The following is a 283,789-nucleotide window of genomic DNA, read 5'->3' on the forward strand; positions in this document are numbered from 1 at the left end:
AATGTAGAAACTGACTAAACAGAGAAAGTTTCCCTCAACTCCAAACTGCGGGTTTGCGACACAATTAAGCGGTGAATCCATTGTGTTAATATCATCTTATTAAAATGGCGTTTATCAACCCTAACCATCTTCCCTACTTGAAATGTGACAGATTTAATAACTTTTCTCACAGTGGAAGCATTTAACCTACCAAAGATCAATGTATCGATCAATCCCCATACTGTCGATTAGCCTACATGATGAACTGATGCAGAGAGAAAGTGACAGGGATGAAGCAACACGTAGAGTGCTAAACTAAACTTTCACAATTACCTGCAGGCTAATCTATTAAATTGTTAGAATCATTTTTCTCTGCCAGGTCACATTAGGGCTGGTTATTAGATATTTAGGCTGCCATTATCTTTTGGCTCCAACTCACATACAATCGCTATTATTGATCCTGACGCACCAGTACGGTTTCACCACCTTTTTAAATTAACTGCAACTGCACATGTCAATAAGACAAGTTATTGTGGACATCATGTGTGTTCATGAATGCAGGCATAAATCTGATGCTGAATACAAAGTGCTGAAAAATAAACCAGAAAACAACAAACTGTTGCTGATTGTTTCTCTTTCTTTTTTACTCACATGTGAATTAATTAATTACCTCCGCCAAGGAGGTTATGTTTTCGGTGCCGTTTGTTTGTTTGTTTGTTTGTTTGTTTGTCTGTTTGTCTGTTTGTCTGTTAGCAGGATTACGGAAAAACTACTGGCCCGATTTTCATGAAACTTCATGGAAGGGTGTAGCATGGGCCAAGGAAGAACCCATTAAATTTTGGAGCGGATCCGGATCCGACTCACGAACAAGCAATAATAGCACGAACCTTGGCGGAGTTTCTGCGCTCTCCGAGTGCCCTTCTAGTTAACAGGTGTGTTTATGTTGGAATTCCAAAAATTACAACAGGTTTTCACTATTAGTTAGTTTAACCCTATACTAGGCCTACTACTACTACTACTGCTACTACTATTACTATTACTACTAGTAGGCCTATTACTGCTAGTAGTACTACAATGACTACTACTATCACTACTACTATACTGCTGCTACTCCTACTGCTACTACTACTATCACTATTACTGCTACTACTACTACTGCAAGGGTGGAAGTCATTACAGTTACTCATATTGTAATTGAGTAGCTTTTACATGAGATTGTACTTTGAATATTGTCTGGAATCTGCAATTTTACTTATTAATGTTTGACTGAAGTATTGTACTTTGCTGTTTTTGAGAACACATCCATTACAGAGTACAGTGTAGTTTAGTTTCTCCATAAGCATCAGAAACTGGCCAGTCAGCCAAGAGGAGAAGAGTAATCTGGCTTTATTTTATTTTTTATTTTATTTTGTTTTCAATTAAAAACTCTAGTTTGAACTAGTTTGTGCTTCAAATTGCATGGGAAAAGATCACATCTGAGTGCATTTTAACTGAGACACATTTACTTTAACTTAAATCGATTTTTACAGCAGTAATCTCACCTCTACTTGAGTACAATTTCAGCAAGGCAACAGTACCTCGACATGAGTATATATTTTAGTCCTTTGTTGACTTCTTCAGTCCAGCAGGTGGAGCCATAGAGTTGCCTTTACTTGGTGCTGAGCTGTAACAAAACCATAGAGATCCAGGAGCCATCTGCAGTCTCTGTTCACTGTGTAGGGATGACATGGGAGCAGCCATTGTCTTCTTCTTTGATGTTTAAAGGCAATGCCAAATAAGTTGGTCTAAAACCTACAGTCACTTTCATTTGGAGTCCTTTTTCATTGAAAAATTGACTGATAAAGTAGTGCAAGTGGATGTAGAGTTAGTCTGTAAGCTTCACCCTGCCTGAAGCAGCTGCTACAGAATTTCATTAGTCTGTGTTTCAGTGGAGTTTTAGTGTCCTATGATGGTGGAAATGCTGTTTCAGAGGCTGTTCCACTCGGCAAAGAATAACATCCTGGTGGAAACACTGAATCCTTGACATTTTGGTGTGACAATGATTCAAATTATATTACAGCATATTGGCACAAAATATCGGCCATGGAGGCCAAAAATTATTATATATATAAAAGTATTATTTGTCATAAGTGTTTTGAATTGTTAATATTGTGTGTGAAACACCAGAACACATGAGTGAAAGCATCTTAAATATCCTTCAGTCATGATGCCTAAAGGATTTGTAACATCTGGACTATTTGAGTGTGCATTTACATTTTAGATGTAGGCATTTAGTTATTGCTCTTATCCAGAGTGCAGTAGAATAAGCTCCAATTCTGAGATCACCAACATTGCAAGCAGCGATCACTAACATTGCAAGCAGCCAATAGTTAGGAGGTCAAAGGTCAAAGCTGCAGTGCTTAGACAATATCCCTGTGAGCCTAGAGTGATTGTGTAAGAGGAGACAAAGAGAGAAGTAGAAGGGGTTTTAAATGTGAAGTTCATTCAGGAGAAATCGGTCCATGTGATATTTTCCACAGGTAAGCCTGTCACAGAGAACATTACACTTTGTGATTTAGGCTGATAAACTGGATGGATTTTTACATGAAAAAATATAGTATATATATATATATATATATATATATATATATATATATATATATATATATATGTAATATAGTGCAGCTTTAAATTGTTATCCAATAACTGTAATGATCAATCGACAAGTAGGAATAGTGCATTCTTCTCTTCCTCGCGATTAACTTTTATTGTGAAGTGAACATTGATTACCTATGTAACACACATATCCAGGACATCTCTAGCCTCCCAGCATCAGACATCCTAAAGGTCTTTGTAGGACGGGACAGTGGTGGTGCTACTGTTGGAACCCTTAAATCAGAATCAAAAGTGCTATATTACTGAGCTTCTGCAAAACAGATCTGAATAAGTGCCGAAATGATCTCCATTCATTATCCATTTTCCAGTTATCCATTCATTTTAATGGTACAGTATAACAACATACAGTATTGAAAGAGAATATGAAAAGCTAATTTCCAAAATACTATATATCCATTCTGGGCAAAAATAACCTGAATTTCATTATTTGATCTCTGTGAAATATGGATCATCCAGTCTGTTAGTGTTCTCATTTTGTCAAACAAGGGCTCACCTGCTGTCCTTTAAGAAGTGCCCTTAAGTTTGTGATATCACTCATTTTGAAAGAATAGTTAGCCATCCTTTAGGCGTAAAGATACCACATCATCATTAAAAACCTAGCCTATACATAAAGTTACTCTTAATTCAGCTTGCTAAGTGTTATTAATGTTATTTAAATTTAATTAGCTGACTAGTGGGCTAAGGTATCTCTTCTGCATATTTACTAGAGCAACCCAATATGTTTCACTGCAGAATATGTGTACAGATATGTTTCAAAATATACACATATTTGCCAAAAATGTATTTGTACATGTAGAAGTTCATTCAAAATAGGGGACCCATACTTTGGACATTGCAAATTTTCTTTTTATGCGCTGTTGACATACATCTGCAAGTATATTTTGCCCACTTAATATATATTTCAAGTGAATTTCATCGACTTGTAATAGTTACAAAACATTCCTCTCAACTTATTCCTAAGTATATGTTTTTGTTTTTTTTCTGTATGGGATCTGTTTGTTACTCTCACATGTCACTACATGGCAAGGTTAGCTAAATGCAATCACTGTGCTCCACAGAACTTATAACACATTCTGCTCAGTGTTTGAATCAATCAGTGGAATCATTCGACTTCATCTAGTTGTGGTAACAGTTGCTATGGACAGCCTGGGTGGAAATGTTAGTTTTTAGAGGTAACAGTTGAGCATCTGCTGTCATAGCCTGCAATGCAACTTTGCTGGTTACTTCTCAGAGTAACCAGCTAACTTCGACCTACAGCAGGCCCTTTTGTGTTTAGTGAAGAGTATTTTCACTGCTTACCGCGTTGTGTTTTTACACAAAAGCGTGTCTCGCCTAGTCTTTTGCTTTGGCAACTCAATTGGATAATGAACTTTCCGGCGGTGGCACCACACCAACAGCATGGCCCTCTGCTCGTCTTCAATGGACCCTATGGTAGCAAGGAAATATCACAGGTTAAGAAAGACCCTTTTTCAACATACAATTCTAGTCCATTTTAAATATTAACCCTTTATTATCATGGCTTACCAGTTAGGTGAAATATGTTGTGTTCGTTGTAGATAATCTCTGATCTGAAAAAGGAAAACTTCGAGCTCAAGCTTCGTGTGTTCTTCTACAATGAGCGCATACAGCAGCTGTGCAAACAGTGCGATGACACAGTCGAAGAAAACATGTACAGAACAGTGAGTGGAACTGACAAGCACACCACACATCTAGTCAAATTTTCTTTAATATGATTAATTTCCTCCCAAATGATGGAGACAAATTGATTCTACACAAAGTTACATGCGCTAAATTTATGTTCAGTAAATGCGCTTTATAACATTTTTCTTAACACAGAACATTGACCTAAAAGTGGAAGTTGAGATGTTGAAAGAAGAAATTAAGCTACAGAGAGCCTCTGCCAACACACTGTGAGTGTGGACAGTATTGTAGTGTTACATTTAAAGTTGACATATGGTGAATTTGAAATTGGCATACAGGCAAATCCAATATAATGGCATTGACAGTATCTCTAATTATATCATTCAGCACAAAAGCCCCCTGGGGAACGGAGGAGCTGAGCGAACAGCTAGAAAAGGTGACTGAACTGTACCTGAAAATGCATTTTATCTCATAGTATTCTCTCATGTGTAGTTGAACTCATCTATGGAATATGATGTAATCCTCTACTAACCCAGGGATAGGCAGTCATGTGCCATGGAGGGTCGTCCATGGCACATGGTGGCCCGACCCTATACTAATCCAATCCATATTCTCAATCTGCGTTTGTGACTTTGTCCTGCAAGGATCTGGAGCGGTCCAGATCTGAGGTTGAGAGTCTGACTGACCTTTTGGAGCGAGCACAGATGCAAATTCTGGAGCTGGAGAATGACCAGCGACGTGCATCTGCTGAGACACAACCGCCCTCCCATGGTGTGAGAGAAGATCAGAATCTGGATCTGCTCAACGTGCAGGAAGAAAGAGACAGGTCAGGAACCACTGCTTTGGTTTCTCACACAGCAAACATGGGAGAGATGTTATTCACAGCGAAATTATAAATCAGTAATCACCAAAGTTCTCTCTCTCTCTCTCTCTCTCTCTCTCTTTCTCCCTGTATCGTTTCATGTCTATCTGTTTATTTCTCCATCAGACTAATAGAGCAGCTGCAGGAATCTGTTAGTTCTCAGTATGCTATGATCATCCAGTTGAGGAGCAGTTGTGCAGGACAGGGCAGAGGTTACCAGCCAACTACCAAGTCCAACTGTCAGCCTCCAGCCCTTGACATGCAGGTCAGATTGGTTTTGACTTAACTGGGAAGGTGTGTGTATGTGTGTACATGCCTTGTATACTAAGAAAATCCAAGATATTCAGGTTCTTAAACATGCATTATCTTTTCAGGCCCCAGAACAGGACTATGGCAAACAGATTAGGGTCTGTGCATGAGTCTCTAATCACATTTTCTTCACACCATACATTGCAGATAAACCTAATGGTATAAATATGTCAGTGACACCATTAACCTTTTCTACAGGACCTTCAGGACCTGGTGGAAAGGTCCAATGAGGAGACAGTGAAGAAGGACATCCTCTTGGCTGATGCAGAGTGTAAAGTGAAGGGCCTGGAAATCACCAATCAGAAGCTCAGCACCAAATTGCAGGAAAAAGAGCAACTTCTTCTGGTAGAAGACAAGATATACTGTATTTAATCATAACATGCACCGCATTTACACGCTCAGTCTTTCTTTCCCTCTCACGCTCTCTCTTTCTCAGACATCTGATGTTGACATTTTCACATAATTGATATTGTGTACTAACAGACATTAGAAAATGACACACCATCAAATAAGAAATAAGAGTTCCATGAAGTAAGAGCATTATCCATTATGTGTATCCCTCTCTCATCCACCATTTATGTGTTAGATGGTGACTTGGCTTTATTCTACCTTTCAATACACAGTCAAATAAACACATCATAGACCAATTCCAGATGTGTTTACAGGGGAAGGAGAGAGATCTTCAAGAACTCAACAACCAGCTATTTAGTCACCAATACACAATCTGTGTAGGTATTCAAGACCCCACACACACACAAGAGGAAAACGAATTCACACGCATACTGGAATTCACACAAGTACAGCATTAAATAAAACAATCAAAGATGTCAACAATATTACCTTTTCCAGACCCTAGAGAGAGAACTATTTGATGGGAAAATCAAATACAACTTCAAAGTGACAGAGCTTCAGGAAGCTCTGGAGGAAAGCAGTGACTCCATGTCAGAAAAAGATTTTCTTTTGTCAAAGATTGAGATCAAAATGAAGGAACAGGAAGATACAATCAAGACGCTCACGTGTATGCTGCAGGAGAAAGTTCAGTTGATACAGGTGTCAGCTTTTTTGTCTGCAAAAATGTATTTTGCTTTTGTGGACTATCAAACGGCATTGCAAATGAATCCAGTGGTTTTATGTTGTGTTGAAATGAGTCCTGCTTGTGATATTCGGTTTTTCAGAAGTGTGGCTGTTCAGTCAGCCCCAGTGATCGCCAACAGGAGTCAGTATTGGAACAGCAAATTAAGGACTTGAATGAGGCTTTAGAGGTGAGTTAGTTAATTACATTGTTAAACTAAATTAAGGCAAATTTGAAAATAATGTGTGTGTAATACAGCTATCTAGTATCACAGGAGTGATAATTTATGATAAATTATTATTTATTAATTAAAATTGACAATTATTGTGCATTGCAGAAAGCCAAATAATTGCTGTTTGTAGTTGAGGGGGAAAAAAGATGATACATAAATTTCAGACATTTCTATACCAGATTCACATTCAACTTCCTATCAAAGATGGCCTCAATGAATACAATGAATGAATGAATACATTTTTTTTTTTTTTTTTTTTAATGTATGTTTGAGTATAGTTTGCCATGAGAACTGTCACTTAATCCAAAGAAAGACTAGTTTGATCTTGTTTGGTCTTGCAGAGACTCAGTAAAGAACTGCTGCTTGTGACTGAAGAGAACAGTGAGGATGCTGGTGAACTTACATCTGTTCCCAAGACTCAAATACAAATCCTTCCTTCTCCCTACGATAGCCTCCTGTCAAATATCCAAGAAGCTGTTAATGTAGGTTGAATTACACATCAGCTAAAAGTGTAGGAATATAAGCAATGGAAACCATATAAGAACTCCTGCTGTCTGTCTGTCTGTCTGTCTGGTGTAGGCTGTGGAGTCTCTGGTGGAGGATATGGGCCAGAACACTTTCCCTTCAGAGAAAGTTTTTACACAATTGGCGCAACCTAAGGAGACTCTATGTGAATATCTCACTTGTGCAATTCAAGAGACAGATTTCATGTTCTCACAACTACAAGAACAGATCAATCAGAAATTTGCACAACTACTGGTAGGGCGGCTATGGTGTATTTATTATATACAGTATGTGCACTGATGTTGTGACAGCTTAGTTCAGGCTTGATCCCATATAATATGTGATTATATATCAGATACAAAATATGTTCTGCAGTTTTGTAGATTATTATCATTATTGCTTATATTTCCCATCTTTATCTAGGTTATGAGTGGACAGTTGCATGCAAAAAGTAACAATACCTGCGAAGATATTGACCGCCTAAAGCAGTGTATGAAAGAAACACAAGCCATCTTGGTTCAGGCAACAGACATGAACAACAGACTGATCATCAGTAAGATTCAACTGCTTGAGATGAGGCTGAAGAAGATGGAGGACGTTGTGTTAAAAGCAGCTGACGAGACGAGGATCAAGGAGATGCGGGGCGTTTTGGCTCAAACTGCTGCAAAACTGTTGCAGGAGAACAGACTCGCTGACGAAGGCCTGCAAACTCAGGCTGAGGCCAGGGACATGAAGTTAGAAGGGCTGGAGATGAGTGACACCGACACTGAAAAACCAATAACAGGCGATAACATGAGGTTGGAGCAGCAGGTGGAACACGGACTCTCGGATGTAAAAGAAACCACAGCAGCAAAATCCAGTTCAAGTTCATCTGAAGGAAGCCGTTTGGATCACAGTCTCATCTCCTCGCATTCTGAAGGTTCTTCGCAAGATCAGGAGAGACAGCTGAGTCATGAGAGTTTGCTAAACAGACTACAGGCTACGGATCGCCTAAACAAGATCCTGTGCAGTCAGCTGGGCCTCTGTAGAGCCATAATGGCTCAGTGGGATGGAGATTTAAGCAGCTGTTCCCCCTCCTCCGTACACACTGTGGACAAAGAAGCTGAGGACAAACAACGCCCTGCAACAGTTACACAGAACCAAGGTACAGTCTTTATAAATTCAGTGTTTACATACAATTGCTCAGTTATGAATTTTTGGGCCGTTTATGGTTCTTTTGGTTTATTTTTCATGAACTGAATTTGAGGTTCAAAGGCAGAGGATGGATGAATGCCTTGAGTTCCTGCAGGGGGAGCTTAAGATCCTTAGAGATACAACCCAGGCACCACAGAAAACACAGATATGCCCAGGTTATTGTGATGTGTGTGTGTGTGCGTGTGCGTGTGTGTGTGTGAATGAAAGAAAGACAGACAGGGATCTGTTCTCAAAGGTCTTACAAAGCAAGTGTTCTCTCTCTAAATGTCGCCTATTCAGCGATTCTTTGTGAAGTCGAGAGGCTGGTGGAGGTTCTGGGTGAGTGGACATGCGAGGTCGACCTGCTGCAGAGCGAGTGTGAAACGCTTACAGAGGAGAAAAAGGGACTGGCGGCGAGTCTCGCACATGCTCAGACCAGCCTCGGGACCCTGGAGCGCTCCCTCAGCTCTGCGGGGGAAGAGATAAACCGGTGGGTTAAAAGACGGCACACACTGTGCATAATTGTATCATACTTTCTCCAGTTAGGCACACATTTTGCTATTACTTCCGTCTCTCTAAGGTTAAAGGGAGAGATTAGCGAAAAGGAGTCGATCCACCGGCAAGAAATCCTCAAGATGTATGTGGCTATGCACAAGTCAACACAGACAGACCCAGCCATCCCTCCTGGTACATACACAATCCTTAATCTGTGATTTAAAAAAGAAAAAAAAATTTCTGAAAAACACAGATTTTGTTGACTGCATATTTTACTCACCCCATATTTACTTTACTTTTTGTTAACGCAGGAGCAGAGTGTGGAATCAGTAGCCAGGAACCCCCCCTCTCTTCTCAGCTCTTCTCCGAAATCAAACAAATAAAAGAAGAATTCACTCCAAAGAGCATGCAGGAAACACCAACAAATACACAACCGGAGCATTTTGGTCATTTGGAGCAGCATCCCAGCGTCAACAACATGAACTGTGTAGAGTATGATGAATACAGGAGCTCAGACAGGAATCCCTCAGATACAAGTAAGAAGTGTGGGTTGTTTTTAGTAACAAATTGATGATGACAGTTAACCAGAACTGTGTTTCTTATAGTCAAGTCCAGTCAAACTTTATTTGCACATTTTGAATTATATATGCACATTTCATACACAAGGAAACTCCATTTCTTTTACATAAAAACAGTAAAAGCAAAACAGAAAAAGATACATATCACATAGCAAATATATACACATAACCACTCTCAGTCACATTGAAACTGTCCAATCTGATATCTAGTGTGAACATTACGATTACATCATACATTATTATACATTATACATTACGATGAATTATAATGGCATACACCAAAGTGGCTCGATCACAAACATGCATGAATCTGCTCCATCTTCAGCAAACGGTGCAGTCTCCTCCTTGTGGCTCTGTAACAACACAAACCCTCATCCTGCTGCTCATGAAGAAGATCTCGCTGCCCTCCAGCAGCTGACAGCTGAGGGGAAGGTGCTGACCGACAGGATGGAGCAACTGCTACAGGAAACCCTCAGCAGCTCTCTGCCTCCGCCAAATGTGAGTTTACTTCAAGCATCACACTGGAATTTCCACTCTCTTGCATTACAAGCAGCAGCAGCCTCAGGGGGCAGTCACAGCTACCTCTACCTGCAGTGATTTTAACACACACACACACACACACACACACACACACACACACACACACACACACACACACACACACCCTCTCCAAGAAATGTGCCACACTTAAAAAAAAAAATAAATGCTGGCCACCCAATTAAAAATGTTCTGGGGCTGCCATTGAATACAAGATAATTCTTTTAAATTATGCATCCGATGTAGTAAAGGCCTCTTCTTTTCAAACTGCTGACTCCTTTTGTTCAATTCAGATGGACCAAGAGTTTGTGAACCATCTTTCTGCAACTGTCAGTGCCAACCAGCATGCCATAGAGGAGGCTTCCCTGCACCTGCTTGGCAAAAGCAGGAACCATCATAGAATGGATAAGAATGGATCTCCATCGAACAAGGTATTTTATTTCACTACCAACAAAAAGTACACCAAAGTGATAAGATGGTATTCTGTAAGTAAATGTAATTGGATGGAAAGTTTTGGATTTGACCAGATTCTATAAGTGACCAGATTCTTCGTTAAGTCTTTAAGTGAAATGACATTTATTAATAAAATAAAAGGTACTTAATTCCATCACTGACACATTTGCAGGACCTTCACGAGGAGAACCTGAAACTCAACAAAGACATCGAGACATTGAAAATGGAGCAAAGCAGAAACAAGCGGCTGCTTTCTGAGTCTCTTAAACGACTGCGGAGGGTGAACAAGCGGAAGCTACGACGACTTCAGCAAAATCGTGCCTCTCAGCTCCAGCTTAACTTCATCAATGATGAAATTTGAACACATCTGTCAGGATTAAAACTGTTCATTGCAATCAACGAGGTGTGACTCACAGTTTAATTTATCTATATCCAGTTCAGTTTAGCTTAGTTTATTGGACAGTTTTTAAAACATGTTAAAATACAAAACAGACTTATTTTCCATTGTTGTCTTAAAAACATTAACAACCAGAAATAGATGCTCCTTACATTATACTCAGATAGAGAAATTAAATCTCCAAGCCGTTGACCTGCATTCCAGTAATGTGTTCCTCATCATATCTAAATAAATCAATGGCAAATAGAAAGTAAACCAGGGTAGGAAACCACCAGTCAGCAGATAACGCAGCTAAAATTTTGGCTGTGGCTGGTAAGAATATCTACACCACCAGCCACTGCAGCAGGCCTCTTTTCTATTCTAAAAAAACCCCCCAAAAAACACCTATTAGGCTAGTTAAATATTGAATGTGTTGAATTTGAGTGGCTCTCATCAACATGGTTGCTGGAGCCATGAACCCAAACATAAACCTGACCTGTTAGTTCTGAGACAATTGAAGCAGCTTCTTCATCATCTCAGACTTTCTGGCCAAACAATTAGCTCTAGAGTTAATCCTACCAAGAACCTTGCTTGGCACACTGTAGGCAGTGATGAAAATAGTGCGGCTCTGTGAAGACCTGACTGGATTAATGAACTGGAGTAAGGAAGATGACAAACAGGAACAAGGAGGCTCTGAGGCGGCAGAACAGACAGAAATTTAATTAGAGGTCCCATGACCTGAGAGAAGTCTCATGAGAAGAAGGTAGAAGGCAATGGTTTATTCTAACAAAGGGTGACATTTGGTGAAGTGATGGGCTGGCAAATTGTTTTCTATGTTTTGTACTGGGAAAACAACAAATGTAGATTTAATACCTCAACTAAATTACTCTGGACTGTACATAAATTCTTGTGTGTTACTAACGAGGTAGAATCATCTGCATAGTCATACTAAAGGCTTGTAACGTTTTAGGGATAAGGTGTATGCTGAGGTACTGTAAGCGTGTGAGATTAGATAAGTGTGAAGGGAGTTATGAGTTAATTTAAGGGAGGCAGTTGTGGCCTACGGTGCAGCAGTGCAGTCTATTTTGCGTCGACTGGATATCTGCAGTGTGCAGGCTAGGGCGCTGTGCTCCGGGGCGTTTCATACTTTTGCTATTCCAGCTTTGTTTGAAAGTGGAGATGGGGGAGGTGGTACTGAATACATTTCTCCCTTAACTGCTGGGTGAAGTTTGAAAGGGCATGACCCAGCTCTCACTGGAGGTGTTCCCAGAGGAAGGCGATAGGCCAAGGGTGGGACATTTGTTTAGATAGTATTAGAGCTGGGGAAGGGAGGTGGGAGTTAAGGTTAACGTTTATAGATAAGCAAGACTCAGCAATGTCGGAATATGACAATATGCTGTGGCTATTGGTTCATAGATAACTGGATCAGATTAGGCCTGTTAAAGCGACATGCCCACTATCTGGTAGGAAGCTAATCTCTCCGAAAGCATAGCTGAGCCTCTTTCCCCCATGACAGACCAAGGAGGGCAGCAGATCTCGTTCATCTCCATCCCATTTCGTTTATGTTCATTTCCCAGTTAGTGTAGTCCCACTGGGACCGTGTCTGTCCCCTGCTTTGTTATCAGGGAATGTAAATCTAACCCAAGACCCATAATGTGTATTTCAGAGTTAATATTCAAATTAATATTCAAAAGTTAATCAGTTTTTTGACATGTAAGCAAAGGATTTAAAATTAAGTTTGAACAAGTGAGATAAGCAACCAATCACTGAATGTAAATAGCTGAGTCCAATCAGATGACAGTTTATGAATGTTTACTAATATCATTTATCAAAATATTGACTTTTTTTTTTATCCAGACATCTCCTGTGAGAGTCACATCAAGGCATTATCACATATTTACCTTTTTAATATCTCAAGCATCAGGCATTTTCTCTCCTCCTATGACCTAGAAAAACGGATGATTTGTTTCTTACTTTGTTTTTATTTGTTACTGCAATACACTGCTGTCAGACTTTTCCACTGCACAAATACCAAATTCATGAAATATTCAGCAGCCAGAATAAACAGCTGCGGGCAGAGTAGGATTTAGTACAGCTTACAGTTCACCTTAACTCTGACCATACCTGCCATTCTTTACCCTTAAATTCATCAAAACCCAGTCTTGTTAAATTCAACATTCTCTATTATATAATTGTATGCAACCTTCACCATGGAGGGATCAAGACTTTTCTCACTGAACTTTGAACGCAACCATCAGAGGGCATCATGATGACTTTTCTTCCCCTTAATAACTTTGATCTTAAGGCCTAATCCATACAGGAGTCTCCTTTGGTGTAGGAGGGAGATTGTTTAGAGCAGGCGGTGCAGATGGAGTGACAGATTCAGGAGCTGAAGCTGCAGAATGACGCCCTGCAGCTGGAGAAGCACATTATGAGGAAAGTGAAAAGCTGAGATGCAAAAAAATCCAAAAGGAGCAGGTATAGACCTCAGTAAGAACTTGAAACTTGAGTAGTCTACTTTATTTGTCCATTTAACAGTGCCAACAGATCTGCTGCTCTCAACTGATGGGGTCTTGTGTAACAATATCTTTTTAACCTTTACATTGCAATTTCCACTTTGTCTTTCTTTACATGTATTCAAAAATGAAAAATCAGACCCAGAATCTCATTTTTTGTCCCCAGCAAACTAATGCTGCCCTCTTTGTGAACTGTTGCTCTCTGCTGCCCCCAGGTGTTCAAGTACAGCCCAAAATGTGTGTGTGTGTGTGTGTGTGTGTGTGTGTGTGTGTGTGTGTGTGTGTGTGTGTGTGTGTGGGTATGACTTAAGTCACTTTCAGGGACACACACCAAACATAAGACCAGTTGATTGGGGACGGCTTGTGCAATTGGGGACAAAAGCCGTGTCCCCAATTAGTAAAAAGTTGATTTTTGGGTCAGTGGTTAAGGTTAGGGTTAGGTTAAGGTTAGGGTTAGGTTAAGGTTAGGGTAAGGGTTACCCTTAGGCAAGTAGTGGTTATGGTTAGGGTTAGGGTAAGTCTCCAGGAAATGAATGTAAGTCTATGTAAATACCCCAAAAGTGACTTAAGTAAGACTGTGTGTGTGTGTGTGTTTGTGTGTGTGTGTGACTGTGTATTTGTACAAATCATAAATTGAACATTGTTGTGTCATTACCGCACGTAAAAAGTTGATATCAGATTCACTTTGAACATGGAGCTTCTCTGTCAGGCAGTTGCAGTGTCTATGATTGGCCACAGGGAGGCAGAGGACTCACCGTCACTGAGTGTCTACAATGTGTGTGTGTGTGTGTGTGTGTGGTCAGAAATTGGGATTCATGCCTCTAAGTGTTTGGCTCTATATAGTCCTTAATGGTGGAAGCATGATAGTGGAGAAGGAGCTGCTGTTAATGGATCATCACAGTTGTATAAAGTCAACAACAGGGCTGTGCAATGTGTTGTTATCCTCCAAATAGGCTGACTATAACTGAGTCATCAGCTGTCTTAAAAATATACCTCTCATGTTGACTGTGGCAGTCTTAAGTTTATGAGAGCGTGGAGACTAGTGGCAATTTAAAACACCGGCATGAAAACTATTTTGAAGTTTTAAGAGTGGGCTTTTGATCAATAGGATAGGTTTCTAAAACCCTTCCCTTAAGTGTGCCGGTAACATACCAGAGGAGTTCCCTCTGTACCATCTGTCTAGGGGCAGACACTTAGCTATACAGCACCAGCTGTTGCAGGTTGGACTAGATTTCTGTACACACACACACACACACACACACACACACACACACACTCTAACCACAGTGGACAGCATGTAAACAAACAAGGACAGAGAGAATATAAGTCAGTGACTGATGAAATACATGGGTTTAAACGTCCTGGAAATCTTCCACTCTTCTTAGTAGTATTATTTCATTGATCTCTGAAGCATAACTTCTTTTGCTTGCCCTCCTCCACAGGAAGGGGTCAGGCTCCACTGCAGAACAGCAACTTTAGAGTGGGTAGGGATTCAATGTCTTGCTCAAGGACATTTCATCAGCGGACAGCTACTTTCTGCCACTGGGCCTTGAACATGAGCCCTCCGTTTGAAGGACAGCCAGTCTTCTCACGGTACCACCCTTCTGCCCAGTATGACTGTATGTCTGTAACTTACTGTATAATCTAATTGTATGGGCCTACATTATGTGCTGCAAAGCCAATTTATAATAGAGAGGCTCTTCCTCCCCCTATCTGGCTGACTTGGGTTGTCAATGGGGACGCACATCATTGCTGAAGCACTCAGGCTTCAATGTTTTACTTTATTTTACCCCAGTATGCTGGTACGATAACGTAAACATACACAGTAAGAAAAAAAAAAAGGAACCAGTTAAATGATGTACAACACTTGTTTTCTGACACGTATATAGGCTACACGAAAGTAGGAGCATCTTCAAGGATAGAGAGACCCACTACTAGTGACGTATTGCATGCAGTTTGAATCTAGAATACAGTGGGAACAATTTTGTCCTAATGCGCTGCCTGTAACCAACTTCTTGGTGGAGGTCAAAGTTCACCAGCTAGCTCTGACAACCAGCTAGCATAGCCGGTACCTAACCGACTACAGACGAGTTTGAAATGGATGTAAATCAGGCGAAACAGGAGCATCTACTTGCATTAAAAGGTATTGTATGGTTTATTACAAGATAAACTATTTAGTGACTCGAGAGATCGTTTCAGAAGCTAAACCTGGCACGATATACGGAGCCTAGTGAAACGGAATGGTTTGTTGTTGTTGTAAACAGCTAGCATAAACGTCAGCTAACGACAGTCTGAGACGGCTAGTTACAGCCACCAAATCGTGCTGACAGCTGGGCTTTTTAGTGACATTTACGTCGTTTTTAAACGTCACTATTGTAACTCAAAGATACCGCGTATACACTGTAGCAAGGATAATTAACTCGTCAATTAGCGTAGCCAATGCTAGCTAGCGGCGTCATTAGATGCTAGCCTAGTTGGCTTATGTGTATAGTTTTCCCTGAACCACTTGAAGGAAAATTGATGTTAAATCGTCTTCCTAGTCACTCAGTCACTAAGGCAGGACTCAGAATTAGCTATGGCGGAAGTTGCAAATAAAGAAAATGAGTTGCAAAGCTAAAGAAAATGAGTTGATACAATTCCAGATCTTGCAATGTACATATCTAAGTGCAATATGAGATACACACATGCCAAAGTTTAGGCTACTTGTTAGAACACTGGATCATAACTGACATTAAGTGAATAGCCAGTCACAAACACTGACATACACTGAACTTGTGTGAAACAGGTACGTTACAACTGCTAAAGAATGTTTTTCGCACTTTCGGTGCACTACCCCCGGCTAACCAAGAAAGTAAATTTTGTGTTGGACCAACCAACCTAAACAAGCCTATTGCAATTCAACGAAGTTTCCTTCCGCTGACTGTACTTCCTCAAGTTTGGGGTGGTTCCTCCAACCAGCTGTAGTGTAGAGCAGGAAGACTGCAGTAAGCCTGGACCACAGTGAGGTTTAGACTTTCCCAGTCCTCCAGTTTCAGCTTGGTATGTTGTTGCTTCTTGAACTTGTTAAGCACAGCTGGGGGTTTCTCCTCTCTGGTCTGGCCACCACAGATCAGAGTTACACACAGTGTCTCCTTGTACGCTGATATTTAAGCTGTAGAGCTTGCAATTGCTGAATCTGCTTCAGATGTGCCCAAATCCATGAGTTTGTAGTCTTAAGTACCTGGACTGGTGGTATATCCCTCAGTTACCTGCCCAAGGGTGAGTTAGTGGAACTGTCCAGGGTTCTGAACCTGCCTCCCAGACCCATTAGGGTGCCACAGTTTGCCATCAAATGATTCTGGGATGATTGTGTTGAACGCAGATCTGAGGCCAACAAGCAGGATCCTGGCAGGAGTATCCTGGTGCTCCAGAAGTGCAGACCTATACTGATTCCATTATCCACATATAGGCAAACAGCAGGGGGTCAAGTGCTAGTTCTGAGACACATGAGATAGGACAGCAGCAGGTAGCCTATTCAAATGTCTTTAACTGTGACTGAGGTTAATGTCACTGGGATATGCATAACAGCAAAAACTGAAGAAAAATTACTGGGTTAATAGAATAGCTGGGAGACTACATACAGTGATTCTGTTTCAGTGAGTGGGGGTGCAAATTTTGCTACCACAGACACATCTGTGCTCCACTTTTTAATATAAAAGCTCAAATCACCTCCCTTTGCTTTACCTTTGATTTCTGGATTGCAGTCAGCCAACTCAGCAGGCTGTCTTGCAGTTACACTGCATCTAGGATGGCAAGGGAATCCTGTTTAATAAAAGAAATAAGCCTGAGGTGTGGGGTGTGCTTAGGGAGCAAAGTTTTGTGAAGCAAAGTCAATGAAATGTAATAATTTGGAGCCAGATAGACTATATCAGTGTAAGATTATTGCAGAACTGTCGTACCTACTGTGGAATTGGTTTAATAAGAAAGGTTTCCCATGTGTATCCCACCACCAATTATTAATATTATAATTTTTTTGGTCTTTTACAGTGATGCGGTTAACAAAACCAACTCTCTTCACAAACATGCCAGTGACATGTGAAGATAGAGATCTCCCAGGTAAGACTGCACACCAGAGCCAGAATCACAGAACTTGAATGAAATGTAATTCTTTCTTTCATAGGACTGTAACAGTACAGAATTTTCCACATTTACCACCAGATACAGACAACAGAAGCCATGATTCCTTTGTTGTTGGCTATGTGCTATTTTATATCTCTTTTTTTAAAAAGAGAAAACTGCCTATGACTTTTTTAAGAATATTAATTTTCCTGAAAGTTGACATTTACATTGTTGACATGTACATAAGTCTACCTAAATTTCCTATTAAACCACAAGGTATAATCAGATAGCTAAAAAACCGAACTAAATTAGCCTATATCATATTTAGTTGATATAAATTGTTAGTATTTGATTAAGATCCCAGCGCACATTTGCAATATAGATTTACCGTGTGAGTTCCTGCTCCCAAATTTAGATGCCAAGCCTGTAGATAATTTATAGAGTTTGTTTTTCCTTCTGGTGGACTCCAGCACGCAGCAATGTGATCACTGGGCTGGTAACTGAACTCCACATAACCCATAAATCACTTTGACACTTCTGGGTAGGACCGCTATTTATATAAGAGCGTGGAAATGATGTGAAGGCATATATAAATGTAAACAAAGATGAATTTGTTGAAATTGACATTCGAAATATAACACCATCCTCCTTTTACGGCATCATGTTCCGCTTGCATTTTGCAGGCACTTTCAGAGATTATTATTATTATTATTAAATCAAAAGATGTTGGTTCTAAACCCCCAAAGGCTGACTGTGGCCAGCTCGTTGGATATAAGGCTAAAAATAAGATTAACCATAGTAAATCATTTTGGGTTTTCCCCCATCTGCAGAGATAGCTTTACATTGCTAGCATTTATCAAGCTTTTAGTGTGCATCAGCTCTCAGTGGTGCATGATCCAAGTCATTAACAGATAACATGTCATGTAAGGTTGTGTTTTTATGTATGTGTGTGTGCCTCCATAGGGGATTTGTTCGGTCAGCTTATGAAGGAGGACCCATCCACCATTAAAGGAGCGGAGGCGTTAATGCTTGGAGAGATGCTTACATTACCACAGAACTTTGGGTAATAAAGGCGGAAATTGCTGTGAACAATTTAGAGCAGGTTGAAGAGGTGCATACTCTGTCATCATACTCTATCATCTGTGTGTTAAACAGAAATATTTTCCTTGGCGAGACCTTCTCCAGCTACATAAGCGTGCACAACGACAGCAGCCAGGTTGTGAAAGACATTCTTGTAAAGGTACTGTATGAATACGTAACTGTTGATGCAGCACACACTTTCCAGTCCTCTTCCACACACAAACGTTAATAAGATCCTGTCGTTTGATCCTTTACAGGCCGACCTACAGACCAGCTCACAGAGGCTGAACCTCTCAGCGTCCAACTCTGCAGTAACAGAACTCAAACCCGAATGCTGCATTGATGATGTCATCCACCACGAAGTCAAAGAAATTGGAACTCATATGTGAATCTTTTTTCCACACCGTTTAAACCCATAAAAAGCACCATATTCATGAGAATATTGCACATATTTTCACTATGCTTGACTATTTTTTTCCCCCTCTCACCCCATTTCAGCTTAGTCTGTGCAGTCAGTTACACCACTCAGTATGGGGAGAAACTCTATTTCCGAAAGTTCTTCAAATTCCAGGTGAGTTATACTTGACCTCTCCCATCAGGTGACAGAGGTAAACTCAAGTGTTGCCTTGGTAGGCGGCTGAGAAATGTCACAGATCTACAACAGGGCAAAAAGCAATTAGCATGCATTCTGTGGATTTGGTATACTGGTCTCACTGCCTCAGTTTGCCCCTCAGTTTGTGAAATGATTCCCTTTAGTCCCATTTTCAAGAAGACCAGTAGAACTACTTTCTTATGCTTTAGGTGTCCAATTTCTTGGCTCAGGACAGGATTTCCAATCTCATTAGAAATTGCCTCATTTTTTTGTGTGGAGATAATTTTTCTGCCGAATGGAGGAACAGTGTGAGAAAACTACAGCATTCAGCTTTCAATCTATTTTCAATCAGGTTTTGAAGCCGCTGGATGTGAAAACAAAGTTCTACAATGCAGAGGTAAGCTTTGCCATTCTCCACCCTTTTCCTGTCATATATATCACTAGCACCAAGTGCAGCTGTCAACATAAAGGCGGTCTGCCCTCACATCTCTCACCATGGCTTTCTACCAATTAAAGAACTGTATTGTATGACATGCAAGTTCTTATTGTAGCACACATAACATGCTTCATATCATATTACATTCCATAGCTAGGAACGTTTCCGGATGCTAATGTAGTCAGTTGTGTAAGACAGATGTCCTGGAAAAGCCTTGTATCTCCAAAAACATCTACTTAAAATCTGTATAATATTGTGTATATATATGAGTTACTTATTGGCTTTATGAAAGAGCAAAATTGATTGCATTATATCTGTTTTATGGCATTGTCAAACCCAAAAGTTGGAGATGAAAGGTTTTTCCAGGCTAGAGGCAATAAGCTTTTCCTTTCTCTCATGTTCATACCGGTAGCATTTTTGTTATTAGAATGCAAGTATTCATTGTCATTACCTTTGGCATGTAACTTCATTTATTTATTATGTCTTGTATTTTATTTTCTCCATTAGAGTGACCTCAGTTCTGTGGTAATTGTTTTCTCTGTTCTCATCGCTGAACATTAGCTTTTCTTAATCCTTTTGGTGCAGCCGATTTTGTCTTTTTCCGGGGCCAATAGAAAGGAGCAAAGTAAAAAATGGAAATAAATGTATGGATATGAACATGCCTATTAATCATAAAAGAGAAGGCATTGTGAAACAAATTGCCTACATTCAATTTAATGTATTAGAACTTGACATGGACTTTCCATTCATTTGCTTTTGCTCTTTCTTTGGACGCTTATGTCCTCTTGCTAACTCATCTTGCACAGGGCTTGCATAATTGGACCTTCTTGGGTACGGTGTCAAATTGTGGAGGATGGGGATTTCATTGATCAAACAATCTATCATCACTGGAGAAATTTATCATTTTACATTACAATTATTCTTGGTTTCTATTTGTCAAGATTTGAATAATTATGTAGCAATGCAGATACGAATTATGGTACTCAAATACTTTTGAATCGCAAATTCTAAACAATTTCAAATCTTTTGTATTGATGGGTTGTAGGTTACAGAGTGGTGGGACAGGCCAGTTAAGGTCTTCTTGTTAGTGATTATCAAAAACTTATTTGGTCCAGTCATTTTGACATGGGTTCTTAATTGTTCCTTATTACAGTTCAAACAAGCATTAGTTTAACAAGGTGATTTGGTTATATGTGTATCTGTTTGAGGTTTCAGGTATTGGTTGGAATGGCTTTGCATGGAGCAGAGCAGCTAAGCTCTGTGATTTAACATTAACCCCATTCAGAACGGTCTGTGGTCCCTCTCAACTCTCATACTGTGAATTGCAGGCATGAACTAATCTCTGCTTATCTTTCATTGTATCTCACTGTATACTAGAGGTTGCACTGAAACGTTGACAAGTCGACTCGCCAGCTAGTATCATCAACTAGTCGCCTTTATAAAAATAAAGAAATACAACCCTCTCCAGACAGCAAACCAAGGCATGTCTGGTGATTCAATTGGTTTCCTAAACATCTCTGCAAATGTATTTACAGTTTGTCAATCCAGAGCGGCATCTCAAGTCACATTACAGTAATTACTACCAGTTTAGAATATAAGGAATCATTATTTTTCAAATATTTTTATATACACATCAGTTTTGCAGACAGTTTCCCGTACTAAGCTCCAGCCAGGGTGATGCTGCCTGACTAAAGACTTCACTACCACACATGTCAACAGGCTGACATTTCTTTGGTTTGATCTCATTATTACTCCTGCTGATCTTGCCTTTATAGTTAGAGAGTAGAGTAGCCAAACTTTAAAAACAGAGCTACAAAAATGTAACCTCCAAGAGAAAGTTTGCTAATCACACATTCTCAAGGCTGGTTGACGTTTAATAGAGTACTTTGAATGACTTGTCGATTAGCAACAATCCGTAGCTGTGCAACCCCTACTGTATACCCTGCTGGTCAACACTTGTACTAACCAGATCCTCAAAGGTTCCCTGAGCACACTTCACTAGAATCCTCCATTTGTGTAATTTAGAGAACAGTGTTTCATGTTCATCTTCTGATGAACATGAAACACTTCATCTTCATGATTCTTACATCATGAAACGTACCTTCATGCAATAAGATTTTGCACCAGCCTAACTCCTCTTAATACCTAATAATAATGAAGTGGACGTGGCTCAGTTGGCCTCGGAGGTGGTGTTATTGTAGTTAGCTGTTAGCGGCTAACATTGGCGTTGACCCCTGGACCTCCGTTCCAGACGGACGAGGTGTTCCTGGAGGCTCAGATCCAGAACATCACCACCTCACCCATGTTCATGGAGAAGGTCTCTCTGGAGCCCTCCATGATGTACAACGTTACAGAGCTCAACATCGTGGAAGGTGGAGAGCAAGGGTAAAGGCAGATTGGTTTAGATTCCTTTTTGTGATACTCTTAATTGTTAATCTGATTGCAGCAAGGTCGATTTTTACTGTCAACCTTTACACTGACTTGCTCCTGTAACCTTTCCCTGTCAGAGAGTCTACATTTGGGAAAATGTCCTATCTGCAGCCCATGGACACACGGCAGTACCTGTATTGCCTGAAGCCAAAGCCTGAGTTTGCGGAGAAGGCTGGCGTCATAAAGGGCGTGACGGTGATCGGCAAGCTTGACATTGTGTGGAAAACCAATCTTGGGGAGAGAGGGAGGCTACAGACCAGCCAACTACAAAGAATGGTATTGGGACACTCTCATGTGATTTCTATACTACTGTCAAAATCAAAGGGAGTTTCACCCCATTTGTTACCCTCATGTGTCCTCCAGGCTCCGGGGTATGGGGATATCAGGCTGTCACTGGAGATGATTCCTGATACTGTCAACCTAGAAGAACCATTTGACATCATCTGTAAAATCACCAACTGCAGGTGAAAACTTCAGTCCAAACATTTACACACTAGGGATGGGACGATATGTTTATCTCACGATACGATTTGATACGCGATGGGGTTCACGATTCAATACAACCACGATACGATGTAATAAATAAAAGTTCAGTGACAATAAAGTCTCACAGAATTATGTTTATTTCTGAGACACAAATCTTTCTAGCAATGGCATTGGCTCACTACAATGTAAATAATTTAAAAATGTCATTGCAAAGTGCAAATAATATAATTTGGATGGAGAACATTGTGAAATTGTGATTGGCAAGCCGTCTCATTTGTGATTACTACAGCAGAATAAAATGTAGCTAATATCACGATTCATTTTTCTGCCCCACGATACACATTGTCACATTTTTGCATTGTGATATATTGAATTTCGATATATTGTCCCATGCCTACTCCACACTAATCAATTATATAAAATGAAATTGCACCACTACGATATTTTCCAAACCCCTGATGGTGTTGACAGCTATCAGACACTGATGGAAGAGTCAAAATCTGAAGCTTTTCCACGGATTTTGTTTGTGTTGCAGTGAAAGAACCATGGACCTGGTGCTGGAGATGTGTAACACGAGGTCCATCCACTGGTGTGGCGTATCAGGGAGACAGCTGGGGAAAGTCAGTCCTAGTGCCTTCCTCTCCCTGCCCCTCAAACTCCTGTCGTCCGTCCAGGGCCTGCAGGTATGATCTCAGCTCTTCACAATCTAAATCTTAATGCATTACGGGAAACTGCTGGTAGATATCAGTATGTTGAAATAAAAGGCCGTTTATTTAGTGAACTATTTTTCTCTTCTTTGTTTTAGAGTCTTTCTGGATTAAGGCTCACAGACACATTTCTGAAGAGGACGTATGAATATGACGACATCGCACAAGTCTGTGTGATCTGCCCGTATATGAGCAACGAGTGCTAGAGCCACGTTTTTATTTAGCTTTTTGCATCTTTGATTTGAATGGACCAACTGGATTTCTGCGCCTGTGCTGACCTGTCACACTTTGCACCCTAAGGTGATCATGTTTTAATACGTATTGTTTCTTTCTTTGAAAATAATTATTATGTTAATTGTGCATAAATGTGAATAAAATCACTATAACCCTTGATTCATCTTGTGGCTTTTAAACACTTATTTAAATGGTCCATGTTGGCTTTCAGTGTTATCAAAATGTTCCATTGACACATTGAAAACCCATGAAAATAGGAACATTTGACAAAATTTTTAATTTACTTTTAAATGAGCTTATACAGTAATTCATCTTTAAAGATGGTCCTGTTTTTCATTTAAAATCAGTGCATGTAGTACACAATCGGTATATTTTCTGTATGTTGTACAGTCTGCTGTTAAAGCTATTTCTGGGTATTATATTCAGCCCTCTTTTTGGCTCTACTAGTAACAAATATCTTCATGAGCCAGACATTGTCACAAGGGTAACCTAGATCTAATGTAGAACAAATAAAAATAGGAGCACAGAGCTTTGAAAAGACACAATTCCTTCTTATTGACTTAAGACTATTAGAGATGTCTAGTGGTAGTTGTATACTAGGCATTTTCAAGGCTGAAAGTGCTATATAACATGGAGTTTTAAAGTCATATTGCCTGGTTCAAATGTTTGCGTGATTTGATGGCCACTGATGTATTTTATGTTAACCATGGCTTCATATATCCACATTTTGGATATATCTACTGCCCCTAACAAGAGTAAATATATTTGGAGCTTCTGTTCACTGTGTCATTTTGGCTCAAGTTGTTAAAGTCAAGTCTGAAGTGTTAGCCAAATCGAAACATAGGGTAATCAAATCAGTTCATTAAAAATACTCAAAAAGATGAGATAAAATATTGATGTTGGTAAATACTGGTTGTGGGAAATTTTGCTTTACAAAAATGTTTAATAGTCCCACATGTGAGCCACACTTGCTTTCTGAATTTTTCCTTGAGATTCAGTGACTGGTTTCTTTCAGGGAGAGTGGACAGCTCCTCTGGTCCACCGCTGCTCTTGCACAACACAGCCTAACCCAAGTACTGTGGCAAAAGATGTGAGATAGAAACAGGATTTACTGAGTGGCCAAGGAAAATCTAATCACTGGATTCAATTTGAGCACTGGCCCCTATTTTAAGGCATAATTTAACATGAGAGATGCCAGATTGAGACAAAATAATGAAACAAAGGGAAAAGTACAAGTGCAATGGTCGTAGGCTAAGAACATTCCTCAATTTCAAGACGTATTTATTGACATGTTTTAAACAAAACAGTGCTGCCCTAGCATACTTGTTTCCATAAAGCATCTGACTTCAAATATCAGATTTAAGAGCATGCAAAATGAACAATCAGAATATTTCCTTACTAGTTAATGAACAATTAAATAGGCTTAAAGGGGTAATGGCATTGACATATATGTTTGCTAAAGTGCAATAATAACATGATGTGGGCTGCAAACATTGCTATACAATTACACACTTTCTTATTCGAAAATTAAGTAGTTCAGTGTTCAGTCAAAAGCTGTGATATAAGTAAGTCCCACATGTTTAAGGATTGAATGGTCTTCGTCACCCAACAGTAAGTAGAGCATGTTGTTATACAAAAGAACAAGGTAAACCTGATGTGCCTCATATGAGGAAAAAACAGAAATGTTTCCTGCAATGCTTTAGTAATGCATCCTCCCCTAATCTCTACTCATCATGACCAGACAGAAGGATCCTTCATTCGTTACACAAAGAGGGCAGTATTTTCAGCACATATAAAACACACGATCTCTGTGGAATGGAACAGCTCAGAAGAAAGAATTTACTGTCAGTATGCTGAATGTGTTGGGTTTTTTTTGCTCTCTCTTATGACTGGGTGTTGTTTACAATATGTTTTGCTGTTTGCCCTGATATCTAGATGTGTGGGATGCTCTTTTCATGGTCCAGCCTCCGTGCCCTCGCCTCGCCTCTCCTCTCCACTCCAGAGCCCTAGTCACAGTAAAGTGCCTTCAACCCCATCTTTTCCTCTTCATTCCAGCTGTGCCGGTGATTTGAGTTAAAGAAATGGGTGTAGAGATTGTAATCGCGTCATATGGTTGCCCTTCCTCTGGTAAAACGTGACGCTGAAATGAAAATAATGCATGTCATTCAATGGTACTGTATCATTAATACAACAGTGCATTTCACGCTTTATGTTTGGCCTGCTAAATGTTTTGGCTAAGCCTGCTGTTAAGGACCTGAGTAGATCATGAGTGCTCCTCGGCGCTGCCGCTGAAGGAGCGGCTCCGGATGTGGTTCCTCAGCTGCTCTATCAGCTCCGGGTTCTGCTGCTGGATCTGCTGGGCAAACTGTTGTCCTCTGACAGAGAGACCGGAAAGCTTTCATTACCAGCTGAACTGCATTCTACTAGAGAAATGATTCTCAAAGTGGGGTCTGGGGGCCTTGAGGGAGGTCCCAGGGATCCCCAGCAAAATTAAGAATAGTTCAATTTCGGTCTCACTCTCACCACCCTTATCTCCTTATATACAGTGTAGGCAGTTATACTATTGAATTGAAAGAGTTGCAGTGTAGCATCAATGTATTCAGGAGTAAATATTCAAGCTAAATATTCTTTTAATTTTGCCAAGTCAGAAGTAGTAACAAAGTTGTGAATGGACACTGTACTTACGCTTCAATCAAACTGGAGATGTCTGACAGTCCACCCACTCCTGCTGCAGGTCCCCCCACTGCATTCGACATCATTCCTGACATACTGACCACACAGCGAGACAGAGGGGGGAGTCAAACCAAGTGTTTTCAGATGGCCGCAAAATAATTATTTCACAGTGAAACACAGCTCTGAGTGTAATCAATTACAGATGACACTCACAGCTGCTGCACTTGTTGGTTCTGCATCACGCTAGCAGCCTGTAAATAGAAATCCAGCTGAAATCCAACTTGTCTCTCAGAAACGTATGAAATGGACAATTAATTTCCGGTTACATTCTGCAATTTTGTCAGAATAAGTGTATTACCAAGTGGTGTGGTTCGTCGTGGCTCAAACCAATTTCATAGCAGTCTCATTTGTGTATTGCCTTTGTTACTGTAATGAAATACTGGCATGCTTGTAAAAACATTCTTTGCCTGGCAAGCATTCCCTTGTGCCGCCATTAAACTAGTCGGGATTCCCCACCTGGGACAATGCCCCCACCACTTGACAATAACATTGGTTGAATAACAGGCTAGCTGTCACTCAGGGGGCTAATTAGGGAAAATGCCTGGTGTAACCTCATCAGAAACACAGACAGTATGAGGCACCTGTCCTTAGGACTAGTGGATTTTCTTTCCTTGGACAGTAAATTGTGCCTATAATACATTCAGTGACAACTTCAACAGGGTTTTCAAGTAGAGCACAGGTATTAGGGCTCATGCTCTTACCATGCTGATGAAGGCAGGGTTGTTGATTAAGCTAGCCATGTCAAATCCCAGTCCAGCAGCTATCTGTGGTTAGAAACAAAGAGATAAGATGTATGTATTGGCTCACAAAATAAGGGGTAACAGTAAAATGAGGGGTCTCTACTTACTGGGCTGGTTGCTTCTCTCTGCTTCTGCTCTGCTATCTTCAGGTTGGATTTGTAGGTGTCATTCTCGGGGTCTAATACCAGAGCTTTCTTGAAGTAGGAAATTGCCTCGGGGTACTTGTTCATGGCAGTCAAAGCCAAGCTGGAGCCACAAAGGAGAAGGGCCGATGTAACTTTTGACTGACTGTACACTATGGTGCAGACTATGTCGAGAAAACCACAAAGAGCTTATCTTGCATGTATCTAACTCCGAACAAATACTGTTTTGCTAATGAAACGAACAGCATCTTTCATTTGTTATGTCTGACTCACCCCATCCGTCCAAACGCTTTGCTGTAGCTGGGATCAATCCCTATGGCTCTCTCACAGTCGCCGGTTGCCTCTGTGTAATTTCCCAGTTTACTGTGAGCTGCAGCCCTGCAAAGTGCAAGATCCACAACACAGACTCTCCAGTCTTGCCTGCAGTCCTCTCTCCATGCTTAAGTTTAGCTCTGCTTTGTTTAATTGTGTTCAGATCAATAATGCACGGGGAAAGGATCCATTGGCACTGTCTAGTCAAATTCAAACAGCATGACATCACAGGCTATTTTGCAACATGTAATCCCACTCAACTCTGGTTGTGCACTGTCTAGAGTTATATACAATACCTGATCTACAACACAAGTATACAGTACATGCAATAGTGAAAATAATGTTATTTCTGCTGTGAGTACCTATTACAGTAGTAGACAGCATTTCTTAGGTCCAGATCAATGGCCTTTGTGTAGCACTCCACCGCACAGCTGTAGTTCTCTTCCTTCATGTGATTGTTCCCTGCGAATGAAAGATTGGTTTGTCCGCTCAGATTATGCACACTGAAAGTCTGTGATGACAACACTCGGCCTAATTTATCAGGGAATGTATCAAGGAATACTGGTTTAGGATTAGTTTTGCCTTTTGGATCATCGTGACAGAAGTGGCCAAGGAGATAAGGTTAGGAATCAGCATTCCTATTCTGAAATCATTTTTACCATATACATACAGTAAATAGCAATCATATGTTTAAGAGATATTCAGGGTTATGGTAAATGTTGACAGTGTTGACGAATACAGATCTGCATATAAAGGCATTCTATCTTTAGCAGGTTTTTGATGCTTTATACAAACTATACAGAAATACCATAGATAAAAGGCTACAAAGAAGTGGCAGGTTGTGGCTGCTTTCATTTTAGCAGAGCCTGAAAAGTCACCGATTTTCTTACAATGTATATATCAGGTTCTTGGAGAGAACCCCCCTCTCCCAGAACCCCAAATATAGCGATCAGCAGGTCAGGCCCTTCTGTCATCACCAAAGATGTCTGACGAGGTTGGAAATACAGAACTCCAGAAGGTGCAAAGAGTTGGACAGTTACAGAAATACTGTATGTGTCCAGGAAGGAGGGGGCGGCCAACTTTGAAACTATTAAATACTTTGTCTATGGGCTAATCAAGACAGTGTATCCTGTCTAAAGCACAAGGTACTGCATATATCTGCTGCTATGTCAAAAGATTTAGAGAAGCATGACTAGACAAATCGTCATATATATGATCTTCCACTGTAGGCTGAAGGATCGAAAGACACTGATCTACTTCCAGGGACGTTATAGAAGGAAGTAGAGGTATCAGAGCCAATGAAGATAAACTGTAAAATTTTATAAAGTGAGTTTTAACGGTACCTTCATTTTTGAGTTGCTCTGCTCGTTCAATGTCTTCTGGAGATGGGGAGGTCTCTGGGATGGTTATGTTGTCATTCTAAGTAAATACAAAACCGAGAAAGAGGCATTGATCTGATGTACTCATAACTGTAAGTAACTGTGAATAAATGAGAGTGTGAGATTGCAGCTTAATCTGAGACAGGACATACACATGACACATGATGGTATACTAAGTCTTTATGGGGTTTCACCTTTTTTAATACAGATCCCAATACTCAAGTCCCAATATAACCCAATATAAAAGTCAGATGTTTATCCAAAGTATATGCTGGCACTGTTTGTGTGGCCTGTGCAACACCCACCTTTAGTAGGGAGTTGAGGAATATCTCTGTCAGAGGCTGTGGCACAGCGAGGTGGCAGTCACTGGAGCTGATCTTAAAGGTGGTCTCTAAACACTGTATTGCAACTGCAGAGTAAGATTGTTAAAACATGACACTACGAAACCAAACCCCTTCATTTTATCCCTGAAATGTCCTTAATTTCCCCATTACATAAACATGTATTATCCATTAAAAATAACATAGCTTTAAAAAAGCAAGGTGAGTATCATGGGTTTATAAGGGATTTATTCATGGGTTGATTCACAGACACTAGTAAGTAAGGGATTGTTCATGTCCTTTGTGCATGGTTTATAGGGTTATTAATGAGTTATTAATGGAAAGTTCCTGTCTCCCTGAAATTTTCATTAAATTATAAAGTATGGAGCCAAGATTAAAGGGTGTTTAAGGAGGTTTCGATGGGATCTCCTCCATTTATAACCCCCTTAATGAATTTGAAGGGGATTTTGCATGAATTAAGGGGTGAATTCATGTAAATTAATGAAAATGTAAGGTTGTTTGAAGGGATTACTGGTTCGTAGAGATAGTATATGGTCGCTGAGATAAAGATAAAGAAGTGAATAGTGAAAAGACAGCTCATAAAGACTGTTCTCTAAACCAGGCCCAGAAGAAAAGATGACTTTATCATCATGGGGAAGCAGAACTTGGGTACAAGATATGCACAGTGACAGATTTCAACTAGCTCGTCAGTCTTTTTCATATTGGATAAAACACTCGGCTGCGCAGACATCACACCCTCATTTCCAGGCCCCTGTGATGCCCTCTGATGATTAGGCCCATTCCTGCTTATTCCTTTTAGATCAGGATAGCAAACTCAGGATATTTATTCAATTTCATTTGGAGTTGGAGAGAGAGCAAGAGCATATAGTGTAATGTTTGCAAAAGCACTTCCAGAAGGAAAAGTGCCACAGTTGACTCGACCTACCTTCGAGGCTCTCCTGCTCATCTGAATTCAAAGCACCACAATGTGTTTGATCTCGTAGGAACTGCACAATAGAGAATGCCAGGCGCTTCTCCATTGCCATTTTTTATCTGCAAACTGCAGGGCACAGGAAGTTTGGAGTGAAAAACAAGGCTGGTGACTATAATCAATGCATACAGACAGTGTCATTATTTCTGTGATAAATGTTTAATAAGAGGTTTAATAAATGGCTTCTTAATTTTTTTTATCACAGCTTCATCATCTATGTGGTCTGTGGTCTATCACAAACAATACACTGTTGGTATCAATAGTAGACCTACAACAACTAGAAAAGGTTGCTGGTGGTGCCATTCTTGTTTCCAAGACAACTCATGGGCGGCATCCTTGTTTATAACTAATCATAGCTCTATGTAAACGCAGTTAGCTACTCACATCACGAATTTCGCCGCCTTTAAGATGAATATACTTGCAATTTACAATCCTGCTCCCTAAGACTTTGATGCTTAGCCTACCCAAGGCCGCCCCAAACATTTTACTTTTACTGCAGGCACAAAACAATAAACTTCTGGTAAACAAAATTTACTGTAATTTGATTCTATGGGGGAAAGAGTTAGTTATGCAAATACAATCTTTCCATCACGTGCTAGTGCAATGCATTTGATGTTCATAAAGGTCTGACGAGCAGCTCCTCCCTCGTGTTGTGTTGACACACGTAAATGCAATGATGCAGAAGCTGTGATGTAATCCCATGATGGGAGACGGGGGGTTATTTCGTATCACAGTGCCATAATATTATGCGTACGGGCAACAAATGGCACTGGCAGGTGCGTGTCGGTTATTTCAAAAGCCTGTCGTTACAGCTCGCCCGGACAAGAGGCGCATGCATTGTGCAGCTTGTGTGATGGCTGAACAATCACAATCCTCCATCAGTGAGGTTAGTAAATAAGCACGGGAGGATACATAAAAGCTATCCCCGGATCCCCGTTTTTGTCTCTCCAAATACGATGTAGCCAATTCGCAAATAACATTGTATCAAAGGATGCTGTTCAATGCCCCCCGCCCACCTACCTGAGCTCTTTTCCAGCTGTCTCTGCTACCGCGTCATGAGGACTTCTGTCAAATTGATCGCATCCTCGGCGCCTGCGCACTCACAGCGGAAATAAGAATCTTTTTCCACATGCAACCCTGCTGAGGCTGTCAGGAGCAACAGTGAGAAGGGCAGCAGAAGACTGAGGTTTTGCACGAAAAACGCATGAAATCGCCGGCATGTGTTCGTTAAGAGTTGTAGCCTGCCAAACGCTTTGCAGGTATGCTTCAGCACACTGGTGAACAGCTGCTGTGTTTAGTAACTTCAACATCTGTGTGACAGACTGCTTTGTGTAGGGGGCACTGAAATAAACCAAATGTAGGCTATAAGTCTTGACTCATAGCTAAGCTGGTGTGTGGCTAGGCAGTTGCGCCTATTAAACATAAAACAGTTTGAATTATCTGACCTTATTTGCTTCAGAGCACCAGTCACGGCGCTGTTTACAAGGTTTGGTTACGATTTGGCATAGCTTACAATTGCACCACGCTTTTATTAACTTGTTTTGTGAAGTTTCCATCGCAATACTAAGTAACACTATAGGCGGCTGACATGGGAAAGGGTCGCCGTTTAGCACGGGAGACACGCAGACCACGTTCATGTTTCACGTTCCTCGGTGTGACCTTGAAGAATTTATTGCTTCTTACTATAAAACACCTGCTGGCTGCAGCAGTTGCTGTTTTAACTACAGTTGGCCGCAATACAAAAACACTACAGTATGCTAGCCTGCTATTCAATACTAGGCAGTTCTTTGATTGGGACACCAGTGTTATGTCAGCGACTGGGTCAGGGCCTGGGGTATTTTTGCTTTGCATTGCTTAAACGTAAAATATACTATGATTTTTTTTGTATCTTCTTCTCGACGTTTATTTATCCAGGAGAAGTTGACTGACCACGCAGGGTTTTTTTGTGTGTTTTTTCCCCCCAGAAACATCTTGTTTCACATTTATAAAAGTATGTACATTAACAGCTGGGAGCAGTGTCTTGTATAACCACTGTCTTCTACTGTTAGTCTCTACTGGGGGGTTGGTGCCTTGCTCAAGGGTAAGAGGGAATTACTCATTCACTTCAATCCCAAGGACGTTTTCCCAGCTGACCCAGGGTTTTGAACTGACTTTCAAGTCTGCTTCTCTAACCTCAAGGCAAACACCGCCCAATGGTTGTTTAAATGAGAAAATGCACTTTTGATGTCAGTTTTTTCTCCCTGCACAACTTTCTTAACAGAAATGTTGGGTAAATTGTGCATGACTGTAAAAAACAATTCAATCAGCTTCTGAATAGTGGTGTACAACATAGGCGATCATGTCTCTATCGGCCAAAGAATGGGAAAAATGACTATAAACATTATGAACTCAAAGATATTAAGTGACAAGCCATAAGTAAGCTATTTATGTGACATACACATTCTGTCACTAGTTAAGACCTCTATCCGATTTAAACCTTACTGCCATTGTTTTTGCAGAAATGTAATACGTTTTTTACTTACAAATGAAAATGACCGTATCTCTTTTTTGTGCAGAGTGTCCAAACCTTTTCTGAGGATGACCCTGCAGAATGGGCCTTTGATATCTGCCAGAGACGGCTCTCAGGCGGCAAACAAAAGGAACGCACTAAGATGGGACCTTTCTCCAAATGAGATCAAGACCATGACAAGCAGCCTGATTAGTAGAATAAAGAAGGTCTATGATGACATTGGATCTCTAAATATAGAGAAGGTCTCTGTTGAAAACACCCTGAAGGCCTTGGCCAGTGCCAAGTTGGAATATGTATGTAAGTAATTTTTGAAATGTATCAGGTCGTTGTTCCTTATATTAATTTCTATGTTACACAAATCACAATGATATTTATGCTGTACTGTGTTTTTATTCTATCCCCTAGCATCGCGCCACGTTCTTGATTTCCCCCAGTATGTGTCTCCTTCTAAAGAGGTTCGGTCAGCGAGCACAGAGGCCGACAAGAAACTATCCGAGTTTGATGTGGAGATCAGTATGAGGGGAGACGTGTTCAAGAGAGTTATTGCATTGCAGGTACATCTAATATCCTATATTCTATATCCACCTTTATATACACGTCCCAACATGAGGGAGTGGGGGAGGCATTACTCACACGAAGGCCTCTAGTTCATAATGAGTGAGGTGTTAACCTTAACAGACATGGCTTTGAAGCTGATTAAGTCTAATGTGGGAGGACTTGATGCATTTATCAAGGCCTGTATGCCAATGATAGAGGTTATTTTTAACGTTGCATGTCAGCCAAAGGGCAACTAGTTGGAAAGTGGATGTGCAGGGATTAAAGTGTTTTACATTAAGGGTACAGGATGTCTTCTCATGCCCTCATTTGACACTGTTGGTTCACATTTAGCTTGTGAGAGAGATTTGATCTGATTAATGGTAGTGGCTAATGTCAAATGTCATTCCAGGTAGGAATGATGACTACTATGCTAATTATATATATATATATATAGATAAATAGATATAGATATACAGATATTATATATTGATTGAAGGGATCAAGTTGCTGTCCTGAATCTTTTTCACCATCGCTGTCAATTTCTGTGGACTGAGCACAGCTTCAGTGGTCTCTTTGAAAAATAAATAAATAAAAATAAATAATATATTTATATAATATAAATATTTGATTATTATATATATATTAGTATATTAGGTTAGCATAGCAGTTCTAAATGGGATGACATGGTATTAACTACTGTAGATCAGATGAAATCTCTCACCTTATTTCAGTTTGTCATATACATATGTATATGACAAACTGAAATAAGGTGAAAGCAAGGTGTTGCAGAGATTGACTCAGTCCAAGCTGTCACTGGGCCTGAAGCAGCCTGAGGCTCAACACAAACATGTGACAGTAGGAGCTTTTCCAAAGGCTGTCACGGGTGTAGAGCTGGCTGGATGACAGAGAGCATGAATAAATGAATAAACATGGCAACACATAAATCATGCCAATAAGACTCTACCAGCTTTGAGCAAGTGTATTTGTTTTGTTTGCTTATTGACAGAAAAAGCATCAAGACAACCTTACACCTGAAGAGAAGAGATTCCTAGACCGACTTGTAACACTAGGCAAGCGTAATGGACTTCACCTGTCACAAGATATACAAGAGGTGATGCAACATTAGAGTTGTTTTTTAACACTTGAATGACCATATCACAAAAACCACTTTAAGAGTGAAAAGTCAAATTGTGCACAGTTGAGTTCATGTTTTAGTAACACTTTGCCGCTTTTTTCTCCCAAGGAAATAACAAGAATATCCAAACTTATAAGTGAACTTTCCATTGAGTTTAACAAGAATCTGAACGAGGAGAATACTTTTCTTCTTTTTTCTGAGCGTGAATTGGGTAAGCTTATATTAATAAAAATCAATCTGATGGACGTCGTGCTTTGACTCTGTCACTTGTGGTGTGACGCTTGCTTCTTCTCCAAAGGTGGGCTAGCAGACAGCTACCTCAACGGGCTGGAGAAGACCGCAGATGGGCGATATAAGGTCACACTTGAATATCCCCACTACTACCCTTTGATGAAGAGGTGTCACATTCCTGAGACCAGGAGGAAGATGGAAACAGCATTTCACAGCAGGTGTAAAGAGGTAATTGGAGTGTGATTATAACATTTTATATATCCTACACTCTCCTGGCCATACCAAGTCATGTGTATATTGCAGTTGATCCATATATTTCGGGAGGTGCTGAAAGATATAATACTGTTACTGCAAGTATTGTTTTTTATGTTCCGTGTTAAGTATTTAATACTTTATATAATGCACCCATTAAACACATTGTCAGATCTCCATATCCAGTTCTTCTATCACATTTATTTTCAGGTAAACACAGCCATCCTTGAGCAGTTGATAGAGCTGAGGGCAAAGGTTGCAAGCTTACTGGGTTTCAGTAGCCATGCAAACTATGTGCTGGAGATTAACATGGCCAAGAATGCAAGCAATGTGTCTGACTTTCTAGGTATGACCCCTTTGACAACCCCCCCCCCCACCACCACCACCACACACACACACACACACACACACTCTCAGTATATTCAAAATAAAAACACGCAGCCTCTGATACCAGCTTTGCAGCAGCAAAAGAAACTTTATTCACCCAATACTGGAGTTTTTTTTTTTTTTAAATCATGTGGCATCCCAGGGGAACTAGATGCAGATTCACTACCCAAGCAGTTGAAGGGGAAGACATAGATTGTGTTTAATAAAGGTTTTGGGGAAAGGAGAAGTGAAATCCCAGGAAATCCAAGGTTAAGACAAAACCTCCCATTTGTGGCTTTGGCTCTTATTCCTCTTCTCAGAGTGGGTCTCCCCCAGCAGTCAGCCTGTAGAGCAGAGTGGAGAGAGAGAGCGGCGGGGCTTTGTGTTTGTGGTTGTTGGGGACCTACAGTAGCACGTCCCCAGTGGCAGTGGTGGCTGGTTTGGGTTTCCATGGGCAGAGGAGAGAGAGAGAGAGAGAGAGAGAGAGAGTGGAGACCAGGTGAGCCATAATACACCGGTGTATCCAGCAGAACTTCGACTGGAAAGTATGTAGTACATCCCCTCTATCACCAAGTTTCCCCTGATTTGCCACAATATTCAGCCAAACTGCTGCACATGCTGATTCTGTGATGTTCCAGTCTTGTCACGTAGCAGTTTATCAGTGGCCCATGGAGCATCAAAAAAGACATATTCCATATCTCATATTCCAAGTCTGCAGGACACCGGCCCCCTGCCATATTCAAATATGTTATTGTAATATGTTATTACAAATATATTATTTTAATTTTATCTATACAAGACTACTGGACTTTAGAAATTGAAGTGCGTCTGTGTGGTGTGAACATGAAAACAACTATTTTTTTCTCCCTTGGCCCATATTTCACAGATAAATTCTATGAAACATTGAAGCCCGTTGGGGACAAGGAGAGGAAATATATTCTGGCGCTAAAGAAGAGGGAGTGCTTGATGAAAGGCGACCACTATGACGGACAGATCAATGCCTGGGACATGCCCTACTACATGAACCAGGTGGAGCAGGTCAAGTTTGCTGTGAACAAGGACAAACTAATAGAGTATTTCCCACTCGACGTGGTGACAGAAGGACTGCTCGGTATCTACCAGGACCTGCTGGGTCTCACGTTCACAAAGGTGAAGCATGCCCACGTGTGGCATGAGCATGTCAGCCTTTATTCAGTCCTGGACACTGCAACGGGGGAGGAGATCGGACAGTTCTACCTGGACCTGCATCCAAGGTAGCGTATGTGCGTCAGTTCTGACAAAAAAAAAAAAATCTCTATATATATATTCTTGTCAGTGCTGTGCAGCTTTAGTATTCTCACATTGCAAACTACACAGCAAACCTTACTAGCATACCCTTTGATGTACTTTTTAGGCTTAAAAATGGACATAAATTTGACATAACTTGATCTGTCATTTGGGAAAAATATTTAAAGACATTGAGATGTTGCTATCAATGACTAGATTTCTAGATCTTTGTAATGGTATTAGCATTTTTAATGGCCTCTGTAAGTGATATTATGGGTGTTCATATAATGTTCATGTCTGGCCATGACACTTGCCGTCTTCTCTTCCCCTCAGAGAAGGAAAGTATGGACACGCAGCCTGCTTTGGGCTCCAGCCTGGTTGCCTCGGGCCCGATGGAAAGCGCAGGCTTTCAGTGGCGGCCATGGTGGCTAACTTCACCAAGCCCAGGAAAGGCTGGCCCTCTCTCCTGCAGCACCATGAGGTGGAGACGTACTTTCACGAGTTTGGTCACGTTATGCATGAGCTGTGCTCTAAGGTAGGCCACCGTGAGCATGCTACCACCAGCTTCATTAAAGAGGTTTATTGTGTGTTGTTGTATGTTCATGAGAATTGGAGAGCGTTACATTTTCCCCTGTGTGCATCAGACCACGTTCTCAGAGTTCAGTGGGACCCTGGTGGAAACAGACTTTGTGGAGGTGCCCTCTCAGATGCTGGAGAACTGGGTTTGGGAGAAGGAGCCTCTCAGGAGAATGTCTGGTCACTACAAGGACGGCAGCCCAATCCCAGACACGCTACTCGACAAACTCATTGCCTCCAGAGTAGCCAGCACTGGTAGGATACAGACATTTCCACCAAAAATACAATAAATTTACATTTTGTGGAAGATAAAATCATTGTTTGTATGGTTAACCTCTATGCAGACATGAAGTGCCCCTGCAGATTGTGTTGACAGACCTCTGTGTCCTCTTCAGGTCTGATGAACCTGCGTCAGGTCGTCCTCAGTAAAGTGGACCAGTCGCTACACACCAGCCCTCGTGCAGATACAGTGGAGGTGTTTGCAAAGCACTGCCAAGACATCCTGGGCGTCCCCGCTACTCCAGGTCAGCTGTAACAATAGGCAAATGTGTGTTACAAGTACGTACAGGATTGAGAAACATCAGTGCCAAGATGTCTTTCAGTGATGTGCAATAGCTGCGTAATACTGCGTAATGTTTTTTGTGTGTTTTTTGTGCCACGGTTTTCGTAAAGTAAAAGTAAGCAAGTAAAGATTTCTTCTCTGCAGGTACAAACATGACGGCCAGTTTCAGCCACTTGGCTGGGGGATATGATGGTCAGTACTACGGCTATCTGTGGAGTGAAGTCTACTCCATGGACATTTTTTTCAGTCGTTTTAAAAAGGAAGGCATTATGGATCCAAAGGTGCGATGGCATTACATTAATCTTCAAAACTTTCATCTTCATGTCAAGTAGCATATCTGTCGTCTTGTATGATCATAATATTTGTCTGTGTAAATCTTGACAACAGTTAATTAATTGTAAACATTCATCTGTCTCTGCGTGGAGCATGTCCTCATCAGTACATGTGCCTTATATGCAGGTTGGGAAAGAGTACAGGAGGGTGATCCTGGAAGCCGGCGGCTCTGTGGATGGGATGGACATGCTGAAAACCTTTCTTGGGCGTGAACCGTGCCAGGATGCCTTCTTTCAATGCAAGGGACTGATTAAGTCAGAAGAAATATAAATATCGTATTTTGATGTAGCCATTTATACTTGTATTCTCTTTTTTATTTAAAGCAAGGTAAGCCTACAGCGCCAGTGGTCTAGATGCAGATAGAAAAGAAAATGGGTTTGCTTCATATGAGTGTTAATGTCATCATGTAGAAATGAGTGAATGAATGAAATTGTAGGAATTGATATGGTGAATTTGAAATGTGAATTATGACGGGAAAACCAAAACTGTCTTTGAAGATACTTAAATATGACACATTGTCATCTGTTCACTTTGGTTTGGTCAAATAAATGTATAAGAGATGTATTCTTAATTTTATTTCTTGCGTGACTGATTGCTGTTTTTAAATAGTGATGTTTCAGCCACAGGCACTTTGGATCTAGGTTTATGTGCCAGTGTAATCGATGGTCACGGTTACAGACTGCTTTGGTGAAGTAATACGAGAAATGTGAAACGGTGCCAGTCTGGACTTGCTAGGCGGCCCGATGTTTAGATTAGCCAGCATGTGATCAGACATGGCACTGTCAGTCCACTGTGAGGACTGGGTGCATTAAATGCTCTTGAGCAAGAAGTGGGACTGTGTGTGTGTGCAAGCACGCACATGGGAGATATGAAAACCAGCTAATTCAAGCCCCAAAGCGTTTTTACAGTGTCTGTTATGGGTATAGAATTTAGAAAGATAAAGTCCACAGACACGTACATACACACTGGGTAGTCTTCTGTCCAGTTTTCAAATCTTTCTTGGGATTTGAATTTGTTGAGTTGCACATTCCCCTGAAGAGATTGAGGCAGAAAATGCATCAGTTGTACTTCCATCTTAAGCATTGAAACTATGATATTAAGATGTCTCCAATTATTATAGGCGCCTGTGGTGGCACGCTATGCAATGCATTATAACAGCTACAGAAAGGTTTATTTGAAAACCGTTATAAACACTACATGCTGTTTCCTAGGCTGTACATATAAACTGTAGCCTGGTAAGACTGCTCATAAATAGCTCCACTCTGTAATGTGTCTAGCATTTCCTGGAAGATTCACCATCAGATGTTACTGAAATTCAAAACCCAAATACTCAAACTAGTGATCACAAACTACACGCCAAAAAAATTATACTGACTTTGCAGTAGGCCTACGTCAAAATGCTATAATGACCTGGCAGACCTTGAAGATCTCTGTCATTAATAATAAAAAAAAATGTCTCCAATGCCATGTTTTCAATGTATGTGGCTGGGCTAAATATTTGTTATTTAGGCCTGCTGAGTTAGAAAAAACAAGTTGTATCTCCACCAGGGGGCGCCGCAGGACAGCAAATGCCATGGGGCTGGTGGGTCGTAAAAAAAACATGAATTTAATCGTGTGGAAAGGGGCTGTGCTGGAGATTCGTATTTTTTCTGTCCTTGAATAGAAAAATCGCTGTCTGTGTTTTTTGCCTGTTAAGACTTGGACTCAAGTGGTGAAAATAGTGCTGAATATGGTTAAAAACGTTTCTTAATGTCTAGATGGAGGTATAAAATAAGAGCTGCCCCGATTCTGGGGCATTCAAAGTCATCCACCTCCCCATATGTCTGAGTCTACCCATCATATTGTTTTTTGCCCAGTTCAAATGTATTGTTTGTAATAATGGTGTGTTGTCAGTAATTGATGCGGAGACCTTGTGGTTAGCTGCAACCTTGAACACCAACAAAAAATTAAATATAGACAATAGATTGTGGGAGATACAGCGCTGTCTGACTTGGTGCCTCGGCCAGAAAGTGAAAACCATCATCAGTCTCTCGGTGCGGCTGATAGGCGACTTCTGGTGGACAGCCTACTCCTACATGTAGGTTCACAGATCGCAGGCAACAAACCCTTTCGTCGTGATCTTACAGGCTCAATTAGCTTCACACTCGACTCTGTCAAAGCTGCATTTTTGTAGATGATCAAGCGAAAAGGAAATTATGACTGAAAACATCTGGGTGCGGCACACTTCAGAGGAAAAGGTTTTGCTCTGGCGGAGGTCGTACACATTTTTGCCTTTTGTATTTCCTTACTGAGTGTTGTGGACATTTTGGATTCCTTTTAATGCTCAGTCTCACAAAGTATTTCCGATTAAGGGGCATATTTTTTATGTTTGTCGCCTCCTTCGGTTGATTTGTTGAGGTAACCACTGGAAGGGAAATACTTTTCAGCGTGAGCACAACTGGGGACGGTAAACAACTTTTGAAGACGGGTGGTTGAGGAGAATGTGCGTACTGGGCTAGCTTCGAGGTGCTCTTTAAGTGGGCAACATTAGCTAGCTGCTAACACTAGCAAACCTATTGAACTACCGTCAAGCAAATCGGCAAAGCTAGCTAATGCCCACCTCTCCAAATATTTTTGGATTTTAATACACAGGCCATCACCCGGACATCATTAAATGAGACACTGACTCGACGATTTTGGTAAGTCGCTTTGTTGGCGTTGTGCTTGTGTCTGTGGGGCCACATATAGACTGAGTATGCTAACGCTTCTGTTAGCTTCGGGCTAGCGCAGTAGCGTTGGGATCCCAGTCTATGTGGTGCTGCCCAACTTGAGTCTCTTTCATTGTTATGCTATCCCCTCTCTGTTTTTGAACAGTTAAAAGGCTATATACTAACCTTACAGCATCCTCTGAGGGTTGCCAGTTAATACTCAGTTTGCCGTGATGGGCTATGACCGTGTTCCCTTTTTTAGGAACAGTTGTAGTTCTGCAGTAGTTTTGGTAGGCTTCACATTAACACAATTGTATAGTTGCTCATTTGAAATGTTGCTTCAGTGTCTTGGTTGGTGATCGTACAGTGGCCCTGCGCTATTCGGAATTAACCGATAACCCAGCGTCACATAATTCAGTACAATATTAACATATAATTTGATAATCAGGTTACATTTTACTGCCATCCCCAACATTAGCCAGTGTTTGCAGCTGCATTGCAACAGCAGCAACGGTGGGTAACGTTACATCTTTTGTTGCGGAGCACCTTCAGCACGTCGACAGACGAGGGATTAGTGTGTAACGTTACTCCACATCTCGGTATTTTCATTTTCTCACCCTTTCGCTAATCAGATTACTATCCCCTGTTAAATCCATTGTAATATAATCCTGTTAAGATTCGAGATAGACGTGGAGCTAATCTCTAGGTTTAATTTTAGGAATTTTAGTTTTGCGGGTAGCCAGCTTCATGCCCATCGATTTGTTGGTGTTTGTCTCTGTATATTGCCAAGAGAACCGACCGAGGGAAATTTTAGGAAACCAAGAAGCAATTGACATTCAGATGAAAATGACAGCATACCTGCGGTTCATTCTAACGACAGACGAAAGAAAAAAAGCTGTTATATTATATCACTGATATGGAGTGGACCTTACCCAGCTTCTGCGGGTAGTTTATCAGGCTATAAAACCAACACGATAAGACTGATTTGTATGGAGATTTGACATTTATGCGCACCTTTACTGTCGATTATCAGACTCAGACTAGGCGTTCATCAAAATACAAACCCGGCCGAATTGAACTAACCCTTAAAACTGACAAGATGGACATGGTAGAAAACACATGGTATGTTAGGCTAGTCTTACAAACACTGCAGGCATCTTCGGGTAGTTGAAAGCCTCCCTGCCTGCAATTGAATTACTGAGTAGGCTTCTCCTGCCCTCAGATTTGAACCTTCAGTTTGATGACTGGCATTATGATAGAATAAAATAGATGCTGTATGGATATCTGATGCCCCTTCTAAGAGCCTCTTGCTAATTGTAGTAAGATGATAGTAAGACCAGACCAGGACAGCCAGGTGCCACCTGCTCATTGTAGTAGGCCTACACCCTAAGAGCTGGCAGCCAGCTGTTTGTAGTGCATTGACTCTATTCATGCAGGCCTTTGTAATAAGACTACTGATATGCACAGCCTACCTTTTGTGTTTGGGGTGATTTCCTCAAACTGTATGGATGTAATGTGGCACCTTCCTTGTGGCCTCTGTTCCGCTTTGCAATTTTTGATCCTTGCTGAAAAGGAAATATTTAGGCTAGGTGTTGGTGAATGTCCACTTTAGCTTGCTCTTTGTATGATAATTTATAACAGGTCTTATCAAGAATGGAAGATATGTTCCAGTCAATGAAAATCCATCTATTATACTGTTCCTCTTTCACAGCATTGGCTAGGGATAGGCTAGTGTTGTTGCACATACACCTGCCCAGCTGTTTGTTGTGCCACTTGGCAACACAAAGACAGCAGCAGGCTTGATGACTTCTTCACTCAGTCTTCATTACACTAAACAATGTCCCCTAATGCTTCCCTTTATTTATCTCCAAGACTTTCATTATCACTAAGTTGTTTTGTTCGACAGTCTCTGTCTCCTTTCATTTTTAGTTAGTTTTGCTTACCCTTAGATGCTAATTAGAGATGGAATGGTTCACAAATGTCACAGTGGTTTGGTAGGTTATTGAGTTTTAGTGTCACAGTTTGGTGTGTTTTTGGCACAGTTAAGGAAAAAAATGTAGACCTATTGTCAATCTAAATTTGCTTCAAGTCATTGTTAATTAGTTGATGGCAAAAGTGAAGATAGTGAACTGCACTTAGAATAAAGGCATTGCCTCTCCTCTTGCTCATGTAAACTCTGACAATCGTTAGTAACTGGGCAACAGGGGATAGGCCCTTCCTTTAAATAGGCACTTTATTGCTGCCTACCATGTCTTTGATAAAGAATATAAAGATAACCTTCCTGATAAGCAAGGGCGTCCTTCTTTAGGTGAACTACTCTACTACTTTTCATGTAGAGAATAGTGCTGCTTTATCCTTTGTCCTTTTACATCCAAGTTTTTATAGCACTTATTGTCTGTTTTTTGTTGCTGGCCATTTGATTATGGAGCATATACCACACACATTCAATCGTAATAATTATCGCCTGTGTACGCCAATTGAATAAAGTGGAAGATCTATTGATTTTACAGTAATAATCCACAACCTTTTCATATAAATGTTTGTTCATTTTGCTACTCTCTATCACAGATTGATACCATACAATAGTGATTTAACCTAAAATCATGAAAGCTTTCACGTTTGTTGTTCTATTCCCAGGAAAGATCCTTTACCGCACAGGAAGCGATGTGTTTAACATTCTGGGAAGTAGCGGCAGCTGTTTGTTTGGAATAAATAGAAGAACTGGGTAGTTACCATGAGCAGTGATAACCGCCATGGCTGAACAGACAAAGAAAAGAGCGGTACCTATAGAGAAACACAAACTTTATCAACAGAAAATCTGAGGAAAAAGAAACACAAATCCTGGTAACATACATCTCTATGCTGACGACACACTTCTGTACTCGCTGATTCTATACACCTGGCTATTGATAAACCTGCAGCTCGCCTTCAGTGCTTAACGAACAGCTCTTATGCGCTCCAAACGTGTGCTGAATGCAGAATGCTGATGAAGCTTTAGGCCCTATGTTTTTCTCCAAAGTCAGAAGTATTGATTACAGCGACTTGGAAGATCAATATTATAAATGGTGGTCATATTGAGAGTCTCTCAGATAAATATTTAGATATGGATCAATGACAAATTTACTTTTAAGACCACATATCTTGACCAAAAAAATGAGAGTGAAGCTTAGCTTTTTGTATACAAACATGGCATGCTTCCCCATGTTGTGTAGACGGAAGACTGGGGAAGCTTATTAACTGGAGAGTTGGAGTTTACCAGACCCGCTCTCAGGACTGGCTAATGCTCCAAGTTCCTCAGGTTTGCATTGATCTGGGAAACGGTGCTTTTAGATTTTGTCCATTTGTGTCCATTCTGGAGCCAGTTGCAGCTTGATGCTTTGGTTTGCAATGGGTAAATTCAGGAATCTGATAAAGAACCCAAATAACTTGAAATGTGATTGTTTTTAATTGATGACTGTAAACATTGGTTGTGTCTTGTTTGTGTTTCTATCCATGTAGCCTAAGTAAACTCGGCAATCTTGAAATAGAGCATTCTCATCCCTCAATGTGTTTGTCGGGTTTCCCATTAGGGCTGCATGATATGGGGAAAATATGTGATGTGCGATAATGATGTAGGCTATTGTGATGGCAATATGAAACGGGGCAGGGGGGTAGACTAGTGACCGTCCAAAATGACTTACCGGGATGTTGTGTGTGGGTCATGAGCTAACTTACTGCATTTACCCTCAGCTAGTTCACCTATATGCTGAGCGGCAGAGCTTGCCGCTTCCATGGGTGTGACTCGCCGGGCGATCGAGAGATGAACCTTGAGTGGATAGGCTATGTTGTTGAAAAGATTTTCAGCGTATTTCATCCTTCTTGGAATTGGATCTGTTTATGTTGTCGACTTGACAAGGCGACTACGGTCTGACCATTGATCTGACCAAGAATGCATTGTTCCAAATATCAAGATCAGTGGGTGTGTTATGTTACAGCATGGTAAGGATAATGGCATTATAAAGTTTTTTTCAACCATCTCGGTCTATTAAATTGGCACTTACAAGCAACAAAGTAGCACTGAGTTAAGAGTTGGGCTTTCAATGTAACGTAAGCCAACATCAACAAAGCAGGAATGGGAGCATTGCAGCATTCGTCAAGTCCTTAGTGATTTAAAGAGCAAACCAAAATGTCATGTAATCTAGTCAAAACAAAGTTAATATTCACAAACAAAATGAACATTTCTTCTCATCAGGGTGTCTTCCAGTTGTTGCACCAATCGATCGGGCACTGATCATAATTGGCCAATAAACATTGTAATTAGATCATCAGTGATCAACCAATCACCAACTGGCCAGTAAAAAAAAAGTTTAAATTGCTGGAAAGCGGTTGAATATATGCCATAAAATGTATGAGCCAAATTTTGTCAGTCAGCAGAATGTTAGTAGCGTAGGCGTGTCCATCTCGCAGTTTTTCAGTATACAGTATGTAATATTATGCGCTACCAATGGCAATAGTTGAGACAGCATCCCAGTCATCAAGCACACACTAACATATAATTACTATGTTTGGATAAAACCTATGATTTATTTACACATGGAGAGGCCAGCTATGTCATGCAGCCATAAGAACAACCTGTTAAACGCAGTGCTATATTTGTACTATTTATGCTTGTTGTTCACTTTTACATGATACATGATGTGCTGATGAAAGTTGGGGTAAAATGCATCATTTCAGTCAGCGATAGGAAATCGCTGGCCTGGAAAACCTGACTATCAAAATCTCATACCGTTGCATGCCTAATCTTAAACATTCCTCAGAGACTTCATTTTTCCAACATATAGGCCAAAGTATCTGTTAATTTCATATTCTATAACAATGCTGTCACTTTTGGTTCATGTACGGCCTTGGAAATTTTTAGGGCACCCAACACTGGACATGAGCTAAAAATTCTGATATGAACTCAAACACGATGTTGGTTGCCAGTGTTTTGTAGTGATGGAGTTCTACTGCGAACACAAACTAGAGACTCAAGCACAACCTAGTACTCAAGCACTCACAGTATGCATTTATTTGAAGAGACAGGCATTAAAATGCTGCTATGCTCATTTTAATGAACAAGCACACAACATCTGATATCTGAGATTTATCAAGGAAACTGCAGATGTACAAAGTTTTCCCTTTTCTCCAAGGGCTTAATAAATGCAGAGTAAGATATTTAGGCCTCATTCTTGAATTTTACACATAGCCTACAGCATGAATATATAGGAAGACATTGCAGCATAAACAAGGTCCAATTAAATTATCCATCACGTGTTTGTTTTATTTTTAGTGCTGAAGTGTTTTGGCTTGTGCCTAAGCTGAACATAATGGGATATAAATATTTCTCCAAACGATCAAAGTAGGAATCAATTAAATTGTATTAAGTGCAATAAATGTGGAGGGATTTGGGTGTGGCAGGGTGGCCAAGCGGTTAAAGACTGTCCTTCAGTCAGACAACCAGACAACCTGGGTTCAAGGCCTGTCGGCAAACATCTGACCTGCTGAAGTTGAGCAAGTCACTGAATCTCTGCCAGCTGGAGGGGAGTTGTTCTGTTGCTAACGTTGCACCATGACCTCTCTGGAGGGAGGAAAAAGAATTTGCCTACAGGGATCAATAAAGTATTACATAACAGTATTTGTCTTGGTGACATCAGTGCAGTACAAACACAGAGATACTCCGATCTGGATTTTTGGGACACATGGATCTCAAGTGAGCACAATCAATCTATACCCATCTGTGGATTCACAAAACCTTTTTAAGTGTCTGGCGCAAGTGAGAAGTGTAGGCACAGAAACTGAATTGTGCTTCATGCAGGCACCATCTGTTTGGTGATATAAAAAGATATAAAAACTGACTACAACCAGACTTGCTTAATAAATATTTTAAATTATGTTCACTTACGAAATTAAAAGATTTAGCACTGACAGAAGATGGGTCTGTGCTCTTTTTTTATGCATGCTCTGTGTTATCTCTGGCCCCAAGACCTCTATGGGTGTATGTCGTCTTCTATTTATTTTGCAGCAATAAAAGTAGCTCAACTATTTGAACAGCATTTTGGACAATATAACAAGAACAGACTCTGTGCAGTCCCTTGGTGCATTCGTGGTGATTAGACCAAATAAATTATCAGTTTATTTGAATGTGATCTCAGCTCTCTGGCTCCTTGATCAGTTGACTTCATCTGTTTTCTGGAGAATACAGTAACATTAGGCAACTTGACTTGCTAGTTGACATTAGCAACTAAAGCGTTAACAGTTTCTAACAAATTACATATATAGAAGGACGACTACTATGTCTACGTCTTTTCAAATCTGTTGAGATGGCCACGTTCTCTGTTGAGAAATGTGTTTACAGCCACTGTTTTCCGAGAACTGAGGACCTCCACTATGGCCACCATAGGGTGCGTTGCATCACCTAAACGCCTTCTAGAGAGAAGTATCTCATTTCTGGCTACCTAACCTGGCTAAAATATCATGTGCAATAGTCATGCAAGACCAGTAATGCCATGACAGGGTGGTCAGTTAAATCAGGTGTCCCAGGAGCTAGATCAAGTGAGAGAGATGCTGCACACATGACAAAGAACTTGTAATGCTGATTCATTATGGTTTATGAAGCAGAATTCCTTCGCTCTAAATCGAAGGTGCATATGGGCCTAGTAGCTTATATTATACACTGGCTTTGTAATTCAGAGTTGCAGAGGTGGCTAGTTTCAGTTTCTGGTTAATGAAAGCCTCTCATCACTGCCCAAGGCTGTAGGAGGGAGAAGGTCTTATAACTGGAGCTTGCTGTGGGTTGTGGAATTCTTTTTACTTCGGAAGCCATAGGAGGAAAGGACAATCAACACTTTGAAAGGCTTTCATTTTAACTATTTTGTCCCTCTGTCTTGAGTCGGAGTAAATAAAAATGATGAATTAGAAAGCAGAGAATCTTGAGGGCTCCGACACATTTCATGGGGTCATCAATAGTTGGGTTGTTTCTCCCATATAATAACATTTTGGCGGCCTGCCCAGGTAAATTAACAGCCGCCCAATTGAATTTTTGTTTTAGATTAATTTCGATTGCCGTGATGCACAAAGCTAGTATTCAAATGTGGCGTTTCTCATTGATATAGTTTTCAAAAAACGATTTATTGCTGTCAAGTAATGAAAGCATCTTGACAAACTGACTGTAATTCATTGTGCCTGTGATGCAGCACATTATGTTGGTCAGACAGTTGGTGGTCCTACAAGTCGTGCTCTGTCTGTGCCGAAACAAACTGAATAGAGAAGCGTTTAGCTACTTATTATTTGGATTGGTGTAAAAAAGTCTAGTGTGACCAAGACGTAGCTGTGTTTAAAAAGTAGCGATGATCAGCTCGGAGTATAATGGTCAACTAATGTTACACTAGCAAGTTAGCAAGTCACCCACTCTTCACTTTTCGTTTCCTTTTGTGATTCTGAAAATGTATCCGGTTCAGATATTAAAGACTGTTTTGTGAGTCTTCATTTAGACTAAATATTTGTGGAGAAGTGTCAATTTGCATAACATTGGACATGCTGGTCTATCAGTTGTAACATACATCTGTGCATTCTGCTTCTCCCTAATGATTTCCCTGCTTCTGTGACCCACTTAGGAGAACATCTGTCTCTGTCTCATTCCCTCTCGCCGTCAGTCAACAGATATGTTCATAAAGCCAAATCCTTCCTCCAGTTGGTTGCCCACTGCCTAAGCAAGAAACTACCTATGCTCAGCACAATCAGTATACTGACTGTGGGCTGTATCATCCATGCCATCTGCATACACTAGTGTACATAATCCTTTTTTTTCCAGTTTAGGCACAAGATGGATTTTTATATTATTATTATTAATATTATTATTATTTGTACGAGCTGCTGCTCACCTCTGACTAGGGCAAATGGGCGATTAGGAGGATTCAATGTATAGATAAGCCTACACAAATATGATACATTTGCAACAACAACTTGATTGGAAGCTGTAGATTATTGGTCTTTGTAAGTTTTGTCTCTGACCCTTATGTTTGTTAGGTTTATTTGACTGCTGTGTAGTCGTCTAAGGCTACACGCTGTTCTACTACTTCAGCTACTTCAGCTGTTAGGAGGACTGCAACAATAACAATATTACCGCTATACATGGTATTTGGAGGCTTATTGAATGGATGGGTAGGTTACTGTGATGGCTGCCTTATTGGATTCTTTATTATGTTTGCTTATTTTCCCATTTTCGGGCAGGTAAATGTAACTATGAGCTAAATGCACTTAGGACTTTCACTCCCGAGGAGCACCTGAAGGCAGCATCAGACGCTGCTAGCCAAGTCATTTGATGAGAAGCAATCCACAGGAAAAGAAAACGCTGACAACTGCAGTGTTTTTCCATGACAACTGATACAAGGTCTAGTTGTACTTCAGAGAACTATTTGAGTCTTATGTTCACATTTCAGTCGCACATCACGCTGCGCTCAAAGTTTAAATAATTCAAACCTTAAACCCCCAGTTGCTGACCTTTCAGCACGCAGCCAGTGGCTTTACAGTGTAATTGTAGTACATCCACCATCTTTGTAGTCTTATCTTGTGATTTCCAAATGGGAGGAAAAGCTCATACTGTGTTTCAGGATTTCCATAGAATTTCCACAGTGGCTATCACTGGTCATGCCAACTACCGAGACCTTTTTTCTATTTATTCCAAACAAACTGCTGCTGCTGGAAATGTAAATGACCATTTTTATTAAGACATTTGTATCAACTAAAACTGCAGGCTAGACAGAAACGATAACCTGAATGTTGGCAATTATATGTAAATTGAAAATCATTTAGATTTAACTTTTTGGGCTCTCATCCTCTTTCCTTGGAGGAGGATAGAAATGTTCAAGTTGGTGTAGGCTATTTAATTTTACAGAGAAATGGGAGCTCCAATGTCAGATTAGGATAATGAAAACAACACAGCATAAACACAAATTTAGCTGATAACATAGCTAATCCGCACGCAGTTCTTGATGCCAAATTCACATAATTCTTATATTGTGCACAATGGTAAATACTTCATCGATGTAGCTCACGTAAACAAACAGATTATGTTCCTCACCCGCCTACTTTTGGTTTCGCAGTTCTGACTGCAGTGGATAGGACAAAGTGAATGGCAAGTTGCAAAAGAGAAGAGGCTGTGGGCGTTGGTGCAACGGACCCCTCCCCCACCGCCAACACCCCCAATTTGAAAACTGACGTTTGTCTCCATTCGTGCCAGTATGTGAGGGAGGGAGCTCTATCTTTGTGTGCTAAGATTCAGTATCCTAAATACATGAGAGGAGATGAGGATAAAGGCCCCCAGGAGGAAGTGGAGCAGAAACTAATGAGTGTCAATGATGCAGTCCAATGTGTTTGCAGCTGATTGAGAGAGCCTGTGAATAAGTAAAATCTCTCTCTCTCTTGCTCTCTCCCTCTCCCCTTCCTTCCCTCCCTCCCTCTCTCCTGCACTGTGGCTCTATTGTGCTAGATGGGGACAGTCGAGGGATGATCCTGTCCTTTAGCTGACTAGGTTTGTCTCCGATCAGCTGGCAAGGCCAATGGTTTGCCAGATATACACAGACAATACTGGTGTGTTGTGCTCTGACCTGAGAAGAATGAAGATGTCCCATTTCGGGGCTTGACACTGAGTTTTTTCAGATACTTGTCCCTCAGACAAGCTGGACAACCTTTCACTTGGCAAGAACATGAGACATTTCAGAAAATAAAAATAATCTCTATGCATTAGAATATACAGTATGTTGCAATAATTGCTTTTGCAATATATTATTCCATAGAAAAATCGAATCTGTTCCAGCCACAATGAACAATTTAGAGTAAAACATAAAAATTGAACAAGTTCTTCAATCTCATTTGAATTCATTCAGTGCAGCATTTAAAACTCATAAGCATTTTGTCACATTGTTTTGGATATAATCTGAAGTTTACAAATGTCTCCATCCTGTGCTGCATGGGCCTGCAGGCCTTAAATTATTGAGGGATGGTGCTTCCAATATCTTGTAGGAAGCACAAAAGTCATGTCTCTTAATCAGCTATTTCAAGACCATTCCATTGGTATTCTAATGTCTGGGATGTGAATATAATTTGTATTTGTAGAAAATGGGAGAAAAAGTTGTGATTTGTACTGGTTGCATTATGATCAGGTGCTCAGATTGTTTATATCTTGGTCCTTCTCTCCTCAGATAAGCAAAACTGTTGCTTTTGGATCTCTCACCTGCCATACACTGGGATCCAGGCGCTTGAGTCATAAATGACAAGGTATGTAAAGCAACTCATTCATCTCTCTCATATTTTGCTTTGTTCTTGTCAGTGATGTGAAGGATGTTTTTTTTTTTTCTCTCTTATTGAATAAGTGACAAGACAGTAAGTAAATAGAAACCTGCTATGAATCATATATTGATCATGCAGTCTTTTGACAGTGGGCCAAACGAGGTCTAAGGAGCGCCTGCATACTAACGTTTTTTATAAGGAAATGGGAACTGGAAGCTGATTTTAGTGACGCACACAGAGCTTGTTTGGCTGGTGTATCATGTCTCTTGGCCTGCAGGAGAACTGGGTGGGACACTCCTGTTGTTTCTTGTTAGAGTTGGACTAATGTTTGGCTTAACCACCATCTCTCCTCCGAGTATGACTATTCTTATATTGTTCTCCGATTGTGGAAATTACAACGCGTAATGATTGCAAGGTGTGTATTAGGTTATGCACAGGTGGCACTACTGGTATAGGTATCTGTTCAGTCAGCAATAAAATTGTCACCTACACTGGAGCAATCTGAATTAATCGCTAAAGCTGGAGAAGAGAAACGGGGACTTGGCCACACAGCCCAGGGCAAATACGCTAATACACGGGGACTAGAACACAGAAAATGCTGACAAAAGTCAACAGTAGCTTATTGCCTAAACAGTTTTGTCTAGGGATGCACCGATCCGATACTTGGTATCGGTATCGGGCCGATATTGGCCTAAAATGCTGGATCGGACATCGGTGTCAGTGAACGTTATAATCCGATCCGATCCAGAGCAATCAGTTCAAGCCGCCGGAGTAATAAATGGGCGTAGTCGCCTGCCGTAAAACATGCCTCAGTTTGCACGTGACGCGACACGAGTGAGTGAAGAAGTTGGAAAAAGAAAGCGAGCGTGCAGGCAATGTGCTGATGTAAACATGTCAGCGGTTGGGAATTATTTTAGCCCCAAAGGGATGCTATATGGCTATGGTATTACTAGATGGCTGTGCCATTACTAGCGTCCCAAAGATCTTTATCCAACTCACTTTACCAAGAACTTCATCTGGCGACGCCTTCCAAACGCCTGCTCCTTAGCTCAAACTTACATCGAGTGTCCTTGGGCTTTAGTATCATGTACACGCCACCATAAAGGTTTCAATTAAGTCTTCCGTTTTCACAAAACAAAGCCTTTTGGAGATGGGGGCTAATGCTACCGCGCTGATGACGCTGACGCGACCTGTGCGTGCGTCAGCGTCAGTGACTGTCAACACTGTCAGTGAACGGAGGAACAGGCTGACAGCAGAGAGAGGTGAGATGCTTCTGCTTCTGAAGAAAAACCTGCCTCTTGTCCTTAAGTGATTAAAACTAGACTAGACTTGGCACACACTGGATGTTATGCCCAGAAAAAGCCTATGTGTAGCAGTATTTTTTCTGTCAGTTATTCACACTAAAGAAGAGAAAAAAAAATATAAGCAAAGGCTGTATGGTTGTTTCAATATTGTTTTGTAGCAGTATGCACTGGTCCGTTTATTGCTCTTTTGCACTTTTGTGAGTTTTTTTGCACTGTATCCCTATATTGCAGCAGTCTTTTATATATCCTAGGAACTGTCATTCCTATTTTGGTCAGTTCTTTTGCCCTGCTGCTTTTCTTTTTTTTAACAATTAAATTATTGTTCCCATGTTATTTACATGTTGTATGCAGCTGTGTAATTATAGAAGAAAAAAAGGGGTCAATATCGGATCGTACTCGGTATCGGTTGATACTCAAAATTCTGGTATCGGATCGGATCGGCAGTGACAAAAACGGTATCGGTGCATCCCTAGTTTTGTCCTAATTATTTTTGTGTTGCGAACCATGTAGCTGTTTGTGACGGCCCTGCCTGTACCCTGGTTATAGCCTCCAGCCCCATTATTGCCATTATCACTACTGGTTGTGGTGTTTTGGGCACATTTTTGCTTGGAATGGGGATGCACACACATGCAAATCCACATTCATGCTAAGACTGGGAGAACAAATTTTCTATTGTATTTTATTTTATTTTTTAAAGCACGTTTTAAAGCAGGCAATATCAAAAAGAAGTACTTCTTTTTGATATTGCCTAAATATGTGATGCAATTTTTTATGTCTCGACTAGTTTGCTTATTTATTATTTCAGTTTCACAGGGAATTTCCCAGTCTTCAGTCAGTAGGCTCTGAGCCATGAAAGTGTCTCTGCTTGTGATTCTCAGTAGATCACCATTCACATCTACTGTAACTATATTGATTCACCATGTATCATTTTGCTAAAAGCGCTAAGGTGTAATATCAGACTGGAATGGTCGGCCTCAGAAGTCATTTTATGTTGATGATAAATTAATTAGATGTGAGATAATTTGTTTGAATTGTCAGCTTTGGAAAAACTGGGGAAAGACTTTGTTTGAATGGGCTACTGTAACCTTTGTTTGAATGAGGTTGCTGTATGCTGTGTGGATCACTGGATGTGTTGCTTATTTTAAATCAAACCACTGGGGGAGATTTTTCTGTTGAATTATCCACTGGATTAAAAAGTAGCATTTGAGACTTTATTCAGCTATCTCCCACTGTTCTTTTTTTCCCAAATTACCTGAGTAGGCGTTAAGGCAATCTTAATGGTCCGTATGTAGAGGCTGACACTTGTGGATTAAGAATATTACCAGCAAGGTTAGTTTTTTAGCAGCTGAAGTAGTGTAGCTTAGAATAGAAGAAGTGAGTGTACAGTTCGGTCACGTCCCAGAAAGTAGCTAGAAAGAGAAACTTACCAGCCACAACCACACAGCCCCTCTCTCTCTTCTCCCTTCCTCTGGCCCACTGTGTATTTTCCACTGCAGACTGCATCATCTTGCCTAGTGTTGTTGAATTTTAACCAGACACTGTGTTGGTGTGATTTACGGCCGTGCTGTTGAGGTCAGGATACTGCCTTCCTCCTACACAGCTGATCGACCCAATGGTGTGATCAGTTTCCCAGCTTAGTTACAGTTTGGGCCTGTGTGTGTGCGTGTCTGTGTGTGTGCCTGTCTGTGTCCATGTTTGTGTATGTATGGAAGATGCTAAGCTGCTATTCATTTATTTCTCCACTCCTCTAAGGAATGACTGTGACCTGGTGGTCAGAGGGACCGCCATGTAACGGAAAAGTCACATATTTGAATGATGTCCGTTCTGTCCTTGAGCAAGTCGGTGAAACCACCGCTTGCTTCTGGAGCCTCACTTCAGCTAGCCCACATGCTCTAGCCTCTCTAATGAAATACATATGCAAGTGACAGTTACTGGAAAAGCAGCTACCTTCATCCTGCTTTGCATATATCTAAAATTAATGGTACTTAAGGTTAAATAAGAGGTTTTGATATAGCTTTTGGGTTGAGATCAGTAAATTGTACAGCCTAAAGATGTTGACGAGAACATAATGTAATTGGCTGATAGTCATGAGCCCCTTTCACACACGCAGCCTGTTCCATCGATGTGATGGCACGTCGTCATGTGTGAACAGCAGCCAGTGTGGAAATGCCAGTATATCAGTGCTGTCAATTTCCCAGCTCAGGACGTTGTAACGTTACTAGTAATGTTCCGTATCGACCGTATGTGTGAAAGGTGCCAGAACATTGACGGCACAAGCACTGTCCGGGTATTTTTGGTCATTCTATTTTCTTTTCACAAACAGAAATTAAAAAATGAAAAACGAATGGTGATTTGATTTTCATTTAAAAATCCACAACTGAAAAACGGAAATAGAAGGTCTTTTTCATTTTCCTGGTCAGAAATGGCAGAATCAACATTTATAAAGGACTTGATTTTCCTTTTCTTCTTAGAGAGAGAGAGAGAGAGAGATTTTATTTCTGTTTCTGAAACAAAAATAGAATGACGAAAAAATACATGGACCGATCAAGCACAACGTTAGGACTGTAGGAGGGGAATACAAGCCAGACAACAGGCTGGAGCTTTACTTTTTTTGAGGAAAATATGGAATTGGACAGACGGTGAAATAAGAGAGATCCTGGCAGTCGGGCGGACGGAGAGATTAACCCGCCGTGTTTTTAAACTGCAGAGACTCCGGCGGTTAAACGTAATTTCCGGGAGATGACAACAGCGGAATGTAACGGTATAGCCAGTGCTGTGTGAATGGCAGCGTTACGTTACAAAGGCGGAACGGCATGACTTGTGTGAACAACACAAACTGCTACCATTACCAGCACACGCAATCTGGCACTTTGACGGGTTTCATGTATGAAAGGGGCTTTGGTTAGATCTCAGTGGAATATTTTTTGTTTCACAAAAATGTAATAGAACTATTATGGAGGCTGAACTGTTTGGAAGGACTTGCATGAGATTTTGAGGGTTTTGTTTCCTATTGACTAGAGCTAGCATTGCTTACAGATGATACAATGAAGTGGACCTAATTGCAAGGTCCTAAAAACACACTGGCACAAAACCTTTGTGGATGTCTGGAAGGGAAGCTTGGTAAGTGAATAGGATAGGTTTCTGAAAGTCGTGAACCGGCTCTTTGATGTCCCTGCAAATCTCTTGTAGTCGGTGTCTCAGAATTAGGGTGTGCATGTGATTTTGTGTGTGTGCCGTTTAAACACTGAGAAAATTGGTAATCAAGCCTTACTCCCAAGCCAGTCTGAAGTGAAGCTGTGTAAAAGGGCGACATGATCAGTCGCCTTAATAGCTGTCAGGTGTCTCTGGCTGCGTCTGCATTGTATCTGGTACACCCCTACAGACCTTAGTAAGATTAACATAACAGCAGGTTGAGTGCCATTGACTGGGATGTATGGCTCTGTTGGAGCTTAGGCCATTTGTTAACATGTAAACAAAGGATATGTGTTGATGTAGTTTGCGGTCTAAGCCAGGGGTGTCAAACTGAATATCGAGTGCCACATTAAGAAGGTTGAGCAAGTTGAGGGCCAGGGCCAGACATGTATTTATATATTGTTTAACTGAACAAAGTCAACTAATGATCTTTGACCGTGTTTTGAAATGTCCCACATACTCTACTAAAACATATAAACCCCCAAATAACATGACAAATCAATGTGCTGTGTAACCTGTATGACTAGGTTAATGAATTAATTACTGAATTTTTGTCATGGTTAAGTCTTTACATGTATCATATAACTGATTGATGTGCAGCCTTCTCCACAGGCCTATACCTGACACCCCAAAGGAAGGTGAAACCAGCAGGGTTAATGGATATAAACACACTTAACCATTCCTATATATTCCATAGCCTGGATTGTGTACAAATTTGCTAGCAATGGCATGGGGAGACACCCGGAGAAACAGATTTTTGTATATATTCATGCCCGGATTCACTAAAGGTTTGCACAGGGAATGGGCCAAGGCTTAGGACCCGATGTATGTTGTTTTTGCGATGTCACCTTCTGTTAATGGCATTGTGTGTGGCATTTAGTCAAGCAAAGTAATGTAATTTGAAGTAAAACAATGAATTTATTCACTATGTTTGTACAGGTCAAATATAAATAACTTGTTGTCAACTTGCTTGTTGACCTATTTGCTCTCACCAGACACTTGGCAACTTTTTTGATGGAAGTTAATTTGTAAAGTCCTGAGCTGTGGCAGTTTCAAAATGGAGAGAAGGTGTTTGTCTATCAGTTGGGTCCTGTGGGATGATTTGTTGATATTAACCATGGAGAACATTTGGTTACACAAATAGGTGCTTCCACACGTCACAGGTGCCCTGAATGCAGGGCTGTGGCATTGTATCTTGGATGAAAGGGGCAGACTTGCCGGAGAGTTTCACCCCTTCAGGGTGCTGATTGTTCTGTCATGCTCTCCACGCCTACTGCAAATGGATTTGTAAAAAAAAAAAAAAAAAATCAAAGCTGAATTTCTGACCCTCGAGGCGAGAAAGCTCCTGCTAAATTGTGATTATAAGAAGTGATTTTAAAGATTATATAGATTTAGGCAGCTTAAGATCCTTAGAGGACTGAAAAATTGGAAACAGCAAAGTTTTCCTCCCACAAACCCTTTTTGTTTTCTTTTTTGGAAGGTTGTCACTGCCACATCCACATGTGTGATCACCTGCATTCTCACCCTCGGGGCGCTGAGATGCTCCTTTATGTCACACAGTAAAGCATAAACACCCGTCATCCTCAAGCTGGGCAGTGCCGTCAGTCAGTTCCGTGTCATGCACACACGAGAATGTGTACATGCAACACCATCATCTTTGACACAGTGGATTGGGGGTGGGGGGTGAGGGGTGGGGTGCGTAGCATTGTCAAGTGCAGTGCACCCAGTCAGAGCAGAGGATGATGTCTAGTGAAGATGTCTGGAGTGAACAAGCTCTATAACCCAATACTCCTTCATCTAGTTACAGCATGTTTTCAGCAAGGCCAACGCACGAACTGAACAGGTAATGAACACCTTTTATTTTCAGTCACATCTTTTGAAGACCCCGTGAAACCCACATTCCCTGAAACTTGAAACTTTAGTAATAATTTATACTTTGAGACACAATGTATTGTTCATACAGGTATTGTAATCCTTATTGTCTCTTTAAGGAACTCCCTGGCTTATGTTCTGTCCTTGTGCATTTGTTTACTTTTAGACAAAAACTGTATTTTTTTTGACAGTAGGGTTAATGCCACTGGATTGGAGCTATACAGTTTTCTTACGGCATCTTAATGCTATCACATTGTAGTTACTTTGCTACAGATACTCAGACCTTGTGGCCTTGTGGATTCACCTGTGGAATTGTAAATGAACCGTTTTGTGCTTTTATCTTTATACATCGGAGTGTCTGAGGATAAATAACCATTACTGGATACAGTGTAACGTTAACGATCGAGTAAGCTGTTGTTCCAGGATAAACAAGGCATTCACAATAAGAAAATTACACTATGTTGCTTTTGCATGTTCAATTCCACAAAATTCAGTTAATGTAGGCTGCATTTGCCAGGAGTTACTATCCTGTGCCTACCTTAGATGTACGATATAGAATCTAACGTTGAGAAAACAGTAGAAACACTGGTTGGAAAGATATGCATAATTGACTCAGGAATGTCAGTAAATGGCCATTATCAGAATTGCGACCAGTCATATCATAGTCTATCTCCTGTTTTGCTATTGTAGGCTACATTACCTAGAAGTTAGTATTCTGTGCCTACCTTACCTCTTTTTTTATTCAGTCTTTTTATTAGCATTTTAGGTGATACAAAATACATCATACAGTTTTAATATATTTAAACAAAATCCCCTCCAGTTATCCCAAAAGTACCCCGAACCTTCCTTTTTTTTTTTTGCCATTTTGAGCTAGCTAGCTACTTTGTTTGCTAGGTGTCAGTGAGCGATCTGCAGTTTGGCTGTTTTAACAGTGTGCTGTAGGGAGTACTCCCACAAAACACTCCTACAAGTGGGCAGGTCAGAATAAATACAATTTGATTTAAAATTTGTGGTGGGCAAGACTCGGCCCACAGGCCTTGAGTTTGACACACGCTGTCATGCATAAGGCTCAGGCTTTTTCCATGCAACTTCCCACTGTGTTCGGACAACTGTATTAAATTATTATTACGTTTTTCATTATGCTTAACAATTTTGCCTGTTTGTTCAAAACAGTGAATATAGATATTTCTGGATAATCCTCTTCCCAAAGCAAACCACATATTGCACAGGTCTTCTGAGATGAATGGGGAAGACAGCATGACAGGCTAATGGAAAAGAACATCCCTCCTCTCTTCCTAACCCCCATGTGATTTAGACATTTATTTCTCATCTAACAGGAACGGGTTTGCCTTTCATCTGTGAAGCATTTTCCTTTTATCTTTCTATAGTGTCACGTTTCCACATTTACTTGTTTGACTACGTGGCTGCTCTCATAACTTGTAGCCACTCTCTCAGTTTGCATAACTTTCACCCCGCTGAGGTGCTCTGCATTAATCCAGATTTGATACCTGGATCCAATCCTAGGCTAGCTTATTAGTCTAGTTTCCTGCAACATTACTTTCTTGTCCATCATCAGGATTTCCTCTCTATCTCAATAAGAGTATGTGGGCGAAATAAACTTTGACTCAAGCTTTATAAAATATATTAGCTTAGCTCATTGTGGTCTTTGTGAGAGAGCTCCTTTATCCAAAGCTGAGCATTTCCATACCAATGTCAGCATTTGCATGAAAAAATATTACAAGGGCCAATACAATTTAAAAATGATCACTAAAGTCTGTAATTTGTTGCATGCATTTCAGTTGGGGTGGTTGTTAGTCACATCCCCCTGAACTGAATTTTGATTATTTCATGACAATTACACGTTACCAATTTTCTTTCATAGGATTTTTTTTTGTTTGTAGATGACTCGCATGCATAACAAGACGACATTACATGCATAACACCAGTTTTTCCAATCATTTGTTAATGAAAGAGCAAGTATTTTCTAAACTATTCTTTTTATATTCAAGCAAGTCTTCTTCATTTTGTAAATACCAATCTTTCTGCGATTGACTTAAAAATTCACAGAGATTGTTCAGTGTTAGGCCTACTTATTATTCAGTGTGTCGTCTAGGGTTAATCTGAGGGTTGGGGTTTATGTTAGAAATGGGATCTGGTTAGGTTTAGGTTTAAAAATGGGGTTAGGGTGGGTTTAGGGTTAGGCTAAGGTCAGGGTTACATCTGTAGTCTGTAGACAAGACCATGTAATAGACAAGTGACACTTTGTTGAACATCTGCTTTTTGTCACCTGATAGTTGAGTATCAACATTGGACTATCCAAATGAAGTGTTACCACGATTGCAAATAGTGTGCAGTCTCAATAAAAAAGATTGTCCATTTAATGTCACATCCATAACGAAATAATGTGCCATGTTTCTGCAACATGTAAGTATAATTCTGAATTTTAAGGTTATGTCTGCGCTATCCCCGCGAGGTTCTGTAAAAACATATAGGCCTAAATTGTTTAATGTCTCCTCAAATAGTACATTCTCTGATTCAATTTGTCAATTCATGTCCAACTATCACATCCGTAAAACTGGAATTGCCCAGCTTTTTTTGTAGTTAAATTGGCTACTTAGGCCACACGCAAATTGTGCTTGCCAGTGAATGCCTCTTCCTAGAAAAGGGAAATGATTTGGCCTGTGTGTTAGTACAGCCGTGTCAATCCTCTGCATTGGAAATTGTAGCCATCTTCTCCCGAGAGCGGTTCTGGGTTTGTTCTAATTACACATTTCACTTCAACAAGACACTAGAGCTGCACATGATGATTACAGAGCTGTGTAAACACACATTCAACACTGTGGTCTGTACATGTAGACAATTAAAGGACTGATGCAGACTATATCACTCTTACAGTGGCACTGACATAAGCATCAGTCTCACTTGTGGCTGGGACATTGAAAAAAATGCCTCATATTCAGGGTTTAGAGCAATGACTAGCTTTTAATATCTGAGATAGGATGATAAATTAAGGTTGCAGGCATTCATAGGTTTGTGTGGGGGGGGTTTGTCAATACCTGGATAAAATCTAAAGGTAGGCTATTTGTCACCAAAAGAACCAAACGCCATGTTAATTGCAATCCAGTCTACCAAATGAGTAGTGTGGGAAAACTGAAGTAAGCTACCTACTTCGTATCTACCTACAAGATAGATTGCTTTTATAGAGAATGGAATCATTCATGTTAAATTCAATTCATTCTTTAATATAAATAGGGAATATACAGTCACAAATGAACAAATTAAGTTTTTATTTTTGCCTTGCATCTTCATTGATTAGGCAGCTAACCAAAAAACATCAGCATTTGAAAAATGCAAATGAAAACTATCTTATGCACCTCAGAGTAGTTTTAGCACTAGCATCAAAACAAAAGGCAGACATATAAATTAACACCATTAACTATTGAAACTGAATGCTGTGCAACACTGTTCCATGATATAGGCTACAAGAAACAAATTCAGAGTCAGAAAGTAATTAATTCTTATTAATCCTCTGCATCAGAGATCGTGGCCAGCTTTGTCCAGGTCTGGCCAGGTTGTTGAAGAGACTGTTCTTGAACCAGAAGACCTGGGTTCAAGAAAAACTAAATATACGCCCTGCGAAGTGTCCTTGAGTGAGTCACTGAATCCCTGCCAAACCCCAGTGTGGCTGCTCTGTAACTGACCTTGCTCTATAACCTCCCTGGGGGAGGCAAGTAAAGAGAATTGCCCTACAGGGATCAATAAAGTATTACGTTATAATTATTATTATCATATAGTATTAGTGGAGACAAGGCAATAGTGGCTCATATCTAGTCTGAGATGACACAAGATGATCAGTTAATACTCCTGTATGAGAAACTGCGACTGGCCACTCCCAGGCACTGTACTTAGCAACGTAGTTTCGTATTGATATGAAATCTCGATACCAGTGAAAACATTAAACAGGGCCGCGTCACTGCCCATTACGTCAGTTTAGTTTGTCTAAGCAGAGGCTAGATAAGATTGTCATACTGGAAGCAGACTGTGGTGACATGCTGTTGGAGTTAAGAGGCCAACAGACACGCATAATAACAGAGGTGGTGCGTTACAGCAAGCGAAGGAGGAGACATAAGGACATAAGAAAAAAACAATAGGCTATTTCAATGAAACTTGGTGGCATGATGAGCAAGGCCAGATGCGCGACTGGCAATATTGTCTGCTTTAAGTATTCCATCATTTTCAACATACTTGAATAAATACAAAACTAATAGTCTATAAAATGTGCGGCTTATGTTTGTTTTTTTGGTCATATTTAGCCTTTACCATTGATTTAAAAAAGTGGCTGGTAACAAATGTGAGTGGCTGGTAGAATTCATGACTCGACCAGACACAATGGCTAGTGGATCATAAAGTTAATTTTCCACCACGGGACACAAGCTTTATAGGGGTGGAACAATTCACAAAAGTCACAGTGCAGAATATTATCTTTGTGCTGAGGATACGGTTCACTGTGTTTTGGATTCAGCAGGAAAGATTATCAAGGGGAGATTGTTTTTATAGCTCTACTTCCAGGGCATCATAATGCTTGGATTTCATTCTTTAGTCTAGTCATGTTTATTTATTTAGCCCTTTATCACAAGCATGTCTCAAAGGGTTTAACATACCATCATATACATTACTATATGCTATACTACATCATCATATATATACTACATATATATGAGTTGGGGGTTGAGTGCCTTTTTATTCTTGTATTCTCTTATATTGTCAATATATAGGCTAATATCAATAAAGGATCCCATTACCTGGATGGCTGAAAAATTATCGAATGTACTCCATTTTAAATAGTTCCATTTGTCAAACAAATAACTAACCTGTATATATCTAAAGTACGTTGTGTCAAAGATAACATAATTTAAAAATATAAACAGTGCTACACTGTTCTGTTTGTTGCTTGCTTTTGTCTACAAGGTGAAGAATAGAAATGAGACTCCTTTTACAGAGAAATCAGCTGTTCTGCCCTCTGCCCTGCTACATCTCTCTGTGCTGTCAGTCTCTCCTGTATCTTTACATCGTTACATTACAGCCTTTGACATTATATCTACTCTGTTTTACTGCTCAGCAGCTCCTCTGGTCCAGACTGTCCTGCTCCTCCTCAGGACGAGTCCTTTTCCTTCTTTGAAAATGTTTTTCAGTATTAATCTGGATTGAGGGAGCAAACATTCAGAGTCGGAGTTAAAAAGTTAATATTAACGTTATCAGTCCACTCTCGGAAACTCAGCTGTATTCCGAGTAACGTTAACTGTTACTTCTTCTTTTTGGGAATTCAGTCGGCCGTCTTCTTGGCATGGAAAAAAAATATCCCTCACGCGTGTGCAGTGGGAGGCGAACAGACGGGTCCGGTGAGAGAGCGAGTGAGCGAGAGAGACAGAGACCGAGCAACAGAGAGAGAGAGGGGGAGCAACAGAGAGAGCAAGCGAGAGAGAGAGCGAGAGACAGAGAAAGAGAGAGAGAGAGAGTGAGAGAGAGAGATCGCGTGGAGCAATTAGGGGCTGAGCGAATCAAAGCGCTACACACAGTTCTATGATTAAATAGTGAAAAAATAATAATTTGTGGCGGTCAGTGCTGATATTGTGGCGGCCCGCCACAAAGTTTTCTATGTGTGGGAAACCCTGGAGGGGTAACTTAGAGCGAGGGGAGATTGTCCACTAGTTAATCGATCACGGATGGCGTCGTTCTCTCGGACGGATAAAAAAATAAAAATAAAAAATGCTAAAATGGGTCGCCAAATATACTTTGGCGGCCGTTAATATACCTGGGCGGCCCGCCCAAGTAAAGTCTATGTGTGGGAAACACTGACATATACAGTACATCTTACATCATATACTGTACTACACGCAAACACACTCACACCTGTGGGCAATTTAGAGTCTTCAGTTCCACCTGCATGTCTTTGGACTGTGGGAGGAAACGCACGCAAACACCGGAGATTCGAACCCACAACCGACCAACCCCTGATTCACCATGCCTTTATTTCTGCTTCATTCAGCCTAGTGCCTTGTGTTAGGATATGGGTTTGTAATGCTGAGCTCACCAACAGTTTTTCAGACAGGTTATGTTTAAGAGAGTTGGAAACTGTATGCCTTGGCCATATTTTTGAATAGCCTTTCCATCGGCCATGAAATTTTCACAATGTTACCCCCACAGATGGTTTCAGTTCTTCAAAGAGCATGTGATGTAAAGGAACTTTTGTGACTTTTAACAAGGCACTGGGGGGATATTATCCATTTCCAGGTTCCCCTAGTTGGCAAGCGAGAAAATGCGGCAGTCATCTGCATGGATACATTGTACTGACCTGAATGTGTCTGACCTGGTTATTGAGACTTGGCAAAATGCATCTCTCCTCCTCCCGCTCCCTCTCTCACACATGCATGCACAAACACACACAGGCACACTAGGGACTGTATCTGATACACAGAACTGTATCTCTACTGGAGAGGCATCATCTTGGAAACATGCATCACGTAGTGAGATGTTTTTAAGAGCTGCTTGCAGACTTTGTCCCAGAGACACTGCTATTTGGAGCTGCTATGCTTCTTACTGTGGCTTCGACCTGACAACTGTATGTTAAAATCCAACATTTAACTATTTTACAAAAACATGCATTTGAGAGGACAATGTGGAGTTCATTCATTTGATTACTATGCAAAGCAAAACTTTGCAAGATATTTATTGAACTTTGCTGTGTAGATTTTATGTGGTTATGGCTCCTTTGTCTGGCTTGTTAATTTACTACCCATTTCTCTGCTTTTCCATTCTTGGCCATGTGTGGGAGTAGCCTAGATCATGAGCGGATAGCCCTCCGGGTCTTCTGGCACTCTGTGTTGGAATAAGATAGGTTTCCCTCTCTAACACTTGCACTCTCTGTATATTCAGATGAGCCTACTTTGTTCACTGTAAGCACTAAAGCTCTGCTTCTCTTGAGCTTGACGGATCAAAACAAATAATAGCCACTACTATGTCTGTTGGAGCTGTCATGTGGGAGTGATCAAGGTCCTAGAAAGGATGAGGTCCTCACCTCTGTGTCAAATACCAGGCACACTGTGCTGAACCGTGCTTGTAAGAAGGCCTTAGGGAGATGCTGTTTGCTTTTTCTTCTAAATACAGTAGTGGTTTGACTGTTGAATCTTACAAATCTGCTGTTGTGGTTACCAAACATTGTACAGAAAAATAAATGCGGCATATCATTGTCAAACATTATTTGCCATATCCCCCCCCCCTGCTTTTCCCACATACTGTTGAAGGGAAGAGTTATTTCTAATAGGCACAATATTTAGACCATTGAAATGAAAGAGTCTACTCCATAACCACTATTGTTATCGGGACCTTGCTAATGAAAGCTGATGTCATTGTTTGGGTCTCCTCTGTGCAGAATGGAGTTGATCCTAGGGGCTCACGTTTAACTTAATCTCATATTTAATTAAGGACTTCCGGCAGAAAGGACTTTTCAGCAGGCTACTATTTATAACCAACGTTGCTCTCTCTTTCTTTGCCCTGGTTAAGTCTCAATGATTGAGGAACTGTTCCCCTGAAAATCCACAGATTAATAATATATTTTGTACCTTGTCAGATTGAATTTAATTGTCATTGGTCTAAGGCCTTGATCACACGAACAGTGTATGCAGTAGTTTTGTCTTTAATATCAAAATGAGATTGTAGAAACAAAATAACATGGTATTTCAAAGCAGCAGCTAGGGAAGCTCTGTGCTTTTGTTTTTCAAAGTAACAATTTTGAAAATAAATAAATCTACATATTACAAGGTACTCCTAGTAAAGAAGAGGGCAGCAATTTTAAGCTGTAACTGTAGGTGTAGAAATTCTTAATTGCGCTTTATTTAGACACCACCTTTTCAGGAAAGCTTACTAAGCAATGAAATTGTCCCACTGAAAACTGGCTTCAAGCAGGTTTGCTAAATAGCCTACACGTTACAATTCTGTAATGAAATAAAATATAAAACCCACTCTGGCCGAACTTAGGTCTTAGTTCGAGCTCGGCACTAGGCAGGTAGGACTTCATCAGGGAAGTGTATACTGGCAGAATGTAGCACAGGTTATTACTCATCTGAATCCTTCATTTCACACAAGTGGTTTGACGTTAATGTTTGTGGATTCCATTAGCTTTCTCCATATCTGTGGTTGTCTGCAATCTTGCTGTCCTTGCTGTAGGGTTCGCAGCTTGTAAAGGTTTCCCTAATTGATGGTCCTCTGCCTTCACATTTGATATTCTCATAATACAGGCAATTTCCTTGTCATGATGCATCTGCAATTGCATCAGGATGTCCTTTGCACATACAGTTCTGCTCGCAGGTTATTATGTTTTTTTCAGACACTTAATTAAACTGCCAGCCTGGTAACTACATTTATTTAGAGCATCAGGGCCAGCAAGGTTGAGAAGTGTGTAAGCCGATACCTTCTTGGAACGTTTTGAGATCCAAGTCCAGCCATGCTGTAGACGTGCCATTACCTCTTCAAACTGAGCCAGTTGTTTTCAGTGTTTCTGTCAAATAAGATCAGGTCAGCAGCGGACTCCTTGTGTTAATTTTTGTAAATTTCTGACACTATGTAGAAGTGCATGAAGAAACTTACTGGCACAGCCGACTTTGAAGGAGTTAAGCAGCTGTTAACTAACAACTCCTGCATGTCAAAACACACAGCACCCACTGCCGAGAAAGCCCTTAGGTATAAACTTGACCTCAGTTACTAAGCAACCAAAACAACAGATTCTAACACTTTTCTCTCATGCAGAGAAATTTGACTCACATTTTTCTGCTTAATGTGATCAGGACTTTTAATCGGCCAGTTCATGAAGCACCAACAAAATTATTAAGAATGAAAATCAGTCAAGTTTGACGATCGAACAATCAGAGCATTCCTAGTGGCAGCAGTGCAGGTTTCTACAAATCGTTACAACAGGTCAGAACTAGACCTGCCAATGATTTCTGTGTACAATAACTATCCAGATCCAGTTTGTTTTCAAAATGGATTGGTTTGCTGTGGGTGGGTAGCACCCTGGTCCTGTAAAGGCCTCTCGATGGGAGTGACCATTGAGAGAGTAGGACGTTAAGAGCTGAAGAGAAATGGTAGGAGAAGGGAGCAAGGAAAAGGGAAAAGGGATGCATGTAGAGGACAGGAGGGAGAGAGGGGAATGATGAGCAGGGAGGGGAAAGAGTGCTCTGCTAAATAAGGCAACTGGCTCATAATTGATAAGGCAGCACTGCACTCTTCTGAGCACAGAGGTCAAATATCTTCTACCAATGCAAGGCTTCCCCCTGCCAATGAACATATGCTCTTCTGACTACAAGCACTTTCCCAATATCACATGGAATACCAAGCAGATGAAATTAGCCTATTACATGACATGCATTACACTTTGCTCACACAGTATTTGAAATGTGATTATTACCTGCAGCTAAAATTGAATAATTTAAATAGACTGTTGCTATTTAGTCTTCTTATTCTATTAGACTAACCTACTTCCACTGGGTAGACATTCGCAGGAAAATACTCTCCTGAAGTTTTCAGGCTTTCAGGGCTCAAAATGGGATTTTTTTTTTTTTACTTTTTTGCAATCACAGTGAAGTTGAGAGCGAACTCCGACTGACAGCTGAAGTGAAGTCGTCTCACAGGATACTCTGTTTTGTTGCTCATCTCAGCAGAATTGTCGTCACAGTCTTCACGCATAGGAAGTGGCTTTCAGAGACGCGTAGACACAGACGCAGCCTGTGGTTGTAGTTCTGATGGTGAAACTCAATATGTTGACCTGCAAATGGAACATTTGCTCTCCAAGAGCAAGAGGGGGCACAGATATTGTTCCCCAGCCCCCTACTGACATTTAGAGTAGTGCTAACTTTCTTTTGGTCTTATCTTTCTGGGCTTTAGCCTTTTGAACATAGCTTGTCAGAAAGAGTACATTCACTTCAAAAGTGCATGAAGCATTTTATATCACGTCAAAATGAATGGAAATTGAATTCATTTCAGATTTCAGAATAGTCCATAAGGGCCACCAGCCAGATGAGGGTAAAATTTGACTTTAGCTGTTGAGTTTGTCAGCTCTGCCAGCCACTTTAGCAAGTAACCGGCGATCATGTAGAGGTTCATATTTATTCCAAAATCCATATTTTACTGTTAAAATAGTGGAAGTCAGAAGGCATCTACCAGCCACTGTGGCCAGTGGGTAAAAAATATAGTTGGTGATAGAAACTGAGATATTTTCACCTCTGAACAACTCTTTTATACAATTTGTCAGTGTTCCTAAATATGAAATGATGTCAGAACTTCAGATACAGAGGACTCTCCATTCAAAGAGATAGGCGGAGTCTTGTCTTGTGAGTCACAAACTTACTGCCCAGGGGGGCGTTACGAAGATGGTGACCGAGTGAACCGACTCTCCTTAAAGGGACTTTGGTGCAACAACCGACTTGTGTGTGGGACTTGCCCACACAAACACTGTGGGTTGAAGGAGATAAAAAGGATCTGCGTAAAAATACATTCTCAGCATTCCACCAAGCAAGTAGGGAGTATTGTTAATATCTTGGCACGGACAGTCTCATTCATTTATTCATAAATGACCAGTCCCACATCTGCCCACGTCTGAGTGCTGTCATTCTTACTAGTGCATGCATTAAAACAAACTGTATGGTCGACCTGGACAGAAGTTGGAGGACTTGCGGGATAAATGACTGCAAGACAACAGTCGGCGTGAACCATACTGAATTATGCTTAATTCCAGGTTATTACTGAATAGAGATTTTCCATATACTTTCTAGTGAATTGAGCGGTACATATGATAGCTTGTACTAAAGGTCAATAAATGAACAAGCTCATTAATTGCCTTGATGCACGGTACAGAGGATGCAAGCCTTTTGAGGTGGACTGGCTTATTCTCCGTCTTTGTCGTTCTCAGGGGGATCCGTGACATCTCCATAACCTCAGAGTTTCCGGGGCCTGAGCAAATTAAGTGGAAATAAGACTGCGTTCATTTGCCTGGGGGCCACGCGTGTCTAAAGAAATAACGTGGGAATTATTCATTAAAGTAATTATGATAGTCATCTCAAAGGGAATTGAAATGAAGACACACCGCGTTCAGAATATCTGAAATCCTCAGTGCAGTGAGCTCGGTCTGTGAGAGTGCAGAGAGAGAGAATGAAAGATTCTCCCATAGAACTTAAGTAGGTTTCAGTGAAAAGAGATAGTTAAAGGCCAGATTTCTTTGGAATTTGTCCTGTTACCTAACCAGCTCAAGGTTTTCATCGTTGTCACCCTATCACCTTAGCGCTCAATGGGATACACTTATATCAGGTGCTGGAACTCTTTGCCACATGCGTTTTAGTACATTGTGTTTGTACACTTTTTACATTGTGTTACACCTTGGTAATACATTCTGTATGTGTTTTCATTAAGTGCTTAACACATTATTATTGTGTGCTTTAATACGTTTCAATAAGGAAACGCACTATAAAACACTGTGTTGTGTTGAGCATTATAATGAAAAGGACTGCTACACAAAGAAAAAAAACAGCTAAAAATGTCAGAAAGAACTCTTTAAATGTTGCAGTTTTTTGATTTACACATGCACAAATATGTCTGAGCCCCAATGTTCTTGTTCTGCACTAACAGGCAGTGCTGTTCGTAATGCATTTTCTAAGAGATAAACTACAAAGTATTACAGAGAAACACATTGACTGGAAACGTAAAGGAATGTGTGTAGGCTATTCTTTACATGTAAATGTACAAATGAATGTAATTGTGATTCTCATGCTGAGTTGAGTCTGTCGGAGCCAGGCAACACGGAGTAGGGAGTGGGGAAGATGCTGTAAATGGCACTCTGTCTTTGTCAGAGATCAGATTACTTACCCTCATTTCACCGTGAATTCAAAGAAAACAATCATGGTTTTGTTTTCTACAGTCACGTAAGACCATTGAGAATCAAGAACACTGGTGAGAACCAAAAGCCGAAGGAGAGCAAAACTGGAACTTCAGGTTCCGCTCAGCCGCATACCCCTGCCACAGATTCTGACAACAGGATTGTCTTTCTACCTGTTTCAGCTGTAATTCACTAAGTCACTGCCATCTATTATGTTTCCTTCATCATAAAAGACATTACACACCCGGGACACCATCTGTTTAAGCTCCTCCCATCAGGCAAGCGCTTCAGACACACACGCACAAATAGACTGAAAAACAGCTTCTTCCCAAAAGCTGTGGCACTACTGAACTCAGCCATCTCCTCAGTCTGACAAGACTGATGTGCTGCCATCATTGGAGCACGTGCAATATTTACTCACATATAAAAAGCCACTGAGCTGTCACTTTAAGCCACTGATTATGGGCAGTATGTGCAGTATTTCTACTAGGGCTGCAACTAACGATTATTTTCATTGTCGATTAATCTGTCGATTATTTTCTCGATTAATCGATTAGTTGTTTGGTCTATAAAATGTCAGAAAATGGTGAAAAATGTCGATCAGTGTTTCCCAAAGCCCAAGATGACGTCCTCAAATGTCTTGTTTTGTCCACAACCCAAAGATATTCAGTTTACTGTCATAGAGGAGTAAAGAAACCAGAAAATACTCACATTTAAGAAGCTGGAATCAGAGAATTTTGACTTATTTTTCTTAAAAAATTACTCAAACCGATTAATCGATTATCAAAATAGTTGGCGATTAATTTAATAGTTGACAACTAGTCGATTAATCGATTAATCGTTGCAGCTCTAATTTCTACACCAACCACACGTCATTCAACACCCCAATACACCCCAATACACCATCACTCCATATCTGTCCACTGCACTTTTACTGCACTTTTGCTGCTGATGTTTTTGCACCCTCGTTGTAGTTGTACTTTATCGCTAATTGTATTTTATTGCTTATATCTTGTATATTGCTTAGATTCTGTACTTTTTAAGCTGATATTTTATATTTCTTATTTATTCCTTGTAAATGGGAAGTCTTTGTATATATGTGAAGTTTTAATTCAATGCACCATTTGAGGCTGGCGTAATCGCAATTTCGTTGTGCTTGCACAATGACAATAAAGTTCTTGAATCCTATTTTTTGTATTCATAGATTGTTTCCTATGTTGCGGTCATCAAGTCCCACTGTGGAAAAATGCCAGTGTGATGAGAGAAAACGGTGATAAAATGAGGAAGAAGTGACTCAGTGCATGTGTGGCTGTGCTTGGGAATGAAACTGATTGTTTGAGAGTAAGCAGCATCAGTATGTTGGCCTGAATCTGTGCGTCTCAGTCAATAACTGAGCTGTGGGCCTCTAACTCAATATCCCACTGCATTATTGAGGAGCGACAGTTCTCCTGTTGTGCCAGCTGGAGCTGAATGTGATGCTGTCAATGGGTCTCACAGAGGTAATTCACACCACCAGGGACTGTTTTCCACTGCTCTTCAAACAAGAGATGCCCCCCACCTTTTCACACCGTCATGTGACTTTACACCATACACGTGACTACATAGAAACGTATGGCCAGCCTTGCCTACAATAAGCAAAGATATACTAAAAATTATGTGATTGAACATGTTTGATAAAATGCATTAAAACTGCAACAGTGAATCCAGTAAAAAGAAAAACAAGAAATTCAAAAATAGGGAAAAAAGTTTACATTTTAATTCCCTATGATCATAATACAAATGTTGAGAAAATGATCATTATGTGAAGCCCAACGTGGGTACGTATAGCCACTGAACTTTCATTTCTGTGTTTGGTTTTAAATTTGTCAGTGTTTTTTTTCCCTAGTCTAGAGTAAAGGGGAACTCCATGATATAGTAAATGATCCATTTGAAAAGAGTTAAAGCAGCATTATAGTGAGAGTGACACAACAGATCCAAGTCCATAGCCCTCTGGCACTCTGCCCTGCATTGAGGAAGTGACTTTTTCTTCCCTGTTCCTTGCCAGACTGAGGCAATTGACCAGAATCCCACAGGCTCTGCAGGATGTTTTTTTTTTTTTTGTTTGTTTGTTTGTTTTGTTTTTGTTGCCATAATCTCTATTATAAAATGTCAGTATTGGCCTAGCTGGATCAATCGGCAATCTGGATCAAAAGCTCCTTTCATAAGACTAGGGCTAGCCCATACTAATCACATTCTGCCACATCAACCAGATGAGTACTACTTGCTATAAATAACACAAGCTGCTTGCTACTGTAAAATGCTGCACTTGCGTTTCCGCTTAACCCATTACACGCACAAACACACATGCACACACACACACACACACACACGCACACACACACACACAGACACACACCAAGGACACCCAGTGGGCCTATTTTGAATGTCAGTATACTTGAGCTAATATTAAACACTCTGTTGTGCTTCCCTGTAATTAGGCTGCTGATTTACTATTTCTACCCATTAATGCTTTTAACATATCTCTTCTGTTCTTGATGTACAGAGGGTCTTCACAAAGCTCCACTGCCTGTTTCATTTTGTGCTTTGAACAGCCCAAAGAGGGTCTGGACCCACGGATACCAGGGCTTTAGAATAGCAGAGACTCACAACATTACACACTGCTTTCTAATTGGTTCCCAGCATATTCTACTGGATGAACTTGAAGTAGGTCAATGAGTCCTAGTTGGCCACAGTGGAGGGACTCAATGACTTTTGGGAAATAACACACACACACGTCTCAAGCATGAAATGGACTGTCGTCTAATATTCTCTCTCTCTCTCTCTCTCTCTCTCTCTCTCTCTCTCTCTCTCTCTCTCTCTCTCTCTCCCTCTCTCTCCCTCTTGTACAGCTAGACTGCAACAAAAGCCATTTTTCCACCCACACTACTATCTCTACGCTTATTTTATCTGCTCTTTATGAATGTAGGTCAACGCTTATACTGAATTTATCAACACAAGAAGTCAGGTTGGCTTAGCTGTGTGTTTCGTGTTTGACTTGGGGGTGGGGAGGTGATGCTACCCCTGACCATAATCTCTATGGCAACACCATTGACCCAAGAGGCACTTAAGTTACAGGGAGGGGGTTGTGACAAGGAAGTGCTTTCCTGGCGCTGACTGGCCTGCCCTCTGGACCATTTCATTCACTGTATCACAGAGGAAGCCACTAGGACCGCTGCCAGGCTACCGAGTCACATGCACACCACTCGCGCATGCCCACACATTTGGGAATTTCTGAACAAACACAACCAGTTTTTTGTTTCAATCCATAAGTACTTTTTAGCTTGTAACCATTTCACTGCTGTCAGGCCCAGTTCTTTCTCACTAGCACACTGATTTAAGTAAACATGCTGCCTTAATAAGTAGGTTAAGAAAGAAAATCTCAGCCAAGAGCTTAACATGTCTGGAAATCACTTTTTGCATGTCTTGCACTTGTGTGTTTCTTAGTTGGAAGGCGAAAGCTCTTGATGGAGTAAAGCTGGGGGAATGTAGTCAGTCATCAGCCTCCATAACATGGATAAGCCTATGTTGCACATTAGAGGCACCAGGCAGTGTGGTTCTCATTAGTGTGGTGCCCACCAGATAACTCTGGGGGGCTGCAGCCAGCCGGCCCAACAGCGCCGCCATAATTATCCAGCCCAGCTCAGGTGGGAGGTTAGGAACTCTCTGAGCAACTCGACCATGTTAACCTCCTTTCTCCCCTCATCTGCTCTTCATGCGTTCCTTCAACTTTTCCCAGGACACTTTATCTCCTATTCTCGCTTCATGTTTGCTTTTTCCCGCATACTTTACATTAAGGAACATCTGCCCCCATCTCTGTTCACCTTCACATCACACTCCCCTCTCCTTCCACTCCTCCTCCCACTCCACATAGTATGCATCATCCATACGCTGTCTGAGCTTTACTCGGGGTGAATGGAGCTCAGCACTCCTAAGCCCCCCTGTCATCCCCTCCACTGATAGTCCTGATTACTCACTGAGTATTTATACATGGGCTGCCTGCTACAGCACAGAGGGTGTAGGAGGCTGACAGCCCTCTTGGTTATGCATACCTCATGTGAGTGTGGGTGTGCGCACGCATGCGCCCATATCTGATGGGTTAGAGATAGAGAGAGTAAACATTCACCAGCCCTCCTTCCAGTCAACGTTGGCAGAAATGGAAAGCTCCTTCATGTATTGGTATTTATAAGCTTTGAGGTTTTGAAGGTGTGTCTCTGTTTTGAGCCCAGATGATGTATTCTTTCAGTATTGTGGCTAATTTGATGGTAAGCTATTGGTAAACATAAGGCCATAATGTGAGTTATAAATTCTACTTCCTATGGTCCGGAAAGTGTGTGTGTGTGTGTATATGTGTGCACATACACAAAAATATAGATGTAGCAGTGAATAACAGATTCAAGGAAGGGACAATACATCATTTACAAATGCAGTCACAAGTGCAGGTATATTTCACATTAGACAGATAACAATAGGGGAATAGCTGATATTACAGCTTGGACAACCAGCACAACACAGACAGACAAAGCAACACGTTACTGACAGCTATAATAAACTAAAACAAAGCACTAGGAGACGTCGTGGGATGATGTCTACAGGAAGCAGACAGGAAGTGGCTATAACTGGCATTGGGCTTGTTAAGATGTTGTTGTTTTTTTCTTCTATTCTTACAAATTTAAATTTTTAAAAGGCTGTCAGTCATTCTTTTGTATAGTTGATGATTCAGTGAATAGCAGTGGCAGAGGAAGTCTTATCCAGAACCACAAAAGGTACACGGCTGTCAGCCTCGTGCCTCCATGGGTTTGAGTAAAACTCAACAGTGGAGCGACCGCAGACTCGCACAACAACTGCACGCATCTGTGCACACACAAGGGGTTGCAAAAAAGACGCCATAGTGCTGGGCAAAAGTGTTAAGTAGTTACCCACAAGCACATAATCTTAACAAATCAAACAAAACTGTAATAATTAACACCCTAGACTGTGTTAAAAGTCCAGACTTGTTTTCTATGTGGGGAAAAGCAGAATTGTTCAAATTTTGGCATTAAGCCGAAATACAAACATTTGGCTTTACCCTCCTGTGTTCTGTCTACATTGTGTATTTAACCCCTCACTGACGAGGGTCCCGTGATTTCTATTGAGAAATAATACTTAAAACATACTGCAAATTTGACCTGGTTAGCCCAGTGACTATTTCATATTTTGTGACTTGTACAATTCTATTTTGCAACCCATAACACACAGACACACACACAAAAGTCTGCACTGACACGGTAGGTCAAGGCTATCACAATTTTACCGCTCTGCCAGAAAGAGCGAGTGAAGGAATCAGAGATTATGTGCTGTGGCAGTCTGCAGATTAAGACGAGGGGGAGGAAAAGTCACATTCTCTACATGCTCCAAAGAACAAAGCCCCTGTTGACCAGAGCACATTCCATAGTGCATACTGTACTCAGTCTAAACCTCGATGCTGACCTGTGACCGAGACTCAAGCTAACAGACCCGTATCCACGTAGTCCCTGCGGCCCAGTAGAAAATAGCCCAGAAGCATGTTGAAAGAAAACCAGAAGTGGTTCACAAGCCCCACCCCCCACCCCCTCCATCTCCCCAACCCCCACCCCTTAAGCACACTCTTCACATCCAGAGTGAAAGCTGAACAGATTTTGTGGCTTTTTATTCCTCAGTTGACTTCGCTTTTTAGATAAAATTAGTCAAGGACAAGGTTTTCCAAAGAATGACTCATTCACAATTCTGTTTGCATGTTCACCCTCAGCTTCAACACAATAAGGCTATTGCCTAATCACTATGTTGAAAAGCTGCTCGTTATGCCCACCTAATGACGTTTATGCCCACCTAATGACGTTTATGCCCACCTAATGGCGTTTATGCCCACCTAATAACGTTTATGCCCACCTAATGGCGTTTATGCCCACCTAATGACGTTTATGCCCACCTAATGGCGTTTATGCCCACCTAATGCATTTGTAACCTGGACTCACAAAAGCAGAAATCCAGCTATTTTCAACTAGAAATATAGAGGAAAGCAAAACAGAATTTACATTTTGTGTTGGGCGGTGTAACCTGAAAAAGCAATATTTGTTTTTCCATGTTGTATTAGACAGCAGGTCGGTGTATAATAACATGCTAAAAGGCTCTGTACCTGTTGACCTTTTTCCACTATATTTTCATTAAATATCAGTTGCTTCCAGCTCCCATCCATTGAATGTTGACGCATTGTCAGTATACTGAGCAACAGCTGTAATCTATATGCAAATTTGAGGACTCATTGTCAGTACGATATTTTGGATGAAATAATGTGGATGAGCATGCATGATGTAAGCCATGCCTGCTTAGAGTGGTGCTTGCACAGAAGTGCCACTGCACTGAAGAACCATTATTAGTCTCCTGACACTGCTGAAAAGCTTTTATTCTGCGAATGGCTCGCACTGTGTTCTCCTTTTCAAGAGAGTTTAAATCGGATATACATCTCAAATAAGGTTCCCCACAAATGAGACGACCGACCCATCAAATTGAACAGTAATGCCATATAAGAGGAGCACCTGAGGCTTTTTCGACACATCGCTACCTCCTCCCTCCATACTGACAGTGTCTGTTTTCACTCTCCAGTGCCTGAGGATGTCCAAGCGGAACTTGTTTGTTCGTCTGGTGCCGTGCCGCTGCTTGCGGGGCGAGGAGGAGACTGTGACATCGCTGGACTACTCCCACTGCAGCCTGGAGACTGTTCCTAAGGAGATCTTTAGCTTTGAGAAGACCCTGCAGGAACTCTACCTCGATGCCAACCAGATCGAGGAGCTGCCCAAAGTAAGACGCACAAGCCGACGTATAGAACACGAACCTTTCATTTCTACGCACATCTCTACAATTTATAAAACCGTTTACTCATAGGTAGACATTGCTCATGAGACCATTGACTCGCAGCATGCCTAACTAGTTTATCTATTATGAAGAGCTTGCATTGTGTACACTCTTGAGTTCGCTGTATTGACAGAAGAGCCTTTGAATGATGCAGTTGAACTCTCAAGACAATCAGGACATTCAGTATATTCAGTATAAAGAAACTCTCAGCTCATGAGGATGACGTTGAAGTTGATCTGCATCATGTAACACTCTGTCCCTCCTGCTCCTTATTCTAACCATAACATCTCTCAGTGGGTGAGTCCATAACAAATCCCACTGTATTCATCCCTACCATCTGTCGGAGTTTGAGTTATTATTGGTCGGGTCAACCTGATATTTGTCTGTAATTGTAATTGAACTCTTAATCTACATACAAAGTTTCCTCAATAACACTGTCTAATTAACTTGTTGTGTTATCTGCTGTTCTCTCTCTCTCTCTCTCTCTCTCTCTCTCTCTCTCTCTCTCTCTCTCTCTCTCTCTCTCTCTCTCTCTCTCTCTCTCTCTCTCTCTCTCTCTCTCTCTCTCTCCCCCAGCAACTGTTTAACTGCCAGTTGCTCCATCGACTGAGCATGCCAGATAATGACCTAACATTGTTGCCGCCAGCGATCGCAAACCTCATCAATCTCAGGGAGCTTGATGTCAGCAAGAACAGTAAGGAGAATGACCACTTTGGTTCACTTCTTGATTTTTGTTTAGAAAGTTCAATCAGGTTTGATTAAGTCTTTCTGAATTGGCAGATTGACGGGATAAAGAGCAGTTTATTACATCACATCATGTCGATAAAGCCCTAGGTAAAATCTTAAGTCAAGAAATGGCTGCATAGCCAATATCACGTTCCGATTGCTTAAAAGAAAAAGAAATCCCATAGTTAAATGCCACAGCGTGTTTCAGATACCACATCTCACGACACAACACTATATGACTCAAAAACCCTTGTGTGATGGATAAAGGAAGCCAAGACCTGCATCATGCTAGACTCTGAACTCTGTACACCATAACAGAATAACTGTATGAAGCTCCCTAGAGCTGTTTCTCACGCTGACACAAACTGAAGAACTATTTTCACAGGTTGCTCACAACGTAAACCATAATAACTTTGTGTGAGAATGGCTGCACAAGGTGCTCAACTGAAAGTGTTTTCTCAGAGGTTCAATAATCAGAGTGGGGAATGACAGTTTAGCATTCCATCAAAGTGTGACATTTCATTTAACTCTGTGATCAGAGACGTGCACAGTGTTGAATATGATGGAGAGCTTTGTTCTCGGAGTCCTTCAAATTTTGCTTCTTTGTTACAGAATTGCCTTTTGTCACTGTTCCCCTAGTTTAGGAGTCAGAAGAAGCTGTTCTGTAGAGATCAGAGTACAGGGCCGGTACAGTTGAATCCTTGACAATTTCCTGTTGCAATGCTCTGCTACATATAGAATCACACAGGTGATCATGTTGTTATTTTCAGTGGAAAAGATGTACTGTTGCATGTTCCTAACATTACTGAGCGCTCAGCAAGTTTTTAGCCCTCAGAACCCAGAGAGAAACCCTAACTCTAAGTTTTTGCATACGAGTGTTGCACTTCAAGCAATTTTTCAGTAGTCTAACAGCAACAGCAGTAGCCATGACAAGTGCTTCCCATTGTATAAATTACTGTATACATTTCAAGCAGGGCAGTGCTGAAAATGAGCACGCATGCTCAGCAAAGCCCCTCCATGGATAAATAAAGGTTAAAAAGCTAGATCTAGTACAAATTAATCAGTGCTGAGGCAGAGTAAATCAAACAAGTGTCGGAGTATGTGGCGGTGTTCTCATGAACCAGATCTGTCTATGCGGTGTTTACATTCAAAGTAGCTTATCCTCCTTCACAAAGCACTCTGTGCTAAGTGTTGTGGACACAAAACAAAGTGGGTGGAAATAAACCTTGAGACTTGGTCACCTCCCCCTCCTTTTCAGTTCACACATTGCGGATGTTTGGTGAGAACTTGCAGACTATCACTCAGTGGTCAGGTCTTTTTTTTTTTTAGTCTCTATTAATGTGTCACCTCAAGCACTCCTCTCTGTGGTTGTTTAGAGAGGAAAGGTGCAGAGGCACTCTAATGCACCCTGAGCACACACAGTTCACACTGAGAGTCTTCCTGCTAGACCCATTGCTGGCTTACTCACAGTCTACCTGTGTTTAAAATTCACAGATTCTCCTAGTTTACACGAAGATGGCTAGCACTATCCCTCAACAATATTTTTGGTTTTGACAGGCGTAATTTGTTTTGCTTGAGTATGGTTCAGATGCTACATGCTTTCAGATGTTGAATTGATGGTGTGTAGCTGCTGCTGTATTTTAAAACAACTGAATGTGTGGTTTTTCTGTCTGTCTAGGCATCCAGGAGTTTCCAGAAAACATCAAGAATTGCAAAGTCCTAGCTATCGTAGAAGCCAGTGTGAATCCCATATCCAAGTGAGTACAGCGCACACCACCCTCATATTAGTGTTTCACCTCCAAGATGACAACAGTTTTGGTTTGATAAGAGTGCAATATTTAGTTTCAGTATCATGCCTTTGCAGCGGCTTTACTTGCTTTCGTGTATGTATGTGGTTAGTGATGTGATTCCTGTTCCTGTGTGTGTTGTCAGGCTCCCAGAGGGCTTCACTCAGCTTCTGAGTCTGACCCAGCTGTACCTGAACGATGCCTTCCTCGAGTTCCTACCAGCCAGCTTCGGCAGGTCAGTTGCTTGTCGTGGTCATAAAATATCGACTTTACTTTACTTATGTGGCACCTTTTAAAACCAAGTGCTTCACAATAAAAACTAATTAAAAACATAAAAACACACATCACATAGACAAAAACAGAATACCAGACACAAATATAAGACAACACAACAGCAAAAATAACACATTCAAGAGCCATTGAAAACAAGGGAGTAAAAATAAGTCTTAAGACGTTTTTTAAAAATGATCAGCGAGTTAGATAATCTGATATCGGGCAGAAGACTGTTGCACAGTTTCGGGTCAAAGACAGCAAATGCACATCCCCCCTCCAGTTTAACTACTCTGAAATGTATTCTGAGGCTTCAACTTTGTAGTGCCTGCAATGTAATTACAAGAATTTTCAAATTAATCCTTTTCCGTCATCAGGATGGAATTGAAGGGAAAGCATGCTTAAGGACAATACTGTACACTCAAGCTAATCCATTTCACTTTGACTGTGGTGGTGAGTCATTTTCAGTGGCATGAAGCAACATGGCGCAGAATTAATTGGGTCATAACACTGATGTTTACTCAGTTTACAATGGCCCTGACGGCTTATGATTGAGTTGATGATGGACCTAATCTGAGGTACACCACGTGAATGCCAAGGGGAACTGTATAGTGTGTTATTGCTATGAAATTCAAATTTTAGAAACAACACAACATTGCTTACGTAGTTAGGAATATGAATCTAAAAAACTTCTAACGTCATCTTTCACACATTCGGTCGATGCGGAACTTTACCAGTAAGGTTACGACGTCTTGAGCAGTGAAATTGGCAGAACTGATTTACTGGCATTTCGACACCGGCTCCTTTTCACACATGACGGCGTGCCGTTACATTTACAGAGCAGGCTGCGTGTGTGAAAGGGGCTTCTGTGAGCGGGAGCGGTTATTCACCTTGGGGCAGGCAAATACAGATCGTCAGCCCTGGTGTAACTAAAGGCTCCGAATCAAAACGGCTTGTAGAATCACAAGATTTTTAAATAAGGAAACTGGCAAAATGAGAGGAGTTTCAGATTTCAGTTTTTCTTTGCTGTTAGATACAATGACAAAATGCTTACATGTGGAAGAGCAAGGAAAAAACAGTTTTGTACAATATGGAACCTTTAAGCATTTACTGTTAAGCCTTCTGGAGGCGTCACGGGCCTGATGAAACGAAACACACGTGACGTGAGGCGTCATGCTAGCTCTCCATGTGGATGGGCACCATAGTTAAATAACAAGAAAGATACAGTAGATCTTGTATTTTGGTGAATGAAATTACCAAAAAAAGACCCTAACATGACCCTAACACCCTAACAGTGTTAGTAAACATATATTTTAAATACTATCTGCTTAGTGTCTGGGCCCCTATTCTCAAGCTTCAGATAGCTTATCAGGGTGTCCCATTTCACATATCTCCATTATGTCTCATATGATTGTACTTATTTGTACGTATTTTAACTGATTTGTGAATAAACTGAACTGAACTGAACTGAACATGTTGCTGCAACTCATAGCTGGTTGCTGGAAGATAAGGAGGGAAGGAAAGCACGGCAGTTATCACCATGCTATAATGGTACAGCGCTCTAATATCCCTCTGAGGGAGAATGTGAAGCAAGCATCTTTATTCGAAGTGCCAGAGACTAATTGTTCAACCCAGATACACCATTATGTAATGGACATTTCCAGAGGGGTTGGATTCTCGAATTTCACAGTAACATTATCCTACTCAGTGGAGTTCATCAGTAAAGTAACCAGTAAAATGCACAACCTCTAGCCTATCACACATTCTACCAATACATGTCAAAATGTATTTGAGCTTTCAATGCATTTGTTGCCTTCATGTCTAGGTTAAATGTCTTATGTTAAATAGTGGCACACAGGCTGCTCATAGCTGACATTAGCTAATAGTTGGACCTCCTTCAGCTCAAGTCATAATATATTTTTTGCCAAATGTTGGTTTATGTCATATTTGAGCCCATGTATTAGTCTTTATAGGTGTATTTTCTATAGGGTGGACTCAAGGAATGAAGGGCAATGAGGATTATTCTATATCACCCTAGGCTGTTCAGCTTCTGTCACATTTTAAGAATAACTGTTGTACTCCATGACCATGACATTGACTCCTTCCTCTTTCTCTGCGGCAGGTTGACTAAACTGCAGATCTTGGAGCTAAGGGAGAACCAGTTAAAGATGTTGCCAAAGTAAGTGTCCTTCATTTCACATGTTTCCCCAACATCAAACACGGAGCACACTGTTTATTCTCCAAACAAAGCCGGCGAGTCGCTGTGAGAGTCGTGTTAATGTCATGAATCATGACGGCAGCTCTTTCTCTCTTCCCCCCTCTGTCTTTCTTCTCACACCCCCTCCCCCCACCTCCCCGCCACATCTCTCACCCTGCCTCTTTCTGCCTCAGATTCTCTCCCCACACGTCTTAACTGTAGCATTAGATTCCACAGCATTACATAAGGGCCCCTTTTACTTGGCTGCTTGCTGTGACAGGTTTTATAATCTGCTACTCAGACAGTTGTGAGGGTTATTTCATCATTTGAGAAGGTTACAGTGCCCCCCGGGAGCCCAAACACCCCCCCCCCCCCCAATGATTGAGAACACTTCAGGTGATTGTGGGGGAAAGTTGCTTTCTCTTTCTATCTTCACTCATCTCTCGCTTGCTTTAATGCACTTTGCTGCACCGCTCTATTTCTTTCGTGTCCTTCTCATGCCTCAGTAAAACCGGTTCCTTTTCCTATCTGCTTGTCTTCCTGCCTCTCGCCGAGCTTCATTTGTTATCTCTCTTTGCCTTTCCTTACTTTTCGCCGACCGACCGACCGACGGACTGGCCAGCCGGTGTGTTACAGTGCAGTGCCGTGTGAGCGCGGCAGAGCAGATCCTCTCTCGCGGTGTTTATGTGACAGAGGCCAGACCTGTTAAGGGCTGGAACCCTGACAAAGGGAAGGACTAATGGTCGGGAACGTTGCCAGAGCGACACACAAGCATCCCAGAGATGTAAACAAACGTGTGTATGCACATAGGGGCGCAGAGTCTTCCCAAGGCTTACACACACACACACTACACGCTCTCTTTCTCTGAATACATACGGACACATACGCACCATCACATGCATAAGCCAAATATTGCTTGGTTTCTCTGTATTATCTTTTAAAGAAAACTGCTCTGTTCCTCACAACTGGAGATGTAAGCCATGCAGTGTTGTTTTTTTTTTTGTTTTTTTTTTGTTTTGTGGCGTTCTTGCCAACCTCAAGGTAAGAATGTGACAAACCTGGCTAGTGCTCAGTGTGAAGTCAAACTGCATCGACACGACTGGTGTTTTCATATTGCAGCAAGTACTACAAAAACGCCTTGAATCAAAGGGCTTGAAGTTATAATTTGTACGGTATGTCCTATGCTCTGATGTTGTGAGGAGCACCTAAGACAAAACAAACTCAGTAGGAGTGTGTGTGTGTGTGTGGGGGGGGGGGGGGGGGGGGGGGGCTCTGCTGTCCGTTCCCGTGCTGAGTCTCACTCACGTTTTAAGGAAACTCTGTCCATCCCTGCTGTGAGAGGATCGTCATACGATCCGTTCCTCAACAGAACATAGAGCCCATCTCCATCTCACTTCTATTTATCCTCAAATCTATTGCCTTAAGCACTTCGTCTCATACTTTTTCATCTTTACACTTCAGATTCAGTATCTTAGTACATTTTGATTTGTTACAACTATTTTGTAATCAGTTGCTTTGTGGGTCGCAGTAGAAAGACTTTAATCAGCATTTGTCAGAATTCTACCTTTTTAAAAACTTGAATAGCTTGAATAACTGAATAGCTCATTGGAGTGTTGTTCAATCAACAGTACAAACAATAGAAAGAATAGAAGTGAACTGTGTATTTGGAGCAATCGCTGTTTTTGAGACCACATTGTTGTCTGTGTGTGTGTGTGTGTGTGTGTGTGTGAGAGAGAGAGAGAGAGACAGAGAGAGAAAGGGGGAGAGAGAGAGAGAGAGGTGCATTTAGCCAAATTTATTTGAGCACGCACATGCATTTTTTTTTCTTCTTCTTTTTCAACAACACCATGCTTCATTAATTCAGTTACACATTCATCCTCCCTGGTAATTGCCCAGTAGTCTTTACTGAACAGCCATTGGTGGTTAAACGCCCTGCTCAAAGGCACCTTGTCAGTAGCTGTTATGGGAGGGGAGAATGTAATTCATTCACTCCGAATATGAAGCACGCCTTTATGGAAATATTTCACCTCATGTCTTCTGTGACTGGTATTTAGTAAAATACTGTAAAGATTGTCAGCAGTTGAAAGATCCTGATTTTATCTGCTTGTTTGCTAAATAGCAGAGAATGTGACCTGAATGTGGAGAAAAGTTTCTGGACCAAGGCCTGGAGCCAGCTTACGTCACATTGATCCATTATTTAAAAGCTTATTTCTGGCATGTGTGAGTCGTGAAGGTATTTCCTTACCCCTCATGAAACATTTCAGAAGAATGAGTAAAGATGGAGCGTGTATTCTAGCCAAATTAGGACTCGGTCTTTTTGAAAGACTGACAAATAATCTAGGAGAGAGGCGGGAGTGTTTCTGGTGGCTTGCCTTATGAAACACATGGCCCACATTGCTTGCTAATGCTGGCTGTGTTTCTACTGTCTAATCAGAGGGGGCCGTTTTGTGGTTTAATGTTTTTTTCATTCTGATTTTCACCTCCTGAAAATGTGTAATTCATGAGATTGGCATGTGACAGTAATCTGACACGTAGCACATCGCCCACATTGCTCGTCATGCCGCGTTTCTATTGTGTTCATCATCGTAAGCCACGTTTGAGTGATCTGGTTTACCTCTCGACTGTAACGTCTCTGTCTTGTGTCTTCACAGAAGCATGCACAAGCTGACGCAGCTGGAGAGGTTGGACCTGGGGAGTAATGAGTTCACTGAAGTGGTGAGTATCCGTCAGTCAGTCTGCCGATGCTTAGGGCCCTACCTCGTCTCCTCGCTCTCTTTCCCCCTCCTTCATGTTCACTGAACCGGAACTGTGTCCCTTAAGTGCACATAAGTGCTCATTTTGTTTTCACTGGTAGCCAGCTTTCATTACAGTACGTAATATCCACAGTGGAATAAATAAATTGCCTCATGATTCATTTGAAGTTTGTATTGAATTAAGCTCTTCACCCCGCCCCGCCCAACATGCACAGACAAGCACACACACATACATACACATACGCATACTTACTGTACACACACTCTTATCACTTAACCTCCTTTCTGCTATTTCCTCCTTACATCTCTAGCCTGAGGTGTTGGAGCAGCTGACTGGAATCAAGGAGCTGTGGATGGATGGGAACAGACTGACATTTTTACCTGGGGTATGATTTTACAGTCACTCCCATACACACAGTTTCAGTGGCTACCATTCCCCAAACCTTAGTCTTGAGATGATTTACTTTGATTTTCATACCACGTGTCTGCTTAGATCTTCATCATAACTAACAGCAGTCAGCTTAGATCAGGCGTTCAGCATTCTCAAAACCAGCAGTTGATAAAGAGCTGCACAGTTTGAAAATGATTGCTCTCGTTGGCCTAACATAATAAGACATTATTATAGGCGAGAATAATGGCAAAGCTTTACAGAAAAAAAAGCGGATTTCTGGTCTTCTTAATTTCACAATGTTAATTACACAAATTATACAGATATGAAGTAATTTTTTTACCCCGAGCTCCAGTCATTTATAGCGACGTGTTGATAGTGACTAGTCAGAATGTGTTACATGAGATTCATTCTTCATCCAAATGACCAGCTTGTTTGTAACTGGGTCATAATTAAAGCATTAGTTCTGCTGCCAGCGTTTCAGCAGCATCAGCTGTAATCGCAGTCTGGCCTCCCATAAGCAGTGAAGTCTGTCAAACATATAAAGGAAAACTGGATTCAGCAACTGTAAACGTTGACCTGCATATAAAATACCAGTTTTCTGATGAATCTTCACTCTGTGTTGAAGCCTGCTTGTTGGGACGCATGGGCTGAAAAATAAGTCGCACACTTAATGACACACTCTCTGGGAAATCTGTGATTACCTTGCTCAGGAGGACAATTGTTTAGCAGAAAATTCTGAAAATGTTAAGTGGTTCAGTGCATGCCCATCCAAACAAAGTTATTTGAAAAATCCGGTTGGCATTTAGGCTTGATGCATGCAGCTTAGGCTAAACACTAAACAATACAAAAAGAAAACTTCTCAGAGAGAGAGATCTTTGAAATGGTGACAAGCAAAAGAACATCAGTGTTGTAGCAGTAATCAGAACAGAGGAGCTGAGAGCTTAAGTTGTTGTTGCTATAACCCAGATGCTTAACTCCTTTTCAAACCCACTCAGCCTCACAGAAACCGCTCAGTAGGCGCTCCGTCGGCCTCATGCTGCCGCAGCGGAATAAGAGTGGAAGTCACATGTTTGAGTTTTTACATTGTTTATTTTGAAACTGCGCTGTCTATTTTCACGGGAAAATGTGTAATTCATGAAGAAATCCGGGATGTGATGTGGGATGCTTTGAAATGTGTCTTTGATGTCTGATTATAGCTACGTTACCTCTGTAATTGTAATCACGCAACCTAAGGAATACAATTATTTCTCAGCACAGGATATTTTGGGGACTGTTTAAATCCACCACTGCATCAACCGACACCACTGCGCCTAATCCTCTGCCTAAATCAACTAGGAATAATGAGATATCACTGCAAATCCCGTGTGACTGAAAACCTCTTTGTGTGTGTGTGTGTTCGTCCATCTGTCCAGATGCTGGGGATGCTGAAACAGCTGGCGTACCTGGATGTGTCCAAGAACAACCTGGAGATGGTAGATGAGCAGATCTCTGGCTGCGAGAGTCTGCAGGATCTCCTGCTCTCCAACAATGCCCTCACACAGCTGCCAGGCTCCATCGGTTAATATTACAACACACACACACACACACACACACACACACACACACACACGCACGCACGCACACACACCCCGAAACACTGTTAAACAAACAGCTATTGGCAATGTACCTTGCATTCCTGGGTCCATTTTGTTGTTTGTTGTTTTTCTTGTTCCTGTGGGTAAGTAGCCAAACGCCGATGATGTGATGTCACGTTGAGATATTTCCAGCGCAGCTACAATGAAGTTTAATAGGAGAATATCTTTCAACGCTCTAAACATCAACAAGGAAGAGAGACCACTTTCTCCATCGAAAGCAGCATCAATAGTCCATAAAGCAACACAGCCACAAGACACTTTTTCTTGACTGGGAGAACTCGCTCTCTTGACATTACTATCGCTATCAATATTCTTATTGCTCTCTTACATAAAACCAATGGCTGGATGCAACAAATCCAGGCAATTTCTCTGGAGGCTGTTGAACGTCATTCTGGGAAATGTAGGAAATCACTAACTGAAGCAGAAGTAGACGACATTTCATAAAATAACAAACTCCTGGGATGCTTTGAACATCATAAATTGATGATATATAACAGCGTAAGAGTGTCCGAGGGTGGATTTTTTCTTTAAATGTGAACAGTATGCAGTCCAGTAGATCTGTCCCTGAATAAACAGCTCAGATCTTGCTCTGCTGTGCGAAGGAGCGTCAGCAGTAGAATCTCTTTGCAGAAGGACTGACTCACTTGCACAGAATGTCAGCTAATGAGAGCGGATTTAAAGACCCCATGAAGTGGAAAATGACTTTTTTTCCACGGTGCTATAGCTACAGCGCCGTGGTCCTTGAGGCGAATTCAGGTCAGTCAGTCAAGGGTGAGACGTTGCACTCCTCTGGACCTGTGCGCTCAAATTTCATCGTTGTGTACGGCACTTGAGAAAATCATTTTCGACAGATGATGTCTGTTAGACACTAAGTAAAAGTTATATTATTGTGAAACTGTGACTTAAGTTATTAATCTATTTGAATTATGAACACAACTCACTGCTGTGGGACTACACAGAATCTGTACTTGAAATTTTGATTGCATATTTCTGAGGACTTGTCTTGACTCGTGTTGATGTTTCCTGAGTATTTCCTTCCTGAAACTCTCTGGGGAAAAACACTCAGTCCCATTGACATGTAAAGTAAAGACACATTAAATCATTATGTTTAAACCAGTTACAGTATTGATGGTAGTATGAATTAATCCAATCAACTGCTGTAATGGATATTCCTCTTTTGTGATACAACAGCAAGTGATAATCAATAACTGCCCTGAGCTGTAGTATGCTTCTCTGTAATGCTCTCTCTCTCTCTCTCTCTCTCTCTCTCTCTCTCTCTCTCTCTCTCTCTCTCTCTCTCTCTCTCTCTCTCTCTCTCTCTCTCTCTCTCTCTCTCTCTCTCTCTCTCTCTCTTTTTCCATCTCTCTCAGGCTCACTGAAGAAACTGACTGCTCTGAAAGTGGATGAGAACCAGCTGATGTACTTGCCAGACTCCATCGGAGGGTGAGTGTCACATCAAGAGATTTAAAATCAGCAGAATAAACCCTGAGATCCGTGGATTAATGTGCTGTTTTCGTCTGGCATCCACTCATCACTTAAAAAAAATGTGTAGATCAGTAGCTAACCCAGTAGATCAGATGTTCTCATTATTAAATAATGTGTTCCAGTGTGTTGATGGTTTTGTTAGAAATGTGGGTTTCGTGTTTTCAAGCGTCAACCATGTTGATTCATGCAAACAGCTTAAGACTTCCTTTATTACGCCGGGGTCAGCAGTAATCTTGAAGCAGATGAACGTTGAATACAATATTGACAGATTAAGTCAGCCGTAGCTGTTCTCAGGCCAGTGCTGACTGTATCCGACAGGTGAACCCAGCAGCTGCCGGCTGCTGAGGCTGTGGTTAGAGTGCAAGGTCAACATACTGACCCTTGGTCTACTCTAAATCACCATGGCCTAGCATAGAGATTAGGCTCCATTTTAATCCACCCACTTTTTTGTTTTGTTCAGTCCACCCCACACATCGATGAAAGCCAGAATCCTGTGTTAATTGACAATTAGTATTGCATCTGTACACTTAATTCTGGTCATTGTCCATTGTTTCCAAACACTGTCAATTATCCCTTATGTTTGTATGTGTATCCTAGTGTACTTTGGCACAGATTATGTGACAAAGCCTATGATTTATCTTAATCCCATGCAAGGATTGTAGTTTAAGCATACTTAATCTGTCTCTGTCTGTTGGTAGGCAGTTGTGCTGTTTGTCCCTGGTTTAGACTCTGCAAAGTGGAGTCAAATCCTGTGTTAATTCTTTAGCTACAGAGAATATGGAGCTCGATGATACGACAACACAGTAGCTCTCCGGCAGGTCAAACTCACTTTGCATTCATCTGAACCCCCAGTGTGCATTTGCATTTTTCATTCAGCAGAAAGCCCCAGCTGCACTGCACTTCTGTGTCAACATGGGTTCAGTTCGAAATATAAAGTCTTTTGTTTTCAAAGTCGGTGCCGTAAAGCTTTTCCCATGTTGTTTTAATGTTGTTGATGAGCGTTTCACCGCTACAATAAGACACTGTCAGAAAGCTGCACAGAAGTTTGCTCTCTGTTCTTGTTTGAAGACTTGTCGTCATCTTAATTATGCAGCTATTTCTTTTCTATTTTTCTATTTGAAGGTATTGTGTTTTTGTTTTTCTTGGTATCTGGGTCACACTTAAATTCAAAGAAGTTATACACTCTAGTAGGGATTTTTTTTTAAAGTGTGATCAGCCGATCACCAATCCAATCGGCAATTGAAATGATGCATTTTACCCAGATGTTCTACTAACAACCGCACATCATGTAAAAGCGCATAGTAAGCATAAATAGTAAAATCCCAATATAGCAATGTGTTTAACAGATTGTTCTTATGGCTGCATGACAGATTTGGCCTATCCATGTGTAAATAAATAATATTTTTATCCAAACAGTAATTACATCTTAGTGTGTGTTTGATGACTGAGGTGCTGACTCACCTATTCCCACTGGTAGCACATGAAAATAGTTTCAGTGTAGCAGCATAGGCTCTGCCTTCTGTCCAATATATTAAACTGATTCTAATCTATCATCATAGGCTTTGAAATTCAAATCAACATCAGAAATGAACTGTCAATGCCAGATGGACAACATGCTACTAACGTTGTGGTGACTGTCTGCCTCAAATTAGCTCTTACTTTTTACTTATATTACTTTATATGTTCGACCACTTTCCTGGTTTGGTGTTGGTGTTTTTTTTGTTTGTTTTTTTTATCTGCAGTTGAAATAGTGATCAGCCAATTACCGATGGCCTACCTAGAACATTTATCGGCTGATTATGATCAGTGGGAGACTGATTGGTGCTCCCCTGTACTCTGGTTCTTTTGTGTATCCTTAACTCACATCCTTATTTCTGTGCTGTATTTCATTTTTACTTCAGAAAAGAAATACAAGATGTTCATAGTATTCTGACTTTCCAAGCCAAATAACGGAAAAAAAAAAAAATAGAATTTGTGACAATGAAGGGAATCATTATTAGCCTTGCTGCTGAAAGGTTTGATACAAATAGATGAGAAAAAACAGAACCCCTTATCTGCTCAACAGGAGGGCACCAGTTAAGATTAGCCAGTTAAGGCAGGAGATGAGGTCCTTGACGCAGCAGTTTAAGAAATTGAAAGAAGAAGAGCAGGGTGCACAGGCAGGGCCTGAAGAAGAAGAAGGTAACGCCTTTCACAGTGAAGAATAGCACAGGAGGCCAGGCAGGGCCAGGAAGTGGGCTGGCTTCATTGCCAACCCCACTGGTTACACCAAACACCTACTTGGGAAGAATGACAGTGTCCCAAACCTGTTGTGCCAGTTCTGGAAAATCTTGAAGGTGATGTGGAGGAAAGGAAGGTAGCCCAGCGGCGTTGGTTTGTGGCCGGTGTCTGGATTCCCAAGAAAGAGATCTCAAAGATGAAGCAATGAAGCAATTTAGAATGATTTCACAATGTCATGCTTCTCAGTAATCTAAAAAATACTTAAAATACTTGATTAGACGGAGGCCAAAAGATTTCATTGGATAGCAGCATGTTCTAGAATGTTGGCCATAGTGAGTTGCTGCTAGTAAAGCCTTGGACATTATAGTTCATTTTTACGTTAGTTAGTCAGTTAGTCAAAAGAGTTGAAAACTTCTTTCACAAAGTATGTATGTATATAGTTCCACCACATGAAAAAAAATCTGTAAAGCATGAATAAAAGTCCTCCTGTCTTCCTCCTTCTGCTCCTCTCTGCACCAGACTGATGTCTCTGGATGAGCTGGACTGCAGTTTCAATGAGATTGAGGCCTTGCCTTCCACCATTGGCCAGTGTGTCAGCATCCGCACCTTTGCTGCAGATCACAACTTCCTTACACAGCTCCCCCCTGAGGTGAGTGTATGTGTGTGTGTGTGTGTGTGTGTGTGTGTGTGTGTGTGTGTGTGTGTGTGTGTGTGTGTGTGTGTGTGTGTGTGTGCATGAGTAAAGTGGTGTGGCATGTCAGTCAGCCCAGCTGTGACGACTCTCCCTGTTGGCCCGTGGCTCTGACTCCCTGGTTTCTTCCCCTTAACAGATGGGCAACTGGAAGAGTGCGACTGTGCTGTTCCTGCATTCCAACAAGCTGGAGTCTTTGCCTGAGGAGATGGGTGACATGCAGAAGCTCAAGGTCATCAATCTCAGCAACAACAAGTGAGTCCTCTCACCAGACTGAGGATAAAACGGAACAGAATAGAGCTGAGCGACCAGGAAAACAATTGCTCGTATACATTTTTCAGCTTACAAATGAATACACAACACAGACATTCAAAGACGTCCCCAGCCACCCTACCCTACCCCAACCTAACCCACCCTAAACCACCCCTACCGCCTACAGCCACCATAGATATAATACTGAACATACAAACACACACAAACAGCATCCTAAACAGTCTAATCCAGCCATCGTTGTAATCTAGGAAAATTTGGCCGCTCAACAAGCTTGTTGGCCGATAAAACAGGCTACAGTTGGCTGAACTTTTTATGGTCATCTGCCGTCAACAGCCAATCTGATTTGCGTGCTTCCTTGTTTCCCTACCGATGTGATTTCGTTTTATGAACAGTAGTTCCTCCTGGCAAGTGCAAAATGGGGAAAAGTTGATTCCAGCCATTCAAAGCTTCCCAGTTCTCTACAACTTTTGTTTGAAAGGCCACAGGAATAACCGTCTCAAAAACAATGCTTGGAGAGCAGTTGCATCCATCGGGGTTGATGGTAAGCAAAACATTGTAGCTGCATGAGGTCGCTACATAGATGCAGTCGGAGCCTCTCACGCCGCCCACAATCAGTTAGAATAGAGCGACCCGTCAGGCCCTGTGAGTCTCACCCTGCAGTTAGCTCCTTCACGTCCAAGTCTCACACAACCTTTCCCCCGGCTTACCCTACGTCACATCCTGTATCCCCATTTACGATTCAGGATTGTGTGAATGACGTTGGCATATCAGTTTCAGATGAAGAGCATGCGCTGTGCAGCGGAACGCGTTTGGTGGGGGTTCACCATAACACACATTTGTGCTCGCAATGTTGATGATCTGTATTCAGGGATGTGATTTGTCTTTTTTTGTTGTTGCTTTTGATTTTGGAGGATTTCAAGGTTTTGTTTTTTTAGTACACAACTCCCATTTATTTGCAGGAGGTTACTGTTTTCCAGCCTTTTTTGTGTTCCTGAACACATCTCCCATCTTTCCTGATACTCTCCACATTGCAGTCTGGCAGAAAGAAAGTAATTGAATTGCTATAAAAAAAAAATAAAACGTGTGAAGCTGAATTGAGTATGGTTGTGTAGTATGCATAAAGCCTTGTTCGATGCTTCCATTGCATAAAGGTAGCACATATATCAGAGTTGACTGAGGATTCATTTGTAAGACTCTGTGCTGTGAATAACCATACCATGGGAAAATCTTCATATATGTATAAGTGTAGCGACTAGGCTTACTGGACACAAAGTAAAGAGTCGCTGAGAGGCTGAGATAGGGCCTTGTTTGCTGATTGTCTGACGCGCTACCAAAAAAGATTAGCTGAGATCAAAATATACGTTTTATAACTTTTATTAATGAAAAAGGATCAACTTAGTATAACGTGCAGAAAAATATACTCAAAATAATCACAGCGATCAGAGACAAAAAACAGCGGTCAACAAAAAATTACCCTCTCTCTCTTTCTACCAGCTGCCATGCAGGTGAACAGGTGCTTATATTAACTATACAAATATCACCGCCCACATCCATGTGACCTGATTATATCAATCACCGTGATTGTGCAATAACATATAAACAACCAAAATATAAACCATCACAATAAATCCATTCATGGCTCCTACAATAAGGAAGATAAGAGGAGAAATCCCCTAGCATTTCAGTGGTAGCACACTGGATAGATAAACTGTGTTGCAGTGTTGACCTGCTGGTTTTCCAACAGAGTTGATGATCTGTGTATGACTGGTTTCTTGTCAGTTTGACAAGGCAAGTCTTTCACTGTTTCTTATGTATTCTCACCTTTTTCTCCAGTGCTCTACACGGTTTTATGCGTGTAAATTGGAAATAACCTTTGTTGCTGAAATCATGCTACTGTCACATGGTTCCTTGTAAAACAAGCCCAGCCAGCTTATTGAAGAGTTCTAACTGCACTGTAAAACTCACTCTAAAAAAAAAAAACACTGCCAACGAGAGGTGAAAGAATGTCACGGTCCTCTTCTTACACAAACACACACACAGTCTGAAACCTAACTTAATAATTGCAACATCATGATCGAAAAGTTTGAGTTCAGGCCAGATTGAATGGGGTTGAGTTTGGAAACTGACAAGCCTGGAGTCCTGATCAAGGTTTTATGCAGGGGTTTTCCATTCCCAGTGTCTGCTCAGTGCCAGCAGCACTAAATACATTTTGCCACAACCCCACAGCTTCAAGGGGTTTTAAAGGGAAAAAGAAGTGTGGCCACAGACCAACTTTTTACTCTCTAATTTGCCCTCAAGACATATTGAATTTGTGACATACACATCTTTTGCCTTTATAGATGCATTGTGTATGTGTCTCACTCAGGTTGTTGTTGTGCAACATTATTGAATGGCTGTTTTGTTTTTGTTCCACTACAGGTTGAAGAATCTTCCCTACAGTTTCACTAAACTGAACCAGATGACTGCTATGTGGCTGTCTGAGAATCAGGTGAGGGATCAGACATTAAAGACTCTCATTTGATATTGAAGGAAAACGGATTCACTGCTGTGACGCTACTTTGTACAAGTGCCATTGAAAAACTGGAAATTAATTCAGTTCACTAAGAGGTCACACAGCATCAGTTGGACAGCGTTCAGAAAAGTAAAAGGCAAAAATGGCTTGGGGGTCAGGTAGCAGTCTGAATAGCCAAATTTAATTAGACACATTCATATGGGTGCACAAGTCTGGGCCAAGAGTGGCTTCAAACAGGGAAATTAGGTGTTTGTTTCTGTTTAATACTGTCAGATGGTGATGTGTACTATAGAGATCAGAATGGCAGCAGGGTGAGTTGCCTTACATGAAGGAAAATGATGACTAGTATAAGACTATAATGGTATAGAAATGATGACTAAAATGTAGGTTGGCAGAGAATGTGAATTCTGAATAGACTAGATCAGAGTATTACTGTCAGAGTGGCTGTCAATTAATGTTTTCTCACCCTTCACCATCTGTCAAGCGTCAGCAGAGCGGTCCAGCATATTGACGCCTGTGTTGCATTTTTGGATACAAGCACAGAATTTGGCACACAAATATTATGCATCATATCAGTCAAAGTGAAGGTGGGAGGATAGAAAGGGTGCAATACTATTCCAGTCATGATGATTGAACAAAAACAGGTCATTTAAAATAAGTGATTACAATTAATATTGATGTTAAATTAAGAATAGCCCATAAGCAGTGTCAAGTTTCCGGTATATTTTCACATATGGTACTCATATGCTGAGATTGGTGGTGATATATGAGGGGGGAAAAAAATTGTCAGTACCAACATCCAGCTGTGAATTAATCACACTGGACCAAGTACCTCACAGGAAAACACATTCAAAATGCAGTAAACCACTTCCAGGACACTTGATCCAAACATGCCACATGGCACCGCAGGGCCTCGTGACACCCTAAACTCCACATCTTCAAAGCTCAGAGTGAACAGCACAGGACTTCTTTATTGTTACGTGATCACTTGTTTTAGGACATTTTGTTTTCCACCCAGAAGGACACACACAGAGGGGTGAAATTGACATTCATCGGCTATGAAGGTTCCTGAACACTTGAAACAGGATCGGTAACTTAGCGCTGGCGTTAGTTTGACTGGAACACTAATGTGACTTTGCTTGTGCGTTGACTTGAGTTCAACTGGCACCGCAGCGCTAACACATGGCAACAAGATGACAAGATTATTAAGGCCAAAATTTAGTATCATAATGAGTAAGACTGCTTAACCCCGCAGTGGAGGCCTGGATTATGAAACCCGGTGCTCTCCACTTTCCTGACCAGCATGAGGTGATTAAGAGAGTGTGCTAATGTCAGCGGATACAGCCTCCTGCCAGCTGGTTTCCTTATTGATCACTATCCTATAAGTGGCCTTTATCTCTTGTTTATTCTTTCTCTCTCTCTCGATCTCTCTCTCTTTTATTCCTTCTCTCTCTACGTCTCTCTCACTTTCTCCTCCACACTCAATCTATCACACACTTTCACAGAAACACTTGTCTTTTAGGTGTGCAGAAGCACTGTTAAATACACACACTTTCTTAAGAGCGGAAACCTCGCATCCTCTGTTACTACACTGACACTTCAAATACAAAAAAAAAAAAGTGGAATCTGTTTGTGTTGTACAAATGTAGTATATTAGTAGATTTATATAATATGTAATCGAAAATTCTGCATTGGCTGCTTCCACACAAGTCACTTCTTTATTACAGTATGCAGTTGGATTGTTGCCTTGCCAAAGCGCAGCACAGAGAACACCAAGACAGTCTTTGGGCATTGTTGTCTTGCCAAAGTACCGCTGATTTCGGACAGCGTACTCAAATCTGCTTTTTTTTGTCTCCCGCAGTCGAAGCCCCTCATACCTCTCCAGAAAGAGGAGGATCCAGAAACGCACAAAACTGTGCTCACCAACTACATGTTCCCCCAGCAGACCAGGACAGAGGACTGTGAGTACTGCCTGTTAAATGGGGCTCATTGTCTCTTTTTGTACTCTTTCACAATTAATCTGGCAGACGCTCAGACTTCACATGCATCATTGATCCATGTGAAGTCTTGTAAATGTTTCTGACTTGCTGTTTTCACCAGTCAAAGCTTAGCAGTAGGGCTGGGCATTTTACTTTTCCTCAAAATAAATCTCCATCCATGCTATTGTATACAGCTTTACTTGTGTACATAATAGGAGCAAGACTTGCATGCCAGACACAACAAACCACACTTGAGTGTTTAGAAATTTTCAATCGATACCCAGCCAATCACTTAATACTAGTGAGAGTATCCCACTGTCTGTAAAACCACACAAAGTTTCATGTCCATTATGTGCAGTCTTGGTGCCATATACCCAGACATTGCCATTGCATACAGTCTCTGGTGATGTGGACCCCGGTCTTTATCTTAGTAGAACGTGTGATTCTTGGATGTAACCTGGAAGGTACCTTGAATGTATACTGTATCAAGGACCTTGTTATCTGAGAAGGAGGTTGCACAAGAAACACCAGTCTTTAGTCTTTGTCTCTTCTCAAGCATCTGTTAGTTTGGTTTGGTTTCCTATTACCCCAGTGTGCCAGGTAGCTCACACTGAGCCTGTTGCATCGTAGCTTGAGAGGAATTTGCACATGCACTTGTTTTGGCTTATCATTTCTTCTCTAAATAAAGAAAATGTTCAAATCAGAAAAAAGTCATAGGCATAATAAGCATGATTAAAAAAAAATTAAGACTCGTTGATTGATACACCTCTGCTTTGGACATTTCTGTTGAAATAAATGCGTTGTTAAAAATCTTAAAATTGAAAAGTAATAGGTTCTGAAGGGGGCAGAGATTAAACAGTCTTAACCTGTCTCCTAGCAACCAACTTTAAACTCCTTGTAAGAGTAATTGTGGCAATGAACATTGTTCAAGCAGCTCAGCTTCTCCAGAGCAGGATTGAGCCTTAAAGGAAGAAAACTGTTTTAAAAAAAACAGCTGTTGGCGATGTACCTCGCGTTCCTGGGTCCATTTTGTTGTTTGGTGGTGTATTTTTCTTATTTCCGTGGAGAAGTAGCCAAACATCGACGACATGCCGTCACATCGAGATATTACCAGACAGCTACAGTGTGAGGTTAATATTCTTCAATGATCTAAAGCATCCACAGTAAACATCAGGTTTTGGTGTCAGTCCCTCAGAATTGAAGCCACAGGGCTTATTATTATGGGAAATGTTGGAAATCATTAACTAAAGTAGAGGCAGACAAGGCAGGATGAGGGAAAGTGGATACAACAAAAAGGTAAATTTCAACACGTCATCACAAAATAAGTCTTGGAATGCATTGAACATCACAGATTGATAATATACATACAGTATATACAGGTGTATGTGAGAGTGGAATTTTCCTTTAAAAACAGATATAACTTACAGATGTAGCACATAAAAGACGTCTTCTTTTCCACTGTAATGGTGGTGAGTCACTGCTTAATATTTGCCACAGTGTTGGCAAACTATGACACCACCAGAAACGCCCCCCAACAAGTTCTGTTGAAGTCAATTGGTATAGTTATAGATTGTTATAGATAGTTATCCGTTGGGTCTCTTTCCAGAGAGCTTTGTCTGTTTCCTCTTGTTTTCAGTCAGGGCCTTGGGAGGCATTTTTGATGAATGAGATAATTATGTTTTACAACTTGTTGGCATGCAGCATACACACCAGCTGACGTACCTCACATTAGCCACTGTAAGTTTACATCTGAGTCCCTGACAAATCGTTTTTATTGCTGGCATGGTTAGTCATGACATGATCAATTATAGACAGTGTTCTTGCAATCATGTGTGTTGTGAATTGTGTCAGTTGATGTCAGCTGAGAGTGAACACATTTAGATCACCTCAGTAGTTGGTTATTATGCATTTCCTCCACAGCGTTACACTGTTTTCCAATTAGTAGTTAATTTCTCAGAAGTCATAAACTTTAAATGTGATCACAGGCATGTCAGGTTTGCAAACTTATTTGTGCACATTGAATATAATGTTGTTTATGTATCCTTGTGTTTGTGCATCTACACTGACAAGTCAAAATTGAGGCTATTTCACACATTAAATGACAGCACTCAAAGTACAGTGAGCCATCTTTGGGCATGTATAACACAGAGAAAATTAATCTAGTAATTAACTAGCCAGCATAATGTTGCTAAAAACTATTTATTAACGCACTGAAAATATCAAAAATAGCTGAAAATTGTGATGAAGTACTCTTTAGTGCATGTGTACATATAATATTTGCACCCAAACAAATGAGATGGCATATTTCTACTCATACTGTTATTCAAGTTTCAACTTTGTTTGTCCCATTGGGCAATTAGTCTTGCAGCAAGTATTAAAACAACATTACATAAAAACATAAGACTGACAGTCACAACAATAACAGTCAGTCACCAATGCAGAATGTTGATGCAGAGTTTCAGCAGCAGAACACAAACAGTCATCATTATCACAACCACCACTGCCATCACCACCAATCATTGACAGTATGATTGATAAGTAATCACAGCCTTCCTCCTCCCTCTGCCAGCATTTAGGAGACATATTGTGTTTGCTAAGTAGTTGTAGCAATCAATACGTCTAACATAGTAGTTACAACTTGAAAATAGTTAAATTGATTGACAGGCAGTTTCTGCCAGAGGGTTTTTACTGTCATGAACAGCAACACATAGTCGTATGCTTGAGGTTATCCTAATTGCACTTAATAATTCAAACAGCATCTTGATCTTATGTCAAGCCTTTACATAAAATTTGTTAAGTTCCTCTACAGCTCCTTCAATTTATTTACTTACCCCATGTGAGCTGAGTGCCATCTCATGGTCAAATTCCATAATTACACAAATTTAACTCAGTGGGCAAGGACAACAAAGGCCAGTGGTTCGTGAGTAATAGAGATAATTTTTACTACAGTATCTTCAACACATTTTTCATCCTAAAGCTTAAACCACAGACATTTCACAAGCATACAAACACATTTGTGTAGGACTTGATGTAATATGTCAGTATATGTGATTTTGACGCCCATGTGCGAAAGTAAGGGAGATTTCTGCTGATTGAGCCCACTAATATTAGAGAATTGGCTGTTGCTTTGTAATGTATGTTAAGTAATTTTGTCTTGTTCTTGTTTCTGCCTCTCTTCAGACATTCCCAACTCTGACTCGGAGAGCTTCAACCCCTCTCTCTGGGAGGAGCAGCGCAAGCAGCGAGCTCAGGTGGCCTTTGAGTGTGACGAGGACAAGGATGAGAGGGAGACGCCCCCACGGGTTAGTGCTACACATTTGACTCTGTGCACATAAGCGCACACACACACACGCACACATAGGAAAGGTAAACAGACTTTTTCTGTTTTGATGCTTACAGATGGAAAATTCAAATTCAAAAGGTGACATAATTTAGTGGTGATCATTCTTCACATTATAGCTTTTCTTTGTCAAAATTTTAAAATACTCTCCTCTTTTACTTCTTTAAATACAGTTTGCTATTGGGAAATGTAGGATGTTTAGTCAGTTTGTCAGAAGGCTCTGAGCAAAAGCCTCATGACCTGTAACAAATTTGCCTCTCTCTTGTATCTAAGAAGGATGTGTCTGTATGTTATTGCCTGCACCGACTGGTGTGTATATTTGAAATGCAAGCAGCCAGGAGCTTATTAGGTACGCACTCTGAATCATTTTTCCACCAATTACACTGTCCTCTATCTTCCTCTGGTGCAATATGGCAGTCTGGCAGCAGGGAGTGTGGAGGGCGGCCTTGGTGGGCACATCGCCTCTCAAGCTGTCAGTCTTACCGTTTCACCTCTCCCAGTGCCCGTCCTGCCGAAAACTGCAACCAATGAAACTTCTTTTAACGTGTCGTCTGTTTTCCGCTCTTCCAGGAGGGAAACCTGAAGCGCTACCCGACACCATACCCAGACGAGTTGAAGAACATGGTGAAGACGGCCCAGTCCGTGGCTCACAGACTTAGGGAGGATGAGTCGAGTGACGAGTCGGGGAAGGAGGCGAAGCCCAGTGAGCGGAACCACATTGGAGTGCAGGACGTGGGAGTCAAGGTTGGCTTCAGCATCACTTGTCTTGTCTACTTTTATGTACCTCACTTCAGTTCCCCCTTGATAACAAACAATACTACACTCAAATGTGTCCCATTACATTGTGCATTTTCTATATTAGTTGTTTTTTCATGAAGTTGAATTAATATAAAATTAGATGATTAGATTAGTTGATTAGGTTTTAGTGTACTGTTTATTTTAACTTGCATTGTTTGTAAGTTGCATTAATAACAGATGCAAAGCATAATTTCATTGTAATTACCTAATTGCTATTTACCAATGAAAGACCATTTTTGTTATATAACTTGCCATCTGGACTTTGTGTTTGCGCAGGTGATTGAGGCCCCCTGTGCCAATGGCAAGGCAATGGAGGCGGAGCCCAAAGTATCAACCAACACATCTGCCCAGAACTCCTCCACCCCCGAATGTAAAGACATGTCAGACTCTTACAGCTCCCAGAAAGCCCCACTCAACTCCCCCGAGGCTTCCTTGATGAACCACGAGGACACATTGGAGGTACAACAGACATTCACTGTTCTTGCAGTTTCACAAACAAATAATAGGAAGTGAGCTATGTAAGTTTCAAATGAAAAATGCAGCCGATGGATGTATTAACTAAACATTTTGTGTTTGTATCTAGGACTCAGAGGAGCTGTCAGATGAAGAAGAGGAGATGAAAATAGCAGAGATGAGGCCCCCTCTTATTGAGATCTCCATCAACCAACCTAAAGTTGTGACCTTAAGTAAGGACAAAAAAGGTAAGATAAAAAGGATTTGTGGCATTCTTGCTTGCATTCTTGGCATTATTAAAATGTTGTATTTTAATTGGCAAAAGAAACTGACCATAGACAGAGTATAGATACAGTTACTGTACACTGACAGTGATTTTCTTTTTGGTTAACAGATGATGGGAAAGACGCAGACTCCTTGCTGGATGACACAGTGGCCAACAGCAACCAGAACAACAGTAATTGTTCATCCCCGTCACGCATGTCTGACTCTGTGTCTCTGACCACTGACAGCAGCCAGGACAACTCCCTTTGCACCCCAGAGAGAGAGGCCAAGATGCCCTTCCTCCCCAAGAGCCGGTAGAGTACCATTCTTCAACATGTCAGCATACCAGGAGAGCCATTGCTCATGTTGCTACTTAAAACTCTGTAACAATGTACTGTCGTAACGAAACGTATCACCCCCTTGTTCTGTGTTCTAGGCAAGAAGATGAGAATATGAACCAGCGTAAAGACACAACTCCTCTCCTCCATAATGGTAATGGTTCGGACACGTCCCTGCAGGCCCTGTTGAAAACCCAGCAGACCCAGCCAGAGAAAATGGGCGACTATGACCTCTCCATGGAAGCCAGGCTGGCGTTCATTGAGAAAGGCATCAATAACGGCATGGGAGACGCCTACACAAAGTGGGACCAGATCAATATGAATGTGTCCAAGCTGCCGACTGATAATATGGTTCAGCTGGACGACTTGGACAAAACCAAGAATGGTTCCATAGCCAAGGAGGACTTGAATAACAAGCAGGGCTTTAGCAATGACAACATCGACCATTTAGAAAATGGTAACCAGCAGGTCGGCGACTGCTTCAATAGCCTGGGGAACAAAAGCCAAGCGATGTCACCAATGAGAGTCGAGACATCTGTGGTGCATATGGCCTCGACAGGGGTGACAGCCAGCAGTGACATGTCTCTATCTCGCAGCACAGAGGAATTGTCCCCAGAGAAAAGGTGCCCCCCTCCTCAGGTGATGAAGTCCCACAGTGTCACCAACATAGAGACGGGGGGCATGAAGCTGTACTCCATTGATGGGGATGACGACTCCTGCGATGCGGGGGCGGTTAGCAGGGGGACCGGAGCCGGACCTGGAGCTCAGGGCCAGAGCATCGTCAGGAGCAAGTCGGCCTCCTTACTCAACGACCAGATTCTCCAGGTCTACCCCAGCTCTTCTGCATCCTCCTCCGACCTGCTCTGCAGCTCCTCCAAGCCCCCTGCCAGCACCAGCAGATATCCAGTCTCCTCCAGCATGGCCATGGGCATCCCTCCCCCTCAGTACAATATCCAGTACACAAGCAGTGCCATGCCTAAAGAGGGCCTCTGGGCCCAGAGGACGCCCATGCCCCCAGAGCACCAAGGCTACCTCCCTCCACCTCAACATTCACTAGCCAACACCAACTACTCCAACCGTAATCAGGCGCCTCCCTACCCTCTGCAGCCCCAGCAGAGGGGACCTCCCATGGGGCCCAAATCCTCTGGGGACATGTGGGCCAAGGAAAGACTCCAGTCCTCTGGTGGCCAGCCTAGAAGCAGCACTCTGCAGAGGCAAAGCAGCAGCTCCTCCACAGCCTCTATGGGCGACCCAAGGCGCATGCAGGTGCCTGAGGGAGAGTACATGACATACAGGGACATTCACACTCTTGGCAGGGGGCCGCTGGCAATGAGCCAGGCCATGCAGAGGCCCCTCTCAGCGCGCACTTACAGCATTGATGTACCCGGAGCCCCCAGGCCACACAGCGCCAGGCCGCAGCCCCACGAGCTGCCAGAGAGGACCATGTCTGTCAGTGACTTCAACTACCAGCACAGCAGCCCCAGCAAGAGGCCCAACACCAGGGTGAAGTCTGAGCACTCGCTGCTGGACGGGCCCGGAGCGGTGCCAGGAGGCGTTGGACCAGGAAGGGTACCAACCGACTGGAGAGACCAGGTGATGCGTCACATTGAGGCCAAGAAATTGGAAAAGGTAAAGAATACTGCTATGATAAAATACTCATGAGTCATTGCCAGTTCAATGCTAAAAGAAATACTGTATCTCTCTACCGTTCATCATCTGGCACTATTTTTTATCCAGGTTGGTCTTAAACCTTGGTGTTCATGAGTGACGTGGTTTAACCGGCTTCCCTGTGACCAGTAGATCAGGGTGGTGGGACCAACAGTTTGAATGTGTTCATCTTTACAGGCCAAAGTCTTAGGTGTTCCACTATTAGATTAACATAGAAGATTATTGTGTATTCTTATAACAGCATGTGAGTAAGAAGGAAAAGTTTGGGTTTTTTTCTAAAGCCTTTACTTTGCCCCTTTTTAATGTGGAAGTGCCAAGTAAACAAATTGCTAAAGCCTACTAACTCAACTATATGCCAGATATTTGTGATTCACTGCATGTTTGTCTGTGCTGTATGCTGTAAACTTTGTTATGCATTTTATGTCATCACTCATTTGGTGGATCGCATGGCCACCACTGACATGTCGGTTGGTGTTGGCTGTTCCATGTTGTCCCTCTGTTCAGAATGTGCTGTCTCGGTCCTATAATTCCAATTTTGCCCCGCTGAGCTGGTCTCACTACGGCAGCTCTAGGGATATGCATGCCAGCCAAGGGTCTCTGGTCTTTAGTGCCAGAGACGGACAGCCCTACGGAGCTTTGGGCTTCTGTGTGAGTACTGTGACTTGTAGCTAGCTACTGCAGCTCCTACTAAGCCAGGACTTCCAGCTCCTGCTAGTTTCACATCCTCCAAAAAGAAGGAAATACATATTTCCTTCTTTCCTAGAACTTGAGAAGTGATCACTGTTGTTCAGAAGCGATCTTTCACTTGTCCTTTTTGGATAAGTGAAAGCATATTGTCTGCCCACATGTGATTTGTCACCACCATGAACCCTCTAATACATGTGATGTCTTCTCAGAGGGAAAAATGGATGGATTCTAACAGGGTTTTTGTTTAGCTCCTCTCGGGGTGCGTTCAGACTGGGTCCACTTGGCTAGTTTGTTTCGAAAAAAAAGTTCATTTACCTCCTTGTCACGGTTTCTTTTGACAAGTGTGAAAGTGAAATCGCGACTTGTTCTGAAACAGACTAGCGGGACCGGGTCCGCCTGGCAGAGATGGTCTCGGCTCAATTTCAACCAAGACGGATTTCGTTTCCCATCGGTCTGAAAGTAATCGCGCTGAGACCGGGAAAAGAACTCAACAGTGATACATGTATACAGCCATGTTTTGTTGTCCATAGTTACTTCCTTCACGTGCTTTTGTCTGTTCACAAGAACCCTAAATTAATGTTGTGTCATGAATCAAAACAGGACAGACATCATTTGACAGCTGTCGGTGTGAAACCAAACGGGACAGCTATACAAACGGGACAGGGTTCGTTTGTATCCACGGTCTTGAAACAGATTTTCAAAAGGACCCAGTCAGAAAGCGCCCTCAGTGTAATGCAAATAGACCTGTTTAAAAGGGGCCTCATTCTTTGTACCATCATAAAATTGGTTTAGTGACCTTAGTAAATCCATGGTCGTATCAGAGAGAGAGGCATCGACATACTGTAACTGAAAGCTGACTTTACAGATAGATCAAGGTCATTATAGGTTGCAGTTTCTAGTGCTTTTTAGTAATGAAAGTAATGAAAGGAAAATATAAACAATTGTTTCGGTCGTGTTATTGTCCTTTGGGAGGCTTTCCTTTCTAGTGACACATTTATATGGTGTGTATATTCTCGTAATAGAATCCAACTGGCAACAAAAAGTGGCGTATTTAGTCGGGATGTAACAAGCTTGTTTGAGGGAAATCAACTTATTTAGGTCGATCTCTTGGTAAAGAAAGCCTCCTTGAATTGCATCCAAGTTCTCAATCAGATATGCAATATTGCTATTATGTTGTATGGTACAAAACACCCCCCTTTTAAACCTGGCAGACACTCTGATGTCTGAATCATTATCCCTGTGCTTCACCCTCCACCCTGCCACACTCCAATCAAAAAACACTGTGCTCCTGTAGGTTAGAGCCTGTGATTGCAATGTACCTCAGCAGCCATGATTTCCCTTCCCTTTTAATGGCACTTTCAATCATCGTCTTAATCATTCATCATCTTCACTCCTACTTTTGATCACTTCAGAATCACTTCATAACCTTTCACTTTGTGTGTGGAGATGAAAACTGTGTTTGTGAAGGTAAGTGGTGGGAGAGTGTGTCTAGCTGAATAATAAAATGTTGGGTATCGAAATCTGTGAAAATGACAGCTTTACACTAGCTATAGATGTCTGAGAATGTTGTGTATCCATTGCCTACTTTACATTTTAAAGATATGTACATATATATATTTAGAGTTACATTGTGCTTAGTGTCTGAATTGACTAACAGTTTAATCTCAGTTTTTCATCGCAGTTTGTCTTAATCAGATGTGCAGCTTTCCTCTTCTAAATCAACACCCGACTGACTAATGGGATTACGAGACATGAAAAATTCTCATGTCATTACCTAATTGTCTGGGGTGTCAGTTATCCTGTTTTTTTTGCGAGTGAGCTCCAATGACACACGAGCTTTAGAGGGTGAGATTAGGGCAGAATGTTAATCGCTGTCTCTCTCTTCCCTTTCAGGATGATGTGTTTGGTTCCCAAGGGCAGCAGAGCTACACCATGGACCCCCACAGAAAAGTAGGCCCAATACCTGTCAAAGTTGAAAACCTTTATTTGCCCAGTAACAAATGATTTTGACATAGAAATTTCAAGCTAAAAAAATGTATTTTTGGAAATGTATATAGCAGAGCTGTCTGGGTGTGTGTAGATGGTGGGATATAAGCCTAGTGACACCCATCACTCCACTTCAAGTCCTGACCTTAAATGAGTTAGGTCAGACTATGGTGCACCGTCAAATGAAATATGAATGATGCATCTAATACATTCTGTAAAACAAATGTCTTCAGATATTTTAATTTATGATGTATTTGTAATTAATTATGTACCGTGTACCATTAATGCATTGTATTGGTGTTTAATACTGGTCTTATAATAGACATGCAGTTTCTCCATTCTTCCCCCTGCAGTTTACATTATAGTACTGCATGCCTGCATCCCTCCTGCTAGGTGCTCTTGGTTCAGCTCTGTCAGAGAGTGTTCACCCCGACTTCAGGGCAAAACATGAATTATTTGGTACCTGCAGATTCTGTTTACCTCAGAGTAGATCAGTTTTTATGATTCACACAAATTGAATTTCACTGTTCAAGCCGTGCAATCTGATAAATTTAACTGAATTATGTGTGCACTTCATCCTGTGTGCTGGAAGCCAAGTGATTTTTAGGACATTGTAGTTCTAGGTGAAGAGTCGGTAGATGCAGTGGCATTCCCCTTGACTCCATCCTGAGGAGGGAGTGGGGGATAAATCAGCAGCTTATTCTGAAATCAAAAGAAGAAGTGATCGTTGAATCGATATCCTATAACACTGCTTGACTTTCGGTTCTCTCTCGTCTGTCGCTGTGTGTTTCTGTCTCACACAGGTGCCTTTAATGAACGGTCAGATGGGCCCTTCTGCTCGTCCTCAGATGAGCCAGGCGCCCATGGCCCGCCACCCCTCCAGAGAGCAGCTCATTGATTACCTGATGCTCAAAGTCTCCCAGCAGTCCCAGGGGCCGCCACGCCCCCCGCACGACTCAATGCAGCAAGAGGTGAAGGACGGTGTATGTGTGTGTGTGTGTGTGTACGCACAAAGTGATTTGCTGAAAAATGAATCAAACGTTGATTTTCAGGATATTGGTTTCACTACAAGCTGCCTAAAAAGAAACTAAGACGGGTAGATCAATGAAAAATAGGCTTTCCTGATGTTTGATTAATCACATTTGTAAGCCATTGACCCATTTAAGTCTTTTTTTTTCTTTTAAATAACTAACAAAACTTTAACAAGTGAAACTTGTGAAATGCCCTCTATGGATTTTCAAACCTAATATGTAACCAGTATGTAATAAACAGTAAGTGACTGTAAGTAAATGGCTAACGAAAGTATGTGGGTGTGTTTCAGATCCGTGTGAAAGTGGAGAAGAATCCTGAGCTGGGTTTCAGTATATCGGGAGGAGTCGGGGGCCGGGGAAACCCCTTCCGTCCAGATGACAATGTACATCCCCTCTAGATCTCGTTTCTTACCGACTACACTTACAAGAACGCCTTGAGGTGTATCGTCCATTATGTACCGACTTTGTGACTGTTATGTATGTAACTGATGGACTATTTCCCATGTCGTTTTTAGGGTATATTTGTGACAAGGGTTCAGCCTGATGGACCTGCATCCAAGATCCTTCAGCCGGGAGATAAAATTATCCAGGTATGCTGCTTTAAAAAAAAAAAAAGTCACAAAACACAAAGTGAGTTAGTTAAAAGTCTCCCAAGTGAGGATCTTTCAACATGTTAACCACAAATACGGCTTCTTACAGGCAAATGGATACAACTTTGTGAATATTGATCATGGGAATGCAGTCTCCCTCTTGAAGACGTTTCCCAGCACTGTGGATTTGATCATCGTCAGAGACGCGCTCGCATAGACTCGACCCGTTGTCGCCGAGGAGAAACTGACCTCCGCTTTGGACGTGAGACGGAGACAAGAACGCAGACATTTATGCTGACTCGTATTTTTATACACAGAAAGAGACTGGTTTATCGATACCTGCCGGGGACTATTTATAATAAGAGATCTTCAGAGCCTTGATATAACGGGGGGAAAACCACTGAATGTAGTGGATTGAGGAGAGGAGGGAGAGGGGGGGGGGGGCAAACATCTTGGAAGCACGCGTCCTCAAAAGGCCATCACTGTGGTATGTATTTTTCTATAGAGGAAGCTGAGGATATGACCTGCTCTGACGCAAATAATTACTGTGGTCTCTGTACAGATCTTTTCTTTTTTCGTCAAGTCGAAAACTCATTAACCCTTCATCATGAGTTTTATTTCTGTGGGAGGAGGAGGAGCATGAATTGTAGCTGACCACTAGGGGGCAGGGCTCCCTCTCTTTTGTCATCCGATTTGCCTTTCTTTTTTTGGTCATGACATTTTTTTTTTTTTTTTATTTAAGAAGTTGAAACCACTTACTGGTCTGCTGTGTGATCTGATATGGGGGACAGTGTTATGTGCTTTTTTTTGTGGAAACGAATGTAGAACATGGTGGTGTTTTTTTTTGTTTTGTTTTTTTTGTTGTTTGGGAAAGAATTGTTTGTTTTTTCCTGGCAAGATCGAAAGAGCCAGAATGAGGTGAAGAGCAAATCATCCGCCTCTGGCACCATAAAACCTGCATCGTCCAACTCCGCTGTACCTGCTTGACATATCACTCCACCTCCTATGCTGTCACCGGCTTATTTGTGAACAAAATCCTTCACAAAATGAGTGAATCACACCTTCTCAGATGCTGATAAAAAATGTCTGCATGTGATTTGCGTTTTTTCTGAGACTGGAATACAGAACGGAAGCGTCAAACGTCGGGGGGGGGGGGGGAACCGCGAGGGTGCGAAGTTACTGTGTGTCCGCTCGGCCTTAATCCGCCTTGCCAGTTGCAGGTTTTTGTCGAAACCAGGAAAAGATGTGGTGGTTACGCTAGTTTAACCAAAGCACGTTTGGAAATTGTGTACAGATGGTGAGCGCAGGAGACAACGCGAGAACGGGATCTGAATCGGAACCGGTCAAGTTTGGGCCTCTGTGGGTTTTTGAAAAGGGCTTCGTCTTAACAGGCGAGGGTTTCAGTGTCTGGCAACGTTTTATTTTGATGTGGGGGAAAGACCACAGTTTGCCTTTTGTGTCTGTAAAAAAAAAAAAAAAAAAACCCCAACAAAACAGGATGTTACGCCACGCTTTGCACCCATCACGTTGGAGCAGTCTCGTTTCCTTTTGCTGTACAGAGAATTGAGTGGGGAGAAGCAAGTTGTCAAGTGCCATAGACCTTGAGCTGTTTGAACAGGGGGGGGGGACCCTTTACCCCGAGACCCAAGCAATACTCACTTACTCACAACAGATGAATCACTCTTATGAGTACATTTGCAGCATAACGGCTTAAGAGCAATAGTAGAAGCCTTTATTTTCATTCAGAAAAAAAAACAAAAACATCAGATAGCATTTTTTTAAAAACACACACACAAACTTTTAGTAATCCCTGATGGTTTTACATGATTTTTTATATTGTGAGAAGAATCTTTTTGTAACGAAATGGCACAGGAGATATGTAGTGCCGTTTGTTTCCTCCAAGACATTTAATTTCTCTGCATTGTGTAACAGTGAATGTTCTCGTCACTCTGCCCGAGGCTTTTTACCAGCTTGTAACCGAGTTTCTGTTCTCAAAGCTTTAGTTGCTTAGAATACCATAACTTTGTAATGTTAATTTGTGCAAAAAAAAAATAAAATAATAATCAACCTCTACACTATTGGAAAACTAATCCAATCGAAGCTGCGATCGCGAAATATTTCATTCGTAATGTTTGTTAGTTGAATGTGTAAGAAGATAAAATGCAATGCTATGTCCACTTGATGTGATCAAATTTACATGTACCTGTTTGCATGGAATCACCCTGTTAAGTCTGTTCATCCAGTGGTAAATCATTTTTCCATGAGACGTGTTTCCAAAAGAGATGGAAATGATTGAATTCACGTACCGAGCAACGGCCCCACAAATTCCAGCAGTATGTTTGCGACCACTGAATTACATGTAGGCTACAATAATATTATTGTGTTTTTGCCCCCCCACAATGATTCAGCAAATGCCATTCTGTCACAGCTTGTATGCAGCAGACTGTCATCCACTGTACTGTTCTGTGTGTAAGTCAGTTTGATCCATGCATTATGCTCGTGGCACTGTCAAACTGAAACGACAACACTGTGGTAATTGGCTAAGTTTTTTTTATCTCATTATTATCATCGTTATGTTTATTAAAGGTTGCTCTAAGTGAAGCTGTACCCTTAATTTTTAAACTGAAGCTAAAAAGGCTTTACATTTTAAGAAGAGGCAAATGACATTAAAACACGTGCGTTTCCCCCAAATTTTCCTACAGCGTATTGTATTTTAAACGGATTAGATCATTGTTTTTATTATTTGTGCTAATTTTTTGTAAGTAATTTTCTTTTGATTCTGTAAGAATAGGAAAAATGTCTTTTTTTTTCTGGGGTAATGGTCACTTTCTTTATATTCACAGCGAAAACGTACAGTCTGACAATGTAGACAATCTAGGGAGAGAACCTGTTGTCACATTTTCTTCATCCAAGTTGGTCTCTTTTTTTTTTATGCTCCCATATTGTTCTTATTTATTTAGCAGTCTCCTGTGAATTTTAGACCGTACTAATCAAAATGTAAATACTTTTAAAAAATGAGAAAAGAAGAATTAATAATGGCATTAGTGACCGGAGTTTGTAAAACCAGCAATAAATTGCAATGCAGAGGCAACCCTTTTAATGTATAGCTAGTATTTCTAAGGTTTCTCTGGAAACAGCTACAGTAAGATGATGATTGATATGCATTTATCCAACATTCCAGATTTTGTATATAATTATCCTGTTTCTGAAGTAACCTGTGGAAAATAAACTAATGCTCTTTAAGAATCATTCTTTATTCTTCATTTCATCTTTTGGGTTTATCTGGAAAAAGGACAGAACCAGAACAAAATGTTCAGAATTGGAATTAATTTATTAGCTGGTACAGTATCAAAGACCTCGTACAAGGATTTGTTTTGGTGGCAATGGTGCAGACACATAACTTGCATTATGACACCGTTCATACTAATGCATTGTACAATAACAGAAGAGAAGAAGAAATGTTAAAAATGTGTATACTCGTGGTGCTGTAGAAAACACATTCCTGAGCCTGAAGATTTTTCTAGTGTTCAAAATTGCACAGTTTGTGAAGTAAGATGGGCAGTACAAGACCTTAAAAATAATGCCTGGTAAAAACAAATGGTGAAAGGATTTTAGGGTTTACAGGTGGTTTAGAGATTGTAAAGTAGAGTGACAACACTTGGGAAAAGGCGGGTGATGTGATGGCTGGTCTTGATCTTAATTCACAGGTAAAATCAACCAAAGGAAAGGTTTGGAACAGATTGTCATCCTGCTGGTGTGTCCAAAATTCCCTGACCACTGATTGGTTGAATGTATTTGACAAATAAATAACACATGTACAGTTCTTCAGACAGAGGATATACATGAATGAAAAGAAAAGGGTCAGAATAACACAATAAAGCTCAAGAGCTTATTTCCATTGTGGCCCTTTAACCTGATGTTAGGACAGCTGAGAGCCAATCAGCTGCTCCTGCCACAGGAAAAACATCCTCTGTTTTGTCTTCTTGAGCAGATGCTCTTGTATCATTTGAGGGAGTTACAGTGCATTTATTGATTTTATAAAACAGAAAAAAAAAACAACCTCAAGAAGCCTGCCAGGTGCCTTCGGAAAAATGTTAGGCCTACCACAAAATATTGGCGTCACTTTCCGTCAGCCGCGGAGTCATACTGAGCAGGAGACACTTGATTCACCTCTTGAGAAACGGGCTCAATCAGTAACATCAGTTCCACACAGTTCTCGTCCGCAGCGATCTGCGTTTCACACTTGGTGCTCATTTCACGAAATGTTTTGAGATGACATTGACTCCAGAGGGTTCAATATGTGTAGGTGTTGAGAAAAGAAAGTGCTCTGCTGAAACCTGCACACTGGCAGGCTACATGTCTGCCCACGCTTTACCCATATCGTAGTCAAAGAAAGAAGGAAAGAAAGAAAGAAGAAAGAGAGAAGACCCACTGTCTCCAGCACATATCAGCCTTTGTGTTGTCCCTTCCTTCCCACACTACAGATTCTATGGATTTCTTACAAGCCACTACAGTCAGTTTGGCAAGACTGGCAGTGAATGGAGACTAGTCCCCCTCGACATCCAGAGCTTGTGCACCCTCATCCCTCACTGTGACAGCCTGCATGCCATCCCGTCACAAAGAGCAGGTAATATCCCCAGGACCGAATGCCTCATAGGCTTGACCAACATTGTTTAACAAGATAACAGAGTTCATTCAGTATTCCCCCCTTGGCCAACATTTCACGCAAATAATGAACACTCAGATCCTTCTTTGACTGAGGTACATATAAAAAAAAGTAAGAGAAATGTAAGAAGGTGATAAATGTAATGAGATGTTTAGTAAAATGGGGATGTGACTGTGTTTCTTTAAAATCTACAGTATCTAAGATGCATTGATGAGATGGACAGCTGATTATGGAAGCATAGCTCATGGATCAGCAAATTAACCAAATTTGCAGCTCATGTAGGGGAGAAAGGGAATGAGGAAGTAGATGTGTTGGCAAAAAAATTTGCATTGAGATGAGGTTGATATTGTTATACCACTGAGCAAGTCAGAGGCCAAAAGATTGATATGGGTTACAGCAGTATGTACATGGCAAGAATATAGGAATAGGGAAACAAAAGGAAGACATCTCTATCAGTTACAAAGTGCAGTTCATTCAGTGAAGAGATTTGGTAGAAGAGAAATGGACAAGAGATTAGAGAAAAGAAGGAAGTTACAGTCAAGGGGATTTTGAAGATAGGAGAAGGAAGTGTAGAATTTTAATTGAATCTTTGAGAGGTACAGCTTTACTGGAGAGATTTTGAAGAGCTGTGGATTATAGGATTTGAGCAGTAGATGGCAGTAATGCAACAAATGTGGATGCCAACCGCCAATTAAAAACCAAGAAGAAGAAGCTTCAGGTTGACTTTTATATTCTTGAAAAGATGCATCCAGACAGGAAGGTGGAGGATTTTTTTTCTTTTGGTAATTGTTTGAAAACTCAATATTGTGCCTGTGTTCCAATATTTACTGATGGATCAAAACAGCCCAATACTGGAGGTACAGGGTTGGTACTGTGGTGCACTCTGTGTTGCAGAGTTGATATATAGGAAAAGATGAAGATCAGAGTGGTCATATGTTCTGACTCAAGTTCAGCTCTTAAAAGTCTGGAATCATTTTCATACACTTTTTGAGATACAGCAAACTTGATTTAGATTACAGAAAATGAGTATTTCAATTCAATACACATGGGTTCCAGCTCACAGGGGGTTGAAGGAAATGAAAGAGTGGATACACTTGCAAAGGAGGCATTGGGTTGAGAAATGGTCATGGAGGTTATTAAGTTATTAAGAGTTGGCAAGAGATGTGGGATATTTGTATACAATAGCCTATAACACAATTTCTGTGGTTGGAACATGCAAAGTTGAACAGTATCCTACATTAAAGACAGGTAAACATCCAATAGGTAATAAAGTAATAAATAATAATATGACATCTTTGTTTAATATTCCATCAGTGAACCCTGTTTATACCAGTATATTCAAATATCTGAGTGTGGGTTAATAAGTAGGATCTATGGCATAGTAGAGGGTATATGCAGGTATATGGAGTATACCCACCTCTTTTTCTGGCAATTTGGAGTACACCTACCTATCAGCCTACTGAAATATATAAGAGAGGATACCCACTTACTTCCCACCTACTTAGCAGTACACCACCTGATCAACTATCACTACAGCCCTGAGCAGGATGCAGTAGTTTGTCAGGTTGTTGTGTCAACAGAGGAATGTAGCAAGTGTTTGGCGCAAACTCCAGCCTGGTAGGGGGCGCTAGTGCACCTGCAGCTCGGATGCGAGCCGCCGTTCAAAATAACAACAAGCAGAGAAAGAAGGCAGGGAGTGAGACCTCTCGCTTCGCCTGCCTGGAATACTTTCTGCAGCGCGCCGACCGGGATGACTGCGAGATATCCTGCAAACACCACTCTTTAATTCGTCTCATTGATTTTTTTTTTTTTGTGGATTTTTTATCACCGGGGCGAAATGAGTGGGATACCGGGAACCGCTGTCGTCCAGATCACCAACCTGTCTTCAGCCGTGAGCAGCGAGCAGATGCGCACTCTGTTCGGCTTCCTGGGGGACATCGAGGAGCTGCGGCTCTACCCGCCGGAGTAAGCGCAGCCCACCTGGGCATGTCTGATAAGGCGACAGCCTGGATCTGCGGCCCTTTCCCAGTCTGGATAATCATGAAAAATAAGCCTGGTGGAAACTCCTCACGCGTGAACTGGCTGTAATTAACAACTATCCTTTCTGTTCTTGTCGTTCACAGCAATGCGCCTCTGTCGTTCTCGTCCAAAGTGTGCTATATAAAGTACCGAGAACCTTCCAGTGTTGGTGTGGCGCAACATCTAACCAATACTGTTTTTATTGACAGAGCTCTGATAGTAGTGCCATGTGCGGAAGGTGAGTGCAATGAAAAGATGTTTAGGGTTGTCTCACTGGACTTGTTGTGGCCTCCTTCCCCTGAATTCAGCCTTCACTTCTGTTTGGGATGAATTCTGGGATATTTCCCCCCCTCACACACATCGAAATAAAGGCAATTTATGCCGTTGACGAGTTCATATTTAACCTTATGTGACACAGAGAAACTGCAACATTCACAGGTCGTATCATCACCTCACTTAAACCTAATTGCACACAGTCATAGTATCAGTAGTTCAGGTTGCTGTGCTTGGTGACACAAGGTGGTTTCAACAGTAGAAAACATTAATTCTAGTTACTTTGATTTTTTTTCAAGCTTCAAGACAAATTGACAGTAATATTTATGGGCTTACCCCACTGTAAACACTGGGATCTAAGAAACTAGTAGCTAGTGTTTGGTGTTTTCTTTTTTTCCATAAAGAATAGTGATTAGTAGTTTTAAGAAAATGGTAAAATAAGTACATGGCAATACAGCTAACTTAATCTTTTTTCTCTCTTTTTCATCTTATTTTTGGTACCTTTTCCCCCCTTTAAATTTCCCTCTCTTTTGGTGCCACTGTTGTTCCCTTATGTATAGCTAAAAAAATAAAATAAAATAATATCGCCTCTAACTTGATGCTTTTGTCCACGTGACTTGGTGCTGGATGGCTACTGAGTTTATTAATTTGGTTTTGTATGTTTTTTCTGTGTGATTATGTGTGCATATCAGATGACTAGACTGGCCCAGCTGTTACACTACACTAGCCTGAGTCAGGCATTGTTTTCCAAGCCACTATCCCCGATCGGGCCAACGCAGCCTTCAAGGGGGGAATGTGACCAGGAGAATAGCCCGCTGAACCTTCCAAGATGGACACCTTGTCTCTTTTTATTTATTTTTCTTTTCTTTTGGTTTGTTTCCTTTCATACTTTCCCATGTTGTCCACTCTCTGCTGTCTCTATCTAGAAACTACAGTATTGCCTATCTCTAGCGTTGTTTTTATATTTGTTATTTTGGTTTGTTTTGATTTTTGTCCAACCCCCACCCCCCCTCTCTCTCTCTGCTTCTACAGCTGCAACTTGTGTGTGATTGGGTTCTGTCCAGGTTGCTACGGCATACCGGTGGGATGCGTATCACACATGGGGTGCTATGAAGATGACTAACACTTTACTCTCTTTGTCTCCTACTCTTGTTGATATAGTGAGGGGCTAGTCATGTTAAGCGTGAGACCCAATAACAAAACCTCTCCCTCATTTGGACAAAGTATGTTGTAAATTCTAATCAACGTTTAAGAGTTTTCCCTCACATTTTGTGCACTGCAGCTTTGAAATGGATCTTTAGCAGCTAAGAAACCATCCATTAAACCTCATTATCTTTTTGACTTGGACAGTCGTGACACAGGCGTTAATGCTTTGCGTTGTTATTATGTTTGGAAATATATTTCCTAGCACTGGAAGTGTTTAGGAAGCAGACTTGTCGTGTTACAGATACGGTAATTCATACTCAGTGCCTCCAGTTTATGGTGAAGTGGATCTGTAGTTATGTTTTTTTTTCTTTATCAGTCTGGTGCATCCTCATAATGTTAATAATATTCCAACTCTTAAGTGTAAAGCTCTTCTCTTTAACACACCTCTCTTCTCCACCAAGAAAGCAGCAGATTTAATCAGGATTGACATGAGAAAGATTCCTAATTCGATGTTTTCTTCTTTTTTTTTTTGGTTAACATTTCCTACAATTCTTAAAATTGTTGTTCTTTTCTGTATTTGATGTCCTGTGTGCTATTAGTGATGCAGCCATTGGGGTTGTCTTGTGTTGCGCACCTTTCCAACACTGCGAAACGATCGCGCCCCCCCTCCCCCCCCACGGAAAAGCGCCCATGCTTGATATCGTATGGTTCATGACCAATATGTTTCCAGTACAGGTGACCCATGCATCAAAGTGTTGACTCATTCTCTGCATTGTTTTTTTCTTTTCTTTTTTTGATCTATGAAAAGAGACCAAGGACAAAATCAGTTTTTCTTTTGTTTGTGAGAAAAAAAAAAGTAAAAGACTTTTGAAGTTCTTTGCCAATAATAATTCAGATTGACTGAGGAGAATATTTAACTCTAATGAAACCAAAGTAAGGATGCTCGGTCTCCAGTATACCATGGTTAGACTGTAGAACACTTGTAGGCTGTGTGAGGAAGTTTATGCTCTCTTTCTCTCTAGAATACAGTGGGCTAATTGTGCAGACATAGAGGAGACAGAGAGGAAAGTCCCTCTATTGCCTTCACCAACACCTGCTTCTGTCCTGCAGGGAAGATCCCGGAGGAGGCCAAGGCCTTGTCGCTCTTGGCCCCGGCCGCCCCCGTGCCCAATCTGATTCCTGGTGGGGGACTGCTACCAATTCCCACTCCAGCTCCCATTCAGAATGTGAGTGAGCTTCTTCTTCGTCCTCTGCTTCTCTCATGTGCCGGTCATGTGAGTTTAACATGAAGTGTGTGTGTGTGTGTTTTTTTGCGTTACACCAGCAGTTGAACCTTCCCATAGTGAATCGGCCGTCGGCTGTCCTGGACAACTCGGCGGCATCATCGTCATCATCATCAGCGCTCTCCCAGCCCCCCCTCATGGGGAATGTGGATCCCTCTAAAATCGATGAGATCAGGAGGACCGTCTATGTTGGCAACCTGAACTCGCAGGTAGCAAACGCTGAATCTGGATCAGATATACTCTTCCAGTCGGAACCGTATCATATGTTGCCTTCACGGGAGGATGATTTGTTTTTTTTCCAAATCTGTCTATATTCCCATCTGATTATCTCTCGTATCTTCTTGTGTTACATTTGCAAAACAGTGACTGGCTCTTGGCATGATGCTGCGGTTATAACATGCTGTCTTTCATCCGTAGACCACCACTGCGGAACAGCTGCTGGAGTTCTTCAAGCAGGTGGGAGAAGTGAAGTTTGTGCGGATGGCCGGAGACGAGACTCAGCCGACGCGCTTCGCCTTCGTAGAGTTCGTTGACCAGGACTCCGTGTCCCGAGCCCTGACCTTCAACGGAGTCATGTTTGGAGACAGACCCTTGAAGTACGCATTCCAGTATTTCAGTACAGTCAATCCCAGCATCAGACATTGTAAATCAAACAATAGCAGTAGTTCAGTCGGAGAGAAATGTAGCAGTTTCATGTTGTTTTTGAGAGTGTGAAAGCCGCTGTTGGTGTCAGCTGGGATTGTGTTGTTGTTTTCCAGGATTAATCATTCCAACAATGCCATAGTGAAGCCGCCGGAGTTGACGCCGCAGGCCGCTGCAAAGGAGCTGGAGAGCGTGATGAAGAGGGTGAGGGAGGCCCAGTCTACCATCGCGGCCGCCATAGAACCAGGTACAAAACCGCAGTCTGTTATGATGTGCTGCATGCGTCGGGTCATGGTGACGCAGATCTGAAGTGAAGTGGTGTCGAGCTCTGACGCTGACGCTGCCGCTCTCGTTTTAGCGGATGAGAAGAAGCACTCCCCCAGTCGCTCCAGGAGGCCGCGCCGGTCCCGCACGCGGTCCCGCTCGCACTCGAGGACGCGCAGGAAAAGGTCCCGATCGAAACACAGGTACCGAACCTCAACAGGTCTCTGGACTTCTGTAACTTTGTCACTTTAGATAACACGCTGATATGCTTATTGTCATTGTCGGTGACGCTGTTCTCCTCCCCTGCAGGAGCAAACCGTCTCAGAGGTTGTGGCCGAAGGTGGGCGACTCCCACAGCTCCCGCAGCGGCCACAAGAGGCGCTCTCGCTCCAGAGACAGGAGGCACAGCCGCAGTCGCTCCAAGTATGACTAAACTAAATATAATACTAAACTATTTGATGAAAATGCCTTGAAGTCACCGAAGTGAAAGATTGAAAAATTAATAGAGCAGAAATATACACAGCCTGAATCTTGATCCCTAACTTTGTGATTTCTTTTAAGATAAGATCACACTTATATTGGGGAAATTAGGGTTGCAGCAGCAAAGGTAATAGAAGTCAGTGGAGAAAAAGACGAGTATAAGCAGTATATAAAAAAAGGAATATATCAAATAAGCAATAAAAAAACATTGAATGCCCTCTGTTGGTGAATGAGGCTGTATGCTGCGTTCACTTGGTGTGGGAATATTTGTTGGAGCGAATGGATGTCTCAAAGCAACAACGTGGAATTGCTTATCAAAGTGATACACATGTAGTTTTGTAGTGACATTTACTTGACCTAAAAAAACCCACATATTTAAAAAAAAAAACCTCTCTCCGGGGAGCATGACCCCACTAGCTGTAATGCATCTTTGTGTTTTTATCACCTTTTTGACCCCTGATGTGTTTGCATCCCTAATTTTTAAGTCAATTTGTTCATACACGCACGCACACATGCACAGTGTTGCTTTGTCAGCAAGCACACTCACGTTCTCCCTCAGAAAATGTACCTAATCTAATGAATGTGGTGTCATCAGGGGCCACAGGAGGAGGAGCAGAGATCGGTCCAGGAGCCCTCGGAGGAAAGCTAGATCACCCTCACCGAAGAGGTAAAACCCAGCACATCTCCACCCTGCCTTACCAAACCGTTTCCTTCCATCGGACCCACGCTAGATGGATTAACAACCACTTATTCCCAGAGGCATTTGGTGGCCTTGGCAGAGTCTTACGTTTGACTTGTTTTCTTTGGCCTCTTCCAGGGGCAAGAAAGACAAGAGGAGGGAGCGCAGCAGGGACAGAAAGGACCGGTCCACATCCAGGAAGAGGAGCCGCAAAGATGAGGAGAGGATGAACCGCAAGGCTAAACCCGTGAAGGTAACAAAGGTATTATTTTAGGAATCTCTGACTTAACCAAAACGTCCCTGTAGAGGTGCACTGATAAGTGTCTGTAGTACTGTAGTCGGCGCCGATCCAGCTCCCAAGTACTCATACTCAGATTGCCAAATGAAGCTGTCCCGATACAGATACTTTAAAGGAATAGTTCACCCAAAAATGCAAATTTTGTCATTATCTACTCAACCTCATAAGTGGAAACACCGGTGACACTACAGCTTAGTGTCCGCCTTCTTCAAAACAACTGAAGTGGCTGGGAATTGGTTCTACTGGTTGTTTAGAGTTCCAAAAACTGCAAAAAATTACTATAAAATTTCTCAGTGTAGCTTGTGCATCTTAATTCAAGTGTCCTAAAGCCAAATGGTTGCATTGTGAGTCCAAAAGACCTGTATTTACATGTATATGTAGCGAAAGTCTTCACTAAATCCACTGTTTTAGAAAGCATTCACACTTGTGCACACCCACACATTGCGTGTTCACACTCTGCTCGGCGTGAACACACTGCCTTTCCCCACAAAAGTCAATTGTAAAGAATGTAATGGCTTCCATTCTGATGAAGGCATTCGTGTCCAAAACATCAATGGAATGAATTTAATTGTGTAGTTTGTTATATACACTTATATAGTGAGCAGAGTGGCACGTCTTCACTTAATCTGATGGAGCAGAGCAGTCGGCCAATCATAGGTCCTGTCAAACTGTCAATCATAATGAATCGATTCACGGCAATCAAACGGCAAGATGTCCAAACCACACTACTGGTCAGGTGCCCGATAAGAGAGAGAAAAGAAAAACAGAGGAAGTGAAAGCACAAATGAAGGGTATGTTATTGTGCTAAGGAGGAATATAATGTAAAAAGTTACATAGTCTTCTTATATTATGACTGGCAACAACAAAAGGTTAACAGCTTTGTTGCCACTGTGCAGCAGCACTCTGAGGAGCTCCAGAAAGTGCTGCTCCCTCTAGTGGGATAACTCTGGACATCACTAACCAGAGAAAAATAATTACATATTTTGGTACAACATAATTGACAATCCTATGAATACACAGTTTAAATTTCAATCTGATAATCTCTCCACTCCTGAGCCACTTGAGGCTAATGAAAGGCCTTGTATGTTCAGAATCTGCAAGTCTTGACTAAACAGTGTCTTTGAATGTAAAAATCTAAAATGATCTAATGGCATATGTCAAGTGCTTGAAACTAAAGTCAAAAGTAAAGTAATATTTAGCCATGTGTATTCAACATCTGGTGGTATTAAAAAATGTGTTTTGAGTCCTGTGTTCAAAAGATTCACTGGGCATGTGCTGCACATTAAAAGCTGCAATATGTTACTCTTTTTAGGGTCACTGAGGGTCGCTCAGCCGATCTACATAATAAAGTACTCGGCACTCGTATAAGTTCCGAAAAATTGAGAGTGTGTTGCTTTGGTCAACTTGTTCCTCTCTGTGTTTCCCCTTCTCTCTTTTATGATGGAGACATCATAAAGCACATGAACACTGGCCTACTTTTGAAAGGTCTCCTACAAAGATCGTATCAGAATGCTCTTGAGATAAAAGATGACGCTTTTTAGACTCGTCACATTTCATCTTTTGCATCGATAACAATCAGCAGACAGGTGAACAAATGTTCCACTTGGAAACCACTCGAAAGCGCTCATGCAGATGCGTGCGTTTGGAGTTGCACTGCAGAGTCTATACAGTATTGCCATGTAGTCTTATCTATGGATGTGTGAAGTGCAGGTCATGTAAGGGTTGAAAGTTGTGCGTGTAGAAAAAGCTATTATGTGAGAGATGGCAAGTTGTGAGAACATCCCACATGTTTCTCACATTCCACTTCAGTCATTCTCCAAGCTGGTCGTGCGTCTGAAGGCTAATTGTGGTTCAGTGTCAAAATGTCACCGTAGCTACAGTGTAGGTGTCTGCAGTGCCAGCCAGGGCCTCCGCTAGACAAATGACACCTCTGGCAAGCTACTGTGTCACTTTATTCAGATCCAGATCTGACTGGATACCAATTTGTCTTACTAGATGGTAATGCTGCCTGTTTTGTGTCCTTGGTCTCGTGTTGGTTTCACTTCACATTCTCCAAATCAGAAATATTATCCAAAAATATGACAATGTCTGTTACTCGTATGCAGACAATACATGTTATTCCATGATGGTGGAATAAGCTATAACACCTCGACTCCTTAATTTTAAACATTAAAAGATTGATGACAGGTAGGTTTCCTTTTCTACAATGCTGACAAATCAGAAATGCTTGTTGTGGCCCTAGATAGCAAAGTCACTTAGCAAAGTTGTCTAGCAGCGCGATTGGCTGTTAATCGACCAATCAGAGCCAATGTTCCCACTGCACGTCTCTCTCTGCTTCAGGTGGCAGAAAAACCGAAACAGAGAAATGACTGGGCCTACTTTTCAGGACGTCCCGGTCTGCAGCCCGGTTTGAACACGCTTTAATTCCTTGTCTGAACATTCATCCGTTTAATTTCACTTAAGCCGCTGAAGCCATGTGGAGAGGCCGCTTCAGAGACCGGGCCAAAAACCACTGGGTAGCTCCGGCTACTTGGCTAGTACTGACAAGTGAGCAGCTGTCCTTACTATGTCCTTGCTCAAATGTGCTGTCTATAAATTAAAGCATAATCAGCACAATGTCACTCTAGAATCGCAAGAGAGAGTTTGTTGATGTTTTTTTTTTGAGGGGGTCATGCAGTGAGAATGCTTCTAGATTCACCTCCTCTGAGACTAAAGTCATTTACGGGCCTAAGCAGGTTGCCTTGGGCCTTCTTGATTTTTTTTGTCATTTGTGTGATGTCATCAGCTTAGCCTCGATGTTGGGAATTATTGGAAATTGTGAATGTATAATTGATACACTTGGGTTTGATACTTTAAGCTGTTACGTTGGTCAACCTCACAGGCAAAACAGGTGGTGAGCTTGAAACTAGCACTAAGCTAGTTTTCACTTGTTTTGTATTTTTTTTTTTTTTTTTCTCAGTATTTATTTGCATGTTCTTCCTCTGAAAAACACATTGTGACAAAAGTACACTTGACTTGATGTAAATGGAAATTCAGATTGAGGCTTTGGGTTATTTTATTAGTAATATATTTAGGGGTCTTTTTCACTCAAGTCATTTATTCCAACGGATATTGAAATGTCACTTTACAGCTAATACAACTTGCGTGGCAGCTGCTGATCAGCCTTGTTTGCTGGTCATCTGAATGAGTTGTGTCATTTCAGGTGCAAAGGGACTATAACAGGGAAGAAAAGGAAGACTACGAAAGTGACGGGGAAGACTCGGCCACACCCAGCGAGGACATGACATCATCACCGTGTGCCCAACACAATGGCAGCTACAAGATGCACGCTGAGGAGGACTCATCCATGGGTGCAGACAGCACCAAGTGACTGTTAAAGACGCCATGGAAATGAGTCCCGTTCCTTCAGATCTTCTGACACCCAGTGCGTGCGTATATATATATATATATATATATACACACACACACACACACACACACACACACACACACACACACAGAGATACACACTTCGTCAGGCACAGTGGTGTATTTTCATCAACACTTCCTCCCATTGAACAACCCGATTTTTCAGTTCCATTTAATACAGTACACTCGTGCAACACGTACAACACTGGAGGTGTGCCTACATGGACCCCAGAACTGAACTCACGCCTGAAGGGCAAATGAGCACCTGGTGCAGCGGAGACCGTCCCGCCTGTCCCATGCTTGATATTCCAGCATGACAGCATTGGATTTAGCTATTGTTGGTCAGTTGTTATATTGAAAATGACCTAAATGAACTCCACCATGGCAGAAGCAACAGTTACAGTTAAACATTCAGACATTATTAACCCCATGAAATATTCAGCATTCAAGATTAAGCCTTTTTTTACTTGCAACATAACAGTTTTTACTGTTATGGAGAGGATATTGGAACTTAAGTCCCACCAAGAACCAACATATGCACTCACAGAGCACAATCCATAAATATGTGATATAAAAAATTCACTTGTGACTTGTAAACGGATAATTCAGTGAATATTAAATGGCAGAATAACATCTTTTGCTAAAACATATTTTCTAATCAAAATTCCATTTGTGGATCATCAGACACTGCCCCATTAAACTTTTGGAAAAGTCATGAAATGTTAAATAATGATACTAAGTTTATCATTTTTGTAAACTTAACAAAAAAAAAAGTACAGGAGTAATTTGGGACACAAATAAGAACACAGTTGCTGTGAGACTTTGTGTGTTTCCAACCTCTCGCTGTTCTCACCATGCAAAGGTTCCGTCTTTTTGCTCCATATCCAGCAAGCGAATTCAAGCCTCTGTGGGATTAAGTGACCAAGGCAAATTGCTCATGTTGGAAGTAAGCATACAGTTTCAGGCAACGTTGTGTCATGCAGAATATTTCCATGTGCGAAATATGATTGATATTGCTTTATATACAGGAGCACGTTGTTGAACGGCATCAGCATGAAGGCGCATTTATTCCAATGCCATTTACATCCAAGTCACAAGTGAAAAAGTATTCATTTTATGGACTGTGAATAACTTTTGTGTATGATGTTTTTTTATGTGGATTGTGTTCAGTGAGTGTTTGTTCATTCTTTGTGTGAACTTAAGTCCCAAAATATCCCAGTAAGCTGAAAGGAAGGATACGAGGGAGTGTAATGGGTGTTAAGTCTAGGCCCTCTGTCTGAACCAGTGACTGCGTTGTTCCCTAGGACAGGGACAAGTCCTCCAAGCCTGAACCAGCTGGGAAGCCTCTAGACTTGTCCTAGTCCCCCCCCCAGAACCACCAGTGTCCGCCTGCCCAAGACCCCCAGACTGTCTAACAAGAGACTCTCATGATGGCCGTCCCAGCCAGAGATCCCACAGGAAGGACTAAGTTTGTACTCGTTTCTAACAGATGCTCCTTACCAGCCACTGGGAGCAGATTTTAATAGTAGTGTTGTCTCTGACTTGTATGGACATTCCCATGATGGACAAACACAAACAATGTTTTCACTCTCCATCCCTCCAATGACCTCTTCACCACTCGCTTCAGAACTCCAAAAAGCCTTTTATCCCTCTCAGGCTACAAGTTTTTTACACTAAATACTGTATTAGAACATTTAAGGAAAAAAAATTTATGTTTTTGTCATCATATTGCAAACAGCAATGTGCGGCAGTAATCTGCTTGAACAATAAAAAAAAAATGTTTTGTGCTGTAAATCATGTCTGATTTATTTGTGACATTGGAATTATAAGGTTCTGTCAGGCTGGAGTGCAGGTCGGTGATGCTGGTCTGTCTGTCAAAGTTTTGACAGACCAGCTGGCAAAACTGTTGAGTAGTGAAATCTGTCTTTCAAGCCACATGGTGCGTTCAATGCAAAATATCAAAATCGTACATCTGGGTTTGGTTCTGGAAGCTTCTATCTCACGGTTTACAATGAGGTAACCTCAGCTTCACTGGGAGACCTGATACGATTGCATCAAACCAACCTTGGTATCGTATTTTACATTTGGATCATATTTACACTCCTTTAAATCCTAAGCCTTACATCGTGAGTTCTGCTAATCACCATAATGTCAGTTTCCAAACAGGAAATTTCACTTCATAAACAGGTTTCACTTTAAAAACTCATTTCATAACACACAACTTTTAGAATATTACAATTTTAAAACAATTTACAACATCTATCAGTTCAGCGATGTACTTACCAGCATGTTATTGTATGTTCGGCTTCTGTTATTTGTCTCATAGTAAGAGAAATCTCATTTTCTGCTCATATTGTTGTAGTACTCCTTGTCCACTGTTGTTGGCATTGGATTGGACTCTCTCTTCCTGGCCTTTTTTCTCTCTTGATCTCCCTTTTTTCTGCCTTTTTTACTGATGTGGCTGCTCTGCTGTGTTCATCCGTCTCACTCATTCTCTCTACATGCTGTTTCTGACAGGAATATTCATTCAACACCCAGCTGGCTAACTCAGTGTGTCACCAGAGTTTTGGTGCATTACCTGGGATGGTGAGCAGTGGACAGGGGTTCGTTGATATTGCATTGTTATAGATTCATCACTACATTAATTAAAACAATGATTGTTCTAGACCATCTCATGTTAGACTCCGTAGCTAGACTTGGGTATCTAGTGCCAGCTAGCACATTAGAGGGATAGTGGTTTGTTGGTAAACCAGCGATTAGCCTTGATTAAGCCTAAAATCCTCACTTAGCCTTGATTATTATCATGAAAAAGTGTAGTGATAGTGTCACTTATTTAAAAAAAAAAAAAAAAAAGTCCTATTTTCTGGCTTGTGCACAATATAAGTTTATGATTGGATGGGAAGTAGAACCTCATAGTACCAAGCTGAAATGCAGTTTCTGAGATTGAACTTTTAAATATTTAACCCCAAAATGTTCTTTTAAAATAAAAATAACACCACAGAAGCATAAAGCAACATTCAAAGATTAAAGCGGCAATAAGCGATTTTCTGACCACTACAGGGCGATAGAAACCGCAACACATTTGTAAATAAAGCACAGCAAAGACAAACCTAGCGAAGGACGGTGCATAAATGCTAATAGCTAAGCTAAACGTACCTACAGAGAAGTGTCGCCGGTTATTTATCTCCCGCTGAAGGTTACATGTCCCACAATGACAAGTGAAGAGGTAGGTAGCAAGTTTACTAGTTGAACAAGTTTAGTCGCTTGCTTCATGGATTCCGCCATTACCACTCTTTTTTTCAGGGATGGGAGAGGGAGGGGGCTGCTGTTAAACAGCGAGAGAGGAGACAAGCTAGTTTAAAAAAAAAATGAAAAGCTACTGAATGGAGGGGGAGGAGCTTCGTTCTGGTGCGGAATTTGACAACACGCAGCCAGCAACACAGCTGGCTGCTGTGTGGATATTGGTTTATATCATTATGTCTCAATGAAATCTCCACATAGCACACGTTAGTTTCAGGATTGGTTAAAAGGTCTGATATCGCTTATTGCAGGTTTAAGAATGTGGATGACTCAACTTTGATTAAAAGAACCTTATAATTCCCAGCTCACTTCATTTGTTGTACGACACTTTAAGGGGTACAAAGAATGGAGATCCCTCTGTGTCACATAAACCAGCCTCTCACCACCTATACTATATGAGGTCTCATGGGGTGTAACAACCCTTTTGTCTCTTTGTCTGCTACACTGGGCTTGGTGTGGTTGTGATGGCATGTTCCCATGTTCTGTTTTGCACAAGTGTACTGAATGAAAGGGAACGGTATGTTACATGTAGTCCAGGTGCCCTGAAAGAAGTGAACAAGTGTAACGACTAGGGATGTCCCGATCCGGTCTTTCTTTGTCTCCGATACTGATCCGGGTTATTACATTTTGAGTATCCGCTGATTCCGAGTACAATCCAATATTTTTGTAATTAATGGAAATTTATTTATTTGTCAGCCCTGCACTTCAAAGTAAAGTAAAGCTTGAACCAACTCATTCCAGTGCGTGGTCCAACTCAGCAGTGACACTGGGCAGATCCAAGTGTCTGTAATCAAAGTAATTGCAGTCACGTCTTTTAAGCAATCCAAGCGTTCACATACCTTGTTGTACAGTAGCGGGACGGCAGCGTCCGAGTCGCTCCAAATGCTCCATTAAATGGCCAAAGCTACATTTTCCACTGCCAAGAAGGGCTGGTCATCCAGTGCAATAAATTCAATAATAATCCTCTCTTATTTATTTATTTTTTTCAGTGCATTCTCAAATGTTTTTTGTCTTGGCACAGACTTCTTGTGAGCTACTACGTGTAAGAACTCCTTCAAATGGTGTTTCTCCATGTACCCGATTCAATTAGTAGCACTGTAATTAGCTCAGCTGCAGTCACCCCTCCAAACACTTGCATCGCAAACATTACAATTAGCTGTTTGACTGCTTTTGGGTTTAAAGTAATTCCAGACTGCAGACATGACTGCTACCCCGCTGCTTTCAAACAGTGCGCTGCTGAGTGGTGGGCGAGGCTCGTTTACGGCAAATACTTTATGTCAATTTGCATAGATGGATTGGGGGGGCGGAAATTAAATAAATACACTTAGAAATGGATTGGAAGTTGATCGAACAACGTGTAGCTGAAACTGATATCTCAAAATTCACCCAGATCGGGTCCGAATACTGGATATCGGATTGGTGCATCCCTAGTAACATGCTCCACAGGGATGAACTAAAGGCTGGGACAAAAACCGGATTTCCCCTGACGTATCAAATGCTCGTTTTCCCTTTGGGTGTCACCGTAGAAAACCTTCAGCTGCAGGGTCTGTGAAGACATGTTTTCCATATTCTCTGTGTTGCACCTTTCCCCGTCACTCGGGAGCCGGGGTTACGTACATAACGTACCGTTTTGATTTCATGACTTGAAGTGCTGTAATTACGAGAATGCAGACCCCTATTGTACCATTTTTGCTACAATATTATGAAAAAACAAATGAACGTGCAGGTTTTTAGATATTTGGACAGTTTGATTTCTCTCATTTCTCTACATTTGCTTTATTTCCTGTTTCTGTTCTATGGGTGTACACTTTACATGCTAAGCTTTTTGTATTTTGGTTACTAGTAGTTGCAGCAAAATCACAGTCAATGTACCATGTTCCCTTTCCTGTTATTGATGTAATGCCGTGAGACAAAATCTATTTACTGTTTCATTGATATAATACAGGCCTATACTGCAAAATGGTGGTGTTGTGCAAAATGTCTGTGTGACAGGCTAACGAAGCTCACAATGCCAGTCTAGACGAGGCTGAACATGAGATATTTCACAGGTCAACTAATTGCTCGCAAGCACAGGCAAGTCGAAAAGTGCCTAGACTCAGATTGTACAAAATATTCTAATGAAACATATGGAGACTTATTGACAGATGCAACCTGAATTTATTGTTTAGGTAAACCGAGATGATGTATGGCTAAAACTATTAAGAAGTTATATTAAAGTATTGCCAGTACTATTGTCTTCAGTAATTAATAGCAGAATAGAGATTGGACATTCACAAATTTTGTTATTGTTTTAAACATTTTCAGCTTGTCAAGTTTTTTGTCATTTCTGGTGTTGATAAAGCCAGTATTGAGTAACGTGGTGAATAAAAAGAAACTGGTATCTGCAATCTGGCCCCAGATTGAGAACACTGTTTTTGAGTTTCTGTCAAAGCTTAATATATTTTAAAAGCTTTTGTTTTGCTAAAGGTTTTAAGAGTTAATGACCTTCTCAGCCAAATTCCACTTGTATGGCTTTAACAGACCAGATTGTTTTTTTGTTTTTTTTAAGCGTATGCAAGGCCTCGGTTTGAAGTGGTAATATATCTTGTGATAATGTTTGGTAAAAGGCATTTCCGACACAATTAACTGACATCTTTAATAAGTATGTGAAGAATTTTATTTTTTATATCCATGTATTCATATATATACTGTAGAAACCATGTGGGCTCACTCCTGAGGGGGCGTGCTCTTGATATCTGCGTTTGAGACTTGGTGTAAAGGTTTGGTAATACTCTTGTTTTGAAGAGCTTGGATGTATGTAAGTGATCCTCTAAAATTTGTATCTTTATCAAAACATGATATCATGATACGTTCCCAAAAAAAGATACCCAATAAAGAGACTTTTCATTCAGTTGTTCTGCACTGGTTCCTGTGCTGTGTCATACCATATTGTACAGATACCTGCCAAAAAGTGCCTGGAAGTGTACTGAAGGGATGCAACAGCATTCTTACACAATAAATCTGATCATATAGTATTACTATTAATTCACTTAAAGGTTCTAAATGTTTTTATACTGCTGAAACTGCACTTCCTGCTTCCTATTGATTCTGAATCAACCTCAGCGCTGCTGCTGCTCCACCTGAGCATGGCTTTGGATGCGGTCGACCACAATGTTCTTAGATTGTGTTGAAAGCTACATTGGTATTTGAGAATTGGTGCTTTCATGGTTTAGGTCCCATCTATTAGAAAGAACGAATTGCAGCTTCCACAACAATATGACTTCAGAGTGTTGTAATGTGGACTTGGCATTCATTTTCATTTCTACACTGCCAACACTCAACTCTATGTAACTGTTAAACAAGTGACGGCGAAATTTAGAGGTGAACCTTAATATATACATTTGTATTGTTGAGACGTGATTACTGCAATGTCCTGCTCTCCGGTTTCCCTAATGCTACCTTTTAAAAATCATCAGCTCTTACAAAAATAGTGTGACCAGAATCTCGACCAAAACAAGAAAAAAATTGACCACATAACGGCTATCACATCCTTCCTACACTGGCTCCCAATCCATGCCAGATCTGACTTAAAGGTGCTAATATATAACGTATACAGTATATATTGCCATGCACAGTCCGTTCGCAAGACACTAGCTACCTATCTATCCCAGCAGTCCAAAAAAAACTGCTGGCAGCAGAGGTTTTCTCTTTAGCAGTCTCCCTGCTGCGATTAGAGAGACAAATTCTACTGCTGTCTTTAAATCCAGGCTTAAAACCCTGTTTATTGTCACTATCATTTGGTCAACCTTAGCTTTGCACAGTTACTGGGAGTGACTCAGTCTCTTCATAGAGTAAGGTCAGACTAGTTAGTTAGCACTAGTTCAGCTTCCTGCTGATGGGAATTTAGTTTATATGTCCTGTTTTTGCAGTCTGTGTGCGCCTGTTCATTTTGGTGCATGTCTGTTAGGAGGAGTAAGCGGTCCCCCACTCTCCCTCCTCACCTCTGGTCGTAGTTGTTGTCTATGGTGACTGAGACAGCGCTGACATTCTTGCACTACTTCACCATCATCATCACACAGTGACGATAGTGACCACGTTATGCTTGATGCCCTGCGCCAGATCCGGATGTTTCACCCAAGTGTTCTTACTATGTGTATTCTGTGTATTTTATGTTCCATTTTGTCGTTGACATTTTTTCCTCATGAGACTTTCACGGGAGCTTTTCCTTGTTCTCATTGAGAGTCTAAGGGTCGAGGGTGTTGTTTTCATAATATGTGAAGCCCTTTGAGACTGGAACTGTGATTAAGGGCTAAATCTTGGTGGAGAACACAGTCTCCGCCGCTCTAGAATCTCCTGTAAGTGCTCAAATGGACTGAGAGTCTGTAAGCGAGGGCACAGTTAGCCATGTTTGCATTATTAGCTATTCGCATCATCAGATTTACAGATGGAAGTAAGATACAATATGTACAGAAATGTATGCAGGGATGCGTACCAGCTAATGTACAATGACTTCTTTTTATAAGCAAATTCATGCTGTTGACCAACAACAAAACAGTGCTCATCAGCCCCTAATTCAGTTTCTTGGTATCACTTCTGATGTTATTAATCTTCAGGACTAGCAGAGCAATAAAGGGACTAATTTGATCCAAACCTTCACAGATTACAGTTCCATCTTTATCTGGAAAAGCTCCTTGCTGCTCTCAGTTGGACTGGTACTATGTTGACGTACATAGTCCAGTCCTGATCTCGTCACGGTCCGGTCTGTGTCCTGTGGCTGGAGCGCCACGGCTTCACTGACCGCTGTAGCTGGAATGCTCTGAGGCATCGCCTGCTGGAACATTTCCATGGTGGTATAGTCACTCGCAAAGGCAAAAGGAGAACTTTGGAAGTCTTTCTGTTGTGTGTCCGACTGTGTGGCAGCAATAACGCCGCCAGGTGAGAGATCTCCGGCTGCGTCGCTTGTGTCTCTTTGGAACCAGTCGCAAGTCACATCTGGTGACGGCGGCTCAGAGTCGGAGTCTCCCTCAGCTTCTGTGTCATGCAGAAGATACGGTAACGCTGACGATGATGACCCAACAGGGTTAGTTTCAGCTCCTTTCTCAACTATATGAAGACTATTTGTATCCCATTCCTCTAACTTCTCAGTGTTGATGGGCTCTAGGAGTTCCTGAGAAAAAACAAGAAATGAATACTTGATTGGTGCATTGGCAGGGAAATCCTCTATTTGCAAGTTTAGCACAATAACAAAGAAAAATACAAAAAAATGAAATATGAAAGAGTTTAAATTGCAATTCCTTGTTAAGGAGTCTTACTGCTGTGGGGATAAAACCTGTTCTGTCTATCCTCTTTGAAAAAAGGACAACCATGTATCTCCTTTTGAAAGACAGAAGCTTAAAGTACGTAGAAGGATTTTAGCAGCTGTAGCTTGGGTGCTGTACATTGTGTCTGGTTCAGGGACCCACAACGCTAAAACTGGTAGTATCTAACATAGGCCTACAGTTACCAAAAATACTCAAACAGACACTTACCAGCTCAAAGGGGCCATCTATTTTCTGCATTGTATTGCTGTTGCCAGGGTTAGGGATGCTTGGCCAAAGAAGCACTTTTGCTCTGAAAAAACAAAACAAAATAATGCTTGGGTCCATTGTGACGTTCGACCTTCAACCATGTGCACCAGTCAGACCAAAATGAGATTTTGATGGACCATTAGTTTGGACCATAGATGTGTTTTTTTATACAAACACATGTATTTTGTAGTTTATACTTTAACTTACTATTTCATATTTTTCTATTCTATTTTATTTCTATTACTTATACTGCAGTGTACAGGAGTCTGCACACAAGAATTTCACTCGCTTTTATACTCGCTGTAATTGTGATGTGACAATAAAACTTGAAACTTGAAACTTAACTTTTTTTAAATTAAATTTGCATTTAGTCTACACTCAGAGCCCCTTAATTATATTGTGTTTACTTCAGATATTTCTACTCATGTCAATAAAGTTATAGGAGTGATTTGATTTTCGCTATGCACTTTCACTTTTGATAGTTTATCAGCTAAAGTAAAATAATGCTCGATAATGTTTCACTGATGACTTATGTAGACAGATATTTAACAAGAAAAAGTGTGTCCTTAGATGACGTTTTGGCTTTTTCTTGTTTTCTTCTGTTTACTTCCAGTGATCAGCACCTCTCAACAGTTTTTGGTGTGTGTTACCTCCCTGTCATAGACAGATATTTAATGCCTGCAGTACCACATGTGGGAACAGGAGGTGCACTTTGCTTTCCCACAGCTTGTCAGTGATAATGCACAGCATATCATATGGTGTAAGTCAATTTCTCCTGGTTTTATTTCAGCCCGAATTAAAGATCAGCGACATCTTGTTCAAGCTGCTGTTGACAGTGACTGATGCGCTGTACCTTTTTAACAATGGAGGTCCAAATATCAGCACAACGGCCGCAACAGCAACAGCTGTGATAACACCAATTAGAGTGCCATAACCTATGGAGGGAAAATAAAGACGGTAAATGCATGATTGCTGAGGAGATCCACACAAGGTGAAGACACTTCATTGGCCTTTGATGCAAATAACAAAAATCAGAAACTCATATATGTGTGAAATTCAAAGGATCTTGGTTGGATGATATTACATTACTTTTGTCTTCACTTTTAGGAAATATTAATGGATAAATTGGTTGTTGGATTAATATATAAACCTTGAGGATTCGTTTTAAAGAGGCTTTCTCTGCTTCGCACTCCTGCTCCTGCCCGGGTGAAAGCTGATATCTGGACCAGGTACGCTGTTCCACTTTTTAGATCCCCCAGTTCATGGCTGTTTGACGCTGGATCCACTGTAACATCTGCAATCAAGAGTGCCAGTTTGCAAAACCAGTGAACCATTACGGTACAGCTCAAAACTCACCAGTGGAGCTCTACTGCAAATGCAACTCGATAGTGAGACACTTCTGCTTTAATACTCAGAAACCCCAAGAGACTGCGGGACGGCAGTAAAAAATATCTGGCGGAGTGTGGGAAATCCACTGAGAATAACTGCATTCAAAGGCCGCATGCAACTGCAGTCGACGGGTGTGAAGCAAACGCTGCCTCTGGTGAAATAATTGTCAGTTGTATATATGAATTAACAAAAATTACATGTCTGAAACAAGAAGAACAGAAGTGTAAGAGTGGATGGTGCTTACTTTTCTCTGTTTCCTTCTGGTCGTACTCGGTGTAGTGGATGATGTAGCCCAGTAGGAAACCTCTGAGGTCTTCCTCTGGGACGGACAGCCACTGCAGCACCATTGAGTTCAGCGTCACATTGTGGCTGTTGATGTTAGTGGGAGCGCTGATGGGGGCTTGGGGAACAGAACAACAGACGGACAGTATCGGCCTGTTCATTATGATCTTCACTGTCGATTGTTATTCCAATAAAGCTATGAAACCAAACGCTGAGATGAGTAAAAGGTAGACGGTCTCTCTGACTCACATCCTTCAGTAAAATAGAACTGCATGCTTCCATAAGTGCTCTCGCTGTCGTTGATGCGCTTCAGGTTGCAGGTGTCTTTGTCCGGTCTGGTGTGGAGAGCGATGTTGTATCTCTTGTACGGCTCAAAAGGATCTGGGACATTCAAACAGCCAAATGGGTTGGTTAGAGGTGGGAAACACTACATTTGATCTCTTCACTTACGGAAATATGTGGAATATTTACACACCGTTTTTAAAGGATACTGTCTTATAGTTGTTTGCATTCTCAAAGAAGGACATGTAAGCTGCTTTATATCCTTTCCTGCTCCACTCCACCGAATAGCAGGAATATTTTTTGATGAGATCCTCTTTCCAAGAGAGAGTGTAAGATGTGTTGCTGTTGAACGTCACATTCAGCTTCCCGGTTCCCATATCTGCGGGGACAAAGCAGGTCATTTGTGTATAATCATGTTCTTTATCTAATCTTATAACCCTGTGCCTACTCCTTACCCATGTCCCCTTGTGGGAGAATTGTCTGGCTTGCTGCCGGGGAGGTGCTGGCTCGGTTGAAGGCAGTGATGTTGAGATGATATTCTGAATTGGACAGGATCAGTGTGACCTCGGGCCGAGCGGTGTGGATCCGGTCACGCGGCTCCTCTCCTGACGCTTTCCCGATCGTCACGTTGTAGCCTTCAAAACCCTCGCTGACGGGAAGCTAGTGAGTAGAGTCATTTTGCGATCACAATAAAACAACTCGCCGACCGCAGATCAACATCAGCTAGCACTTTGATATGGTTGAAAATGAAAAAAATTTAAGAGATAAACGAAAAGAATTAACCTTCCATGTTACAGTGAGCAGTCGGCATCCTTTTCTTTGTGCAATCTCAGCAGCTTCTACTTTGAGGATGACAGGCTGCACTGTCAGTTCTGAAAGAGAACTTGATTAGACACCTTGCTTATTCAGTTAATATAAGAAACAACAAACCACACCAGTCTGTTCCATTGTATATTTCAGTATTAAAGTGCCACGTGTTTCCTGCTGTCCCATATACTGGAAGAAAAGGAAACAATATTTCGAATCGTTGGTGGTTTATTATTTGATAAGGGTGATATCACATAGACCCAATGAAAACCCACTCATGTTTAATGGAATAACATTTAGAAATAGCCTTTTCATTTTAAGAATAAACCAAGTAGAGGGCACACTGACCTGGTGGGACAGCGTAGATTTCTCTCCATGGGCACTGTGTACATTTGTGGTTGGAGTTGCACTGTATCTGCACCTCGTAGGCCAGTGAGGAGGTGAGGTTCCCCACTGTGCACCTCTCCTTGTCCTGGGATTGCACCAGCGACTGTAAACAACATGGGAATCAACGGATACCAGGAGGCATTGTCCAAACCTTAACTGTCGTCATTTATTTGCCTGGGCTGATCTTGGACTAGATATTAGATATTGTTGAGTAACTCCACTGTATTTAAAATCTGTGTCAAGGATGCTTATCTTACATGGCATTTGTAAATTTGAATGTCTCAGATAAATTGAAAAATGCACACACATGCTGTTTGTGTTGGATACCGACCTCGTTCCATGACTGGCTGTCCAGCGCTTTATATCTCACAGAGTAATGTTGGATGTCTTTCATCTCCTGCTGTCTCCAGCTCACGATCACTTCTAGTTTCCTTGAATGGCGACTGAAGGTCACCTTATAGGGAGGACCACATAGAACTAAAATGGGAAAAATCCTCAAACATTAACATACCTCTATCACTGAGTTTTAGCACCAAAGTGAAAGAAAAAAAGAAATCTTGCTTGTAAAAATGAATTCTTGTGAGCTTACCCATGTGTTTTGGTGACCCTTTGAAAAATGCTTTTGCGCAGTTGTTTGGGTCGCGCTTTTCAACAACATGAGCGGTCATCTTATGTTTTTCAAATAAGCTCATGATATCTTGAGAGATCCCGGATATGTTGTAGTACACTCGGCATTGTTTGTGTCTACAAGGAGCAACATGTTATGGACAAATGATTATTAGCAGAGTAATAACAGTAATGCCCTGATGGTTAATATCAAAAGTCATTACAAAACACATGAAGACAGTGTTGGCGGGTGGGTGAGTTGCGTTTTGTGTGTGCAGTCAGTATGTTTATGGTTTATTTGACGTACTTGTAGTCTAGGCAGGTGTAAATGGAAAAGTCAATCAGGGAGAAGTCTGGTATTACTTACGCTTGTTCTACGATGAGTGTGTATGTCGTTTTTGATGTGTGGTCTCCAGGTGTCCACACACATCTCCATACCATTCTTCCAGTTTCCAGGTTTCGTTGACGAAAGCAATCTAAATCACGGACTCCATCTGAAAGACAGGCAGCCTAATGTTTAGGAGTAAAAAAGTGGTCGAGATGTATGAGCTGTTTTTCCTCAAAATGGACACTGCTTTTCTGTTTTTTTCCCCCAATCTCTTCTCTCTGATGAGGCCGGTTCCACACTATAATTCAACTTGGGATGACTCAAATTCATTTTCATTACCTGGGTAAGTCCCACAGTGCTCATACGTGGACGAAATGGTGCTAGACTTGCATTTCACTGAAATATGGTGCAAAATTGTATTAGTATGCTGCATTGTAGACATGAAACAATTTTCAACTTTATTGTATTGTAGTTAGTGGAGATGTATTTAGTAGAAATGATACCGCCAGCAGGAGCTGAGTAGAAATGGTCTACACAATATTTATAACTTATTACAATCTGTTTACAACATGTCATTAATCTATTCTGCTTAGAAATTAATTGAATTATTTGAGGTAATACAAAGGAACCACTGTGATAATGAGATCAGCAAGACAAAATCTGCAGACAAAAAAGTAAGACAAGCCTACCTGAAGATGCTTGGACAAGAGAGCAGGGCGGGGTGCAGCAAGCAAGGCTCAAACCTTGAATATGAACAAAGTACAGCGTGACTTTGGTAGGAGAAAATAGGCTAAATCTGCCTTACTATGACTGTTTTTTTTTTACCATGTCCTGTAGCCCAATGTGTGCTCCTTATCGTACACACATTCAGTAGAAAATTAGTTTGCCAAGAATCATATATATCCCATAATAGCCTCTGTAACACTGTTTAGTAAATCACTGGTGATCAGATTTAAATTTAATTCATACAGCTAAAAACAATCTTTAGCCCTCTAAGCTGAATTCAACGTAATCAATTTAGAAGGATATTATGATGTACTTTACCGGTGCTACGCATTAGGAGGGTTTCTTTGAATAGCCTACAGTGTTTTAAAACCTTTAGTTACCACTAAAAAGCAGCACACCACATACAAACAAAACTAAACTAATGTATGCATATACTAATATTGGCCACTTACCAAGGATAAAACGTAGGAGTGACTTGCGTAGAAAGTGCATTTTGGGTCTAAAGCAATCAAGTCGAAGTCCATGGCCAACCATTTCGCCTTCAACTGACGGACTGAAAGACAGAAGCCAAGAAACCAAGAGTGGCTTTTGAGTTTTTGAGGCAATCACACACAGTCTGTCACCATTCATTGGGATGACGCGCACAGTGGCGCGCTGGATGGAACTGGAGGCAGTACGGGGCAGAGTAACGGTCTAGACGGGGAGAAATGGAAAAAAATTAACAATCATCACAAAAATCCTGATGTTACTTACACTTACCGTACAGAGATGACGGTGTGTGTCTCTTCTGATGTTTAGGTGTCCACATTCATTGCCGGTCCTTCACAGAACCGCCTCATTTAGGTTTACCAAAGCAGTCTAAAACATCTGGACTCCATGCGTATTCCTGGCACAGCAGGTGCGCTGCCGGCTCCTGTAAGAAAACAGGATCGATCCGACGATGGATGATGAAATGATCGCCTTCATAAAGCTGGAGCTTGCATTAGAAACTGCCTTCTTCTTTCTACTTCTTCTTTCTACAAATAGAGGTGTCCATCATGACTCATGTGAGGTTAAACCCTTTCAAATGAATGTCGCATTGATATAGGGGAGAGCGGGGCAAGTTGTCACGTGGGTAATTTGTCAAAGTGGTTTTAGTTCTGAAACTAAATATTTTAGAGCCAAAAGTCTTGTTTTACTTTCTTAATAAGCGGTTACCTATGTTGAATACAAAAGTCTAAGTCAAACCACTCTAACATAAAAGCTGAAAGTAATTAATGAAAATCTTAGTGTTTTTTCCTCTCATTTTTTCTTCTTCTAAAGGAATCAAAATAATTATACATAATACATAATGCATTTTAGACATCCAGTAGAAGATATTAGTAATTTTCAGTTCCATTTTGGTGGGAAGAAATTTAATTATACAACATACTGTAAATATATTGGATTCTATCTTGATGAGCATATGAATTTTATAAAGGGCACTGATGTTCTTTCTGAGTCAGCTAGTAGAGCTTCAGGAGGAGTGATTGGTAAAACTAAAGAGCTGAGAGATATTGGGTTTTCCACCTAACCCTAACCCTGTATCATGCATGTGTTTGTCCAGTGTTGGACTATGCTTCTGGGGTTTGGGGACATGAGAATCATCCTAAATGTGAAGGAGTTGATAACAGAGCAATGAGATACTTTCTTAGAGTACACACATTTGCGCCAACCCATGCCATTGCTGGGGATATGGGGGATACAAGTGATTATGTCACTGGAAATTATGTAAAATATAATTTAACCAAAAAGAAAAGATCATTGTGTGCTCAAATTAGATCAGGTATATTGCCTCTTCATGTTGAAACTGGGCGCTTTGTTGGTACGGTCGAAGAAAATAGACTCTGTCATATGTGTGATTTAAATGTTACTGAGGATAAAATCCATTTCATGTTGTATCGTCCTTTTTACTAAAGGCTCTATTCAGTAAGGTAAAAGGGGACATTGATTTTTTGGGCTGGGTCAATTCATTCATTCATTCATTATACATTGTGACACATAAAAGCAAGGGCCAGCTATAACCTGATAATACATTTGAATGTTTTAGTGAAGCTCTGTGCTCAGAGAGGGGACCTTTGTCAGGAAAGCCTGGGTGGGGCATGTTGTCACATTGATTTCGGGGCATATTGTCATAACTATCCAAATCCTTTTTTTAAAATTAGAAATAACTTTACATTCATTCTTTTCTGAATAAATATAAATAAACCCAGAAACCTTTGGCCTCTCTGCTGGTGACTAAGAGTGACTAAGTGACTAAGAAGCCATTTTACATAATAAAACATCAAATTAAATGTGTATATATTCCATGTACATGCATTAATATATCATACTGTTAGAAATTGTATCAGAATTTGTGTTTGTCTGAGCATCCCAGGATGGGTGAGGGACGGGTTATTTTACCCGGTGTCGATTTCTGAGATGAAGTATGTTGTTTTCAATACAAGAGTATGTTTTTCATGTTATTATTGTATATATACACCTCAGAGGAAATGGAACTGTGTGCAAAAACACAGCACACTTGTCTATGGGACAACATGCCCCGTCATGTGTGACAACATGCCCTGACATGGGGTAAGTTGTCACAAGTTGCTATGTGGTATTTAATCTGTAATAACTTTTTCTTCCAGTAAATTTTTAAAAATGTAAAAATGCCATTTTTTTTTAGGGAAGACCTTAATCTAGCTAGAAGAATTTATATCGTATCTATAAGGCACTACTGAGAAATACACCAATGAGTAAGAAGTGGTACAACATGCCCCGGTTTCCCCTATTGGAGGCAAACACAGCATCACTCACCTTACAGACCTTGAATGAATGGATTACTACTTCTTTGTCCTGCTGTTACTGAAAATGAATCTGGGAGTGACTCAAAGCGCGAAAAACAAATTACTTTCTGCTCTGCCTTTCAAGCTTGTTTTGCTTTCAAAGAATCAAATGTAAATTTTCCTTTGAAATGTTACAATTAGCCCATACTAAATATAATCGTAACAGTCATACGATTAATGCATCTTTCATTTTGACTCAGCGACCGACGTATAGTAGCCTACACCTCCCCATTTCTTCAGCTGAATGGTTTTGGGGAACTGCAGTAGGTGACCTCTAGTTCGTACACATACTGTTGAGTTTTCCTGTACAGTTAAAATAAACAGTCGTAGCCTCTCTGAATGTAATCGGATGATGTTGTCTCTGATGTGTTGCACTAAAATTGTACAAAATGTACTTGGTAGAGGAAGAACCCACACATTTACAATAAACTTCAAAATAGAAGACAAATTTAAACATTAAAAATGACTGTGACAAATAATAGCCTAATACCCAAATCTCTTTCTAAATGTCATTTTAGAGCATATAGTAGCCTACTCAGCTCAAATACTACAGAACATAGCTCCAGTGGTCAATAACAAAGCTTATTTCAAATTTATTCATTGTATTTAGAGATAATCTCATATGTGAATTCAATTGGTTCATGTCATATAGTTCAGTTGTTTGTTTTTTATAGACAGACAAACCAATGTGCTCATTGATTATTGACAACTACCAAGTGAAAGAACATCAGAATCCAAGTTTCTATCCCAGTTGGGTGGTATGTAGTGTATATAGCCTATATGTGTGTGTATGTCTGTGTGTGTGTGTGTGTGTGTGTGTGTGTGCCCTTATCCACAGAATACCAAAAATGGACAATATCTCTAATGATCCATTTACTTGGAGAGATGTTTCCCTCCTACTTCTGTCTACAAGGTTTTATGATGAGGCTGAAAGATGTGTCATCCAAGTTTTACATCAAGTTCTTGAATTAGTAGACATGCCTTTGGTTCAACACCGCCTAAAGGAAATCCACTTCACCTCAACCACTTGTGGACATTATATCTGATATGGCCCAAGGCTCATTTCTCACAGGCATCTGTAGGAAACAACTAGCTTACACTGCTCAGGGTGAGGATTTTTCACCCCTCAACACGCCTCACAACCATGCAGCCACGTCTATCAATATTTATGTTTTGAAGGGTTGGTAGTAGGAGGATAAAATCAGGCTGCACCTAGAGTGCTATGAACTCCAACTCAGCTGATGTCCAGTTTAAAAGACAACAACTCAGCTCAGGACTTTAAATAATTTTCCTGATTTAAAGTTAAGGAGGTCTTAGGGATGCGGAGAGGATCGATACTGCCAGTTAGAGTTAATGAGTCAGCTCATTAAAATGCACATCTGTGATGATGGCACAGCTCAGGAGCTGGCTAGGACTTCATTTCTACTGGGAGTGTAGACCGGACACATGTCACCAGTGACGAGGACGGCTTGCCGGGCTTCAACACCAAAGCCACTAGAAATTTGCTGCATTCACTCAATTCGGGCGTCGTTTGCAGGTCAGACTGGCCTCAGACTGGAGGGAAACTGAGATGGATTCGGTTTCTGACACAGTGGTCACAGCTCCGCAGTGGAGACCACGCTCAATGGTTTGTAACTGCAACACACACTGCAACAGAAAGCAGCCAGGAGAATTCTCCTTGGTGTGAAACAGACAAAACGACACTTGGCTAGAGCGACGCTGCGGAGGAGTTTCCTGATCATTCATTCGTCACATTACATGCATTGCATTGTTGGTCTAGATGAGAACATTCTGCGCAGTATAGTAACCGCCAACTAGTCTGGTTTAATGGTATCCTGACAATCATCACCCTGATGTACTTCCACATATAGGATCTGTTGCACGTGTTGTGAGTGGCTATCATATGCAGCAACAACAAGAAATTAGAGTAAAATTACCACTATGTGTTGTCATATCTTAGTTATTTACTATCAGCTAAGTTGTCAGAAAAGAAGGGTGAAAGCACATTACATTAAGCACTATACAGTATATGAGAGAGAGAGAGAGAGAGAGAGAGAGAGAGAGAGAGAGAGAGAGAGAGAGAGAGAGTGAGAGAGTTCACATGCATGTTCCTCCTTAGGGGCTAAACTGTATGAACACACAGGAAGCTCTGTTCACACCTCAGTGACTTCAGTTAGTTATCATGTTATTGATCTCGGCAGCAGACTTAAACTCAGGCACAGTACCAGAGGATGTAATAGGTATAAATAGTAACTGCTTACAAAGATTTTTTTGATTTTTTTTTATCTTTGTAAGTTCTTGGGTGAGACATTTCTAGGTATGTTTTTTTTTTTTTACTGGACTGGTATTCAAGTGTAGAAATCAATTGACAAGTTGTGAAGCAAATAAAAAAGTCATTTATGCTATAGGTGATAACTTCAGATTGACTTCACAAATGTTTCTCTTAAGGACCAAATTTAAGAGTATTGAAATTAGGGGATTGAAATTGCAGCCTGATCAAAAGTTGTCAATCAAAAGACAGATGATGAAACTGGTGATTATACTGGAATGGAAAATGTTGAGATCCTCGCACCAGGAAATTCAGTTCTGCTAAACTGACAAACACATGCCTACTCATTTTTTTTTTTTTTCAAGTATAAATTTCCCCACCCTAATTCTTATCATCCCTGCGATCAGCGTGCGACAAAAAGCTCACATGTGGGTTATAGGAGATTAAAAGATTATGTTTGTTCCTTTCTTGGTCTGTCGCTTTGATGGTAAATCCTTTGATTTCACCAAGTCTTCATGCCTTTCTTCTGATTGTGTTTTTACATGAAATATTCCACCAGAGAGCACAGACTTCTGTGAGCATCCCTGTAGTAAATTTCATCATTTCCTCTGTGTTTTCTGTAACCTGCATTCAGCAAATGCACGATGAAAAATTCTGATTGTAGATGTAGCAATGGAAATACATACAAAAAAACCCTCCCAAAACAAATAAAGACAATAAAACGGTGCAGTTAATGGTTCTAGTTATTAACCTGAAAAAAGTTGTTGAAAGCAAAATATTTTGAGAGCTTAACTACTGGGAATTGCATGAAACAAAAGTTTATTTTACAATATTCAATATTCAGTATTCAATAGTTCATACAGGATATGGTTCAAAAAGACACACTATAGGTTTTTGCTGGATACTTTACTGGTATTGGGAGCATATTGTGGAATGGAATAAAGGAATTTGTCACAGACAGCTACACAAATTATTATGATTATTATGACTAACAACAATATTGAATGATCAGGTATTTATTTATTTATTTGACTAGAGTGGTGATTCCCAGAATGAAAATATCACCATCAAGGCACAAGCGACTGCCTGATGGTTTAACGAGAGTAAGAGTGATAGGCCTACTACCATTTGCAACTACTTCTCAATTATCAAAAACATTGTTTGAGATGACATTTCAAATATTATCATGGAGGGTCTGGATAAATAATTAAAATTGTCACATCAAGAGCTGAGAAAAGTTTTTATGATGTATTTCCCATGGCCACACCCAGAAGCCATGATGAGAGTAGCTGCCAGAGAATATTTTGTCTTCCACCACTGCAAACAAAACAGTGCCCTCTTGTGGAGATTTCATGTGTGAACAAAACCTGTATCAAATGAATAAGAGAGATTGGTGCAGGATGGATTTGAAACGCTATACATTTCAAATTCACACAGTGCTTTGTTGAGTAATACAGCCAAGATAACCAAAGCAAAAATCTTTGTGTCTGTCTTGTAAAAATGAACTGGCTGGAAACAGGGAAACGGCTTTAGCATCTGTGTACACTGTTGTGTCAGTGATAATGGGTTGTTTGGTGATGTCATTGAAGCAGGTAGACAAGCAGTTAAACTGTCCAGTACTGGAGTAAACTTCAGACTTTTGATCATCTGTCAGGCGCATCTAAAGTGAATATGAAGAAGAGATTACAGTGCTGCTACACATTGGTTCATTGGATTGAAGATACTTTTTCACTTCTAATAATTAATTATAATCTACAATTTTAAATCTGACCAATTAATACCAAATCTGTGACAGCTAAAAATGAGTTCTACGAAAGTGTGTAGCATTGTACTGGAAGCTGCTGGCCTTGGACAGGAGAATTCAAATGTGCAAAACTAAGACTGGGGGTCGGTGATTATGGAGTCGAGGACACCGAAAGAAGTGTAGCTCCCCTTCTAGCAGTGCGGTAGAAATGAGCCTCCAAAAAAGCAGTTCAGTAAACACAGTTGACAGGTCTTGGTCTTGGCACAAGCAAGGAAACTGGGTAAATAGTAAAAAGTAAAAAGTGCCAGTTATGCCAAAGCAATTTCTCAAGCTAAGCAGGAAAATACATTAAATGGTTAATGGAAATACAGAGGCATCTAGACTTGTTGATTCTTGATAGGAAATTGTGATGTGCTGCCATCACCCCAAAACCTCAAACCGTGGCTAGGTGAAGACCTCACATGTCTTATGTGTTCAGAAGCAGCAATGCTTAGACAATAGACACAGTATCTCGTCAGGATGCAAAATCAAGTATTGAAGTCCCTGCATGGCAGCAGCAACTGAGAATTAATAGACAGCTACCAATTCTTCATTCAGCAGAAATCCTTTATTAGCAGAGAACCCTGTGCATAAAACTGGCTTTGAGTCGGAAAGACAAGTCAGAAAAATAAATTCTTATTGAGCACAAGTTTAGGCAGCTAGGTGAGGCTAGGGATTGGGAATCAACACTCAGTGGTCTGTTTCATCTATAGAGCTCACTGTACCATGGGAGAGTGTGGTAGATGAGGTGTATGAACGGAAGAAGCTTAGGGTCACTGCATTAGGAGCTCAGGCTTAACAGTGCAGCTGTAAGGCTGGGGAAAGGTGGGTGGAAGGCGGTGCTCTGGATTTTTTTAGCCACATCCACAAGTGTTGTCAGGACTTACAACAGATCATTTAAACAGCTTCTGAACAGGAGCAGTCGGCAGCTCTGGCTGCAAAGAAAAGACACTAGTTGAAGTACAAATTAGCCAAATCTATCTCATCACTAATATAGGAGTTTATGTATTATATGGTTGCATAGCTTTTTTAGCTTGAAGTCTTGAGTTTGTGTCTGGTCCTTGCTAGATGCTGGAAGTTTGGGGCTTGCCCTGGTTCTCCCTCCTGGACTATTTAGGGATTTTTTGTGTGTAAATAGCACTCCATGCTATTTACATTCCACAGCATCAGCCAGTGATGTGCCAAAGTGGTTAGGTCCTCCATTGGTTGCTCCTTTTTGGATGGAGGGCATCAGGGGCTTGAAAAGTACTTCCTTCCCTTCCAATTGGACTCTGTGTGTGGGAGCTCCGTCCTCAGGCTGTGTGTGGTGTGGTTTGCACTGGCACGCATGCTCATGGTAGTTGGGGCAGGGCATGGGCAGTCATATGCAGGTGTATTGTGCCCATTGACTGTGGATAGGCACGTGCCTAAAACTAGTAAAAAAAACAAACAAAAAAAACAAGCACACAAAAAATGAAGAAATTATATCAGTAAATAAAAGTCACATAGAGTTTGTTCTGTCGGGCCACTATTCCCCCTTCCCCTTCGGCTCCCCCTCTGCACTTAGTAGCAGTAGACATCAGTGATTGGAGAAAGACAGGAACACCTTACATGGCACAGCAACTGTGTCAGACGGGAGGTAAATAGATGTTCTTTCATATATGTTTGTTTAATGATTATAATCACCCGTAAAAGCTGCTAATGTTAGTTTATCTTGTTAGCACTCTAGCAAACTTCACATTATGTGTTTTAAGTAAACCCAATGGGACAGATTGGTTCTGCAATGACTTAACTGAAGGTTAGGCCCTGCATGTTTTTCTCCACCCTAGACCTCACCAAGGGATACAGGCAGTTGGCCAAAGAAACAGGTAAAAACCTTTCTTGGCCCGGTTGGATACTAGTTCATCCCACATTTTGTTACTGTTGCAGCCCCCCTGACTGACCTGATGTGACAACAGCACCCCCATGTGGTGCAGAGATGGACTTCACCACCCAACTCCAGCCAGTGTTGGTCACTCCTGACTTCAAGGAACCTTCCTCATCCAGACGGAGGCCTCCGGAGACGGTCTAGGGCCTGAGGGCCTGTGCTCTCACAAGTCCGACTGAACTATTCGACACTAGGAAAAAGAAAGCTGAACTATCAAATAAGCTCTAAATAAGCTGAAGTATTAGATATGGTCTCACTGGCTTGGTAAACATGAGCGTGCTGTGTGCAGTTTTCTGACATCATGTTACATGATTTCAGGGTATTGAAGTACAAATTTGTCTGAAAAATGATCTTTAAAGTTTAAAGTCACAATGTTAAGGAAGATATTTATTTTTACTGTTGTGAATTATCCTAGCAATGAAGGTTTATGATGGGACAACCAACCAATTAATGGAGCAACCAATCCTGGTGCGAGTCAGAGGAAAAACACACATTAATTTACCACCTCAGAGAAAATAACTATCCATAAAAATATATACTGAACAATGCATTAACAGGTAAAGGAATTCCTACCTCACCTTGGTTGCTGTGCCTTTTTGCCTCCTTTCTCATGAGTCAGGACTGTATATTTACCATCGGGGCCTTGTAAAAGGGGTATATCAGTAATAAGATAGATTCAAATAACAGGCTAATCCCCATTATAAAAGTAAAGTATTCATGTTTTTATGTGATCTCATTTCTGATGCATGTGGGCCCTCTAGTGGCCCTATATGAGCCTGGGGACATTAAACCCCTCTGCTCTTCCCTCTGCTGCAGCATCCACAAACAGAGATATTGGAGATATTGACCAAGAACAGACATCAGAAAGTTGCTGAGTCAGAAGTTTCAGTTTAGAAGGGGGAACTGACAAATTGTGGTGGCCAATCACAGAGGGCAAGAGCTGTATGCTAAAAGCTAGCAAATTTGTTTGCCTGAAGAAATGGCAAGTATTTGCATGTCAGTTGCATCAGAAATAATGGACAGCGGAGTGGAAGAGATAGCTGCAGATTTGCCACCCCAGCTCAAAGAAAGGAAAAGGAAAAAGAATTTGACTCTCATTTGCTCGCAAATTTCATCTGTGCAAGGGTTTTGAAACACAACCAGGCAAGGGTATTTTTAGAAGATGAAACTACTGAATCTGAAGATGAAGACTGCACATAGAGGAATCCTGGCAATGCCAAGAAAATTGCTGAATGGATTGTGAGCAATGTTTTAGTAAGCTGCCAGTTTCATGGCCAGCAAGGGGAAAGCCATTTCTGGGACACAATGCCACAGGCCCATTCTCAGACTGCCTGTGTGCTGAGCATATCTGGAAGGACTTGCTTGCATGAACAGATATTCTTCACGATGAAGATAAACAAATCATCCCATAGGCCGTGTCTAACAAGCACCTTCTCTCTATGCTGAAGGTTGCTGCAGTTCAGGACTTTACTCCTAGAAATAATGAACTTGCCTCAAAGAAAAGGTGTCAGGTGTCTGGTAGCAGGACAATCTATACTGGTTTATAGCTAAATATGTGACACAGCTGCTTCACATTCATGCAGTGGCACATCCACTCCTCAACCACTGTCTTCTACTGTTGTCCACTGAACAGTTAGGGGTCCAATGCCTTGCTCATAGGAGCTCGGTCAGAGAGTTACTTATTCTACTTTTTTTTTTTTAAATAATGACCAAAAAGCTATCTCTGCATGCAGTGCAGTTCAACTTATCATTGTGCTTTACCAGAACATGTTCACTCAATACATGTACATGTACAATCCAATAACCATATCAGTGATTATTATTACTACATGGAGTGCATGCAGGGAAAGATGGTAAAAACTATCCCAGTTTGACAGTTGTCCCACTTTGCAGAAGTCATCCTGATGGTCCGCCTTCGCCCCGGGTGGGCGGGGTTATGTTCGGGCTGCAGGCGTTGCTCGCACATCATGAAAGCATTTGGGACTTCCACAGCATGGAGCCACCACGACATGGAAGTAAACAGCGTCAAACCTGAACCAAAACAACTTTTAACTTCATTCGAGACCCTTATGCCTGAACCTCACGAGAAGCTGAGACGATAGGCGTTTTATTGCGATCACTGATTTTCGAAGACAGTGATTATTTTTTTTTACTTTATGGCTTGGTCAAAAAGTGAAACCCTGCTTTGCACTCGCGATTGAAGATGACTTTACCGGACAGGTGCATTGAAATTGTATTTAACGGTTGTATTTTCTGTTGACGTTCTGCACTGCATCGTAACAGCGTTGTGTTTTGGCTTTTACCTCTGCAGGTGTTGATGACCTAGTGTTATGGAGCGGAAGGATTTCGAGAGATTTGGCGGCGGCGTGAGTCGTACGTCGTCAGGTTCAGACACCTTGTCTGAGGGAGAAGGCGCTACGGCTTCACTGGACACCAACGTTTCTGGAGATGTGAGTCACTCCTCAGCGGCGGGACAAGAGGACGACAGCGTTGCAGAAGATGACGGGGAGAAGTCAGAGAATGAAGAATGCGCGGAGGAGGGAGACGAAGACGAAAAGGTAAACGCACGAGCCAGTTTTAACGTCTCAGCTGTCCTAGCCGTTGAAGATGCGACTGTACGGATGGCGTGACGTGTGTGCAAGTGGTATTGCTTGCATGCTCGTTTAATACGCTTGGCAAAGATGGACCACACACACACACACACACACGCACACACACACACACACACACACTGAGTTGTTGTGAGGCGTGTCAGTACAAGTCTAATCTCTAGTCTCTTTAATTACCAGGCCAGTAAACCCCAAAGACAATCTCTGATTAATTTTGGTCAGTTGTCAAAATAGTTGTAAACAAAGTGGTTTTCGTGGCCACCCACTGCACGAGCCAACGCTGACATTAAAGGCACAGCGGCTTGGCTCATGTTTGATGGGTTGCACATGAAGTCAGAAGGATAATTCACATTTTATGCATTCAGTCCATTCATCACTCATATTCAGCATGCAGACCGAGTCCTCCGATAAGAAAACAGTTAATGCATTCCGTTTTAACAAGTGTGTTCACTGTTGTTTGATGTGCCATGAAATCATTTGGAGCTAAAAAGTTGCTGTTTGATGTATCCAGCCTTTGTTGAAAGGAAACCACCTCCAGATGCCAAGAACATAATTCTGAAGACATTATGTGACAATAGTGTTTTAAGCCAAATGTCAAGTGGATATTTGTCTTGCTCATGCAGGAGTGTACCTCTGAGAGTCATTTGATTGCCCCTCTTGGCAGTGTTGTTTGGTCTGTTCAGAGAAGATGATGTGCTCATCATGTTTATTCAGGGAAAAGATGGGACAATAATCTTGTCTCAGCCTGCTAATTTATTTAATAAGGTGGTGTGACTGGTTTGACTGGCTATGATGAAGAGTTGTTTAATCCAACTTGATCTGTGCAAGGGCGTGTTCAAGATCTCAAGCGTTTCCCTGACCCACAAACCTTCTTTTAAGCATATAGTGTCATACAACATGAATTCAGGCTGTATAGGTGAGGCGACCTGTTTTTTTTTTTGTCATTGAAAACTGTGCAACATTATCCATCTGATACTCCTCATTTTTCACTTCATAACTTCTTGGATGCAATATCCAAGAAAGGCTGTACAGCAGTGGTTTACCATTTTGTCTGATAGGGTGAACTTATAAGAGAAGATTCCATTGTGAGTCAAATAATTGATTAATCACTTGATCATACATTAGTTTCATAAGTTTTGTTATAGTAGTAAGGACAATCCATTAGCTCAACAGAGATGACATCACATATTTGGGGACAGGACAAAGTCTTGTCTCTCATTTCATTCTCTCTCAAACTGAACTGTTCTACATCACAGGACTGTATTTATTTTACTGAAATTCCATGTATTTCCTTTACTATTCAGCTAATTTAATATAATTTTATTGTTACATATTCTATATTATGAGCAGAATTTCAAGGCACATATAGTCCAGATTATCTTTAAAACAAGTCAGCCCTAATTCTAAATTTGACCATCCCCAGCTTGCATTCGCCCTTTCTTCTGATCTTTTTGAAGTGTCAGATAACTATTCAAATAACCTCTCTTAATCTCCTATAACCTCACTTATGCTGGTCCCAGAACAGTAGATGTAACCTACTATGTGGAGCTAAATAAACACATCACGGGCCCACACACCACAAAGCCAGGTCAGACGAGCAGCCGTCCCATGGCGTTGCCGGTGGGTTAATCAGGGACCTCTGACCTTTGACTTATGTCATGCTGCTGTGGGGTTAAAGAAGGAAAGTCTTCTGAGAACCCTGATTTATCTATGACATCACCTCTCGACGGGCTCAGTTACAACCGTGTTTCCCGACTTAGCACCGTGCACTGTATCAAGAAGTGAACTACTTACTATGGTACTCACTGGATTTTCTCAGCAATGCGTTTGTTTGATACCGATTTCACAGTTGCATCATGGTTCATCCCAGACATCTAGATCACTTGACTCTTGTAGACCGTGATGGAGGGTATTTGCAGTCAGGATGAGATTACCCCACTGAAATAATCCTTTCTTTCATGCACAAGACTAAGAGGGATAGCATACAATCTAAATTTAAGAGAAAGATGGAAGATTTGAGTGGGAATAATATCACAATATTGCGATCAAGAAATATCACAAGATACGATACCCCCCCCCCCCCCCCCCCCCCCCCCCCCCACACACACACACACACACACACACCCCACCCCGGTTACTATTTAAAGTAACTGACATGCTTTAACTCTAACTCTACATGAGGCAAAACACTTGAATGAAGTGGGCGACACCATCAGCACACACTGCGCTACAGCTCCGCCAAAAAACAACACACACAAAAAAAAAACACACCACCTAAACAAAGATGGCCCCCAAACTTCCAACAGTGCCCTCCTCTAACAATATGTTACTGCAGCAATGGGGTAGTGAAAGCTAGATGTCATCTGTCATCACGATGTCCAGCGACCATCACAATGGCTGTCAATCATCGTTGATGTCCGATGCTATCGTCACATCACCCTGCCCTACAGTTTTCCCTCTCCTAAAGGCTCCAATGCACCCGGTGTGATAATTGTTATCCCAACGGGAGGCTCTGTTGGATTGAGTGCAATGCTAACTGGTCTACTGGTGGTTCTCGCACAAGCTGGCAGGCTGTGTTGAATTTGAACTACTGTGTCTAGATAAGGTTTTACATCTCACCAGGACCCTCTCTAGTTATATTCACGTCATGTAAACCATGTTCATCTGGTCTGGATAAGGTTATGTTTAGCATATGAGGACTGGCTCTGGAGAGAGACTCGCTTGTTAAAACAAGGCTTCAGTAAAATAAAACAAAAATCATTACATTGCTTACATTGCAAACATTTTTTTATATGTCTGTTTCTGTTAGTGAATTTGGTTGGATGCCTTTCTTTTAGTTCCTTTAGTGTAACAACAAATGGTATATCAGCCTAGCATATGAATACCTTTTATAATCATTTTAAACCATTAGAAATGACTGTATAATGTAAAATCATTTTCAACATGTTTTATCTGCTGTTTCCTTTATTATCTAGCTGATCATGAATGCACATCTCGTTCAGAGATCAAAACAGCTCGTCTGCGGTCCCAAAGTACCTCTCTGTTTTTAAAAATGGAGCCATATGAGAATATTCTTTACAACTCAAGTCACGTTGGCTTGTGAGTGTGATTTGTTAATTGATCTTCCATACATACAAATTGCAATAGGGACCAGACACAAAACCAGCATTTGTAGGCTAATATATAGGGTTGTTTAAGGGTCAAATGTGGCTACTGATCTTGGCTGTGTTTGTTCATCCTATGCGATGGACTGAACATCGACCTTGTCTTGTTAACATTATGAATATCCTTTTGATTAATTTACATATGCAAAATATCTTGCCAACCGAGACAAGTCAGTGACTATTTCTATCTGTCTCCTTTCCACTGTCCCTCTCAATCTGACATAATCTGCGGCTGGCAAATTGGCTTATTCCCTGGAGGTTTATTTTCTGAAGTTGGAAGAGCAACTGACAAGCTTTGCATCAGTACTTGCGTATCGATATTTGCTTTTGTTTGACAATTTGACAATGTTTAACCATCCCCTATGCTATGCCCCTAAATAAGCAGCCATTTCCTTCAGCAGGCTGCCTAAAGGGACATCCGGGGCTCAGTGTATGGTTTGTGGCTAAGAGGATTAACACAATCTGGTTAAGACTCTTCTCACTCCTATGGTGGGCAGTGTCACCCAGGATCTAGCTTTGATTTCTGACTTTTTACCCTGTCCTTTATGTCTGGGACTAATCAGCACTGTCTGTGATGACTGAACACTCAAAGTGATACGGGAAGTAAAGTATATTGGTAGAAAAATCAAAATGGCTCTACGTCGGAATTTAAGTAGAAGTGAATGTACATCTTCGGAGGGAAGCAAGGTAAGAGACAGTTGACACTTGGCAATTAGATGGTTTAGGAAAAGGTAGTAGGGTGAATGAAAAGTATGATTCTGCTTGTCGTGCTTTGTGTGTAATGAGATTTTGATTTGCTCAGCTCTGCGTTTTTATTTGCTTGTGATTGAGTAATGCGTCATTATGTCATCACAGCTTATTGTCCCTCATCAAATTTAGTTTTACGGTGAAGAGAGGTAGATTTCTATACATCCTCATCGGGGACGTGTAAAGGAAGAAAAGGAAACAGAAAAATATTTTAGGTTTAACTCTTGAGAATGAGAAGTCCCTTTCACTAGGCGAAACATATTTTAATTGCAGCCTGTGTTGAATTTAAAAGTGAACATATTAAAGTGGTAATGAAGTACCAAAGGAATCAGATTTTGAAAGTACAGAAGTAAAGAACAGAAACAGGAACAGAAAGTAGTCCATAATCAGTCTTTTCCCTTCAGCCTATTGCTGTGTACAGACCAGTCTCATATGGATTAAGACCAGCAGCCGCCACACATTGTCCCCACAGCACTGTAAGCATTTCATACCAGACAGAGTTAATGAGGTTATTGAGGCAAACAATTGGGAAAATAAACACAAAACAAATGGCAATAATGTTCGTTCTCCTTCTTGAACTATTACTATTATCATATTATCATCTGACTTCATTTCTTTCCGACAGCTGAAGAACTAAAAGATCCAATGTTGAGTCTGGCAAATGTATCTTGTAAATTCTAGCTGTTATGAAGAAAAAAGCTAGTTTGATGTGATAGCTCATTAATATGGCTGGATTTAAGACACAAAACATGCACTTAAAAGGTCACTGAGTAAGATGCACCTTGTTTTAAGGAACGTGTCCTGGTCACTCCATTACTTCGTGTTTTCATGGTGGACATCCTAGATTCGGATCACCACCAAAACTGAAAAAAAAAAAAAAGTTCCTTGGCCCAAGGCCTATCTGTACACCAAATTTCATGGAAATCTGTTCTTAAATTTTTGAGAGATCCTGCTGACAGCAAGACAAACAAACGGGGGCGAAAACATAACCTCCTTGACAGAGGAAATGATGCATGGTTTAATTCATAACATGTTCAAGATAACTATTTAAAATAGTTTATTGGTTGAACTGGCTGAAGGAAAGTTTTTTTTTTTAAGATTGTTTTTTTTGGCATTTTCACATTTATGAGAGAGTCTAAAGTTGAGAGACACAGGAAAGACTGGGAGAGAGAGGGGGGGATGACATGCGACAAAGGTCCTGGGCCGGATTCAAACCCAGGACGTTGTGTTTACATGGAACGCGCCTTAGACCACTGAGCCACCATGATGCCCGAAACGCCTGTATTTCAGCCAACATTGGCTCATGTCAACACAGGAAACTGAATTCCCCTCTGAGAACACACACGATTCAAGTACTCAAAGCCTGCTAAAGATCCTATTTTTCAGCAAAAGAATGGACGACGTTGTCAGTATAAGGAGAACACCAGGGTGTCCAGCCCTACTGAAATGTGGAGCACCCCCCTGGAGAATTTAGTTCACGCGGGGTTATTTGGATTTGAGCTCCTGAACTCAAGTGTACTATTTTCTTCCTGAGTAAACATTGAGGTCCTCAGTGCAAAGACAGAGGACAGAGATATACTGCCCAGACTGGAACTGGGGGAGAGTTGAAGAAGACAGATGTTCGGTGACAAGGTCGGCCCGAGCAGTTTGCTCTACTGCGGCCGACCCTGAGAAAGAGAACCATGAAAATGTTCACTATCTCTAGGGCTCATTGAGTTCAGTACACCGAGATGTAGAAGGCGTCCAACTCTCATTATGCTTTGCCTTTAGTAGTTATTAGAATATGGTGAATGAATATCGTAGGCTACTACTTAATAATGACCATATGACTTGAAGATAACCCATTGGAAAAGGAAATAATGCATAGTCACATGCCAATTGCTTATAGATATAGTGTAACCAATCACATAAGTCCTAGGTAGAAGCTCTGAATTGGGTATTTATATACTTGGCTGATGGTCTTTTGAAGCTGTGTGTATGTTCCTGCTTATGTCAGCAATATGACACCGGGGTCAGCGTGCCTCATCCCTCCTGTTACGTAACACTCTCCACAGCAGGGACGGCACTGTCAACACGATGTTAGCACACTCTCTCCGCTGGGCCCAGTTGTTTAAACTGCAGTTCCCCAACAGTCTGCTGTGCTCCCTTAGCTGCCAGACGTGTTTATCAGACATTGTTCTCTGGAGAGGGAAAAAAAAATGGCTTGGTTTTCAGTGTTTAGTTAATAGAAACAGCAATCCAGTTCTCCTCCATCTGTCTTCAGCCGTTGTCGCTGTGGGTTTATTCATAGTGTATCATTCATGTCGTCACCGCTGAAACGTTTTACTCCTGATGCCGCTGCTCTAAAAAGTAGCCCATGAGACCACGTGATGGGATCTTTTTGTGGAACTTTCTCACAGTGTTGCAGCTCTTTGCTTGAGAGACTGGGAGAGGAAAGCCTCTGGATCATCATAGCAGTTATCATATTTATTATTCTGCTGCTGATATTGGTTGCATTGTCCTCTGTTGTTTCAAAGTTCACCTCTAACTTGGACGGGAGTCAAAAAATCACTGTAGACGGGATTCTTTTACCATTCCCCAGGTGTGTGACTTATTGTGTTATCCAACAACAGTTCATTTTTTAAAAAATTTTTTTACAGTGTTTGGCTGAATGCTCATGGACTTATTCAACAAAAGACTAGATGAAATAACAGATATATCGACCTCAAGACAAGCCTACAGATCACTCAAAAGATGTAGGTGATTTAAGATCCAATTCCGATAAGTTATCTGAGTAGTGTAATGGGTTGTGGTGCCTTCTCACAATAACAAAAAACAATCTTGTCACAATAATTACATTTTGGAGGGACATTCCAGAAATTACAAAAATATACTGAGAAAAATTCTAAGTGGATCAGAAACATATTGAGTTTGTGCGTACCCGTTTCTCTGGGGAGGATTTAGGCAAAGGAGTCAAACCAAGACTAATAATGGTTGAATTCTTGAGGTTTATGCACAAACTTGCTGTGGAAAGCCAAGAAACTCAAAATACAAATGTTCTCATGAATAAAGGCTACTCAGAATCTTCCTTTAAGATTATTTTTTGGCCATTTTCTGCCTTTTTTTTTAATTAGCAAGCTGAAAGTGGAAAGACTGGGGTACAGATAAAGGAGTATGATTCTGTCCTGTGCTTTTGCCTTTTACCTCTGCCTTACCTCCTTGTCTCTGTAAAGCACTTTTTAGCCTTATTTTCTACATAAATAAAGTTATTATTATTGCATTTTTTTTATACCATTTTCGACCATGTTGTGTTCTGTTGTCACATACGTTTGTTTCTTACTTAAATTTGTTTTGAGGTGAGATGTTTTCATAAGCCCTACCGTGTGTGTGTGTTGTGTAGTGCCTTCTCTCATGTTACCACTACCTTGGTAGTCTGTGGCTATTCTGGGGTTGCAGAGGCAGCACCAGCAATAGGTTTCACAGCTGTGTGTGTGTGTGCATGTGAATGTTTCTGTGTGCATGCTCTATTGAATGTAGCATGTTGTGCATGTATGTGCTGCATGCTGCATGTCTCTTGTTGTACTTCCTCATGAGAAGCAATATCCCAATTTTGAGAAATGTTCTTACAGGGATAGCAGGATGAAGTAAATCCAACCGTGATGATGTTCATTACTTTGAAAAATGGCTATTTTAGGGTTAGAGTTAGTGTTAGATGTTTAGTGGTCAGTGAATCAAAGTAAATCAGGGCGATGTCCTCACAAGTACAGTAATTGAAATATGTGTGTGTGCAAGTGAGAGACGGACTCGTGTCTGGTGTCAAGGGAGACGTGAACGTGAGATGGAGTGCTGAGCTGCTGAAGTTGGCACCGAAGAGGCACAGAAATCATGCTGCTAATGAACGCTCGGGTTCTAGGTCATGATGTTAGACATGTTGATGTGTGATGATCTGGACACACTCTGAGATTGAAGGTGTGAAGGGGAAAATCACTCAGTCTATCAACAGAGTTATTGGTGAATTGATATGATATGATATGATGATATGTTCAAATGACTCAAGTTTCTCATACCTCTAATAGGGCCCCATTACCAGTTTTGCTGTTTTAGTCAATATGTCTATTGTCTAAGCTTCCAATAGGCATACAACACGATTATTTTAACAATTTTTAATCATTATGAACACTAATATCATGTATGTAGCAGATAGTGCTTAAAATTATTTTTTGTACAGTCTAAGCAGCATTAGTCTTAACTGAGAAGGCGACTTCTAAATGAAGATATATATATATATATATATATACACACACACACGCACACGCGTACACCCACGCACAGAAAGTTTCCAACACACAGCCCTGCTCAGAACCGGTTGTGGGCAGTTGACAGTGCCTGCACTTTCAAGTATTATGGAAAATGTATGCAGGTGCTTGTTATGTCGTCCTTACCGGGTTGTGCTGCTGTTGATTACTGAACGAGTGTGGTGGAACGGAACATGTAGGCAGGCAGGCACCCTCACTCCTTGATGCAATTGCTGTTGTCTTGAATTTGCTCATCCACTTTTCATTTTAATTTCACCTTTATTTAATACTCACAACACACATTGAGGGGTGGGGGCTCTCCTTTTCACAAGTGAGAAGTTCACATACATAGAGAGAAACACAAACAAGAGAAAGACCCACAGAATTTACTATTATTAATTAAAATGGATGAAATGAAATATAACATTCTCAATTGAAGTTAATCAGGTCCTTTATCAGATTTTGTGAATCGCAACCAAGACATCAAGCTTCAGTCCATGCTGCAGCTGGCTCCAGGATGGACCACAAAATCTAAAATAAGAGTTTCCCAGGTCAGTGCAAACACGGGCAACCTGGAGCATTCCTGAGTGGGTCTGATAAATCGATCTCTTCAATCAATAATTGACATAAGATGAGATGGTAATTTTGGAGAACCGCTTTATAAACAATCAATAACCAATACTGATGTCTTCTCTCACATACAGTGCACTAAGCATTTAGGGGCTTAAAGGTGGAGACTGCTTCATGTCTATAAATTGCATCACCATAGTCCCAAACAGAAAAAGGTTGCTTCTACAGTCTTCAATCTACAGAACAGGGGGAAGCAAGCCATGTTTCTATACAAAAAGCTAAGCTTCAGTCTCAATTTTTTGGTCAAGGCATCATTTGTCATCGATCCATGTACCTACATATTTATATTGAGGGACTCTCTCAATTTGAGAACAATTTAGAGCACTGATCTGCATGTCTTTGTAATTAATCATAATTACATGACACGATCATAATTATCAATATTCAGCACAAGTTGGAGAATGAGGTTTTTGATTAGATTAGGTCTTTAGAAGCAGTATAAGAGTAGAGAACTGTGTCATCAGTATAGAGATGTACGTTACCAGTATTTATAGATGAGACAATGTCGTTAATGTACATAGCGAACAAAATTAGACTTAATTTTGAGCCTTGGGGAGCTCCCTTAGTTATGTTCAAAAATCACAGATCGCCCGACAACACATTGAAATCTATCTGACAGGTACAGTAGTTTTGTAGCAAACCACAGGCTATAGGATCTATGCCAATGAATGGAAGTCTCTGTGATAGCAGGGAATGATCAACTATACCCAAGGCTTTAGAAATGTCTACAACAAGAACAGCACAATGTTGATTAGATTTCAGAGTAGTCACAATATTGTTTATAACCAGTAAAGTAGCAGAGATAGTAACGTCTATAAAAAAGGGCCTTGAGCTGTTTATTTGCTACTTATGCTGTCAATGACGGTTTCTATTATCCCATAACAACTCCATGTGGGTTTCCTGCCGTCCATAGGCAAACACACACACACACACACACACACAAAACACACACACACACACAAAACACACACAGCATCCCACACACTTTTGATCCCTATACATATTGCCATGATATGTAAATACATTTCTTTATGTTTAATGAGCAAAGTATCACTACCAAGCCACTGCCTTGGTAGTGATAAACTGTGTTGTCTGGGTCTGAGTAGGGTCGTATGATCTAGTGCCGTCAGTGAGAGAAAATGTTGATCCCAGGTCCTTTCAGTATGCCACCAGGCTCAGTGGATTCATTGGAATTGAGCCCATGATTAGCCCAGAAGGATGGCCTACTTGCCACTATTGAATGGGAGGCAAAAGTTGGAGGAGCCAACTATTAGCCCTTTAACAGATCTCTCTTTTTTTTAAAGGTTATTTTTTGGCATTTCTGCTTCTGTGATTCAGTTTAATATATTAGACAGAAGGCAGAGCCTATGCTGCCGCAATGAAAAGCTTTTCATGTGATACCAGTGGCAATAGGTGAGTCAGCACCTCAGTCATCAAACACACACTAAGATGTAATTACTGTTTGGATAAAACCTGTTTTATTTACATATTGATAGGCCAGCTCTATCAGGCAGCCATAAGAACAATCTGTTAAACACAGTGCTATATTGGGATTTTACTGTTTATGCTTACTGTGCACTTTTACATGATGTGCGGTTGTCAATAGAAAGTCTGGGTAAAATGCATCATTTCAATCACCAATCTGAGCCGTTATTGGCCGATCACATTATTGAAAAATGCTCAGCTGAGTCTATGATTTTAGATGCCTAAGCAATTATGTTAACTTGACAATAGTGAAAAGCCTTTGGGTATGCTATGTAATGAGGAGGTTTGATTTGATTACTGCCAATCCATGTAGTACTGTGATAGAGAAAAAACGTCAGGGAGAGTGATGAGCGAAGTATTAAACAAGCGAGGACAGCGTTAACTAGAAAGGTGCGTTGCCTCTTGATGTATGTGGTCCCCCTTCATGTTATAAATGTGTATTCACTGTGTCTTAGCAACCAATGAAAGGCACTAGTAACAATTTGTTCCCACTTGGAAAAGGTTCCTTTCATCCATCTCGATGAAATGATAAACAACACTTCCCCACAAAACCAACAAAGAGGATGAATATCCCGTGGTGTGAATAGATTGGTTGTTTGGCCCTTTGTACAACTCCTACAGGTTTGTGTTTCATGTGGAAATCGTGGCTCATCCCTCTTCAGTTTTGTCATGCGGAAGCTTGCTCGCTAGTGGAGGATGCCATAAAACTACAATCAACCTTGTACCTTGATTAGAAACGATAATCGTAGGTTAACAATTATTTTCCTTAATGTCTTTAATCGGCACCATTTAGTCCTGTAGAACTTAAATACTTTGATGTCTCTCTTTGGAGCAGCCAGTAATGTGGTTTTCTTAGACTACATGTCTCTTGTTGGAGAAAGCCATTGAAATTGTACTTTATTTTTCTCTGAATACCACAGAGTTTCCCTTGGTTTTAACTGTTGGCGATGGTGTCCCTGTGTGCAGCCTTGCTTTTTGTTATTTTCTCCCTGTATCTGCCTGTGTAGAATATGATCAGTCTTTTGCTGCTCTGTCCCTTTGCTTGTCAGTGTAGTGGATCCAGCCACTGTAGTATCTAATTGCTCCTTAATGTGCCTGCATGGGTAGTTGTAGACTCTGTTTGTGTATATACCGGTGTAGAGTAAGCCTCTCTGTAGTCTCTTTCCCTTCATCCAGTGCATTTAGTCTCTGTAGGCTCAGCTGCTCGAGGTCAACAGCAGGAATAAAGACTCCACAGTGTTTCCTCTGTTGTCTGTTATCTGCCTCATCCACGATACCCTGGACTCACTCCCTCTCCTCCATGAGCTAACTTAAGTTTAGATGCTCTGTTGGCTCAAAGTATATATTTCGTCATTCTTATTGAATTTCTGTTTTTTTTGCTCTTTCTCTTTTTTTCAATCTCCCCTACTTTCTGTTTGCCTCTGTATTTCTCAATCCCTATTTCCGCTGATCCTGTGATAACACTCTGGCTGCCCTCTGTGTTGGCTCTTAGACAAGCCATGTACCTGGAGGGCACTGTGGCCAGCACGTTTGCTCTTCATTTGACAATCACAATCATGTAAAATACCACTGCAAAATATTGGAAGGAAATCATAATTATTTATTCAAGAAATAAATAGTGGTAAGATTCATTTGATAATTTTATATTTTTTCCTTTCAGTCTTTTCTTCAAAAAGCAAATGGGTATAATCAAAATAAGAACGACTCTGTGGATATCACTATTGCTCTAATCATCTAATGGTCTATCCAAATTGTTTCAATATAGCTCCCCCTCAAAAAAACTAAACAAAACAAAACGAGAAAAACAAAATCATATTACCATTTTTTGCATGGTCTTTGCAAATATTTTGATTGGTCAGATCAGCTCAAGGTTATCTCAGGTCAACAGAGCTATAATATCAGTAATTAGAATCTGTTAGTAATTCGTAACTGTAAAGTGATTATTTACTGTCAAGGTTGTTTACTGTAAATCTTGTATTTACTACTTAAACTTCAAGTTTGTTGTCAAGTTGTTAACAGTAAATAATTGAAAAATTACTCTTGTAGAAATAAAGCAGCAGTCTAAGAAATAACTAAATAAGTAGCATTACTCCAAAAATCTACTGAAGTACAGTCACAAGAGTGATTGTAGCTGGTTATTTTTCACTGTTATGCCACTGTCTGCCACCCCGTCGTCTTACTGTAATTCTCTGTTGCTCATACAGTCCATAGTGTGGTTAAGGTAGCCTCGTCTTTGAGTTGGTAAACACAACCGGCTTCCCATGTTGTGCCGTTCACCTACTTTCATTCACCTGTCTTGGTCATGAAAGGACCACTGTCTGCTCTTTGCTTTGACAACAAAGGATTGTTGGTACTGTCCACTCTAGGTGGAAAAGAAGATGGAGGGAAGGAGGGGCAGGCCAAGTTGGGTCTTGCATACAGGATCTCAGTGCGGCTCTGTGGCACGGGGAGAAAGGAACGGTAGGTGAAAGGGCACCGGCAGCTGCCAACACTGCTGCATGTGTCTACTGCCTGCCGTGCAGTAGAGCAGGTACAGAAAGCAAATTACTGTTGGCTTACTGCAGTGCTTCCAATGTCATCAAATGAGCATTAAATGGGCTGACACCCCCTCGAAAAAGCAGTGCAGATATGTTTGGACTGGCAGAGACTTGTCTAATATATTTTAGTAATAGAGCTTACTGTCAGGCTGGCTTATGAAGTTTGTTAAAATTCAAATACAGTAGGCCTAGGATGGGCAACATGGGTTTAGTGATCAGCCAGTCGATTGTTTGTAGAATACTAACTGGATGGTTGTGGACACACTTCCCTTTTTTTTTTAACACGCTCAGCTCTCCATTATGCTTCATCAGTTGACTCATGAAGGGGAAAGCAAAAAGTAAATAGGATTGCAAGGCTTAAAGGTTAAATGTGTAATATTTCTGCTTTACTGAAGCATAATATGACTAGTAAATATCAGCAGGGGTTGCTGAATGGTAGTGAATGGTAAATGAGTTTAACTTACGGCTATAGAAATCCTATAAACTGTCTTACAGTCATTATCAAATTGGCCTCATGACTCCCCTTCGCCTCATGTTGGTGTTCAGACGGTCCATATAAGTTTACCAGTGATTGTTTTTACAACATCTCCCTAAGCTGCTTAAGGGGTCATTGCTTAGTTATTATCTGTTTCCTTATAAATTACATAATCCTCTGTCCATGCCTTATATCAGTGTGATTAATCTGAATGTATTTGCCTTCAAACACCTGAGTTTAAAATAGGCCCAAAACCCTGCTGTTTTTCATCGGGGGCAAAGATTCCTAACTTTTCATATTGTTTACAACATGGTGTTTGTCTATGGAGAGACGATATGTTTTTCTGAAACCCGGGGGTTTCCTATGAATCATTTACAAGACAAATGTGCATTCAAACATTTGGCTATCACAGGGCTTCATCTCTGCCTGTTGAGGCAGAGATGAAGTGTTTATTGCCTAAATACTAGCTGGTGAGATCAGAGTATGAATCATTCACGCAGTGCATTCTGGGTGTATTATGACTCAATTTGTTTTTATTGGGCTTAATATGTACTAGGATCAGTTGTCAAGACAGGCTGAATTGCCATTCAACAATGACTTCGTTGTAATAATTGTATCAAGTCTGTCAAAGGTAGAGGTGCTATTATGTTGTTGTTGTGGCTAATGATCGACAGCAAAAGTCCCAGTTCTATGAACAAACTATCGATGATGTAGGAAGATAACCTTAAAACAATTTTCCCTAATTTAAAGAAGTCAGTATATGACAGTTACATAATAAGCAGTCAGGCAGAGATTACATGAGATAATGTTGACTAAACATTTCATAATATTGTGCATACAGTTTTAACAAGATTAATTTTAGGCAGGTTCCTCTATCCAAAAAGAGCTTGTGCCCGCACCACAGTCATGTCATCCTGTCCTGCTTCAGCTGATATGCAAATCCCTAGTTCAGGCCCTCTTCAGTGTGACAGTATTCAGGTTGGGTTGATCCCTTCCTACATTATAACAGATATGCACATATGGAAAGTTTTCTCTCTATGTCTCCCCTTTTATCTCAGTCTCTCTGTAGCCTTCCATTATATAATGAAAACAAATTTCCTCTGTGGGCATATACTATTAAGCCATCTTGTCTTTTCCATAACAATGTGAGCATGTGTTTGGCACCTCAGGATGAATGCAATTGATGTCTGTGCTAAGGCATGTTTGAGAGAAAATGCATTCTCCCCCGACTCAATGAATTAATCCGTAGAGTTGTTAATAGGGCTCGGTTTTGTGGTTTTCAGAAATTATAGAAGGCGTCACAAAATCTAAGTTTAAAAACAGAATGTCATCTCATTGTGAGATTGTTGCAGAAATAGTATAACATTTCTACAATGAGTAGTTAAAGCTAAACTAGGCAAGATTTTCATGTAAAAAAAAATACACCCATTATCAGGCTATATCATACAGCGAAACTTGAGATACAGATAAATGTATTACCAAAATAATCACTAGTTGCTGCCCTTGACTGAAACATAGTGTATAATCTTGATTTTATATTTCCTTTGAATTTGTCCGACTTATCTGCAGGCGCTTTGGCATCCTGTTCCTTCTCCCTTCTTCACACATTGCGTTTCACTTCAGCTCCTCTGCCCTAGGCGTAAACTCACTGCTACATGACACTGATGGTAAACATGCACAATAACATCTGTTCTTGCCATAAACGCTACAGTATTTTTCAGTAAAGATGGGTCAACAATGAACGACACTGTTTTAGTGTCATGGGTTGATCAGTTGATCAGCCCGTGATTGCCTGGTTAGATATCAAGTTCTTGCCTGTAGTATACTGATGACTTTGTGATTTCACAGCTATAGGCTTTATTAAGTGACATGTTCCTACAGTAAGGACTTTGGGATATTGGTTTCAGCCACTCAGAGCATCACTTTCATTTGTTTGTACCATTTGTTCTCAGACTCAGTCTTATTACATTTGAGTTCTCTTGTGGCCCATAGTAACGTCTCACATGTCAGTCTCCCATAGCGTCCCTGGCTCTGGGTCTCTGCATTCATTGAGAGTTCAGGACGCTCTACACAGATCTGTTTCACTGTTAGTTCTCTGTGCCTGTACTGGGATCATGAATCATCCCATAGAAAACAACGGAGGGTGTTTCCCTCCAGAAAACACACACTCTGAGCCATGTATGTGTTTGTATTCTCTGGGAGGGCCTCTTCCTCACCACTGGGTATTGTTATGTAGTCTGAGCTTCATGGAAGCTCATTATCTTCTGGGAATACAATGGGCGAGGCTGGTTTAATGTGTCATTGTGTGTAATGTATTGTATTTGAAATGGATTCCTAACCTGCCATGTTCCCTGATGTAGGCAGTTGAATACTGTATTTGCTCTGCTTTTCTCACTAATACAGCATATTTGTTTTCTCTTAATATAGTTCTGTGACTGATTTCTCTCTTTCTCGCTCAGTTATGGTAAGGAAAAACTATTCTGAATTCTATTATGGAGGCAGATTGGTCGAGTAGTTAAAGAGACTGTCCTGGGGCGCTACAATGTTTGTTTACTCATTGTATTTTGCCCAAAGTTGTCGCAATGATGCATCTCACCGCTGTGTTCTCATATTTTCAAAATGACACTGATAAGCCCAAGGGTTCATCATCTCAGACACCACTGATCCAGTTTTGACATAAAATGATGCATCACTGATTGGCCCAAGGGGGAACTGCAGCACAAAGAAGTCAGTTCATTACAGTTACATAATTAGCAGTCAGGCAGAGATTACATGAGATAATGTTGACTAGGTGCGGAACAAGATGATATTTGTTATTGATTGACCCAGATGGGGACCATTCGTGGGGAACGACGTGTTTAATGTTGCCTTGTTTGTTTTAATCTCTGCACTCTTCATTATGGAGTGATTTTTGAGAATTTGGTCAATTTTGCTAGAGAGTAGTCTGATGTGGCACTGATGGGTGGATTAAAGAATAGAATTCTACTGGGAGATAGTGGATTGGAGAGAAGGGGCGTGAGAAAAGTGGTGGGAGGGTTTGTGAAGGCAATGGCTGGGGAATATGCTGTAGTGCCGCACCACCTTAGGGACCTCTGATGGCCTGGTTTAAACAATTCTATGGGAAACCCTGGTATTGTACACAGTCATGACCTGAGGTTTGTTTTGTTCATGACTACAAAACTCTAGCTTCAGAATCTTCAAATTGATCCCCTAACCTACTTGCTTTTCTTTCTGTTGTTCCCTCTAGTTGGACAACATCCTATACCCTCCCTCCATACCCTTCAGGAAGTCCAGCAACCCAGAGTTGACTCGTGGATTCAATCCTGCGCTGAAGTTTAAGCGACACCTCAGTGAGGATGGGAAGCACGTCCGAAGAAAGAGCCTAGGGGGCGCGCTCACAGGTAAAGTCTGGGACTCTCATGGGATGGGTATGTTTATACATGGCCTCCTTATTTCAGGGTGTTGTACAGATTAAGGCAGATTTGGTGAAGTATAAACAATACCTGCATCAGCCCTATACTGAGGGGTTGGGAAAGTTACCACCATAACAGCTGCTTTTTGTTACTGTATTATTGTTTGTTTTTTTCCTTGTTGTGGTTAAACCCTGAACACAAGCTGAATGCTACCATGCAAGTAATCATAAATAATCATAAACTCTCTGCTCTCTGCCACACTCTTCCAAGGCTCCTTGTGGGACCAGCAAGTTGGCAGCATGCCTCTGGTTCTCTGTGAACAATATCGAATGCTCTACTTCAAATAGGGGAAATAGTATGACTGTGTTCAATTACAGAAAGTCTGTTTCGATGAACAGTGGCCATAGACCTGGTTCTTAAACCTGACTCTAAAAAGAAAGCATTCCTCAAGGAGCCCAACAATTGTACTGTAAAATGCGACAGCTTGCAGTTAAACTCAGTAATACCAGGCCTTTCCTATGATGATTTTTCCCAGATCAATTCTTCATGTCTTGGTAGCATTGAGTGGCTAGACAGAATACTATCAAATGCATACAACCTTTACCCTAACATCAGTAACATATGTGAAAAAATACATAATATCAATGAAAAATTTACATTTATAGAGCATGCTTATAGATTTATGCTAATTCTATTGGATTTCGAAAGTCCAAGCACACCCAAAGGTCCCTTCAGAGAACCCAACCAGCTACAGAGTTCTTGAGGAATCCTGAGGTGTCCTTGTGGATCTTTGAGGCACGGCAGGTTTCACTGAAGCACCAGTAATGGAATGTGTTTGGTATGATAAACGAGCTAAGGGTCATTTTTAATTTAGTGACAAAAAAAATCAGGCAATATTTCTCAAATAAATGACAGATTTGTTCCTTCATTTGGTTCGTTCAGGCGACCAAGTCTGTAAGTTAACACCTAAAAAATAGCCTTTGATCATATGTAAATCCAACCATCCATTTTCTGCTTATCTGGGTCAGGGTTGTTGTGGCAACAGGCCTTTTTCCGGCCTTTTTCCCAGCAACTTCTTCTAGCTCCTCCTAGGGGATCCCAAGGTGCTCTCAGGCAGACTGGGAGACTGTTTTCTTGTTATATTAGGATCCCCATTAGCTACCACACACAGTGGTAACTAGTCTTCCTGGGGTCTAACAAAAGCACAAGACAAAGTCAACAATACATAATACAAATCCCAAATTACAACAGATAGAAAAAAATAATGGCGAGTGAGAGAAATAAGCAATATATATGGTAAAAATAAGAACAGAAAATTGAAATAATTGACATTTCCTTGACTGACATCCTGTTTACAACCTCATCTGGTTATGTGCTAGTGCTGGTGACACTGCATCCATTGTGTGGTTGCTCTGTAAATGACGGACCTTTTGGGGAAGTTGGTTCTAGGTCTGGGTACTGATATCAGATCATAGCTGGTCATTCTAGTATTGTGACAGTGTGAGTGAGCAATAAAATGCACATGATTGAAAATAACAGTTGGTGCTGACTGGAGATTATATTTCTGAACAGGAAGATTTCCCTAATCAGTGTTTTTCAACTAGCAACCAAGACAAACGGGCATGCACTGTTTCTCTGCTCGCTCTCATTGAACAGCTGAGCGCTGACGTAGCTGCTGCTCTGCACTAAGTGTAACTTGCAGGTATTTTTTAGCAGCTGATAACAAAACTGCTGAGCTGAGTAAACTAGATGGCAAAGAACTAGAGATTTAACAACCAGCAGTAATATGTTTTGTGAGATGCAATGAGAACATTTTTTGCCATTGCTACACCTCTGCCCATCGTCATAACCATATTGTCAATGGACCAGGACCGGTAGCTTTTTCTCCACAAGATGGCAGTGTCACAAAATCCATAGCGTTTAAGTTTATCAGTAGGTTATGATCAATAACATCAAAGCAGCGCTGAAATCCAGCATTAGTGCAGCCACTAAGTTTCCATGATCCTTTTTGCCAAGCCAGTCATCAGACACCTGAAGCATGGCTGAGCATGCAGAGTGCTCCTTCCTGTAAGCATGTTGTGAATTGGTAGTTAAACTAAATCAAAGTAGTGTTGTATTTGCTCAAATATAATACTTTCAAACACTTTACGTAGGACTGGAGGCAAGCTGATTGGTCTACTGTTTGTACTGTTGAAGGCTGTGCTACTTGTGATACTTTGTGATACTTAGGTAAAGGCACAACCTTTGCCTCCCTCCACATTCTTGGGAACCCTTCTTTTAACAAACATCTATTAAATATATGACAAATTGGAGCAGCGATATAGTTGGAACCAATTTTGAATAGCTTACTCTATTCCAAATGTTCTCAAAAGCTGTGCGAATCCATTTGAAAAAAAAAATGGATTGCTTTCAACCACGGAGAGCTTTAATGACAAATGGAATATAAAAGTTATATTTAAATGCCTTTTTCAAAAATCGTTTTGGATGTGTTTGGATAGTTCGGTATGTACGGCTCTCCCACAGTGACTTTGGCCAAGTTGGCTCCCACTCAAAAATGTGGGAGGACCTCATGGCTATGGGCTGTTGTGGGACGTTGAAGAACTGTTTGTTTTCCCTTGTGAGGTGTATGTGGAGGACTTTAAGCCTCACTGATAAAAATGCTGACCTTCCTACCATCAAGCAAACAGATAAACAAACCGACATTAACATGAAATGAGCCTTTCATTGATTGAGACTGGATTGAGAGTGTGTTTCTTGCTTTTATTAAATTCAAAATAGCTCAGTACCTGCAGGCACATATTTTGAAAGGTCCTTTAATAGTTTAAATATGTACATTAGCTCTACAGGTATATGCAAATTTCTAAACAATTACAAAAAGATAGGCTATACCATTCTAACATCAAACACAAAAGTTGAAAGTGACAGAATCAGAGAAACGTATCCTTCAATCAGAACATAACGCTTAATTTGCTTTGCACAAGAAAAGAAAGGCACAACCCCAGAGTTTCCAAACCTTGGGGTCGGGACTAGTGTGGCCCCTTTATATGAAAATGGGGTCCCTAAAAAAATTCCTAATACAACTTTAATGACAGTAGTACATCTAATCCTTAGTTTAGAATGAAAAATGAATGCCAACCACTAACGCAGGACATGAGGTAATATCATTTAAAATGGCAAATTCAACTGTGTATGAAACCCAGTAGAAAAGCGGCATTGTGTGAAGATTGTTGATTTGTCCGTTTATATTTCCAGTCATGATTCTGCTTTCCACAGGGGCGTCTGCACAAGGCCGAGTGGGGAGCGGGGAGATTTGCACCCTGCTGACCTTGCAAATACCCGGCCTTCAACTGGGCTGAAATTAAAAAGCGTTACCTTTCTCCCATATTTCTTATTATACCTCTTTCTAAAAATGTTGAACAGTCCCTCAATAGAGATTTCCTTTTTGCTGGGAAGTGATGGGCTCTAGTGAGGAAAATATTTGCCGGTAAGGAAGGAAGGACCACAATTTTCCCCCCTCGTCCTGTTTGTTCCCCCCACAGTTCTCTTGATTTTTACCGTAAGGCCCAGGATGCAACTGCGAGCATATACAGTATACTGTGACACACCAGGCAGAAAGATATGACGTATCAGTAGAGCTCTTCCTGATTAGGTGCCATACTGAGGCTTACAGTCTTGTCTGCACAGAGGAGAAGAAAGTTGAAAGAAAAACTTAACAGTGTTCATGTTCAGTGTTTTTAGCTGTATTATTTCACTAGCCCAGGTCTGTGGCTAATAGCAAGTCATGTGTTTGCCTTTATTAGAGCAGTCTCAGAGAGTGGAGAATGACATAAATATGATTTGAATTATGAAACTTAGTAAGCTGCCTGGCTATGACACTTTCTTGTATGTTTGACAGGGATGGAAGTTTGGAAATTGGTCTCTAATTTTTCTGTAAAAATGATACGTAAATAATGACAAAATCTGTTTATTTTTATCATAATTAAATCATTATTTAAAACATTCTTTAAAAGTGGCTATTTGTGAATTTATAAATGCTTAAACAAAATGAGAGGTGCTGCTATTTGTTTTGAGTCCTAACTGTGACCTGGTTCACCCATTTGAATTGGGCTCTAAAATCAAGGAGGCAGTCAGAGAGCAGCGCCTGTACCATGTGTTTCATTTTGCCATTTTTTACATAGGAATGTATGGAAGACCAGATTAGATTCTTAATGTATTCATATTTTTTATTTTTTGGTCTTTTTCACTATGATCAGGTGGCTGTTGACACAAAATCCCAAAGCTTTCATGGCTATCTCTGGCGTTTTTAACCACTGCCCCCTATCCTCTACCCTGACCAACTTTGTCTTACTAAGGATAATAAAACTGTAGAGTTATTCTCTGCCAACTAAATGGGGCATACGACTCATCTGTCCACCCTCCATTCATTGTGTCTGATCCCAACTTGGTCTATCTTGTCCTAACTGACAGGCCTGTTATTCAGCACCAGCTCTCGTTAGATGTATAGCAGTAGTGTTTGAAGGCTCTCATCTCACTGATCCTAACCCTGATCCCTAAGTTCCCTAAGTCCCTAAGTTTACAGAAGCCCAACACAACCGATGTAAAGACATACCTGCTTTAGGCCACATGGACTAGAGATATTCACTCATGTGTTATGAGTACAGTCTACTTGTCTCCTCCTCCTCCACTAGGCCAAGACTGTTAATCCTCCTCTCTCTGCCTCCTGCTGGGCTTCCTTCAACAGGAAATGGAAATATACACATGCGGATGAGAGATGATGACACTTCTAAGAAAGATTTTTCAGTTCGCGGAGCAGTCGGTGTTACACTAAGATGCTGCTAATCCAGATGTCCGCACTGCTAATCTTCTGACATGTTTTAATCTTTGTTTTGCCTCGGGGCTCTGTGTGGAATCCACACATATCAGAATGTGAGACAGAGGTGAAAGTGGATGGATAGATGAAGTGGCATTTGAATACTTGCTGCCATCTAGCTACCAACACTGGGAGCTGAATTTGGCCACCGCCTTTTGCTGCTTGACACTTAATATCCTCATATTCCATATGTTACTCGCATGAAACTTGTTGGGTGCTTCTTCCGTTTCATTTCCTTCATCTGAGCTTGAGCTGTGTCGGGGTGTGGCTGTGGTTGTGTAATGTCGGGATTGTCAGTGTGATCTCTTAATGGGCTTACTTTCACTCTGGTCTAATTTAACCCTTTGCTGCCCTGCCTGCCCACACACAGCTGACATTAGGGGCTTCAGCTCTGTACAGCTAAGGAGAGTCGACAGCTAGGATTATCTTACCTTACTGTTATGTCATTTGACCTCTGCTCTATCCCCATTCACTCCCTTTATAGTACATCTGGGGATAGTGGAGGGTGGAACTTCTATTGTCTCTTAATGACATACTTTGGATGGATAGTACTACGGCAAACCACGTTGACAGCTGCATGTGTTTTGGTCAATGTCTTTCTATCACTTTTCAACTGAACGTCACACTGTTGCTCTGCAGGACAGTACCTCCTGCTGAACACCAACCCGCAGCAGGCGTGGCAGCCGCCGTCTGAGACCTCCAACCTGGTCCGCATGCGCTCCCAGAACCTCGGAAAGTCGGACCCCTCCCTCACCTCCAGCCTGGTAAGTACTTCCTGATTCGTGACCCCTGCCAGTGTCCCACATCCTGATCCAGTTAGGATGCATATGCCCATTACCTCATACTTTGAACTGGCTGATTTAACGCAGTTTGGTCAAAACAAAAGCTGCTCTATTTTCACTGATCCAGTTATATTAAGTCATGATACATACAGGATTGCACTCAGAGGAGGATTGCTTACCTGAGAGCTTTGTTTCTTTCTTTACAATTAATGTCCAATATGCATGATAGTGACAGTTTTAGTTCTACAAGGATGATGTTTTCCTGAAATGGATGGCCTGAGGTATAGATGGTTTTCTGTTTGGTGGAAATAGTAAATTGAATCATGGAATCTGGGTTTTAAAGTGGAATTCAGACGTCAACATGGAATATACCTGCAGCACACCTACTATAATACATCTAATCAAAAAACAGAGTATGATATTACATTACAGCTTGGCCTAAACTATCTAAGCTTTAAACCTAGCTAAAATACACTATGTCCACAAAAGCATAATGCCAAAAATAAAGTACTGTAAATTTATTATTTGAATTATTTAATGTAGAAACTAGGTGGAAGTGAAGTGATGCTTTTACATCAAAAATATATTAAAATGTAATTGTTTTAAAATCTTAAAATATTAATTTAGATAAAATAATTGTTAAGAGGAATCTAAATCACCACTGACATCAATCAAATCCTATTCCCCATAAAATATTATCCTAATGCCCGTACCGCATCATAGGTCAACAATCATAAAACAAGAAGTTTCATAGTAAATGTGCGGAGCTGATGGCAAATTACATTAATAATGTATTCCAGAAAAAAAAAGTTGTTTGATCTTAAAATTTGGTTGCTGCTCTTAATTCTTTTCCGGCACCAGTGCTCCAAATAAGATATGTGAGACATTTTTTACTTGGGAGAAGCCTGAGGTAGAAGCTAGACTGATCCAAGCCTTGAGAGTAATCAGTAAAATCAACACTAAAACTACCAGCCACCAGTGTGGAGAAGCTGAACTAGGGGTTGTAGAATCCCATGATGTGAGATTAGACTTTGTCAGTAGGATGGAAGCAAAATTTTGCATAATCAACAAGGCCACATTACTCATAGCTATGCAAATCTAGTGACCTTCAAACTTTTCGTGACACTTCTGAACAGTTCCGTGTGTGACGTTTTCTGCTTGATGTGTATGGGTGTATTTTCATCTAACAGTTAGTTATTAACCTAATGTTGCCTCTGTTGTATGAACTGTTATGTCCAGTCTTAGGGCTTAGTTATGTTTTTACCTGTTTAATTTTTGTTTTTGTGTGCTGTTATGGAGCTCTGTTTTTAATTAATGTCAGGTATGTTTTGTTAATGGCTTTTATTTATTGTTGTTTTGCCTTTTATAAGCAGTTTGTTGCATTGTTTTGGAAAGTGTATATAAATAAATCTTGTGTTTGTGCAGATACAAGTTTTTTTAAACATGACTAGCCACACAATGTCAGTGCTCACAATGATCAAAGATAATTTACTATATTGAGTAATAGTAACACTATTAGGAATGCATGCATTTTTGAAAGTTGGAATGATTCAAAATATACAAAAGCCCATAAATAGGAAAGAAAGAAAGACATTTTGAAAAATGAAGATAGATTTCATGGTGCCCTAATTAAATCCCTAGTTTGGACTGAATGAAGTCATCGTTGACTGTTGCCCTATAGCAGTGACCTACAGAATGGGAAGATGCACTATCTGTCCTTCTGTGTCCTCTCAGACAACACTGATGGCTATGTTGATGGGCTATATAATGACATCCTTGTCTCAACCTGGTGAGATGCAATCAAAAGCACAGGCTAATCCAATCCTGAAGATATGAGTCATTCACTTTAATCCCAATGTCTGTTCAGTATTTGTTACCTGGATAGAGAGGAGGTTGATATAAAGCATCTGAGGCTCTTTTGTGTGTGTGTTTGTGTTTGTGTTTGTGCGTGTGTGTGTGTGTGTGTGTGTGTGCAGAAACTGTGACTGTATATTTAGTAACCGGCACTTGCACTACTAGTGCACAAAGGGACTGTAACCTGAACTAGATGTGTCTGACAGATTCTCAGATGGCTCAAGTCATTATGGTAATCCTGTTTACTCTAATAACATAATACTGCTATATGATCCTGATGATTGATTTTGAGGTTTAGATTTCAGATATAGTGTTTTACTGTTGTACTGTAGAAATGAAGGCACTCCAAGTGATTGTAATGTATCACTCTCTGCATCTAACACATAAGAAATAAGCAAAGATGTAAACAAAGTATGTATAACCTCTCAATTATTTCCCACACTGGAGGGCGCTAGTGCATTTCCATCAGTATTTGGAAATGGAACACACACTTGAGCTTGTGAGTGCTACACATAAATCCTGCTGACTCTCCTGAATGTTGAGACATTTGCATTTAATAATAATGCTATACTTTACTGATCCCTGTAGAAAAAATATTTTTTCACCAGCCAACCTCCACTGGGAGGTCAGAGGTCAGGCTTAACTGCATAGCAGCAGCCCTGGTGCTGGTAGGGATTCATTGTCTTGGTCAGGGACACTTCAGCAGGGTGGAGGCTTGTTGATACGGGGCCTTGAGCACAGGTCCTCCAGTTGAAGGGCAGTCTAGTCATTACACCACCTGCGGCCCGACTTCTACCTCTATCCAGGAATGAATAAGCTGCTGCAGAGAACTCAATTTTCTCTCTGTTCAGAAGACAGATTTTTCCTGCTGGATCTACAAAAAAACACAAATCAAAGACTTTTTTTAAAGCCACTGATCAGGTCATATTGAACACAGTAGATATTTAATATAAAAGTGCTGTCGTGGTACTCTAAGCCTTGAAGAGGAGAGGACTGTGTAATGTCCTCTCTCCTCTGTCCCCTGTCCTCTCTCCCCTGTCCTCTGTCCCCTGTCCCCTGTCCTCTCTCCTCTCTCCCCTGTCCTCTGTCCTCTGTCCTCTGTCCTCTGTCCCCTGTCCCCTGTCCTCTGTAGTGGTGTCCCCTGCTCTCTGTCCCCTGTCCCCTGTCCTCTGTCCCCTGTCCTCTGTCCCCTGTCCTCTGTCCCTTGTCCCCTGTCCCCTGTCCTCTGTCCTCTGTCCCCTGTCCTCTCTCCTCTCTCCCCTGTCCTCTGTCCCCTGTCCCCTGTCCTCTGTAGTAGTGTCCCCTGTCCTCTCTCCTCTCTCCCCTGTCCTCTGTCCTCTGTCCTCTGTCCCCTGTCCCCTGTCCCCTGTCCTCTGTCCCCTGTCCCCTGTCCCCTGTCCCCTGTCCTCTGTCCCCTGTCCCCTGTCCCCTGTCGTCTGTCCCCTGTCCTCTGTCCTCTGTCCTCTGTCCTCTGTCCCCTGTCCCCTGTCCTCTGTCCTCTGTCCCCTGTCCCCTGTCCTCTGTCCTCTGTCCTCTGTCCCCTGTCCTCTGTCCTCTGTCCCCTGTCCTCTGTCCTCTGTCCTCTGTCCCCTGTCCTCTGTCCTCTGTCCTCTGTCCTCTGTCCTCTTGGAGGTGAGGCCGATGTCGTGGGATGGCTCCCGGGAGACTTCCACGTCTTATTTGATTCTTCTCAGACTCTGCAAACAGGAGCTCAGGCCCTTGATTGAAATTAATGATTTCCAAGGCCAGGGTCAATGGAGCACAAACACAATGCCGTCTTATCAAACTGAGATCGCTGCAGTTTCACAATTTGTCTTTTCTAGTTTTACATTTTTTGTGTTTTGTATACAAATGTGTTTGTAATTGATAGTGTATTTTTGCATGTGTCTGTCTCTGTGTCCCGTCTTGTCCATCAGTCCATGCAGCACAATGGATGTTACTGCGATGCCTCATCTTATCACTCTGTTTGCCCCTGCGACTGCATGCTTAGCACCACGAGAAAATTCGATGCCGGTGACCACTGCTCAGAGAGCGTCTTGCCCGGACACGGGCTGAATCGCTGATGTGCTGCCACATCCTCACGCTATCTTTTGGAGTAGACCGCACTGTATTGAAACCTCTACAGTCTACAGCTGTTTATTATCCCGCCTTTAGAATTGGCTCAGAAAAGATGGTGAATTTGACCTTGGGAAAGGACTGAAATAGACAAACACTTAATCTTTCTACCTGCTAAATAGAAGGTGCACTTTTTTCTTCAGTACAGATTCATAAATCCTCAGTTTGAACGTTGTGGCCGTTATGAATCCGTATTTTCTGGTATAGGGATATGTTTATTTCCCCTATAAAATGGGGTGTTTAAAAATATATTCAGCATTCTGGAAACTAGCCCAAACGATGATGCCAGTTAGTTGTACAGACACAATTTAATGGCACTTGCCGTAATGATGATTGTTTGTGTTCCTGGGCTGAAGAGCATCAGTCCCTGGCCTTACTCACAGTGAATGAGTGGAAGGCTGCCAGCATGCAGACTGTTGCTGCTCCAACATGTTGAACATGAGATTGTGTAGATTCTGACCAGACTGAGATTTACATTTGGCAGATCTCTCCATGTCTGAAGAGATTTAATTGGCTCGTGTTTGGATTTTCTTTCTGTTTGTTCAGTTTTGAAATGTGCGATTTTGAAATGTGCAATAGTTTATGGTTTCTGTGCAGGCTATATCATTGCTCTTTTTTTGACCAGAAACAAGGAAAGTGACAATATTATTACAGTTTCATTGCACTTGCTCCCAGTAAAATTTTGAGCTACATTTTTTGTTCTTCATTATTTATGAAGAAGGACATGATTCATTTGCTATCGCTGACCTTTTAATACCATATGATCAGATTCACAACGACGGCTCTTCAGAGCTGCTGAGAGTTCCAAAGTCTCTAAAAAAAATAAATAAATAAATAAAAAAAAATCAGAAATTCATTTCCGAACGGCATAGAAAACAACTCTGGGTACATTCTGATTCAATTGGTAAAGGTAATCCATCACTGTTAATGAGTAGCCTACAATCTCTTTGCAATCATTTTAATAATCAATCATTTTAAATAACCCTAACCCTCCATTCACCATTTCATATTAATGCGCGTATTCGAGAATCTGGCTTCTGCTTGTAAACAAGAAGAGGCAAGATAACTACATGTTCGATTTCCGCGTTTTCCTCTCCAAAATAAATCTTTTAACCAATAGCTAATGTTCTCTGCAGTTACATCAGGACCCGCCTTCTGTCAAGCTAACATGCAAACCAAAGCAAGGCACTTCCGCCAGTTAGAGTCTGTAAAATGAGACATAAATTAGAGCTACGTTTTGCACAATTACGGCTTAAAATTGCAGCCCTTCTCTTTACTCTGAGTACCTCGTCATGTTTAGACAGTGTTTGTTTCAAAATATTTACTTTGAAAAACAGCTAAGACAAAGGACGCATAGCAAATTCTCATAAAGTGATAAAAACATTGGAAAACGATCTACAGTGATGTAAAACAGTAAGGGAAGGCAGGTAATGAGCAGAAACCAATCAATCACGGTGGAATTGCCTTTTAACTTATTCAGTCCAAATTCTTCTGGACCAGAAAGGAAACCTGTTATGGTTGAAAATATCCTCATATTAAAGCTTGACAGTTCTTGGTATTATTGTTTGGTTACATGTATAACAATTTTTGAATGCTCAAGGGCATAAAACACAGACAATAGGAATGTGTTTTCCCCTCAAAGTGTCCTCTACTCGTCCGCACCTTCATTGCTGCTTTAAGACTCCTTTGTTTCTGTCAGCCATGCCTTGCCCCTTGCCTCCCAGGACTCCTGTTATTGCTTTTGCCTTTTTTTCCTCCTTTATGCTCTTCCGTCATGCCCCTGGGTGTGCAAGGGTCTTTCCATACCGTGGCACATCTCTCTTGACTGTGATGCTCTTTGGCAGAAAATCAATACTTCACTTCTGGCGTGATATGGAGATAAGACTGTCATAATCCTGATGTTGTGGCTTTGTGGACTCTCATTCTCCCTCATTATTGTAGTCAGTGATGTCCTTTGCTGATACGACTGTTTTTTTGGTGCAATATGTAGCTGCAAAGCAAGGGACTCGGCTATATGTGGCTATCCATAGAAGTGAACGCTGAACACCCTGTTACCCTGTTTTGATAGAACCTCCATAATTTTCTGGTTTTCACTGTATAGTCCATGAAAGCCTTCAGCACATTCAAGATCACTTACCTTGTAAAGAGAAATATATCCATTCACTAGCTGATCAATGGATCACAGCAAAATCATAGCAAGTAGAAAAACATAGGTTTCTACTTTTACTTTTTATGAACTTGTGTTTAACTGATAATTTATTTTTCTCATTGTGCTATAGTTGTATTGTTAATTGGTTAGGAGTCAAACATGTTTTCTGAATTTTGCTGAATTAGCCACTGAACAAGCCAGCACTATCAGTTGTTCTTTTGTTTTCTGTTAAAATTAAACCAACAAGTGTAACACCGAAATCAGGTTGGAAGAATTTCAGTGTTACACTTGTTCAGGTTTAATAACATAATGAAAGTGATTCACTTAAAAAAAATTAAGCAGGCTGACTGTTTTTTTAATATATTGTCAGGATCTGCTTTGTTCGCGTTCGTTTATGTGCTAGAAGTGTCATTTGCAGAACTGTTTCGCCATATAATGGCAGTGAATGGTGAGAGAAAAAAATGCAATTCTCCAATCGTCTCTACTTGAGCATCAGATAACAGAGAATCACCTATTTTGGGGTTATATCATGTCCAGGAAGCTACACAACCCAAGGTACTGCCAAAGTTCAACATAATTTTAAAGTATATTGTTGACACACACAAACACATGGTTGGACTGATGAATAGCAAAGATTCTTTTATAGTGTTCTCCATGGCAACAGAAGATGAAGTGACAAGGGCATGACGCTGTTCCACTTCTGTTTTTTTACACTCCTCCTCCATGTTAACTTTAGTTGTGTGTCCCTCCACATGACGTACATAACACATCACACGGAGCTGCCTCTCGCCGTGTGCGTTCACACTGCGAGCCGCAGGACACAACAACAAGTCGCTGGGAGTCCATTAATGTCCTATAGAGCTGAGCGACCGAGGAAACTTGGCCGATGCCTAGACGGTCAACAGGCTTGTTGGCCGAGGAAAGTTGGCCGCAGATGAACGCAGTCAGATTTCTGTGCTTCCTTGTTTCCTTACTGATGGGATTTAATTCCATGAATAATAGTTCGGCCTGGCAAGTGCAAAATGGACAAGAAGTTGATTCCAGCCATTCGAACAGGTTTCCCACGGGCCTGGAAAATACTTGAAAGTTTGTGGAAAAAGCCTTAAAAGTTTTTGAAAATGAGTGTATGCCCTTTTTTATTTATTTCATTTGGTCCATTTTAACAGGGACTGAACTCTGTTCAGAGCTTCCCAGCTTTCTACACTTTTTATTTGAAAGACTTTAGGAATAAATGTCTCAAAAACTGTTGTTGTTTTTTCGATGAATGCTACCTAATTAGCACTTGCCAGCAAGCTTTGTTACCTCATTAAAATGACGTAATGTTATGAAAGGCAAAAGCAAAGGAGCAAAAAATACCTGATTTGCCTGTTCCAGAGTGGAGTGAGGGCGAGGAGGTTACACACTCCTGAAATGAGATTCAGCAATCAAGATGAACACCAGAGTTTCCTGTTAGCTGGTGATGTCATTTAAGCCCCTCCCCCTTTCCTGATTGGCTGTTTTTGATTATCTATTTCTATTGATTCCAGAGTCTCATTGAGATCAGTGATGGCATGTTGGACTCAGGGGAGAGTTTCCTATCGATTAGTGATGTCATTAATTACCCTCTCTCTTTCCTGATTGGCTGTTTTTCGTTGTCTATATCTATTGATCTCAAAGTTGCATTAATGATAACTATGGTGATCCTAGTATGCAGGACTTCACTGATAAATGTATCCTCAAATTGTGTGAAAAAATGTAAGAGCTAACAATGATGTGATGGGAGCATGATGCGTTGTTTTAAAAAAACATTAGCTTGTCATAAATTATGTGCTTGTCTTTCATTTTAGTTTATTTCACTTTTTAACTTTAAAGAAGTTAAGAAAGATGTAAACTTAATGTCTGCCTGTCCTGCTCTATAGAAACAGCTTTGGAAGTCAAGGCACAGTAGCGACCTTACAGAATTCAAAATTACACATCATGAGACATATTGCTGTAATGTAAATGAAAACTGTCACTCCTGATGAAGTAGTTGCAGTTGAGCTGTCAGACCCTTGTCATCTGCTCTGTTGGAAGTGACATTTTCTCTGTTTTGAGATTCTACTGTGATAGCCTTGTACACAATGTGACTTTGTGTTGCTTTGAAAGTGGGAGAAATGAAATGAGAAGAAAGGCTATAGGTGACTCCGGTTGGATTTCCCAGGTGGTCTCAAGCTGACATCCATTTCATGTCATGAATGCATAAATTCATATACAGTTTGGTCCTTATAGTCGTGCATATCATGTTTTCTGTACTGATTGGAAAACGGGACTAGTATTGAGAGTGATAGATTACAACCATTAGTTCCTCTTGGTATCTTTATACTGGTTGTTAAGGTCAGAGGCTTGCCTCTTCTATTGGGCTTTTTAGAGTTTGATCACGGTTGGTTATATTCTCACTCCAGAAAGATTGGCTTTGGACAGATGGGATGTTTGCGCTGCTTTACATGCAGGGAATTGACAAGGTTGAGACACCCGACTCTCTTTCTTTCCTTCCTGCTTTCTCCGCAGGCCGTGCCCCTCCTCTGCCCGCCTTGGATCCGCAGGTTGCCTCTTGCTCTGGTAAGCTCAGGCAGAGCAGAGGCTGTGGCTCACTCAATCAGCACTCTCTGCATGCTTTCAGCGCCAACGCTCCCTCTTCTCTCTCTAGGCAGCGAGGAAATGACCTCAGCTGCCCACCTGCCAGGAGGAAATGAGTCACAGAAAGCCCCTGGACTTGCCCTAGAGGCCTTTCTGCAGCTCCGCTCCGAGGCAGAGACTATCGGCCTTTATGGCTCCATGCCCCCTAAACCCACCAAAGCAGCTGTAACCGCTGTGATCGGGCTACAGATGTTTAAAAAAAACTTGTAAACCAATGAAGGTTGTCGCTGTCACAGCCTTTGCCCTTTGCCCATGAAGTCATTTGCTGACATTTGAATCCTTATATGAGCTGGAGGCAAGCTATTGTATGAATTGTTCTCTGAATGCTGCATGCAGGAGCATAGCGCCTGCAGTATTTACTTTCAATTTACACTGCGGGGCGAGTTCTCTCTATTGAATAAGACAAATGACCCTTCCCTTGTGTTCTTGCAGCTTCTCATCCTCATTCTCAGTCCAAAGTTGATTTTTTTTAAAATTTGTTCCTTTTAAGCAGCGAAAGACGGAGCAGTGAATCGGGACTAGTCAGTTGGAAGCAACGGGATGTTTTAATTCCCGCAGGTAATCTGGAGGGCATTGTTCAGACCCAGGGAGTTGTACTACTGTAATCCTCCTCCTCCTCTGAGGTTTTAAAGGTTTATACAAAAACAGCGTGATTACCCAAGCACAGGCCCGGCCTTTCTCCTCTCTCCTCCCTTATCAGCACAGCGGCACAAATGACTGTCGCCCCAGCCGCTATGCAACACTCCGCCGGCTCTCTGTCGCACAGGTCGAACAATAGGGAAAGTTTATGTAGCGGTCACCTGTCTGACATTCCTCCGTGCTCCTCCTCCGCCAGCCGTAGTGGGTAGCTGTCATTCCAGTCCATGCTCGCTAACAGAAATCATTTGAGCTTGGCTGGAGATGAGGAGAATGGAAGGGGCCCACTTAATATTCACAGAGCGGTACCACAGTGAATGGAAATGAGCGCGAGAGAGAGAGAGGGTGAAAAAAGAGAAGGGGAGGGGGGGGGGAGGCAAAGAAAAACACAGACTGAAACGGACTGTGAAATTGCAGGATGGAATTGGCATCATTGCATTGGAAACAACTTATTTTCTAAATGCTAATAATTCAGTAGGGGAGTAGAGTGTGGGGACATTGAGTTTGCGAAGATCTGTGGTCACTTGCCGACTGCCTCAAAACTCAGATCTGTGCGGTCCTGGAATGAGTTGTAATAATAGATGGAGGCAGTGTGTGAAATTGTTGGAAATTGACGCGGGATATGCAGTTGTACACATAACAGGTTGTGCAGGGGAGTGCGGTGGTCTAGTCCAGTCGATTACGGCATGATAATGGTAAGTAGCGTGTTGTTCGGAGTGAAGGAAGCCTTCACACATCCAAATCAGCCCACAACAGTTGTCTCACATTTTCACACCGGGTTAGAAGACGGCCTTGGGCAGAACCCCTTTTTTTTTTGCTTCTCTGTGTGCATGACTATTATTTTTCTCTCTCTCTCTCTCTGTCTCTGTCTCTGTCTCTGTCTCTGTCTCTGTCTTCTGTATTTTGTGTCAAGTGTAGTCTCTGCCATCCCGGTTCCTTTGCCAGCCTAACCTTCAGGTGCGCTAGAGTCTTCAAGTGATTGAATGACTCATTGACTGCAATAAGACTACTAAGTCCGTTAGCCCGCCTGCCGCAGACAGGATGCCGGATTCATTGTGAAGGCTGAGGCTGGACAATGCTGTGAAGGATATCCTGTAATTGTCATGGTCACCTAGGGTGCCCGAAAAGCGTGGCCGCTCAGAGAAAATGAGTCCTGGGGCCCCCCGGCTAACCCCCTGCTTACCCCCCCCACCCCCCACCCCCCCACCCCCTCGCTCTAGTTGCTACGCTAAATTAGAACTGCCTGTCTTCTCCCTGCTGCCCGATTCTCTCTCTCTCTGTCTCTCTTCCTTCATTTCTCTCCCTCACTCCTGGAGTTACAGAGGAGAGGAACAAGAGGAGGTGTCAGCTGACTGCCCCCCTCCAATCAGATAAGTTCTGATGGAAGTGTTTAGCAGCTGCTAAGATCAGATTTAGCCGGAGGGAGGGAGGGAGGGAGGGAGCAGGAGGCTGGAGCTAGGCAGTGCAGCATGGCTGTGCACCGGTAGGGAGGCATGATAAGTCGGGTCCTGTGCCATGGACGAGTCCAGCATTCTGAGGAGACGGGGGCTACAGGTAGGGGAGCGAACGGAGCTGGTTCTGTGTGCGCTTGAGGCTGCGGAGTTAGTTTGCATGTGTGGATGGTTTGTGAGGCTCCTGCAGCGTATATGTGCTGGTTAACGGAACACAGTTAGGACTTTCAGACCTTTTGTGTTAACACTTGGCAGTACAGAGTGAATAACAATTTGGCTCCGTGGCATGCTGCTGACTGTGTGTGTGTGTGTCCTGCATGTGTGAATCTATTCACAGAGCTGTGGTGGTAGTTTTCACTGAAATATGTAGATGTACTTGTGAGGATGATTCTGTTGATGATAATAAAAGGTTGAAATTGACTAATATTCACTGACAGTTTGACTGAAGAAATGTTTCAAATGTCCTCAACTTAACTAGTTTATATAGTTTTAGAAATTCATAGCTCATGTGATTCTGAATATGTCCCCAAATTAATGAGTTATTACAGTCACTACAGCCTCACATTATCTGTGGGATTTTATGTGTATAACCTGCCTGCAGGGGATGAGAGCTGTGTGTTCCTGAGCTGGACTGATTGTGTTGAGTGAAAGGCTGTCTGCCTGGATCTTATGCTTTATTGTCTCTTTATGATAATGGAGTATGTAGTGAGGCTTGTGCCTCACTCTAATTGGGTGAGATTAGGACAACTGTCAAAACCAATTGCTGTACTTTATCAACACATTATTGTATTCATTGTGTCATAACGTAAGATATAAATGGACAGACAAGCCCAGTGGAAGTGGAGAGGGAGTGGAGAGTATTGGAAAATGAAATTGCCTTATTTCACATCACGTCAGATGATTTTAATCCCAAGACCTTTTAGATATTTATAATTTTCTCCAGCCGGTTGACGAACCCAGCAGTAACTCAGCATAATTTCTGCTTGATTTTTAATTTTGCTGATTCTATTTTGGTAGTGAGGCCACTTATTTTGTTTGATAAACATGTTCAAAGGGATGGCTTTTTTTTTTTATTCAACTCAAACTGTGTGTTGTGAATCCTAATTCCCCGTGACTCATTTTATGTCATTCATTTTAATTAGACTGCACTCTGTAGACGAATTAAAGCAATAAAACAGGATTTATGCTCCAACACTAATTTCACAATAAACAAAGGTAAGTTTTGCCTGTTTTGCCATTTTATTTCCCTGTAATGTTTTATTCAACTGTCGAGCAAATTCTATGAATGAAGCAGATAACATTTGACTTTCATGTTCACAGTTTAAGTGTCAATGTGTTCCTCTGTGATTACACATCTTTGTGAAAATTTGACAGCAGACATTCTGACGTTTAATTTCTGCTCTCTGAATTTTTTTTTTATTGTCTTAATGGATTTCTCAGTAGAAACCATTAACATTTTGTGTAATTGCTATGTGCGTTTATCAGAAACTTGTGCCCTAATTTCTATTCCATTGTCGGCTGCGTTAACTTTAAAGAACACCACCACCTTCTTCCTTGTTCATAGTCGCACACAAGACATTGTACCACAGGTCTTTATGTGCCCTGTGGCGCCAGCTAAACCAAACAAAAGAGCCGTTCTGTGGCGAGGATGCCCCGGCGCTCGCACTTTAGAATTCAAATGGAAACGAGGAAGTTAGTTTGTCAGGTAAATCAATGTAACCGCTTCAACTGCAACTTCCCATTCATTCCAGGAAGGGATTACGTCATTAAAGTCGGATCACGATTATGTTAAATCTATAGGAAGAAATGGACACGTGTTCTATTTACAATAAGCGTCGGTGCTTGGGGCTCAAGGCAGGAGGTTGACACATTTCTACATTACTTTGGTCTTCGGTGTGTCGCTGCTTCTGTTTTGTTATGATATATAATATGTTCAAAAAGTTATGTTTTAATTTGGGTTGTTTAACAAAGATTTCTTATAGTTGCTGACAGTTATCTGGCAATTTGAATGCTCATTTGTCCATATGTACTGGACTGTGTGAAATAGTTTAGTATAGCATCCTGTGCATTAATGTAATGATCTATTTCTGCCTGTAGTCTAAAGCCAACAACACTCCTCCACAACTAATTGTGGACTCACACTCCTTGTCTGTGAGTTCTTACTACTTAGTTATTAATCACATATCAAAACATCCTCAAATATTTATCTTTACAGTGTGTTTATTTCCTGCATTATTGATTGGCTTTCCTTTTTTTGTATGAGAAATAGTGAAACTAAGCAGCAACATCTGAGAAATATTTTTGAGGAAATAAAATAAATACCTATTTAGTATTTTGTCCATTGTGATGTGTGAACGTGCCTTTTACTCAAAAGGTGAATGTGATCGCGCTGTTTGTGATGTAGTATTCAATAATGTGAAATAAAATGTGGTGAGTGCAAGCAAAAAAGATGCAGAATTTTTTGCTTGATCTGCACTCAAAAAGACCAGGAAGGGAAGCCTTAAGAGTGACTGAATAATGGGACAGTTTACAGAATGCATTTTTAGATTTGTCAAAAACAATTTAACAACCTACCAACCGACAATACACTTAAGAATTATTGTTTCCCTGTCATCAGACCCATTAATAATACATTGTTCAGCTAAAGTGTGTTGTTGTTCAGATCAGTACGGACGTCTGTCAGCATTGTCAAAAGCTTGTTTTTGTTTATGTTGTTGTCCAGAGGCGAGTAAAGAAGGTTAATGAATTGAGGGAGTGGTGCGCTCTAATTAGAAAGAGGTGACGGCTGTGTGCGTGTGTGTGTCGTCCTTGTTGTATTAACTTTATAATTACTGTAGCATGTTGATTCCCAAGGGGCTTTCCTGCATTTGTTTCATTCACTTTTCTTTTCTATCTGTGCTAAATAAGAATGAGTTGGGCTTTAGCAGAGTGATGTGAAGCACTTCTGTAATTGCTTTCCCTATAAAAGTAATTACCTTCATACCTACAAGAGAATGCTTACATTTTTAATATTACAGTATGTCAACGTACTTGTTTCAGTACAATGGGTGCTCCGGTAATTCGGCTTGGTTTCATTGAAATAGACCAATGCTGGCAGTGATTGACATAATATAGGTTTGTAGGCTTTACAGTTCATTAATAAAATGACTATTACTTTTTGAATCAGGACTCAACTGATTTTTTATATAAGTATATAAGTATGTTGTTACTGAGATTTGGCTGACCTCCAGGTTATTTCATCAGGAATGCCATTCTCTGATTTGATATACAATATGTATAATGGTCCGAATGTGTCGGCTGCTGTGTTTGAAGGTTAATTTAAATCCTAGGAAATATATCAGCAGTTATAGTAAAGTGCCTGGGAATGATACAGTATGTATTGGCTTATCCAAGTGTAAAGGACTTCCAAGCGTTACAAGCACTTCTGTTCTCCACTTGCTCCTATGTCTCTTATCCATTTGCATGGTTCCCTTTGGTTCAGCCCTTGCGGTGTGGTAGAGGGAGCTGTTGTGCGTGTTGTGATGCACCTCTCTAATGTCTCTATAGTCTGTTTTTCATGGCTTGGTGTCAACAGTTTTCTTATTATATACAATTTGTGGGCTTTGTATGGATTTTAATGATGCCTGTAGCGGTAATACAAGTCCTCTGTCTTAATTAGGAGCAGCCTGTCGTAAGATACAAGGTTGTGTTGTGGGAGCTTAACTGTACTTCTGACCTTGTTAGGGTTAGAGCTGTGAAGTGGTGTGAGGCAGCTGGCGAGATACAATCTGCGTGACAAAACACTATAAGATAGATAGATAGATAGATAGATGCAAGACTACATTCATACAGTGCTCATATACACCAGAAAGGCCATCTAGTTACACATTAAGTAGCATTTCTCGCCACTTTTTATCATTTTTTGTCTTGTGTTCATTTTGTATTCATACGTACACTCAACGATTGAGACGACAACAATGAGAACCGCTTCACTCGAGCCCAGAAGAACTCTGATACAAGAGGCAGCAGGGAGGGCTAGTGATTAGTGAGACCTTTCTTCAGCCGGAAGGCCCAGCTTTAATCCCTCGTAGCAGCAAGTAGCCGCCCTGCTGAAGTGTCCTTGTGCGAGATGATGCGGCCCTATCAGCACCAGAGGCACTTCACCGACCCTGTGGAGGGGGGCAAATGAAAAGATGAAGCTCTCCTTGAGGTTGAATAATCGCTAGAAAAAAGATTCGTCATCGGTGGGAAATCAAACAGGAGACGGCGTAATGTCTTATGGTTACGCTCGCATAACAAGTAGATGCATGACCAGAATATACTTTTGTATTGGGGGTTCTGGAAGTGTTCAAAACCACATATTGCAAGTTGTAGCACAATTGCAATATATGTGAAAAATGTCACATTATGACGTTCCGTCCGTATTTTGCAGCCCTACTTTTAAGTATTTCTATTAAATGTTTGATTTTTCTAACTGCTGCAGAAGAAATGGCAATACGAACAAAATTGTGTAAGGGCAGAAAATGAGATGGATGACGTCAAGCCATTGTTGATAGTCCAGAGATGTGCAAGAGGTAAAACCGTGTGCAATAGCAGCCTCTAGTGTGGATCCCAGGGGGCTGCCTCCTGTTTGCTTAGAGAACACCTCCTGCAGAGGAACATGGTGTGAAGAACAGGTTTGATACGACTTTACTGAGGGAGTAAGAGAGTGAAATTGCTCATGGCTGGCTATTTGGTGTATGCCATTTGAAAGTGGATGATCATCTATTGTAATGATCTACTATGATTCCTTAATTTCCCCCAGGGGATTAATACAGTGTCTGTCTGTCTGTTATAGCATGTTAAAGTCAGCCTATAATTCAGTACTGGCTATATTGAGTTACTCTTACAATTGTGAACGGCTGCTTCATTCAGTGGAACCTTTTAAGATTTACATTTATTTTGGCTATCAGGTTCCATTATCATAATTAAAAGGAGGTCCTGAGAAAGGCAGTCAAATTAGATGAAGATATGTTCCATTCCAGGCTAGAAATGAATTGTTTGTCCCGTACAACATTGGACGAGGCAGTGGATTTAGCCTCCTCCTGATACCTGATATCCCGTTATCAGGGAAAATATGGGGATTAATCAGCAAAACGTTCTAATAGGATTTGTGGGCTTTGCTGTTGAATCTCCCCCTGATGGTGCAGAAATTGATACCTGTCAGATGGAGCATAATGGCGGACAATATTATTTCATACAGTAGGATTTGGCGTGATTTAGTTGTCCTGCTCCACTATCGACTGGTTTTAAATGTCATTCTTTGCCTGCCACTTCAGATGAAAGAACGCACTTTGAAGGATCCTCACCCAGCTCTATACTCTATTACCTGTGTCTACTTCCTGTCCTGCACATGTGTCAGAAGCAGATAACTGACTTTATTGATCTGCTTGACCTCTCCCAGTCCCCCGATACTCTTGAGGCCTCTGGCCACTGGCTTTGAAGCAATGTTTGGGGTTTTTGTTGGATGAAGTTTTTCATCATCAGTAAGATCTTTCATTAAGATCCTGTTTGATTCTTAAGGTCAGTTTACAAACTAATAGGCTTCTTTCTTTATCCAAAACACAGTCGCTGCAGAATGCACACTCATTAAAAATAGTTACATATTTCCTTTGAAATAGACGCCTTTATTGTTAACTATTGAAGAATCATCTATGCAAGAATCACCATACAAAGAACAGTAGAAAATAAAATGCTTTGATTTTCACTTTCTCTAAAATGATATAAGTGATTCTGTCCTCTGAGGTGTTAACTGACCTGACCTTTACTGTGCACAGAGAGAACTTTGGCTTCTGGCCTATGGTTCTGACACATAGCTGTTCAATAAGTTCATAATAAGTTCTTACTTTAGGTTTATACCATTTTCTTTTCAATTAATACAATTCAATTAATACAAATATTGTTATAAATAAGAAATCATTTGTTTTTAACACCCTTTACATCACACCACATCTATTTTGATAACTAACTTTGAATCCTAAACTAGTCATTTAAAAATAAGAGTTCACTGGCCCATGGATAGTTACCTCCGCCAAGGAGGTTATGTTCTCGGTGCCGTTTGTTTGTTTGTTTGTCTGTTTGTTTGTCTGTTAGCAGGATTACGGAAAAACAACTGGCCCGATTTTCATGAAACTTCGTGGAAGGGTGTAGCATGGGCCAAGGAAGAACCCATTAAATTTTGGAGCGGATCCGGATCCGACTCATGAACAAGCAATAATAGCACGAACCTTGGCGGGGGTCTGCGCTCTCCGAGTGCCCTTCTAGTTATTAGTGGTTTCCCAAATAAATATTGTTTTAGAGTCTATGGTTGGGCATATTTAGAAGTCTTTTCCAAAGACGAAACATTTCACATTTGTTTCTAGATGTTTATGTGTGAAATACATGCTACATGCTCTTAAACCTTGTTGTATAAAGATGGGTGGTTTCATGACTGTTTTAATGGTTTGGATTGACAGCCCCTCACTACCTGTCATCTTACAGTCTGTGTCACTGTCATAATTACATCTAGTGCAAGGCTGCTATTTACTAGGTGTCAAGAGGAAGAGTGCCAATACAGAATCAGCTTAGCCTCTGATTATAAGGTAGTCAAGTGGATCTGGTCATTGACCCTAAATGAGTACCTCTGCCTGTCACGCCTGATAATTATAGGCAAAGTGAACTAGCATCCAGATACAATAGGAAGGATTGGGTGGATTCAGCTTCCTTGATTCTAATGTCACTCATTATAATGTTGATTTGATGACATTCATCTTATTGCGGCTTATTACGAGAAAAGGGATTTTCCTGCGAGTCAGCAGTATTGCAAGGTAAAGTCAAGTGGACTTTTGATCTTGAGACATAGGAGCATCCCAAACAAAATCAAGGGGAATTATTAATGCAGCTGTACGCATAGGCATTTTTTTTTTATATATATAAAGGCACTACCACGGCTTTGATGTCATGTCTCGGAGTGGAGAAGTTCTCGCTAGCGGTCATTCATTGCCTTTCACCCTGTGGACTCGTGAGCCATCTCAGGTTGTTCATGTCAGAATCGATCGCTCCCTCTCATATGCTCTCATGCACTGAAGAGATTTCTCGGTAAACGGGTGCTTGGATGTATCGGGTTTACTTGCAATAGAGTTTTGTTGTGCTGGCTGACACTTTTGAAGTTCAGGAGCGAGTATTTACAGCAGATAAAAGGTTTGTCTCTCAGGTAGTCTGTACCCCCAGGTCTCTGCTAAGTCTTCTGTCAATGCTGACTAACACCAAGCTCCTCCAGGTCCTTTTCAGTACATCCTGCCTGGTCTAGGAAACGATTCGCTGAATGTTGCCAATTGCCAATGTGCCACCTACTCTTATCTGCTGTATTGGATTTGTTTTAGGTATAGGTGGAGATGGTCTAAATCTGACTGGCTATACTCGAAAAATCCTTTTATTTAAAAAGTTATATATGTAGCCTACATCTGTGATATAGTAGGAATTCCCTAAATATAGTGTCACACTTAGAAGTAGAAGACTTTTGTGATCCTGGAGGTGTATCTAAGAGGGATTTACCGACACCTGTCAAGCTGCAAATGATAGACTACAATCTGACATTTCAATGAATTGACCCCCCTGTGTAAAATATTCTATGCATTTGGTTGGGGTAAAGCATTTGGGGATGGGTGGTCTTTAAGGAAAGAAAAATAAAAAACAGAAATAAGGTGTATGAATTGTAATCGGTGAGGGAATGTTGTACAAAATAATGAATTTATTGATTTGAAAACTAACAAGAGATATGAACAGAAACACTTAATTAATTGCAACACTTCCTTTGTAGTGTATCATCTCAGTTGTCCTTGCCACTGTTTTTATGTAGGCCGCACTAACAGACATTTATGACACTGGTTAGCTGAACATAAAAACATAAAAATAATTCCCTTCTGCGTATTGAGGGTGTTGAATCTATGAACCCATCAGTATGGAGGTAATAGACTTCAGAGGTTAGTCCAAAGGGAAACGTTTTGGATTCATACATTTGATGCTTGTAACTATCCTGGGTTAAATGAGGAGATTGAGTTTAGAGTTGTCTTGTTAATACAAGGCTACAGCTTTAAGTGTGGGTCATATTATGTTATTAGGATCTAATGATGTTTCAGCTGTTTGATTGTATAGTCCTACAGTATTTTGGATCATGGTTGAGTGAAGAGAGATTCTGTTGTTTACTGGTAGATCTTTTGTTATTTGTTAAAAAAATAATTTGTTGTTGCAATCTGTCATGTCCTATGAGCTCAGAGTGATGTTTGTACTGTGGTCCTATGATGATTCAGTGGACTGTATTTTATGGTTTATATGGGTGTCTTTGAGTCCTTCTCTTCCTCCTCCCTATCTTTTTCTCTTTTTTCTCTTTCTTTTCTTCTGTCTTGCTCTTTCTCGCCCTCTCTCACACTCATAGTTATGCATATTTGTTCCTTATTATCCCTTTTTTCAGCTTTTTTAATTATTGTAATATTCTAGGGGGGTATTTTTCCTTGGTTTGGTCCTCCAATGTCTTTACATACACTTTTTGTATGTACCTTGATTGCTAGTCTTTGATTGGCTGTAGTATTTCTAAATCGTGACTTGCTCATTGTGGAGCCATTTCTCGCCCTGATGAAGACCTTATGGTCGAAATGCGTTAGCTCTAAGCCGTGACAATAAAGGCTTTTTAAATTTCAAGCTTTTAGTCTCTTCCCTCCTTACTGGGTTTAGAGTGCCTTGGACTTTGAGAGTGTACTTCTTTTTTCTCACTGGAGGCTTTCAATCTTAGAGCTAGTATCTCAGTTTTCTATAGAATTGATTCCTGTTCCCAATGAACACCTATAAACCCAAGGACTTCACTACTTTTTCTTAATCCACAAGAGCACCAAGTGTTATTTCTGTCTACTAAAATGAGCTTGGCTCTCTGCTTCAGTCTAGATAATGCAGCCACCTGCTAGCAACTCCTGACTGGGTGGGAGAACTGTCAAGCTCTCTGAAATAACACAGGAGTTGAGAGTGTTCTCAAGACATAAAAACATTTATGCATAAGTCTTACTTAAAGTCATATTTAAATTTGCATCGCTTTAAGAATTGTCTTGCAGTTTAGACAAACTTTCCACTCTGACAGACTTTATAAATGTCACACATTTACGTGAGAATATATTTTCAAGCCAGCAGTACAATTAGTCTGTTGTTGTTGAGACTAATAACAAAGTAATACATGTTTGGGAAGGCTTCAACTTGCATTTTAGGTGTAAACTGAAGTGTAGGCACAGGGCAGGATAGATGAGCATGGAGGGGTTGTGGGCCAAATTCAACAAAACATCTGTGATGGGAGGAGCCATCTGACATGCCCACTCTCATCCACTTTCTTCCTCTTGTATCCAAGCTTTGTTTCCACTTACACTAGGTGCTCTCCCAAAAATAGCAACATGGGCAGTTACATCAGATCCTGTGTATTAATAAAATAGGCCTATTGAGCACAAACAAAACTAATGCAACTGGCAGGCATGAGTTGTTGAAATGGCTCACTGGCAGAACAGACCAGACTGTTGTACCTGGATTATATAAAAAAAAAAAAATGTGTATTTACACAACTTATGCAAATACACTTTTTTATTTCAGTCAAGGCTACACTACAGGGAGTGGAAGAAATCTGTAAAATGCCCTTCAAGTTATGCTCAGACAATTTTAACATTAATTTTGTTGTGACATTGATATTCATGTTTTATTATTTATTTATTTATTTATTTGTTCCGCTCATGGTAATGCACAGCTCCAGAAAAGGAAAAAAAAAAAAAAAAAAAAAAGCAATTCACAATCAAAACACAACTCAATTTACACATTCCATGACCGAAAAGGAGCAGGGAGAAGAAAATCTTATTTTGCCTGCCCCTTACTCAAAACATAAATAAACAATAGAAATAGATGGTCTGTCAACCCATTACCTGACAACTTCATATAGTCTAATTATTCTTTCTTTATACATTTTCTTGAACTGAAAGATATTTATACAACCCTTTAAATCATTCTGTAGAGAATTCCACAGTTTGACGCCAACAACTGAAATACACATCTGCTTTAAAGTGGTCCGTGCATACTGATGCTTAAAATTAAATTTCCTTCTATGGTCCTTGTCCTCTGAAATAAAAACAAACAACTTTTGTAAATTTTCTGGTAATACTCTGCTTTTTGCCCTGTACATAACTAATAATGTCTGTAACTCAACTAAATCTTTAAGTTTCATTAGTCCTGACTTAATAAACAGTCTGTTGGTGTGTTCTCTTGAATCCACTTTATGAATAATTCTTACTGCTCTTTTCTGTAATATAAACAATGGCTTTATGTTGCTCATATACGTGTTGCCCCACACTTCCACACAGTAACTAAAACTAAATAACTAAATAAATAAATAATAACTAAATATTCTTGCACCTTTGTTTTTACATATGCTATATGAGATTTCCATGTCAGTTTTTCATCCATTATTACACCCAAAAATCTAAATCAAATACTCTTTCAATATAAACTCCATGGTGGTATTTCAAAGACACGATAATGCATAACTCCACGACTCTTAACAGGCTGTTGCTTTCAGCAAGCCCATTTACACAGGTAATAGTTTGTGCGTTGGATTTTCCACATGTAGTGTTTTTAAAACTCAAATATCACAGCCTCATCTACTCCAAGTGATCCTTCATCTAATAAAAAGGACTTTAAAATCAAATTTTAATCACGGCCCATACCTCTCTCTGTGTAAGTGGCAGGAGAGGAAAAACTCTGAAATGCATTCAGGCCACATTTGTATGCTCTGTGTAGCCTGACTGAAAGCTCTTCAGCCCATCAAGTAGCATAACATCCAATGGAAAATACTTTAGTAACTGCTTGTTCCTGTAAGCTTTTATATTTGAAAGCATAGATGTTTGGAACTTCCCCTTCTCACTAATTCGAATCGTGAATATTTAAAAAATGTTAATAGACTATGTTTCAGCCTTTCAATTAAATTAAATTTGTAATTTGTGCAGAGAACTCATGATAGTACTGCAATCCCTGTTTGATATCATCTGTAAACCATAGCTGTCAAACTAGTGTTTTAATGGACAAAAAAAGCTCAAAATCCTCAACACTGTAGACAGTGTTACTCTGTTTATTTTGATTAAAAAGTTGTTCATACAAAAAAGAAGGAAAGGACCAAGGCAACACTTAAAAAAGTTATAAAGCCTTTATTGCATGGCTGATTCATATTGAATTCGTTAAAAACTCCAACTTGTTTTGGCAATATGCCTTCATCAGGGAGTAAAAGGACAGCTCATCACTTCTCTACTGTTAACAAGTAGAGACATCTTGTTGTGAAACAATCAGAAAACAAGGGTGTGGTAAACCAATGTACAACAAGCACAATACAAATGTACAAAACAAAAAATACAAAAATATATAAAAAGATAACCATAATAAGTATAATTTACAATGACAAAATAATTACAATTTACATAACTAATCTAAACAACTAAACTAATCACAAAAGAAAGCAATATAGGTAAAAAAATTTTTTTTACAAAAATGGGCTAGTCAAATCAAAATCCTCATTAATACCTGGACAGGTTGTGGCCTACGTCAATAACGTGTCGTGGTACAGTTGATGAAATGTATGTGATGTACACTGCTAGTCTTCAGATGTTTTAGCCCGAGTCACATTACTACAGCGGTTGCAGGTCCACATCTAAACAAGCCTTTGACCTCTGACCTGAACCAGTGGTGAGGGGAGTCTGCTGGGAGTTTGGCTGTGCACAGTCTGTCTCTCAGGGCCGCTGCTCTCTTTAAAACAACAAGAGATGGGTCAGGGAAAACATCTTTCAGAGCAGCATCACACTCTATAATACTCCAGTTTTTTTTCAGGATTTGTTTTATGTTGTGTGCTTCAGTACAGATACACAGATACACATTGTCACAGATACAACGTAACCTAAGAGATTGTCCAATATTGTCCTTAGAGCTGGTAGTGTGTAAAGAACTTGCATATAACAGTCCATTTCTATCTGTATTTTTTCTGTACAATGAGGTATGACGGTCACCTGTTCAGATGTAGAAAGTTAATTTTGTCCTTACTGTAATCCAATGACAGATTGATGTTCTTGTTAGAGTTGTTAAGTTACTGATGGAACTGAATCAGCTCTTCTTCTTATGCAGACACACATCATCAATATATCTGCCCCACCAAATGATCTGGTCTATAAAGATGTTACTTAGCGGGTGGAAGACACTGTCCTACCTATATAAAGCCTAGTACCAATAGGGCAACCTTTAGCCTGTCTAAAAGGTTTATCTTGAAAAAAGAAATTGAGTTTACTAAAGTCCATTCAGTTCATGACAGAATGAAATCAATTGGTGGACAGCCGGTGTCTGTTTTCTGGCTCAAGTAATATCTTAATTGTACAAATCCCTCTTGATGGTCTATATTTGTATATAAGGCTTCAATGTCCATAGTAGCTACAAGTGAATTAGCTCCAGTGTGTTTGAGCTCCTTGGTTTTATCCAAAACATTGGTAGTGACCTGAATGAAAGCTGGCAGTAAAGGGAGAAGGGCCTGTAGAAAATGATCAATATATTTAGAAATGGGCTCAGTTAAAGTATCATCACTTTAGTGAGGGCTGTTGCGAGCAAATTATAGTTATTAAATGTGTAAGTTCTTTCATGTACGATACTAAACAGAGCAATTGTGATTGTCATAGAGATTAAAAGCAAATTAAAACTGAATATCCATAGGTGAAAATCTTTCTGTGGATACATTTATACTCAATAATAATAATAATAATAAACTTTATTTGTATAGCACCTTTCATACAAGAAATGCAGCTCAAAGTGCTTTACAACAGAGAAATTACATGCACCAAGTGCTTCACATAAAACTTGATAATGATAGTGAGAATAAGATAAAGAGGAGAATAGAATACATAAAATGCATCTTCACATGAAAATAGACATAGAATGAGCATAACATAAAATGGAAAATAAAACCCACTGAATAATAATAGTAAAAATATGAGGAATGCATAACATAAGATGGAAAATAAAACCCACTGTAAAATAATAATAAAAATAAAGTTAAAAAATAGGGTACATAGGATGCATAAAATCAAGTAAAATACAACTACCCTAAAATACCCCTACTCAAGGTAGGGGCAAAATGGTTTTACATTAATTATTTGTGAAGTGCCCCTGTAAGCATGAAGTTGTCAAACCTGGCCTCAGTGCTGTTGACATCATAGCACTGGATGTCAGAAACACGGTTTGACCATGATTCTTCTGTCAGATAACCCACCACAGCCCAGAGCCCACAGGCCATTCAGTCTGATGCTGAACACATCAGGAGAAAAGTCTATAATAGATAATTAATCACAGAGGTGAAGCTCACCACCCAGTGATGAAGGGAAAAGGGAAGAATGATCCCATGCTGTGCCTACTAATGCTACTGTAGTTGATCATGGTAGGAAATATATAGCCACCCAATGACACTTTTTGTTCTGTTAACTGATTTTGAAGATTATAGGGGGAGTTTTGGTAGAAGACTATTGTAGTATAGGTGACATCACAGTTATTTTGAATACTTTTCACCCTTTGGGAAATGTTGATAGTTTCTGAAAGTTCAGGCATGCATTAAAGCTTACCCCCATTCCCTATTGTTTTGGTGTTTTTGGTAATCTTTGAAAAAGAGATCAACTTTTGCTTTGGGGAATATTTTCTCTTTTTATTCATCCTCCGTACGCCACATTCATGGTTCCAGTGTGACTGGTCTTTGAAGACTTGTCAGCTTTACAAACCTAGATTGAGTATGTTTTCTTGGTCTTGCTCCTCTTTAACTGTAGTTAGTTACAGTGCTGTGGAACAGCAGGTTGGAACACATGCTTAAGTTTACTTTCCCAGTGATATTTGTTATATCAGGGCTCATTTATTCATATTAGGCAGCTTAATATAGTGACAAGGACAATTTCATTAACACCATGTGACACAGCGGACTTGTACACTTTGAATACGCTGTATTGGGGTGCTTACTGTCAGAAGCATCAAAAACATATTTCACTCATTACTATTTACTTATTTCACTTTATGTAAATATTTTCCTCAGGGATTAATTGAGATATCATGGATACATTCTTGATAATCAGATTTATTTATTTTTTTATATATTTTTGCTCTCAACTTGTGTTTCACCCTGATTTGGTGTGGTGTGATTGGTGGGTCTCCCATCAGTGTAAGTCATTCCCTGCTGGTAATTAGTGTTGTGTGAACTGCGGTCATGTCTCCCAAGGAAACAGTCTGCCCTTGGTCTTCTGTAGGCAGCAGGGAGGCCAGACATTAAGCCCTAATTGATAGCCGAGGGGAGTGGGGCTTAGCACATTTTCTGCTGACTAGAATAGCCAATACACATCAACTCACTGTCCTGCACATTTTCAGACAAAGGCTGTCACCCCTACAGTGTTCTGTGCTCTTATTAGACAATGGAAACATCTAATGATAATGATCAAATCAGAGGGACTAAATAGATTCAAAAGGTGGTTAGTTCTCAATTATATCTTATACAGGCCAGATCCAATAGGAAGGTATTTGATGTTATCAGGTGGGCAGTGGAAGCTTGACTTGCACAGCTGCCTATTTGTTTATTAATTCATTTATAGAGTTCCTTTCTGTTTCAATTCTACCAATTAGTGTATGGATTTAGTTACTAAAGATAAAAAAGAGTGCAGTCACAAAGGCAAACCATGCAGGGGAGGTAAAACAACAAAGCCTTCTCCAAAACAAACCACTGGAATTAAACAAACACTGCAACTACTTTACCTCTAGGAGGATACAGGGTTTGGTACAGGGTGTGCTTGCCTTTCACTGGGCTGATATTGGTCCGTGACTCGCACGGCCGTCCATGCGGCACTGACAAATCAACAGATGCTGCAGCGGCAGGATCATTTGTGCAAACATGTATTTTGCCTTTGCATCTCTGGCTGCAGCAGCTTTCAGAAAAATGTTTGTAACAGAAGAAAACATTTTGAAAGCAAAACAACATGAAGTTGAATGTAAAATTTCTAGATGTTCTCTGAACATCTAGATACATCTGATAAAAGAAAAGTGAAGATAAAACATAAAACCATAGTCACACTAAGTTAATCCGATAAAATGTCAGGTAAAACAAGTTTACACTAAAATAAATAGATAAATGAATAAATAGAATAAAATAAAACACAAATACAAAGTGGAGTGATTATAAAAATGATGATAAAAATATGTTTTCAGGAGTGTTTTAAATGAAGACACTAAGTCTGCCAGCCAGCATTGTTCATCCAAAATGACTGCAGATAACCCTCACCTGTGTTATACCCATTCACCACAGTCACACATTAATAATCCATATCAAGAGTTAATACTGTAAATACTCCCCTCTGGTGGTATTTTAATACAATTGCATGTCTTAAGTGCTGAGCACTGGAGAGAGACAACTGTACACTTGACAAATATATATATCAGAAACGGAGTAAATGGAATGTATGTCATGAGATTATTTGAAGACCTCTTACAATGTGTTTATATATTGAGTCAAATATGTTTTATTACTGCAAGGGGGGTTTCCATACTGCAAATGTTTACCAGTAATATTATCCTCTAAGTAACAAGCTTGTAAAAGTCCAAAGTAAAAACCGAAGTCCATAGTTCTACAAGAAATCAATGAATGCGTTGTTGATGTTTTGCTGGGATGTTTCAGTAAACACAACAGACTGTGACCCCTGTGGTTCACAGTTGGCTTCAAAAACACATGTACAATATTGTCTTTGTTTACAGTTGTCACAAGAAATAAAAGATAATAACGTTTTCAATATTAGATCACGTGTAAGGTGGTTTTCCGCTAGTAATTGTGAGGTGTAATGTGATTGGAAGTGAGTGAATACTTGAATATGAGTGTATGAGGAGAGTCACAGAGCAAGGTGCTAAATAATGGATGTATGAATATCTACAGGTTTTGAATCACTGTACTTACAACTCTTTATCTTTTCATTTGCAGAAGGAGCTGAGTCTTCCCAGAAGAGGCAGTTTGTAAGTACCCCAGAATGTTACCATGGCCTCTGCTTCATGTTGGGTGGTTCTTAACCTCATCTGTGGTTCATTAAACTTATTTAACAGACATATTATCCCTTACCTATCCCATCGTTAGTGCAGATTCTCAATTCTGATTAATTGGAATATATTGGACACCACCAACTAAGTTTTTTCTCTAAGTTAAAGTTCTAGAAATATTTAAACATAGAACTGCAGTAGCTAAATCTATGAAACAATTAGTTTTATTTTAGTTAAAACAACATGTTTTGTGATGTAAAATATCATGTGACCAAGCTCACATGCTATTTTACTTTGAGAGAATATGAATGAGCAGTCCTGATATTTTAATCTTGGGCATGTAAGTGGGATAATACACTCCAGTGTGTCTGCTAATCACATTTAACTCTATAGAGGTTCTTTGTCTCCAAATCATTCACTAAAAGTATTGCTTATTATCAGACACCTTGTCAGATATTATCCTTATGTATTTACATGACACTCCTACAACATGGAGAAGTACTTACTCTTTGGCTCAAAACAGAACAAAGGGTTTGAGATATTCAGCAGTTGCTTGGTCAGGATGGGTGGGTATTATGTTAGTGTTTTTGGCGAGCATGCTCTTTGTTCAGATGATGTCAGCAAACAAGCTGTAAATTGATGGAAATTTGCTTCCCAATTAGCAAAATACAGTTTACTGTGACTGAGTAAGCAATTCTCAGATGGCCCTTGATTAAGTATGCACAATGTGTTTTAAGGGAAATAGTGGTTTGGAATATGTGGAATTAATTGGATTAAGCTAAATAATATTAAAGGAAATAGATGAAATGTTCCTTTTTACTACTGGATCCAGAGCCCATTTGTACTATAAAAGCTAGGTGGCTAATCGTGAGAATCAAATGGTGAGGAAATGGATTTGCTAATCTTCAGATAGTCAGTTTGGAAAGCAGAGTTGATGGGATTTGCAGGGTGATTCATGTGCTTTGAGTAGCAAATACTTAATGCATTACTGTGTGTTCTTCTAATGGTCTGTAGTGTCATTAGAAAGAGAGTCTGACAGTTTTAACCAGGGTGTCTACAGCCAATAAAGCTGTCATCAGGTTGGTTTTGTGTGTTTATACTTCAGATTTATGTAGGTCAGTAATGATGGATGGTTGGTATAAGAGATCCAGATGAGATTAAGCCTTATTAAGCCATGTGAATGCATAATCTACTTCCAGGACATGCATTTTGCTTCAGTTTGACATGTTTTATGGTGAAGAGGATTTCACCATGACACCATGCTGCCCTCGGTGTCACCCCGGGAGAGCGGGAACCTAATAGAGGTGAACCACTAATAACTGGCTGAGGAGATCACCAACTGCACCAATTTATATTTAGAGACATAGAGACTCTAGAGACCTTGGTAACCATAGTAATGGTATTTGGACATGGCAGAGTTCATATTACTGCCTTATATTCATCGTAACTGTTATTTTTAAAGATTTCAAGTAGTTTGGAATCATTTCTGTCACCTTTTCTGAAAAGGACAACAGGGTCTAGAAGGCATCATCGAGTAACATAAATATTGCCCAACTTTTGTAATTTGCCAGACAAATGTATTCCTCTTGTTTGTTATTAAGGCTGTGACATGTAGAGTTGTTTTCAACTCGAGTCATTGGAACCGTTTATTGGAACCTATTTATAGGCTGACCTTAATAACTGGAAGTCTTTTGCTGGATACAATTAAATGACTGAAAATAGATCATAGTGTATCATAAGTGTTGCAAGATACTCGGCATGTTGAATTTACCTTTATGTTAGATGCTATTCGTATTTTTCAGCAGCAACACAAAAAAGGAATTAACAGGAACTAACCTTTGTCATGCAACAGGATATTGAAGAGGGAGCGGTTCAATTCAGATTCTGCTCTACAGTCCTTTTATGGCGCTATTCAATTCAAGACTAACAGATGCTGTTCACTGCACTTTATAAACTTGGTGACTATAGATCCTCTGAAGTTATTGCTGTCAAGGGTTGGCCATGTTCTCAGAGTTTTGGGTGTCAGGATTAAGGCTGCACTCTTTACCCTGTTCTTTATATTGTACTTTCTCTGTTGCTGAGTGGAAAACATAGGTCAGGACATCTGTTTATTACTGCTCAATAGAAGGAAAGTAGGACTTCTTCAGTGATTTTTGACATGTACATTATGATAAAATACTGACTTCATGATTAATGTCAGACTGTCATCTTGGGAGCCAGAATACAATTGACAATAAAAGCCCAGTTTATCTGTTCACAGAGGCAATCAGAGGGCTATTTGACAACAAACCTTGTTGTCTTTTGTTCTTAGGAGTTGGAAAGTTGGAAGCAACTCTTAAAAGATAGTCTTGGGCATTGGAGAGGCTTGATACTCAGAAGCCCTGGGAAAACCATCAGAAGGGAAAAGTGAAAAAAGGTTCTTAAAGGTATAATTGAAATGAAAATTCAGCCATCATCTACTCACCTCCATGTCCGTTGAAATTACATAGACATTCGGGCAGGACCACCAAACAGTGAGTTAGCCCCTAACTCACCTCAACACAATAGAGATTTGTGTGACACTGCAAGATGAGTGGTGCCAACCCAAAAGAGGACTCAGCGACCTGTGCCTCTGCAAAACCCGCTGAAGAACACTTAATTAATTTACAGGAATCCACTTCACTTGCTTGGAGGTGGATTAGATTTGAATTTATAGAATTTATACTTTCAAATCTAAGAGATGGTGCTTTGCAAACTGTGCTGTAAGTCAGTTGGAGTGAAAGAAAGTTCAAAACCAAATTCTTTTCACCATCTTCGCATTTATTACCTCAGGCAGCACACAGATTATGAAAAGCTTTGTGAGTCAAAAGCCCAAAATTGCTGGTATAAGAAATGACCTAGACAAAAGTTTTTCAAAGGTTAATTGAGCTTAGTTAAATAAGCTTACCTGAATATTTTATCCAGCTGCTATCACTGCTATATAGTGCTTCACTTCAATATTTTGATGACTAGTATGTCATACATTTTATATACTGTTTTACTTGATGCCTGGTGCAAATGTATTTACTAATTTCTAAATGGGTAGAAAAGGACAGAAACGCGCACATCTCAATCCTCAACAACCGGTGCCAAACTGAATCCAAAACAAAGAATTAAAGAGAGTCCACACACTCATATCTGGTCCGAAAGTGTGTAAATTCTTTTTTTTTTTTGTGATCAACATTTTTTATTTTCACAAAAAGAAGTCTGCAGTACAAAACATAAATGCTGGTCTTATTTATGATTATTTTTTAAGTTTACTTTGGAAATAGCCTTAGATTCATGATTCTTTTTTTTTTTTTTTTTTGGTTCTTGTTGACATACACACCCTAAAATGTCAAAATATAAAAACAAAAGTCGACTGCTTTCATTTATAAAATAACTCTTTTAACTTGAACAATGGTCCGCTTATTACACTCACATTCCAAGCTGGAAAATGTAATGTTCTCTTTAACTATATTTTTTCGAAAGTTGAAAAGTATCATCAAAATATCGACATCATCAAAAGGCCTGAAAATATCGGGATATTATATTTAGCCAGTATCGCCCGCTCCTGGTCTCTGGCCGACTCTAGACCCGCTCTACTCCAGATGCAGCTTTGCATTCTCTCTTCTTATGCTCCAGTTCCTGCCTGCCTCAGCTACTGGTCTGGTAGTTGATGCAGTGTGTGTTGTCATCTGCGATGGCTCTTTGCTCCTCAAACCTACTCATGGTACTGAAGAATTAATCGGTGTACTGGAGTGAGGCAGCAGCTGAGTGTTATCTGTCTGGTCTGCCCTGCTTTCTGTACTCTATCATATCAGGCTTAGAAAAGCAGCATCATGCACTCAAGTGTATGGCTAAGCTATAGTAGCATTCAGAGCATAGAGTATTATAAAGCAACATACCAGATTTTTCCTGTTGCAGTTAGCTGAAATGCAAACACTACACATTTTTACTAATACGATGTATTGTGTTGTCCAAGTCTCTCAATAACCTCATTCTTATTTTCTCATAGTTCATCCTTATGAAAGATTTCCAATGATTTAGTCACTGATTCTTCTTTGCTTACTGGGATCCTGATGGTTTTGCCATACAATGCGTGCAACAATAAGGGCGGATGCTAGACGTCATGGAGGATGTTACCCGTGAATAAGTGCGAGCCTCTGGGGCGCGGTAAACCCCTGCAGGGGGCTTGGGGAAGGTCTGGTGCCTCATCACGCTTTATCACTCCTCCGGGCTTCACTCCTTCACTCCAACGTCACACCACAACACTCTTGTCGTAGCGCTCATATGCCTGCCCAGTATCAGCACAAACAAAATGTCATGCTTCCATCTGCTTGTGAAGCTTGTATGTTTTATGACCATATTTACCGTGTGCAAAATTGACAGGAAGCCAAGTGTGTGTGGAACCTCACTGTGCACTCTGCTCTACTGTCTGCCATGTTCTCTGACTTGGACTGACAGGTAGTGGTGCATTATGTTTTTCTTTTTAAGATGACATCAGCCCTATGGTGACAGTGCATCGCATGGTGGATGGCGAAGGTGACGGCATGTAGAAGGATAGAAAGAATACAGACTGAATGTATTTATTGCATTCAGCTCTGCTGTGTAGCGAGTCACCAGCTGGTGGAGGGGGGGGGGGGGGGGATGACACAAATGTGCGTGTGTTTGTGAAGGAGCAGGGGGCGTGTATTAGGGGAGGGGAGACGGGGTATTGTCCTGCCTCCGTGCCCTCCGCAGGCGACTGACGATCGCGTCTGACAGCCTCAAGGTGGAATGTGGACGGACCAAAACAAGAGCCGCGTTCCCCCTTTTTAACCTCCTCCCTTTTTGTGGGGAGAGAGAGAGCGAGGTAATCCGCCTCATTGCTCCGTGGCGGCTGGGTTTGGCCCTTTGTCAGTGCAGGGGGGGCGGCAGGCAGCCAGTGTGAATGTATATCATGTCCACAATAGAGCAAACGAGCACGGTGCAGCCATGAAAGCCCAGCGGGAGAGGCTGAGAATTCCTGGGCTGACGCTAGAGTGAGTATTTTCCTCTCTTTCCTCCTAGCCGGCCAGTGACAGCTCCTCTGCAGCAGGGAGCTTCATCTGTCTCTGCATCATATTTGTTGCCGTTCACTGTTCCATTGAGCTTTGTGCAGCATTAGCATTAGCAGCAGCAGCAGCGTCTGCAGCAGGAAGTCTGATGTCAAATCCTTTGCAGCTAGCCAGCACCAGCCTACTGTGTGTGTTTGTGTGTGTGTCTGTGTGCGTCTGTGTTCACCTATTTATGTGTGTGTGTGTGTGTGTGTTTGATAGACAGAGAGACAGAGATAATGTGTTACGCAAAGGAATGCCGCAGCTGCACAACATGCTTTTTTGGCTGGCCTGACACACACATAAAAACATGCGTGCACACATACACACACATGCACACATATACACATACACATATTTCCATAACACACCTTTTAACCATCAGTGTTGTGATCAAATGGCAGTGTTTGTTGGCTATCATCAATAAGGTGAAAAGCAGTGAAGTGGCCTCACTGAAGGCTGTGTGTTTACGTATTTTAGCAGATCTTCCCTTTTCACTATAGCCACAGTCTTCTGTTTGTCCTGATACACAAACAGGGAACATTCTGTTTTTTCATCAAACATGAATGGTAACTGTGACTACAAGATTAAATATTTTTTTCAGGTCATCAAGGCATTTGTTATGGTTTCCACCATTTGAGGCTTTAAAACAAGCAATGGAGAGAATCAAACATAGACATACGAATAGCTACATAAGATATAAATTCACTCACTTGATATCTTACTTCCTTTATATCATTAGTTCTGTGTACATTTTGGGACACAAAGACAAACATTCTGTTTAAAAATCATTAAAATAATCCTGTATTCAGTGTGTTGGTGTTCATTTGTAAACTACAGTAGTAGTCATTACTTACATGCTATTTTTATGGATAATGAGGACTATCAGAATTACTGACTATCAGTGTTACTGAATCCATGAACCTTTAATATGACTACATGCTCTTAGTGAGCTGTGCCTAATGACCATAGTTTTAAAGAGTTAAATGTTGCACTCTAGTAGGGTTGTACACAATACATTGTGCACCTGTCCATTGCTTTAGTATTTTGTCTAGAGCAACATTTTAACATTTTTTTTTTACCACATTTTTTTTTACCACAGTGTTTTTTTACCACATAACTGTTATCTCACAGGTGTTCTGAGTACAAAATTAGAACTTTGGTTATCATCACAACACCCATTAAACTTAATTGTAGCCTTTCAGTAACTATATTTTTTCCTCTTGGATTTCAGTCTGATATGAAACAGTCTAGAGGACCAGACATTGTCAATGTTAAACATACATTGCACAACCAGACAAATGCCTTGGTAACCTGTTTCTTAAACCTGATTTTGGTTCATTTGACAGGGATCATTTGCTTTTCATGATGCTGCTGTCTTGATTACTGCACTTGTTACAGCTGGGGAGAGGAGGGGGGCTTGTGTCCTGTGTGTGTTAAAGGACCACCTAATCACCACACTTCATTTAACTTGCAGCCTCACTCCCCGGAGCTTGAGCCCCACTCCCACTAGCCCTTGCAGTCCGTGCAGCCCGCTGCACGCATTTCATTTTTGGAGGTAAGCGTGAGCTCTTCAACTATGGTTGTTTTGTTTTGAATGGCTCAGTTTTAAGAAGCCCCTCATAGTACGAGTTTGAGTCAATCCAGTGTGCATCGGTCTGGAAACAAACCAGGCTCTATCAGCATGTATCTAAACAGGAATGCTCAAACTGGGTATTCTGTCTGCCCCCCTAAAATCATTTGCCATTGAAATGACTTTGATGAAAGAGGAGGACACAGTGTTTATATAATGTTCATAGTGTCACCCCTTCCCCCATCTCGCCCCTCTCTGTTCTGCGGTTGGATTTATGCTCCTCTTTCATGTGCTAAGTAGGATTTGCGGCATTAGCAATACATCAAAGTGGAGAATGGTCTCAATCTGTCTGAATCCTGGCTGGATTGATTTATTTGAAAAGAGTATATCACACAAAGTCTGATATAGAGCCAATTTTAGATTTCTCAGTATCGGTTCTATATCCAAGCTTAATGCTTGTGCCCTAACTAATTTATGTTCATTATTTGAATGTCACCATGTGCTGATAGACCTTCAGATTCTCACATGAACATCTCAAATGATCATTTCTGAGAACTAGCAAAATAGCTAGATAGGAAGCTCTGTCCAGTGGGTTTGGTCAGCAATTTAAACCAATAGATGTTATGATTTCAAAGGCAGGCTGTATCTTCTATAATGGATGGGAGGAAAGTGATTAGGAGGGACACGGTGGTTCCCTGAGTGTTCTCTTTTCTTCGACACCGGTCTGTGCACTAGTCATGTCTGAGACGGCAGGTCACTCTGCCTTCTCCACCGGCTCTTAATGTTTCACCTGCCAAGCATCTCTCAAATACCTGACATCTGCCTTTGTTCATGGACTAGCCTCCTTCTGGTGTTCCATATTCAAATAGGTCATCAAATCTGAACCCATCTTGTGGTTGTATTTTGATTTACTGATGTTTATATAATTACTGTTTAGCCACCCAGGCTCTTGAGGTCATCCATAGTGTCAGCACAAAAGTCACACACAAATCAAGACTATACAAGAGCATTAGAATTACTAAGTGTGTTATAAGGTGGATTTTTTTTCTTGCATACACATATTAGAACATGTTTATGCATGAATATTATACATATTTCAGTCCTTCTAAAGGTAAGACTTGCTCACATATGAAAACATTTGTAATGATGATAACAGTGATAATATATTTGTTTTGTGGTTAAATGTTACCATCAGTGTTCCCAATCGGTGAAAAATAGTCTCTCTCTGTGGAATGCAAAGGCAGTGCAGTAAGGCATGGCATATTTTTTCTGAACAATGCCAATTCAAAGCACTCGGTTGTAAAGCGTTTATCAATGAATAGCATGAGACGCCCACCTATGTCACCTCTGAACTCCTCCTGTTCCACTCGACTTACACAGAGAGTCGAGTGGAACAGGCTTTTATGTGAATCACTTCCACAAAGAATGTGGAGATGGTTTTGCCTCATTTTTTTTTCTGTTAAGTAAAGCAATTGAACAGATTTGAATTTGTAGTCCATCACAGTATGTACAGATTAGGGGTGCACCGATCTGATATCGTGTATCGGAATCAGATCTGAAGTCCTCGAATTTTGATGTATCATTATTGGCTACAGGTTTATCCATTTTATTTATTTATTTTCTCGCCTCCAGTCCATTCATGCAAATTGACGTTGGAAAGCAGCTGAGTAGCAGTCATGTCTGCAGTCTGGAATTACTTTAACCTGGAGACCATAAGCAGTCAAACATCTAATTGTAATGTTGGCAGTGCAAGTGTTTCGAAGGGCAGCAGAGCTAATTATAATACTAATTATAACTACTATATACTACTAATTTGAGCGGGCCCTTGAAGAAACGCCATTTGAAGGAGTACAATGAGTTCACACAGATAGTAGCTCACAAGAAGTCTGCGCCCAAGCTGAAAACATTAGAGCATGTGCTGAAAAAATGAGATAAATTACCTCACGCCAGAGAAAAAGTAAAAAGGAATAAAAGTAATAACAGAGAGGATTATTTAGTTTATTACACTGGATAACCAACCCCTTTGCTGATTAATGAAGCATCAGGAGCCATGCTATAGTCGGCCCTCTCTACACAATCTTTCAGACGCTGCCCACCCGCTACTGTACAACAAGGTATGTGAACACCTCTTGGATTGCTGGAAAGATGCGACATATTAAAGTGTATTCATAAAACTTACTGCATTCACCTTATTCATAAACGCAGATTACCGCCTCAATTTACCACTTGCGCTCTTTTAGTGCTAACACCCTCTGCACATCATCTGCACGCCATTTATAAAGACACACCGTCGCACAAAAAATACCACCTCACCTAACCAGGCAGTAAGCTGAATGTTGAATTCAAACACTGTATGAACTGTATTTCACAATCATATTTCATTGTGTCATTAGGCATTATTCTGACCGAAAACATATGAAAAACAGCTTTATGAACAATTTTCAACTTGCCGTTCTTGACAGTTTTGCATAGTGGAACACTGTCATAATACCAATGCCACGGAAAACACTTCAGAATACTGAAGCACATCACTGACATCAGGCGTTCCTGCCTGTTAGTTTTGAAAGGTGGGCTATACATTTAGATCTATGTTTTAGTGATGACATTGTGTTAAACAGACACATGCCTATGCGTTACATTGATGAAAACGGCACGGATGCACTTCCTCACTGAATGTACTATGCAGATTTTGTGATCACACTAAACGCCTTACTATTATCACAATATGATCACAATTCCAATCAGAAATTAGTGCATTATGCATAATGAGGTTCTCCTGTTTATAAGTGGACAGATATTGTGCTCACAGACAGAATATTCCAAATAGTTTTGTGATTTTCTGCACCTGCCACCTTTCTCTGAAAATATGGTTTGACAGGCACTGAGTTTGCTGCTCTCATGCATCAAGTAGTGAGGATACATTGACACGTGTGGACATTGAATATGTAACAGCTCATTAACATGTTGATTGTCATTGGCTTTCACCTGGGCGACCACTGACAATAACGCCACGGAAATGTGACACCGCTCCAGTAGACAACACTGCAGAATTTTTATGAATGAGCTCAAAATACCGCGCCGTTAAGTTTGCATGGCGCAAAGCTGTTACCGCTGAGTTTTATGAATCTGGGCCATTAACTGTAAGCTAATAAAGCTGGAGTGCATAAGTGTTTGTTATGTCTCAGCTTCCATCTGTCATATTAGCTATCCTAGTTGACAGTGATTTCACACTACATGCTGACCTTTACTAGGATTTATGAATGATAAGAGATTAGTTTCTGTGCTAATTGCATTGCTGCAAAGATTTAGATTTTTTCCCCCAGTATGTACACAGGATTATAGGATTGCTACAAAAGATTTGTATTCAATACATAACGCATCGCATTTTCACATCTCACAAAAGTGTGATTGATGTAATTGTTAATTATTGGTTATTGTTTGGTTATTGTTTTTGTTTTTTGAGTTCAAGAGTTCAAATGTTACCAGTTGGCCTATCTGTAGGCACAAGTCGTAAGTGTGTTGGACAGAGGGCAGCAACAATCAGCTTTTTCTGTCTGTAAAGTCAATATTGCCTGTAACTTCCCTACACATCTCTGTTTGGAAGGGAACCAATGTTACTGTATGTGAATTTGTCTTTGAACCATCATTTCTTATGTGGAACACGGAAACAGAGCAGAGCCATAATTAGAGTGAAAGCTGTCACACCGGCCTATAGGGAGACAGACTGAGCCACTCCGAGGGAGGGCTAACTGTGATGTCATCAGCACACACACACACAGACACACACAAACACACTTTCTTCCTCGCGGAAGATAACTTCTGATAATGTTTTATTACAGAAGAAGTATGTGTAAGTAGAACTAATGATGGTGTCAGTCTTGTGTTGATTTTGCTGTCGCCTGGCTGTCCTCTCTTCCTGAGCCTCTGAGTCCCTCCAAGGCAGTGCAGCTAGCAAGTTTTACGGCCATCTGCAGTATCCTCTGGGTCCTGAGGTCTAATTATGCACTTCCATAGTGAATCTTTCAACTTGTCTTTGAACCACTTCTGCTCTGCTGCTGACCAGTCAGCCAACCTGGTGCTGGGTGATAATGTCCTCAGTATTTCTTCATCCTTTACAAGTATTTCAGCACAAGGCACATGACCACCCCAGATGATTCTGAGGATGTGTTGCAGGCATCTCATGTGGAACTTAATGAGGAAGCTGTAAGTGACTGAGGCTTCACAGCTGTAGATGAGTGTGGTGAGGTAAATCACTTGATACATGGCTTGTTGTTTTTAGTTTAGACCTTACACATGCATTGATTCACATTTTGTTGTTAATGTGACGTCTTTAACTACTACGTGTCTTTGCATAATGAATAAATGGGTTCATTTGGTTTCACTGACAGATATAGCGGAGTATCATCGACATAGCAGTGGAAGGCAATGCCATGGCAGTGGAAGAGGAGGCCAAGTCGTAGCATGTAAATTGAGAGTGAAACTGGACCCAGAATTGAGCCTTGAGGTACACCACATGTAACTAAAAAGGCAAAGGAAACATGGTCACCAGTGGAGACTCTGGCAGTGCCAGAGATACCAACCCATTCCATAAGTCTGTAATCCTGGTTAGGGTGAGGGCCTAGGCAGGAGGTCAGGGGGCGAAGTAGAGTCTGAAGAGATGGGTTTTCAGTCTGTGATGGAAAATGGAGAGTTACTCTGCAGTCCTGACGGAGGTAGGAACATGATTTTACCACTGGAGTGCCAGGTGGGAGAAGAGTCGGGGCTGGGCAGAGCGATGGCCAGGTTGTCGAAGGGAGGGAGGGACAGTTAACCAGCAGTAGCCGAGCGCGGGCCAGAGTGTAGGGTTGAATCATGGTCTGGAGGTGATGTGCCCTTGGTTGTCTAGGAGGATAACACCAGTGTTTTGAATTGGATGCGAGCAGCCAGTGGGAGCCAGTAGAGTGAGGATAGGAGAGGAGTTATGTGGGAGTTCAACATTACTTGAAATTGTAAACCATTTTCCATTTGAAATCATGAATCAGCATCTTAAATCAACCCTAATTTCATTTGTTAAACACAAAAATCTTTCCACTCCCCACTTTCTGACCGTCTGACAGCAGATAAAGTACAATGGAACATGGGAAAAGGATGTTGGAGTACAGGATTCCACTGTTGAACACATTACTCAGAGAGTTGGAAAAAACATTGGTTATAAGAGGTTGAGTGGCTACAGTGTTAAACACAACTGCTGTGAGAGTCATTTTTGAGTAGATTGATGTTGAAGTCATCGAAAAGTAAACAGGCTTGGCTTCTTTATTAATAAAGTACAGGTAAGGTTGTCATTAAAACTGTCAATGTTAGTTAGGTGGCTCAAGCAACCAATTTTCTTTATTACCTGAAAAGTGAGAACAGGGAGGGATTTCAAGAGTCTTTTCAGCGTCAATAGAATCACACTTGAAAGCAAGGTCTAGTGAATATACTGAAAATCCTAATGTCAAAAAATACATTCCTCCACCAGTTCTGAATTCCCTAAAATGAGCAACATGGTAATTAGGCGTATCACAAAGAGTTGCTGACACTCTGAACCAAGTTTCTGAGAGTTCCACAACTGAGCAAACCTGCCCCCATCACCAGGCACCCCATTGCCAGCAGATTTTGGCCAGATTGAGATGTTACATCACCAGGAACAAAAGTAGAGACCAGTGCATTGTTTGCTTTAGGAAGCTGGATTCCAGTGAGTGAACCCAAGATTACCAGCACCTTCCCCAAATACAGGCAACTGCCAGTTCCTCAGTCCATCAAAGCCCACCTAATGCATAGGGTTAGGGTTAGGTTGCTACCATGTTGCTTTTTGTTGGGGTGTGCTCCCCTTGTCGTTGTCTTCCTAGACACACCCACAAGGCAACCTAGCAGTGATTAGTTGATGCCAGGTTATATCTACATGAGATGTGCTCGCACATCACCGCTGGGGACCACCACATCTGCAAGATCCGTTGCCATTATGGTGTAAGGCGCATGCTTACCATGTGCAGCCATGAGGATGCCTGACAGTGGAAGTGCCTTCCTTTCATGACCAAGAGCTAGCCAATGGCAGCGAGCTGTAAGCGAGCAGGTGTGAAGTGGGCATGAACATTCCCTCTATGTACTGCACTATTGCACATGAAGACACACACACACAAACACACTAACAAAGGCTCTCTTATAACAGGTCTAGCACTATTATGACAACAGAGCCAAGTGTCTAGTTGGCCACAAGACCACAGCAGTCTTTGCAGGGGTGAACTTTACTCTTTCCTTTGGAGAATATTGATTGGATGTAAGTAATCAATGCCTAGGTCTTGAGGTTAGGTTCTCTGTGAAAGGCTGATAACGGTCCTCACTGGGTAGTGTTTGTGTCTCAGTGGACTTACTGGGTGAACTCTGGGGGTGTTACAGACATCTGGCTTAGAACATTGTTTTGCACCCAGCCATGGCAACTATTACAGAGAATGTGTCTGGACACTTCCCTCCCCACAGGCTGCTGTCATGACCTGGCCGTACTCTCACACGTATATGCAGGCCTGCAAAGTCAAATTCAACACTGAACTGACAGCAGACCACCTTTTTGTTTGTGTGTGTGTGTGTGTGTGCTCATGTGTATGTGTATGCTTGAGAGTACAGCTCTTTCTAAGTAGTTGTCCTTTTCTGGACCAATTCATCATTTTAATTAAAATTATACCAGTTTTTATCACGTTGTACACACAAATGGATATAGGAAATTTAGGGTGAGCTTCAAATCCGTATGTTTTTCCCATAGTCACTGAGTCTTTGGCTTCTTATCTGCCTGTAGAGTTGACCAGCAATCACGAGATGAGGGTCAAATGTGAAGGAGTTAAGGTGAGGTTCTCATCAAATGAATGAGGCTGCCTATGCAGGGAGGAATTTATGTATTAGCAGAAGACATCCATGCAAAAGCACAGCATTTCCATTTCAAATAGGACCTCCTTAATACGCTGACCCAAAGGGCTTTTGGAGGGGTGCCAATTTGTGAAAGCTGTGAGTGCACAGCAGCATCTGCTGATGATGCAGCACCCCTCTGACTCACAACCCCCCCTCCACAGGATGTGAAGTGGTAGATGCCTGTTACATGATATGGAGCATGTTGAGCGAAGGGAGCAGGGTGAGTGTTTGGGATACAGAACACAGCCACAGGGAGACAGGAAAACAAAAAGTCAGCTGTTATAAAGTGTCGTATCCCAGCCACAGCAGAGGCTGTCAACACCTGACCTGGATCACACATTCTGTGTGGGTTCTAGGATCCTCCCTGGATTACTTTTTTATTTGAGGACAGAAGAGGACATAGTGTCCTCTCTGCCAGTGTGTTTATGCCGCAGCTGGCTGCAGATGTGCCTGTGCAGAGCAAGTTTGGTGTGGAGGAGGAGAGCTGTTGTAGGAGTGTTTGTCAGGACTGTCCTGGGGGGCGCATCCCTCTCAACACTGGAAGCCGCCGCTTCTCCTCACCAGGTCTTCTAAAGCCCCCTTTACATCTCCCTCTCTCTGGAGGCTGGCATGACTTTGACACAATGTCTGACTCCAGTCTATGGACAGTCCTGTCCAACTTTAACATGCCACACTTCTTCAGTGGAGCCCGCCTCCGCCGCTCCAAAAGGTACAGTTTGAAGTATTGCTAGAATTTCTATTTCTGCAATATACAATGCTTTATTGGTTTATTTGTATTGGTTTATCTAATTTTGTCTATGTATGCACGTCAGTCTGCTTAGTGCATGAGACACAAACAGTTTATTTTCCCACCAAACAGGCAATTTTACATGTAGTTGTGACATTATTTCTGGACCAGTGCAGGGTAGGAGGATGTTTTGCCGTGCGGTTAGGTCATCTGAGATGTTTTATGAGTCTAACTTGAATGAGAAGTTGGGTGTTCCCTGTTTCCCTATTGTGTATTATTTGCTTTGTGAGCCAAATGCTAAGTGAATGTTTTATTGTTGAGGCAGTCTCTTTCAGGTCATGCTCTTAACACAAAGGATGTTTACCTTTCTGTGTGACATCTCTAATATTTTTACATTTGGAAAGTGGAAGTGTTCACTGATTGTTCTTTTAATCATTGTCTGCCATTTGGTATCAACATAAATTTTACTTTGTTTTTAAAATGTAATACTTCAGAGGAAATGGTGATGAAACATTCAAACATTGTTTGAAACATCATTATTAACATTGCGGACTTAATGAGCTTTCATTGATTCATATGATTCAAAGTGCTTAGACGCTGCTTTATAGCTAAGCCACTTGATCTCAGTTCTTTTGTATATGATGGGGCTACAGTATTGGTCCAGCCCATATAACTGATATTTATTTTTAATCCATGTCCTGACCTATTTTATAGTGCAGAACAGCTTAACATGAAATACTGGCTCTTTTAGGACATCTTGTACCAGTGCATAATTATTTCTTTCATATGAAAACCAGTCAGATTTTGTGGAATGTGGAAAACATTGACTTTGCTTGAGAAATTGAAGCACTATAAATGCTCGGGGTCAGAGATCACTGTAAGACCACATTTGGTGCTACATGTTTTGAATAGAAGGGTGAATGATGTCCATGGGGATCTGATATTTGGTTTCATCCTATACAGATGCAGCTCAGTTGAGAACAGATGGAAGGGATGTTTCATGTGACATTACAGACTAGTAGAGATTCCCTGAAGTACAATGAAATTGGCTTGTGTGAAGGGCTGTTGCCCTTCAAGCACTCACATGTCCTCTTTCCCACTTTTTCATTTGAGTTATAGTTCAAATGTTTTGATGTAAGCTTCTCATATTTAGCATGGGCACTAACCTTAGCAAGCCAATCTAAATTTCAAAGTGAAATGGATGATTGGCACAACTTTTGTCAAAACAGAAATGAAGATGCAGTAAGCAAAAGATTCTATAGTAACTTGTGACAAACATTAGAAACCACAAGATGTGAGAAATTTGCTGCAACTGCTCACCAGAATGCCACCAGAAGTTTGTCACAAAGTTGAATATGCCAGGTTTGTGAAAATATAAGCTTCTCACAACCTTGTGCGAAGCTTATATACACAAGAGATTTGTCATAACTGTTTGACCTCTAGTTTTGTAAGGGTGTGTAATACTGTACATCTTAAAGAATTAGTATAGGAAAGGAAACTGACTATTTAAAGAAAGCAGTTATTTTCCAAAAACACAGCTGAAGGGCTTTTAGCTAAACAGCAATGTTCACAGTACTATTCATAGTGCTGTGTGTGTTGTATATCTGGGTTTGAATTTGGGTTTGTCAGTGAGTGGTAGCAATGTCTGTGATATCGGGCTTGCATCAGCTCACCTGACAGCTCTGACAAGGGAGCAAAACTCAAAAGTGAAAAGATGAATCATGGCTTCTTGTTGCCATGGGTCAAGATCAGACACTTTGGATTTGTCTGGCTTCAAAGTGTTGTAAAGCAAAGGAAGTGATCTATTTTTGCTGCTTCCCTCTTCCAAAATAAGTAGGTTAGCTGCAGGCTAAGAAATTGTTTCTGACAAATTCACATTTCTTTGATGTGTTGTTTCTGTAATAATAAAGAGTTAGAGTGTAATACAAAATTAAAATGCAATTAGCACTGTTCAATATATTTCAACCATGCAATCTTGATACATCAAAGTATTGCTTTGAATCATATCTTGTCTTGATATAGTATTTATATTTAGTCACTGATAAAGAGATGATGACTATGCTTGTCAACAGTGGTATAGTGAAATTGAGGGTTTTGCAAATCCCTGAGACTGGCAAACCTCACATGGATCCATTCCAGGAATCTTACACATCTGCAGTACAGCACACAACACTGGCCTACTTTCTCCCTATCATCTTGGCCCAGGGCTTCTTTATCCTCTCTTTAAAGCTTCATTAGACAATCACGTTTTTCCCCCCTCACTCAGCCATTCTGGCTGCAGCGGCGCCTCTGACAAAGCTCAGTTTATGGCATCAAATGTGACTGTTGTCCTGCTTGCCGAAGTCAGTACCAGCAGCAAATGTTGTTGTTTTTGTTGTTTTTGCAAGGTAATCCAGAAGCAGTCGTGTCGGCGTCTCTGTCAAAAGTGGCCATTTGAGTGGCACTCAGCTGTCTGATAGCGGTTGTGTTGGAATGGGTGGGAAAGAGTAAAGCAACAAGAGAGATGATTGGGCAGCAGTGTGGCATTCTCTTGGCCTAATCCACAGTGAGAGGGTATAAATAGATCTCGTTAAATCTGATCCTCTTTGACTGAGCACCTGTGTACCAGATATTATTCACTCCCTCCTCATCGTGATGATGTTTCATGCCATGTGTCCAGACTCCTGATTGCAGGGGTTAGCCCTAGTAAGCACTTGAGTAAACAAAGATAAATGCTATTTAAGTCAAAATGGAGTTTCCTTTTTGATTTAGTTGGATGACTTTCGGTGAGAGGACAGCTCCATTGTATAAGGGAACTACAAGTGTCTTGACATGCTTCACTGATGAGATGCCAATCGTCGTCTGAGCAGGTGTTTCCTATATGGTAAAACAAGTGAAGTCGAGCGTTGGAGGTCTAATAAGGGATAAGAGGTTTGCCTTAGCACTTGAATCTGCCTGTAAATGGATCAGTCTCACACTTTGGTACTTCTCTAGTCATACCTTGTTGTACAATCATGTGAACCTTGTATACAATAGTTTTCTGTCTGCTCCTCACAAGGCCCAAACTGTAAGAAATCAACTGATATGCTCCATATATGCTATTCACTGTGGCACAACCATGTTTTTCTCTATTAAAGCAAGTTTGTTATTGTTTCAGACCTCTGAAACGTGTGCCCTGACCACCTACTCAACTTGTATGCCAGCAAATGTATGGTGTAAACAGCTATCTCCATCAGTTAGTTCAGTATAATAAAGCTCCATATCATACCTAAAACAGTGCTGCAGTATCTGTGCAATATATGATTATTGATTCAGTTGGAAGTTGGAAGAAAGACAAATATCCTTTGTTCAGTGTGTTACACTGTCCAATAAACTTTTGCTTGTATTGGTAGGTCAAATTATCTCTCATTTTTGGGCAGGTCAAATGACATTAAATGTGCAATTTAGAAATAGGCTTGTTCACTTATGCTCAGTAGTTATTGCTTTCCTTGCATATTAAAATAATTTGCTGCCAAAGATGCAACTTTCTTGGAAGTGTCAGCATCATCAGGAGTTCTCGTCCTATCTATAGTAATCACTGAGCCATAGCAACCATGATTGATTAGTTAATATTATTTCCTCTTTGCTCATTTTGTCCTCATCTATTCAGCATCAGATTAGACATGAGGCTGCAGGCTAATTGCTCTGTCATTTAGCAGCTACAAGGCTGTTTCTTCTATCTGCTCACACTGCTGTTGTCAGACTTAAATGAATACACCGAGTTTGTGGGAGATTGCTCCGTTGGTCGCCAACACCAACATAGACACCAAAATCATCCATAGGTCCCTGGTAGACTGTTTGCTCCAGTGCTCCATGCTAACATGGAGTGATCATTCATCATCATCAGCAATCACAGGCGACTAACATTATCTCAAAAGCATTGGCTCTAAAGCTAAATGGTAAGCGATCTTAAATGACATTTTCATTTTTAAAATGTATGAATCTAAAGGCCCTGTATTACAAAACTACTCACAACTTTTAACTATGAAATGGTAAGCCTTCTTACTTTGCATAATGCTAGTCGCCTACTATTACTTAACATAGCATATGCTAAAGAGTTGGCATGGAGCACTGGAGTGAATGATCTACTGGGGACACATGGATGATTTTGGCGTCTGGTGAGTTGACCAACGGGACAGTCACAAGATCATCTCAGATTCAGTAGGAGCAAGATGGCAATGTCTTCAGTAGAGAAGCATGGAGTGTGAAGGCCTTTTGTAAGACACAGATCTACTCCTATGATAAGTAGCCTAGCTCTTCACTATTGCAGATTTGACATGAGAGCACTAAGGGCCTTGCACCAGTGATGAGAGAGAGATGAAGACAGCCTGCACACACACTTCTGCATTATTGCAGAAGCCCATGTGCATTCGATGCGCTGTGTGTGTGATCAGTGCCACCATTCATAGACACAGGCAACCTGCACCTGTGACTAACTGACCCTCTCTCTTTGCTCTCGCTCTGCCTCTCTCACCAGAGTGGCGGTGCTGTATCTCTGTCACAGGAGTGAAGCAGTCTGTCCTCTAGCCATGCGTCACACTGCGCTTTTGCTCCTCATCAAAGCTCTTTTTGGCTCTTAGCTTCAATGTTTAAACACTGACAGAGACTGGAGAATAAAACTGTCAATCATCTTAACATTCAATGGGAAATGATTAGGTTCTCTGAGCCGGTTATGTAACCGACGTCATTGAGGTCTGACCTTGAAGTGAATTCATATTTTTGAGGAATTATATATTTCCATTCACAGCTTCAAACTTCAAAGTCTAGATTTCAGTGTAACGTGGACATCGAATATTTAAGCTGTTCTTGAATTGGGAATATTTGCAGAGTTCATTTTCCTACATTTTTGAGTCAGTTGTATTGTTTGAATCGCGTCACGAGCATCGACCATTTTGTACCAGAGGCTGGATCACAGTCTTGTCTTGTTAACAGTCTCATTAACATAGTCAACAGACATAAAAGTCAGTCATGAAGGCTTGAGGAGTGGCATGATGCACACACTGTTTGCACTTTGCCAAGTCAATTCAGATGTTGCATCTTCTTTACGGAGCCTGATAAGCGAGAGGAGCAGTGAGTTTGTCATTAGAGCTGCATGCTGTACACAAATGTATCTTGGGAGGTATATTATAATATTTAGAGGATACAGTATTTTGACAGAAATAAGTAGCACTGAATGTGTAAAAGACAGAGGATTGTATATGTGTCAAATATGATATTGATGCAGCCTGTCTCGTGCAGTGAAAACCTTGGCTTTGATTTTTTTTTTTCAAGTTTTTTTCAATTTCTTTTATTAACATTACTATTAAAAGATGTGGTGTCTTCAAATCAAATGAAAATAAAAATGAAATTTAGTGGGACATTTATTATCCTTTGCAGTTCTAAATGTTTGCTCTTGGGTTGATTATATTTAAAATGCAAATGTATTGTGCTGTGACATGGAACCTTGTTTGATCATGGCATGAAACTCAAACTCCTCTTTACCAACTTTGTCCACATTTACTTTTCTTTTCTTTTTTAGAATTTCCCTAATCCTGCCATAGGCTATTCCAGATCTCAATATCAGCTCTTTATTGTTTAATAATCCACAGAGGAACTAATGTTCTGCCAAACTGAGGCGATAATGAGGCTCATTATGGATATTATTAAGTTACTGATGACACGATAGGGAAATGCTGTGAAGTTTATGATGGTGATGGCTGATTTATTCCACTGGTACTCTGCTGGCTCCCATGGCCCACTGTAGTACAGAGAAGGTTTCCTGGAGGTAAACCTCTGTATTAACCCAGTGTACGTGTCTACAGTACATTTCATTATACTTTAAACTTCCGACATTCCCTCTTTCAAAGCCTTCTTGGGCATGCACAAGTTGAGGAAATGGAGGAAAGTGTGTGTTATAGAGCAGTAGTTTATTTGTCTAGTGTCCTGTCTAATGTTTGCCTCTGTGGTTTCACAGCTGCAGAACAAGCAACAGAAAAAGCTTGATAGGCAGCGGTCAGTCTTCAGCGTTACCACGACCCCACTCCCCCCTGTCATCACTTACAGGTAAGTGTGTGTGTGTGTGTGTGTTATTGTGTACTGTTACCTTGTATGTGCGTGATGTGCTCCAGTGTTACTAAATACTCACTGGTACACAAAGGAGGAGGCATTCATTCACAATGTTCTCTAACAGGAATGCAGACCATTGTCGGTTGTAAATAAAGATCTACTTTGGAAAACAAGTTCAAGTCTGCTTCTGACTCAGTAGATATATAGATATATAGCCTATAGAATCTTTCTCCCTCTCCAGAGCTTTAAACCAAATGCCAACCTATTTTACAACCTCATACAAGATTGTCAGCATCAAAAAGTGAAAAATACAGTTGATGATAAATGAGTGATGAGATATTTTTGTACACACTGAATAATGTGACACTTGAACGGATGTAGGATTCATTGGATTGTCTCATTACATGGCCCGGTAAACAAGAAAAATAACAAAAAGGAGTCTTATTTTATTGTCAGCATTTCAGTAGTAGTGTTTGTGAGGACAATACTGTGTTGCCTGGGTGAGAACCTCACTGTACAGCGGCAAGGCGAGGGGCAGTGATTGTGTTGGGCGAGGAAGTGGCGGCCCGCAGAGAGGAAATGCACAGGAGCGCAGGGAGGGGAGGCCTCATTTACCACAGGGCGTTTTATTTCCTGGCATTGGCCAGCGGCAGTGGAGCCGTAACTCTGTGTCCTCAGTCGGTATTTCAAGTTAAGGAAGGAGCTCGGTCTCTAAGATGAACTCAGACTCGGAAAGCCACAGTGATCTCACTAATGAATGCGCCCAGCTCTGGGAGGACCTAACAGTGTGGCACAGACGTAATGTAGGTGCAAAAGGTAAGGAAAACATCCTTTCAGTTCCATTTACAGCAGTGGTATCACTAAGTAGATTTGTATGTGCACCAGTGATGCACAATAATTAGGCAAACTGGTTTATATGTAGATTTTCTGTTATGAAGAGCATTGTCTTATGAAACCGCATTTCATGTTATTCCTCCCAGAGACTGTTGTTGACAGTCATCCAGAGTAGATAAGCTGCACTCTCTTCAGGTGTAGTCTAACTCCTAAAGGAGATGATTATTTATCATCTGTTATCAGCTGTTATTAAATTACAGTCCAATTAAATAGGGGACATTCATCAGCATCTAACAAGATTCAGTGATTCCATCATTGTTCCCTAGTATGGAAAAGGCTTTTGTCTTTATCGTCACAGGAGGTGGCTTTGTAGCCCATGGTTAATTAACTGTTTACTCTCCCCTTTGGCGAGGGATGTAATTATGTCTGATTAATGTTGGACCATAGGTTTTTACCTTACTGCTGCGGAAACAGCAGCACAAGAGCTAATTGGTGCCTTTCAGGAAATCCCCCCCAGTTTGATATGTTCAATGGCCCGAAGCTATTCTTCCATAACCAGCAGGGTTCAAGGTAATAAGTGGATGCTGCCCATACAGATAAAGAGATGGAGGAATCATTTGTAGACCTGCATGGTTATTGGTGGATGATGTGGATACTTCAGGTTTCTCAAATGTTTTCCTTTAAAACCCAAAGAATAGTGCTTTATGATTATGGACCATAATAAATCTTATTAGTCTTTAATTAGCTTACCACAGCAACAACCTATTATGTTTCTAGGGATTATTAAGTAAGCCACTTCCAGTGGTGCACTTCTATGTTTTGGGTTTGGTGTAGGTCGTCTTTTTTGGGGGGGCAAAGTTGTCCAGCAGCGCGATTGGCTGTTAATCGGCCAATCAGAGCCCATATTCCCACTGCATGTCTTCAAGTGGCAGAAAAACCAAAACAGAGAAATGACTGAGCCTACTTTCAAGATGTCCCAGTTTTCGGCAGTCCGGGTTGAACACATTTTATTTCCTCGTCTTGACGTCTATCAAAATCATAACAAAGTGATCAATCCACATTTTAAAGATATCTGATATGTTGAGATTTGAAGAAAATACAGCCATTTGAACTTTTGTTGTGTTGTGATAATGATAACAAAGGTTCTAACACCCACAGTGCTTTGCAGGCAATCAACATAACATAATTCAATATAATTCAACAATACAAGTCAACATACTGTAATTGTCATGTTTGCTTGTACCTCACCTGACATTATAGTGGGCATTTATGGTTAGTAATATGGCCTGCATTTTATCAAAATCCATATAAAAGGCCTGCTTCTCTTCCTGACAGGAGTTTTTATAGTAACATCATGTTTTGATCAGTTTTGCGCCTGTCAGACTTTCCCGGGGCCTTACAACATCACATTTGCAAAGCAAATCACTGTCTCTCAGAAGTCCGACCATTCCAGATCTCTGAGAAGAGAGTATTAAACTACACTGTATGCTGCCAGGTATCACGTGTGATATCCAGACAGATCTTCTTTGCATGCTCTCTGTGTGAAAGCCAGGTGGCTTTTGAATACAGGGTGAGGCGGTCTGCTTTTCCCCAGATTGGGACACTGTTTTTTACTATTACTGGCAACTGGAAAGTAGGATGAACAACACAGTTAAAGATGTGTTTGGCCGAATTTAGTTCTCCACAAATGTGATACAGTGCAAAATTGGCTATGTAATCAACTATTTAGTTAGCTGGAAAACCTGCATCAAAAATTCAGCACTGAATAAATATGCCTGTCATGAAAAACCTACTTCAGAACGAGCTGTGGGTGTGTTTAGTTCGCCTGGTTGCTGACTTTGTTCCTTGCTGTTATGAGGCCAGTGCACAGTAGTGTGGATGACTGCATGATGTCAAACAGCAGCCGTCTTCATGCACTAAACCCATTTGATTATCATTCAGATGGTTGGGGCTTTACTGTTTAAAGAAGAATTATTTCAGTGCTGTTTGATGTAGGGTGAGACACTTCACTTCACTTTACCTGGGTGCAGCCAAACCTTGTCAGTGTGTGGTAAAAATAACACTTTTTCTACCAATTGTGTGTTCTTTATTGATCTAATTAATAAAAGTAAGTACAAGTTGTATTATGGTGAAAATGTAGCTATACCTATGAATCTTCACTTGGCATCGATTTTTCACATAACTTCTGTAATCCTGTTCTCATATGCAAATGATTTAGAAGATGTCACACGATGAGAGACCGTACCTCTGTGTTCTTCATTAATTAGCAGTTAGATAGATACCCCCACCCATAAAAACTAGTCAACTTTCACTGGTTTTACAGAATTTCATCAGAATTTTTGATTTACAGATAAAAAGGACAAACATTGTATATTTTAACTTTTTTGTGTGTATTTAACAGATTATTCAAAAAATGGATTTGGAGGATCTTATTAGTGCAAATAATGCATGGGAGATAAGCAGAAAATCACCAAGAGAAAAGTGAAAACACATGAAAACACTGTGAGGCATATTCCTTTAACCCTAGCTGCTCCTCAATTTAGTATTTGTCAGACACTTTTTGAGTGTTGACTATGAATCATAATAATTCAGCCATCAGTGGTTTATTACAGTTGGCTGTGAATTACTCCTACACTAATGCTAGAGTATGGAATGCCACAGTCTAGTTGGGTTTTTGTGCTTGCGAGTTGTTTTTGCCTCTTCAAGTTGTTCTATCTTCTTCTTTTGCAGGAACAAGTCCACAAGACAGTCCTAGAAATTTCTCTCCTAGTGCCTCTGCTCATTTCTCCTTTGCACGAAGGTAATAAGACAGTGGATATTTCGTTCCATCGCAGCTGGAAAATATCAGCCATTATCAAGCAATCAGTGTGTTCTTGTTCCTCTTGTACCATGTGAAAGAGACCAAATGGAAACGTATCAGATACAGATTCTTAAAAAAAAAAAAAAAAGCTAAGATTTGAGTCTCCTGTCCTCTTACATGTAGCCATTAAATAATGTAAAGACACAAACTAAAAGCAGCTGCTCAAAACCCTAATTTTTTTAGTTCATGGAGAGCTTGTCTCAATGTTTTCAAAAATAGCCTGAATAATGCATTTCTTTTATACCATCTCTCAACATGATATCATTTAATTGTGTATCTTTATTATGATCCACAGTCATTGCCACAGAGCAGACAGGTAAATTCATGTTAGGCCTCCATTTGCCCATGAATCTTCATAACCCCACATTTGTTCCAAGTGCATTGTAGCATTCATAACTCCCTTCCATAGTTCATCTAACCTCTAGCCTCCAATTTAGTTCCTTTACTATCCCTCCCAATTTCTATATCCCTTTACAGAATTAATTTTGTTGTATAATTGTATGTAGGTGGTTGGTAGCATAGTTTAAAGACAGTGAGCAGCTAGCAGTGTGTAAAATAGAATATCTTTCTTTGTGTTTGAAAATCATGAGATTTCACCTACCATTGAGCAATACTGCACACAGGTCACCATTCATCTATAACCATGTGATCATGATGCTTTTGGCAGTTATTTCACATGTTTTGAATAAAAACATGAAAACGTATGTTATCATTCTGTAGATAAATCTTTTGTAATAACAACTAGTCTTTGTTCATAGACAGATTCCACTTGCTGACTGACATTGTAACTAAACAAAACTAAGTGGAGCTGCATATATTTTTATCCATAGTTCCTTTGTTGATTCACAAATGGAGTTTGAAGCAGTGCAAGTGACAGCTCGGTGTTTGTGTTTGTGGTTGTGTGATAGGACTGATGGTCGCCGCTGGTCGTTGGCCTCCCTTCCCTCCTCTGGCTATGGAACCAACACACCCAGCTCCACCGTCTCTGTAAGTGTCATCCGCTCACACAGTGACACACCTGACATCCCTTCATCTGAATGTGGAGCGGTCAACCTAATCAATTACAACTAAACATAAGGAAAGTAAAGTAAAAGTAAAACGAAAACCAGTTTCAGTCACTATGAAGACCAAGCAGGTGTTTGGAGATACAATGCCTTGAATGTGTAAAAAAATATGTGTTAGGCTGGCTCTGTTCTCTGTAGCAACTGACTGTAGTTCACTGTTGCGACTGACTGTAGTTCACTGTAGCGACTGACTGTAGTTCACTGTAGGACTGACTGTAGTTCACTGTAGGACTGACTGTAGTTCACTGTAGCGACTGACTGTAGTTCACTGTAGGACTGACTGTAGTTCACTGTAGGACTGACTGTAGTTCACTGTAGCGACTGACTAGTTCACTGTAGGACTGACTGTAGTTCACTGTAGGACTGACTGTAGTTCACTGTAGGACTGACTGTAGTTCACTGTAGGACTGACTGTAGTTCACTGTAGCGACTGACTGTAGTTCACTGTAGGACTGACTGTAGTTCACTGTAGGACTGACTGTAGTTCACTGTAGCGACTGACTAGTTCACTGTAGGACTGACTGTAGTTCACTGTAGGACTGACTGTAGTTCACTGTAGGACTGACTGTAGTTCACTGTAGCGACTGACTAGTTCACTGTAGGACTGACTGTAGTTCACTGTAGGACTGACTATAGTTCACTGTAGCGACTGACTGTAGTTCACTGTAGTGACTGACTGTAGTTCTCTGTAGCAACTGACTGTAGTTCACTGTAGCGACTGACTATAGTTCACTGTAGTGACTGACTATAGTTCACTGTAGCGACTGACTATAGTTCACTGTAGTGACTGACTGACTGTAGTTCACTGTAGTGACTGACTGTAGTTCACTGTAGGACTGACTGTAGTTCACTGTAGTGACTGACTATAGTTCACTGTAGTGACTGACTGTAGTTCACTGTAGCGACTGACTGTAGTTCACTGTAGTGACCGACTGACTGTAGTTCACTGTAGCGACTGACTGTAGTTCACTGTAGTGACTGACTGTAGTTCACTGTAGCGACTGACTGTAGTTCACTGTAGTGACTGACTGACTGTAGTTCACTGTAGCGACTGACTGTAGTTCACTGTAGTGACTGACTGTAGTTCACTGTAGCGACTGACTGTAGTTCACTGTAGTGACTGACTGTAGTTCACTGTAGCGACTGACTGTAGTTCACTGTAGTGACTACGGTTCTCTGAGGCTGATCTGGAGAGCCTTGGTGAACAGATGCTCCTGTTAGTGTCTCCCCTGGCTGATTCATAGCACAACAAGGCGCGTATGGGGGCAACAGATTTGTTTAGGAGTAAACATGGCCTTTATAAACAGGGACACAGACATACACACACACACTCCCCCTCTCTCACTTCCTCTTTCTCTCTCTCTCTCTCTCTCTCTCTCTCTCTCTCTCTCTCTCTCTCTCTCACTCTCTATTTGCTCTGTCTTTGTTAAAATTCTAATTCAAATAAGCTTTATTGGCACAATAAGAGATTTGTTACATTGCCAAAGCATTGAAATAGTAACACATCAGTGTCTCTTTCTCTCTAACTCTCTCATTCTCTCACAATGCCTTAAAATGGTATCAATAAATAGAGAAATTAATTGTACAAGTGTGATAGACCAGCCAATCGTAATTTATTAGAAGCAAACACCAATACGTAGCGTGTACACACACACGCAGACACACACACACACAGAAACACACACACACACACACACACAATAAAAGGCATTACAAAAATGCACCCCATTAATATAAAATTTTTGTTTTGTGTAGTATTTGCTCATTTTTAAATTTTCTTACTATTCACAGTGTCTATAAAAGAGAGCTTAGTGAAGTGTCCCTCTGTGTAAACAATAGCAATATGTCAAAACATATTAAAAATCTGTTCTTGGATTATGAAGCTCTCAGCAGTGAAGTATACTGTGTTTAAGTTGAGTTATACTGTGCAACTGTTTCATTTGTTGATATGAACTATAATTGACTATAAATGTAATGCAGAATAAGTAATTATATGAAGGTTGCACACTTCTAAATATAAATGTAATGCAAACATGAGTCTATCATCATAATTTTTCTGGGGGCTCTGTAATTTGCATGGTGAAATCACTTCATTTTAGATTGAATTTGGAAAACAGTGTAATCTGCTAGGGTTGTAAGGTAATACTGTGTCATGGCTTATTACTATGAATACATGGTAGAGTTATTTTGGTGGTCTTCTTCGTGGTCTTTCATCTACAGTACCCTAAACATAACAAAATTGCCGTCTGCTTTTTTCTTTTCTTGTTCAATATATATTTATGTCATTTCCAGTCATCCTGTTCATCACAGGAGAAGCTGCACCAGCTGCCCTTCCAGCCCACGCCCGATGAACTGCACTTCCTCTCCAAGCACTTCTGCACCGAGAGCATCGGCGGGGATGACTGCCGCAGAGCCACAGCCATGCGACCCCGCTCACGCAGTCTCAGGTATCCGTTTATCTCAACAAAGGAACATTATCTTCACTTGGTAATCCACACCACCATGGCTGTGCTGTAAATGATTTTCATGGTCTGGCTGAAGATCTCTTCTACTTTATTTTTAGCCCTGGAAGATCTCCATCATGTTATGACCATGAGATTATTATGATGAACCATGTCTACAAAGAACGATTTCCAAAGGTAAGGGCTTACAATAACTTTTCTGCAGCCATGTTTGGCCAGTAATTACCTTTTGCATCACCTGACTTGCTTCTCTCTTTATTACTGCAGGCCACAGCTCAGATGGAGGAGAGGATCCAGGAGATCATCCGCAGCAACTCTCCAGAGAGTGTCCTCCCTTTGGCAGACGGTGTGCTGGGCTTTGCCCACCACCAGATAATTGAACTGGCCAGGGACTGTCTGGAGAAGAGCCGGCTCGGACTCATCACCTCCAGCTACTTCTGCGAGCTCACGGACAAGCTGGAGAGGCTCTTCCAGGAGGTGGGCGCTTCTTCAGAAGTTATAGGAATGTTTTTAAAAACAGTGTGTTGGCCGTCCAGGAGTGCTTCTGTTGTTCTTCTGAGGGCACAGGAGGGATTGCTTTGATTTGCCTCAATTTTGCTAGACAAATTATATGAAAATTAAAATGTTGTGGAAGAGATGCTTATAATGTGCCATTTTAGATGTCTTGAGCATCTTGCCTTGAGTTTGACCAGCTCACAGTAACATGTGAAGTGCTGAGGGCCTGTGTCTTCTCTGGTTGGATCCTGTGTAGTCCACGGAGAGGTCAGAAAGCGAGGAGGTGAACTTCATCAAAGAGCTGGTGAAGAAAATCCTCATCGTCATCGCCCGACCGGCTCGACTGCTGGAATGCCTGGTATGTCTCACTGAACTGCCCCTAAAAAGCCCATCAATCATACCCTAGCAGTTATTGGTGTACCAAGGATCGTAGTCTGTTTTGATTTGTTTTTGTGAATATAACTCCCATCAGCATCTCATTGCTGCCTTATATAAATCTGAGGCTGGGTACTTACAGTGTGTTATGTCTCCAGGAATTTGACCCAGAGGAATTTTACCACCTATTGGAGGCTGCCGAGGGACATGCTAAGGAGGGCCAGGGCATCAAAACTGACATCCCCCGCTACATCATCAGCCAACTGGGACTCACACGAGATCCTCTGGAAGGTACAGAAAGGACTCACTTTATTATCAACATAAGTGGTTTAAATAAAGATTAATAGCCATGCTGCACCAGCGAGATGAGGTCATCTCGACACTCTTCTCTCCTCAAGAAACTGCATGAAATGACACAACATAATTCTCAAATATGAAGAAAGATAAATTATTCCATCGTTATTAGTTCTTCATTAGTATTTTTCAGCATCACTGGAGGAGAGAATTATGGTTATCTATTATCTTTTTGCTTCTGCTGGCCTTTTGTAAACAACAAAAATAATGGAATGTATTATTAAAAATGATGCATCTACCGTAAGTGGACAGTAATTTTATCGTGTGGAATTCCTTTGATTGGATACTGGCTGTAAAGGAATGAAAGAATTGAGCCATGGAGAGGACTAAGACAAAGATACTGTTGACTAATGTCCTGTACTGAACAGCCTGCCTTTCTAATGACCCTCCATCTCTCCAGATTCAGTAACCAACATTCATTATGACTAATTAGAAAGGAATGAGCTCCCCACAGACCTGAGACAGATCCACACAGGCTGGTTCACTCGCCTCCTCATCAGCCAATCTCTCAATTCATTTCCCCCGAGTCTCTCCCGCGTTTTATTTGCCCGACGCTTGGAGTGCCTGAAGCGGACCTATAAGGAAGGACAGATGTTAAATAGCAGTGGAAATGTGTTTACGGTCTCTCGGGGGGACAAGACAAACACCCCCTTGTGAAATTACACACGTGGACTTTGGCAGGGTGACACACACACACACACACACACACACACACACACACATACACACACACACACACACACATATACACAAACACAAACAAGTGAAAGATGCAAGGTGGTTCATAATGAGTACTTGTTCTGGAGTAGTGGTTTTCTAAATGGATGTTAGACATGTGTTAGTTTGATTTCCGCTCCATTTATTCTCAATTCAAATTAATGTGGAGTCAGCACCTCAGACCTAATAGGTGAAGAAAGTCAAAAGTCTGCTGTTTTTTTATTTTTAACAGGTGTGTATATCTCAGCATTGTGGTCTCTATATAGACTTTAATTGAGCAAATTGCATTGCTGAACATGAGGCTGCTGAGTAGGCTTCAAATGAAACCAATAAAGTTCTATAACATATTAGCAACAATTTCTTTTATCTTTAAACAAATACATTTCTGATTTCTCTTTCCCTGCAGAAATTGCTCAGCTGACCAGCTGTGACAGCGGGATTGCAGAAACTCCTGAAACGGACGACTCTGTAAGTGTTCAGAAATGAGTCCGTGCATTGCACTGATCTCCTGTATCTTCAGCCCAGATGTGTCGGTGAAATACAGATTGTGTGTGTTAGATCTGTTTTAGAGTTTGTCTCTCTTCCTGCCCTCAGTCTCAGAGCCTGAGTGCTGCCTTGCGATGCCGGCGTAAACCCTGTGAAATGGACTTTGAGATGACAAAACTCATCAGCAATGGTGCCTATGGGTAAGGCCATCTCATTCCACGCCAGATAATCTGACCTCTGCTGATAAAGGTTGGGTAACCATCCACGAGGGACTTGGTGATCAACCCAAATCTGACAACTTGCTCTTACGTGCAAAGCTTTAGGACGCGCCATTCTTTCCCCGACTGACTGGTGAACTCTTTACCCCACAGTGCCGTTTACCTGGTGCGGCACAAGGAGACCAAGCAGCGTTTCGCCATGAAGAAGATCAACAAGCAGAACCTGATTTTGAGAAACCAGATCCAGCAGGCCTTCGTGGAGAGAGACATCCTCACCTTTGCCGAGAACCCGTTTGTGGTCTCCATGTACTGCTCCTTTGAGACGCGACGGCACCTATGCATGGTCATGGAATATGTGGAAGGTCAGCGACTGGGTTTTCAGTGTGTAGTTCTATTGCAGAAGCCGCTATACTTTGAATGATTCCTGTGTGGTCTCTCAAACACATTTGTAACATAACTCCATTGATCTTTACAATGTTACAGGGGGAGACTGTGCCACCCTTTTGAAGAACATGGGTCCCCTGCCTGTGGATATGGCCAGGATGTACTTTGCAGAGACGGTCCTGGCCCTGGAGTACCTCCACAACTATGGCATCGTCCACAGGGATCTCAAACCAGACAAGTACGATTATTTTTTGGGATAGGTTTGTTGGATAGGTCACAGTATAAAGAGACAGGAAAGACTGGGAGAGAGAGGAGGATGACACGTGACAAAGGTCCCAGGCCGGATTCCAACCCAGGATGTGGCGTTTATATGGTACACGCCTTAGACCACTGAGCCACCAGGACGCCCCGGTCCTCACACTGTTTAACAATAGAAAGGCCAAGAGCCTTCACCACTGGTATCGAGATTCAAAAATGATTTGAAATTTCTTTAACACTGTAAATGCAATGACCTCATCCTTCGACAACTTTTCAAAAATAATCTGCCTTTAAATGCCAGCATTTTTAGAACTAAAAAAAAATGAATGTCTCTCCCTCACCATCAGCTCCATCAAAACTCTAGTGAAACTATTTCATTACATTACGTCATTTAGCCGACGCTTTTGTCCAAAGCGACTTACAATAAGTGCACTTTGTCAACAGTAGTCAAACCAACTGTGCATCACAGCATCATCAGCTAAGCCTTCTTCAATAGGAATAAGTAGCATTTGTAGAATGTTTTTTTTTTTTGTTTGTTTTTAAGAGTAGAAGGGGAAGAAGATGGTTACATGATAGGTTAATTCAAGTGGGTCCAGGTGTGACCTGAAGAGATGAGTCTTCAGTCTCCGACTAAAGATGGGTAATGATTCAGCCGTTCTGACAGATATGATTATTCACCTGCACTCAGAATGATAGACTGCCAGATTCAGCTCGTTACAAAAAAAACAAAGATTGCTTGTAGAAACAAGTTTCCTTACGCCTCTTGGACTCATTGACATACTTGTGCAGCCAACACTCCAGGGAGGAAGCCACGGTGTCAGGCAGGCAAAGGACAGCTGCTTGAAATTCAGCTGACTAGTGTGAGATTTGGTTACAAAAAGAAATATTGACTTGTGTTGACTGAAAAAAAATATTGTTCAGTCCTTGTTTAGACAAATGTTGATGGAAACGTTCAGGCTATACCTATAACAGGCCTTGGTTCTATATATGCACTGATATAGGCCTACATTTCTGGTGTGTGTGAAAGAGAGAATCTATACATCTAATTTTCCTATATTTTTGTCCTTCCCTCCTTCCTTCCTTCCTTCCTTCCTTCCTTCCTTCCAGTTTGCTGGTTACCTCGATGGGGCACATCAAGCTGACAGACTTCGGGCTGTCCAAGGTGGGGCTGATGAACATGACCACTAACCTGTATGAGGGACATATAGAGAAAGATGCCAGGGAGTTCTCTGATAAGCAGGTAAACCTCATTGAACTATGGAGATGCACAATATGACAGTCTTTGACAGTACCTTTTCCATAACCTTATTATGTCTGCTATTTGTGTTTTGTGTTCATAGGTGTGTGGAACCCCAGAGTATATTGCCCCGGAGGTGATCCTGAGGCAGGGCTATGGGAAGCCGGTGGACTGGTGGGCCATGGGCATCATCCTGTATGAGTTCCTGGTGGGCTGTGTGCCGTTCTTCGGAGACACGCCAGAGGAGCTGTTCGGACAGGTCATCAGTGGTCAGTTCACTTCACTTTCTCTCCCACTGTTGATTAAAAGCATCAATGAGCTTCAATGATGTCCTTTCTGTGATATTTCTGCCCCACCAATACTGCTGCTCTATGCTTATTGTATCATAATATATCATTTATAATTGCATTACTTTGTGCCGCTTGACAAGACAAATGGATTCCTTGCTAATTTCAGGCAATAACTTTGATAACTGCTGGCAAGTTCCTCAACAGTTACATATAGCAAGAGCAGTATGATTAGGAATTGATTTTTTTAACATGTATCGTCTAAAATACCCCTTGTTTGACTCATTTTTTTAACTGGTTCCTGCTGTCTATGATGTTAGCAGCAATTTCTTTTAATTTCCAAAATCATTCAAACAAAAGACAAAAAATGCAATGACCTACAAGATGGATAAGGTAAAAATATAGATGTAAAGATAAAAAAGGCTGCACAAAAATGAAAATAAACCGTATTCATTTTTGTTGGCGGTTCATCTAATTTCAAAGTTTACTAGATGCATTTTCTGCTGCTAGAGGTGAAAGATTGAGTCGAAGTTGCACAACATCTGGTGTGTACATTCCGATGAGTGCGTCATAAGAAATCTCCAAAACCTCAGTCAAATATGAATTAAACATTTGACCACATGGAGTTAGTTGGCGGTTGCCTATTTCTCAATTTATTGAAGACTGAGATTTCCCTGAAGGCGTGTAGCAAAACAGATGGCAGTAAGTGGATTCAGCTTGACATTAGACCACATGTGAAGCCTAATATCATGATGATGTTGCTTCCTTGTCTTCTATTCTCACGGTGACAGCGCATAGAAAATCATAATCTTGAAAATAAGACCTTTTATGTTGTCAGCAGTGAGGCTCAGAGGAAATGCGTTGAGTGGAGTTGCCTCTGTCGGTGTTATGGAAATGAATGGCATGCCATGACAGATTTGGTATGCTCTCAATCATACCGAGCCTGTGGGACTGGCTGTTAATTAAAGGGGCCTGAACACACTGAATGCATGCTACTGTGGCCTTGGGCCGAACATACATATTCATAGCTCCCTCCCAAATTTGATTAAAATGGGGGACAAATGGTGCTGAGCAGAGGATCAGCATGGCACAGACAGTCTCTTAGCCTTACTCTCCTCTTCACTGCATACCTGCAAGCCTTTTCACTGAAAGGTAGAGCATCTGCAAAGGCTCGCATTCTACTATATTGCATACAACTAACTTTGTTTTGTCAGCAATATTTTTTAGAAGTACCCCACTTGCAAGTAGAGTAATAAATGTGAGTCTGCGCGGGCTCACAATTAGGTGAAATTCATCCACAAGGCAGGCCAAATTTAATATTCAATATCATTAAAAAATTGACTCATTCTCAAATTTTTGGTTTCTTGCATACCTGCCTGTAATAATAATAATGCTTTCCCTGAACTAGATTTCTCTCTGAATAAAGCTTGTGTGTTGACTATATTTAATGCAAGCTGATTGTTTGTGTTGTCTGTTTACAGATGAGATCAATTGGCCTGAGGGAGAGGATGCCCCGCCTACTGACTCTCAGGAGCTCATCACCTTGCTGCTCAGACAGAATCCTCTGGAGAGGATGGGCACAGGTACACACACACACACATGCACACACACACACACACACACAACCAGTAACTCGGTTAGGACTAGACAGGCACTGCAGGCCACCATAAATTCTCATGTGACCATTAGCGCCACCTCAGCACAGCTCATTATTCCAAGTCACCAAGGGAGAAATGGGGTCAGCCAACAGCGAAACAGTTTATCGTCTGGCCTGCTCACCTTTTTCCTTTTGATCAATTACAATTATTTCCCAGCCATCTCGTGCATCTTGTCCCATCCAAGGTCAGGCACCGCGGGTCTGTGGGTCTGTGGACCGTAAAAGTGCCTATGACCTGGGACAAAGGCTTTTCAGCACAGGGACGCACGTAGCCAATTCAATCCGGGGACCTCTTTGTTCATCAAGATCTGCCCCGGCCAGGCTGCCATTCACAGCAGTTCCCTCTCTTCCGCGAAAGGTCACAGGAAGGAAATTGCACTGCATAATTTATGGTCATGATATCAGTTTGGCCTGCCGCCACTGTGGAAAAGAAAAACACAGCATAGGCATTTCTTCCCCTACTGTGTATAATTGAACAGCCCAATGTCAATGTCCAGTGTCTGTCTTGTGTGTGTTGAGCCCAGATCCGAACAGTATAACCAGACAATACAAGACACTTAATTTGTAAATACTATAGGTTCAGTTGGAGGTCATTTGATTTGGAAGCTGTGAGGGGCATAGAGTCTGAATGAGGTTGTAAAGAAGAAAAATTCTCTAATATTCCAAATTAAGTATGGGTTCACACACTATTTTCACATTTGTCCGGACAAATTCATTCAAACTTTGCGCTTATTCGTCTGTATTTATTTCACCTTGAGGCGGGGCTGTTGAAGTGAAGCACCACCAGTTCTTCCACAACCTGGACTGGAACAGCCTGCTGAGGCAAAAGGCTGAGTTTATTCCCCAGCTGGAGTCTGAGGATGACACCAGCTACTTCGACAGTGAGTGATCTAACCCAGTGCAAAAACAAAAAATATGTTGGTCTATATTGTTTTTAGTCTTTTGCTATGATTACAACCCGTGTTCCTCTCTCCAAGTGACCTTGTAGCACCTACTGTAAGTAATAACTGTGAGTGTAATAAAAACAAAAACATTAAACTTCATCCCTAGCTCGCTCCGAGAGATACCATCACCTGGAGACGGAGGAAGAGGAGGATACAAACGACGAAGACTTCAATGTGGAGCTGCGGCAGTTCTCCTCTTGTTCTCACAGATTCTCCAAGGTGCGTCCTCCGCCTTCTCCCTCACATGTCTTCAGTCTCAAACTAACAAAAGTGCATTATCATTACCGCCAAAGTTATTAGCGATGTAAATGAGATAATGCCGTCATCCACACCCTTTTGTCATGGGAAAGAAAACATGGACAATCGGTATTTCATATGGAAATGTGTGTCTAGAAAACATGATTCCCCCCCCCAACCCCCTACAGTATGAAATGTAGATCTCGGCTTTGCATATATTTTCTGCTTGCAAATCAGATCTATTTTTTTTTTTGGGTAATGTGGAACACAATACACACTCACACACAAGCTCAGAGCCATTGTTGTGCTGCATTGCAGTATGCTCCCCTCTCACATCAAAACGAGGCATTTCAGTGTATCTCGAGAAGCGGTGGGGTGTCTCAGAGGAAGTGTGGAGCTGCCATGTACCTTCCTTCAGTTGCTCCCAAACCTCTTTCTTGTATGACTTGCTGAAGTCTGCATGAACCCAGACAGCTCCACATAATCCTAAATTATATCATTATATTCTATCATTAAGACTGGTTTATACATGTAAGGCCACAAAGACTATTTTATCATTATTTTGCTTGTTTCTCACTGCATATTTTCTGTCAGTATGTGACTTTTGCATTTGCTTATGTATCTTTTTACTGTAGTCTGAAGCTGAGCCTCTGTATTTCCAGAGGTCTGTCCACAGACATGATTTGCACATTTACATCATAGCCTGCATGTACTACATCTTTTTGTCTGTATGATGCTTAGGTGTACAGCAGCCTGGATCTGTCCCGTGGGCAGCTGGAGGAGAAGGGGGAGACAGAGGAGAAGAAGAGCGAGAGCCCACTGACTGTGGACTCGCTCAGCTGGACGCCAGATTTTGCTGAAATGTATGCTCCCTTCAACCCTTGCATCAAGTTTATAATTAGATATCATTAAACCCCTATAGCATGCAGATGATATCCAGTAGAGATTAAGTACTTAGGAATTTGGGAAGATGAAAAGCCCTTTAAAACTTGAAAAACAAAAATGGTAGCCTGATAACCTCTTTTGATGCGTAGCCATCCCACTGCTGGCTACAAACATTTACATTGTCCTACACATGTAATTACAATCTTTCAACTTTTAGTTCATTGAGGAACATAATGTGGAGCCAGTTTCTAATGCACTTTGCATTTTGTAACTCCCCAATACCTATTGACATCATTCCCTTTCTCCTTTTCATGAGCAAGAATAACATTCACTATAAATACTGAAAATTCTTAATGATAAACCAAACATTTTCAACTCAGCCAGTATTATTAGCAATAATGCCTTGTAGAGGCTGTGCTATGCAAAGACTATTTAATAAACCTAAGCCTAAAACAAGGAAGTTGCTCCAGTTTATATAAAATGCAGCAGCCCAGATCCCCATTTATATAATAGCGGATGTACACTCATTCTGTTTGCTCACTTCTGTGTCCAATACTGTGCATGTAAGCTTCTATAGATATGGATAAATATGGTCTAGATATTTACATGTAGGCTACTGTAGGCTTTTTAAGTCACAATAAGGCACTAAATCGCTTACATACTGTATCTCAGGTTAACATTAGAAAAAAAGCATTTCCAAGGCTCATGAAAGCCATTGTCATTATTTAGCAGTTGAATTGTATAGATTTATAAGTGTTAACACACCTCACATCAGTTAACCCTAACCCTAACCCTTTTTAGCTAGAGGCTATATGGCTCTCTTTTTGCAACCTCAAAAGCCCAACTTAAAAAAGGAGAAAACCTGCTTTATTTTACATCATCACAACATATTTAAGTCTGATTTGACAATTTAATGATGTATATTTAGATAGCTGTTGGATACAACATTGATTAAATACATCCCCACAGAATCACATACATCCCAAAATGAACTTGTTTACCCCAGATACTTTCTCCTGGAACTGGTTCATGAGATTCTGCTCTCTTATCCCTCCACCAGGCCCTCCCTGTCCCACTCGACGGACACGGAGAGTATGAATCAAGGCCCTCGCCCCAGCCTGCTACCCAAGTTTGCCATCTCAGCTGAGAGTGAGGGGGATGAGACCTCAGGCCTCGGGGACCCCAGCAAGGCCTCGTTCTCCATTGGCGAGCTGCCCCGGGACGAGCCTGACGCCACCACTCCTGGCAGCACTCACAGTGGAGCCACGCTCTCTGGTACAAAATCACAGTGCCTAGAATTATAGATATAACTATAACAAGAGTGCTTGGTTCTCATTAAAAAATCAATATATTGTAAAGCCCCTGGAACACTGAGACAACATTATCCAACCTACACCAACAAGCCTCAGCCCTGCAATGTTGGCAGTAGTTGATTGTTACTTGTAGGAGTTTAATTTTCCGGCTGTCAGCTTCACCCTGAGCCAGCATTCCCCAGCAAACTTGATGATGTTTGGGAATGGCTGTACACTGGCTGTATGGGCCAAATGTTCTTGTTTGTTTTGAGCCGATTTTGTTGCAACTGAGCCGGATGACATGCACACTGTTAGAGATGCTCATGTTGATGACCTTCAGATATTTCTTTCTTGTATTTTGCTATTTATCAGACCAGTTACTGTTTGAAAGATCATTAACCCATGTTTTTTAGAAGGGAATAATACATACATAATGGATGTGATTTAAATATTCAAATTCAGCATATTTTTAGTGTTTCCCTAGTGTGTTTCGCCAACCTGGGTGCTTCATGTTGACAAGGCAATGCTTTTCATCACTACAGAAACATCCAGCTTTCCCCAGCTCCAACCAATGCTGATTGGAAATGACAAACTAAAAAAAAAAAATCTAACATTTTGCAATGTTTGCTCAGTATTGAAGGGGTTTAAGGTTGACTATTTTGGTCCTGCAGACTTCACTGTAGTCAGCTTTTCTGACAATTTGTTGTTTACCTCACTCCACACACACACTCACTCTTTTGTGACTGTTTCTCAGGGAGTTTCTCAGAACATTTGGACCAGCTGACCTCCAGAGGTGAGGGTGTGGAGAGCCCGGACAGTACCAGTCAAACCTCCGGAGACCAGGGGGCCCAGACCACCACTCTGCAGCTTGAAGGTCCTGGGGAGAAGATTGGGGCCGTGGCGAAAGTCCCAAAGTCTGTCTCAGCCGGTGCCCTTTCCCTTATGATCCCTGGGGGTAAGTCAAAGAACACACACATACATCCACAAAGACTCACACACACACACACACACACACACACAAACACCTATGATCTCAGCCAATTTGTTGAAGGTTGGAGTGTGGGATGCTTCACACCGTTGGAGCAAAAACATGTCGAGAATGAGAATTAGAGCAATGGACTTTGAACGAATAATGTGAAAGAGATGAAAGCACACTATGGATCTGTGTGAAATTGGCCCAGCATGGCGCCTGCTGTGAGAGCTCCATTTTATGGAGTGGCTGCAAGCAAGTAGCCAAGTACGAGCCTCTAACAAGGATAGCAAGCAGGGAAAGAGGCCTTCGCTGCTGGGAGGGAGAAAATCCCATTGGTCTCACCCACAGTGGGGGCAGAATGAAGCGGCAATAGCTGACTACTAAATGGGAGCCAGTCAGAGATAGATGGATGAAGTAAAAAATGCTCAGGTTGGTGATCATCTCTTATTTTTCCAGATATCTTCGGGGTGTCTCCGCTCGCCAGCCCCCTATCTCCTTACTCGCTGTCCTCAGACCCGTCCTCAAGAGACTCCTCCCCCAGCCGAGACTCCTCCCTCTGCACCGCCAACCCGCGGCAGCCTATCGTCATTCACAGCTGTGGGAAGAAGTTCGGCTTCACCCTGAGAGCCATCCGGGTGTACGCTTGTGACGGCGACATCTACACTGTCTACCACATGGTCTGGGTAAGCACCATATCAGCCTCCAGTAGACTGCTTGTTAATAATCATGAGCTAGTGTATTGTCTCAACACAAAGGGCTCGGTGAAGAAATGGGTGACAATAAATTTCCCTCTTGTCTGTTGGTCAGAATGTAGAGGATGGTGGGCCTGCCCATAAGGCCGGACTAAAAGCTGGAGACCTCATTACTCATGTGAATGGAGAACCAGTCCACGGTCTAGTGCACACTGAAGTGGTGGAGCTCCTGCTCAAGGTAAGTGAGAACCTGTGTTTTATCGTAAAACTCCCACATTATTCAGTTTTCAAATATACTATGGCTAAGGATGAGAATAATGTTCTTCATGGTGTTTTGCAAATAAATGTAGTTTAGTAAAAGTTGAATTACTTAAGTTGAATGAATTCAAAGTCCTCACTGGCAGAACAGTCACAGTACTGGACCCTGATTGACCAGCAACACCAGATCCTGTAATTTAAATGAGGTAAACCTGCTGAGTGGAGGCTTTCCAGTGGGTGTCAGTTCAAATGCTGCAAACTGGCCTGGAAGGATTTCAGTGATTCTTTAGCAAGCGGAGCCAAACAAGACCAAGTTCAGTTGTGATGCTTTTACTGGAGTTGATCTGAAACTGCCTGCTTTTTTTGAAAATAAATTAATACATTAATTTTCTGCGCTTCCTTCTCAGAGTGGCAGTAAAGTGGCCATCTCCACAACCCCCTTTGAAAATACCTCCATAAAAACCGGTCCTGCCAGGAGGAATAGCTACAGGAGCAAGATGGTCAGATGTTCCAAGAAGCCCAAGAAGGAGAAAACACCAGAAAGGTACAAATTTAATGTTCTATAGGAAGATAAATGTATAGTTATTTTTTTTTCTTCTCTTCCACAATGTTTTTACATAGTGTAACCACAAGGCGAACACACTGTCATCTTGACATGTTATGCAATATGTTTGTACAGGAAAATGTCCTAAATGTGTGTTGACAATGCGTGGCAGATATATAAGGATATTATAAAAAAGAAATTGTGGGATATAGGAAAATGGCACCCTTTTGGACCAGGCCAGACAATCGTATACTTAAGTAAAAAGTAGCTCCCAAGCTTCCATCTAAAAGATAATGAGGACCAAAGACATAAATTCTCATGCACATATCTCTGTAAACTGTTACATGGCAGAATCTGAGCAAAGTGTTATGCAGACTATGGAAAAAAGCTAATTATTACAAAATATAGGAACACAAGCAACCTGAGCTAAAGATCCATCATCAATCAGGAGGACTTGCATGAATACATATTTAGTACCTGCCTTTCTAGCTTTGCATAATAGAACCCTGTTGTGTAACAGCTCAATAGCACCATCTCATGCCCCTTTGTGGTAATTGTAATAGTCTTTGGGTTTTTTTTCCACTAAATTACAATAACATCCTGCATTGTTTATTAAACATATATCACAAATAGAGAATTATAAATAATGCCCAAGATGAATGTGGACTGATTTTTTTTTTCTGTCTGTCTTTTCTGTTCCCCAGGCGACGCTCCCTGTTCAGACGTTTCGCCATGCAGCCGTCCCCTCTGCTGCACACAAGCCGCAGTTTCTCCTCTCTCAACCACTCTCTGTCATCTGGTGAGAGTCTCCCCGGCTCCCCCACCCACAGCCTCTCCCCTCGCTCCCCCACTGCAGCCTTCCGCCCCACACCAGACTTCAACCAGTCAGGTGGAGATCATACCTCACTTTGACGATACCTTAAAAGCGTTGTTCAGCAAATTCAGTGTTATTTTTATGCATTTCTAATTCTATCTTCAATTATTGATATCCACTGTTCCCTCTTTGTCCCTGTGACTTCCAGGTGGCAACTCCTCTCAGAGTAGCTCTCCCAGCTCCAGCGCTCCGAACTCCCCAGCGGGCTCGGGCCACATTCGCCCCAGCACCCTCCATGGCCTCGGCCCCAAACTGACAGGACAAAGGCTCCGCCAGGGGCGCCGCAAGTCTGCTGGAAGCATCCCCCTTTCTCCTCTGGCTCGCACACCTTCACCTACCCCCCAACCGACATCTCCTCAGCGCTCACCCTCTCCCCTTCTTAGTGGGCATGCTGTCGCCATCTCCAAGACAACCCAGGCCTTCCCGGCCAAGATACACTCCCCACCCACAATCGTCCGCCACATCGTACGCCCCAAAAGCGCTGAGCCGCCCCGGTCACCTCTCCTGAAGCGAGTTCAGTCCGAGGAGAAGCTGTCCCCGTCCTACACGGGGGATAAGAAGCACCTATGTCCCAGGAAACACAGCCTGGAGGTGACCCAAGAGGAGGTGCAAGGTGAGGAACTGAGGTCCGGGGACCGCGATTACCCCGTCTTGCAGAGCGTGGAGGAAACGGCCTGCGAGCCAGTGGCCATCACCCGTGTCCGACCCGTTGAGCAGGGTTGCTTGAAGAGGCCAGTCAGTCGCAAGGTGGGCAGGCAGGAGTCTGTAGAGGAGCTCGACAAGGAAAAGCTGAAGACCAAGATGGTTGTGAAGAGGCAGGACTGGTCAGAGAGGAGAGAGTCTTTACAGAAGCAAGATGCCCTGCGTGAGTCTGACTCCTCCTCCCTGTGCGGAGATGACAGGGACAAAGGTTTTCTGGTCCGGGGCCAAAACAAATCGCAGAGTAGCCCAGAGTCTGGCCCACTGGAGGCCAAAGCTGCCAGCACCACCCTTAAAGATGTGTTGTATAAGAAACTTAACACACGCGTCTGTGAGGGCCTCCCTGAACCATCTGGTGCCAGCAGTTGTGAAAGTGAGGGAGGACTTCGATCGCCCCTCTGCTCTATTCATCCAGACTGGCAGCACTCCAGACAGGGCAAGGAGAGTATGAAGCCAGACAGACTGGACTTCAAAGCTCCCAACATAGAGTTTACCAGGAAGAGGTTGTCCTTTGAAGAACGAGAAGACTGCATGTGCCGGTTGTCTTCAGGCCTCCACGAGAACCTCCACTTTGGCTCCACCAGGTCCAAGAGCCTCCAGCTGGACTCGGCCATGTCTCACGACCACATGAAGGGAGGCCTGGGCAGTGTCCACTCCAGCCCTGAAGGTCTGGCCCCCAAGCTCTTCTCTGGCAGGGGGGAGAGTGCTGTGGAAAAGCTCCAGCTCATCTCCTCAGCGGAGAGTCCCCTCCGAAAGACGTCCTCCGAATATAAACTAGAAGGGCGCCTTGTTTCCTCTCTCAAACCCCTGGAGGGCACCCTGGACATCGGCCTGCTGTCGGGGCCCAGAGTCTCCAAAACGGACACCTGTCTATCCAAGATGGTGGAGAACACAAGCGACAGTGTTTCCATCGGTCCTCCACTGTGGCTGCAGAGCCCCGCTGAGAGACAGATATCCTGCTCCCAACTCAAACCTGCAGACAAACCGAAGAGCCCCCTGGCTTGTACACCAAGCCCTGGGCCTGTTTTGTCTCTAAATTGCATAGTTGCCTCCAAAGAGCAGCCAAATCGTTCAACCACTGAGTTGAAATGCAGTAGCAGTGGTGAGAAACCACAGGATAGACATAGTGAATCACTGAAAGCCCCCACCTCCAAAGTGGAAGCCTCAACCTTTACTACTAAACAGGAGAGCAGGACCAGTATGAAGGCCAATTCATCACTGGCTCATGAACATAGAAGCGCTCGACACAGCTCTCACTTCTCCTCCTGTGGGAAAACACCCTCCATCCGGGAGGTGAGCAATGAAGATCAGGAGGATGAAATGGAACAGCAGGAGGTCGCACCATGCGCTACATCACAAAACACCGACAGCTCCAAGACAGCAGACTCTTTGGCTTCAACTAAGCTAGACATAAAGACCGCCCCTGCAGCTGCACAAGTGGAGACCCCAGTCACAACTGCCAGCGAACCTTTACCTTCACTGACGCATAGCATAAACTCTGGATTAGGCACAAGTCAACTTCAGAGCTGTGAGAAACCAGTTACTCCACAGAGCTCAAACACGACCTCTGTGTCTCAAGGGAATACACAAAACAACACTGTGTCTGTACACTACATTCTAGAAGATGTCCAACACCTTTCCAAACAGCAGTTGTTATTCCACAGCTCCTCTTCATATAACAAACCACCGATTTCTATCATAACACCAGCCTCTGGTTCTGTAGAGGGAGATAAAACATGTAGTTCAAAACCAGAAGGTCAGGACTGCACTGAAAAACCTCTTAGCAAGGACAATGTGCAGTTTAACAGGTCAGCTGGGAAAGTGGCCAGTGGTACAGGCAGCTCATGTCCTAAGAAGGAAATCAACACATGTGCCACAGTTGGAAATAATGCCTCTGGAAAAGGGGAGGCAATCCCAAAAGTGGAGCAGAAGAGAGGTGTTTCTAAAGCAACAGTGAACACGACAACCTCATTAAATGAGGTTACAGAAGTCACACCGAGTCTAAATCAAAAGAAGGATAACACTGTGCCTGTTGGTGCAATAGAGAGCAGTAGCGTATTGAAGCACAAGAGAGAGGATCCTATATCACCAAAGACGAAGAATAGAGGCAATGTGGAGATTAAAGTGCCGGAGCAGCCGCTACCAACTAACCATCCAGCTGAAAAAGCACGACCCAAATCACCTGAGGCAGAATATTCCGTCTCCAAAAAAGAGAAAACTGAAGTCGGTGTGAAAGAGACTACCGCAGTCCCCACAGTGAAACAGAAACAATCACCTTCAGCAGTTACACATGAAATTGTTTTGAGTCCCAAAGGTAAGTCAAGACCTGACCCGCAACCCGCGTCGCACACTGTTAGGAAGACAGAGAAGGAGACAAAGACACCTGAAGGGAAATCTCACAGTGCAGCTCCTTCTGTTCCAGTAGTGAAGGGGGGTCTAGATTCAAAACGGAAAGATTTCTCTAAAGAATCTCCGCTCTCAACTTCGCCCATTCAAGTAATCCATGACTCTAAACAGAAAGCAACCTTGCTGCAATCCGCTGGACCGAGCTCCGACTTAAAACGGGAAGAATCGGCGCAGCTGACCCCTTCTCCAACTCCCGCTGCCAGAGAAAGCACCGACACGAAGCAAAGAGAAACCCAACCCAAAAGTGTTGTAGCAACCTCATCTCATATAATAAAAGAAAACGTGGACTCAAAACCAAGATCTCTCCCTCCTAAAACTGTAACCTCATCCTCAACTCTAAAGCCCTCTGTAGCTCCAACGCCAGTTATGAAACAAAGTCTTGATGCCAAACACAAAGTCCCCTCACCCAAAACCCAAGCACCAGTCATTAAAGACTATCTTGACTCGAAACCAAAAGATGCTGTGTCGGCTCTTACCGCACCGCAACGGCAGCCGCAGCAGCTTAGGAAGGAGCCACAGTCAGATGTTCCCTCCAAGCCTGATCCCACACCAGTGCTGCCAAATCCCGCAGTGAAGAGAGAAGCACACCCGCCAAGCAGCGGAGCTTTCCCAGGCAGGGCCTCCGGCTGCGCAGCTCCGGAGCCTGTCGTCAAGGCATCCAAGGAAGGGCCCAGGTCCGAGGGGCTCCGATCGGACGCTCACAAGGGCCCCGGTGGAGCTGATGCTCCAGGGTCCAGGCATGGCGCGCATGACTCCAGAGCGAGCGCCTCTGACAAACAGGGGTCCTCTAGCCGCAAGGACCAGGCAGAGAGGAAGAAAAAAGAAACGGCTCAAGAGGTCGCGTCCGCACAGAAAAACACCAGAAGAGACGCATCAAGAGCGAGTACTTCTGCATTAAAAGATAGCGGTGCAGGCTCAGACAAAGACACTGGTAGGTGCAAGCAGCAGAAGGAGTCGCCACGCAGTTCTACCAACAAAAAATAAAAAGAGGGAATTGAAAATAGCAGCCAACAATATTGCTTTAGAGATTTTGGGGTTAAGAAATGTTAGAAATGTTTTGTGCAAGCATCATCATGCCTTCTTTTTTCTTTGAGGACCGGGGAAGCTGTTACAGTGTTTATTATGCTGATGGAGAGGTAGGGGTGTGTGTGTGTGTGTGTGTGTGTGTGTGTGTGTGCGTGTGCGTGTGCGTGTGTGTGTGTGTGTGTGCGCGCTACAATGTATATGTGCATTTAATAAGAACACTTAATGACAACACATGTAAATGTCTATAGGACTGAATGTAGGCAAAGATTTGCTGATTATTTCTTGTGTTTCTGAAGTTCCATTTTTACTTTTTTTTGTCAAGTGAATGTTTAGAGGTTTTGTTTCTGTTGATCGCAGGATGCATTGTGCAATCAGCATGTCAGGGACAATAGGGAGGAGCCTTACAAAGGTTGTGCTGTACTGTATAGTCAGTGCCATAAACGATTTTGAATTGCACTCTTACTTCTGGGCTTGGAGCACCTGGTGTTGAAGGTGGTAGACTTCTAATGCAGTAGACTAAACAATTTTGATTAGCCATTTAGTAGTGGTGAGATTGCTGACTCACAATTCACTATCAGCAAATGCAGAGATGAAATATCGCAATTATTTCTGTTCAGGGTAATCACTTAATTTGTTTATGTTTTATGTAGAGGCGGTGTGTGCTTTTTTTGGGGTTTTTTTTTTGTGTAGTGGTACACAGAAGGAATGCACTATGTCCTGTGCTTCTCACCTAGAACTTTGAAAATACGGAATCATCTTACAGTTCTAGAAATCATATTTAGTGAAGGGGCCTTAGAATTATGGGAAATAAAACTTGCTGTTATTAGCAAGGTGTGGTGTTATTCACATTCCTCTGACATCTGTACAGTTCTAAAATTTTGATTTTTATGCAATATGTTGTAAATATGACAATACTGTAAAAACTGGGATACATGGGCTTACATGATTGTTGTTTGTATTATATGTATATATTTTGCAATGTCATGTTTGTACTCGATATTAGAGAATCATGTTCTGCTTGATAACTCTGTGGTCTAAAGTAAGCTAACGTGATGTATCTTGTCGAAAAGGCATCCTCTCTTTGTGACTTCGACATGTTATTACATGTTCCAAAATTTACTTGAAGAGAGAAAAATAAGGCATGAGGGGGCAACTGGGCTATTTCTGATAATGTAGCATTATATAACAAAACTGTGAGGGCTCTCAGCATTTCCCAAGAATGTCTTTACTGTTGACGAGGCCGTAATAATGTATTACTGGCTTGCTATGGTTTGAAGAGTAATGACTGTGTAAAATAAGAAATATTCAGATTGTGCAGAGCGGACTTCCTTGTGTCGATTATGAACCAGCAACTCAGTGTATGTTTGCCAATACATTCTTGCAGTAGCTAAGATAAAAGACAAAGATAAAGGCTTTGGGCATCATCTCCGATTCTGACACAAGATCAAACACGTTTGGGTAAGGCGGATTTAAAAAAAAAGGGTTCATTTTCAAGTACACACATTGACAGTGCCAGAATGTCAGGGTTTCGCGAAAGATTTTGATTTCAAGCTCCAGTCCCGACGTTGTTCAAGTCATGTGTTAGTGTTTGTATCTCAAAGGCCTCTTTTTAGTGTATGCAGTTCAGCACTCGGCTTAAAGCTATACCTAGGTAAAACATTTTGTATGAGGAATCATGACGATTTGCATAGCATCGTTCATGTCCGCAACATACAGATGACGAATACTTGGTACTATACATGTAGATTGTTGTGTATCAGAATTCACTTTCCTGTATTTACACATACGCTCACACATGCACATATGTGTCTATACTGTAGATGCCTTTAAATTGCAAACCCTAAATGTCAACCAGAAAGTAGCCTAGGATTCTAAGTATGTTATGCAGTATTTGCTCTGTTGTGCTGGCTATATCAAAACAATAATCTTGTCTACTATGATATATGTTGAAGAGACAAAAGGAAGATACTCTATCTAACCTTGACACAGAATATTATGTATCTAAATGGCATACTGTATCCAAGAATGCAAACTCAAACACATAACAAATGAGATTGATTGTAGAGATTTTAATGTTATCAGAATCTGATGTTTACTCGCATTAGATATTGTAAATGTTTTGCTAATGTTTTGTGAGAGAACAAAATGCACCTTAATGTTTGACAATATTCCCCATTCAGTTCAAGGGGAGCGTAAAAGAGGAAGATGAGAATGGCTCATGACTTCCACAGTTGTCCTCTTTCAAACTGGCTCTGAATGCAGATTTGAAATGAATCACAAAAATTTTATTTGAACAATTGAGCATCTATTTTTCGCCCACACACTTTTTTTCCTGTGACTGACATTTCAATTCTCAAAGCACATTCAATGTTTGTTTACAAAGCATCATGGATGTATATTTTGTATATTGTTCATTTGCCAAATCTATGTTCTATGTCTATGTTTATAGTAGTGTGTGACTTTGTTCCCTTGCCACCAGGTTGTGATGTTTAATAAGAACATTTGTTTCTGCGGTAATCAATGTTGTTTCATCATGTCAGGGACCTCTTTGTCCGCTCGTCTTTTCAGACTTTTTCCCCCTCTGTGCGAAACTAGTATTAGATGAACTTGCTTTCTATGGTTTGTCTTTTAGGATCTGTGCAATAAAAAGTGTTTGAGTTTTGTATTTTGCCCAAGGAAAGCTCTATGGATGTCATAGATGTTGTATATTAAAACAGATATTTATACTTCTAATGTTGCGTAATACTGAAAATAAAATGGAATGATAAAATTGAAGTTTTTAATTTCTCATTTGTTTCTGCTGGCATAGATTTTGCAAACAAAAAAAATATGGAAAGAATAATGTATCATTGTTTATTCACCTACATACATGTATTTGGTAACACTTTATTTTCTGGGTCCACAATTACCTAATAATTTCCTAGAAAGGAACTGTTAATTTCTTAGGAAGTTTCCTGGAAGGAACCATGAAATGATGCAGTAGTTGTATAGAAAATGTCAGCAGTTTATTGGAAAAAGAACAGGCAGAGGTCAATTTGGTAACCCAAGTCATTATTCATATAATTATATAATATAGTTATTTGTTGAGTTCCTTCCTCTAATTACAACTACTACATAATTTCATGGTTCTGTCTTGGAAACTCCAGAAGAAAATGGAGGAATTTACCAACTACTACCATTACTACCATTGAACTCTTTCTCTATTTTCCCTATAATTAGTACATAATTTCATGGTTCTTTCCAGGAAACGTCCAAAGAATTTCAAAACTTCAGCACAAGTGGGTTAATGTTCAAAAATATTATTTCTGGCATTTACTAATCCTGAGTAAACTGTTAAAAGATAAAAGTAATTATTTGATAGTGAACAGTAAAATACTACTTAACCATTTATTAAGGAAGGTTCTAGTAAAGTGTTACCGAAATGTGACAGCAGTTTCAATTGTTTAATATGTAAACCACAGTATTACTTCACACATTTTCATATTGTTTGTATTTCTCTCTTACTTTCCATATAATGATGAAAGCGATTCCGATGAACACAATAACAAGTCCAATTCCTAAAATGCCAAATGAGGTACAGTTCAAGTGCACGTCTGTTAAAGCTTCCCTAGATTCACCACATCTTGTCCTATCAGTGTTTGTCATTTTATTGACATTACTCTGCATCCAGCTAATGAACTCAACATTAGAGCAATTGCATACCAGTGGGTTGTCACTCAGATCAAGTTTGCTTTCCTCCCCTAAACCCTTGACAGAGTCGAGGTCAACAATTTTTATATCATTCATAGCAAAATTTAGCAGGACTTTCTCCAGTGAATAAAACACATTAGTATATACAACCACCAGCCTATTGCCACTAAGATCTGCATGGGTGAGTTTGCTGAGATGAGTAAACATGTTCCTATCAATAGATACAAGGCCACAGTCTGACAACACTAGGTTCTGCAGAAGGGGAACATGCTTAAACATCTCAGGATTAGAAATGACCCCATCTTTGAAATAGCTACCACTTAAGCTCATGTGCTCTAGATTCTGCAGGCCCTCCAGGAGATTGCTTTGACAGCTGAGGTTCAAAAACCTCCAAGAGATACCCAGCCACTTCAGGTGGTGCAAGTTCTGAAAAGGTCCTCCTTCGGCACATTGGGTTTCATAAGTGACATTCACACGGCTGCAGTCCAGCTGTCTCAGTTCTGAAACCTCCCTGAATGGAAGTGCACTCCACTTCATCTGGGAGTTGTAGCTGAGGTTGAGCTTCTGCAGCTGGCTCAACCCTGTGAGCTGGATCTCACAGCACTCTGTCCCTGTGAGGAGCTTACTGTGGCTCAGGTCCAGCAACTCCAGTTTGGAGAGGCCACTCAGACACCCGTCACTGAAGAGCAACGATTTGTGTTGGTTCCCCCTCATAGATAGAGCGGTTAGAGAGGGCAGGCTCATGGCGTTAGTGTGGCACACATTTTGGAATTTGTTCTCATTCAGGATGAGTTTGGACAGAGATTTCATCTGGCCAACAGTGGCTGGAAGAGAGTCTAGATGTGCTCTGGTGAGGTCTAGCTTCTCCAGGCCAGACAGGCAGTGGAATGGAGTGTCTGTAATGTCACTGAAGTGCTGCAGCTGGAATCTCAGGTCTTTGACAGTGATATCGCATAAGGCTTGTAACGACTGGGCCTTGATGGTGGAAGGTTGGCTTTGCTCAAACACTCCCAGCGACAGGATATTGGTCTTAACTCCTGCCAGTCCTGCTAAGATCACAGAAATATCTGCTTCACTGAAGCAGTCATTGAAATCCAGGCTATTGAACTGGACCAATTCAAATGCCTTTGGTTCAATGTACACAATGCTGTTGCTTTTAAAGCTCATGCTTAGCCCCCTACCATTCTGCAATACTGCCACCTCAGCAGCTGATATGTTCTGGATAGCGTTTAACTGCAGATTGAGAGTCGTCATTTTTTTCCAGTTGAACTGCTGTAGACCACGCAAGGAGTGAATGTCATTGTCCCCGAGCTCCAGTGTCTCCAGAGACATTAGGTTATTGTAAGGGATTAACTTGAGATCATCCATTGATGTCTGGGACAATCTGAGATGACTAAGGGCCAGAGGTCCGATTAAAGCATCATCTGCAACAAACATCAACGTGTTTCCAATCAAAATGAGACTCTCCAGGTGCTTTTGGTTCTGGAAGCTGTTTTCAAATATCCAGTTTATTTTGCACCTGTTAAAAAAAATTAAGAATCTGTTTTTAAAGTTTTAATATTTGAAGAAATGTGACCCACCCATCCATTCATCCACCCATCCATCCATCCATCCATCCATTCATCCATCCATCCATCCATCATCCATCCATCCAGTTAGTTTTACTACCTACCTGGTTAGATCCAAGGAGACCAGCTGAGTCAGACGGCTGAAGGTTGTGTTGTACAGTGCCGGCAGATGGTTAAAGCTGAAGTCCAGGATCTTTGTGGCACTGGGAAGACCATCAGGGCCAGGCACCGCTTGTAAATTTTGATCTGAACAATCATACCCTGTGGCTGTCTGACAAATATTAGTGAAGTATAATTGTGAAGTGACTTATTATTATAAATTCAGTTTAATGGATTTTTAAAAAAATATGTATAAATGCATATAAATGTAAACTGCATAAAATCATCTTACCAGTTTACACACACCCTTTGAAAGTGGAGTGACCATATTTAGTCCAGTAATGTATGTAATGACCAATAGATATAAATACCTTGATCTACTCATGGTGACTTTGATCCAAATCAAACAAAATCGTTTACCTTTTATGTCATAGCAAAGAGGAACAGCACATGGATGGAAGTGTGTATAAAACCAAGAAGTAGGCTCATAGGCTCTAACCACTTCCCTGTATTAACAGCTGCCTTTTGTTGGGTGAACTTTATGTGGTGAGAAGTTAACATTTTGTGAAACCTAAATAGGCTATGACTTCCCACTAGGACTTCTCCCTAGGAAACTACAGCCTCAACATAAGCTAGAGAGGGGAAAAGGACTTTACAGAGACTTTTTTGCAGTTGAGTCCCCATGTATTGATATGTATTGATATCCTGTGTATAGTTATTTTCTTATGTACAGTAAGTCAATTCAATCTTTATTGTGCACACAAAAGCCCCAGATGTAGTTGTATTTATTTATTTCACGCCAAACTTACATACACATCTAATTAGTATGGGCCTACCAACATGGCCCCAACTGAGAGCTTTTCTCTCCTTCGTAATTGTTGTTGTGTTAATTGTTAGTTCTCTTGCACACACTAAATGTTCCCAACTTATGTATATCTCCGGAGATGCCAAAGGACGTTGTTTACAACCCAGTGGTACCTCGGAGCACCATCTACCAGCGCCAACACAAGTGGAAACACAGAAGACGAGGCAGGGTTCTGGCCAGGTTACGGCGGCCTACCATCCCTAGCATTCTGCTAGCCAATGTTCAATCCATCTGTAACAGCAAGTGTCGCCCATTCTACCTACCAAGAGAATTTCTCTGTGTCCCATTAATTGCTATTTACATACCACCACAAGCCAATGCTGCAGCGGCTCGTCATCAGTGGGCACGAGAATACACACCCACAGGCTATTTCCATCGTGGTTGGAGACTTCAGTCACTGTAGTCTCAAAATGATTCTACCCAAATATTACCAGCATGTCAGCTGCCCAACCAGGGGCGACAAGACCTTGGATCACTGCTACTCCTCTATCAAGGGGACAGCCAAAAGACAATCCCGGAATAAGCTGGAACATGACTATAATGGCACGGACTCCAGGCGCATGTGGAAGGAGCTACAAGCGATAACAGATTACAAACCCAAGCCTGGCGGTTTCACCAATGCTACCTCTTCGCTCCCAGATGACCTCAATAGGCTCTGGGCCCGCTTTGAATGCCGCTCAGGACCGCCAGCCAAAACATTGAACTCTGCTGAAAGCTCACCAACTGACACTATTCATCAGGTAACAGAGGCGGATGTGAGTAAGCCTCTGATGTGATGTGGTCTGGGTTTGAGTCACAAGATCAAAGACCCTAAACCTAAACCTAACCTTTAACCTAACCCTATACCTAACCCTAAAGACAATGAATGAATGATTAAATATGTTTCCGTACCTTCATTAACTGTCAACCCTGTTACTCTAATGAAATGTATGATGTTTTCTTGCTTTCACCTTTTAAATGTGCTTTAGTCATGAAGAGGAGATGCAGATAAAGAGAAAGAAACAGTTTAAAGAACTATTTTTATCCACAAGTCAGTACAATAGCTCTAAAGAAAAAGACTAAAGAAATTACAAGTACAACTGAGTCAAGGATATTTTATTAGTTGTATTTGGGGGTCAACAATTCTGTACATTTGTGAATCTCTTCCTTGGGTTCAAGTTAAAAAATACTTTGCTACAAATTTCTGAAAGACAAGTCCAAATCAATTTTACTTTAATCAAATGTTTTGAGTACAATTTACCTTCATTTATGAACATTGACTGTTGACATAAGTCCCCATACATGGCATTGCACAATAAAGGTTGAATTGTCTGGCAAGATTCGTGCCCATTCCACCAGGGCAGAGGTGTAAAACTTCAGCTCAGTGAGGGCAACACTGAGAAATTAGAATCACCATGACTATGTTTTGATTGTATTTTCAAATGTCCCATATAGTTTACCAACATATAGACTGCTTAACATAAAACCTTGAACAACATGACAAACCAATGGCATTGTAGCTTGCATGGCATTTAGTCAAGCAAAAATGATTAATTGTTGATTGAATGATTAAAAGTGTTGGAGAGTGTGTGGACTGTGTTTGTTTAGCATGTAGCAACAGTGCACACTGCATGGCAACTGTGACTTGTATTTCCACCAACCTTGACACCTAGGCAGGTCAGAATGAACTGACAACCCAGATTCATACATGGGCTGTATCAAAATTAGTGGCAGGCCAAATCCGGCCCACAGGCCTTGAGTTTGACACATGCACCATGGGTTTAACCACTTCTTTGTAATTGTTTAAAGGTGTTTCAGTAAAAGATGGCTGACTGCAGCCAACTAGGTTTCCACAACAATGATGTTGAGATTTTACTGGATGTGTGTCAACTTCCCAGAAACATGCTGTCTGTGGGGTTTCATGGTGTGTTCATCAACACTTCTACCTCCTTACTGTATCACACATAGACAAACATGTTTCCTACACAGCAGATATAAATTACAAGCTGCAAGATGCTGAAATAATATGTGCATGTTTCACGGATTTTATTCCTTTAAGATGTACCTGTCAGTATAATTATTTTGGTCTCTTTCTTTTCTCCATTTGGTTATATCCACTAGCTGTAACATGTAAAATCAATATAATAATTATTGACACACAATAGAAAAATATAAAACCAGTGTATATTCTTTTGAGACCCAGTTTATCAGATGTCATTTCTTGGGATTAAAGTAGAGTATCAGTATACCTAAATCACATTGTGTAACTAGAACCTGCATCGGTAAACTGAAACAGAATAGATAGATAGATAGATAGATAGATAGATAGATAGATAGATAGATCTGCTAAAGTTCATATGGATACCAATTCTATTTCCTTTTCCTTCAATGACTGCTTTGATAGTACCTTGTCATATCCTACGTTTTAGAGTTAGAAACTCCTTAATATTTTCTTTTACCAAAAGAGGGCAGCACCCTGCCATCTATGAGCTTGGGTGGTCCTATAATGGTGTATTCATTAGAGATACAGAAGACATACACTTTACCTCTATATAGTTAGAAATCTTTTCAAGATTCAAATGAATCTGACCCAGCTGCATATTTAAGCTGCATATTTGATAAAGATTACCAGTCACTAACTAAAAGTTACAATTTTTCATAATTACTTGAACACATTTTATGAAACGAAGCCTCATTTTCTCAAAACTCTAAACACTAATGCAAAATGCAAAACTCCACAAATCTCTTGCAAAACGTAACGTTGCTTTCAAAACTGTTATCTTCTCTCAAAATGTAATTTTGCATCAAAATGACTCACACAACCATCATATGAATACATCTTTCTAACAACCGACACACTGATGTGCTCAACAGAAAACACTATTATGAATATCTCATCAGTAGGCTTATGCCTTTTGCATGTTGAGTTACACTTATGCACAGTAGCCTGTTGTAAAAGACTGTTACAGTAATGTATACTGTATATACACAAATATAGTAACAGAAATACTTTATTTCAATCACAAATAATTTATGTCACCTCATCTACATCACAAGCCATGTTCACACAGACTGGTCGTCTCTCAGTTCTGCAGAAGATCCAGAAACATGATGTGATTGGTTAGGGTACAAGAATATTTCTTTTTTTCTGGGGGGTCGACATGGGTCGACCACATGGTGAATCAAAGTGACCCGGATCTCATCTGACATAACTGCTCTCTTTGCTCTTCCTTGTCCTCGTCCTCCTCTTCCTCTCACTCCTCTTCCTCTAGCTCTCACTGCAACATCGGCTTCCATGGTTCTCAAAAACAGGAGAGCTCACCTGTGGCCTTTTTTATAGTGCCAGTTGGTAAATGAAGTTTAGCATTTTGAATGGGAGTGCTTTCCAAATTAACACAAGCGGTTTTAGTTTTTTTTTTTTTTATGTTGTACCTGATATAGAGAAAAAGTGTGATTTAGAATTGCAAAGTGAGTGAAAAGCAGAAGATGTGCTTGTATTTTTGCAGACTTGGTTTAGTGCCGGCGCGTGGGCGGGGCAGACAGGGCAATTGCCCAGGGCGCCACGCCACTAGGGGCGCCAAATTTGCCCACACTTGTCTTAATTTGATTGTAACTGGGGTGACACTGGGTGACACAGCATAAATACATTTATCGCGATCTACAAAGAAAGAAAAAACAGAAATGAACCTACTAGCTTTGTACTCCTTGTTTTACTGAGACTGAGTTACAGCAACAGGTTGAGTTCTACTCCCAGTCTGTCTCCCGACGAATAGCTTTGAGTAGCTTTAAGTCTCTTTCAGTAAAGTAATAATAAATATTGCACTACGTGATTTGATTTAAGTGACATGAGACACAACTGGGGAGGATTTACTAAATTGTTTTGAATGTAGCATAATGTATTAACCAATCAAGGGCGATGTGTGTGTGCGTCGGGTAGGCCTACGTTGTGCTTCGGGTGAAGGTAAGATGCCTTTGCAGTTTATTTTCATGACTTTTTGCTGGGCTGTGCTTTTTACATACGGTATTTACTGTTGTTTTTCTTGGTTGTAGGTTGCATAATTAGCAATTGGCAATGTGTGATGATGGTTAACGGGACATGCACGTTGCGCATTTGGCATTGCGTAATGGTGAGAGGGACACGTAGTTTTTGGCATCTGGCATTGCGTAATGGTGACAGCACATGGCAATTTGGCAACAAAATACATGTCAGGAATGAAGTAAAGTGCAAAATTTCATAGTAGATGATCCTATTTTTCTAGTTTTGCATGGTAACATTGTGTGTGTGCGTGTGTGTGTGTTTGTGCGTGTGTGTGTGTTTGAGAGAGCGAGAGAGAGAGAGAACTGATTGATGCTATGGGTCATTGTGTGGCAATAACAATCATATATTTATATAAATTGTATAACACCCCCCCCCCCCCCCCCCCCCCCCCCCCCCGGCAACCCTACGTGAAATAGTTGATAAAACGTGGTGGGTTTAGGGATTTGATGTCTCAAGTTCCAGTTATTTCCTACGATTTCTGCCTCTCTTCAATTATTGTTATATATTGTTATATGTTATTGAGTGATTACAGTGTTAATGGTCCACACACAACTATAACTAAGCAAAAAATATTACAAAGAGGAATGAATGAAAATCCGGGAAAAAAAATCCTCTCAGGGTCTGGTGATGGGTTGAAGGTGGGGAGAAGGGGTTGAAACAGGAGAGAAAAGTGTACTGGGTTTAGGTATTGAGGACAGCCATTGCAGTTGGAGTGGCTGAGCTTGTAAAGTCAAAGCTCTCCCATGGCTAGATTTAGACAGCAAGGCTCGTCTGACCCAAATCGCTCAATTTGACATCAATGAGCATGCAGAACTGCTAACCACAGAGGCCCCTAATCTCACCCACATTTGAATAATCTTCACTCTTCAAGTTAAGAGGGGAGAGTTATAGGGCAAGAATGGAGCTTGATAATAGATAATAGCAGGTTTTCACATTTTCTTTCTTTTGCTAATAAGTAAACCACCAACCAAAAAGCAAGTGAATGCTTTTTTTTTCAATTCGGTATTAAAATGGAATAAAAAAAATCTCTTTAAACTCCCATCAGTACCAACCATTCCTGGCCCTATTCCCTTTGTTGCCATCTTTCATTAGGCTACTGTGAATCTGCAAACACTGCCATTGGTCATGGTCTCTTGTGTCTTATGACACTCACCTTATCTATCACCTTATCACCATAACTTCTAAATGAAAACAGTCATGAATAATACATTGTGAGGTTAACCCTAGTTCCCTGTCAGCCATGATTAATGGCAGGCTAGCTAGCTGTAGCTTGCATTGCCAGCAAGTCTTTTGCCCCCTGCTTTTACTTTTTCATTAAATCTTGCAACAGCGACTCCTAGGTGGAGGAGAGGATATGGATATGATGTGTCATTGTAATGCATCTACCAAGATGACATGTAAATGTGTCATGACATTCACAAATAACAAACTGCATAGTCTGTAGCACATGGACATTTTAAACTTTCAGTCCAGGTTTTATGGTTTGAATTCTCTAATAAGGCTTCTTGTTTCAACAGATTTTGTGTCCATTAAGTAAATAGTAACTTTGTAGTGTTTTAGCTGATAGAAATGCAAATTTATTTCAGCCTATTTATATTTTTAAAGTTTGTGTGTTTTTTAAAAAAATTTTTTTTATCAAATCTTCATATGAAAATGGATGTTGAAGGATATTTTTCTTTTTCTTTTTAATGACATGAAAATCAAAGCTTTTTTTTTTTTTTTAAATCTGTATATATAAATATCACACATAAATACTTTGCATATTTATTCCAGCTCCACAAATATCCAACAAATTTTAAAACACTAGAGCATGTTCTATGATGTATACAATACTTTTCACACAACGAGCGAAGCCTCTAATTTCTAAATGTGACTTCAGTATCACCAAACCTTCAATAATGGTCTATTGATTTCACCGTGTGGCTCCTTTGGCAACTGCACTTTGAAATCAGTTTGCCTTTGCTCCTCTTGTGCTCCTGGTTGGATTGAGATGCTTCCCTTTGTTGAGCCAAGTTTAATCTCTTAGAGGTATTCCCCTGTAAAGACAAAAATTAACCAAATGAAAACCAAAAGAACAAACTCTTCCTTAGGCCCAAAGGGTCAAAGGGTAGCATGGTAATAACATGGTCAAGTTTTTTTTTTTTTTTTTTAAATGGTCTCATTGTAGATAAGAAAATTAGATTAAACGTTATTGATCCTGTGGGGTGCTACTACTGCTAATGTACAAGCAGGGACTGGGCAGGAAACAAGGACCCTGGCTCCAACGATTATGCTTGGACAGCTCTACTAGGGTCTTGCCCCTAGTGATGTCATCAGCCATGTTACTGACAGAGTCCACATATCTCCAGCTCTGCAGATTGCTCAACTCCTGGATCTCAGGAGCAAGCGGTCCTTAATTGTCATTATGCTGCACAGGGTGATAAAGGTGGGATAAACCAGGAGTCTTATCGACTGATCCACATCCTCAGGGTTCAGTTGATCACATAGCCTGAATCAGTTTCTGGATTTCGGTGTCATATATGCTGGTTCTCCCAGGACCCCTCAGGAGGGGTGCACCCTTGGCTCGGAGAAGAGGTGTGGTGTAATGCTGGGATCCACCACTATTAACTCGATATTGAAGCAGAGGCGGCGGGTGTCTTCACATTTCATGCAACAGGGACAAACAATCTGAGAATGCAGACTGAGACATGGATAGGAATCTGGGTAGTGAATCACAGAGATAGATGTATCTTGATGGGCCATCTCAGTGATATCAGCCTACTTCCAGGGAGTGGAGGTTAGGGAGAGGGGAGGCTGGCAACCCTGTATGTAATCCATTTTACAAAGACTGATCAATACTAACCATGTGACCAACAGTGTGTATTGTTATCAATAGGGTGCAGAGCTAAAAGGGGAAGGAGTGCATATGTGTGCACACAGGCAGACAGACAGACAGACAGACAGACACACACACACACACACACACACACACACACACACACACAGAAAGAAAGACGCGAGTGAGAAAAAGAAAAAATAATTTGAGCATTCTCCAACATTATTTCCTTTGTCCTTTTCCATCATGAAATATGTGACCAAACAATATGTAGCACATTATGTACTGTAATGTGGTTGCTGTGGATAGTATAATCAGTTAAAACATCTGATTTCAATATTACATCTATGTTTAATGTGTTTACAGTCATAGGAATGGTAAAAGAAGAAAAATGTGTCTTTTAATTAAAAGACTAGAGACAAGCTGCAAAAGTTGTGTGGAAAGATTTCTGCGTGCCTCTGACACAGTTCCTCTGGATGCATGCAATCTGAGACAGATAAATCCACTCTGGCCTGTATTAACTTTTGCTGCTGGAATTAGTTCAAGTACATTCTGTGACTTGGGGAAACGCCAAGCCCCAGCCCAGCTCTCATATCTCATGTTGCAATTCATGGCTTCTGCTCAGGCTTTAGTCCACCGAGACTGGCCATTCATACAAACAGGGAAGAGCAAGCTTATTGTGTAGGAAAAAGCTCACTCTGTTAGAAATATTAAAAACAAACTACTTCTTCTGTGTTAGAAAATGCAGTCAACTCTCCCTACCTCACAGTAGTATCTTGCTTTATTTTGTACTGGACAAGCTCTCATTGCACCATAAGTTTGCAAGATGCGTGTACAAAAGCACAACAGTGTACATGCCATCTGTTACCTCAAGTGTTGTTGTTTTGGAATTTTGTCTTGGCAGGTTTTTCATTTTCTGCTCATGTTCTTTCTTTTAAGCAAGCCAAGTTGACAGTGTAGCCTACCTACAATATCCTAATGTGTTGGGTTCCACTTCAGTGGAATCTGAGCATTATTGGTTGGTCAATAATTTGTAGTATTTTTCTGTGAGGAAAGTATAGATTTAAATGACCACGAAATGCGGTTTATCTACCAATCACCCAGCCAAGCATATTCCCACATAAGTATTTCAGTGCTTTGCTTATTTAAACTTCCCTGCACTAGGTGTGACACTTAGTTAAAGTATTTCAGTTGCTCTTGCGCAATATGTGGAGCAAATGGATCAGCAGTGAAAACATCCCTCATGAACCTATTATGCAATGCATTTCAAATGGCCATAGGCCCTAATCTGTGGTGTGACATATTTACTAGTATAGAACATTTCACAATCAAAGTCCTCTCTGCAAAGTCATTCTACTATGAAAAGAATGACACAATGTAGACATAGAAAAAAGTGTGTGTGGGGTGGGGGGGTTGGGGTTAAATTGCTGTGCCAATGGAATAAAAACACTGTTCTAAATGAATCCCATGCTGCTTGAAGGAATACTAAATCTGAAATGGTTGCTGGGACTTGAAAGGCTAGAAAGCATTAGTTCCCATTGATAATAAGTCAGAAGACCTTATATATGCATAATATAAGCTTGGACACTGAATGGTGATTGGTCATGAAATGCTCTTCAGTGTTATTCAATGTATAAAAGTTGAATGTTGTGATACAGTTTATAAAGTTTATAAAGTGTATATGCTTTGTGAATGTAGTTGTATGATTTGTTTCTGCCTCGCCCTGTGTGTGTGTGCTATCCCTCACTTCTGGGGGGGTTAGCTCAACTCACCAACACCGCAGGTCTTGACTCTGGCTGGGCCAGCCCGTTCCTTTGTAGGTAGTTCAGGTATATATGGTGGAAGGGGTGGAGGATGCGTAGATGGCGAAATTTCAATGTTGTCTCCAGATTCCTGTCAGCCTTCGGCGTCTTCTCTCTCTGTGGCAAGTTCCAACCAAACTTGCTGCCAGCCTGCGTTTTCATTAAACTGGCCTCCAATAAGACTATGGGAAAGGAACATAACCTTTACCTTGACACCACTTCTCGAAAGCCAGCCATTTAAAAGCGTACAGACCCCTAGCAGAGAGAGCCCTCACACTCTGGATTGTGTCATTCACTTTCAACGGTAGACCCTCTGCTCTCTGGGAGAGTAAGTCTCTCTGTAGGGGGAGCTTCCATGGGTCCTCGCACAGGAGTCTCAGTATATCTGGAAACCATGGCTTGTTGTACCAATGGGGCACAATAAGAATTAAAGGCATGCCTCCCTGACATACTCTCTCCACTGTGGGCAAAATCAGATCCACAGGGACGCGTACATAAGGGTGTGCAGCCATGGATGAGCCAGGGCATCTATCCCCAAAGGTGCCCATGTGTCTTTCATTGAGAAGAACAGTGGGAAGTGAGTATTTTCTCGCGATGCAAAGAGATCGACGTCAGCCATGCCACATATCTGGGCCACCACCTCGCGGTAGAGGCACCACTCCCTAGCTTGGGGACTTCCCCAGGACAGGAGGTCTGCCCCTGCATTCAAGGGTAGACCTGCCCCTTGCATTCAGGACTCCTGGGACATCAGTCGCCCTGAATGACAGCAAGTGTGCACTGCTCCGAAGAGGTAGCGAGCAGGCTAATGACAACAGGGGAAGATACTGAGTCCCCCCCTGCCTGTTGATGTATGCTACCACCATCGAATTGTCTGACCTCACCAATACGTGGTGGCCCAGTAGCACTGGTCTTGTGGTCAAGTGTTGAAGCGCAAAAAACACTGCCAGCAGCTTGAGGTAACTTATGTGAAATTTCCTCTGAGACTCTGACCACAGCCCCCAAACTGGGAAGCCTTCGCACAAAGCCCCCCACCCCGGTAGGGAAGCATCCATTGAGATGACCTTGTGGAACAATATCCTGCCCATGGTAATACCCTGGGACAAGTATTGGATATCTCCATGGAATAAGTGCCTGTATGCATTTGGGGGAAACCCTGAGCATATGAGCCAGATGGTGGGAGGTGTCCAGCCAGTTGGCTAAAATCCAGCGTTGGAATGCCCTCATCATCAGTTGACCCAATGGAACTACAGCAATCATTCCACTGGTGTAACTGCACTTTGCATCCCAACTGGAAATGAGACAGGCACTGTGACAGTAGCAGTGAGAGACAGTGGTTGAAGAAGAAATTAAGGAGGATGAAAGAGGAGGAGGATGGGGAGAAGATCCTTCTATCAGACACAGGGCAAGAGTCTGGGCTCAGGAGAGTGACACAACCCTAGTGTGGTCCCACACAGAGCGCATTAACGACCGTCTGAGAGGGATTTAGGGCCTGGGGCTTAGCACAGATCAGGTGCTGATTCCTCTGCTTCAGGGAATGGACTCCTGGAAGTCTGACCCTCCACTGTGGTAGCAGCAGTACATGCTGGGAGAGCAGCATTAGGGTCATCTCAAATGAAAGCAGTACCCGAAACACTGAGAGAATGTCATTTGTGCATTAACAGTAGAACGTACTGTAGTCCACATCTACTTTGCACTAGAAAAAGGTTTTATAATGGTTGCTCTTCCTTTAAAATATGCCAATACTGACTCTTACGGGAGGAATTTAGTATAGTTTAGCTTATTGTACTTTTTTCAATTGAAATGATACTTGCAACAGGAATTAAACACTGCTACTGCTTCTCAATCTTGGAACTTAGGTGGGTTTGAAGGTTGTCAGTTGGATGTTTTGACCTATCCTATCACGCAACACTGCAGTTGATACCTTCTCCACTCCAATAGTGACTGAAACCTGACTATGAACTGTTCTGTCTACATGGTCATATGAACATCCAAAAATGGGCCAAAATGCTAAACAGTTGATACACTAATACAGAACTCTTCAAGTTCAAATTTACCAGAGGACAGTTTGGAACTTGGAACAAACATGGGTCACTAGTTTCCTGAGCTGTAGCTAGCTACAGTCTAAGAATACAATTGAGATGTATACTGAAGGATAGAAAAGTGTCAAAGACTCACCTGAAGCAATTGACTGTATATGTACTTACTACCTACCTGGATGTGTTATTTGGACTTGTCTCAGTGCCACTACATCCCTATAATTCAAATTGCACTAAGCTGTAATAATAAAAATGTTGTTGAATCACAGTAAACACTTCAATGTGAAGCCATGATCTGTATAATAATCATTCACACTTTTCTGCATTTCAATAACAATGGATCCAGGCAACAAATAATCAAGTAGAGATGAATAAAAGCTGAGTATGGACTGTGAGATCAACTTTTTAGAAACTCTCAAGGCCCTTAAATCCAGCTATCTATTTATTGTGCAGGTGTGTACCATGCAAAACATAATAACTGGGTTGGATTAGAACAAATGAAGTTTCCTTGAAATAATCAGAACCACTTAGGTACCCCCACCCCACCCTTTCTCTCTATAGGTATTGCTGTGTGAGGGAAAAAAGATGCCCAAATGAGTGTTATGTAAACATATTCCCTGCATGCACTGCCCAAACGGCCACAGCTGGCTAGACTTACATAAGAGGCCCTGGCCCAGACCCTGTATGCCATCCGGGTTTGTAGATCACTGCAAATCCGCTTTAGTCCAGTCCTGTCTAACAGGCACCGATTGCATGGCATTGTAAAGGATGGATTAGCACAAGCTCAGGATTGAGGTTGTCCCAGATAACTAGAGAATCAAAAAGGAGACTTTTGCCCCCAATTATTTTGGTGGAGTTCATGAAACGTGTTAGAGTTTGTCAAAGGGTTATGTATGTACAGTAAGGCCTACTTCATTTAAACCTGTTGAAATTCACAAAATATGCCACTGTCTAAGAAAGGATAAATATATGTTCAGGTTAGTGCTGCCATACAGTACATAAGAGGATGGTTGCCATTATGTCAGTACAAGGATACAAATATATTTAAAGAATAGACATACAAATTATTGTGATATTTGAATTCCAAAAACTATTATAATGCTATGAAATAAACAAAATGTGTCATTGTTATTTTAACTAATTTATGCATGTTGCATGGATGATTTTTTTCTGAAACGTTTGTTTGAAGTATGTTTGAAGTATGTTTATGGACATACTGTCTAATAATGCAAGCTTTTAATCCTAGTTACTACAGTAAGAAACCATGGAAAGAGTCAAATATTTCTATATTTACTGTCTCAAAGCGACAGATATTAAATATTCTATGCCATGCACAATACTCTAAATCTTTAGCAATACAGCTGTGCATATGAATGACAGAATTCACAGTCAATGGGAAATGAGAGGTAATTTGCCTGAGGCACTTAACCCTAGCATGAATATGAGGAAAGGTCATGCACTAACAAGTACAGGCAGGCACTGATTAGTGGGTAATGCACTTACTTCAGTAAGTGGGGTAAAGTGCTCCACTGTATAATTGGAATACAGTGGATTTACCTCACTTGGTCTGTCAGCGTGGCACAGTCTTAACTGCCAAGGGAACACGTGGCCTACAGCTGCAGATTTCATCAGCTCAGGACGCAGGGCCTCGGCTGCAGGTTTGAGACTTAGAATCACCGGACAACAATGAGCTACTGTTGAATAAAAACCTGTAGAAAAAATAGAATATGAAGGTCTTTAAGTAATTTCCTGTCACATTTGTGTTGAGAAGAATTATTACTCATGCAGTATGGTGGGGTTGCGCAATCAGTCGTCAGTTTTTCATTCCGGTACTTTATGGTATGTGCAAGTTGTGTTCAGTATTATGTAGCTTTCACTCTTCTGGAAGTATGACTGTTGGAAAGGTCTGTTAGGAGATGAAGCCAGTAGACATAGCTGTTTCTTATGACATTTTTTTGTGGCTTAGCTACTTACACTTGGGAATATTTACAGTTTCAGTACACTACAGCTCCAGCTCTCTTGATACAACTCAATCACCAAATACATTACCAGTTGGACTATTAATGCATAGGTCATCCTGCCATCCTACCTGTTTATTTTTGCTGATTCACAATTAATTCTTCATTCTGCATGCTGTCATACTTTAATCTTATTTGAATCATCTTTGCTTACATCTTGTTTAATCTGAAATACAAATCACTATCCCTAGGTTTAAATTTCCAAATATCTAGGTTCTTTTGGCTGGGGAAGTTTTATGTACGCCTAAAATCATGCATTAGACATATTTATAATAATAAAATCATAATAGTATGTGAGAGACTTTTCTCCTGTTAACTCCTGAAATACACCTAGCTGATACAGCTTGCTCAATGTACTGTATGAGGCTAATTTGAGGTAATTCTGAGCTGAGCGAAAGTAGTCAAATCTGCTATTGGCAGATTTCTCACACAGTGGAGACCAGTGGCGACAGACACATCAAGCTGCAGATGTTCCCAGATTATAGGCTTGTGCAATAATCAGCTTGGTAGAGGCGTGTTCACCCTCTCATTACCAGCGGCTGGTCCTGTGTGACAGATAGAATCTACTAGAATTACTTTAGATGTAAAGATCTTTGTCTCCATTCTTAAGGAACTGAGTGCAAGTAGTTTATCAGTGTGAAAAAAATAACAAAATAAGAAAAAGGACACACACACACACACACACACACACACACACACACACACACTCATTCACTCACTCACAGCTTATCTTTCTTATTAGGAAGCATGGCACTGTCTACAGACAACACACTGAACCAGGATCATTCACTCGCCTCCACTCTGCAATACTGCTGAACTGTGTAGGGTGCTTCGCGTCTATGACACTCTATCACTGTGTCCTTGTTTCCATTTCATTGGTTCTAGGTTGAGCAATTGTAACATGACCTCTCCTCACCTGTCTAGCTGCATGGCTGTGTCTACTCTCTGTGAGGTATTTTTTTTAGTTCAGGTAGTGAGGCTGCTTTAACACATGTATTTCTAAACAAAGTTACACGACTGCATGTTAATCTGTCCTCCACTCTCAGCCATGTGAGATCAGCATGCATTTCGTCTACTATCATTGAACACTGGAGTGCAAGATGTGATGCTCTATTCTGCACTAACTGATGTTTATATAACTCTTGCTGTGCACATACTGCTGGACAGTAGTCAAGATGCTACAACCCCAGCGCTTGTGTAACCTGCATGGTAGTGCTTGGAGAGAACATTTTGAATACCTGGCCACCTTTGAAGTTAGTGTAAACTGAAAAATGCCATATAGGTTCTTCATTTGGCCTATTTCAGTAATCATTGTATTGCTTTTATGGGATAACCTAAATGGGGCGAGCAACGGTAAATCAATATTTTGACCAAGTTCAGTCCCAATGAAGCCACAGGAAATGTCAAAAATATCAAAGGGAAAATCCCAGATTATTGCTTCTTTCAGCAATATCCTCATTGTGCCTTGAAATTTTTAAACTGGTTAAAAACATAATTTGTAATAAAGGACATCACAAATTCTGCAAGAAATCTCCACCCAAACTCAATCAAATGAGACATCTCTGGAATGGGTTCTGATACTGCAACTGAAGAAAATGAATGGTCTCTGGAATATCAGGATAACTGCTGGATTTGTTTGATTATTATAATAAAAGTGAGGTTTAAAGTCCAATAAAAGATAGACTCAGTTGAAATGTGGTTAATAGATTTATATCTGTGTGAACTGACTATTGTATATGTAGACATGACACGTTAACTTTTGGAATGCTTTGGACTGGTTTCTTGAACTACTGGAAAACACACGTTGAGGCATGAGTCTGAGGATAGTTTAAACGGCAATGGATTAATTCTGTGAAACTGTCCTAGAGGGCCTTGAGATGGCAAGATGACTTTATGAAGACTTGTGCATCTGAAGAATATTTATGATCCTTCTCTGAAGCTGCCTTCAGTTCTGTGAATCTGGGAGATTCAATTACTCACTGTCAGAGTAACCCAGAGCTGGGTAATCTTCATGATTTACATGCTGTCGCAAGTAATTTCCTTCGAGGCAGTTGTCAATCACAAATCTACCTTTTACACTATAGTTTTTCACACCCTTGACATTGCTCAACATTTTTACAGGACACTTACAACCTGACCAATTCCAAAAACTTAGGTAGAAAATGGACATTAATTCAGACTGCCTTGTTTCCACAGTGATGTATATCTCTTGCACAGCTTTTGCTAGCAAGCATTCAGAACCTTATGAGATGCAATATTTCAAATTAAATAAACTCTGGATGCAAATTATGGATTTTTTCATAATTTCATGTACTACTATATGTCATACATTTGTTTGTGTGGATTGAAGTTGTACTTCTTGGTCTATATCCACATGAGAAGGTCTTTATTTTTACATTTGTGTGTCAGTAAGCTGAATGGTAGAATGACACAAAGTGTGAACTTGTCATTATCAAAGAAGAAAATGTAAAGTTACATAGGTAAACAAGTTCTCTGAAGGCAGGGAAAAAGTACAATGCAAGGTATGAGAAGTGTGCATTCATAAACCCTGAAGTCGTTTTACAGCCTTAAGACCGAATGAGTGGCTATTGTGTTGGTGGATGTCCCACCTAACAATAAAGGTGGGACAACTGTCCACAACATCAGAGTGGCACAAGCTCGAGAAGAGGATCATCACTGGATGCAACATTTCAGTGATCCTTTTCGCGCTGGCCATGAACATGCTTGTGAAGGCTGCTGAGGTGCAGTACAGAGGCCCACTTACCAAGTCCGGCATTCGACAGCCGCCTATCAGGGCCTTCATGGATGACCTGACCGTGACAACAACATCTGTTCCAGGGAGCAGGTGGATCCTGAAGGGGCTGGAGGAGCTGATCAAGTGGGCTCGAATGAGCTTCAAGCCAGTGAAATCCAGGTTGCTGGTGCTGAAGAGAGGGAAGACCATCGACAAGTTCCACTTCGTTCTTGACAGCACTCCAATCCCAACCATCACGGAGAAACCAGTGAAGAGCCTGGACAAGGTGTTTGACTGCAGCCTGAGGGACACAGCATCCATCCGAGTGACCAACCAGGAGCTGGAAGCGCAAGTTCAAGGCCTGGATATACCAACATGGGATCCTCTGGCCCCTTCTGATCTACGAGGCCCCGATCTCTACAATCGAGGGCTTTGAGAAAAGGGACAGTAGGTTCCTGCGCAAGTGGCTTGGACTGCCTCGAAGCCTGAGCAGCATCGCCCTGTATGGTCATAACAACATGCTGAAGCTCCCTATCAGCAGCCTGAGTGAGGAGTTCAAGGTGATCTGTACAAGGGAGGTTCTGCAGTATTGCGACCCAAAAGTCTCCCAGGCCGGCATCGAGGTCAGGACCGACACTTCAACACCACGCTACGACAAGGCCCAGGGGAAGGATAGGAGGAAGCTAGTCCAGGCAGAGGTGTGTGCAGCAGTCCAGGCAGCAGGGAGCTTGGACAAGATGGGAGCAGGCGGTGAAGCGAAAGGTCTCATGGCCTGAACTCTGGAAGCCTCAGCGCATCAAGTTCTTAATCCAATCGGTTTACGACATCCTACCGAGCCCGTCCAACCTATTCTGCTGGGGGAAGATCGACTCTCCAGCATGCCTGCTGTGCCTGTGCAAGCCCATCGAAGTGGGGTGCAGAGGGTTCACTGGCTGCTCCCTCTGCAGGGCCTACAACATGCTGGGCATCACAGGGGCCAGTAGGTGAAGGGCCATCAGGATGGTGACAGAAGCAACTGAAGTTGCCTCCAGGTGGTTGTATATCAGGAGAGGGGATCCATGGGTGAGGTTCAAATCAATTCCAACTCAGTTCAGCTCCAACAAAATTATTCTCCAAAATTCCAAAATAGAAATGAAAACACTGTTTTACTCACAGTTCTTTCCAGTTTAGTCGATGGCTCCTACAGTCCGTCAGCTGTCAAGTCAGTAACAAAAGAGTTATAGTCCGATAGTGCTGTAGCCTCTGCTCTCGACAATAAACATATCCGTTTCAGTGGATAGCAAGAGATGTAATCCACCATTGATCCAGGCTTGAAATGAGCCTATGCCGACCAAACTAGCAAGTGAACCGGCACTACAGGACAGACTAGACATTTCCTGGTGAGACACCACTCTCCAAGTGAGTAATATATGTCACTCATTCATAAAGAGAGCAACTGAATGAGAAGGAAGGTGTGATTCTGCCCAGGTTGAGCTCCACAGGAGTGACCCTGACCCCTGGTTTCATGGACTGTGGAATTGATGGCAAAATGGAACACAGGCAAGTGCTTGTCACAGCATTTATGATTATTATCCACATAAGATGCAATCATGGTCTTGAGGGTCCGATTGATCATTTCATTGAGGTTGGTCTGTGGATGCAGTAGTCATCTTCTGTTTCACATTCCAGATCTTCCTTGAACACAGAAGAGAAAGCATGAAAGGATGAAATCCGGAACACCCCAGTGGGTTAGGATTTCCTAAGTGAGAACATTCAAAACTGTTTCTGTTTCCGCTTTCCTCAATGGGAATAGCTCCTCCCACCGGGAGTAATAGTCTTAAAATGCCAACAGGTAAACATTCCCCTTCAAACTTCTCATAAAGGGTCCCATCACATCCAGACCAAGCATATCCCGAGGCCTTTGTACAATAGTCTGCTGTTGCTTGTCAGTGACCTTACAACTTTCAGGTTTGTATCTTTGGCAGACCCAATAATTTTGTACAAACTCTTTGACTTCCAGGCTCATCTTATGCTAGTAGATCAGAGCCTGCATCCTTTTGTAGATTTAAACCTACCTAGATGGCCGGCCAAAGGATCTTCATCGAACAGGTGCAGCAGCTGTTGCTAGAGAGAGGTATGTCAACTTGATAGTGTCTTGTGTGGACGGTTTACCACTCTGTGTACTATGTCCTCTAGAATGGTAAATGTTCTGGAGTCTGTGACAGTAACTTCTCCTTTGTTCATTACAGACTGGTACAGCTGTTGGATCTCAGATTCCTCCTGTTGTACCTTCCAGATGTCCTGATCAGAGATTGGAAATTCTCTCGGAGACTCCCTCTTCACAGGCAGCACAGAAGCACAAGTAGGAGGAAAACAGCCTTCCTGCTTGCCAGGTACTCTGGACAGAACATCAGGGACTGTGTTGCACTTTCCTTTCCTGTATTCTCTGGCAAAGGTGAACTGAAGAGCCCACCAGGTGAGGTGGGTGCTGGACTTCTGTGTCTTGAAGACCCAAACCAGAGAGGAATAATCCATTATCACTGTGAAGAATCTCCCCTCCCTTCCACTTTTCCAGAGACCAGACAATGGCCAAATATTCCTGTTCTGTTGTGGAGTAGTTTCATTCAGCTTTATTCAAGCTCCGGCTTACATAGGTCAAAACTTCCTTTGCACCTTCCTCTGTTCATCTCTGTGCGGGAGGGACATTGGTATGGTCATCCTGAATATCAGGAAACAGCAAGGAAATACTGTACACATAGTTTATGCTTTGTTGCTTAAATGGTGTTTTCTGCTGTTTTCAGGGATCATGCAGCCCCACTCCCCAACCATAGCCTCATTGCACCAGCATGAAGGGTGTTCATAAAGCAGATCTATTCTCTGCCAAAGCCAAAAAAATATATATGTCCATGTTATTCTCATTCAGTAAACTGTTCATACCAAATATGCAAGTTCTGCTAACTGAAATGAACTGCGCAACTTCAATCAGGAAACTCTTGTTGGTGCAGTCAGAGCCAGTGACGTGTTGGTGGCAACATTATCACCACCAATCACATCTCACTTCACTAATAGGGTGGTGTATTTAACTGGGCTATACCCACACAGTTTGTTGCTCACTCTGTATCTGCTGCTATGTTGTATGGCTGTTTATTCTGCTAAGCTGGGTCAACTAAGGCATGACTAGACAGCAGCTGGTGCCTGGCCTACACATAGAAGGCTAGGATGACCAGGTCAGATCCAGAAGCGCAATAGCTTTGCATTTCATCATGGCATCTCCCTTCAGAGAGACAAAGTGGCATATTGGCTTGGTCACATGGTGGGTGCTCCACCGGTACACATAGGCCCGGATCTGCTAACATGTTGCAATTCCACGCACAGTGCAAAAGCAATTGCGGGTGAAGGTACTAAACTAGGTCACGTAAATGAGCAGAGGCGCAGATAATTAGAATTGCAGCTGCGAAAATATAAGGGCCAAACAATGTGCACAATAGCCTATTTGCAGCAATGTAATGATAGGCAAAAGAAGCGCACATTTCTCTCCAGTGGAGCTGGACGTGTTGGTGGCAGAGAAAACCCCAAAGAGCTGCAAAGAAGAGATGTTTTACCAGTGCATACAAAGTCAATCTGGAACGACATAACAAATAAAGTGAATGCAGTTGGGCACCAGAAGCGCGATTTAGCGGAGGTAAAAAGTGCTGGTATGATATGAGGAGGTGAACCAAAATGCTTACCACAAATAAAGCCAAATAAAGCTAAAGAGTAGCCTTAACTCCCTTGGAGGAGCAAGTGCAGGAGACCTTGACTGAGACGCAGGTGACAGGTGTGGGAGGGATGGAGACCTTGTGAAGGTACAGTTAAATATAGCCGCATACACGCCTCTCCACTGTTGCGACAATTATTACACACAAATGTTTTAGCTGCATCGTTTTCATCAAGGCAATGCCGCTGAGACATTGGCTAATAAGTGTCAGCAAATCCAGAGAAGAGCCTGAGACTTTTCCTTTTTGTATATTTAGGTAATAGTCTGCATATTGAGTGTGCTCTCTGCTACTCTGCTAATGAGGCTTAAATGGTGGATTTTTAAGTCAGCATCCTAATTTAAAACTAATTGTAATTGTAATAGGGATGCAATCTAATGGCCGCATGTTGTGCTGTGTAGATGACTGTGTCACTCTGATCTTGGAGCTGGTTCCAGAGACAGTCTCAGTGGAGCCATTCTGTGCACAAAATGATAAGACATGCTTTTCCTAGTGCAAAAAAATTGCAACATGTAAACAGAAACACAACAGTCATTCCTTTTTCAATGAGAGACACATCTTAATATATGACAGTTTAACTTAAAGTTTCACCATCCAGTCTCCAAATACTGCATTCAATTACTGTATAAAGGGCATTCAATATATTGCAAAATCAATGTCTTCTGCAATCAATAGAATAAATTTGAAACATTTTGATGAATATATCTATTCTAGTCTCTTCCTCAGATTGCAGGGAACATTCCATTTCTTTAATGGATGACTCATGGTGCTTGCTGACAAGAACATGGTACAATGTTCCCAGAGGACCTTGTTTTAATTGATAAGCCTCCCACTCACTACACTAGCCATCTTAAGGCCTCAAACAAAGAACAGGTCATCAGATGAGGCAGATGTCTTATCTGCCTTTGTGTGTGTGTGTCCTTTTTGTTATCTGCTTTGGATCTGTAGGTAATTGGCGAAGGATGGAGACAAACACCGCTACACTGCCAAGTGTTATCTGCAAGGCAGCAGAGTAAAAATATATAGAAGATTAAGTTGGGCTTTAGGCCAAAGCCATTCAGAACTATGGTAATCAGATTTTCCAGAGCAGCATCACTCAACATTGCATTGATTTTTATCACTAATAACATTTCCTGTGGCTTCCAGGCACTCCATGTGAACAAAAAATTGATGAATTTACCACTGTAAAGAAAGAATGGTCAACAATTCTACAGAAATGAATGCTTTAAGTCAGTAACAATTAAAGTTAAACTCAATATATCATTCTCAAACAGATTTTGACAGCATAATATAATGGCTGTAGAAAAATGAGACCATCGCCTTGAAAATTGGTTTATTGTATGTGCTGCTTTCTATGTGTTTATTCTATGTGTCCTCGGGAACAATTGGCTGGTGCAGACAGAAAGCAGCCAGGCTGGACTGACCTCCAGTGCCTTGAACAGTGTGGCCCTCCATTGTGTTTTCATCATCCCAAAAGCACGTTCTAACCAAGTGGCCAAAACCACGGGTGAATTCTGGCTCCAAAAAGACTCCAAACGCTGCCCAACTCCATGCAAGTCAATGGGACCACAACCCAACTTCTCGACAAGAGGTTATAATCTCAATAGCTAATTTCACTTCTTCTAATGTGTGTCCATATGACGATTTTGAAAGTAATTGCATCATTAACGGAATATAACGGTTATAAAACTGGGTTGTTTTCCTAGTGATTGACAGGTCATCGATTACGGACCAATAGCAGGCGGCGGTGCGGCTCTGTGGACAACCCCTGGCTTTGCTCTAGCTGCACTGGCTCCAAAAAATGTCCACATGGCGGCGATCGTAAACACAATCTTTTGGCTTCAAAACGGCCCTTTAGAAACCTATGGGTGACATCACACTCACTTCATCCATATTTATTGTACATTCTATGATTCTACTACTGAACGAGCCCTTGAATGATGGCAATTGTAATGCTCCTGGACCTTGTAGGGTGTGAGTATGGTGATGGGTTTTTCCAGGCACGGATAGCTACCATCTGCCAGAACAGTGCCTAGCTGAAGATGGGGCTATTCCTCAGGACCCTGCCGTCATGTACAGACCCTGGATATACCACAAAAATGTCAAGTAATCTGCCTGTTGCATCACAGATGGCTTGCATTTTGATGGAGGGAAACAACGTGTAGATGCTGTAGTCGGCTTGACGCAGATTCCCTGGTGGTTTGATGCGAATGTGACATCCAGCTGTATTGCTGAAGGCTGGACTTTGTGCAAGCTGGCAGAATCTGTGACTATCCGTGACAATCATACAGGGAGAAATCTATTGTAGAGGAAGAGATATCAGTTTCTCCACCAACAGCAGCCTCAATAGTTCATAATGCAATGCAGCCACAAGACATGTTGCCTTTTGAGTAATGGGTGCGACTCCTGCTTTTTCTTAACTGGAAAAATTGACTCTTGCTCTTACTATCGCTATCGCTAGCTCTCTCCACCAACACCACTGGTCTCCAACCAAGTACACAAGCTGATTTCACTAATGAGTTCACCCTCTCTGGTTGAAGGTGTACTAATCAGTGAAATTAATTGGTGGAATGAAAACTTGCGTGCACATGAAAGGCATTCTTGGAAAGGTAGGAAATCACAAACTGAAGTAGAAGTAGACGGAGCAGGTTGAGGGAAAGTGGGCACAACAAAAAGGTAAATTACAACACTTCATCACAAAATAATTCCAGGAATGTGTTGAATATCACAAATTGATGATGCATAACAGTGTAAGATTTTCCGAGGGTGGAATTTTCTTTTAAGAGCAACTAGAGTGATGTGGTTCTTGAATGACAGAATTTACGGTCACACTTTATTAGTCCAATGTTGATACTCTACTTCCTATCAAGTGACTATAATGTGTCACTACAACGTCTACTGAGATTCAAGTGATACTCATAACTGTGTGAAAAGTAGTCTATAGATATTCAGTGTGTGGGCTAGGGTTAATCTGAGGTTTGGGGTTTGTGTTATAGGGTCAGGTTAGGTTTGGGTTTAGGTTTAACAATGGGGTCAGGTTTAGGGTCAAGGTCAGGCTAAGGTCAGGGTTACATAGTCTGTGGAGATGCACCAAATAGACAAGTGACACTTTGTTGAACATCTACTTTTTGTCACCTGATAGTTAGTGGAGAATATCATTGGACTATCCAAATAAAGTGTTACTGGATTTACTGTTGAACCTTTTGGGAGTGCCATGGGAGTAACTCACAAAATGTGAGGTGCTCTCTTGATAACCTAATGGATAAACAGGTATTTACCAGGATAACCAGGTATTTAATATTTACCACTAGTACAAGAGATAAGAGATAGTTACATGAGATCTTGTGTATTGGTAAATTAAATCCAAAGTGTAGAGGGTAAACAAAAAGGATCGACATTGCAAATGGGTTCAAGACCTCATCAGTTTTGAATAACGGTTGGTCCAATGCTGCTAACTGTATGAAAATGTTTGCCACAAAATGCAAATGACACCTTGCTCTCAATCGCCACAGTGGCCTTAACCAGCAACTAGCTGAATGAAATACTGTCTCTACATCAGTTGCCTTGGAAACATGGGAACACTCTGAGTTGAATAACAAACTACTCCCTTCTCTCATACTTTATGTATCTGTGCCACATTTTGTTTGCAAACAAGAGAACTGAAATGCATTGGCTGTTTTATCACTAGGGTTTCTCCACATTCCGCATGGGGAAATTAATTTGGCACCAATTTGCATTTGAAATCACTAAAGCAGCTCTCAGATATTGCCAACTTTTGACTAGTACATTAAAAAAGATGCATAATGATATACTGCACACAGCCAAATCTGTAACATAACAGAAGACGGATCTCCCAGTGAAAGCAGTTAATTAGGGTCCTCAAAATAGATGGGATTCCCACAGCAGAGCATGAAGTGCCTATTGCATCTGTATCAGTGGTGGGCAGAAATTTGAGGGAAAATTAATACTGAATCCACTCATGGGACGCAGTGATTGATGTCACTGATGGATACTCACCACACCTCTACAGCTCCATAAATGTAAATGATTTGATCTGGTGAATAAAAACATTTTTTCTGACTCACAACATATGCTGACATGTATACCCAGGGTATACCAAATGTCTACATCAACACTCAAACAAACATTCATATTATTATTCTCACGTATAGCTTATACAAAAATGTCATACATCATACAGTATATAGTATTTTTTTATTTTATGAGTTAATACAACATGATACATTGCCAGTTCTTATTTTTTTTGAAAGACTTGGACCTGGACTTTACAGACTATACGGTTCTTAACCATCACACCAGGGGAGAAGGACTTCATTTAATATGAATCAGGGTCAAGGCAGATCTTTTTTAAGTCTAGTATGACAGTTACCCAGATGTGAATTCATAAATTCATGCTCATTTGAAAGCAGATGTTGTTCCTTTACTTTCCAGTATCATTACTGGTCCAGGAAGTCACTGTGTAATTGACAGCTTGAAAGTGGGCACTTTCCCTGATGAGCATTACAGGCATCAGTCTTCTGTCTGATACATTCATAGAAACTCCTGTTGGGTTCACCCACTGATTAACATTTTGAGGATAAGCCCAAGGAAGTGGGTTGAATATGTAATCAACCTAAGAGGCACTATGTCTCTACCAATGACTGCAGTGCAACACACATAGAGTACAGCATTACATGAGGCAGGCAGAGGTATGATAGCTTGTTGATTTGCATTAGTATTTCTGTACAGTTTTCAGGGCAACACAAAATGTATAGTAGCCATTTACATCTCTACTTCCAAAAGAGAATGCACAATTGAAGATAGTGGTGAGATTTAGTACCATTACATAAAGTACCATTAATGTCCTCACATGGTTCTTTGGAGGTTCTTGACTGGTTCTTCAGTTCTTCCCACAAAACCGTTGATGAGGTGGGATTTGCTGCTGAGTCACTGGTGCAACTGAGGCAAACGGGGAGAACCACGCATGTTTACTCAGTGAGCAAATTAGGTCGGCTGCACTATAGCAGAAATTTGTTTTACTTGCTTGACAAGTGTGTTGTAGCCAAATAACTTAGTTGGAAAAGGCCAGACAGAGACATGTTTTAGAAGGAGGGTTAGTTTAGCGGACAAACTTTCCAAGCTGTTGTTAATGTTGATGTGCCACAAAAGGTGGCTGTTTTTGCTAACGTTAGGTAAGTTTGAAGGGCCGTTTTGAAGCCTGGAGATTGGGTTTACGATCACAGCCATGTTGACATTTTTTGGAGGCAGAGCAGCCAAAGTGAGTTTGAAGGTTATCCGCAGCACCGCCTGCTATTGACACATAATCAGCTACCTGTCATTCACTGGACGGGCGACCTGTCAATCACTAGGAAAACAACCCCGTTTTATAACCGTTATATCCTGTTAATGACACATTTACTTTGAAAATCGCCATTAGGACACACATTAGAACGAGTGAAACTAGCTACTGAGGCTATAACCTCTTGTGGAAAAAAATTGACTTTATAATTTTAGTGAGAAGTTGGATTGTAGTCCCATTGACTTGCATGGAGTTGGGCCGGGTTTGGAGCAAGCGGCCAAAACCACGAGTGAATTTTGAAGCCAATAAGGAAGTGTTGACAGGCAGCAATTCCTCTAATGTCCACTAGGGACCGGCTCCAAAAAGACTCCAAACCCAGCCCAAGGACTACGAGCCAAACAACCAGTTTTTGGTTCTTTGAATTCAGCCTTTGACCTTGGAGGGGGCAAAGTAACAGGTTGATATGATCCATTTAAGTTTCTTGTGTTTACTGCTTTACATTATGTAAAAACCAAGCCATCCCAGCAGAGTGCTCGCAATTTCGAGTTTAAAATTTGAGTTGTTTAACTCACAAAGCAGTAGCAACTCATGAAAGCATGAGAGAGAATACTGATTAAGTCAGAGCTATCAAAAAATAAGTTCTTTATTCATCAACACACCTTGCTTGCTTCCCCCTGAATTCATGGCCTCTTCTCTTCATGTGGTAGGGATTAAAATACACAAAGAACTCTGACATTTCCTTCCCTGCAGCAGTCTCGGAGACCTAAACTCTACAGGGGAGATATGAGATTAGTGTCACGTGAATGTATTCTCATTGCTTCAGGAACATAAATAGTGCCAAGAGACAAAGGGTTGTAGAAAGGTTGTATTACAAAATAACACAATTGAGTCTCATGAGTCAATGAAAGGACTCATATATTGGGCAATTTGTTAAAATTTAGGGGGATGGTGTGGAGGCAAATGGTGTTATCTCAGAATCTAAAATCTTTACCTACCAATGGAGATGCATTTCATAGTTTGTATTAACAAGAATGACACCCTCCTTCAACTCACTTCAAATCTCCACCTGCTCATATCCACAGGTCCTTGAAATGGTAAAATACAAAAATGAAAAGGCTAAATGCACAAATTCAAATGTTGATACCACTTCTCACAGAGATAACTGTGTGAGATAAAACCACAAGTCAAGTTTCACAATCTTTATTATGTGTTGTTCTCGACGTGGCTTGTGATTGGCTTGTGTGATGGCAGCACTGTAGGGCCTCTGTTCCCAGGTTTATGATGCCAGATGGTTGGCCTTACACCCTCAGTGCAACACCCTCTGCATCATGTCCTACACACAGATATCTACGCTTCTGGTGGGAACTAGACTTAGATCAGATGCAAGTAGCAGGAGTTTGCTCAAACTGTTCCCTTAACTGGTCTCTAGAGCCCAGCCCCTTTCATTCAGTGCTCAGATCCTTGCTTCTCTCTTCAAACGTATGTTTTGTTCTTCCTTCTGCCATCTTCTAGAGGTGTTTTGATTCTCTTGCCATCTGTTTTCGGAGCTAGGTCATATGTATATTAGCAGGCATAGTGAGTGCCCTGTTTGCCTTTTGCTGTAGTAACAATCAGGAACTTATAGTGACAGATTTCCTTGGGGCCGGTCACAGAATCATAAGAAAGAAGAGTATAATTCTTAGAAGATATTAGAGATATAATTAGGGAGGGGAGTTGATTGGTAGTTAGTTTAGCTCTTTCTCTTTTTCAGTATACACAAGCAAACCAATCTTTTTTCCTTACTGAGGCTTCACACTTGCTCAAATCAAGCAACATGCAGGTTAAGATCTTTACCGCTGAATGCCACCTCTCTCACAAAAATCTGCTATTTTGATAGGTATTTAATACAAAGGTGCTTAAATTTCATTATATGAATAATAATGAATCAGATGCAAAAGCCTTGAAGCTTGTATCACCTGGAGTATTACAGGAGTGAAGTGTGCTCTGAAGATACAGTATTTGCCCCTAGTGAATTCCTCTTGTCAACATTTTCTATAAGTGTCCTATATGCATGTTAACCCTTGAGATTCAATGTAAAACTTGTAAGAGTATATTGAATATTGTCAGAATACAGTACATTGTGGAGCTGGACAGGGTCTTGCATGATTCCCAATTAGTAATCTAATGAACTAAGTCCTACAGTCCTAAAAGAAACATCACAATCATTACACATTTCATTACATGACCTTAACACTGATTGAAAAGTTCAGTGACATTAGTGTTACTGTCTGCATTATAATTACAGGATTGCTTGAAATAAGATTCCTTGAGCCTGAATGTAAGCAGGATGCAGTATATTACTTTCACAATAGATGTCATTTCCTTGACATTTCCTGTCACAGTTACTGTTTATTCAATGGCAGCATGAATAAATATTTCAAAAGCATCACTGTCTTGACCTTTTAGACCGTGTGCACACGATGAGTATGTAAATAATAAACGAGATGAAAGATGTGCAAGGTAGATTTTCTTTTCTTTCTCAGGTTCATCAACCACTTCACAGCATTCAGTGTATTTATACCCATAGCGTATTCTGAGTACGAGCTCATATCCCAGTTAAAGTCAAATTTGGCTAAATTGTGTATTTGCATGATTCATTCATATCCTGGTCACAAATATCCCTGTATATACAAATTAATAGAATGTTCTGAGTATTACTACAGAAACTGATCTTGCACATGCTGCAAAAAACAGTCGCAAATGAGATAAGGTTTACAATACCTTTACAATTTCAGTGATGTAGGGTTAGCCTATTTATTTTATTTAACCTGTTTTTTCATAAATGCTTAATTCTACGATATATGCACAGAAATTACAGAAATAAATACAGAACTTGTGATACTTACTAGGATTGTTAGTCACATGGCTCCACTTTATATGTGTCAAAAGCTGCAAATTGATGAGCATCAGGTACACATTTTATCTTGTCACATTAAAAAATTATCTTCACTCATCACACAAGCAAACACTAGTTACTGTAATAAAACATGTTCCAAGTGGACAAACTGTTGCTTAATACAACAAAAATATGAATTCATTATTTTAACCGCAATAAATACTTGCATCATCTTTTGACCTAAAAGAATGAAAAAGTTTTATTAACCATATTATATGAATTAACCATTTACAAAAGAATTTTGTTACTTTCACATTCAGCATTGTAATAGCATTCGCGCGCACACATGAATATTAACATTATTATATTATATTGTAATGTATTTAAATATATACATACAGTGAACATGAACACATGTATTCAGCAGCTGAAAGCAGCAGAATGCCCCAGTAAGAATGAATCACTGTCTCTGCAACAATGTGTCTTGCAAACTCACTGAAGACGTAACTCTAATTCTTCAGAGTGACCTGCAGTTCAGTGACAGGGGAAAGAATGAGTCTCTACCAGGAAATTCAATTTGCAGCCAGATCTTATAGCTCCCACATGTAATTCGAATCGGCAGTTTGTAAACCTCGCTGTGTGTTGATGACGAATTTGAAATGAAGGTGAGAAATAGCTGGACGGATCTCCGGGTGGCGGGGCGGAGGAACAGTGCGCTGTGTGTTCTGCGCTGAGCGTTGAAGGACGTCTCAGGACTGTCCACAGCAAAGTTTATGAGGATTGATGTTCTTACCCCGCATGTGAAATATTACACGCGTAACATCTACAAATATGAATAACCTATGTAGTGTAAGTATAGGCAGTATGTAACCTTAATGGTTTGCACACTGCTGTTCCTGGCACCTTCATGTTCATCTTAATTGCAGAGAATTCTCCCCTAGGTGCTTGTACTGTCCCACGGCTGACAAGTAATTATTGTAGAAAAAAGCAGTTATTGTAGAAGATTTTTATAGGAAGAAATGCTAAATATAAAATAGTCTTGACCATGGGGGTGTTGGCTCAGGACGGCCAGTTATAAATGAACAGATTTCAACCAGGGCCAAACACATCACTAAGGAAGAGGGGAAATAGCAGTAAAAATCCATTCTGAACTCAGCGCGGCCACAAGTAACATATCCTTGATTGTGGTTTCATAACTGTGTTATTAATGTCAAAACCAAAAGCCCACATGGGACAAAACGTCTCTCCTTGTCTCTGACTTATGACATGACAGGGTTCAGAACGCTAACACAGGGACGGGCTTTCCAAGGGGTCTCGGTCTCCTTGGCCCTCTACCCTTCCAGTCACTGTGAATTACTTTCCACCTCACAGGGAGCGTTCAGTTGCGGCAAACACGGCAAACGAGATTCCACTTCCAGCGCAAGGGTGTATTTACTCGCATCTAAGTCATATTTAATTTTCCTGTTGCCGGGGTAACGTGAATCTCACAAGGAGTAGCTTTGGAGTCGCCTGTAATTATGGAACAGGCTCCCCATCGGAGGCTTTAATCTGCAAAATGAATACGCTCGGGCTGTCATGCTGGCCCTCTGGCAACTCACACATGGCCTTGGCCATCCTCAAACAGTGCACAGCCATAGGAATTAAGACTCATTACCGCTCTTGAACTCATGAACTCTTGTAATGAACATAATGCTTTTGATATGTCATGGGAATTATTTGAATTATGGGGAGTCTCCTGGCAGGTATTAACAGGTATTAAAGCAATTATATCCCCTGTATAAGAAGTACATTAAAATGAACAAATAATTGAAGGGTGACACAGACTGGGTAGGGTTTACTGGTGAAGCACGCCAAGTTGGAGTGCAGAAGCAGCCCAATGGATCTCTCTTACTTTGAGAATAACTAAATAATTGAAATCATAGCAGATATTCCCTACATGAGCACAAAACTGTATAAGGGGCAGTCAAAAAAATCATGGTCGTGAACCACATTTAGTGATGAACAGGGGGGCACATCAGAAGTTTCAGACCTCCAGAAAGTGAGAATCATAAATAAAAAAGTTCACTGTCAAAAGCCATTTTAATTCATTTGTAACATTCCAAAACGGAACATGCTGAACTCCAGAACTGACAATGACCCCACAAAGTGATTATGCAATGACAGCAGACTGAGTGGCGGACATGGGAATAGCATGACAGAATGTCAACAATGTAAGAGAAGAAAAGAGAGAGAGCAGCAGAGAGAGAGGGGGAGGGAGGGGGGAGAGAGAGAGACAGAGAGAGAGAGAGAGAGAGAGAGAGAGAGAGAGAGAGAGAGAGAGAGAGAGAGAGAGAGAGAGAGAGAGAGAGAGAGAGAGAGAGAGAGAGAGAGAGAGAGAGAGAGAGAGAGAGAGAGAGAAAAGACGGAGGGTTGGCAGTAAGGAGGAGTGTTCGGGTTCCACCCAACAGGAATCGTGTCTCGTCTCTTGGAATGGTTTCAAGCCCACTGCTCCAAATGAGAGGGCCCTGGAGCAAGACTGCAATCTCTGCTAGAGAAATCACTGGCCTGTGCTCATCAGCCATAAACATGTCACTGCCAAACTAGGTCACTGTTCTCTGTGCACAGATCAACCAGAGGGTTCCAGTACAGCGTTTGTTGGCTCCGCTTTTTTCTGTTGCTGCACCTCCACATCATGCGGCCCACTTTTTCTCTTTTGTTTATATGGCGTGTCACAGCCTCTTGCTCGCACAGCAGTAAAGAAGGGGGAGATGTGGCTCTATACACTCTATCTGCCCTTTTAACAGGCATTCCAGACAGGCAAGAGAAGAGAGGAAAGGGGTCAGGTGTACAGGCAGAGACAGAGAGTGTGAGTGAAGGGGAATATAGAGACGAAAAGAAAAGTGTAGTGAAAGAGAAAAAGAGAAGGGCAGATTCAGAGGAGAACAGTGATGGAGTGGAGAGGTCACAGTTTCAAGGAGGAACTGCCTTAGGATGACAAGGCTTTGTCACGCACATGGGTTGAGACTTGAAGCATAACAAGCCTCACAAAGGCTTCACTGTAAGGGAAAATAGGTAGAAGGATACAGCCACTACTGTTGGAATGCCACTGTCTATAAATGGCAAAGTTAACATTTGCTCTTTGCTGGACACATCAGTTGGTTGTCACGGAGATGAAATCTAGGCCAGATATTCAGTCATCCTTTGAGGACAATTCAAAGTTGCTGAGTACCAAACTTATGACACTGTTTTCCCAGAAGGCCCCACCACAGTTCACCAACATCATTCATAAATCACCTTGTGGTGCTTTGTTCAAGATGTCCTGTTAATTCAAGGCAGAAGGTGGAAGTTATACTGGATTTTTGGAGGGGTGCTCAGCGGACATCTGGCAGTAAACAAACCCCCAAATTCCTCCATTCCTTTTATAGTTTACAACAGCTCCTTTTGTGATGTTTTTGCTATGATATTGAAACGGAACAAGTTCCAGTGATGAATTGCTTTCGTGTACTAGGCCTGGCAACATATCCTGATTATAATCTAAAGGAAAACACAGTCAAAATGTTCTACAACATAGCACATAACTGCAGAGTATCAACCTTTGGAATCATTACGGAACTGTTATAAAGAGCTGAGGTGTTGAGGTTGGATGTCCCCTGAAACGGGACACACACACTCGTGCATGCACACACATAACCAACAAATGCCACACATAAACCAACACACATCCACAAACACACATATGCACATGCACAAACATGCACATGCACATGTACATTTCATACATATACAGGAAGAGGGACACAGCAAGGGAGTTAAAAATTGCTCAACAATCACAGACCTCTGTTAACTATAAAACTTGCCAATTTAGTGTTTAAAAAACTCAATGCAGCTCACGTTGGTGCATAACGCATGTATTAACATCAGTACAAAAAATTTGCTTGTCTAATGAGAGACTTACATTAATTTGAAAACTAATGTAAAGATGTTTTCACTGTTGGGGCTTTGTTGGAATGTTCGACAGGGCAGAGGACGGTGCTCTGATTCACCGGACTGTATCAACATGCCAGAGCATGATTTAGATTGTTCTGGTATTTATGCTTGTTCAGCATAGGCTTAGGTTAAGTTCAAATCTTTTGCTTAGTACAATAGTGTGATGAATTGCCAGTCAATCATCAGCTGATCAACAATAAACCATTTTTATGTATTGGTGTAAATGAATCACGAAGATACATAATTGCACCCTTCCTACATACTGATAGAGCTTTTCAAGTTTGTCCTGATGTCAGATGCAGTCACAACATATCATTCATTTATTTTCTGATCTGCAGGCACATGCAGTTCACATTATATAGTCAAAGCCTTACTATTTCTGTAGGCCATCTTCTCTATTGCATGGAGGAATTCTCCAACTCGAAAACACTTGAACTGTGGCTAATGTTGAAAATGAATGATTTATGGGATAGTCGAGTGAAGAAACTCATTGTCTGCCGCATTCGATGAGTTGATGGTTGAGTAGACAGAAGTGCTCGCTCATACAAAAATTGAATGCTGTTGCTGACATGCATGCAAGCAAGTCTGTGCCTCTATATTGTGTAAAAGAATTTGCAGAAGATTCTCCGAATTGCAGGATGTGGAATTAACACCAGCAATTTACTGAGTGGAGAGAAAAATGTTGCACTACTGAACGCTAATTCCAGACAACAATTACATTCACTGTCTTAACACTAAACACATTACATATTAGAAAAATAAATAGTGTACTTAATTTGGTCAGTGATTATGGGTGGAAGGCTCAGCATGTAAAAGAACATTAATTGAGAGCTAGTTTGTCTCAGGAGTGTTTTCAAGCAGGAATGCCTCTCGATTTAGACCATCAAATCTAGAGCTAAAGTACAACCACTTTTCTTGTTCTATGCGAGGAAGATATACAGTCTCACTGTAGATCTCCACAGCAACATACAAAATCTTTCACAGTTGTGTCACACAATAAGAAACGCTGTAACTTTTATCCAATGATAACTACATACAATGCAAACCTCAACTCTTTCTGTGGACTTGAAACATAATAATTTAGCAGTGCTGCAGTTATGTTTAGCATGGCTAAGAAACTACAAACAACTCACATTAATGTCCATATAGAATGTGTGATGCACATATAAACTGCAAGTGGAGTAATACTCCATAGTAGAATGATTACCAATTATAAAACAAGTGTGAGCCTTCTGGATTAGTCCTAGAGATACATAATTCTGTATTGCAAAATCTTTTTTAAATGATTTAAAAATGGGGTTCTGATTCTTCTTTCCCTATTAGATGACATCCTTCTCTGTGAATAATGGGCTCTTATGAAGGCTTGCTGAAATAAAAAAAAAAGAAAAGAATCTATCTATCTATCTATCTATCTATCTATCTATCTATCTATCTATCTATCTATCTATCTATCTTCAACAAGTAATTATAAGATAATTCTGCAGAAAGGTGACTGAGTTTATGATCTGAGGAAAGAGGTTCCTCCAGTGGTAGGCAACCAAAGCATAAGAAAGAAGGTTTATTTTTTCTCTTTTTTGGATTTGTTTAAATAGGCGCTGGTGGGTGATGCATTTCACAAGTTCCTCTTATGTTAGTGAGCATTATGGGGTTACCCGTGTGAGAATTCTCAGCTTGCTCACAAAAGTAAAAGAATCAGTGAATAGAGAGGGGGGAATAAAAAGCCGAGAGCCTGAGAGCTCTACACACTAAAGTTAGCCATTATGAAAGGTCTGAAAACATTGCATAGATTAATGGTTTAAAGGGGCCTTTCCACTGCAGAGTGATTTCTTAAAAAGGTAGGTCCCACATTGACAACAGAAAAGAACCCTCTGCTATACCTGGAGGCTGCATTCAGCCTGAGAGCCCCCATTCCAAAAGTGCTCTACTGTGAAAAAAACTATTTTTGAGGGGTTCTGGAAGAGAAGATAAACACACCGTTTCTCTTTTCAGGTGCACCATACTTTTCACTAATGTTACTAATTATCATACTTAAATATACTTGCAATGTTGAGTTGAGATGTGGAGGAATGAAGACATGCTGAAACTGTCAGGGGAATTTCACTCTGTACATCCATATGAGGGAATCGTCTGTATTCACATTACATTGCAGTTTGTGATCAAGTAATCATGTAACATTTATGCGTCATTGGAGATACATATATATCATTTAATTTACAAATTAAATACTGCGATTGGTTTTGAAATGTGCAAAATTTTGAACATTAGAAAAGATGTTGACTGACTTCAGAGTGTTTTGGAATGCCATGGCACAGTAGGTGGTCTGAGAGCATTTTACACTTTGATAATTACCATAATAAAAGCTGATGGAGGTCTGACAGTTTGGTGGGCTCAGACTTGAACTACTGTTCCTTCCATGAAGTATTTTTCAAGTGAAAAGTTCTGGTCTGGAAAAGTAGCTCACTAAAACAGCACTTAAGAACACAGTTACTTTAAAATTAAAAATAGAATTTCAGCAAGGAAAGATACCAACAGTGGGTTTTACTGTAGCTTGGCCAGGCACAGGCCGAACAAGCTGCATAGAGTCGCTACATAATGGGTTCACCACCCACAAGGTGAAATAGGGGTCTGATGCAGGCAAAGGGCAGGAGCAGAGCAGACTTGGATGTGACAGACTTTGACCAGAATGGTAAATTGTGCAGATTGTGATCATTTGGTTTTTGGAGTGTATGGTGCAGCAATATATTGAATTCAAACTGACGCTGCAATATAAGAATGCAATATCTTCAATATGAATGAAATAGTGAGAATGAGAAGTGTTAGCAGATATGCCATTCCTCAAGCTCAGATATACAATAGGAAATCTGTGATCAGTGGGAAGTCCAGTGAGATTTTCTCACCATCTATATTCCAAAATGAAATATCCACAGTTTTGAATAAAATCAGTCTACTCTTACAAAGTGATTGTTAACATGAAAGTAAAATGCACATAGCAAACCAGCATCCCTGTTTATGCTACAGTGGAGTGGTCCAGCATAGGTAATGTTATATGCAATGGTCATCCACATTTTTGAACTGACATTTATACAGAAATAATAAAGTTCGCTAATGTTACCTAGCCTGACATTTACCTAACATCTTTACTTAAAAACCTAAGTGACTTTTCAGGTGGTGCACAAAATTCAAGGTAGTGGAATGCATATCTGTGATTCATGACCCACATATTTTACATACTGCTACTCTCTTGCTAATTTATGTGATGAAATCTTTGAACCCAAACCATATTGCTTGTCAGTTGATTTCATGACATGTAGCTACATTTTTTTTCACACACACAACACAGTGTAGAAAAATGTTGGCTAACCAGCTTCACTCCAACATAAACATAAGAAGTTTCTGGACATATGATACACTGAGTAGAGGGTGGGTGTGAGTGAGTAAGGTTATCAGTGCTTCTCAGTGGCTTGTAGCTGTGTGAAAGAGTCTTGTGAGAGAGTGAAAAGGAGCTGGCTATTAAGTACAATGTTGAAATTTACTTACAAAAATGAGAAATAAAATATGAATAAATACACATATCGCGAGTCATCATACCTCGAGTCACAAGCATGTCTTTGAGTCATGATGTACAGCATAAGTCGAGTCTCAGGTCATTTTTATATTTCCCAAATAAGCCATCAAATTTGTGACTTGAGTCTGATTATAAAGACTCGAGTCCACACTTCTTTCAGCATAATCTGAGCCCATGATTTTGGGTCGATATCTGCAGGCAGCAACAGTCGAAATGATCATGATTCTCTAACACATGCTACAGGGTGACATCATGACTCCAAGTGATGTGTGCACAAATTCAGTTACCAAGTCCCCGGTTGACTCAAGAGCTTCCCAGCGCAGGTTTGGTTTTAGACCGAGGGCTAAACCAACGCTGCCCTGCTCGACTGTTCCCTTGTGAGGTGTTGCCGCAACCTACCATGACCTAGTGTTGACATCTACAGGTGGTGAACAGTCAGTATCTCTAGCATGCGCGAGGGCCAATATCTAAGATGAATAACTCCTGTCTGAATGTGAGTTTTGTCAGACCACAAGAAAACTCAACATTGAGTTACGCAGCTGTCCCCCTGAAAGGTGTCAGAGCATCCTGGGACAGCAAACTGAAAGTCCACACCTCAGACCGAAAGATCTTGCACAAGCATTCCCTCTCACCAACTTTCATTCCAGTCTGAATAGATAGATGGAGGTGGAGATGGAGTGAACCATGAAAGTTATTTCAAAGTTTAAAGTTATTGAATTAAAAGCAGACTCAGCCTCCTTAGGGGTAGTGTAGATAATTCCATTACGAATGCTGGAGTATCTGTAATCACACAGTTCATTCCCAGCTCTGAATGGGCCTCAATGGTATAACACGTATTTGGTATATCTCACCAGGCTGGTTAAAGAGACATGGAAAGCCAACGCTTACAATATTGTTTGGCATGCCTCATTGAAAATCTCATAAACTAGTCATGCATACTATATCACAAGTAATAGTCTTGCAACATTTGATATGAATAGCATTGCCAAAAGCATCATTCTTTGTAAATAGAAGTGATTAAAAAAGAAGATGAAAACAGGAGCGGGGGAGGGTTGATACATGAATAAAGGAATGTCCTTAGAATCGTAGCTCAGTAGGTCATTAGAATTTAAAAAGAGATAAATAGCGTGGTAACAAGAAGAAAGGAAGGATATGAATGCGGTTGAAAAAGGGACAATTATTTATGCTTTAAATATGCGTATCTGGAAAGCTTTATATAAATGGGTAAACCAAAGAAATGGAGAGGCTGAGGGTCTTATAGTTAATCACATGGAGGTAGTGTAAAGTAAACAAAGGAGATCCGCTCCTTTAAATCCATCCATTCACCAATTTTAAAAAGAACTGTTCATCTGTTTTGCCGCAAAGTAGAGCTGCATGGGGCTGAAGGACCCACCTTGAGGTCACCTATTGTTTTCCATTACAACCATATTCTTAAATGGCATTTACCGCTGAATTGCAATCTGTAAAGTAATCCAACCCTTAAAAAAGGTCAAGATCAACAATACATTTTTAAGAGCGAGAATTCAACCTGGGAGGCAAGATTTGTATTGTGGCATTCATAAGGTTATCTACCTTTGGCATGTTTTTGGCATGTTTTAGGTCCGTGTTGCATGAGAAAAAGTGATGTGATGATAATAACAGATGGAATGCAAGTGGCTTTAGAGGATGTTTATACTTATATAAGCTACGCCATGGACAGTGTGGTTAGAGATCAGCAGATCACTGAACTGTAGGGGATGCATCTATTGGTTGCTGAAAGAATCTTAGCTTTTAAAGAAACATGCAAACAACTTCTAGATTTGTGAGATGCAGAGAAAGAGCAGAATATGATAACATGGGTCAAATTATTTTAATAATCTTCCTGTATTTCTGTATAACTTTGAAAGCAGTAGTTGTATTTGTATATGTATGATATACTTTCTCCTGGATGTGCTGTACAAAGGGAGATAATGGTCAGAGAGAAAATCAATTAAAAGTGCAAACAGTCATAAAAACTGTTTATCAGTTGGAAAGGAATGGAGATCATATTGCATCATTTGATATGATGACAAACTGGTATGCCCCATAAAAAGGAAATAGCCTACTTTCAAATTTTAAGTTTGGGTTTGGGCCAAGTCACTGTCTGTGTCTGGCACTTGCCTGTTGTGTTGTTGAAACACTCTTAATGAATAACTTTCTACTTGAAA

General features: G+C 41.1%; 8 protein-coding genes and 1 pseudogene across 16 annotated transcripts; 6 read left to right on the forward strand and 3 right to left on the reverse strand.

The window, feature by feature from the left end:
- Positions 1 to 15,406: 15,406 nt before the first annotated feature.
- trappc13 (trafficking protein particle complex subunit 13) lies at positions 15,407 to 23,604 on the forward strand. The gene is made up of 13 exons (XM_071901743.2): positions 15,407 to 15,525; positions 17,409 to 17,477; positions 18,444 to 18,543; positions 18,636 to 18,720; positions 18,818 to 18,945; positions 19,059 to 19,131; positions 19,505 to 19,549; positions 20,096 to 20,113; positions 21,840 to 21,973; positions 22,096 to 22,294; positions 22,382 to 22,482; positions 23,040 to 23,187; positions 23,310 to 23,604. Exons 1-13 carry the CDS (start codon positions 15,480 to 15,482, stop codon positions 23,415 to 23,417), a joined length of 1,254 nt encoding a protein of 417 aa, XP_071757844.1. The 5' UTR covers positions 15,407 to 15,479; the 3' UTR covers positions 23,418 to 23,604.
- Positions 23,605 to 24,811: 1,207 nt separating this feature from the next.
- On the reverse strand, positions 24,812 to 30,118 carry sgtb (small glutamine rich tetratricopeptide repeat co-chaperone beta). Its single transcript, XM_071901752.2, has 11 exons — positions 30,019 to 30,118; positions 29,058 to 29,161; positions 28,717 to 28,792; positions 27,736 to 27,835; positions 27,335 to 27,439; positions 27,026 to 27,164; positions 26,880 to 26,942; positions 26,332 to 26,369; positions 26,131 to 26,214; positions 25,700 to 25,820; positions 24,812 to 25,585 (listed from the first exon to the last, which is right to left on the reverse strand). The coding sequence occupies exons 1-10, from the start codon at positions 30,116 to 30,118 to the stop codon at positions 25,709 to 25,711; spliced, it is 921 nt and encodes a 306-aa protein (XP_071757853.1). The 3' UTR covers positions 24,812 to 25,585; positions 25,700 to 25,708.
- A 1,095-nt stretch (positions 30,119 to 31,213) lies between these two features.
- nln (neurolysin (metallopeptidase M3 family)) lies at positions 31,214 to 38,295 on the forward strand. Its single transcript, XM_071901753.2, has 13 exons — positions 31,214 to 31,322; positions 32,619 to 32,869; positions 32,978 to 33,126; positions 34,116 to 34,220; positions 34,353 to 34,455; positions 34,543 to 34,703; positions 34,938 to 35,073; positions 35,980 to 36,346; positions 36,693 to 36,894; positions 37,004 to 37,190; positions 37,331 to 37,459; positions 37,642 to 37,778; positions 37,957 to 38,295. The coding sequence occupies exons 1-13, from the start codon at positions 31,282 to 31,284 to the stop codon at positions 38,098 to 38,100; spliced, it is 2,112 nt and encodes a 703-aa protein (XP_071757854.2). The 5' UTR covers positions 31,214 to 31,281; the 3' UTR covers positions 38,101 to 38,295.
- A 1,622-nt stretch (positions 38,296 to 39,917) lies between these two features.
- Positions 39,918 to 109,338, forward strand: erbin (erbb2 interacting protein). Of its 2 annotated transcripts, XM_071901767.2 has the most exons (27): positions 39,918 to 40,508; positions 50,735 to 50,810; positions 75,768 to 75,962; positions 76,593 to 76,710; positions 78,421 to 78,499; positions 78,675 to 78,764; positions 80,922 to 80,978; positions 83,648 to 83,711; positions 84,061 to 84,135; positions 85,553 to 85,697; positions 87,145 to 87,217; positions 89,999 to 90,128; positions 90,310 to 90,425; positions 92,862 to 92,931; positions 94,817 to 94,916; positions 98,115 to 98,236; positions 98,845 to 99,018; positions 99,349 to 99,531; positions 99,656 to 99,773; positions 99,920 to 100,103; positions 100,226 to 101,756; positions 102,300 to 102,443; positions 104,376 to 104,432; positions 105,272 to 105,439; positions 105,790 to 105,882; positions 106,015 to 106,089; positions 106,199 to 109,338. In XM_071901767.2, exons 3-27 carry the CDS (start codon positions 75,777 to 75,779, stop codon positions 106,304 to 106,306), a joined length of 4,260 nt encoding a protein of 1,419 aa, XP_071757868.1. In that variant the 5' UTR covers positions 39,918 to 40,508; positions 50,735 to 50,810; positions 75,768 to 75,776; the 3' UTR covers positions 106,307 to 109,338. The 2 variants fall into 2 exon arrangements, with proteins under 2 accessions (XP_071757868.1, XP_071757869.1); XM_071901768.2 differs by lacking the exon at positions 102,300 to 102,443.
- A 3,146-nt stretch (positions 109,339 to 112,484) lies between these two features.
- srek1 (splicing regulatory glutamine/lysine-rich protein 1) lies at positions 112,485 to 144,253 on the forward strand. Of its 8 annotated transcripts, none has more exons than XM_071901773.2 (11): positions 112,485 to 112,720; positions 112,879 to 113,012; positions 115,304 to 115,419; positions 115,518 to 115,685; positions 115,894 to 116,072; positions 116,235 to 116,365; positions 116,477 to 116,585; positions 116,692 to 116,805; positions 117,458 to 117,529; positions 117,680 to 117,803; positions 143,707 to 144,253. In XM_071901773.2, the coding sequence occupies exons 1-11, from the start codon at positions 112,593 to 112,595 to the stop codon at positions 143,713 to 143,715; spliced, it is 1,284 nt and encodes a 427-aa protein (XP_071757874.1). In that variant the 5' UTR covers positions 112,485 to 112,592; the 3' UTR covers positions 143,716 to 144,253. The 8 variants fall into 8 exon arrangements, with proteins under 8 accessions (XP_071757874.1, XP_071757875.1, XP_071757870.1 ...); XM_071901774.2 differs by having other exon boundaries at positions 117,680 to 117,794; XM_071901769.2 differs by lacking the exon at positions 143,707 to 144,253 and adding an exon at positions 121,042 to 123,041.
- Positions 127,187 to 135,447, reverse strand: LOC139913640 (interleukin-31 receptor subunit alpha). The gene is made up of 16 exons (XM_071901719.2): positions 135,353 to 135,447; positions 134,864 to 134,917; positions 134,514 to 134,570; positions 134,214 to 134,340; positions 133,830 to 133,984; positions 133,572 to 133,717; positions 133,202 to 133,343; positions 132,830 to 132,918; positions 132,502 to 132,706; positions 132,240 to 132,425; positions 132,014 to 132,145; positions 131,727 to 131,882; positions 131,244 to 131,387; positions 130,947 to 131,028; positions 130,055 to 130,136; positions 127,187 to 129,693 (listed from the first exon to the last, which is right to left on the reverse strand). The coding sequence occupies exons 1-16, from the start codon at positions 135,432 to 135,434 to the stop codon at positions 129,187 to 129,189; spliced, it is 2,346 nt and encodes a 781-aa protein (XP_071757820.2). The 5' UTR covers positions 135,435 to 135,447; the 3' UTR covers positions 127,187 to 129,186.
- A 1,535-nt stretch (positions 144,254 to 145,788) lies between the features above and the next one.
- mast4 (microtubule associated serine/threonine kinase family member 4) lies at positions 145,789 to 241,808 on the forward strand. Its single transcript, XM_078285926.1, has 31 exons — positions 145,789 to 145,924; positions 146,016 to 146,262; positions 162,873 to 163,026; positions 168,548 to 168,672; positions 195,593 to 195,624; positions 202,198 to 202,278; positions 215,910 to 215,998; positions 219,566 to 219,635; positions 220,604 to 220,682; positions 223,052 to 223,206; positions 223,323 to 223,398; positions 223,489 to 223,698; positions 223,973 to 224,074; positions 224,250 to 224,382; positions 225,569 to 225,630; positions 225,757 to 225,848; positions 226,020 to 226,228; positions 226,350 to 226,488; positions 227,616 to 227,748; positions 227,849 to 228,014; positions 229,514 to 229,615; positions 230,448 to 230,570; positions 230,740 to 230,852; positions 231,612 to 231,733; positions 232,816 to 233,030; positions 233,802 to 234,002; positions 234,477 to 234,703; positions 234,828 to 234,950; positions 235,378 to 235,514; positions 236,219 to 236,403; positions 236,537 to 241,808. Exons 2-31 carry the CDS (start codon positions 146,035 to 146,037, stop codon positions 240,475 to 240,477), a joined length of 7,824 nt encoding a protein of 2,607 aa, XP_078142052.1. The 5' UTR covers positions 145,789 to 145,924; positions 146,016 to 146,034; the 3' UTR covers positions 240,478 to 241,808.
- A 2,179-nt stretch (positions 241,809 to 243,987) lies between these two features.
- cd180 (CD180 molecule) lies at positions 243,988 to 246,254 on the reverse strand. Its single transcript, XM_071901748.2, has 3 exons — positions 246,169 to 246,254; positions 245,882 to 246,048; positions 243,988 to 245,728 (listed from the first exon to the last, which is right to left on the reverse strand). The coding sequence occupies exons 1-3, from the start codon at positions 246,202 to 246,204 to the stop codon at positions 243,988 to 243,990; spliced, it is 1,944 nt and encodes a 647-aa protein (XP_071757849.2). The 5' UTR covers positions 246,205 to 246,254.
- A 15,776-nt stretch (positions 246,255 to 262,030) lies between these two features.
- LOC139913658 (uncharacterized) lies at positions 262,031 to 262,940 on the forward strand (annotated as a pseudogene).
- Positions 262,941 to 283,789: the final 20,849 nt, after the last annotated feature.

Source organism: Centroberyx gerrardi, chromosome 2 (assembly GCF_048128805.1).
Source record: "Centroberyx gerrardi isolate f3 chromosome 2, fCenGer3.hap1.cur.20231027, whole genome shotgun sequence".
In the NCBI taxonomy this organism is placed as follows: Eukaryota; Metazoa; Chordata; class Actinopteri; order Beryciformes; family Berycidae; genus Centroberyx; species Centroberyx gerrardi.

What these genes read in the sequence shown, in the direction of transcription:
- erbin (XM_071901767.2), top strand. Translation starts at nt 75,777, where the DNA reads ATGTCCAAGCGGAACTTGTTTGTTCGTCTGGTGCCGTGCCGCTGCTTG. An exon ending in GACTGACATTTTTACCTGGG is followed by an intron (nt 84,136 to 85,552) that starts GTATGATTTTAC and finishes CCATCTGTCCAG; the next exon opens with ATGCTGGGGATGCTGAAACA. An exon ending in AGGCCAAGAAATTGGAAAAG is followed by an intron (nt 101,757 to 102,299) that starts GTAAAGAATACT and finishes CCCTCTGTTCAG; the next exon opens with AATGTGCTGTCTCGGTCCTA.
- trappc13 (XM_071901743.2), top strand. Translation starts at nt 15,480, where the DNA reads ATGGATGTAAATCAGGCGAAACAGGAGCATCTACTTGCATTAAAAG. An exon ending in GCATCTACTTGCATTAAAAG is followed by an intron (nt 15,526 to 17,408) that starts GTATTGTATGGT and finishes GGTCTTTTACAG; the next exon opens with TGATGCGGTTAACAAAACCA. An exon ending in ACATTACCACAGAACTTTGG is followed by an intron (nt 18,544 to 18,635) that starts GTAATAAAGGCG and finishes TGTGTTAAACAG; the next exon opens with AAATATTTTCCTTGGCGAGA.
- LOC139913640 (XM_071901719.2), bottom strand. Translation starts at nt 135,434, where the DNA reads ATGGTTGGCCATGGACTTCGACTTGATTGCTTTAGACCCAAAATGCAC. An exon ending in GACAGTATCCTTTAAAAACG is followed by an intron (nt 132,146 to 132,239) that starts GTGTGTAAATAT and finishes TGAATGTCCCAG; the next exon opens with ATCCTTTTGAGCCGTACAAG. An exon ending in CCAGAAGGAAACAGAGAAAA is followed by an intron (nt 131,388 to 131,726) that starts GTAAGCACCATC and finishes TCTTGATTGCAG; the next exon opens with ATGTTACAGTGGATCCAGCG.
- nln (XM_071901753.2), top strand. Translation starts at nt 31,282, where the DNA reads ATGTGTTCGTTAAGAGTTGTAGCCTGCCAAACGCTTTGCAG. An exon ending in TTTTTCTGAGCGTGAATTGG is followed by an intron (nt 34,456 to 34,542) that starts GTAAGCTTATAT and finishes TCTTCTCCAAAG; the next exon opens with GTGGGCTAGCAGACAGCTAC. An exon ending in CAATGTGTCTGACTTTCTAG is followed by an intron (nt 35,074 to 35,979) that starts GTATGACCCCTT and finishes CATATTTCACAG; the next exon opens with ATAAATTCTATGAAACATTG.
- srek1 (XM_071901769.2), top strand. Translation starts at nt 112,593, where the DNA reads ATGAGTGGGATACCGGGAACCGCTGTCGTCCAGATCACCAACCTGTCT. An exon ending in AGATCACCCTCACCGAAGAG is followed by an intron (nt 117,530 to 117,679) that starts GTAAAACCCAGC and finishes GGCCTCTTCCAG; the next exon opens with GGGCAAGAAAGACAAGAGGA. An exon ending in AACCCGTGAAGGTAACAAAG is followed by an intron (nt 117,804 to 121,041) that starts GTATTATTTTAG and finishes GTGTCATTTCAG; the next exon opens with GTGCAAAGGGACTATAACAG.
- sgtb (XM_071901752.2), bottom strand. Translation starts at nt 30,118, where the DNA reads ATGGCAATGGAGAAGCGCCTGGCATTCTCTATTGTGCAGTTCCTACGA. An exon ending in AAAGCGTTTGGACGGATGGG is followed by an intron (nt 27,165 to 27,334) that starts GTGAGTCAGACA and finishes TTGTGGCTCCAG; the next exon opens with CTTGGCTTTGACTGCCATGA. An exon ending in ATCTCCAGTTTGATTGAAGC is followed by an intron (nt 25,821 to 26,130) that starts GTAAGTACAGTG and finishes TCTCTCTGTCAG; the next exon opens with AGGACAACAGTTTGCCCAGC.
- cd180 (XM_071901748.2), bottom strand. Translation starts at nt 246,204, where the DNA reads ATGGTCACTCCACTTTCAAAGGGTGTGTGTAAACTG. An exon ending in CAAAGGGTGTGTGTAAACTG is followed by an intron (nt 246,049 to 246,168) that starts GTAAGATGATTT and finishes AATATTTGTCAG; the next exon opens with ACAGCCACAGGGTATGATTG. An exon ending in GTCTCCTTGGATCTAACCAG is followed by an intron (nt 245,729 to 245,881) that starts GTAGGTAGTAAA and finishes TTTTTTTAACAG; the next exon opens with GTGCAAAATAAACTGGATAT.
- mast4 (XM_078285926.1), top strand. Translation starts at nt 146,035, where the DNA reads ATGGAGCGGAAGGATTTCGAGAGATTTGGCGGCGGCGTGAGTCGTACG. An exon ending in CCCCCTGTCATCACTTACAG is followed by an intron (nt 215,999 to 219,565) that starts GTAAGTGTGTGT and finishes CTTCTTTTGCAG; the next exon opens with GAACAAGTCCACAAGACAGT. An exon ending in CACCCAGCTCCACCGTCTCT is followed by an intron (nt 220,683 to 223,051) that starts GTAAGTGTCATC and finishes TGTCATTTCCAG; the next exon opens with TCATCCTGTTCATCACAGGA.